Source organism: Hippopotamus amphibius, chromosome 2 (assembly GCF_030028045.1).
Source record: "Hippopotamus amphibius kiboko isolate mHipAmp2 chromosome 2, mHipAmp2.hap2, whole genome shotgun sequence".
Lineage (NCBI taxonomy): Eukaryota > Metazoa > Chordata > Mammalia > Artiodactyla > Hippopotamidae > Hippopotamus > Hippopotamus amphibius.
In genome coordinates this window covers 997,059-1,257,685 of record NC_080187.1, presented here as the reverse complement: position 1 = coordinate 1,257,685, position 260,627 = coordinate 997,059, and the positions used below count along the sequence as shown (strand labels likewise).

The window sequence follows — 260,627 nt, the reverse complement described above, 5'->3', positions numbered from 1 at the left end:
CATGACCTTCTCCCATCCTCCTTTGTAACCTGATTTTATTTGAGGCAGAAAAGCACTAAGACACTGCATCTCCCAGCTTCAATGCAGAGAAGTGTAGGTACTTGACTAGGTTCTGGACAGTGAGAGGGAAGTAGAAGTGAGGTTTAGTGCTTCCAAAGACTTTCCCTGTAAAGGAGGGCATGAATGCTTCTCCTTCCTTTCTCCTCCAGCTGCCTGGAATATGAGGTGATGACTGGAACTCCAGCAGCCATCTCAGGCCACTGGGCAAACTTGGAAAAGAACTCACACAACAGGAGGGTGGGGCGAAGAGGTGGAAGGATCCTGAGTCCTGAATACCATGATGTCACTGCAGCTCTGTGCTGCCTGCCTCACTCAGGGCTCCTTTTACAGGGGAGAGAAATAAACACCCAACAGAATAAGCCTCTGAGTATGGGTCTCTGTTAGAGCAACCAAATGTAATTCTTACTGAGACGTATTTGTTCTTTTTCAGAATTTTCTTGGCTGTTTTTGCTTGTTTAGTTTTCTGCATGAAACTTAGAATTAGTTTACTTAATTTAAAAATAAGTATTGTTAGTTTTTCAAAAAGTGAAATGTCATATTTATGGATTTATTAAGGAGAATTGATGTCTTTATGGTATTAAGTCTTTATATTTTAAAATTCAGGCCTTTCCATTTGTTTAAATATTCCTTTATGTCCCTCAGTTGCATTTAAAATCTTTCTTAATATGGATCTGGAATATTTCTTATCGACTTCCAAATATTTTATAACTTTACAGCAATCATATAGGGGGTCTTTCGTTCATACGTCACCAAATAGGTTAATGTTTGTGCATGTGAAGGGTATTGAGATTCCTGTATTTATTTTACTCCCAGCCACCATAGGGAATTCTTTTATTGTTTGAAACCTTTCAGTTTTTCAGATATTTAATAAAATTGTCTGCAAATAATGATACTTTTATCTCTTATTTTTCCTGCACTTATAACTTTATTTCTTTCTCTTGTCTAATTGCACTGGCCAGTACCTCCAGAATGCTGTGAGAGATTGGTGGACCCCATTGTCCCATTCCTGACTTTAATAAATATGCTTCTAGAATTTTCATATTAAACAAGATGTTGGTTTGGAGTTAAGACAGATATTTTATCAAGTTAAGAAAATATTTATCTAGTCTTTTTTTCTATGATTTTTTAAAATCCAGAATATTGTTGAATTTTGTCAGAGACCTTTTTGGACATCAATGGAGATGAACTTTTTTGTTCTTTTGAGCTATTCAAAGGTAAAGTATAATCATATAATTCAGAGTGCAAAAAATAAACAGATGGTGTGCTCAGAGGAGGTAATTTGAGGAGATTTAGTAAAGAGACTATTTACAGAATTGCACACGAGGATTAGGGAAACAGTGAGGGGTCCTGCAGCCCGGGGCAGGGCATATGAGCTCCAGTCTTCAGGGCCTGGGCCAGGTGAGTACAGGAACCTAGAGAGAGGTTGCCTGGTAGGTACCATGACCCTCAGTTGAAGGATGAACCACCGCAGAGGGGGAGACAGCAAAGCCGAGACCCCCCACCCGCACTCATGCCTCCCCCAGCCCTGCCTGTGGCCTCAATGGGCAAGTCCAAGAGGAGTGAAGATGAGGGTGCAGGGGTGCGGGCCAGAGTCCTGCCTCTCAGGGCCCAGCCAAGGGTGGAGAAGCGGGGGCTTCATCTTTTTAGGACTGCTGGGTTCTGCTGGCTAATGCTTGCCTAGGAGATCTGCAACGATTTTCAAAAGTGAAATTTGTCTACAGTTTTCCATATATTTTAGTGCAATTTTAGTTGGGTTTGATATTAAAATTATGCTGTTTCCATAAAATAAAATTGGAAGCTTTTCTTTTCCCTCTTTTTTTTTTCCCCTTCTCTATGGGCTGAAGCAGTTTAAACAGCATTAGAGCAACCTCCTTCCTGACAGGCAGAATCCCGCTTGCGACCAGCGATGCGATGGGAAGCGGGCAGGTCACACTGATTGCTTTCTTCTCTGGTCACTGGTATGTTTACAATCTCTATATTTTCTAGTGTAAGTTTTGTTTAAAATTGCCCATTTTATCCAAGTTTTTATTTTTATTTTATTGTTATTATTTTTTAATAATTTTTTTTTTTTAAATGTTTGACTGTTTTGGGTCTTTGCTGCTCTGCACAGGCTTTCTCTAGTTGTGGTGAGCAGGGGCTACCCTTCATTGTGGTGCACAGGCTTCTCTTGTTGTGGAGCACAGGCTCGAGGCGTGTGGGCTCAGTAGTTGTGGCACATGGGCTCAGTAGTTGTGGCTCACAGACTCTAGAGCACAGGCTCAGTAGTTGTGGCACAAGGGCTTAGCTGCTCCGCAGCATGTGGGATCTCCCTGCACCAGGGCTCGAACCCGTGTACCCTGCATTGGCAGGCAGATTCTTAACCACTGCGCCACCAGGGAAGTCCCTATTTTATTTTTAAAAAATATTTGTGTATTTATCTGGCTGCATCTGGTCTTAGTTGCGGCACGCGGGTTCAGTACTTGCAGTGCACAGGCTTAGTTTCCCCGAGGCAGGTGGGATTTTAGTTCCCTGACCAGGGATCAAATCTGCGTTCCCTGCATTGGAAGGCAGATTCCTTTTTTTTTTTAAGAACTTTTATTGAGATATAATTGACATACTATAAACTGCATACATTTAAAGCATACAATTTGATTTTTTTCTTTTTTTTCCTTTAAGAACTTTTGAGATACAATTGGCGTACAATAAACTGCATATATTTAAAGTGTAACATTTGATTTTTTTTCTTATTAGTAATGTATAGATAGCAATCCCAATCTCCCAATTCATCCCCCCCACCCCCCCACCCCTGCCCCGCCTTCGCCCCTTGGTATCCATATGTTTGTTCTCTACATCTGTGGGAAGGCGAATTCTTAACCACTGGACCACCAGGGAAGTCCCTCACCCAACTTTTTAAAACCTATTTGCATAAAATTGAGCAAAGTGGATACTAAGGGTCCCTCAGCATTCAAGCTTGGTCCCTACATCTCACTGTTTATTTGGGGTGTTTCCACCATCACTCTTTAAAAATAAACCCGGTTAACCAGTGTGCCGTGCTTTGCAGGAGGATGTCAACATCTGGCTGCTACACCGCAGCATCTAGTACAAAATCTCGTACATCTTTGCTGCTCCAGAAAGATCTTAGAGCTATTCGGTCCAGCCTCCCTTGGTGCAGATGGGGAACCAAGGCACCGAGAGACTGGTCGGCCACAGAGAGAGAGGGGAGTCAGGGCACAGCCACGTCGGCACCGGCGGTTACTGGGTGCTTACTGGGTGCCAGGTGCAGGCGGGGGGCTTTCCACCCTGCGTGTCATTTCACCTCCTGCTGTGAGGCTGGGTGTGGGGCCCCCCAGGCCTGGTGAGGCTCAGAGAGGTGCTCCTGCAGTAAAGGGGTGGCGACCAGGTGTGGAACCAGGGCGCGGTGCCTCCCAGGCCTGCGGATGCCCAGGCCGTGCCCGGCCAGTCGACGGTGTTTCCCGTGCAGGGCTGGCCCGGCAGAGGCAGGGGAGCCCTGAGGGGAGGGGGGAGACGCAGAGGCCCAGGTGTCACCCTACTGGAGAGCTCTGCCCTCAGTCTTCAGAGGGTCGGTGATGGGCGTAGAGCCCGGGGAGGAGGCCAGGGCAGGAGCCCAGGCCCACCCGAGCAGCTGCGCAGGCCCCTGGCAGGGGGTCCTTTGTCTGCACAGCCCTGTGGAGCCCATCTGGGCCTGGCCCATGTGGCCGGGGTCACCCCCACGTGGCTGGGGGCATCCCAACACGACGTGAGCCTGGAGGCTGCCTCCACCCCTCCCCACCCTGGAGGACTTTCTGTTTTTTCATCCACCAAACATTTGCTTCTTTGGTTGTTTGGTTGGTTGGTTGTTTTTTTTTTCTCTCTCGGCTTTAATCCCCTGCACTTTTACCTGCAGATCTTCCAAACCAGGAGCCGTGCCAGGCAGGGGCTCACAGAGGGAGGGTTGTCCCATTTGGGGAAGACGTGGGGTGGAATCAAAGAGGAGGGGGCCAGGCAGGGCGCTGCCTGGAGGAAGCTCTGTTTCACCCGGCCCGGGGCTTCCAGCCAGTCCACGCTGCCCCCACGCCTCTGGGTGGACGCTTGCCCGTCCTGGGGCTCAGCTCGGGAGGCGCAGCCGCCGCCCCACGGTCTATGGATGAGTGAGTGAAGCACCAGGCAGCCCCCACGCCCTGACTCCCCCCAGCCCCCACCCTCTGCTCTCTGACCTCTCAGCCCTGCTTCTCCATCTCCGGACCACGGGGGGAGATTCTCACCTGGGGCCTTTGCGCTCGCGGTTCCCTGCGTCTGGGATGCGGTTCCCCTACCCGCACTTCCCAGCATCCGCGTTTCCAGGACATGGTTTGTTGACTCAGGTTCCATCTGTCTCTCTGTCCACATCTCACGACCGTCCAGTGAACCCACCCCCTCTGTGTCCGGGGACCCTGGCAGGCCCGGCCCACGGGGTGGCTCGGCGATGGGGCGGGGACACAGGACGGCGCCGGACCGGTCTGTCCGTGCTGGCCCCGGGGGCCCGGTTCTGCCCATGAGGAGCTCAGGCCAGGGTGCGGGGCTGTCCAGGGGGCCTGGGCTCTCAGAGAAGGGCCAGCTGATCTCGGAGGTGCGACCAAGGCCCTGGGCAGGTAAGCGGGGAGGGGAAGGCAGGAGGCATGGGAGTTTGAGGGGACGTGAAGGTCTCAGGGCTGGAGCCAGAGGCCACTCACTCCAGGCAAAGGGGTGGGGGGCGGGGGCAAGGGCAGGGGCGGGAGAAGGTTTCAGGCAGGAGGGCGCTGGCCTGCCCCGTGGGACCCGGGCTGGGGGCGCGGGCCGGAGCCCAGGCTCGCGTCCCTGTCTCCCCCCGGGGGCCACGGCCCCGTCCTTTCCTCGGTGCCCCCGCCCCCCGCCCACTCGGGGACGCAGGGATGCTCGCCTCCGGCCTCCCTGCCCTCGGCGGCCAGGCTCCCCTGGGGCTCGCCTCCGCTCCCGAGGAGTCGGGGAACCTCGTTCACCGGTGCGGGGAGCTGGACCGTGGCCAACACAGGTGCACCTCCCGACGCCTGGAACCTGAGGATGGGACTTTACTTGGGGAAAGGGTCTGTGCAGAGGTAACTAGTTAAGGATCTTGAGATGAGGTCCTCCTGGATGAGGGTGGCCCTAAATGCAGTGACCCGTGTCCTTTTAGGAGAGACACAGATACAGGGGAGAAGCCGCCTGAAGACGGAGGAGAGACTTGGGTGACGCGGCCACAGGCCAGGGACGCCTGGAGCCGCCAGGAGCTGGAGGGGGCGGGAGGGCCCTCCCCGGAGCCTCTGGAGGGAGCGCGGCCCCGCCCACGCCTGGGTTCTGGACTCCGGCCTCGGCCGGGAGAGCAGTGCTGGCATCCCTGTCTGCGGGGCTTTGATCCAGCCGCCCCGGGACGTTCCTGCTCCCCCAGCCTCCGGGACACCGTCCTGTCTGCCGCCACCTCTGCGCTGGCCTCTGCCTCCCTGGCGGGGCCTCCCCCCGCCCCTGGTGCTCAGGGCCGCCCCTCCCGCTCCCTGCCTCCCTGCCTCCTTGGTCGAGGCCGCCAACCTTGGGCGGCTCACCTGCGCACGCGCGCGTCGTGGCCGGACCTCTGCGGCAGATCTGCGTCCGTGTGGGAGCGAGTGCCGAGCCGGCGGGGCCCCCGCCCGGGAGCACCTTGGCCCGGCTTCGCGGAGCCTGAGCCCCGCCCCCAGCCCGGGACCCTGGCAGTTTTCTGTCGCCTCGGCCTGTGGCAGCTCTGGCCTCTCAGCTCCTGGAAACGTTGACCACCTCCTTCCCCACACCCCACGGGGAGTTTGTTGGCAGATCCCATCACCTGGGGCTTCAGAATGAAGCCGGGACGCCCCCACTCCCCACCCCTCCCCCTCGACCCTCCTGGGCCTCTCACTGGACTTCTCCCCCCCCCCCCGCCCCGCCCTGCCAGCTGTTTTCAATGCGGCCAACTAGAGCAGCCTTTCAGAATGCACGTGGGAACAAGTCACCCCTCTGTCTCAAATCCGTGGGCGGCCCCGTTGTACCCTGAGAAGCCACCAAGTCACCTCCATGGCCAGCAACCCCCCCACCGGCCCCCACCCTCACCCCGCTGCCAAGCTGTCTCCACACCTGGGCTGGCTGTTCCCTCTGGCTGGAACACCCTTCCCTGCACGCCCGCCAGCGGGCCCCTAGCGCCTTCACCTGCCAGGACATCGCTGCCTCAGCCAGCCTCCCCTGCCGCCCTGCCCGCCCCCTCGAGGCAGCCTCCACGCCGGTGGAGGTCTGTCCCTTCTCTCTCACCCGCCAGCCCCAGCGCCCAGACGGGGCCTGCCCAGCCGAGCCGTGGGCTCTTTCTTCACAGGTGTTTGCAGGACGATGACACACAGAGGGGTGATACTAAAACAGAGAAAGCGAGGGAGCAGACCTGGGTGGAGGGCCGCGGACCCCGGGCCGCGAGGCTGCGGGAAGCCGGGGACCCGCTGGCGGCATCGGCGACGGGCCCGGTAAGTTACAAGACCCATAAAACTGTCCGCGGTCTTCCGGAGACAGCTGGCCCTGGTCAGCGCGCACCTAGAGGAATAATCCCAGACCCTGAGGGGGCCGCGTGGGAACAAGGGGCCTCCGTGAGGGGCGGAGGAGCGCGTGAGAGCCGGCCACCTCCAAGGCTGCGACACGACACGGAGCGGGGCCTGGGGGCCCTGGTGACCGAGCGGGTGTCGGCGCAGGAAGGAGTCCTTTCTCTCTCCACGTGCTGGTACTGGCTATGCCGCGTGTTAGCCCAGCGGCCCCGGTACCTAGCGCCTTCTGCTGGGACCCCTGCTGACCTGGGGACGCTGAACCTCAGAGGGTGGCCCGAGGGCCACAGGACACGGCATCAGGCTCCCAGCCCTCGGCCAGCCCCACCCCTGGAGCCTGCCGCCTCTGTCCTCGCGTGGTGCGGCGAGGATGTTCTCTGAAACGCCACCTCCACAGAGGCCGCAGCCCGGGGCCCCCACAGGCTGCCGGGGCTCTGCTCGTGGGAACCGCTGTTTCCTGGGGGTGGGGGGCAGGGGGTTGTCTGAAGGCTGTTTTCCCAACAACCAAATAAAGATTCTAAGTGACTTGGCGAATGGTGTAGACGACAGAAGTCATTTTCCCTGGTAAAAATCAGCAGCATCAAAGCATAAAAGGTAGCCAGGCTGCCCCCCACCCCACCCCAGAGACTTCTGGCACCAACCCCACTTTTACACCCCCAGACCCGGGCTACTTATAAATAAACCCAGCCTGGGTGTTTTTGTTGGAGAATGATTCTCCAGATACAGCTGCCAAGGGCCCGATGTTCAGAGGCTCCTGGGTCGGAGCTGGTGGGCGAGGCCCCCCCCGGCGCGGGGCTCAGAAGGGGGCGTCCAGGGCCCGTCCCTCCCAATGAAGTTATTTTTACACTCAGACACGTTTGTGGGAAAGTCAGGGGGAGGTGGGAGGGAAGGAGACAGAAAGACCCCGATCAGGGGCGGGAAGGGGACCGCTCGGCCTGGCCAAGCTCCAGGGGCTGGGCCGGGGCAGGGGCCGGGGGGGGGTCTGTAGGGCACAGACTCTGGTCCTTCCCGGGCCCAGCTCCGACCGGGGGCTCATTACAGCTGCTGCGGGGGCGGGCCCCTGCCCCCCACGGGGCACCGACACACGCCGGTCCAGACAGGGCCTGCGGGTGGTCTAGCCCCTTTCCCGCCCTGCCGATCCACCCGCAAGGGGTCTGGGGATGGGGCGGGGGGGGATGTCTGCCCAGGGTCACCCTCCCGGGGCAAGAAAACGTCCCCCATCCCGCGGTCTCAAACCCGCCGTCAGAAGGGATGCGCTTCTGCTGGGAGCGCCCTCTCCCCTCCCCCATCCTGCAGCCGCGGGGGAGGCAGGGAGGGCAGCGAGTCCCCCGCGGTCTTCCAGAGAGGCCGGGCCGCTTCTGGGCCTGATGAGAGAACGTCCTGCTGGAAACACCCAGGGTTCCTGGGCTGCGGGGCCTGCCTGTTTCCTCTGCCACTCACTCAGTCACAGGGGTGGGGGAGGGAGCCGGCAGGGAGGGGCCGAACGCCTGCGTCCAGCGCCCCACAGGCAGGCCCTGCGTGCACGAGGCCATCGAGATGCCGCGCCTCCTGTTGGGGGGCGCGGGGGCGCCTGAGGTGGCCTGCGGCGGGTCCTGAGACAGCAGGGCAGGGCGGCTGAGGCTCCCTGGAGCCCTTCGGGTCAGCACACAGATAAGGACGTGGAGGCCAGGGCCGTGGCCACAGACACAAGGTAGAATGCGGTGTCCTTACCTCCCGACTTCTCCAGGCCACTCTCTGGCTGGCCGGCCTCTGGGCTCCCTGGGACACCGGGGCGCTGGCTCTGGGCTGGGTGCAGGGATACCCCGGAGGACACACTTCCTGGCCCCGCCCTGGAGGTGCCCAGGGTCAGGGTTTTGTCTGCGGAGGCACCCAGGCGTGGGCCAGGGAGGAACAGCCCCCGACCCACGGGGGTCCTGTCACAGAGGGAGGCCCCCCGCCCTCATCCCCGCCCAGCCTGTGCCCACGCGTGTCTACCCGTGCCTACCCGTGTGCATCTGTGCCCACGTGTGTCACCTGAATGTCTGCCTGCTGTGACGGCCTGTCCACCTGGGCTCATCTGCTGGCCCGCTGGGCCCCCTCGCGCGCCCACGCGGCCCTGATAGCAGGAGGCAGCACCAGCGCGCCCCTACCCCAGCCCCTTCTGGCAGCCCTGCCCCCGCCCCCCTGCTCGGGGGCCCCGTCCGGGCTGGCCAGCTGGGTGTCCCATCTCACCGCACCTGAGATAAGGGCCCGACTCAAAGCTGCTTTGTTCGGCCAACAAAAGGACATTTCTGCAGCGCCCTGGGAGCTGGGCCACGGGCTGGCCCGTGCTGGGGAGGCCCCGGCCCAGCCTCGGCACCAGCCCGGGAAACCTTAGCCCGGCCCTGGCTGCCTTGCGGGGGCTGGGGACGCACCTGCCGCAGGCTTCCCAGGCCCTCGGGCCCACAGGAGGTGTCTCGTTTCTCTCCCCGGCCTGGCCCTGCCCACGGGCCACGGCTGTCACAGCCTCCACCTCCACAGCCAGGAGAGCAGCCACCTGCGGGCAGAGGGGCGGACGTGCTGCCGGGGAGCCCAGCTGACCGTCACCAGAGGCCAGGGAGCGCCCCTTGCTCCCCGGCCTGGGCCCCGGCCTGGGCTTGCTTGGGCTGCTCCTCCGCCAGGAGCACCGCCCCGCCCCTCCCCCAGCTACTCTGGGACTAAAGACAGCGTCTGCGGGGGGACCCCTTGGTTGTCTGGTGCTGGACTGAGGGCCCACGGTGCTTGGGGTGGGTCGGATGGCAGCCCCGAACGATATGTCCATCCGGGACCTCGGGAGGCGACCTTATTTGGACTCAGGGTCGGTGCAGATGTAATTCAGTAATGAGCTCTAGCTGAGACCCTCCCCGGTTAGGGCGGCCCCCCATCCAAAGACAGGCATTCTTGTGAGAGAAGCGGAGAGACACGGACATGCGGAGGGACAGGCCGCGTGAAGAGAGAGGCGGGGGTCAGAGGGATGGGGCCACGGCCCGGGAGCTCCAAGCGTCCCCAGGAAACCGCCAGCCACTGGGGAAGGCAGGGAGCAGACCCTCCCCGAGAGCCCCCGAGGGAGCACGGCCGGCCGTGCCTCCAGCGCTGTGAGAAAATACGTGTCTGCTGTTTTCGGCTGCCCAGCTTGGGGCCCTTTGTTGCAGCCGCCCCGGGACACTGACGGTGTCACCAGATGCCCCCACCCCCGGGCACGGCCAGCAAGAGTCTCTCGGGCCCCCATGCTCCCAGGGCCCAGGTTGTAGGGTTCCCAGCTGGGTGTCTCCTGCAGCGGGAGGATGTGTCCCCTCCCGCCGGGCAGACAGCAGGAGCTCAGCAACGGCCACGGTCCCCAAGCTGCAGCCGGGAGGTGCGCGTCTCCAGGGGGCGGCCTGGGTGGCCAGGGAGCCTGGCCTCGGCCCCACCAGCTCCTGCCCCTCCCTCCCCACGCTTGGGGTCTGCAGGCCCCCCCGAACTTCCTCCCTCCTTCACCGCAGCCCTGGTCACAATGAGCAGCTCCCCGGGCGGCCCTGCATTCACTCTCCCCCAGGCTGGCTGGAGCCGGCCTTCCTTCCACCTCACCCGCTGCTTCCCACGGGTGGGCCAGCGGGCGGGCTTCTCACCGAGCCCAGCCTGCCCGCCTCGGGTAACAGGTCACAGGGTCACAGAGTCACGGGCCAGGGCGGCCGGAGCAGCCTGGAGGCCAGGGCCCCCCGACCCGCTCACCGTGCGATGGGGCTGACGCTTAGCCGGTTATTAGACGGAAAAGTGAGGCAGGCCCGGAGAAGGCCTGAGGTCACACAGCCCGTGAGTGACAGGCTGGGCCTAGACACCTGGCGCCTGACTCACTTCCCTGTCACTCTGTCCCTGTCCCTGCCCCCGCAGTCCCCCCTGGGACCAGCGAACGGGGATGCTGGATGGGGTGACAACCCACTGCCCCCCTCAGTAGTTACAGGTTTGGGCGTGAGTGATTCTGGGTGAACACCTCCAGTTCTCTGAGCTGTGGTCTTCAGGATGCGGCCACAGGCTGACCATGGGACAGGTGGCCCTTGGACATGGTGCAGAGGAAGGCCTTCCTGGGAGGGGCGGGAGAGGGTCCCTCCTGGGCCCCTAACTGTCTTCCCTGCTTCCTTACGCTCTTCCCAGCCACGTAGAGATCCATCCACCCACCCATCCCTCCCTCTCGTATCTGCGGAGCGCTCGCCGTGAGTCTGGCCTGTGGGGCCTCTGGGAACTCAGCCTCGGGGGGGCAGCCTTGTGGGGCACCAGGGGTCCACAGAGACCCCTGAGACGGGGGCTGAGGCCTGGAGGATGAGCAGGGGTCACATACACCAACGGGGGGACGGGGGTGGCCCTCCAGGGGACACACACGGGCACAGATCCAGAGGCGAGGCCCAGGGCACATTGGGAAGGGACAGAGCCCAGACACCAGGAGGACGAGGGGACGCGGCCCGAGCCCCACAGCCGAGGGGGCGGCCAGAGCCTGCCTCCACCCCCCCCCAGCCTACTGCCCAGGACGGGGGCCGGAGGAGGCCGTGGAGGGAGCACCCGGGCCGGCTCCCCAGCGCAGGTGCACACCACCACACACTGTTCCACACGCCCGGCCTGCACACACTCACCACCCCTCACACCGATGGTGGAGACATGCACTCAGGGCTGGGGCCGGGCAGGAAATATCCAAGAAATGTGTATCCGGTGACACATGGGCCTGGGGTGGGCTGAGTGCCGGGACGTGAGGGTCCTGTTCTCGCGACTCCAGATGGTGGGAGGTCCCCAGAGCGGCGGGTCTAGCCGCCCCGTGCAGGCGCCCCCCGGGCAGGCGCCGCATTCTCCTGGAAAGCGTCCCTCTGTCTCCCGAGCCTGCGCCACACAGCAGCGTGGTCTCCCTCTGCCCCGACCCCGCGTGCTCCTTGCCCAGGGCCCAGACCTGGCAGACACGGGCTTGGGTGGGGCCTGGCAGTGCACAGGCACCGGGACGGGGAGCTGGCCGTAGCCAGTGCACGGGTGCGTGTGCACGCAGGTGTGCCCCATCTGTGTGTACGTGTGTCACCACGTGCGCCAGAACGTGACATCACAAGCATGTGCTACATGTTTGCCCCGTGGGTGCAGGTTTGGGTGCATGTGTGTGTGCAAGGGTGAGCGTGAGCTCGTTGGCCTGTACGACCTGCACGCACGGGTGCGCGTGTGTGCCTGTGCGGGTCCTCATGTGTGCGTGCCGGGCAGGTGCCCGTGAGTGTACAGGTGCATGTGTGTGTGTGTGTGTGTGGGGACGCGCATGTGCACGTGAATGTTTGGACGTGTGTACTCACACGTGTGTGCACAGGTGTGTGAAGACCAGAGCGGGGCTGTCCCTGGGCTCTGTGGCCCGGGCAGCGCTCCGCGGGCGGGGCCGCTGGAGGCACGGGGGAGGGCGACGGCAGCAGGGCTGGCGCTAGGCTGGTGGCAGCCTGGGGCAGAGGTGGCACCCACGTGGGTCAGGCGGGCCTGCGGACATGGAGCCTGTACCTGCCGCGCCCGCCCGCGGCGAGCCTCAGGGCGGCCGAGGCCTGTGTCCCCTGGTGCCGGCGGGTCAGCCGTGGGGCCTCCTGGCCTCCGTCTTCCCATCTGACGGATGGGGCGTGTGGGCTCTTGCCCCTGCCTCTCTCACGGCCTCGGCCCACAGGCCCAAGCCCAGCACACGTCCAGTCCCGCCAGGCCTGCTTGCACTCCAGGCCGACGCCCCCAGCCACTTCCTCCCACCCCCCCACGGGCCACTGTCCCAACATCTGGTTGGCGTTTCCAGTGAGCCGGCGGCGGGCGGGGGGCTGGGAGCCAGGAGGGGCCTCTGCGGAACAGTGTGGGAGTCGCTGCAGGGACTGTGAGAACCAGGGTGTGGGGGGCGGGGCCTAGCCGGGCTGGGGGGCGGGGAGGCGGATGGGAGGGGAGGCCCTGTAGCTGAAGCCTGGCAGGGGCCGGAGGCAGGTGGGCGGGAGACCCCCTCTCCGGGCTCTGCCGAGGAGGGCTCCCTCGAGACAGCGCGAGGGGGGCCGAGGTCCATCCCGGGCCCTCCCCAGGGGCGGCCCCCACTCCCCGTGGGGCTTCCCACAGCCTCAGTTTCCTCTCCTGTAGGGTGAGGAGGACCCTGCTGTTGCGGCCTCCAGGCTGTAGGCAGCGTGGGAGGTCAGGTGGCCCCCGCCCGGCCCAGGGTGACCTTCCGTGCGGTGGGGCCACCTGCCTCCCGTGCACGGATCCCACCCCTGCCTGTGGGTTTATCCGTCAGCCTCTGTCAATGTTGCATCCGAGGCGACAGGGCGAACCGTGCAGGGCTGGAGCTGGCTGAGCCAGCGTGAGGTCCGGGCCCCCTGCAGGGTCTGCCCGGGCGGGCTTGCAGCCCAGCAGGTGGGCGCGAGGGAGCGGGGGCAAGGACCCCAGGCACCCTGGGTCTGCGTCGAGCCCAGGCTCTACGCAGCCCCGGCCGAAGTGGATGCTGGGACGTCCGTCTGGAGGGCCGGCCTGACAGCGGCTCCAGGGGGGCGGCTCAGCCCTTCCGGGTGAGGTAATGGGAAAAGCTGGCCGCGGACAAGCCCCCCGACCCAGGATACCCAGAGCCTCCTGCCTGCAGGTTTAGCGTGGCTCCTCCCAGCTGCGGGGCCAGCCCAGGCCCTGGCTCCCGGTCAGTTGCCCCAGGTCCCCAGGCCCCACATCCCTGGTTACGGGGCGACCCGGGGGCGTTTCCTGGTTCTCAGACGCCACAGGCCAGGGCTCTATTTACCGCTGAGGCTTTGATTTGTGTGTGTTTTCATGGCGCCTCCCCTCCCCCTTGAAGTCGGCTTCAGGAAAGCAGCTCCCCAGGCGCTGGGAGCCTCCGAGGAGCCCAGGCCGGAAGTGGGGGACAATTACCTCCAGAGGAGAAAGAGTTAACCCCAGCCCCGCCCCCACGCTGGCTTGCGCACAATTCACCAGGAAATAAACAAGAAGTGGTTTGTTTCCATTTGTCCTCAAAAAATACAAGGATTTCCTCTCTGGCTGGTCTGGTCTGTCCCTTAAGGCCCCTCTGAACCCCAGGGGGGCAGGGCAAGAAAGGGGTCCTGGGATGGGCAGCCCCTCATCGAGGCCCGAGCCACCCTGTCCCCCTCAGAACCTGCAGGGGCAGGGCTGTCCCAGGACCCGGACCCCTGGGTGGATGGAGGACCCACCGTGGGCCTTGGGGGAAGGCAGGTCCTGTGCTGCCTCCCTGCCTCGCTCACTCGTGTCGGGAGGACCTACTGTGTGCGGACACAGCTCTGCTCTCGGGAGCTCACCACAGGCTAGAGAGCAGCCTCGTGTGTCCACCCAGACAGTCAGGCCCCTCTTGAGAAGAGCGAGGGCTGAGCAGCCTGGCCGGGTAGCAGCTTGTGCAAAGTCCCTGGGGTAGACAGGCGCTTGGAGCCTCCAAGAAACAGGAAGGAACAGAGCAAGGCTGCAGGAGCAGGGGCCGGAAGGGCAGCAGGGCAGCAGCGGGGCCCCTCCTGCAGGCCGCAGGGAAGCATTCAGAGCTTGATCCCGCCGCAGCGGGGAGCCCCGCGGGGTCAGAGCCGGAGTTGCCGTGGTTCGTGGCTACTTTTTAGTGGATGGTGGTGGAGGGCAGGAGAGGGCCGGCAGGACCTGCAGTTGCTGGGGCACCACTGCCAGGAAGGGGCAGGCGTGGGGGCCGAGTGTGAGACGCCTGCTTCCTCCCCGGTGGGAAGGCAGAGGGAAGCAGGCAGAAGCGCAGTTCCGGGCCTCGGCGAACAGGTGTCCTTCAAAGCCGGGGACCTGACACGGCCTCCCGGGAGCCCGTAGCTGGAGGAGGGTTCCGTCCGGGCACTGGGCCCTGTGACCAGCCCTCCAGGAGTGGGACCCCTAGGGCCCCGGGAATTTGCTGCCCGGGAGGCTGAAGGAGGGGAAGGAGGAGGCTGCGGGCGGCCCCTGTGGTCGGGCGGCCCCTGTGGTGCCCCCGCCACCCTGGGCTAGGTTTCCTCACCCGTAAGGTGGGGGTGGTGATGGCACCTCCCCCTGGGGCTGTGCCCTTGAATGAGGTAACAGTGGGCTGGTTCAGTGGGAGCTGGGCCCCAAAGGCCCCGTGCCCTCTTTACTAGAGGAGCCCCCCCACCCCCGGCGAGGCCTGTGTTGGCCACCCCCAGGAAGCCGTCCTAGATTGCGCCACCTGGCTGACTCGCCGTGGTTCCCCACGCTGGCTGTTCACTCTGCCTGACAGCCGCTCCCCTCCCGCCCCAGTCCACAGGTGCTCCGCCCGTGTCCCCTCACCTGCCGGTAAGGATGCTGGCGCCTGTCTGCATCCTTACCCACTTTGCCCCGGGGTGGCAGCGTCTGGGGGCTGGGAGTCCTGGGGTGTGTTCGGTGTGGTCCCCCAGGTCCCCCGCAGGTTGAGCTGGCCTGGTCTTCTGGTCTGCTCCTGGGAGAGCCACACGCGGTCCGTTGGGACCAGAATGGCCCCAGGAGGGGTTACTCAGGATGGGATTCTGGAACCCAAGGGCTGGCCAGCGGGTGGATGAAGAGCCCCTGTCTGGAGGCGAGGGGGGCAGACCCAGAGCCCTGCAGGTGTGCAGGCCCTCCCCGTCACGGCGACCTGGGGGCAGGGGCGGGCCACTCGGTCTCCCCAGCCCCCAGGGCCCGGGGGGTGATCATGTCACAGCTGGGTCTGGTCCGGTTCTCAGCCCGAGCTGCCCTCTGCCCGTGGCAGGGGAGGGTCACACAGGCCTCTGGTGTGTGCTGCGGCCCGAGAGGGGGTGGGCGCCTCTGGGTGCCAGGACGTCGGTGACTCAGCCTCGCAGGGAAGGCAGGGCAAGTCTGCGGGGAGGGGTCAGGCTCTGACCCAGGAGGAGGGCACCTGAGACCTGGGCGGGGGTGTCCAAGGAGAGGGGTCCCCAGTCCCGGTGCCGTGCAGGTGCCCCATGGGACCTGCCCCCTCCCTTCCGGGCCAGTCCCAAAGCCAGGCTGCAGTGACCAGCTGGGCAGTGTGGGTGGGGAGACTGGTCAGGGAGGGGCCAAGGGACCCACTGTATCTCCCCGCATCCGGGGGGTCTTGAGGACGCTGGGTCAGGGCGGGGGCCGTAGACGCAGCAGGATGGGAGAGTCTGCTGATATGTGGTTCTGTCTCCTGAGTCAGGACTTGCCCCTGGAGCTGGTTCTGGGACACAGTCCGTGTTAGCCGAGGGGCAGGCAGGGCAAGGTGAGCCTGGGAAGGGACCAGAGAGCCCTCTGTCCACCTCTGCCTCCCCAGAGGGCCCAGAGGACACCCCGGCTAACGTGGGCGGGAAGTGCAGCGGGTGCTACGCGGCCGAGGCTCCGTGGTGGCCGAGGTGGACGGGAGAGGACGCTGCCAGGAACTGGCCTCTCAGCGCCCCAAGCCCCTGTGATGGGGAATGTCAGAGGTCAGAGGGCAGAGGCCAGGTGTGCAGAATCACCCTCGGGGGCAGCAGAGCCAGGACGGCAGCTGGGGCGTCCTGCCCCAGGGACCGCTGTGGGCCGCGTGGGTCTCCCGTCAGTTAGCCACGGGGCGAGGCCGATGGGGCCCACAGGCGGGCAGCTGGCCAGGGCTTGTCCTGCCCGTACAGCCAGACTCGGCAAGGGAGGTGAGCCAGAGCCAGCTCCAGCTGCTGCCGTGGGAGCACTTCTCCCCCGGGTCCTGGGCCCGAGCCCGCTCTCAGAGCCAGAGCCCAGTGCTCGTAGTGGAGGCCGGGTCCCCTAGGGAAGGACCCCGTGATGCCAAAGCAAGGTATGTAGTGGAGGTCCTGCCAGTGCCTCCTGGAGGGGCCTGTGGCTGTGTCCCAGAGCACCTGGGCTCCCGAGGGAGGACATCGGGAGACCAGGGACTCGTGGCCTGGCCTGTCCAGCGGGACGTGGCAGAGCGGTCATAAACAGAGCCTCTCCACTGAGTGTCCGACGAGCTGGCCGTGTGGATGACATCGAGGGAATCTGACTGGGGGACCAGGATAAGCCCTGCAGAGATTCGGGGGCTTCTCCGCCAGAGACATTTCCGAGGCTCAGTGGGCTGGACCCGAGGGCAGAGACTGACACCGCCCTCCAAGCCTGGAAGGGGCCGCTGGTCTCCGAGGGCCGGGCCAACGGTGCCTCTGCACCTGCCCGGGGGCTTCCCCGCCCCACGCCTTGGGTGACTCAGAGCGGTCAGCGTGGAGTCAGGGCCCAGAGCCAGAGGGCGTCTGCGGCAAGCTGGGGCTGTGAGGACGCCGCCCTGCCCTGCGGGCCAGGACCAGGAGACCCCAGGGAGCCAGAGGCACCGTGAATGAGAGGACTATGCCAGGTGTTGGCGAGCAGCGGGCCGCACGGCCGCAGAAGCAGCTCGGGCCGCCCCGGGCCCGGCAGAGACAGAGCCTGCAGTGGGCTGAGAAGCCCCCCATTCGTGTCCACCAGGAACCTCCGAAAGTGACCTTATTTGGAACCAGGGTCTTTGCATATGTAATTAGTGGAGGAGCTTGAGGTGAACTCACCCCGGATTGGGGAGGGCCCTAAAAGAGAGGAGACGGACAGAGACCCAGAGGAGGCCGTGGGAAGCTGAGGCAGAGATTGGAGCAACACAGCCACAGCCAAGGAACCCCGGAGCCCCCAGAGGGAGCCGGGCCCTGTGACCCCCGGATTTCAGGCCTGGGAGAGTCAGTTTCTGTGTGTTGCCGTACCCCAGTTTGCGGTCCTGCTGTGGCGGCCCCAGGAGGCCCACACAGCGCTGACCACGGGACAAGAAGTGACTGTGACCAGGGCTGCCCATCCTGGCCACCACGTCCCAAGTCTGGGCACGAATGTGCCCGGGTATCCATGGCCCTGGGGCAGTCCTCGGCCAATGGCTGCCCAGAAGCCAGCCTCCCGCCCGCTTCAGTTTCCTCACCTGTCATGAGAGGTCTCTGGGAGGACGCGCGTGTCCGGGCCCCTGAGCGTGGGCACCCAGCCAGGGGCCTGTGCTGCCCTGGTGCCTCACCTCCCATCCTCCGTGAGTCTCTCTGAGGGTGACACCCCCGTCCTGGGGAGAGGGGTGGGTTTACAGTGCGCCCTCAGCGGCCACCTGCCTCTCCATCCATCTCCCCGCTGCCCAGCACGGTCTCCTGGGCCCCCTGCAGAGCTGCTTCCCCCGCTCCCTGGTCTCGAGTGTGCCCTGGGGAGAACCTCAGGGAAGGACTACCCAGCCCGGGATCTCCCCTGGAATGCAGCTTCCAGGTGTCAGTGAGTAAGGAAGCTGCACGGAGGGATCGATGCACCAGAATGAAACGTCTGGGCCTTCCCTGGTGGCGCAGGGGTTAAGAATCCGCCTTCCAACGCAGGGGACACGGGTTTGAGCCCTGGGCCGGGAAGATCCCACATGCCCTGGAGCAACGAAGCCCGTGCACCACAACTACTGAACCCATGTGCCACAACTACTGATGCCAACGCACCTAGAGCCTGTGCTCCTCAACAAGAGAAGGCACCATAATGAGAAGCCCGCGCACCACAATGAAGAATAGCCCCTCCGGGGCTTCCTAGGTGGCGCAGTGGTTAAGAATCTGCCTGCCAATGCAGGGGGACATAGGTTCGATCCCTGCTCCAGGAAGATCCCACATGCCACAGAGCAACTAAGCCCGTGCACCACAAAAGAAAAAAAAAAAAAAGAATAGCCCCCGCTTGCCACAACTAGAGGAAGCCTGTGTGCAGCAACGAAGACCCAATGCCTCCAATAAATAAATAATAATAAAATAAAAACCTTAAAAAAATTTTAAAAATAAAATTAAAAGAAAAGAAAAAAAGGAATGAAACGTCTGCGCTTCCAGCGGCACTCTGAAGGCAGCTCACAGAATCACATACGTGACAAGGAGTTAATATCCAGAATTCGAGAAGAACTCCTACAACTCAACAACCAGTAGCAACCTGATTCCAAAATGGGCAAGGAACGCAAAGAGACATTTCTGCAGAGAAAACGTACAGTCTGCCAAGAAGCACATGAAAAGATGCAAACCATCACTGATCGCTAGGGAAATGCAAATCAACTCCACCATGCGCTACCACCTCACATCCATTATACGGTATCATAAAAACAAAACCACCAGAAATAAGTGCTGGTGAGGATGTGGGGCCACTGGAAGCTGTGTGCACTGCTGGTGAGATGTAAATAGTGCAGCGGCCTTGAGAACAGTGCGACTGCTCCTCAAACCCTCACGCATAGAAGCGGCATGGGTGGAATCCCCAGGCTGTCCAGGGGCCAGCCCTCGGCGACTTCTCGCCGGGACCCAGGCTCGATCCCTGTTTGGGAAACTAAGATCCTGCATGTCGCACAGCCATAGATATATCAATCAATCAATTAAATTCTTAAAATTATCATGCAATCCAGCAACCCCACTTCTGGGTGTTTACTCAAAAGAACTGAAAACGGGGACTTGAACGGGTGTTTCTTTGCTCACCCACGCTCACCGCTGCGTCATTCACAATGGCTGACGTGCGGCAGCGCCCCGAACGCGCCCGGGTGGCTGCGGGCGTGAACCAGATGTGGGCAGTACGAGCCCCCTGAAAAGGCGGGGATCCCTACACAGGCGGCAGCAAGGATGCGCCACGAGAACTTTACGCTGAGTGAGAAAGCCAGTCACGGGAGGACAAATACTGCGTGGTTCCAGTTGGACGTGGTCCCCAGAGTGGTCACATCCACGGAAGCAGTCCAAAGACGACGTTAACCTATCTGCTGGGAGATCCCTGCTGTGGGAACGAGGAGGGGACCGTGCAGCCCCGTGCTTCCTTTAGGGGAGTCAGGACCCCCGTGTGAGGGCAAGGGTGCTGCCAAGACCCCGCCAGGCCCCCCCAGGCTGGGGCTTCCTCCTGTGTCTGCTGGTCGGTGGTCCCTGGCGAGCCCTCCTGGGTGCGGGGGGCTCCTGAGATGATGTACTGGTGGTGGAGAAAGCGCCCTGCCTGCTCCCACAGCCCCTGGAGGGAGAGAGACGTCCCAGAGAAGGCGGATTCTGTCCAGGGACAGAGCGGTCCCCCCACGCGACATGGGGAGGGAACATCAGCCACCAAGTCAGACAGACGCTGTGTTCTCATCGGCGGGCACAGCAGGGTGTCTCTCTGGCCTTTGGTCTCTCCATCTGCACCCCAGGGTTCCTAACAGCACCGCATCCACGGACTCTCTGAAACCATGCTCACCAAGCGCCTGGCGCACAAACAGCAGCTTTAAAATGAAGCTGCCCTGAAAGCATGTGTGACAAACCATGAAACAATGCCTCCCGTGAGACCCAGGGCCGCTATTAAAAAGGGCGTTGCAGAAACATGTCTAAGGGCCCGGGCGAGCGCTCACCGTCTATTGTCAGATGAGAGAGGGTGATTAGCTGACGATCCCCTGTGTTTACCCATCACTGCCTCACCTTCTGGAGGGTAAGGCTGGCCCCGTGCTGCGTAGGGAAGACCTGGAAGGCGGCGCCGCAGGTGCTGGTGAGCCGTCCCTGCCAGGAGGCATTACTGCTGACTTGTTTTTTCTTTTGTGTGATCCCCACCACCCCTTTTTTTGGGGCATTCCTCAAGAGTTGCCGTGAACATGTGGGAGGAAAGGTCGGAGCTGATGGACCGTTATTCAGGGTGGCAGGGGGTTGCATTTGGGAGTCACAGCTCTGTGCCCTCTGGCCCTTCTGCCAGGCAGGATGGATGGATGGACGGATGGACGGACGTAAGGAGGGACGGTCCTAACCCCATGGACCGTGTGGTCGGTTCTGGAGGCCCATGGGCTTCAGGCACTGAGGAATGTGTTTATTTCAACCCCTCCCCGCCCAGGAGAGGACCAAGGGGAAGGGGCATGCTACCACTCTCGCCTCCCCTCGCCTCCCAACCCTCCCGTCCCCTCCCCTCCCTCTTCTAGGCCCCTCATTCGGCAAGGAGGGCATTTTGCAAGGGATGAGAAGGAAAAACCGGGGCCCTGCCCGCTGCCATGCTCTGGCCCTCTGCAACAAAAGTGATTCTGTACTTGAGAAAAGGAGAGGGTTATGAGAAAAACTTCCCATTACAGGGTTTTACATTTGGAGGGAAAATGCCGGGCCTTGCTGGGTCGTACCAGGGGGCCTTCACAAAAGCCCCTTTGTCCCCCCCACCCCGCCCCCCCGGCCAGTGAACGACAATGGCACAGAAAGAAATTATCTTTTCAGCGGAAGATGAAGCGGGCGTCTGAGCCCAGGCTGGCCTGTTTCCATGCGGCTGGGGGCGGGGTGGGGGGTGGGGCGGACTCCCCTCCAGCCCCAGGTCCTGGTGGGCCTCTTGGAGGAGGCAGCGGCTTTCCCAGGAGCTGACAGTGCAGCCGGGGGGCAGAGGAGGGGAGACCATCAACAGCCCCCTCCAGGAGACACTGCTGCCCTGAGCGACAGATAAGGCAGCGGAGGCGGACGCCGCTGCCCCACCCCCGCCGGAGCTCGCTCTCTCAGGGTCCCTGGGAAAGGATGACATCAGAGGAAGAGGGCTTGGGCCACCCAGGCCGGCACCGGGGAGGAGCCCTCGAGGGGGACTGGGAAACCAGTCTGCAGTGCTCACCTGCCTGCCTGGCCCTGGCCCAGCCTCGCACCTGAAACTCCCAGTTTCAGTCTTCACTTTGTCCGAGACTGTGGCCCCGCCCAGCCTCCCTCCCCCATCGCGCCTGAGGAAGCCCCCTCCTGACAAGCTCCCAGGGAAGGGGCTGCCGGGGGCCGGGCTCCTGGGTCTGCAGGGCCCCTGGGGGCCGGGCTGCTGGGTCTGCAGGGCCCCTGGGGACACGCGCGTTTCCAGGAATGGATCCGAGTCTGGACGGGCCTGGACCACCCTCAGCCCAATGCCCTCCGTCCAGACTGGCCCGGGGGCCGGGGCGTCTGCGGGAGGGGCCGCCTCCGGCCTGTCTCAGGCAGTGCCAGTGAAAGGAAGAAGAAGGTCTGTGTGTGGGGAACCCACCCCGGCCCCTCTCTGCCGGAAGGATCTCTGCCCAGGCTGGGAACCCGGGGCCCTCTGAGGGTCTTTGTGGGCACAGGGTGGCCCCAAGCTGAGAGGGTGGAGCTCAGAGGGCACCGCTCTTGCCCTGCCCGCCTCCCCTGGCCCTAGGAAGGGAAGGGGTGGAGGCCCAGGTGGCAGGAGATTGGGGTCATAAAGGCTCCGGGTGGTGGGGGCGGGCCCAGAGGGGCGGCTGGGGCTGGAGGGAGTGTGTGAGCCCTCCCCTGGGCCTCACGCTGCCCACCTGGACTCTCCGGGGTCTTCTGCCCTCCCCTGCCCCGCGGGCCTCGCTTCTAGGCCCAGAGCAGAATCTCAGGCCATTTGAGCTGGAGGCAGCCTGCGTGCTGGGACCCGCAGCCGCCTGGTTACAGATGGGAAGCTGAGGCCGAGGGAGGCGCTGGCCGGCAAGGCGGGCCGTGAGCTCGGGTCCCCACCGCCGGCCCCCGGGGTGGCCACGGCGGCTGGCGGGGTGAGGAGCGGCCCCAAGCTGCCCATCTTCTTCCTGCTCGTGGATCAGACCAGGCCCGTCTCTTGGGCATCTTCACAGCTCTGCTGAGCTGTCGGTCAGAGCGGGTCCCGGCTGCGCAGGGCCCACCTGTCTGCGGCCCTGAGAGCCCAGGACAGGCCTGTGGGTGCCCACACCTGGCGCTCACACCCCAACATGTTTTGGGCTCGTGGATGGACCCCGCCACTGTCCCCAGTGCTCAGCGCAGGGACAGCGTGTGTGTGCGTGGGTGCACGTGTGTGGGTGCAGAGGCGTGGGGGGGGCTGGGCTGGGCAGGTGCCACCCGGACAAGCACGGCCCCCTGGGCAGGAGGAGACGTCCCTGGGGTGTGGACAGGCTTCCCGGGCCTGGTCGGTTGTCAGGACCCCCTGTCCTGCCCTCCCCTCTCCTCCCTCCCCTCCCCTCTCCTCCCCTCCAGGACCCAGGCCCCTGGCAGGGTGCTGGGTACCTAGGGGTGGGGCCTGAGGGGAGGTGGCCCCCCGACCCTCAGGATTCTGGGTCAGGCCTCCTGGAAGGATGAGCTGATAAAGGAGTGAGGCTGAAGCTGTCACCCCCTCGCCCACCCTGGTCCCTCGGACCCCCGGCCGTGCTGTGAGTCACATCCTGGGGAAGCCAGGCCCCCAGCTTGGCCCTGACCCTGTGTTATAACCGGGCTCACAGGGCTTGAGGGCCCTGCTGTGGCCCCAAAACTGGTGGCTTGGGGCCCAGCCAGGCTGCAGGGGTCCCCGCTGAGACCAGCCTCCGGGGCCTGCTAAGGGGCCCCCCCACCCTGCTGGGGCCTGGGAACTGGGGCCGGCGCGTCTCCTCCCTCACCGTGGAGGGCTGTGCCCCGTCTCCATGGCCTGGGGCTCCTGTGAGGGGCAGCCCCAACCCCTGCTCTCTGCCCTCCGGGGCCGGGACCCTCCCCTCCCCCGCCCCTCCCCTCCCCTCCCCCGCCCCTCCCCTGCCCCTCCCCCTCCCCCTGCCCCTCCCCACTCCGTTCCCGGAGGACCTCCAGGCTGAGTTGAAGCTGGGCAGCGGCTCCTCCACCTCCCTGCAGGATGCTCCCGGCTTCACCCCCGCCCCGCCCCCCCCCCCCCATGCCCCCTTCCGTGTGTGCAGGCAGAAGCCCGCCGGCCAGGCAGCCCTTGCTGGTCCCCTGAGGGGCTTCCGTGCAGTGTCCCTGATGAGTCCTGACTGTGCCTTGGGGCGGGGACATCGCTCCCCCGCTGAGCAGAGGGGGCCCCCGGGCCCCAACACGTGCGATTCCACCGAGTAAGAGGCGGGGCCGGGGGTCCAGCCCCCTCCACCCCTCCCCGAAGGCGCCCAGGCCAAAGGGGCCCAAGGTGCTGCCGACCAGGGCACGAGCCCTGATGGACAGGCCGGGCCTGGGTGCCCACCCCAGCGTGGCTGCTCCCCAGAGCTGCCCTCTCCCCTCCAGGCAGCCACCGCTCCCGTTGACCCCCCAGACGCAGCCTGCCCATCCTGGTCCTCAGGGGTCAGTCGTAGGGGTCAGGGGTCGGCCGGCTGCAGGAGGCTGGCCCTGCCACGTCCAAGCAAGATGCCAAGAAGTGGGGAGGGGCCGGGGGAGGGGGAGTGATGGAGGACAGACCGCAGGGGTGGGTCTCCCTCCCGCTCTCCACTCTCCCCGCCGTCCCCCAGCCTAGGTCACTCAGTGGGGCTGGGGTGAGCCTGGGAGACAGCGCCTCCCCAACCCCCCACCCAGCTTCCCTCCTGCCTGACCCCTCCCCCTCCCCTGCCTTCCCCTGTGCAAGCCCACCCCTGTAAGGAGCCTGCCCGTCTCAGCAGGGGCACAGGAAGACCCCTCGGGGGAGGGGGCCCGGCCCCTGGGCAGTCCTCCAGCTGCTGGTCCCGGAACCGAATTCCGTGAGACTGCCGGCTTCCCAGGGTCCCTGGTCCAGCCTCTGGCCCCAGAGACTTGACCTCCTGGGCCTCGGGCTGGCATTGGTTCTACTGGTGGAGGGGAGGGGCGTGGCCCTGGGCAGGGGAGGCGGGACAGGTGAGAGCCCGGCGTGGTCTGGGGGCCTTGGCTGCGAGGCCCAGGGTGGGGGTGGGGAGGTGTGGCAGGGCAGAGGCTCCAGGGCCTGTCCTCCACCCCCCCCCCCATTGCCAGCCTCCTGTCGGGCTCTGGGATGGAGGGCACGGTAACAGCCACTGCACTCTCGCTCTGTGCCTTGGCACGCAGAGGGCGGGGGGCCGCCTCCAGGGGGCTGGCTCAGCTACCCCCACTGCAGGGGGCAGGGAGTGGAGGCACACAGCGCCCTTCGTCCGCCGCCGACCCCCTGCCTGTCCAGGGCCCACACTCGCTGCCCTGCCAGAGTCGTGCCCTCCACACCCCGTGTCCCGCCAGCTCAGGGGCCGGTTGGAGGCCACGCCGCGTGTGCCTCAGTTTCCTCCTCCAGGACACAGCCCCACGAAGCCCTCGCAGGGCAGTGCCCTGACCCCGGGGTCAGAGCCACAGCCCAGGGAGCCCCAGGCCTCTGGCTCAGGGGGTGGGGGGCAGGCCAGAGCCTGGGGGGGGTAAGGGACTCTGTGTGCATGTGTGTGCATGTGTGTGTGTGCATCCACAGGGGCGTGCCTGCTGCCAGGAACCTGCCCAGGCGCCCCTCCCCCCCTGCCCCCCATCCTCCCCAGAGGCTCCTCCTGTCCTGGTGTCCAGTGTCGGTTCGAGCGCCTCCCAGGGCAGAGTCCCTGCGTCCCCTCACTCAGCGCCCCGGTGGTGGCGGTGGCGGCGGAGCACGGTGTCGGGCCTGCAGCATCTTCTGTCTGCGGGCAGTGGTTCTGGGGGCGGGGGTGGGATGAGGGAGGGGCGCGGTCCCCAGGGCCCTGGCACACGGGGGCAGGCGGGCAGGGGGGCGGTGCAGGTGGAACGGAACACCTGCCACGGAGGCCTGGGAACGTGGGAACCCAGCTCGCCGGATCCCGCAGGAGGAGGCAGGGCGGGGCAGCCAGGTGGGCCGGGGTCCCTCAGGCCTCCAGGTGGGCTGCGGCCTCCTGAGCGGAGGCGGGCCCTCCCCTGGAGCACAGCTGGCGTCAGACTCCAGCCTGTGGCCGGCCCAGCTGAACCCCGGGCCCCGCCCCCGAATCTGTCCTGGGGAAAGGGCAGTGGCCACAGACTCAGCCTCTTCGCAGACCCTGGAGGACCAGGGGGAGGGGGCCAGCCCTGCACCTGGTTTCCCACCTCCCCTCCCCAGGCTCTGCCTGCACGCTCACTGCACTCCCATGTCAGCAGAAATGCTGTTTGCTTCCACCCTTGCCAGGGCCCTGATACACCCCCGCTGTACACCCAGATAAGGTGCCCAGAACCACTCATCTGTGGCCTGCTCCCCATGGGTGACCCCCTCCCCCAACAAGCCCTTGGGCCTTCTGGCTGAGGGTCACAGGCCACGGAGAGCGTGGGACAGGGGATTCGGGGCCGGCCGGCTGCCCCGTTCACAGAGCGCTGAGCACCTTGTACCCAGTGGTCCCTGCAGCCCTCACGAGCTTGAAAGGCCTGCATTTTTTTTTAAGAACTTTTATTGAGATACCGTTAACAGACAATAAACAGCATATATTTCGAGTGTACAATTTGGAATCCCAATCTCCAAATTCATTCCCCCCCAACCCTCCCCGGTTTCCCCACTTGGTGTCCGTGTGTTTGTTCTCTACACCTGTGGCTCTATTTCTGCCTTGCATTTCCTCTTTCATAGGTGTTAGCATTTGCCTTATGTATTGAGGTGCTCCTATACTGGGTGCATATATATTTATAATTGTTATCTCCTCTTCTTGGATGGATCCCTTGATCTTTACGTAATGTCCTTTCTTGTCTCTTGTAACATTTTTTATTTTAAAGTCTATTTTATCTGATATGACTATGGCTACTCCAGCTTTCTTTTGATTTTCATTTGCATGGAATATCTTTTTCCATCCTCTCACTTTCAGTCTGTATGTGTCCCTAGGTCTGAAGTGGGTCTCCTGCAGACAGCATATATATGGGTCTTGTTTTTGTATCCATTCAGCCAGTCTGTGTCTTCTGGTTGGTGCATGTAGTCCATTTACATTCAAGGTAATTATTGACATGTATGTTCCTATTACCATTTTCTAAATTGTTTTGTTTGTGTTTTTCTAGGCCCTTTTCTTCTCTTATGTTTCCCGCTTAGAGACGTTCCTTTAGCATTTGTTGTAGGGCTGGTTTGGTGGTGCTGAATTCTGTTAGCTGTTGCTTGTCTGTAAAGCTTTTGATGAAAGGCCTGCATTTTATCCCCACTTGATGTCCGGGGACACTGAGGCTTGGGCAGTTCAGCCACTCCTGTGGGCAGTTACCCGGTGAGAGGCAGAGGTGGGGTTTGCCCCTGTGGGCCCCGCTCCAGCCTGTGTGCTTGGGGCCGTAACCCATTTTCCCACTAAAAGCACCTGGACCCAGGGCTCCGGCAGGTACCTGGGGTTGGGTCTTGTGAGTTGGAGAACCTGAGGTCAAGGGACCCCACGCGTGACCCCGGCCTCTCCTGACAGCAGAGGGTTGCAGCTGGGATTGGAGTCCCAGAGCTGGGCTCTTGCCGACGCTGGGCACCCCGGCGAGGGCTGGGCAGAACTGGGGGGCCCTGAGCTCTGGCTCACGGGGCTCTGGAAAGCCCGCCAGCTGGAGGCCACCCTCTGGCCAGGCATCTCTGCGCCCAGGGGTGTGGTCGTGCGAGTCCAGCCTCTGAGCAGTCTGCGGCCCCCCATGGCTGGCCGGGGGCAGCTGCGGGGGGCACCTGTGCTTCCAGCCCCTTCTGAAGGCTCTCCCGCTGCCAGCAGGCCTGCTGCCAACCAGCCCAGCTCTGCACAGCTCTGGGACACCCTTCGTGTCTCCATCCCTCCCCGCTCCCCGGCCTCAGTTTTCCCACCTGTCCGGTGGGAGGGACACCTCCTCCCGTGATGAGGGCTTAGCCTGAGGCCCACGGACGCCTCGGGTCTGAGCTTGAGCTTCCCGGGTCTGCAACCCTGTGGCTCTGAAAACAGGGTGTGAGATTCTGCACGGTTGTGCATTTCCCCAGGGAGGGGCTCCGCGACACGTGTCAGGTCCTGAGGTGTCTCAGGCCCCTAAGATAAGGCGGCAGCGGGGGAGTTGGGGTTTCAGTTGCCCCAGACGCAGCTCAGAGGTGTGGCGGGGGTGTGGCTCTGGGGGCCTTGGGGGGACCTCCGGGCGGGGGTCGCTCCGCGGTGGGGGGCGTGGCGCAGATGAGAGGAGCCTGCAGCGGGATGGAGGATCTGGGGGTGGTGGGCAGGTGGGGGCTGTGCCGTGTGAAAGGAGGGGAGCTGGGGAGCTCCGGACGGGGGGCTGCTGGACATTTCCCGCAGGGTCACCTCTCGGGGCTCCAACCTCCCTGCACTGGGGGCCGCCCTGGAGCCAGAATTTCCTGAGGGAGTGTGTGTTCGAGCCAGTGGCCGGCTGGGCCCCCGACGGGGTGGCTCCTGGACAGGAAATCTGCATCCCTGTGGCCTGAGCCCATCACTTAGGCCTCTTCTGAGCCCCCAGATGGGCGGCTGGGCAGGTCCTGGGAAGGGAGAGAGCAAGCTATGCCCACAGGGCCTGATGGGCTCACGCACCAGGCCCTCCCCTGCTTGGCCGTTGGTGGATCCCTGGGCTCACAAGATCCAGGCACCCTGCCTGGACGTCAGGGTCCCCCCTACCCCGAGCCTGGTCTCCCCCAGCTCCACACCTAGAACCACCTCCTGCATCATCTGAAAGTGCCAGGGAGAATGCCTCCTCCTGCAGGAAGGCAGCAGTGATAGACCATCTCCCAGTGGGCGTGGCCAGGCCCTGCTTCCCGTCTTCCCATTTTAGGGCCCTGAGGGTCTCCCCGAGAGTCAGACCCAAGGCTGAGCTCCTGGACGGAGCCTGGCTCCCTCTGCTGCCCCAGACAGGCTGAGAGGCCCCCGAGGCCGGAGGCACCTGGCCATCCAGCACGCGGGAAGCTTGGCCTGCCCTGACCCCTGGGTCCCCCCAGGCTCCATCTCTGGGGTTCTGGTTGCCCTGACCCCGGGCCACACTTACCAGTTCCTTCCCCTGCCTGCCACCTGCCTGGGGGCCTCCCCAGGCCCAGGGACCTGCCCCTCCAGGCACAGCCCCATCCCACAGGTTACGCGCCTCCGGCTGGAGGCCTGGGCAGGGCCCATGAGTCCCAGGGACACCCAGTGCCCTGCTGCTCCTGCTGGCCGAGGGTGCGGGGTGGGGGCTGGGGGCGGTGGCGCCCGCAGGCGAGGCGCCTGTTCCCCAGGATTAGGTGGGCTCAGGACCCCCTGCCTCCAGGCTGCTCCGAGACCCCCGCCCCCCTCAGCTAACGGTGACTGCGGCCCTGGCTTCCAGCGCCTCTGGGACTGGCCTGCTGCTCTGGGGCCCTGAGGGGAGCAGTGCGGGGGTGGGGTGGGCGTTGCAGCAAGGTGGTCAGACCAGGGGCATCGGGGCTCCAGCTGTCAGTTCCTAAGGGCCTCGAGGCGCCCAGCAAGCTCCCGGCCCCCAGCGTCCCCTGCCCGGGGATCCGCCCACAGAGGGGTCACAGTGGGACGGACCCCAGGCCGTCTCAGCCGTCACTGCTCACATACGTGTTCTTCCTGTCTGTCTCCACCGCTCGGTTCTGCATTCAGTCACGTAACAAACGTTTATTTATTAAGCTCCACTGTATGCAGGTGCTGGCCGCTGCCGGCCTCGGCCCCCCGTGGGGACTCCCAGCAGGGGGTTCTCAGGGATGTGAGTCCAGGGGTGGGAGTATCTGCCCGGAGACCAGCGTGGCCGGAGTCGTGGGGTCGGCGCTCGTGCTCCACGCCCCCCGCCCGCACACCTGCTCTCGGATGTCGGGGCTGGGCCCCAGGCAGGAGCCCTGGCTGTCGAGGGCTGCCCAGGGGCACAGGGGGCCTTGGTGGCCGGCTCGTGGGCGGCTGGTGCAGGCACTTCAGGGGCCAGGCCCGGGGCCAGCGCGCTGCTTCAGCCCCTGGGGACGCAGCTCCCCCAGCCGCCTGCAGCGGGCCTCAGCGCCCCCCCATCCTGGCCCGGGCAAGGTCCTCACGCTGACCTGCGCTGTCCCCTTCCTCCCCTACCCCGGCTCACCTGACAAATTTCTGCCCCTCTTTAGACCTCAGCCTGGACAGGCCCCACCACAGCCTTTCAGACACCTCCTCCATCCCCTTCCCGGGAGGCTGCGAGGTGTGGGCCCCATGCTGTACAGCCCTCTGACCGGCCCCACTCTGTCTGTGCTCTTCTGGTCCTCGCTGGACCCTGAACCTGGAGGCCAGCCCCCAGCCCCTGTCTTGCGAGAAGGAACTGATGGACACCAGGCCGCCCTTGGAAGTGAGGATGGGGTGGGGGCAGGCGTGACCCCGGGGGGATGTGCTAGTGCAAGGCTGTAGAAGCTGCACAGGTCCTGGCTGAGGCCCCTTCCCCTTTCCTGCCCTGAGGGGCCTGAGGCTGGAGGGCTGCTGCTGGGGCTGTGGGTGAGGGGTTTCTAGACGCCCGACATGCCCTTGCTCTGGCTGGGGCAGTGCCTGCTGTTCCTGGCAGCACCGCTGGGACAGGCCTGAAGGGCCAGGAAGGAAGGTGCTGTCAGAGGGAGGGGGACTGCCTGGTGACTTGCCTCTCGCAGCCATGGGGTGAGTCAGGGCTGCCCCAGAGGACAGGAGCCCAAGCCCTGGCCCTCACCCTGTCCCACACTGATCCGAAGGGCCCTGCCACCAACTGCATGGTTAGACCCTCCCCAAAGCTCTGGAGGCTCAGTTCTGGGTGCTGGGCTTGGGTCTGGGAGGGAGAAGGTGCAAAAAATTAGGAGTGTGTGTGCCCGCACGCATACTTCCCCTCCCACACCCATAACTAGGTCATTCCCTGAAATGATGTACTGCAGGTGACCTCACACTCTGTGCTGGCAGGCACCGTTGTCCCTGGAACAATGGCCCAGGCCCGGCATTCCAGAGTGTGGCCGTGGGACAGGCGGGAACCTCACCCCAGCCCTTTCTCCTACCCCAGGCTCAGCATCCCCTGCAGAGGCCCAGCTCAGATGGCCCCTCTGGGAAGGCTGCTGCTGGAAGCCCCCTGAGAGCCTCTCTCCCACAGTGCTGTCTCCGTTCTCTCCCCTGCATCTCCTCCCTGGAGTGGCACCCGGCTAAGCGTAGATGCCCCATGAACCTGCATTGAGTGAGTGGAAGAGTGGTTGAGTGGATAGATGATGCACGGATGGATGGAAGGTGGGTGTGAACGGATGGATGGATGGATGGATGGATGGATGGATGGATGGATGGGTGGATGGGTGGGTGGATGTGTGGATGGGTGGGTGGATGGATGGATAGATGAATATATGAGTGGATGGATGGATGAGTGGATGGATGGGTGGATGGATGGATGAGTGGATGGATGAGTGGATGGATAGGTGGGTGGTGGATGGATGGATGGATGGATGGATGGTGGATGGATGGATAGGTGGATGGATGGAGGATGGATGGATAGGTGGATGGATGGATGGATGGGTGGCTGGACAGAAGAAATGAAGGACAAATGAATGAATACCAGGCCCTGATGTGTCCTCTGGAGCACACAAACCAGTAGGAGAGGGAAATGGTCACGAGGATGTATGCTCAGTGTGGTCAGTGCTGAGATGGGGATGCGTAGGGAACGCGGGAATGCAGATAAGGGACCATCGCTCCAGGGGCTTCAGGGAGGCCTCATAGAAGCCCCCGTCCAGGCTGAGACCTGAAAGACAGATGAGAGACAGAAGAGCAAAGGAGAGCTCCAGGCAGGGGCACAGCACGGGCAAAAGCCCAGAGTTCAGGTGGAGGAGGTGAGGCGGGAGTGGCCAGAGCAGTGGGCCTGCAGCTCAGCCCTCCTCCCCGTCCTCCCTGTTGACCCAGGACCCCCGAGGGCAGGGTCTGGGTCCTCCCAGCACAGGCCCGGCCATAGCAGGCTCTGAGAATATGGAGGGGCGGGGGATGGGTGCCATAGGAGGGTCCTGGCTCCACAGCAGCCTTGGACAGGAGTCTGGCGGCCAGGCCCCCGTGCTCACCTGAGCCTAGACCCCTCCGGGTGCCAGGGTGGAGGTGACTGGCACAGCCCCGGTGCCCAGGTCTCCCCCAGGCCTCCTGCGCCCTGGGGATGACACTCAGCAGGGTCTGACCGTGATTCCTGCCTGACGTCCCAGGGGCTCCCCCCCACCCCCAGCCTTTGTTCTAGAAACAGGATCTGGGCACTCAGGCGACAGGATACTGAGAGAAGAAGGGAACCCCCCCCCACCTGCTGAGCTGACCCCAGGAGCAGGGAGGGAAGCGCTGGCAGGAGCCACCCCTCCCGCTTCTGTCCGGTCCCTTCCTGCTCAGTCATGGGACAGATCGGCGGTCCTCAGGGAAGCAGGTCCAACCACCCGCCCTCTTGGGCATGGAAGCCAGGGTGGCTCTGGAGCCGGGAGACCCTGCCCGGGGTCCTGTCTAGGGAGCAAGGCTCCGTCCTGGGAGTCAGCAGCCCGTTTCCCTCTGAGTGTGGGAGAGTGAAACCTCCGTCTCTAATTATACCCTGGCCCTTCTCCTCCTCCCTGCCCAAACCTCCCCACTTCCAAGGCTGCTGGCCCCGAGGCAGGGAGGGAAAGTTTCTGGGTGTCCTCACAGCCTCCCCTCCTCCTGGCGGTGGGGTCCCACGGAGCATCAGTCCTGGGGGGGGGGTGCAGCCCAGGGACCCTCCTCTTTCCGTGAGCCCTGGCGGCTCGGGCCCAGAACCTAGCTCACTGGGCTGCCGGGCCGTGCAGGCGGGGTGGGTACTCACCCCAGGATGCCCGCCCAGCCTGTCCCCCCAGCTCGTCAGGCCCCAGCTGAGTGGGGCCCTCCAGCCCAGGGAGGTGGGGGTGGGAGCCGGGCTGCTCCCCACACCCCCCTGCTGTTTCCCCAGCTCCGTCCTCTCTCGTTCCCCCGCGCTCGCCTCCAAGCAGCCGCATCCGATTCACAGCCCCTGGAAGCTCTGCTCCCTGGAGCCTGCCCCCCAGCCCCCTGCAGTGGGCCATCCCGACTGTGCTTATAGGGCTGCCCCTCCCCCAGGCCCCACCCTCAGGACCCTCTTGCCAGACACACAGAGCCGGCATCCCTGAGACCACGCAGCCACCTTGAGCTGGCGGCGTGGGGGGGTGTGCTGCCCTAGGCCAGAGCTGTGCCAAGAGAGGGAGGCAGGGGCCAGGGGCAGGGGCAGGCCCGGCGCAGACTCAGGGCAGAGTGCCCAGAGATGCCCAGGGATGGGGGGGAGGCAGAACCTGGGTTCCCAGGCCAGGGATCAAAGCAGGTGGAACCAGTGGCTGATGAAAGAGGAAGACAGCGTGCGCCCAGGGAGGCTCTGGGGGTGTGCCCGGGACCTTGCCACCCCACCGGGTTACCTGGCCAATCCCCCATGGACCACGCAGCTGGATGGTTCCCAGGGGGCTGGAAGGGAGTAGATGCCAGTGCTGGGCCCGAGATGGAGCACGTTGGGGCTGGGACACTAAGCAGAGGCGGTCGTGGGCCGGGAATCTGAGGAGTGAAGGCCTGCCCGGTGGCGTTAATAGAGGCTGAGTGTTCAGAATGTAGGAGGTGATTTCCTCTCTGCACCGATCGTGTCTCCCACGCTAAACCCCACCTGTGCTCCCGGCTCCATCCTGACCCGGAAGCCCTCCCCCAGGCCCTGCGCCATCACCCCACCGGCAGTTTCCGAGTTGCAGCTCCCAACGCCTTTCTGCCGTCCTAGAGCTGCCTGCGGGCCTCGCCCTGTGCGTGGAGGCGCCAGCTGCCTGCAGCCCGGTGGCCCCTGGGGCCAGGGACGGGGCTGCCGAAGAGGTGCAGACAAGAAAAGACAAGAAAACCCTCCCTTGAGGCCTCCTCCCCAGAAAGGAAGGAAGGAAGGGAGGGAAGGAGGAAGGAAGGGAGGGAGGGAGGAAGGCAGGCCTCCCAGGAAGCCTCAGGCCTCTGCACTGGGCCTCCTGAGGCAGCTCTAGTCTCACCTGTCCCCCCACCCCCCCCAGCAACCTCCATTATACAGGGAGGCCCGAAACCCACTGCCTCTTCCTGGAGCTCAAATAAAACTCTGAGCATTTGATCTCAGTTTCAAAGGGGTCTTTGTCTGGTGCCCGCTGGCATGGGAGCCTGGCCGCTTCTGACTCACCTGTCCCTCCCCTGAGGCTGGGCAGGGGAGGCAGGGGAGCAGGGGTGGCCTGACCCCGGCCCCTCCCCTCCACGGGGCAGCCTGGTCCTGGGTTGGGGGGGGCTGGCCAGCCCCTCTCCTGTCCCATCTCAATCTCTCCCCCATCCTCTCTCATTCTCCCAGCGCGGGCCCCGCCTCCTGGGAAAACAGAAGCCGCGGGGTGGTCTCTCTGGGTCGGGGCACACATGCCAAACGGGCTGAGGCTGCCCTCGCGGTGGGGGGCGGGGGGCCTGCCGGCTGGGCAGCAGCCTCAGCAAACGGTGTGAGGTCAGGCCTCCCGCCCCCCCGCAGCTCCCAGCTCCCCGGGAGCTCCCCCGGGGGGGCCGTAAGGACGCACTGGCCGGCCTCCCCTGGGGCTGCAGCGGGCCTCGGGCACGGAGGTGGAGTCAGGCCTTGGTGCCCAGCAGGCCCGACGGTGCCCGCGCCCTGAGGAGGGGTCCTGAGGATGGGCGGGGTCCCCTCGCCTGGACGGAGCGCATTCCCAGCCCCACGGGGGGAATCCCAAGGCCTCCCGGGCAGGGCCAGGCTCCTCCGTGCAGCCGCCCCCGCCCCCCGCAGGCTGGCCTCGCCCAAGCCCCCTCTGCCCAGCTCCCCTTCCTCTCCGGGCAGGGGCGCCCCAAACACCCATGCCCACGGCTAAGGGGGCTTTCTTTGCGAGGCCTCTTTCCGCCAACCACCCAGGGGCCCCCGAACCACGTGCTGGCCCCGGGCTTGGGGTGACGGCACGGGCACCAGCTCCAACCCCGGAGCCGCCCTCGGGGACACAGCAGGGCACTGGGGTCTGGGCCTGGGCACTGGGCATCTTGGCTCTTCACTCCGCAACTCTCTTCTGACCATCTGCTCTGTCAGACCTTTCGTGAGGGGCAGGGGAGCCAAGGGGACCGGGCACTCGGTCCCCACAGGGCTCTGAGTTGGGGGTGGCGGCCACCCCGACGGGCCTGGAAGCCCAACGGGCTGCAGCGGGTGACAAGCCGCGGTCTGCACCACCAGGGGTCCGCTGTCCCCGCGCACGGGGTCCCGGGGGCTCTGGCCTCTGCCTTGGGAGGAGATGACGGCATTTGGGGTCCTCACCTCTCCCCGCCCCACCGCCGAGGCTTAGTCACAGCTGCAGAGGCCTGCTCACAAGGCCTCACCCGGGGAACTGTCGAAACCCGACCCGATGGGCAGCTGAGGGGCAGGGTGGCATCCCGCCCAAGCCCGCCAGGAGGCTCAGCTGGTACTGGCGACTCCACCAGCCCTCAGGGGCTTCTGGGGACCCAGAGGCCAGGGTGCCCGGAATGCGCATCTGGCCGTTCACCACCTCCCTGGGGACCCCCCGGGGCAGGGACGGCGGTTTCTAGGAAGCAAGTGGGCAGGCGGTGCCGCCCAAATGGTCCCCGGCGCTTCCTGCGGGGGCGGGGCCACAGCTCAGCCCAGCCCGGGCGGTGGGGGGGGGGCCCTCCCTGTGAGCACAGCGTCCCCACGCCAGTGCCCCCAGCACCCGCCAGTGGCACCTGGGGGCAGCAAGCGGACCGAGCGTGGGCCCCCAGGGCCCAGGGCGGGCAGGGGGCTGCTGCAGGACTGGAGCGGTCAGGGCGCAGGGCAGCAGCGGTGGGAGTGGGGGCCACACCCTGTGCGCGTGCACAGGAGCCTGGGAGGGAGGGGCCCGGGGGGCCGTGGGCCACAGCTGGGTGGCCACTCACGTTCTGGCCACGGTGGCCCCGGGCGCTCTGGGGGCCACCAGGGCCCTCCGGGACCTCATGCCTGAATGTTCTTTGGTCCCGGGCTCTCTGGCTTCAGGCCCAACAGCCCGCTCAAGCCCTGGGCAGGCAAAGCGTGGGGCTCGGGTGCAGGGTGGGGGGGGCACCAGTGCTCCCTGAACTCCAGTTTCGCCCTGAAGCCTGGAGAACACTGGCCGGCGAGGGGGCCCCCACGCGAGGCAGGCCGTCTCTCCCAGTCCGCGTGCTCCTGGGAAGCGGGGACCCTGCCCTCCTGCCTCCGAGGGCTGACCCTCCTGGGACCAGCCTCACGTGCACTGAGTGACCACCAGTGCGCACGCGTGTCGGGACCTCCTGGTGCTCACACCTGCCACCAGCTCGGCCACCCACACACGGAGAGGAGCCCAGATTGTCCAGGGAGGGCAGGCACGCGGTGGAGAAATCAGAGCCACCGACACTAGAGCTGGGAACATGACATGGGGCAGCTGCTCGGGGATGAAACACACAGCTGCCGGGTGGCCTGGCAGGTCCACTGCTGGGTGGACCCTGGAGAAACAACGGCATGTCCACACAACACCTGGACCCACACGTTCACAGCAGCCAGAAGCCAGGTGTCCACCAACGGGTGAACCCGCGGTCCATGCAGACGGCGGGGCATCCCTCAGCCACGAAAAGGAGGGAGTGCAGAGGCGGGCTTCGCCGGGATGCGCCTGGAGACGTCGTGCTGCGTGAGGGGCCAGCCTCGAAGGCCACCTCCCGTACGGTTCCTCTCACGGGACCCAGAGCTGAGTCCACCGAGGCAGAAAGAGGCTTCCTTAGGGTGGAGGCTGACGTGGGGGGTGGGGGGCCACCTAAATGATGAGGGGCTTCTCCCGAGGTGCTGGAAACGCTCTAAAATGGGTGGTGGAGAGGGCTGCGTGTACCTGTGAACACACTGAACACCGTTGAACTGTGCACTTTAAGTGGGTAGGCTGGATGGCACGGGACTTCTGTCCCAACCACGCCGCTAAAACAAAGATTTGCCCAGGGTCCCCAGCTAGGCCAGGTGCCAGCCGGGGCTCCACGCAAAGGAGCAGCGGCCGTGCCTTCCGTCACCGCCGTGTCCCCTGCAGCGGACGAGGGTGGGTGGCCACGCCGGCCAAATGGGCTTGGGGGAGCGGCCCTGGCCCGGCTCCCTGCTGCTGCGGGCCGACAGCTGTTTGTTCAGGAGGCCTGGGCCCTGCTCGCAGCGTGCCCACAGCCCTCCTCCCAACCCGCCCCCGATGGACATTCCCAGAAGGATGTTTTTCCCGGGAACGACTGAGCAAATGGCATTTAGACTCTGGCCGGGAAGCCTCTTGGGGATGGATCTCACATGCCACCTCTGTTCAGCAGCTGCCTGCTTCCTCTGGCCACCCCAGGCCTGGCCACAGCCTGCTCTGCTGCGTCTAGGCCTCTCGGAGCCGGGGAGCCCCAGGGTGCGGGCCTCACGGGCTGTGCGGGGCCTGATGCTCCCCGCACCAAGGGTGAGTGGGTTGGTTTTTTCTTTTAATCATTGGTTAAAAATGGCTGGGGAGGCCCGGGCAGCGCAGCCTCAGCCTGGCAGCTCCGGGAGCCCAGCCCAGCGGCCTAGGAGGGTGAGAAGCCTCCTAGCAAGCGTCCTGTCCCTGTCCCAGGCTCCCACTGCCCCTCCCCCAGACCCCGGCCCCTAATCTCAGCCACATTTCCCACAGCGGGACCCCGCGCGGCCGTGCCCTGCGCCATCGGATCTTGGCGGTGGGGCGTTTTCCCAGAAATGGGCCTGTGAGTCACAGGCAGCCCAGGAAGTGGCCGCCTCCTTCCAGGCTCGCCAGCTGACCGCTGCGCCTCAGTCTGGACCACAGAGCAAGTCGTTCACGTGTGACCTCAGCGTTGACCGAGTGCCTTCTGCACTCTGACCCGAGAGGCTCGGGGCTCGGGGGGCGGGACCTCTGTCAGCAGCCAACACAGGACCCTCATTGAACTGGAGGGGTGACGGGCGGTCTGGAGAAGGGGGGTCGGTGGGCCTGGGGCGAGAGGAGGGAGGCCCCTCAGGGACGTGTATGGGAGGGAGCGCCTTCCCAGAGGGAACAGCTTGAGGGGAGCCCTGAGGTCAGGGCAGACAGAGGAGCCTGGAGAGGAGGCCGGGCGGCCGAGCCAGCGGGAGGGGCCAGGCTGGGCCTCGGAGGTCGAGGTGGCCATGGGACCGCGAGCAGGGGCTCCCTGGTGCCAAGGGTTTACCCCAGGAAGCCAACAGCAGGCAGGTGAGGAGCAGCTTGTAATCCCACAGCTGACCCAGCTGGCCCCCATCTGCAACCTCGGATGTGAGTGCCGAAGGGACCAGAGAGGGGAGGCAGGAGGCTCAAGGCCACACAGCAATCTAGAGGCAGGCGCCGTGAATCTAAATCGCATTCCATCAGCGGCCAGGCCTCTCTCCTGCCAGTGTGCTGGAATCTTCCAGGGAGCAGAAGATGGTAATTGAGGGGGTCCTTTCAGGAGAGGGAAGCTGGGAACCCCGGGTCCTCAGAAAATGAGGCTGCTCGGCCTTCTGGGGGCTGGCCAGGCCGTGAGCAGGCCGGGTGACACTATGAGGGCCTGGGGCTCAGGTCAGCCCTGCGGACGAGGCTGGGCCTGGTGGGCTTCGTCCTGAGTGGGGTGTTGGGTGCCTGGGACTGGCACCTTCACCCGCTGCCACCAGCTTCCCAGCCTGGGCACCCTGGCCGAGCAGCAGCACACGGGCTCCGCTCCCGGCCCTCCCTCCACTGCTGCCCCGCAGCTGAGCTTCCCCTGCCTTCCTTCATCCAGCACCACCTCCGAGCCTGGGTCCCTCAGGCCCCCCCCGGGGAACACGTCTGTCCTGCAGGCCAGCGCCCGCAGCTCTGCCTCGGCCTGGCTTTGTTCTGCCTCTCTGTGTCCGCCTCCACTCTGGGATCCCAGACTGTCTGGGAAGTCGGCCCCTGCGGGCTGCGAGACCTTGGAGAAGTCACCCAACCTCTCTGAGCCTCGAAATGCCACTTAGAGGACAAACAGAGCACAGCAGTGCCCGCCGTGGTGGGAGCATAACTGTCACCCGCCAGCTTGTCACCGCCCGCCTGGCCCCGGGAGGTGCTCGGGACACGCCGCCGCTAGACTCAGAGCTGCAGGGGCCTCAGAGGCTCTGGGAACAAAGCTCTCGTTGGGCAGGAGAGGCCGGGGGCCAGCAGGGGACCAGGCTCGCCCAGGGCTCCCGGCACCGGGGCCCCAGCTTGGCCAGCTGCCCCACCTGCGCCTGTGGACCCCCTCTCTGGCAGACCCCCCCCCGCCTGCTCAGCTCCCACCCCACCCCCACCTCTTCCGAGGACCTGTCCTGCCCCTGCTCCGCCCCAGGGTCCCCAGCCACCACCAGGGCCCCGCCTGCTCTTGGGAAGGGGCATCACGTCGCCAGCCAGCTCCAGCCCCCTGGGGGGAAGGGGCCTAGCCCCAGCCGCTCCTCGGTCGGGGGCTTTCTCAGCTCCCATTGTGCGCTGGCGTCAGGACGGTCCCTGCCCTGAGAAGAGAGCGGCCGCTTGGGGCCCCTGCCCTGGGCGGCGTCTCGTCCCGGGCCGCAGGGGACGCGCCTGGAGCGCCGTTTGGGGTCCTGCCCCCATCAGGGCAAGTGACAGAAGTCCTGTGTGGCCCTGCACCGCACTCCGTGAGGGCCATGTGGGCCCCGCAGCCTTGTCACCAGATTAGGGGACAGACGGAGGTCACAGGGCTCAGATCTCCCCCCAGGGGCCCGGCCCCGGGGGGCAAGGTGAGCCTCCGAGCCCCCGCAGAGGTCTCAAGCCCACAGGGAACGTGTGCGCTGGGGGAGGCCCAGGCACAGGAGGTCACGTGGTGGCCGCACTGCGAGCAGCCTCCAGCCCCATCTGGCGGACCCCCGCTGGCCTCACCGGCCCGGGGACCAGACCAGAGGGCTCGGGGGGCCTGGCTGGGGGGAGGGAGCGGGGGGTCGTGCACGTCTCCCCCGAGCACCCGCCCCCGCTGCTTTCCGGAGCCCCGGCCTCGGGAAGTGGGGGCCCCAGGAGCCTCTGTATCTGCCCAGCCCTCCCCTCCCACCCCGGGGCCAAGAGCCGGAATTTCTGGTCACACAGCTGTTCCCATGCGTACACCCCAGCTCTCCCGCCAGAGGGGATGGTGGTGGGGAAGACGGGGGGGGGGGGGGGGGGGCTTTCCTTCTTGGGTCACAGAAACGTTGCCTCCCCCCCAGCATCCTCCTGAGGAGGGAGTTCGCCGCATCCCAGCGGACAGCCAATTCCAGAGCCTTCTCTGGAGCCTGCTCCCACCCCGCTGTGGCCCCGGGGGGCTCCCCACCTCCAGCTGAGTTTTCCTTCCCTCATGGAGGTGATTTCCTTTGCTCGGCCTCTCCCATGTTCGCCTCCAGAAAGACTAATTAAAAATGAAACCCAGCCAGGTCACGGGCCGGCTCTGGCTCTCCCAGCTGTCTAAACACGCCATGCCTGCAGGGTGACCTGGGCGGGGAGGCTGCTTGACCCACCTCCCGGGCGGGGGGCTCCAGGACCCCCCTCTGCTGCACTAGTTTAGCCTCCATCCTGCCAGGGACGCCCCCGCCAGCCCTGCTGTGTCAGGGATTTATCGCCGTTGTTGGACTTTAAGAGGCGGCCAGAGAGGGCGGTCTGGGGAGACCTTCGGGGCTGCCAGGGGTGGGGGGCACTGAGAGACATCAGGGAGCCGTGGGCAGCCAGGGGGGTGCAGGGGAGGGAGAAGGATGTGAGGGTTTGGAAGTGGATCTCAGCCTTGGGATCCAACGGGCTCTGAGGGTGAGGTCCTGGCCGACCCCTGGTTCTGAGCCTAGACAGGTCCAGAAGACACGAATGCCCGTGTGGGGAGGCCAGAAGTGGGGGGGGGTGTGTGGCTCTGAGCTCAGGATGGTCCCCGAGGCGGAGAGTGGACAGGTCGGCCAGTGGCTGTGGGTCTGGGCGGGGGTCTTCAGAATGGAGTCCTCACCAAGGGGAGCTGGTACACCGGGGCCAGAGGGCTTCTCTTGTCTGGGAGAGGTAGGCTTGGGGCAAGGAAGGGGGGAGCCCGAAGTACCAGGACAGGGGATTCCTGAGCCAAAGGCCGGGGAGGGGACAGGGCAGCTGGGACAACCCAGGATGGGATGGCTGGGAGAGGCAGCCCCAGAGCAGCCCGGCTGGCCGGGTCCCCAGCCCCTGGGACCGGGCCCCACCTGCTGCATGAGGGCCCTGGGCTGACAGCCCAGCTGCAGGGGCGAGGCCGAGGGCCCAAGGCTGGCTGTCAGGTGCTTTTCAGGGACACAGGGACCCAGCTGGACCACAGGACTTTGGTGTGCGTCTCAGTGCAGAGGTGATGGGTGGGGAGGGGGCCCGGGAGGAGGCAGCCCGGCCCAGCCAGGTCCCTCAGGTGAGTCTCTGCCTCTCTGGCCCCGAGAGCCTCGCTGTGAACCGGGAACAGAACCTCGAGCTGCTGAAAGTACAGGGGGTTGTGGGTGAGAAGAGGTGCCCTCGGGAGCAGCTGCGAGGGAGTTGCCAGGTTTGGGAGCCTGGGCCCCAGCAGTCCGCTGCTCCAGGGGTGCCCTGGACGGGGAGGCTCTGGCCAGGTGCGGAGAGAGGCAGGCCAGGGCTGGAACCTGTGTTTCAGGGCAATCAACTCCCCCCCAGCTGAAACCAGGAGAAAGGGATGAGAGAAAGGAGATGTGAGGCCCAGGCCTGCTCGGCCTGGAGCGATGCTCTGACGGGGCAGCCCTGCCCGCCCCTGGAGCCCACAGGCAGCCTGGGGAGACGCCGCGGGGGGCGGGGAGGGGCCATCAGGGCTGCCAGGTAGGGCGGGGCGGGCAGGAGGGCAGAGAGCATGGGGGCACCGGCGCCGCCTGGCTAATGACTCCAGGGAGGAACCTGGGCTAGGGCCTGGTCCGAACAAGGATTCAGTCTTTTAAAGGACAAGATGATGTGAACCCGGTTCTATTGTCAGGCAAAATGTGTAAGACCTGCTGCAAGATGGGAAAAAGGCAGCAGGCTGTGACGCGTCCCTTCCAGGGCGGCTCTGGTTCTGTGAGAACCGTCTTGGGTCGGGGGCCCCTGGGCAGCTGCCAGCGCCCGCAGCGCAGAGCTCCAGGCCCACCCACCCCCCCCACCATGTTTTCTCCTTTCTTCCTTCCCGCGCATCTGTCAGTGTGTCTGCATCGAGCAGTACAGCCTGGCTGTTTTGTAAATGAGGCGCCCTTCGGTTGAGGGCAGGCCGAGCCTCCCACGGTGCCACCTGTCCTGCTTCAGCTGCAGGCCAGTACCAGCGCCCCGCCCCCCCACTCCAGGGCTCGGAGCCCAGTGTTTGGGGATCCCAAGGCCTGGTTCCTGGGCCAGAGCATTCCCCTGCACCCCAGGCCGGCTGGGGCCTGGCCTCAGTGGGTGCCCATGGTTCACAGACAGGACCGCGCCATCTCCTACATCCTCAGCCCTCGAGGGAAGCCATCACTCCTTCCACAGGTAAAGAAACTGAGGCGATTAGCAAACATCTAGTGAGCACCGTGTGCTACTCCCAGTGGAGGAAAAAGAGACAGAGCTAGGTGAACACATTGTTCTCGAGCAGCCCAAGAGGGGCCACCGCTGTGCAGGGAGGACACCGGGGTGGCTGGGGATGGGGGGTAGCAGCAGGTAGGGCAGGACTCCCCGTTGCCTAAGGAGGCTGAGACCCCTTCTAGGTGGAGTAGTTCGGGAGGACTTCCTGGAGGAGGAAGAGGAATGTCAGGGGCCCTTAGAGGCTAGGCAATTCTCTTGACCTCAGTTCCCCACTCTTCCGTGAAATGGAGAGAAGATGCTCGTCCTGTTGGCTGAACAGATTTTTGTTTGTTTTTAGAGAAGACAAGATGAGCTCGTGAACAAGAAAGTACTAGGACTTCTGCTCTCTCTCTGTGCCTCTGTTTCCCGTTTGCACAATGGGCCCAAGAGTTATCACGTCCCGGGGTTCATCAGTGAGCCCTGGTGACCTGGAGGCTGAGCCCTGAGCAGACCGAGGCCAGTCTGTGCTCTGCAAGCTCCCCACCCATCTCAGGAGCCCAGGAGGGAGCTTCTGGGACTTGCCAAGGGCTCGGAGGTCCCCACCCTCCTGGCCGGGAGAGCCTCTCGCCCTCTGTGAGGCCATCCACAGAGCAAAGAGGAAGCTGGGCTGGGAACTTGGTGGTGCAACCCGGTCCTCGGTGCTGACGACCTCATGAACTTGTGCAATGGACCTGGGGTCCGGAAAGCTGGCTGCCTGTGGCCGCACGCAACAGGCAGGCCAAGGGGTCACCCAGGAGGCAGCTCACTAGCCCAGGTGGCCCAGGCAAGCCGTGACCACAGGTCACCCCCACCTGAGCCGGCCAACGGGGTCCCAGCCGCCACCGCCCTTCCAGCCACCGGAACCCATACTCACCATCCCCACCCAGCTCCAGGGCCTCCTCCCTGGGGACTCCCAGGGGCTAGGCCACCCTCCCCACCCACACAGACGTGGCCACTGCCCTCCCTCCAAGGGGGCTTGTCCAAGCCCCATCCCTATCATCTGGCCCTTTGGGCCCTCAATCCCCCAGGACAGAGCAGGAGGCCTGGCCCTTGGTTAGAGCCCGGCTCTAGCCCTAGAGCCCCCCTGGGTTCAAGTCCTGGCCGGCACCTCCTCCAAGGGCACCCTGCGGCAAACCCCCTCCCCGCTGTACATGGGGGTCACAAAGGGGTCCACCCGCCGGCCCAGGAGCGCCCTGACGGGGGGCCAGTGCCCTCAGCCTGGGACGGCCCTCGGGGCTCCGTGCAGAGAAGAGAGACCGAGGAGGGCTGGGAGGGGTCAGGCAAGGCTCTGGGGGGACCGTGCATGGTGGCGGGGAGGGGCAGGGGGCAGGAGACATCGCTGCAGGCCACGGGGCCACAGGCAAAGGCCAGGGTGACCGGAGACGGGCCCAGGTGAGGACCTGGCCTGGCTCGGCCCCGCGTGTGCCAGGGGAGGCCCGGCTGCGGGGGCGCAGGGGTGACGACGTGGGGATGGGTAACGGGACGGCTCCTCCCAAGCTCTGCCTGGCCCTTAGCGCTGGGAGGAGGAATCAGGCGTCACGACGTCCCCCGCGCCCCCCAGCGCCGACAGCGCCCTGGAGGATGGCCCTGGAGTAGGGAAGGGGCCTGCAGGCCTCCCCCCGCCCCCGCACGACACCCAGGCCCAGGTCAGGCCGGATCCGGGGTTGGGAGGGGCTGGTCGGACGCTGGTTATCTCGGCTCCCCTGACAGGGCGCTGGATACAGAGCCCAGAGCCCCCAGCCAGGCCGGTTATCAGGGGCCACTGAACGCTCGACCTCCCCAGGCCCAGGCTGGGCACAGGGCGGGGGGTGCCCGAGGCGGTCCCAGCCCGCTTCATACCCACTATCCGGGGTGGCCTCGCCCCACCTGAGGTAACTGCCCGGAGCGGGAGCGCAGACAGACGCCGGGAGCGAGGCCACAGGGCCGGCTCCCGCCGCGGACGGAAGCTGGGCCGGGCCGGGCCACGGGGAAGGGAGAGGGCGCCTCGCAGGCGGCCCCGGCCCTGGTGGATGGTCCAGCCTGACGGGCGCTGTCGGTGGGTCTGAGGGTCCCGCCGGAGAGGAAACAGAGTGGGTGGACTGCCTGGGGCCCATGTGTGTTTGAGCAGCGCCCAGGCTGGACCTGGGGCTCTTGCCTCCTGCCCGTGGTGCCTTCCTCCCGGGACCTTCAAATGGCCTCTGCCAGGCGGGCCACACCATCTGCAGGCCTGGCCGCGTGCTCCCCACTTGGGAGGGATTGCAGGATGGAGGGGGATGTGCCCGCCCCCACGGGCAGGCCCCCACACAGGGCTCCCAGGGCTGCACAGCCCTGCCAGGGACCTGCCGGCTCGCGCCCCTGCCCCAGCCAAGGGCTCCCCTGTGCCAGGCCCAGCATGTGACTTGTGGACTTGGGGTGGGGGTGCAGGAGGAGACACCTGTTCACGCCCACCGGGGGCCTTGGGGCCTGGCCTGGCTTCATGAGAGCAGAGGGGTTCCTGGGAGAATAGGATCCCAGAAAACCCCTCTTCCCACGCAAAGGGCCTTCCAGGGCCCTCACCCTGGACCCCCCCAGCGCCCGCGGCCAGCCTTCCTGCCTGCTCTCGCGACACCCCGTGAGGGCTGCGCAGAAACCCGATCTCGGGCTCAGGCCCCAACGTGCCCCCACCGCCCGTCTCGTGCGGCTCTTCTCCACAGCGGGGCAGCCAGCGCAAGACCCCACAGAGACCCACGGCCCGTGCCCACAGGTTCTCGGGAGGGCAGTGGTGGGCACTGCCGCGGCCCCGCCTCCCAGGTAAAGGGGCTCCAGGATGGGACCCTCTGCGCGGAGCTGTCCTGCAAAGGACTCCATCCCGCCAGCCGGCCAGGGCTGTGGAAGAAGCCAGCTCCCGACCCTCTGGCAGCAGTCCCCGCACCTCACGTCCACCCCTCCGCTCCGGGGAATAGGACATCTGTTCGAGACCTCATCAGACGCCTGAGGCTGGCACCCCCAGTCCGGCCTCCTGCAGGGGAATCAGCGCCACGCCGCTCCCCGGGCGAGAGGGGAGAGAGCTGACCTAATTCGGCCAGAGCCGGGGGCTGCCCCAGGGCCAGGTGGGTGTCCGGGTCCTGCCTTCTCCGGTGCTGGCGCCTCTCTGTCTCTGGGAGAAGGGGTTCCGTGAGGCCTGTGGGAAAGGGATCCTGGGTGCCGTGGGGAGATGGTGGGTCCTGCCCAGGCATGTCCAGGCCTTAGGAAGCTTTTCCAGGACCGGCGTGATCAGAGCTGGGAGAAGCAGCAGGTCTGGGTGGGTGAGTGTGCACTGGGAGCCCCTAGATTCCAGCTGGACACCCGCGGGACCTGTCCCGGCTCAGGCCTAGGCTCCATCCCCGCCGCTTCTCTTGGGCAGGGGTGGGGCAGGCCGAGGGCAGGTGGGCAGGTGGCCTGATACCCCCGGCTTTCTGCTTCCAGCACTGGCCACCGCAGGTGGCGCCTTCCTTCCTCTGAGCAGTGGTGACAGGGGATACACAAGCCATGGGCCTCCTCCCTGCGGGGGAGCTGCCGGAGTGGGGTCCTCACAGGTGGCTGCGGTGGAGGAGGGGGTCGGCCCTGCGGCCAGAAGCCTCCTGGAGGCGGGCAGTCTCCTCTCTGCACCAAGACCAGGCCCCTCTGGGTGCTCTCCACTCTGAAGCTGGCAGGGCTGCCCTGCACGGGTGTGCAGGTGGGACACTGCTCAAGGGACTGTGGGTCATCAGGGCAGTGGTCCTGCTACACGAGGCATCTTCCTAAAGCTCGAATCAGAGCCCCTCCTCAAGTGCTGGCTTAAACCTGGAGCAACGCACCCCCTCCCTGCCCCGCCAAGGATGAGGCTTGACTCCTCTGCCCCCGGCCCCCACCATGGCTCCCAGCCTGGGTCTCACGTTCCCTGCGAGCTCTGTGCTCCTGCTGCCTCCGCTGTCCCCATCAGCACCCTGGTCACACTGTGCTGCCACCTCCTGGTCCCTGGGACATCTTTCTCTCCACCCATCCCAGCCCCTTGGTCTGTGGGCTCTGCCAGGGCCAGAATCAAACCCCTCTGGAATCCCACAGAGGTTTGTAGAAGGCAGGGGGTGGGGGCGGGAGGGCCCTGGGGCCCTGGGAGGCAAGTTTGGCCGGCGAGGGGACACAGGACAGGGGTGGAGAGTGAGCTGGCGGTAGGGAGCAGGTGGGCCTGGGGGAGCCTTTGGTCAGGGGCACAGGTCCAGGGCCAGCGCACTGACGGAAGTTTCCCTTTGTCAGCCCTCAGGGCCTCGCAGCCCTCCAGTCGCCCCGCACCCCCACACTCCTGCCTTCCTGCCTCGCACAGAGCCCACGCTTTCTGGGCCTCACCCCTCCTTCTGTACAGGATCACACCCCTCACCTGGGTAACACCCCCCCAAAACACAGGTGCAGCTGTGCCCCAGCCCCCAGGATCATCTCAGCCCCCGCGGCCGCTCAGCCCCCACTGCGGGTCGCTCTGACATTCATGGCCCCCCCAGGGTTCCTGGGAAGAGCCCGCATCTCCCCCAGCCTTGAGGTGGTCCTGAGGGGCCTTTGCGGGGCCTGGCTGAGCCCTCGGGACATGGGAAACCCAGGAGGCTCAGGAGGCCCGTTGGGGGGCCCTCACTCAGACCCCGCTGGGAAGTCGGGTCTCCTCCAACCCGTTCCCACCAGGCAGCTCAGGGTGCTGAGGGCGGGCACATGCCCGGGCAGGGCTCACTGCAGCTGTGGCTCAGAGGATGGCACCCCTGCCCCCCGCTGGCTCGTGCCCCCTTGGGAGTCAGGGTTCAGGGAGGTGCCCAGTCACAGGTCACCCCCTCCTGGCTCCAGGCCCCGCTTCCTTCCTCCCTCCTCTCCAGCAAACTAGGGACCCAGAAACCAGACCTCCGTGAGCTGCGGCCCCACGGGACCGCTGGGAGCCTGGTGGCTCTCTGTCCTCCCCCCAGGTTGGGGAGCAGGCCTCCACACCTGTCCCCGAGGGCCAGCACAGCTCGGGCTTCAGCGACCCTGAAGGAAACGTTCTGCAGCCCTGCTCCCCGCAGACCCCCACTGGCCACATGGCCGAGCTGCCCGGCCCAGCCTCCTGCTGGAGACACCGTGGCCACCAGCTGTGCGCAGCTGCGCACTCCTCAGGGGGCAGTCGAGGGGGGTGGGGAGGGAGCGGCAGCCCAGGGTCAGCCCCCGAGCAGCCAGCGGTGGGCGTGGTCTCCAGCCCCTCTGTCCGGGAAGGGCCAGGGAAGGGGCCGGGGCTGGCCTGGCCTCCTCCCGGGCACCAGCAGGGTGGACACCAGCTGGCACTCACAGCCCGCTGCCTGCCACACCTTCCTCCTCGGCTCAGGATTTTCTCACGCTCGGAGCTGGCACTGCGGACCCTGCCGTGCTGGGACTTGTCACCCGGATCCCGGGAAGGTGGGCGAGGCTTTCCTCTGGGGCTGGGGGCAGGGGCCACTGCAAGTCAAGACACGGCCCGGCCCGGAGTGGGGCAGCCGCGTTGCGACACCCGCTGAGCAGCTGCGTGAGGCCCGGCCCACGCCTGGCCCGTGTCCTGGCCCGCCCGCCCACCTTGGCACCCCCCCCCCCATGCTGGGGAGGGCACAGAGCATGGGTGGGTGCAGGGAGGCAGGTTCCCATCCTTCCTAGAGGTGGACCCAGGGGCCTGGGCCATGGCCCTGCCCCCTCTGGTCCTCAGTTCCCCCCAGCCACCCCCCGCTTTGGAATTGCAGATCATAAAGTTTAGTCGGGACACCTCTGTGCACCGGCAGCCCTTTCCGGAGCCTAGGGGCGTGGTCGGCAGGGCTGACCTCAGTTTTCCCCTCTGCAGGGTGGACTGCTGGGAGGCTCCAACAGAAAATCTACACTCTGGGGGTCTTGGGCCTTGCAGCATCGTGGCTGTGCCTTTGGGACAGAAGGCCAGGAATTCCTAAGGGTCCCCTAAGGCTGATGCACTTGGGAGACAGAGGCCTGTGGCCCCCGATTCCCAGGCCTCGCTCAGTCCCGGGACAAGACCTGGGATCTCTCTGGCCAGAACTGGTGGGGCTCCCTCTCCAGCTGAGAACTGGACAGAGGCCCCCCACCTCCCTCCAGCCTCCAGTCAGTCCCTTCAGGGGCTAACCCTCTGGTGACAGAGTCCGACCCCTGAGCAAATCCATTTCATTTGAGGTCAGGCCGGCCTGTGAGTCTCCTCAACCCACCAGGTCCCGGAGTGGGCCTGTGGTTTTAGACACAAAACCGGCTCCTCTCTGGGCATCACCCCTGTAGGGCTGGCGAAGACCCAGGCCAAAGGTGGTCTGGAGCGCCTGGACCACATGAGTCCCTGGCCCGTCCAATTTGCTGCAGTGGAATGGGGAACGGGTGGTAAAGCGGGACACGGGACAGGCTGGAGGGGCGCCTTGGCCAGACCCTCCTCTGTTCTGTTGTCACATGGGGAAACTGAGGCCCAGGGAGGTGCGAGCCCACGGCTGGGTTCGTGAGCCAAGCTGGACCCCCGGGAAGCACTGGGCCTTCCTGGCCATCCTGTGCAAGGCTTTCACTGAGCAGGAAGGAGGGTATGGGACGTGGGGCTCTGCGGAAAGCGCCCCATAGCTTACGAGCTCCTTCTGAAAGAGTCACCGGGAGGGTGAGAGGCAGGTCCCCTGGGAGGCAGCCCCTCGACACCCCGCCGCTCTCTGGCAACCCCCCAGGCAGGCGTGGGAATGTGACTGGCGGGAACAGAGCCTCTCCCCCGGGAGTCAGTGGCGGGGTGCCAGCCAAGGCCGGTCTGATCCAAAGAGGATGCAAAGTTCAGCAGCAGGGGAGCAGATGAGCCACTGGGGGAGACGCAGGCTGTGCAGACTGAGCTCCAGCCCCGCCAGAGCTGAGCCCCGATCCCGGTGACAGACGACGCCTGACGATAGCCACGGGCTGACTTCTGATCCCAGTTACAGGTCGACGTCTCACCCCAGCCACGGACTGAACCCCGCCCCCAGTCCAAGCTGATACCTGAGCCCTGACGGACACACACCCCAGCTGTGGACCCACCCTTGACCCCAACCAGAGTGGCCCTGATTCAGGCACAGGCCGCCCCAGGCAGACCAGCCTCATCTCTGCTGACCTCCAACTCCAGCTCTCTCCGCCTCTGGCCCTTTGCATCCTCAGCGCCCAGACTGAGACCACCCTGGACGGCGTTAGCAGAGAGCAGCCCCCGGGACTGGGAAGGCGAGGGTGCAGTCTGCTGGAGGCTGTGTCCCCTCCTGGTCCTGCACGTTCAGAGGGACTCAGACCCGCCAGAGCAGACGCCGGACGGAGACCAGAGCACAGGCCTGGGGCTGCCGAGGGGGCCAAGGCTGCTGGTGTGGAGGCGGGAGGCCTGCTCAGCCTGGTGGGACCCATTTCACCTCCAGCGAGTGTGCCCACACGTCACCCCCACCACTCTGTCTTCCAGCCAGCCCCCAAAATGTGCCGCACGCCAGCCCTGCTTCGTGGACAAGGAACCAGGCCGGACAGGGTCAGGGATTCCCGAACGCGCACAGCCTGACCTGAAGCCCGGTCAGCTTCTTGCTGGACACAGACCTCGGCCTGATCCCGACACCGCCCGCCCACGGGGCAGGGGCTGCCTTGAGTGGATGGGGCAGCTCTGGGGGGGGTGAGGGGGGCGTGAGAGGAGGTGCGGGGGACCACTGAGCTGGGGAGTCAGAGCTGGCTCTGGGCCCCCAGGCGGGAGGGGTCCAGCCTGGGCTCTTGGGCCCCTGCAGCCACCAGCTCGGGCTCCCTGAGCCTCCCAGGGTCTGAGGCTGGCCATCCGGAGTTGGGGGGGAAGACGCTGTGTTTATCCCGAGCTCTTATCTGTGGGCCTTATCGCCCTGCCTGTTTGCCCATCAAGAGTTCAAACACGGCTGGAGGGCACGGGGGTGGGGGGGGGGCATGGGTGGCTGACCATATCCCCGCGGTGCTATAAATAGCACCAGCACCTCAGCTCGCGGGGGTCTCCTGTGGGACCAGATGCCAGGAGGTGTGCCTGCAGTGCTGGCATTCCCCACCTCGGAGCTCGGCTTCCCATAGCAACACAGGAGCGCGCGGCCCGAGGGGCCCTTTCTCATAGGAAAGCCCGAGAAACAGCTGCGCAGCACCCCGCCCGCAGGGTCGGCTGCCCCCACGCTGTCCCAGCCCACACCTGGGCCGTGGGAAAGTCCGCTTGGAGTGCCAGGGGCCGTGCCAGGCCTGGGGACAGCAAAGCCCTGGAGGGGGCTGGACCCAGCGCCAAGTCAGTGTCCGCGCAGGGTGTCGGGGCTCTGCCCGCAGGAGGCAGTGCTGCCTGCTGGTTAAGGCACACGAAGGGTCCACGTGCTTGGGCGCCGCGTGACACGGGGAGCCCCAGTTTCCAGCGATGAAATGGGGAGCTGGTGGGTCCCACGCCATAGAGTTGTGGAGACAGATGAGAGGCTCAGCCCCGCCCCCGTACTGGGCCCAGTAGGGCCATCGTCCCACCTCACCCCACAGGCTGACCAGGCCCCGGGGGAGGCGGCGGTGGGCCTGCCCTCCCACCCAGGCAGGAGCCCATGAGCCTGGGGGGCTGCTGGCCGGCAGGAGCCTCCCCGAGCACCCCCAGCCACTCCCCACTGCTTCCAGCCAGGGCCCTTTTCCTTTCTGGGTTTACTGGGGTTTAATCAGCCTCACCACCGAGTTTACAGGGCTGCTTCAGAGCCTGCCTGGTCCCAGCAGCCTGGGGAATCCTCCAGCCCGCCCCCAGGGACGGGACCCCACCTGCTGCTCCTGGGGTCCCTCACAGGCTTTAGGGGGACGGGCCAGAAGGGAGAGGCAAGGAGGGAGCTGGTAGGCTTGGCCTCCTCAAGGGCCTCAGCGGGGCAACTGGACCCGCGTGGTGCTGTCACCGGGCCCAGCCCGGGGGAGCCCCACCAGCACGGCCAGCCTGGGGTCAGGTGGCTCGGGGACCGGGCTGTGGTGTGACCTGGGTGGGCCCAGGCCCTCTGCCTTCCTGAGCCCCTTCCTCCACAAAAAACAAAAAGAGTGAAAATTAGATCTTATGGCTGTGTTGGTCTAAAAACAAATATATTAACGTTACATATGAAAGCATTTTCTTGTTCTTAAAAATTCAGTTTTTTTTCCCCTGATTTTAAAAAGACATTAAAATACTTCCCTGAGCCCCAGGAAGTCTCCTGGGTCATGGTCTCTGGGCCTGAAGCGGGAACCGGCCTCTAGGGATTCAGGAGTCCTGAGGAGGGGCCAGACTTGGGCTGGGGTCAGGGATGAGGCTCAGAAGATGTGACACCAGAGTCCACAACAGGGCACCGGAGGAGCCAGCCCGAGAGGAGGGGCAGGGGAAGAGGCAGGAGGATCCCAGGGCTCCAGGAGGTGACGGAGCCAGGGTTCCAGCAGCCTGCAAGCGTGGAGGTCAGAAGGCCAGGCCGTGGGGGAGGCGGGGCCGTGGGGAGGCACCCACCTCCCGGGGCTGGGGCTCGACCCCATCACCAAGAGGAACAAGAGGTTTACTCAGGAGTGGACAAGATCCAATTTGCATTTCAGAGGCTGCTGGACTGGCGGGGGAGGGGTGGGGGTGAGGTGGGAGTGGAGGGACTGGAACTGCAGCCTGGAATGTGGGGAGATGCTGCTGCAGATGTGGGGGTGAGGCAGGGCCCCAGCAGGGAGAGATCAGGAGCCTGGTTGGCCCTGGGCCCCGTTTCCCCATGTGTACAATGAAGGATTGGGCTAGATGGTCTCCAGGGCGGTTCCTGAAAGCCAACGGAAGCCGTGGGGGGAAGGGGGTGTCGTACAGCTTGAGGGGTCCTCAGCCAGCATTCCAGGAGGGGAATACCCCCTGCACTGTGGCTTCCCAGCTACAGAGCTCTGCCCACTCTCTGCCCCACTGCCCTCCTGGGACCACCTCCCCGGGGACCAGCAGCCCTTATGGTCCCCCACCTGCATGCAAGCGCCTCCCCTGCCCTCTCTCCATCCCTCCACTGGTGGCCAAACTGCCATCAATCTCTCTCCGCTGGCCCTCACAGTGCCTGCCACCCTCCTCTGGGCTCAGGGGGGCCAGGCCCCCAGCAGCCCCTCAAGGACACTGAGGCAGGACTGCCCAGACCTGGAGCCTGCAGCCCTCCGTCCTGGGACCCCCAAGAGAGCCCCCGACCAGAATATCTGCCAGGGGGAGGCAGGCCCTGCCCAGCCTTCTCACCATCCCACAAGTGAGAAACCCTGAGCTGCGCACCTGAGAGGGGCGAGGGACACAGGTGGGAGGGGGAGCGGGAGCCAGGAACAGAGCCCCTCAGCTGCCTCCCCCGTCACCCAGAGGACGTGTGTCTAGGACCCGCTGTTGTCTGTGCCAGGGATAGAGACCAGGGTCCTCCCGGCACTGCCTGGACCAGACCGCTTCCTGCCCTGACCTCAGGTTCCCCCCCAGGACTCTGGGCCTGTGGCTCTGCACCACGGAGGGCCAAGGCGGGGCCAGGCCCTGGGGTGGGACCTCAGCGCCCAGCCCTTTCTTGGCAAACAAAGGCCCTGCTGACCATATGCTGCAGCTCTGATTTGTTTGGGCTGGGGGGCCTGGCACACCCCACCCCACCCACCTACCTTGGCACAACAGAAACGCCTCTTAGCCTGCTGGCACCCTCCCTAAGCAGGGGTGCCCTAGCCCCCAAACCCCCCTTCCTCAAGTTCCCACAGCTTCAGCACCGATGTCTCCGTGGGAAGGCTGCCCACGTGTGGGGGTCTGCACGGTGGGGGCGGGGCGTCACAGCTCAGTCCCCTGAGGGAGGGAGAGCACTGGGGGCAGAGGTTGCTGGGACAGATCAGAGGCCTGAGGGGATACTGCCCAGCTCCAGCCCAGGAGGGAGGAGGGGAAGGGTCAACTCCCTCAGGCGTCGCCCCCGCCCCATCTCCCCAGTGCCAAAGCCCCAGGCCCTTACCCCGCCCATCCCCCGCCCACACCTGCCCGCCGGCCCCATCCCACACACGCATCTGCCCGCCGGCCCCATCCCCCCCCACACGCACCTGCCCGCCGGCCCCATCCCCCCCACACGCACCTGCCCCCCGGCCCCATTCCCCCCACACACCTGCCCGCCGGCCCCATCCCCTCCCACGCACCTGCCCGCCGGCCCCATCCCCCACACGCACCTGCCCGCCGGCCCCATCCCCCCCACACACGCACCTGCCCGCCGGCCCCATCCCCCACACGCACCTGCCCGCCGGCCCCATCCCCCACACGCACCTGCCCGCCGACCCCATCCCCCCCCACGCACCTGCCCGCCGGCCCCATCCCCCCCACACACCTGCCCGCCGGCCCCATCCCCCCCACACACCTGCCCGCCGGCCCCATCCCCCCCCACGCACCTGCCCGCCGGCCCCATCCCCCCCACACGCACCTGCCCGCCGGCCCCATCCCCCCCCACGCACCTGCCCGCCGGCCCCATCCCCCCCACACACCTGCCCGCCGGCCCCATCCCCCCCACACACGCACCTGCCCGCCGGCCCCATCCCCCCCACACGCACCTGCCCGCCGGCCCCATCCCCCCACACGCACCTGCCCGCCGGCCCCATCCCCCCACACGCACCTGCCCGCCGGCCCCATCCCCCCCACACACGCACCTGCCCGCCGGCCTCTGTTCGCCGAGCTCCTGGCGCCACCTGCTGGACCCAGTGGACGCTTGCTGCGCTCCACCTGCCGCACGGCGGACGCCGAGGTGGGAACGCAGATGCGGAGGGGCTCACGCGCGAAGGGCTGGGGAAGCCCTGTGAGCCGCCGGGGGGCTCGCGGAGGGTTGGCGCGGGCGCGCGCGCTCTCCTCCCCCGCCCCCGCGCACGCGCCATTCCCGGGGCCGCACTGCCCCCCTGTGGCGACAGGAGGCGCCGCCCGAGTCGCGTCCGCCGGCCGGTCTCCGAGTCCCGGGCGGGAAGGCGGTCGCTCGGCCGCGGCGGGTACAGGGCAGGGGCTGGCGGGCCACGCACGCCTTGCTCCGCGCCCCTGCGTCCCCAGGGACAGCCCGGGCCGGGTGCCTGGAGCCCCGGGTTCCAGAGCTGACAGCCACCCACGCCCTCCCTGGAGCCGGAGCCAGGGGCTCTGAGGCCCCTCTGCTTCCAGAGCCGCGTCCAAACGCAGGACGCGTGTCCGGCTCAGACCTGCCCTCCTGCGGCCCAGGCTGCCTGGCATCTGGGCAGAGCTGCCAGGTCCTGCCAAGGACGGCCGAAGAGGAAGTTAAACCCCAAAGAAGTAGAAGAAATAACAAAGAGAAGATACAGGTGAAACAGAAAATGTACAGACAGTGGAGAAAATCAGGGAAATCCAAAGCTGGATATTTGAAAAGATGGATAAAGAAATGGATACATTTCCAGTGGGTCTGATCAAGGAAAATAAAAGACAAATGGCCAATATCGAGAGTGAAAGAGGGGGTTTCACACGTCATACCCTGAAGACATCACAAGAATATTTCAATATTATTAATTGATGACCAAAAACTGGGCAATTTTGATGACATGGAAAAATTCCTTGAAGGACACAAATGACCAAAATGGGCACGAGAAGTACGTAATCAGAATAGCCCTATATCTATCAAAGAAATTCAATGTATAAGGTAAGTTTTGCCGCAAAGAAAGTTCCTGGGCCACGTGGTTTCACTGGTAAATGCAACCAAACATTCGGGGAAGAAATGTCAGTTCTACACAGACTGTTTCAGAAAATAAGATTTTATGAGGCCACCATTATCTTGAGAGCAAAATCAGACAAGCTATCACGAGAAAAGAAAATTATAGACCAATATCCCTCATAAACAAGGACACAAAAATCTTTTAACAAAATATTAGTGAATCCAATTGAGTGACATGTAAAGAGAAGAATGCACCTTGACCATGGGGAGTTTATCCCAGGAATGCAAGGCTGGTTCGACACTCTAAAATCAGTCACTAAAACAAAATAAAATAAAATAAAATAAAATAAAATAAAATAAAATAAATAAAATCAATCACCATAAGGCACCATATTAGCAGAGTAAACAAAATCCATGTGATGACCTCAATATACGAGGCAAAAGCATTTGAAAAAATTCAACCCCATTCATGAAAGGACGCTCAGTGAAGTGGGAATGGAAGAGAACTTAACCTGCTGTGAGCATCTATGTACAAAACCTACATCTAAAGGCATGCAAACAGAATGCTGCCTCCAAGGGCAGGAACAAAGCTGGGATGGCCACTCTTACTGCTTCCATTTAACCTCGTCCTGGAGGTCCTGGCCAGGGCAGGAAGGCAAGAAAAAGAAATAGAAAACACACAGGTTTAAAAGGGCAACCTGATCCTATAGGTAGAAAATCCTTTTAAAATTTCAAAACTAGCTTCTAGAACTAATAAGTGAATTTAGCAAAGTTGAGGGAATCTAGAAAAATCAACTATATTTCTATATGCCAGTATTGGAGCACTGGGGAAAAAATTTTGGGGGGAGCAGCACCGCATGGGTTGCAGGATCTTAGTTCTCTGACCAGGGATTGAACCTGGGCCATGCCAGAGTCCTAACCACTGGACAGCCAGGGAATTCCCGGAAAATAAAAATTTTAAACATTTACAATAGCATTAAAAACATCAAATAATCAAAACAATGACAAATAGTAAGGAATCAAAATGAAAAAATACAGAAGACTTCAAAAAGAAGACTGGAAAACTTTGCTCAGAGTAACTCGGGGAGATGTATTTGTAGACTAGAAAACTCAGTATTTCTAAGGTACTCATTTTCTCAAAAATAATGTAGAGATTCATTGCAAATTCTATCAAAATTCCATGAGGACTTTTTAAATATTTTGACAAGATGATTCTAACTGGAGGAAATTCTCTGGCGGTTCAGTGATTAGGACTCCGCGCTTCCACTGCAGGGGGCATGAGTTCGATCCCTGGTCCAGGAACTAAGACCCCACATGCCACGCAGCAAGGCCAGAAAAAACAAGATGATTCTAATTTGCAATGGGATTGCAAAGGATCTAGAATAGCCAAGAGAATTTTGGAAAGGTCGACAAAGTTGGAGGGCCTACACTCTGAAGACTTACTATGAAGCTGTAGTAATGAAGACAGCATGGTACTGGCAGAAGGATAGACAAATGGGTTAATGGAAAACAGAACAGGGGATCCAGGAATAGACTCTCAAACATATGGTCATTTGATTTTTAACTAAGATGCCACGTCAATTCAATAAATGCTGCTGGAACAACTGGATGTGCACAGAGAAAAAAAACTGAACCTCAACTTTTGCTTCACTCTCTGCACAAAAATGAAATCTGGATGGATCAGAGACCTACACATAAAACCCAGAACCTTCTGAAAAAAAACATAAGAGGAAATCTTCGTGGCCTCAGGGTAGGCAAAGAATTCTTTCAGGTCACAAAAGCACCAGCCATACAAGAAAAAAATTGACAAATGGGCTTTCATCAAAATCAAAATTTTCTTCTCATGAAAAGACACCATTAAGACAACTGAATCACTTTGCTGTACACCTGAAACTAACACAACACTGTAAATCAACTATACTTCAATTTTTTTTAAAGACACCATTAAGAAAATGAATAGGCAATCCACAAGCTGGAGAAAAAAATTCACAATACAATCTCTGATGAAGGATTTGTGTTCAGAATACATAAAGAGCACCAACAAACAACATAAAAATACAGACAACCTAATTTTAAAAATGGTCAAAATATTTGGATAGGCATTTCACAAAAGGAGAGGGACAAATGACCAACAATCCTGGAAAGGTACCAACATCTGCAGACATCAGGGAAGTGCACGTTAAAATCCCAGTGAAATAATAGTACACAATCCAGAGACAGATGACACCAAGCGTTATTAAGAATGTTTAGCAACTGAAACTCTCCTATTTCGCCAGTGCCATTCAGAGAACTGTTGGGGAGCTTCTTATGAAGTTAAATATGCATCTGCCCTAAACCCCAGCAGAGAAACCCGTAGAGAAATGAAAACATCACTGTCAGTCACCTGTGGCTGCGTAACAAATCCCCACAAACTTGGTGGCTTAAGAGAACACGCACTGATTAAATCACGGGTCTATAGGTCAGACGTCTCTTGTGGCATGGGTCTCATGATGCTGAGAGCAAAGGTCAGTCAGGCTGGGCTTATATGGAGGCTCAAGGCCAAACCCAATTCTTCACATTGTAGGATCCAGTCCCCATTTCCTGCTGCTGTCCCTCTGCTCCTATAGGCCACCCTCATGCCTTGGCACATGCCCCCTCCGTCTTGAAAGCAACAGCACAGAGTTCTTCTCCGACTCCCTCTGCGTGTCCACTGGGGAAAACCCTCTGCTTTTAAAGGGATCATGTGATTAGGTCCTTCTTACCGCATGGCCTGCTGTTGCCACATAATGTCACTTCATCTCAGGAGTGATAGCTGGCCATATTCACATGTCCCACCTGCTCCAAATGGAAAAGTGAGGTCATTAGGGGCCAGTCTTAGAATCTGCCTACCTCAGTCACCAAAAAACCTGTACAGGAATGTTCCAGGAAGCCTCATTTGTAAGAGTCAAAATGCAGAAGCCAATCAGATGTCCATCAGCTGGCGAGTGGATCAGCTTCTTGTGCTGTAGCTGTACAGTGGACACACTCAGCACTGAAAAGGAACTGCAGATGCACATAACACACATGATATCATGATATCAAAACATCATGCCAGACTTCCCTGGTTGCGCAGTGGTTAAGAACCCACCTGCCAATGCAGGGGACACGGGTTCCATCCCTGCCCCAGGAAGATACCACATGCCACGGAGCAACGAAGCCTGTGTGCCACAACTACTGAGCCTGTGCTCTAGACCCCATGAGCCACAACTATTGAGCCCATGTGCCGCAACTACTGAAGCCCACACACCTAGAGCCCATGCTCTGCAACAAGAGAAGCCACCACAATGAGGAGCCCATGCACCACAACTAGAGAAAGCCCATGTGCAACAACAAAGACCCAACATAGCCAATGAATAAATAAATTAATTTAAAAAAAAAACATTATGCCGATAAGACTGTTTCCCACAGGAGTGCAGGGTAGTACTGAACCCACTATGTGCGCATCTTGGAATGGCAGCTAATGTGGCAGCCAGCGTGTCACTGTTGGGTGGGGGTTGCAGGTAAGCAGGGGAGGTGCTGGAGTGGTCCTTGTGGTGATGGGTTAGTGTTGGAGACATCAGTACGAAATTGTGATTAGCTTCATATAAACACAGATGTTACACAGAGAAATATTTGTAGATACGTGGACATACATGGGTTCCAATATGCACATGTTTCCTTGCTCTGACCGTGAGAGGGCTTAGAAGCTAGGACACCCCAAGAGCAACAAGCACCCCAGCCCCCAGATCTTGGTTTCTAACACCATCCTCCAATGAAAGGAACCAGGGCTCCTTGGAGAAACGGCTGATTCTAGGGCTGGGGTAGGAAATGCACATGATGAGCCTGGAGCGTCTTGTGCTGCCAGGAGGTAAGGACCTGTTCAACCCCCTCCCCAGAAAAGAACAAACCCACAGTGATGGGGTGTATATCAAAGGCACACAGACGCCAACCTGAAAAAGCCCCCAGTGGCCAAAGCTGGAAAAATTTGAGCAACAAAATAATTTCTTATTGGATTCTACCCAAAGTATAAAATAAATGTCCAGGACTCCGTAGTGATACAAATAAAAGATTGGCTCAGTAAGTGGAGATAGCAGACAAACCTCATGCAGAAGAATTCCAAATAGCTTACGGAGATACCCCCCAGGAGGGGAAGCGTTGCCCCCTCTCCCCAGGTGTGCATGGGGACAACCTTCCAGAGCACAGCAGGGAAGGTGGGGGGAGCAGCTTTACCGAGGACACGTGGAAGCACACCTCAGCCAGGTGGTCACGTCCACATAAGTGTGTTGCCAGCACACGCTCCTGATACGACGTGATGAGAAGGGCACCTCACCTCTGTGGTCTTTCCCTAAAACCCATCACTCTAGTCTGAGGAAAACATCAGATAAATCCCAATAGAAGGACATTCTATGAAATCCCTGGCCAGTCCTCCACAAAACCAACAAGGTGATCAAAGACCAGGAGAGTCTAAGAAACTGTCACAGCCCAGAGGAGCCCGAGGAGACGTGGCGACCAGCTGTCTTGTGCGTCCTGGGACAGGAAAGGGACTTAGGGAAAAACTGAGGAAATCTGAATAAGGTTCAGACCTTTAGTTGATGATAAACATTGTATCAGTGTTGGGTCATTAGTTGTGACCATCCTGACGTGAGATGTTAGTGACAGGGAAATGGGTGTGCAGTGTGTGGCCAACGCTCTGTCCTACCTTTGATGCTTTTGTGTGAGTCTGAATCTATCCTAAAATTTAAAGTTTACTTAAAAACCCTTAAAATGTGGGATGCAGACACATGGCAGGCAGAGAAGGGGGCAGACTGGTAAAATCCAGACTCCATTCCTGCTAACTCAGAGCATATGCTACGGATAGAAACATCGAAATGAAACACTGTGGGTGCCAAGGCCTGGTCTCGCTTTCTAAAAATGCCCAGGACAGGATTCCAATCTGTTTTTAAAAACTGTCTTCATCCATCTGATCCCTGCTGGGGCCCAAGGAGCTGCTGGGTGAGGGGACATGGTCATCGAGTCTGGGGGGAGCCCACCTCCCCCGCAAACCCACCCTGCTGTCAGCTCACCATCCCGATTCTTTCTTTACTTCCACTAATTTATCTAAGTTTAATCAGCTTATCTTTTATCAAGTATAACTACCTCTTAATTATACAAAACCCCTTGTTCAAAGTTTGAAATGGAACATCTGAGAGAATTCCAGACTTCCTTGTATTTTAAACAAGTTGTGATAGTAAAATTCAATATGTGATTTACAATTAAAAAAAAATTATGCTGAGCTAAAGAAGCCAGATATGGACAAGAACAGGCCATCTGAGTCCACTTACACAACGTCCAAGGTCCAAGCACTGTCACAGCTGGTCTGTGGTGACAGGAATCAGAAAGTGGCCCTGGGGCAGGGGTGGGGGAGGGAGGAGGTGGGGGAGGGAGGAGGTGGGGGAGGGGCCTGAGGAACTTTCTAGAGTAATGCCTTCCTTGTCTCTACTTTTTAAAAAATTATTACTTGTAATTGTGGTAAAATAGACATAAAATAAATTTACCATCTTAACCATTCTTTTTTGGCCACCCCTTGCAGCTTGCAGGACCTTAGTTCCCCGACTGACCCGAGAATTGAACCCGTGCCCCCTGCAGTGGAAGTGCAGAGTCTTAACCACTGGGCCACCAGGGAATTTCCTTAACCATTTTTTTAAGTGTACATTTCAGTGGCATTAAGTACATTCATATTGCTGTGCAACCATCACCACCATCATCTCCAGAACTTTCTCATCTTCCCAAACTGACACTCTGTCCCCACGAGACACTCGCTCGCCAGCCCCTCTCCAGCCCCTGGGCCCCACCATCCCACTTTCTGTCTCTACGGATTGTTTTTTCTTCCTCTTTACCTCTCTTTCTTTTGTGTGTGTGTGTGTGTGTGTGTGTGTGTGTGTGTGAAAAAAACACATAACACCAAGTTTACCATCATAACCGTTTTTAAGTGTAAATTTCAGGGGTATTAGGTACATTCACGTTGTTGTGCAACTATCACCACATCCGTCCCCAGAAGTTTTCATCTGGCAAGTAGAAAACTCTACAGCCATTAAACACTGTTTCCGCGCCCGTGACTACTCCAGGTCCCCATGGAAATGGACTCGTATCTGTCCCTTTGTGTCTGGCTTATTTCACTCAATGTGCCCTCAAGGTTCTCCCATGTTGCAGCCTGTGTCAGGATTTCCTTCCTTTTTGAGGCTCAATAATATTCCATGGTACGGATAGATGACATTTTCTTTATCCATTCATCCTTCGATGGACATCCATCTGGGTTGTTTCTACCTCTTTGCCACTGTGAAGGATGTTGGAATAAACGTGGGTGTGCAAATAGCTCTTCTAGACCCTGCTTTCAATTCTTTTGGGTATACACCTAGGAGTGGAATTGCTCGATCATATGGTAATTCTATTTTTAATCTTTTGAGTAAATTCCATACTATTTTCCACAGCAACTGCATCATTTTACATTCCCACCAAGAATGCACAAGAGTTGTTTTCCCCACATCCTCGCCAACACTTATTTTCTGTCTTTCTGACGGTGGTATCTCGTCATGGTTCTACTTAACCATGTGTTCTACTTTTGAACATACAGGATGCCGCTATAACTGTTTCAGTGTCTTCCTCTGCTGCTGGGGATAACATCTCTATCAACCCTGGGGATGTCTGCGGGGACTGGTTATGTTCATCGTGGGCCAGCTCCCGTGCTTTCCTGCATGTCTGCTAATTTCCGCTTGCATGCCAGTCATTGTGAGTTTCACCTCGCCGAGTGCTGGATGTTTTATATTCCCGCAGATCTTCCTGAGCTTTGTTCTAGGAGGCGCTTCCATCACCTGGGAACAGTGTGATCCTTTTGAACCTCGATTTTATGATCTGTTAAGTGGGCCCAGAGTAGGGCTCAGCTGGGACTGACTACTCTGCATCACAGAGGCAAGTGTGTCCGGAGGTCTGGCTGGTGGGAGCAGCAGAGTCATGGTGCACTGTGGCCTCTCATCGTTCCAGATGGCTCTTCACATGCCTGTTCCCAGGCCGGCACGGGCCGGTCCTCCACTGGAAACTCCAGGGGACTCTCTCAGCTTGCTGGCTTCTCTGGGCAGCCCTCCCCTATCTGACACTCTGCGTCATGGGAGCTAGCTGCCTGACCTCCCCAGACTCTCCCCCAGGGGATCCACCAGGACCACCTTGTCCCCCTTCGCATCTTACAGCCTGGAAACTCCCTCAAAGCAGTGAGTTGGGGCAGGTGCAGTGCTCGCCTCACTTGCCCCCATTCTCTCCCCTCCCCACAGGAAGGGATCATTGTCCCATATTGCCTGGTATCTGGTGCCTTCAGAGCCATTGTTTCCTGCATTTTGTCTGGTTTTGTGTTGTTTTTTGGTTGTTTCAAGTGGGAGGGTAAATTCTCCATCAGAGCTGGAAAGGAAAGTTTTTTCCTAATGGAAATGTCCTAAGTCTGGTTTTGGCCACACAGGGGTATCCAATGGACAAAACTCACTGAATTCACCTGACCTGGCAGGTCCCCCTCTGAATATACACCCAAGAAAACTGAAAGTAGGAAACAGAGATTTGCTCACGCATGTTCACAGCTGCATTATTGACAGCAGCCAAAGGTGGAAGCAACCCGTGTCCACCGACAAACAAAGGGTGAACAAGATGTGCTGTGTCCGTGCAACAGAATATCATCCAGCCTCAAGAAGGAAGGAAATGATGGCAGAGGCTACTACGGGGTGAAGCTTGAGGACATGATGCTGAGTGAAGTAGGCCAGGTACAGAAGGACCAATCCTGTAGGGTTCCATGTGTATGAGTGAGATGGTTAAGTTTATGTGTCCACTTGACTGGGACATGGAGTGCCCAGTATTTGTTCAAACATTATTCTGGGTGTTTCTGTGAGGGTATATATATATATATATATATTTTTTTTTTTTTGGTCTGAGATTAACATTAACAGTAGACTGAGGAATGCAGATTTCCCTTCCTAATGTGGGTGGGCCTCATCCCATCAGCTGGATAGAACATCATTGGACAGGGTCTTATTGGACCCTCCCCAATAAAAGAGAATTCTGCCTGCCTGAGGGCCTTCAAGCTGGAACACTGATCTTTTCCTACCTTCAGACTCCAAATGAAACCTTGGCTCCCCTGCATCTCGTGCCTGTGGACTCGTCCTGCTGACCTTGGGACTTGTCAGCCTCTGTAACCGCATGAGCCAATTTCTTATAATAAATCTGTAAAATACACACACACACACACACCCGCTACTGGTCCTGTTTGTCTGGAGAACCTGACTAATACAGTGAGGCCCTGGAGGAGTCAAACCCATAGATACAGAAAGTAAGTGGCGAGGTCAGGGCTGGGGGAGGGGAGGGGAGTGCGTGTCTAGTGGGAACGGAGTTTCAGTTGGGAGGCGGGGGGGGGGTTCTGCGCGTGGGTGATCGTGGCACAGTGTGAATGTGCTTCGCGCCACTGAGCTGTGCACTTAAACGTGGTCAGGATGGCAACTTTCCTGTCATGTATATTTTACGACAAACACTGAACTGTACACGCCAGCTCTGTGCAGACAGGGGTGTCACCCAGAGCCACAGCCGCACCCCAGGGACCCGGAAGTCACCGTCACCACAGCCACAGCGCCAGTTGATCCATCTGAAGCCGGCGGCTGAGATAAGAGAGCCTCTGTGACCTTGCCTGCCAGCAGCAGCTGCGAGATGTCCCAGCCTTCTGAAGCTCGAACAAGACTTGCGACCTGCCTCCAACAGAGTCTGTCAACGTGGTTATACACGTGGCGTTTGCCCGAGTCCGCTTTTTTCTCGAAAGCCTGCCTCCTGGAGCCCTCTGTGCCCCCGTCCCCTCTGCACCAGCCACTCCTTAAGCCTGTGGCTCAGCTGTGGTCCTAGTACTTCTCTCTCCCATCATCACAGGGATGCCCCTGTGGGTCCCAGAGATTCGGGAGCCAATTCCGCACACGAGGGTGTGTGCATCTGCCGGCCGTGTCGGATAGCCTCTCCAGCAGCAGAGCCAGGAGGCCAGGAAACCAGCTGCCTCAGCAGGCGCGCAGCACACGGGGCGTCCAGGTGCCCCGAGCATCCAGGTGCCCCGTCCGGCTTCCTGCGTCTCCTGTTCCTCCCGTGCCCCTGGCCAGGCCAGGCACAGACCCAGCGGGATTCACTGCCCTGAGCGCTGTCCAAGTGAGCGGACGAGGGACAGATGCGAGAAGCTCCAAGGAAGGGGCCCCGGGCGCGAGCCGGAGGCCCTGGGACCCCCACTCCCCGCTGGGGCCCTGCCTCGAGCTCCCAGCACCGCCGGCCCCTCGCAGGCGGTGGGGCCCTGGACAGAGACCCCGAGAGCCGGCGCACCGGCTGGGGGTGAAGCCCCGGGGGGCGGGAGGCCTGAGGGCCTGAAGGTTCTCACGGACGGAAGAAACGGCTTCATTTCAGGTTGGTCTACTGACCCCTGTGCACCTTCGGGAGGAAACAACGCGCGGGCTCTCCCTGGACAGCTGCCCACGTGGATCCCGCTCTCTGCCGGGTTGCCCAAAGCCCCGCCCAGGGTTTCCAAGGCGACCGGGGCCCGGCCCACGCGGTGAACACCGCCGCCCGGTGGCCAGTGGGCGAAGTGCACGGGGCGGCCCGCTCATCCCCAAGCCAGGCCGCTGCCGGGAGAGGGGGGCGGTGGGCTGGTGGGGCTGAGGACCCTCGGCCTCGGGGCCCAAGAAGGGGTCCTCACACTCCATCTGGCACGTCCTGAGAGGCTTCCCGAGGCCCCCGCGCCCCACTCCTTCCTCCGGGCCTGGAGGGGACAGGCGTGGGCGACAGACGTGCTCACCTCTGGCCAAGAAGGCCTGGGTGCCCCCCACCCCCCAGTGCTAGGCCCTGTGTCTGGGGTGTGGGGCACAGAGATGACCCCGCCCCCAGAAAGCCCCCCAGCCCGGAGGTGGGAGCCAGGTTTCGCAGAGAGCAAAGCGCTGGGGTGGCAGGGGGCAGGGGGCAGGCGGCAGGGCCCCAGGGCCACCCCGGTGTGCCTGAAGCAGCCCAGGTGGGTGGGCCAGCGAGGAAGGCGACAGGCCACGAGGGACCCCTTCATCCTCTCTGGTTTGCATGGGCAGGGCCTCCGGCCAGGCTGGGCCAGGGCCGAGTGCGGACGTGTTCTGGACGAGCGTGCCGGCTGCCCTGTGACCCCAAGCACGTCCTGTCCTGCAGCTCAGCCCACGGGGCTGGACCCCACACCGCGCAAGCTCCGAGCCTGGCCCCCTGTGATGGGGGAAACGGAGGCCCAGCCAGGCCTAGCGTGATGATGCATCTGGTGGCAGGAGCCTGGCTGGGGCCTCACCCCCTCGTCCTGCAGGTCACAGGCCCCAGCCAGGACCCACGGGAAGGACTCATGGCCAGACATGGCCCCCCGAGGGGCACGGCCGCAAATGATCTCAGGAGAGGACACAGAGACCACATCCCACTGCAGACTCAGGGCCGTTCACCCAACACTGGGCTCTCCAGGCGAGCCCCTCCCCATCCTCCTGCCCAGCCACCCAGAGGAGAAGCCATGGGTTACAGGGGCGAAGCATCTGGGGACCTCCTCCAGGGCCTTTCCTGCTCTCTCCAGAACCGGGGGCCCTGCTGAGGGCGCTGGGTGCCTTCCTGCAGCCGGCATCATCGAGATAGCCTTCGTGACCACGGGTGCCGCCAGGAGGTGGGGTGGCCGCCAGGACCCCGCTGTCCCTGCCTGTGTGCTAGAGCGTGTCAGCGTCCCCCCAGCCCCAGTGCCCCGTTCCGCCCGAGACAGGGGCCCCTACCCTGGCCTCACACTGGCATCCCCGGGGGACGTTCTCTAAGTCCCCACTGCCCAGGCCCTGACCCCAGGTAGGGAGGGGCCCACAGAGGGGATTTGTAAGGATTCCCCAGGCACCAGGACTGAGAACCGCTCCCCTTCTCTGGGCTTCGTTCCCTTCATTTGGGGGATGGGAATTACAAGCAGATAGCAGTTACAGAGGTGCAGGCGGTAAGAACTGGCGGGTGCTTTCAGGTCAGGCCTCAGCCCGGGCAGCAGGGGGCATCCAGGAGAGACCCCTGCCCATTTTACAGAGGGGAAGCCTGAGGCTCGAGAGACTTGTCCAAAAAAAAAAAGAGAGAGAGAGAGATTTGCCCAAAGTCTGCAGGGCAGAGCCTGGGACCTGGGACCACCGGGGCCAAGCTGGCGCGCTGGGGAGAGGGGCAGAGCGGTCATCACCCCCAACCCTGGGCTTAGTGCTGGGTTAAACAGTCACCCCCAACTGCGGGTTTAATATGCTGGGGAGACGACTGTACCCCCACTGCACAACCCCCAGAGGGCTGGCTGTGCTCCCCGATGTCCCCACCTACTCCCGTGTCCTCCCAGGGCTGGGAGGGGGAGTCTTGTGAGTTTTGCCTGGGATGGAACAAATGTAGAAGCCCTGCTGGGAAAGCCACCCGGCCAGGTCGCCAGCACGGGGCCCACCCTGCCACCAACCGGCTCATACAGCCTTGGGGCTGGAGGTGAGCAGAGGGCCTGGGTTCCCCACCCCTACCTGCCCAGTGTCCTCCGAGTCTGCGCTTGGACAGAAGGAGTGGGGCGGGGTGACTCCCTTCAGCCCCGCCCACCAGAGGGCGGGGCATGGGCGGGGTGGTGGGACTCCGCCCCCACGACGGACAGTTTCCTTGCAGGAAACCCACGGAGCCCCCCACACCCACTGCCTGCGGCCACCTCCTCCCGTTTGTCCATCGAGACGCACTTTTTTTTTTTTTGGCACACGGGCTTAGTTGCTCCGTGGCATGTGGGATCTTCCTGGAGCTGGGATCGAACCCGTGACCTCTGCATTGTCAGGCGGATTCTTAACCACTGCGCCACCTAGGAAGCCCGAGACACACTTTTTATACATGGAATACAATGGCAGCTCCTAAGTGTACAGTGTGGTCGTGACAGGTGTGACAGGTCACCCCCTCCTCCCCACCAGTGTGGTCCCCACCCCCTCCCGCCTGTCCCCAGCAGGCCCTGCACCGGGCCCTGCATCGCTCTGGGCCTCAGTTTCCTCCTCTGATGGGTGGGGAGGATTTTAGCTGCCACTTCCCAGCTGCAGAGTGAACAGTGCTACTCAGATTACAGTCCCGAACCCAGGCCAGGTGGCCCCCTGCTGCCCCACCCTCCCTTGCCCTGCACAGGGCCTGGCGTGGCCCGGCCACTGGCAGGAAGGCGGGCGGAGAGGAGCGTTTCCGCCGAGGCCCCGGGCCTGGCGAGTGCGGACCCTGATAAGGGCACACGTGGCCAGCTGCACGTCCGCCTTTTGTCCCCAGCTCCGGTCATTCCTTCCTGATGGGGCGGGAGGACTGAGCCGCTGGCGGTGGCCTTCCTCCCCTCCGCCTCCTCTCTGCCCCCCGGCTCTGCAGTCCAGGGTCTGGGGGAGTTTGAGGCCCTGGGTGGCAAGGGCCCCGGGACCAGCCAGGAATCTGGATCAAGCTGACCAGGCTTCCTTCCTGCTGGGTCCCCTCTGGGGCCAGCACTCTGCTGGCTCAGCTCAGGGCAGGGGGGAAGCAGGGAGGGGTCGGCGGGGAGGCTCCAGGGACTCAGGCCCGGCTCGGGCTCCCTGGGGCGCAGACACTGCCCCCTTCCCTGCCCAAGGCCCCAGCCGGGCTCAGAACACGGCTCCCAGGCTGCTCATCTGTCCTAAAATGACCCAGTCCACGTGAGCCTGATATCAGGCAGAGAGAGGGCCGTCACCCCAACCCCACTGCCCACTTGCCCACTGGGCTGGGCCACGCACCGGCCCCGAAGGGGTCTCTCCCACCCCCCAACTCCAGGACCTGCGCTGGGCTGAGGAAAGCGTGCCCAGGTCTGAGGGTGGGCAGTGGGCTGCCAGCAGAGCCCAGGAGGGCTGGGCCGGGTGTCTGTTTCCGGAACTCCCAAGAGAGTGGGAGAAAGGGCCTGGGACCCCTCGTCGCTGCCTCCACGCTGGCTCCCGGGCTCCCCCCAAACCTGCCCCCATACCTGGCCGGCAACACTCAGGCTACCTGCTCGGGAAGCACCCCAATCTGGGGTGTTTCTTCTTGTTTTACAACAGCTTTCTTGAGGTGTGATTCACATACCATCGTTTCACCCACTCAAAGTGTAAATTTCACGGAGTTTGGGTGTGTTACATTATTAATTCTTTTACATTGTGGTAACATATAGATAGCATAAAATTTGCCATTTTCACCATTTTCAGGTGTACAACTCAGTGGAATTAATCACATTCACATTTTGTACAACCACCACCACTATCTATTCCCAGGACTTTTTCATCTTCCCAAACTGAAATTCTGCATCCCTTAAACAACTCCACATTCCCTGCCCCTACCAATCTCATTTCTGTCTGTCTGGATTCTCCCACGCAGGACATTTCATACAAATGGAACCATATGACATTTGTCCTCTGGAGCCCGGCCTCTTTCACTCAGCATCAAGTTTCCAAGGTTCATCCGTGTTGTAGCGTGTCAGTGCTTCGTTCCTTTTTATGGCCGAATAGTGTTCCGTTGCGTGGCTGGACCACGTGTCCTTCACCTACCACTCACCAGTGGATGGACATTTGGGTCGTTCCCTGCTTTCGGTCACTGTGGGTGATAATAATCATGGCTGTGGGTGTCCCTGCTTTAGTTCCTTGTGTGCACACCTAGCAGCAGAACGGCTGGAGGTAACTCTGTGTTTACTTTTTGAGAAACAATGGGCCTCTTCATTTAAAATGTACTTGCTGGGACTTCTCTGGTGACGCAGTGGTTAAGAATCCGCCTGCCAAAGCAGGGGACACAGGTTCGATCCCTGGTCTGGGAAGATCCCACATGCTGCAGAGCAACTAAGCCCGTGCCCCATAACTACTGAGCCTGTGCGCCTAGAGCCCGCGCTGTGCAACAAGAGAAGCCACCGCAGTGAGGAGCCCGCAACGAAGAGTAGCCCCGACTCGCTGCAACTAGAGAAAGCCTGCACGCAGCAACGAAGACCCGATGCAGCCAATAAATACATACATAATTTTTTAAAGATGTATTTGCCATGAGCTGTGGTCCTCCCACATCAAGGGGTCCCGCTCAGCCACGGGCAGAAACGTCACGGACCCACCCGCAGCGCGGACCGTCTCTGAGGCCCTGAGCTGAGCGCAGGGCGCTGCTGTGTGGTGGCAGGGTGGCAGGGGCCAGCGGAGGGCCTGGTGCCCGCAGGGAGTGGGGGTGCGTCGGGGCGTGAGCGGCCGCTCAGTCGACTGTGGTGGGAATTACAAGGAGATCCCATTCGCCAACACAGTGAGACCGTCCACGTGACGTGCGCCTCTGAGAGGCTGCTTAAGGCAGTGAGGCTGCCCACATGCGCCCCCACGGTGGACACGCACCTTCACACCCCTGTGCAGACCAGGGAGCGCACCACACCGAGTGACCCCGGGCCGCAAGGCAGACTCTGTGCGGCGGTCCGTGCGGGCTCCACCCACGACAGGCGCACTGCTGGGAGGGATGTGCACGGTGGGGCGGCCGCACACGGGGCGGGGGTCTGCGGGGACTCTCCCTGCCTTCCTCTCGATATTGCCGTGAACCCAAGGCTGTGCTCAAAAGGGCCTGTCCTCACACGTGTGCGCCTCACTGGAAGCAATGACGTCACGTGGACTCAGCCTAGCTGACCTCGAGGATGTGCGGATCGCAGCGCCCCCCGCCTGTAAGTGGCCGGCGGGGTGCTGCAGGCACACAGGGGCCCCCGGGATCCCAGAGGATGTGACGGAGGCGCGGTGGTTCCTCGTTTATGCTTTGGGGCATCACATCCAACTGGCTCTTTCAAAACGAGCACTTATTACTTCATGGGCTGGACAACACGTGAAAAAATAGATTTTCCTTTTGGAATCGTAAAATACAATATAAATAAGCAAACCTGGGCCCAGAGGGCTCGTCCCGTCCTGCTGCAGCCACAGGCCCCTGGCGTCCCTGCCCCTGGAGGAGTCACGTCCTCTCGGGCTCCGGGGTTGGGTGGGGGAGTGGGGGGATGCCCCCCTTGCCTGTGTCCCTCTGTCTGTCCACAGCACAGCCCACAAGCTCCGGGGAATCGGCCCAGGGAGGGAGGTGGCTCTTTTCCTCCTGGATGTTGTTCCTTTAAATGGTGGGGGAGCCAAATGGGGTCAGGATTGGGGTGCCCCTGTGCCTCCTGAGTCAGACCCAGAAAACAATCCTCATCGCCCTGGACGGCATTCCTGAGCCCCAGTGCTTTGCCCCGTTAACCCAGCGGAGCCTGAAGCTGGGACTCGGTGCAGGCGGGCCTCACTCCCCGAACCCCGGGTGGGGTGGGCCCCGGGCGGGACGGCCACCCGCGCCCACCTCCTGAGCCATCCACCAGCCCAGGGCTCCGGGGGCAGCCGTGCAAGGTCGGCCCCAAGACGATGGGCCCCTGGGTCTCCCAGCTCCCCCCGGGGGGCCCGGTGCGCCTGCAGAGCAGACGTCCAGCCTCTCCCAGGGCCGCGGTGGCCTGGCTGGCCCACAGCCCGCACGCTGTGTTTCCGGCCATTGTCCGCAGCGGGGGCTGGCTCAGGAAGCTGTGATCCCCAGGCGGGCCTGGCCGTGCTGGGGGGGCGGGGGGGTGGGGACATCCTGGCTGAGGGTCTGGCTGGCGTCACCAGGGCCAGCACGGCGGCTCGCAGCAGAAGCCCCGACACCCTAGGTGTCGGGGGGGGTGGGATTCCCACACCTGGGTGCCTGCTGGGCTCGGGGAGGGGCCTGCCCACATCCCCTCCCTCCCCGGGAAAGGACGCAGGGCCCCCTTCACAGGTCACACTCCAGTGCAAGTGGGGAATGCAGAGCCGTTCCCCAGAGCAGGGTGTTGATGGAAAATGTGAGAGCGTCAGGACAGTCAAAGCACCACTCACCTGGGGCCTCTGGGATCCTAGAGCTGGGGTGGGGGAGGGGCAGGGGCAGGAGGGGGCAGCGGGAGAGTGCTGGGGGCCCTGACTTCTCATCCTGGCTCTGGCACATGCCAGGTGGCCTGGAGGGGCCGTCAGCCTCTCGGAGCCTCAGTTCACTCCTGGTGCACTGGGGGCCGAGGTGAAACCCAGGGTTCAGCCAGGCGGTCCTGGGTAATCATTGCCATGGAGGACACTGGGGCCCGGAGCAGATGGGGCCTGCCCAGGGGCACCCAGGACCACCCTGGACCCCGGGGGGCCGGAACACAGCTGCTTGGGGCCCTGCCTTCCTGCTTTCGGTCCCACATCCCCAGACTGCGGCCAGGGCAGCAAGAGCGGGGCCGGGCTGGGCCTGTGCTTCCCAGGTGTCCAGGTGAGTGCCAGGGACGCCCTGCGACTTCCAGGGGCTCCAGTGCCGAGGCCAGCGCGTCCGGGGAAGGAAGGGCTCCAATGTGAGCCCTGGCTCACAGGCTGCGGAGGGGACGGCCCACAGGCCGCGCGATGTCCCGTGAGCCTCAGGGGCTTCGTTCAGCTCTGGGCCCGGCCCAGAAAAGGCCACAAATGCTGGGTCCCACGCGTGCATTTCCTATTCCCTCCAGGGGTCCTGGCAGGATCAGGGAGCAGCCCCTCCAGCTCTCCTGGTGTCACCGGGGGAGTGTGACCCGACAGCACCAGCTTGGGCAGCGCCTCAAGTGAGTAAACACAGAGTGACCGCCCGGCCCCGAAATCCCACTTCCAGATCTGCCCCGAGAGAAGGGACCACAGATGTCCACGCTAGAACTTGCACACGCAGGTTCACAGCAGCCCAAATGCCCATCAGCCAAGAAGCGGGTGACACGTGTCCCTCCACACACGTGTCCCTCCACACACGTGTCCCTCCACACACGTGTCCGAGGAACATTACTTGGCCATAGACGGGAACGCAGCGCTGATTCACGCCACGATGTGTGTAACCCCAGAAATGCGATGCTGAACCAAGCCACACACACAAGCCCCCACATGGCAGGAAACGTCCAGAACAGGCACCTCCAGCGCGACGGACGGCAAATGGGTGGTTGCCTGGGGCTGGGCGGTGGGGGACGCGGGCTACGGGGAGAGACAGCATAAGGTTGCAGGTTTCTCTCGGGCGACGCAGTGGTTCTAAAGCTGACCGTGATGATGGCCACTCAGCTCTGTGACTGCACTAAAAGCCGTCGCATTGCACACTTTGAAAGGGTGGCTTGTGGGGTGTGTGAATCACACCTCAGTAAAGCTGTTCTATTAAAAAAAGAAACCACAGCCTGGCCCTTGGTTGTCCCTGAGCCCCGGCCCGGCCCGGAGCTCTGGCTGAGGTCGCACGGCGCTGGGGGCAGAGCCTGCTCGTCCGCAGAACAGTCGCCGGCCGTGGGGGGGGGCTGAGCAGGTGGGGGCCGGGGGAGCCCCTCTCCTCCTCCCCTGGGCCCAGCGGGGGGTCTCTGTCCCGGCACACCTGGGCCTCTCCGGAGACCTGCAGCCCCAACGGGACGGCCACGGGGCTCCATCCCCACACCCTGCAGCCCCTGGGCCAGGCTCTGCAGCTCTCTGGGCCTCAGTTTACCCAGGTGGTCCCTGAGACCCCGGGACCTCTTCACCCAGGGACTGAGACAGGCCTTGCACCCCTCCCCCACCGATGGGGCACGGGCGCTTTTCACCAGGAAAAGACCCAAAACTAAATTTACGCCTGGGCCGTGCACAGCGGGGAGAGGTCAGGGGCCCCCACCCTGGCCCCTTGACGCAGTTCCTCTTCCCCTCTGGAGGGGTTTCTATTGTTCTCGAAGTCTAGCTCTCAATCTCCCCCGCACACGCACTTCCTGTTTCCTGGCTGAGAGGAAACAGAGATTTCTGGCCGGGCAGCAGAGCCTGGCCTTTCTCCCCCGCCGCCCCCTTCTCGCTACGTTTCTAAGGATATTAAACTATAAAGATCACAGGCAGCCTGGGGGCCGAGCAGGGGGGACTGGGAGGGCTGAAGGGACCTCGGGGCCACCGTGCAGGGCTCTGCACCTGGGGGGGCACAGGCACCTTTGAGAAGCTGGTGGAAGCTGTGGGCCCCTCCCCCCCTTCCCCCAGAAAGGGCCTGGGCACAGACTGTCCACCGTGACAGTGTTTAGAGACCCCAGATCCCTCCCGGGCTCCCCCGGTCCTGATACGGCACATGGGGAAACTAAGGCAGGGCAGCTCCTGGCCTCCAACCTCCCTGAGCTTCCCGGAGCCCACGGCCGCCCCGTGGAGAGGCAGACTCTCCTGGCCACACGTTCTCCCCGGGGAGGGGACACCCCGCTGCTCCCGGCAGCACGCCCTGGCCCCTCCCCACCCAATGGGATGATGGGTGGTCCGGACACCGTGAGCAAGGCGCCGCGCCCACTGCCCGCGCAGAGGCCGAGAGGCTTGCAGTGCTCGGTCTGAGGTCAGACTCCCTGCAACGGTCATCGTGACCCTGAGTGGGCATCCCTCCTCCGCCAGTGGGGCCAGATGGCAGCGTGGACCCCGCAGGGTGGGCGTGACAGCCCGCGGGAGCCACGTGCACCCAGCACGGCACCGACAGGCCTCAGCCTTCCCTCTTGTTATCTTCTCCCCGAAGGCCTCGGGAGCCTGGCTCCAGCTCTCCCTGAACGGGCAGGGCGGGAGAGGACAGGATGGCCCAAGGGGGGTACTGAGCCGTAACCCACCTCCCTGAACCTGCCCCCCCCACACACATCGGTTCTCTGGAACTTCCCTTTCCGTCCTGGGAGATAGTGTTTTTTCCCTCCACATTAACGGCCGCCCCATCCGTCAGGCTTGGCAAATTGCAGCCCGACCGTGAGTGGGGCTTCCGTCCAGGGTGCCAGGCAGGGAGCGCAAGCTCCTCTTCCTCAGCCCCCACGATGTGGGGAGCTCTGTGGGGGTGGGGCAGCCTGGGTTCCAGGCAAAGCCAGTCGCCGGGACCAGCCTGGGCTGTGGGGTTGAGGACCCGAGGCCTGGGCCTGGCCGCAGGGCCAGGAGGGGGCTGGCTCTGTCCTCACCACCGCTGCCCACCTGCCAGCTTCCAGGCGGGACCCAGTGCCCACCTCCTGGCCACCTCAGCACCTTGACCCCCACCTGGCCGACAGTTCTAGAGACAAATGTTTCATGGAGGCTCCTGGGAGCCGGGGACGCACTGCTCACCCACGGCAGAAATTACGCCAGGGGACTCCCGAGAGGTGGTCTCTCCTCTCTCCACTGCCCAGACCACTGGCACCCTAGGACATTCACCGTGCCTGCACCTTACAGGCCGCTCAGAGAAGCAGAGGCTCAGAGCTCAGCCCTTCAGAGCTGCCCTGCTCCCCAAGTGCCCCCTGCCTGGCCTTCACCCCAACCCTGATGTCTCCCCTATAAAATGAATCTTTCCCCAGCGACAAAATCTGGTGTTCGAAAAATTAGATTTTCTTCATCTCCCTATGTTAAAGAAATAACAACAGAGCAAGACCCCTGCAAAATCATCAGAGTGGCTAAAATGAAAGAGCAGACAGTAGCAAGTGCTGACAAGGCTGTGGGGCATCCAGAGCGCCCCCACACTGCGGCTGGGGGCGACCTGGAGAGATGCTGGGCAGCAGTTGGTTTCATGCCTCTCCTGGAACCAGCAACTCTCCCAGGAAGCGGGGTGCCCAGGATGGGGCTGTGACAGAGCCCATGGGGACCCACTGGGAACTGGGGGTGGGGGTGAAGGACACATTCCAGGCCCCTGCCTGAGCAGCGGAGATTGTGATGGCTGTGTGGGTGGTCCCCAGGGAGGGAGGCCATGGAGGAGTGAGGAGAAGGGGCCAAGGGTCCCCTGAGGGTCTCCTGCTGCCCAGGCACCCCTGGGCTCCACAGCTAGAGCTTCCATTTCCCACTAGCCGACCCTAGATGACCGTCTTCCCTTGTGAGCCTCAGTTACATCAGCTCAAGGGTAAAACGTGAGCACTGTGCACGGTGCACAGCCATGGGCACTTCTAAAAGATGGGGGAGGCGGGGGGAGAGATGAAGACCCCCAGCTGCTGGACAGACCCCATTCTCCATGTGGGACCTCTGGTTCCCTTTGGGACCTGGCCCAACTCTGCAGACAGCTCACTGGAGCCAGGGGTACGTGAGCTCCCTCCAGCCCTCTGGGGATGGGTCACTGGACCAGGCGCACGCGTCCCCGATGAAGGGTCAGCCACATCTGGCGTGAATCTGGCTGACAGAGCCATCCTGTCCCCGAGGCCGGCGGGCCACTCCGAGGGATAAACAGGAAGCCCCATCTCTCCCCTGCTCTGTGCACTGGTCTTCCCCTCCTGCAGCCCGGCTCACACGCCACGCCCGGCGCCCCTCGAGCCGCCTCAGATGCCCATGCTGGCCTCTGCCGGGGGCTTGGTCCATCCACTCCTGGGCCTGCAGGGGCCAAAAGTCCAGCAGTGAGGGCTCCCAGGAGGGCCCAGGAGGGCCGCCACGCCCTCGGCCTGAGCAGCACACGCTGGAAGGTAAGGCAGCACGACCCACCTCCAGGTGACCTCAGGACGCCCTCAGGCAGCTCCACCATCTCGCCTACAGACCATAGGGCAGATGCGGAAACCGAGGCCCGGTGTGGGCAGGGGCTCCAGCCACGGGAGCCAAAGCCGGGACCAGAACACCAGCTTCCAGACCCCACTGGGGCTCTGCCTTGGACCCCGCACGCGAGGCCGGCGAGGCTCTGGGCCTGGGTCTCTGAGTCTCCCCGCTGTGGACGCCCGGATGGCCTGGAGGTCCCTGACCAATCCCACCAGGTGGCCACCTCAGCGCTGGGCCTGTGGGGTAGGGGAGCGGGCCAGAGGGGGCCCTGCCCTGCCCTTGGGGGAGGCACTGACTCCTTCCCAAACTGACTCTTGCTGTGGTGGTGTGTTCGATGGTGCCAAACAGACGCGAGGGCAGTGGGAGGGCTCCCCAGGTGGAGCCCCCTCTGGTCTGGGACACAGAGGGGGCTCCACCCACCCCAGCACCTGGGAAGGGGGGCCCCTGGGGCAGGAAACAGCCCCCGACCCCCTGCAGGCCCCCAGGACCCTCCTGGAGTCTGAGAGGGTGTCAGCCGGCACCAGCCCACCCTCCTGTGCAGCCTCTCCCTGTCCCTGACCTGCCCCAGGTGAGGGCAGGACCCCAGCCCATCTCCCGTGTCTGCCTCTGAGGCTCCGGGACCTGAGGGTGGAGGGCGCCATGGGGTTTTAGGCGACAGGCCAGGCCCTAGGCCAAAGCCTCCTGTCCTTGCCCTCTCGGCCTGGGAGGGGCTGCAGTAGGGCAGAGCTTGTAGGGAGGGGGCCACAGAGCAGGGTCCCAGGACCAGCGGGCAGCAGGGGGGACCCAGGGCCGGGAAGACTGGGGTGCGGAGGACCCAGGACTCTGCTCTCCCTGTAATTCCACCATTCAATCCACCATTCGACCTCTGTGCTCTGGGCATCCTTCCAGAACGCTCCCTGACATGCCCATGCCTTAGAGAGAGGCATGGTCCACTAACCCTTTCCCAAAGTTGGCTAATTAGCTACTCCCAACCTCAGCCCATCCCCTGGCAGGGACCGGTCTGCCCCCTGGGGTGGGAGCACAGGAGAAATTGGGGGTTCACTGAAAAAAAACAGAGAGGGGGGGCCACTTCTGTCCTGACCTGTCCCCCTCACCTGGGGTGAGTCCCTTTCCGCCCTGGGCCTCAGTATCCCCACCCGTAACAGGAGGCGCGGGGCCCAGCCAGCCCTGACGGCGGCTGTTTCTTCCACCCAGGGGCACGGAGCAGATGCCCAGGCCTAGGCTTAGGCTTAGGGTCTGGGTCATGTGGGCAGAGGGTCACCTCCTGGGTGGGCGCAAAGCCCAACTTGGCCCCCACGCTCTTGCAGGTACACTCAGCAGGACACGCAGCCCTCCTGGGCAGATGGGCCCTCGGGTGGGAGAGCGAGGGGGCAAGAGGGGGCGGCGTGGGCTGGCGGGGGGGAGATGGGGGATGAGCCCCCAGACCTCCTCCTGCAATGCTTGAGGACCAGGAGCCTACTCAGCCGTCACAACCCCCTCCCCGGCCCCACCCCGCTGGCCCCATGGAACAGATGGGGAAACTGAGGCCTGGAGACGAGAAGGCCCTGAGCAGACCACAGCCCTGGGGTGCAGCAGACCCTACCGTGGGGGCAGGGAGGGGAGCAGTCCCTGCTGACCGCTGAAACCCGCCAGCGAGGGCGGGCAGACTTCCCTCCTGCTCTCGGCATTCGGGGGGACTTTCCCAAGCTGCTCCGGCCTCACTCTTGGTCAGGACATCCAGCTGGGTGGGGCCGGAGGGAGGTGAGGCTGAGTGGAGATGCTCAAGGCCAGAGAAATGAGGGGGTCCCAGGCTGTGGGTGGGTGGGGACTGACGCCAGAACAGGGCTCAGACCCAGGGATGATGGGGTTTGGGGGCCCTGCTCTCTCAGACCTCTCAGCCAGGTGTGTCCAGGTATGTCCTTGGCAGCTGCCCTGTTCCCCTTGGGCACCCACCCAACCAGTAGCTCAGCAACTGGTCCTCGGCCTGCAGGTCCCCAGCGCCAACTAAATGAGGAAATTGAGGGTCCGACGTGGGGGCTGGACCACCTGGACGCTCTGCGCCACCTAGAGACTCCTGCACTCCTTCCCCCAACGCCCCTCAGCCTCTCGAAGCCAAGGGAGGGGAGAGGGCCAGGGAACACGCTTTGCCTTCCCTGGAAGAGGACCCCTGGAAGTGGGGCTGGAGGCGCCCTGCTGGCGCACCCCCAAGAGCAGGGGGCTCAGCGCCCCATTCCTAGAGAGGGCCTGAGTCTACGAGTCTGCCCCTCGCATCACCCCCGAATACGGCCACTCTGGGCCCAGGGACCCAAAGAGCAGCCGTTCTCTGAGCAGCCAGCCTCCTTCCCCAGCCCCAGCTCTCTTCTGGCTGCTCCCCACCACACCCCCGGGCCCTGGCGCACACACCCGAGGGCACAGGTGTACGCCCTGCGGGTCCCAGGATGAACGGGCCCTTCTGCGGAGCTGCAGTAATGTGGCCCCACAGCCTGGTGGCCCCACCGCCCTGGGAGGGCCCCGGGGGCCAGCCCCACCCTCCGTCACAGCCTGGGACCAGCCGGGTCCCGGGTCACCAGCCAGGCCGCGGCCGGGCCGAGCTCTGCCTCTGGCCGCTTCGGGACGCAGCGCTGAGGTCCCCAGGGACGGCTCCCCCACCCCTGCCCCCGCCGCTCGGCCGGGCCCCTCCCGCGGCGCCCCCCCTCGCCCCTCGGCCTCCTGTTTGCTCGCTGACAGACCCCGTTATCAGCGGACAGCACACACAGGAAGTCCGGCCGGGAAGGGCCCATCCCAATCCCGATTTACCGGGCCGGAGCATAAAAAGCCGCCCTTCCTCGCCGGGAGGAGCCTCCCTGCCGCAGCCGGCTGTCCCCATGGCCGAGACGGAGGCGCCTGCAGGCAGGACGGGCGGGCGGCCTCGGGAGATGCCTCGAGGCGGCCGGCCAGGGGTAGGGCCCACCCCCGGCCCGAGGAGGCGGCGGTGGTGGTGGCCACGGCCGGGCCCGGGCCCGGGCAGCACCAGGTACGGCAGGGGCGGCCGCGGAGGGGCAGGGAGCGGGCAGAGCGGGGCAAGCGGCCCTCCGCGGACGCCGCGGACGGCGGGCTCCTGCGGGCACCTGCGGGCACCTGCGGGCTCCGCGCCGACGGCTCTGGCCTCCGCTCGCCAGTGCCACCCCCGCGCCCCCTCCTGCCGTCACCCTCACCTTGGCCAAGGGCACCCGCTGGGGCTGGCCCCGTCTGGCTGCCAGTGTGGGCTGCCCAGCTCTGACTCTTACGCTGGGCGGCCCAGCAGCTGCTGTGACCCCGGGACGGAGAAGCCGTGCGGCGGCTGCCCTGCCCCCGCACCCCTCCTGGGCCCGCTCTGCTTTCCCGGTGAAGCCCCTAGGGTTGGCGGCAAGGCCACCTCAGCTGGCCCCTCTTCTCGGGGACCTGTGCGTCCCACGAGCATCCCCCAAGGGTGGGCGAACACCCCGAGGGTGCCAGCGAGGGGCGCCGGGGTGCAGTGGGAACCGCAAATCCAAACCTACGGCGGGAGGAGGTTTGGCGCAGCTCCCGGCACCAGGAGGAGCCCCCGCCTTCTGCTGGGCTGGCTGGGGGTCGGGCAGACAGACCGCTTGGTGGGGCATGGTGTAGGCATTCTGTTGGTCCCCCTCGCACCCTCGGGGAGCAGCCCAGGTCCCCCAGCGGGGGCCGCGGCCCTCCCGGCCCCTGCCTCTCCTGTGGTCACGTCCACCCCAGCAGTCTGCGTGGTGAACACACACTTCAGATGAGAAAGTAGGCGCTAACCCTCCGCCCGGCTTAGCAGCAGAGCCAGGACCACCCACCCAGCTCCACAGGCTGCCGCTTTCTGCTCAGGCCAGAGGTCAAAGGGTCAAGTGACCAGCTTCAGGGACTGGATGGGGACGGGCCCAGGACCCAGGGCCGGGCAGCGCTTCCTCCAGTCCCGCTAGGCCTGGCCCTTAACTCTTTACTGCTTGGGGCTACCTGCTTGGGTGCGGGGAACAAGGCACCTCCCTGTGGCAGAGAGCCCCTCCTTTCACAAGCATAGGCACCCCAGCCGCAGCTGCCCCAGCCGCCCTCAGATCATCTTCCAGGGGCTTCCATGGCCCCCTGATCCAGGAAGGGGCTCCCGTCCAGCCGCCCGGGTCCCCTCCCTTCCTTCACCTTCTGTGCACCAAAGTAGGCCAGAGCCAGATGCCCAGAGCTGCTGGCTCTGCCCAAGTCCCCTCTTCCCACGAGCCTGCAGGACGCCCACCCAGCACCCCGGGCTTCGCAGAAGACCTCCCCATCCGGGTCTCAGGACCCCCTGGCAACAGGCACACCCAGGCTGAGGGCAGACCTAAGAGGCCCGTTCAGCTCTGGCTTTCAAAGGGCTGAGCGTGTGTAGGTCAAGGGCAGGCTGAGCTCCCACAATGGCGTGGAGGCTGGCCCCGTCCCCCTCCCCAGCCCCTGGATGACAAGGTGAGCAAGGCTGTGCGCTAGCACACTGTCTCTGACCCGCAGACCCCGGCACAGGGGAGGCTCGGGCGGCCCCCAGCGTGCGGAGGAGCAGCTGCCACCCGTGTGCGGGGCATGAGGGAGCCCCGTTCTCCAGGTGAGTGCCACAGCAAGTCCCCGACGCTCCAGGCAGCAGCAGGGGGGCCTGGCCGGGCCTGGGCACATTTTACACCACACACACGCACTAGGTGAACAGGGCCTGGGCTCGGATGCGAGGGGAGCAACGGCCAAGGAGTGAAGGCCCCAGGTGTCACGCACCGGGATGGCTGTAATAGCGCAGGTGCAGAAGCGACTGAGTTCCCGGTGGGTGGGGGGCACTTGGCACCTGGTTCCGGCTGTGCCAGTCGCCGTCTCTCCATGGGCACTGCCCTGCCCGCCACGCTGCCACGCGGGGCTGCTTTAGCCCATGTTGCACACATGGAAAGGGTGCCTGGAGAGGAGAGGAGAGGTGACTGGCCCGGGAGGCCCCAGCGGTAATCATGCAGTCGGGGGACTCCTTGGGGGCCTGAGGAGCACTCGGGGTGGTCCCAAGTGTCCTGAACAAAGGGGGCGCCAGGAGGGAGCCCCGCAGAGCCCCGAACCTGGCACACTGGCTGGAAGGGAGGCACGGTGTCACACACAGGACCCAGCCGGGCTCTGCCAAGAGCCCCCCTCCCCCACCACGCGATCTCTGGAAGCCTCGGCTATGAGCCTGGGGGTCCCCGCCACGTGTGGCTGCCGGGCAGCGGTCGGCTTTAGCTGGCCCCTGGTGCCTACTGAGCTGGCCACCCGGTTGCAGGGGCCGTCCCCGGGAGTCGGTGCTCAGCCTGGGGTGTCCAGCGCGGGCTCCCCGTGCGGCCTCCGGGCACCTGGCTGCCGGCTCAGCCCCGCGTCCCCGGGAGCGGGCTGGGAGGGGCGGCAGCGCTGGGAGGCGGGCTGTGCGTCAGGAGCCCCGGTTCCAGCTGACTCACTGCCCGGCCCCGGGGCGCCGTCCGCCGCGGGGCCTCAGTTTCCCAACCTGCGCAATGGGGGCGGGCGGGGGTCCGGAGCCCAGCGGGGCGGGGCCGGGGGCGGGGCGGGGCGGGGCGGGGCGGGGCCCCTCGGCGCGGTGGCCGCAGCGGCGCGTGCGCGCCCCGGATCGGGCGGTGAGTGCGGAGGGAGCGGGGCGCCTGGCCGGGAGCGCGGGCGGGGGTCTGCGCGCCGTTCGGGCCGGGGCCGGGGTGCGGACAGCGGGGGCCGCGCCGCGCGCGGAGCCGGAGCGGCCGCGGGGCGCCCGGAGGTGCGCGGGCCCGGGGCGCCGGGCTGTGCCGCGCGGGCGCCCGGGTCCGGCGGCGGGTCCGGAGAAGGGGCCCCGTCATCCCCGCTCCGGGCCCCGCGGCCCCCCCAGGGCCTGACTCAGCGCCCCGCAGCCCGGGCCGGCCGTACCCTGCGGGGGCGGGGGAGGGGTCACGTCACCCCCGCTCCCGCTCCCCGGGGTGCAGGCGGAAGGGGAGGCGTGGGGTGGCCAGTGGAGGGGGCGCACCCCAGGGAGTCCGTCTGGTAACCTCCCCGCGCCTCTCCGCGTCCACCCCCCGCTCGTCCTGCCGTGCGGAGCACCCCTCACGGTGAAGGGGGGAGCCCACGGCTGTCGCCCTGCGATGGGGTCAGGCGGCTGCCTCTGCCGTCTCAGTCTCCCGGGTGGGGGCCGCGGGGTGCCCCTCGGGCAGGTGGGAGGGAAGGTGGCCGGCAGGGCTCGTGCAGACACCCACAGGGGATGGGACGTTGTCGCTTATCTTCCTGGAGGCCCCGCCGCCGCCCTGCCCGGGCTCCCCGGCCCCAGCAGGGCCGTGCCACCAAAGGGAAATGAGTTCTGCCAGCCCAACCCAGGCTGGCCTGGGGAAAAGCATGACTTTCAAAAACCGAGTCTCTCCTTTTAAAAAACACGATCCCCTTTCTAACCGGCTCTCCAAAGGTAGGAGAGGTGCTGGGGTGGGTGTCTGTGGAGGCCGGCTACATTGGCAGGTGCCCAGTGCGGGAGAGCTCAGGGTCTGCGGAGCTCTGGGGGCCCCTGCCCGGCCCTGCCAGCCCCCCGGCCCGCCTCTGCCTTGCCAGGGCCCAGTCCCCAGTCCCCAGGGCCACGCGTCCCCACCATTTCGACTCTTGCCTGGGCCTAGCAGTGTGCTCCCCGCGGAGTTCACCTTCCGAGCCAGCGCTGACTGGCAGGACTGCCCCTGCCCAGAGACTGCTAAGAACACCCCCCTCTGCCCCAAACGAAGTCCAGCACCTCGGCTGCCCACTGCAGCCTCTGCCCGCTCGGCCACTCGGCCCTCCCCTCTCGGCCCCGGACTGAGAACAGGGGGCGCCTTCCCGCCCCGCCCAGGCTTTGTGGTACCGATGGAAGGGCGTGGACCGAACGCCCAGCTGAATCCCCACATGGACCGGGCGTGGACTGGGTGTGGCATGGCCCCCCTCCCCAGGGCCGGCCTGGGTGGGCCTCTGCGGCTCAGTCATGTTCACGGTGGTCCCGTCCTCAGAGCCAGAGGAGGGGCCTCCAAGACCCTAGTGGTGTCTTTGAGGAAACTGAGTCCCGGAGAGGGAGGCGACCGTAGTTCAGCTCCTTCCTGTGCTCTTTCTTGGGGGTGCGGGTGGCCTGCAGGGCCGGGGGCAGCCCCCCAGGGGAAAACCTTGGACGGGGCGGCCGGAGCTTGAGAGCAGAGAACACCCCAGCTCCGCAGACGCTTGGCTGCACACAGGGACAGCAGCCTCGCCCCGGGCCCCTCGGCTTGTCGCAGGCCACTGACTCTGGGCTGGGGTCTCTCACGTTCCGGGAAGCCCTCTCTCAGCCTCCCCGGCCGCACTGGCACGTGGGGTGCGGCTCCAGTCCCCCCACCATCTGGGAGCCCAGTGGGGCCCCTGTCTCAGGAGCCCTGGAGGCAGTTTGCACTCCCCGCGTAGGAGTGACCCCTCCTGAGTGCAGGCCCCGGCCCCAGCCTGGGGAGGAGCGCAGTGGCTCCTGCCCGCCGGGCACCTGCGCCCCAGTGGACTCCCAAGCCACCACGGCTGGCTCCCTGTCTGGCACACGAGGTCACGGAAGGCCACAAGGGCCAAGCCAGCTGGGATGGGTTCCAGCTCTGCTGCAGACACCCCACCTGCAGACGGAGGTGGGCGTACAACCCTGCCCCGTGGGAAGGGCACAGGACCCAGGCAGGGGAGGGAGAAGTAGTCCAGGTGCCACCCTCGGCCCCCGCCTTCCCCCGTGAACTTAAGCCCGCCCAGCAGGGTCCGGGTGCCTCTCTCCGCAAGCGAGGCCACCAGCTTCTGTTCCTGGACCCCGGATGCCGTGGCCCTTCTGTGGGCCCTGGGCAGGCTCTGTGTGGCCGGTGGGGGTGGGGAGAGCCGGCCCCCGCCCGGGGGCGCTCTCCCGCCGCGGTAAGAGGCCTCCACAAAGCGGCCGAGCTGGGCGGGGGTCACGAGGCCACGGGGCCGGTCTCCGCCAGGGGCGCAGGCTCGAGGGGGGATCTGCAGAAGGACTTACGGGGCTGTGCGGTGTGCTGCAGGCGCCCCCGAGGAGAAGGCCCCTCCACCCGGAAGCGCAGGCCATGTGGGGCTCCCAGGGGCTGTTTCTGCTCTGCTTCCTGGTGCTGGCGGCTGGCGGCATCGAGCGTGTCTACCGGCCTGGGTGAGCCAGGGCTTGGGCCCCTGGGTGCTCGGGCAGCGGGCGCGGGAGGGCGTGGCCAGGAGCCCTCGGCCCCTCCCCCGGCAGCCCCCAGTCCCTGGGGAGCCGTGGCCTCCCTGTGGCTGCTGCTAAGTGTCTTACCCATGCTGACCTGGGGAAACCCCTTCCCAAGGGGTCCCAGGGGACCGTCCCAGCCCTGGGGGCCCCCTGACTCTCTGGCCCCTCCACCCCCGTAGCCGCAGGGTGTGCGTCCTCGGGGCGCCCAGGGCCGCCGTGTCCGAGTCCTTCGTGCAGCGTGTGTACCAGCCCTTCCTCACCACCTGCGACGGGTACCGGGCCTGCAGCACCTACCGGTGAGCACCGCCCGCCGCCGTGAGGCCCCATCTGCCCCACGTGAGCCCCGGGGGCTGGGAGGGCGGTGCACCCCAGCAGGGAAACCGGGGCCCGGGGCAGTGAAAGGACTTGGCGAGGCCTCATCCGCGTGGGTGGTGGAGACGCACCTAATATAACCTGAGCGGTCCTGGGTTTGGGAAATTTCCGCCACGACCTCGAGTATCAGCTCCTCCAGGGACTCCTCACCCTCATGTTAGAGGGCCACCCACCCTGTCGGCCCCCCCGGCCGCCGCCGCATCACTGGCTGCAAGCTCTTCTCCGCGTGGCTCCCTGAAGCCTGCCTCGTCCTGGCCCTGCCCCTGGGGCTCCGGTGGGCACCCCTCTCCGCACGGCAGCCCCCACAGCTACCGATGAAGATCCCACCCTCCCCACACCCAGGATGTCCCAGTCTGCGCCGGTGTGAGGGCCACGCGTCTCTGCTTCTCCACTGTGGGAATGTGGCTTTAAAAGATTTTAATTTCTGTGAGGGTCTTAAAGACCCCTCTAGTGGGAGATGGGGGACAGTGGGGCAAGCCCCTTCCCCTTGGGACCTAGGTCCCCTGCCCCTAGAATAGGAGGCTGTTCCCGGGGCCACCTCTGCTCCGCGCCAGGCTCAGCGGGCTTCCTGCCAAGCCTCGGGGCCCTGCTCCACACTGCAGCGTGGCCGGGAGGCGGCTTGTGCAGCGACCCTGAGCTGCCACCCCCGGGGGAGAGGGCCTCTGGGGCACGCCTGGGCGGCCCCGTCCACACTGGGGCGACGGCCCACCTGGCTGCCGGAGGGCATGGGGACGGAGCCGGCCCGGAAGGTGGGCGGATGGGGAGGCAGAGGCTGGGGAGACTCTGGCCGGGGCCCAGGAGACCTGGTGGCACTGCTGAGGGCCCCCGTGGGGACCGGGCCCCGCTGAGCTGTCCCCACGTGTCCCACAGGACCCTTTACAGGACTGCCTACCGCCGCAGCCCTGGGCCGGCCGCCGCCCGGCCTCGCTACGCCTGCTGCCCCGGCTGGAAGAGGACCAGCGGGCTGCCCGGGGCCTGCGCAGCAGGTGAGGGCCGCTCGCGCCCGGTGCCAGTGAAAGTAGAGGCGGCAGCTCGTCCGTGGTCCAGACCGCGGCCGAGCACAGGCGGCTCGTCTCACAACCTGAGTGCGCACCTCCTGCCGGGCACCCTGGCCCGCCGCGGGGCCCTGGGGACCCTCCTGAGTTGGTGACAGGCCTCTCCCCCCACAGCAATATGCCAGCCACCGTGCCAGAACGGAGGGAGCTGCGTCCAGCCCGGCCGCTGCCACTGCCCTGCAGGGTGGCGGGGCGACACCTGCCAGACAGGTGAGGCTGGTCCCGCCCTCCCCGAGGGGCAGGGGCCTCCGGGCACCTCTGCGTGCCCTGGGCGGCTCGCCGACGGGTGGGTCCCGAGGGGCCCGGGGTGGGGGGGGGCGCCCCGCCTGACAGCCCTGTCCCACAGACGTGGATGACTGCGGCGCGGCAGGCGGCGGCCGGCCCCAGCGCTGCATCAGCGCCGCGGGCGGTCACTGGTGTCCGTGTCGGGAGGGACACGGCCCGTCTGCCCGCCTGCCCGAGAGAGGCGCCCCCAGGGTGGCCCCGCACCCCGCGACAGGTGAGCTCCCCACGCGCCCCCCTCGCTGCTCTGCCTGGTGGGGGGAGGGAGGATGGGTGGTGGGCTCCCGCCGGGACCGTGGGCAGGGCCGCGGCTCAGCCCAGAGTGGAGGAAGGCCCCCCGGGGTCCCGTTCCCGTCCCGCCGGCAGCGTGGAGACGCAGCACCTCCCTCCGCTGGCGACGGGACATTATTACTTTTGGTACGCGCTGTGACACTTCAAACTCGTACCGTGAGTAATAATGCGCCGTCGGCAGCCCGGCACCGAGAGCGCGTGCGGCACAGACCTCCGCCGGACCAGCCTCAGCACGCGGGGACCCCGGCACCGAGGGGCGGGCGGGGTGAGGCCGCGGCCGCCCAGAGCCACCTCCCGGCCCCGGAGCTGGCCCCGGTGGACGGCCGGGGCCCAGGGTGGGGGGGACTTGCGGCGACAGCGGGGGCTGGAGGCTGGGAGCCCCCTCGGGGCGCGCGGCCCACGTGCAGCTGGGCCGGCCTGACCGGGCGCCTGGCTCTCCCCAGGCGTGGACGGTGAGGTGAAGGAGGAAGTGCAGAGGCTTCGGTCCAGGGTGGATGTGCTGGAGCAGGTACTCTGGCGCCTCGGCCCGGAGCGCCCATCGTCGCCCGTGCTGTGGAGCCGACCCTCGGGGGGGGGGGGCACCCGTGGCCTGGCGCCCTGCTGGGCAGGGGCAGCGGGCGACGTCTGGGACCCCAGGACAGGAGGGGCCGGGGACACACAGGGAACCAGAACTAGGCCCAGCCCACCCACCTCCGTCCCTGCGGGGACAGAGTGCCCCGCGGCCTTGCCACAGGGTCCTTGGCCTACGACCCCTCAGCAGCCCCCGTCCGCGCCTGCTAGTTCCCCCGACCCGGGGTCCGCTTGGGCAGTCCGGCCCGTGTGACCGCGTCCGTGCCCACCCGCCCCGGAGCGCTCCTGGCCCGGACGCTCCCTCTGGTGGACGCCCAGGGCCCTGCAGCTAGGACCGGGTCTGGGGGCGGGCGGGGCCTTTGCTGGCCACGCTCCTGTCCTTACGTCCTTGTGGAACAGAGGGCGAGGGGCCGGCCCAGGGTCACACGGGCCCTTCCCCACTGCCCTCTGCCTGCCCCGCAGAAGCTGGAGCTCGTGCTGGCCCCGCTGCACAGCCTGGCCTCGCGGGCCCTGGAGCACGGGCTCCCCGACCCGGGCAGCCTCCTGGCCCACTCCCTGCAACAGCTGGACCGCATCGACTCTCTGAGCGAGCAGATCTCCTTCCTGGAGGAGCAGCTGGGCTCCTGTGAGTGCCGTGGGCCCTGTGTCCTCCCCACCCACGGAGGCCCCCGCAGCAGCCCGGGACCCCCGAGGCGGGCGCCAGCTCCTGCCCAGGGAGGCTGGTGGGTGAGGGGGACGGGGTGGGGGGCGTGGGGCAGCCACCGGCTGAGTAGACGGATCTGGCTGGGCCGGAAGGTGGTGGGGAACAGCAACCTCTGACTCCACCCCCCCCCCCACCACCCATAGGTTCTTGCAAGAAGGAGGTGTGACCGTCTGACCCAGGCCCCCCTGCTCTGGCTACCAAGAGCCCGTGGACACTCTCCTCGCCCCGGCCCACCACCGCTCCTGACCAGGGAGGCCCCCGGGGGCAGGGCGGGGTGAGGGGTCCTCCTGTGCGAGTCCAGCCCCAGCCCGGCCAGCACTCTGGCCTGGTGAGCACAGCCCGGCCGGACCCCTGCGCCCCCGGCTGGCTCTGGGGGCCTGGTGGGCCCACGGCTGAGGAAGGTACGAGGGCTCCCTGCCCAGGGCCCAGGGGCTGCTCACCGGGCAGTCCGGATCTGTGTCACAATAAAGTGAGACTTGAGCCGCTGTGTCCATGGGTGGATCGTGGGGGCATTCTGAACCCGACGGGCCAGGTGCGACGTGCTGGGAGAGGAGAGGGCAGCCTCGGGGCGGGGAGGAGGCCGCCAGGCCCCCCAGGCCCTCCTAGGCAGGGCCTTGGTACCCTCTCCCCAAAAGGGGCCGGCGCAGGTGTTTTCAGCGAAGGTGACACTGGCCGCAGAGACAGCCTCCCCCGGTGACGAGCTGGCAGGGAACACCACCAGGAGTGGAGCATGGGGGCTTCCACACTCCTCCCGGGGAGGACCAGGCGAGGGCAGCTTGAGGATGGGTGCCGAGGCAGCCCTGCCCGCCTCTGAGTGACCACAACTCACCAGGCACTTCCAAGAGTTTGTTTATAAAAAACAACGGCAAGTGTAGTACCCATTCAGCAGACTTGCCCCCCAAGGCCGGCAGGAGACACGGACCCTGCTTTCCAGCTCCCGGAAGCCCGGGTGGCATGAGACCAGGCGTCCTGGCCCCCCTGAGCCCCACCTCTCCCTGAGAGCCTGATGCAGGCTGTGGCTGGGAGCCCAGAGCCGGCCCCTGCGCCCCACAGGCCCAGGCAGGAGGCTGGGGGCCGGGCAGCTCGGCCCTGCTCCGTCAGCCCGTCGGGGCCCAGGCCCGCTCCCACGCTGGACCCCAGAGGCACAAGGGTGGGCGAGGCCCTGCGTCAGAGCGTGGGGCGCTCCAGCTGACTGTCCTTTGCAAGGACGTCAGGGGCCTGGACCTGAGGCCAGTGACAGGAAGGGGTCCTCTGCTTCCAGGGCCCAGGGAAAGCCGGAAGAGCCATGGGAGGGGACACAGTGATGTCTGGTGGGCGGGGGCCCCTCTGTCCACTGTCTAGCCAGGTCCTGCCCTGCCCCGGGCCTCGGCTACTGGGCTGGCTGGGCGTCGGGCCCTGCGGGGGCCCCATTCTCCTGGGGGAGCTTGGATATGTGGAAGAAGCTGGTCCGCATGGCCTGGTGGCAGGTGTCCGAGAGCTTCGGGATGTCGGCGACAGTGAGGCCCGTGGTGGGGATGGCGTCCAGCACCTCCACCTTGATGGTTCCTGGGGGGGGGGGGCGGGGCACCAGCAGCCTGAGGAGCTCTTGTCGGGGCCTCTCCTCGGCCACCCGCCAGCCTCCCCCGCACAGCCTCCCGAGGGGCTGGGCTGGGCTCTTCCCTGGACACCCTGGTCTCGGGCGGTTGGCTGTTGACTGAGAAGAGCTAATACGGTCCCACGCGCGGCTCCCGAGCTTGCCCAGCGGGCATGCACACGTGTGTGCCCCCCTGCAAGGACCACCCGAGGTCCTGGACGCTTCCTCCCCCCGGAAGGCACCCGGCAGCCCCCTCCCGCCCCGCCACTCCCACCCTCCACAGCGGTTCAGGTGACCTCAGGGGCTCACGTGTGGGGGGAGGCGGCTTCTACCGAGGACCCCGCTTCCCACCTGGGCACCAGGTGCCCCCGTGCGGGGTCTGGAGGGAAGGGCGGGGGGAGGTCCCGAGCTCTGTGGCCGAGGGGCGTGGGGGCAGCTAGGAGGCCACTGCCCCTGAGAGTAACGCCCGGATACGCCGGCTCAGGAGCCCACCCTGGGCACAGGGAGCGCCCACCTCAAGGCCCCCGAGCCGTGTGCACAGCCTGGGTCTGTGAACCTGAGCATGTAGCCCGCCCTCTGGGAGCCTCGGTCCCCTCACAGCCCAGGGCTGGGACGCTAGATTCCCTCCCCATCCCTCCTTCCTTCCCCAAAAAGTCACTGAGCGGCAGGGGTCCGCAGGGACCACCCAGAAACGGAAACTGTTCTCTCAGGGGGCCGGGTGTTGCCATGACTGAGGACAGGTGGGCCCGTGCGTGCACAGGTGGGGGTGGTACCTGAGGTGAAGCGCTTCGTCTTGTAGTCGTAGAAGGAGGAGAAGCTGGAGTAAACCACGGGGATGATAGGCACCTGGGGACGCCAGACGCAGCGCCTGAGGATGGACTGGAGCCCGCTCCAGCCCAGCCTGATCCTCAGGGACGAGCTCGCGGGGAGAGCCCTGCCTGGCTGCCGGCCTGCCCCTACCTTGGGGCTGCCCACAGCACCTGGGGAGGTCCCGGGAGGCCCTGTGGCCACAGGGCAGACGTACCATCCTGCCTCAGGGCGCTTCCACACACTGCCCCCTGAGCCTGGGACACCCTTCCTGCCCTGGGTGGCCCAGTCTAGAAACTCATCCCGAACGTCTTCATTCAAGTATCCCCTCCTCCAGGAAGGCTTCCTGGGTTGGCACATATCCATCTGACTCGCATCTGCATCCCCGACGGGGTCCTAAGGTCACCCAGGGCCCTGCCCAGCTTAGCCCGAGGAGGTGACTGAGCTTTCTGCCCACCCCTCCCTTCCCAACCTCTCCCCCATCCCAGGGAGGCTGGAGGCAGCTCCAGCCAGGGGAGGGGGTGGGGCCTGCTGGTATTCCTGGAAGACACCAGGGTCAAGTCCAGTGGTGACTCCAATGGTGACTCCAATGTCGGAAATGGCACCTGGGGGTAATCATTAACCCGGGGGGGGGCGTGACAGGAAATGATGTCCAGTCTCCTGGCTGAGACTGCACTGCACACCCCCACAAAGCTCCCTCGGTATCTCCTCTCTCCTCTCCCATGACCCCCTCTCCACCAGCAAAGGGACGTGACCTCAGTCCCAGGCATGTGGCGGGGGTGTCCTCCTCCTCTTGCTTGGGCAGGGCTGGGATCAGAGCCCAGGCTCCTGCCCCCACGGCTCGGGGCCCCTCCACCCTGCGCTCCAGCTCCCACACCCCCCTGGCGCGGGCTGGGAGCTTCTGGAAGCCGGGCTCTCCCGGCCTTGCTCGGGGCCACCAGGGGGCACTAGAGGCCACCTGTCCCAGGGAAGGCCACGAGCAAAGCAGACCCCTGCCCAGCTGCCTCCCTGACTCCATCCGGCAGGACGAACGCCCCCTCCCCGGCGCCAGCTGACGGCCCCAGGCCCCTACACGAATCCCCTAGCACAGGGCTAGGGGTGAGACCCCATCCCCTGGATGGCTGTGCCCCAGCCTCTCCTGCCATCACCCCAGACCCCAGGACACCGCCAGGGCAAACCGCGTCCCTAGCGGTCAAGGAGCAGAAAAACACAAAGCCCCGTGGAGGGCTCCCAGTCCACGCCATCCTGCTCCACACCGCAGGCCCTGCTCCCCCGAGCCATGGCCTACCCCCCAGCCCCCCCAGCTAGCGGTGCCGGGGGACTGAACGCGACCTCGGCACAGCCCTCCCAAGAGAGCTCAGCCAACAGCCCTTCTGCCTCCGCCTCTCATGCCAACCCCAGCCTCCCTCGGCAGGCCCCTCACCCAGCCAGCTGGAGAGTGGGGTGCTGGAGCCCCAGGTGCAGGTACGGCGGTGACGGGCACCGTTCCAGCTGGTGCTGCACCTCGTCAGGCACCGGCCTTAACACGCACAGTGGGCGGAGGGGCCCTGCCCCCCGTAGCAGGTCAAGGACAGGTGGTGCCGGGGGTTGGGGAGGCGGGGGTGGGCGCCCTGCCACCTGCCCAGCGGGAGGTGGTCCCTGGGCGGCAGCGGCCCCGGCCTGGCCGGGAGGGAGGTCACCTTCAGCCGTAAGCCAAGCCGCACACGCTTCCCGCCCCTGCCGCCCCAGGGGGCTGCGGCCCTGACGCACCTGGGCCTGGACGGCCAGGTAGAAGGCACCTTTCTTGAAAGGCAGCAGATCCCCGCTGTCGTTCCGCGTGCCCTCGGGGTAGATCCACACTTTGAGCTGTCGGGGAGACAGGAGGCAGGTGTGGCAGGGCTGCGCCCACCCCGAAGGAGCCCCACGTCTCAGCCCAGACCACCACCGCTACCACTGCTAGAGCCGAGGCACCGCGCCCGGCTTTTCTGCGTGCGGTTTACACACACGCACCGACGATGCGTTTTCTCCTGCCACAAGGGAGTCACGTTCCGGGGCTGTCCTGACACCACCCCGAGCATTCACACCACCCAGCAGGGCCCGAGCCCCGGGCGCTCACCTTCTCCCTGACCATGCGCTCGCCCGTGTCAGAGATCACGGTCATGGCCGTGCTAGCGCGCTGCCGGTTGATGAAGAGGACACCCCCCAGGTACATGATCAGGCCCACGGGCCCCAGGAAGAGCAGCTCCCGCTTGGCAATCTGCACGCAGCGATCAGGGAGGATCTCCATGAGGCCTGCGGGCACCGGACACCAGGCAGAGCCCGGAGGTGGGGGACGGGGGGTGGGGGGAGACAGAGAGAGAGGGCACAGCCTCAGAGCCAGGCGGCCACCTCCCCAAGGAGGAGGGAGCTGGCCCTGGGCCTTGGCCACCAAGGGGCCTAGGCAGAGTTGTGCCTTCCCATTGGCTACCTGGGCATCATCGGGCCTCTGAGCCTGTTTCCCCTACAGGGGGAAGGTGCTGAAGCAGGGCTCCGGTGCCTGGCGCCAGGCACAGGCAGCCTTGCCGCCCGTTACCAGCTGAAGGCCCATGTCTGGAGAGGGGCACGGGGTCCCGGCCCGCGCCTGCCCCTCACCTGCCGGCTCTTCTGGGCCCATCCTCCACCAACCGAAGCGGCATCCCCCTCCTGCTCCCCAGGCAACTGGGAAGGGCCGGCCCTCCCACCAGACCCTCTGAGGCCGGCCTACCCATCATGTCCAGGATGCTCTGGTGGTTGGAAATGATGACACAGGGGCGGTCCTCCTCCAGCTTCTGACGGCCCTTCACCTCAAAGCGAATGCCGTACGCGTACTTGAAGGTCCGGACAAACCAGCTGATGATGCTGAGGGGGGAGAGAGCCCGTGAGCAGAGGGCCACCGCCCGCGGCGCGACGCGGGCTCCTCCCGCAGGCCCGGGCAGGGGCCTCTCGGTGCAGGAGCGGAGGCAGACACAGCACGGGCACCCCGCCCGCCCCGGCAGGCTGGCCGCTGAGCCTGCCTCCCCTCGGAGAGTCTCCAGGTCCCGTCCCTCAACCCCTCAACGGGCCGGCGAGGGCCTCCCTGCCTCCCGCCACCCCCGCCGGCGACGGGAAGGTCACACAGGAGCAGGGCCTTGGGCGCCGTGACGCCCGGCAGTGGGGAGGGCGCCTCCTGCCACCTCCGCGTCGCCGGGCTGCCCTGCCACGCAGCCCTCACCCAACACCCCTGCCGGACGGGGCCGGAGCCCGAGGGCCCCAGGGCCGGGCTGGCTCCGTTCTCAGCCGTGTCAGCGACCGGAGGACCCGACACGGAGAGGCCCCCGCAGAGGAGGCCGGGCCCCCACCCACGGGCAGCGACTGTCCCTCAAGGCAGAGCCCCGTCGGGAAGGACGCGTGGGCACCCAGCGGCGGCCCCGTCGAGGCGCTGAAGGCTGCTTCAGGTTCAGAAGAGCCGCTGCTGGGGAGGCCGGCCCGGCCGGGCGCCACGAGGTGACGCGGCTTTCACTCCTCCCCCGTCCTGCAGAGCCGCACCCCGGCCCCTTTCACAGACACACCCAAGGTCACACGAGGATGGCGTGGAGGCAGGACGTGTGTGGGCCCCGCTCCCAGCAGCAGGCTGGCCTGGGCACGCGTGACCTTGAGGGGCCTGTCGCAGAAGCACGTGACGGGCAGGCATGACCGGGTATGTCCCGGGCCCAGTGTCTGCAGGAGGCTGGCTGGCAGGGAGGAGGGTGGCCCGGGCCCCCTGCTCAGCGGGGACACCGCGCACACGTGGCACGGGACAGGTGCTCGTGAGGGGTCAGCCCACAGGGTGACGGAGCCCGAGGCTTGAGGCCGCTCCTCTGCAGCTCCTGCAGGGCCCCTGGGTCCTTCCCATCTGGGGGCGGCGGGGGGCGGGGGGCGGGCCGCCAGTGGCCAAGGGTTCCTGACCCAGAACTGTTCCACTTCTCCCAGAAGATTCTCTCTCTCTCTCTCACACCCACACCCCACATACCCCCCACACACCACATATACACACCACACACCCCACACACACGCACCACACACCCACACCCCGCCCCCACACACACACCAGGGTCATGTGATCTCCCCACAGTCCTGACCGGAAGGGAGTGATTTCCTACTTCATCCAGAAGGGCCTGGGCTCAGAGCTGGGTCCTTGACCCAAAGCCGCACTCAGGTCTTCAAAGCTGTGGTAAAATACACACAACACACAACGTACCATCCTAACTAGTTTTAAGTGTGCAGCTCGGTGGCATTAAGTACACTCACTCTCTTGTGCAACACCCCCACCATCCGGGACCCTTTCATCTTTCCAAACTGACACTCTGTCCCCATTAAACACTCCCTTCCTCCACCTCCTTCCCCCCCACCCCGGGCGCCATCGGCCACTTTGTCTCTATGAATCTGACTACTCTAGGCCCTCATATCAGTGGACTCTGTCGGATCTGCCTCTTCATGTCTGAAAGGCAGACTCGTATCCAGCTCACAGAGCCTAACTTCACGTCACCGCATGGTGCAGATGGGGAAACTGAGGCTCTGGGAGGCAGCTGACCCCAGGCTGCTCTCACAATCAGACCAGCCAGCCTTCCCCGGATCTGTAACCTCAGCCGGCTCGAGCCAGCCCTGCCCGTTTGTCCCCATCTGGACACTCTTGCGAGAACTGACTGGCCGTCTCAGCTGGCGCGCCTCCGGCATCTCGTCTGCAGAGCGTAGCTTCTCGAGTCCTTGTGGGTTGAAGGACTCAGGGAGAGGGCGCGAGCAGGCAGTGCACAGAAAGGAAAAACGTGTGTGGCCAATAAACACGGGAAAACACAATCTCACTGGCAAAGACATGCAGATGGAAACAAGAAACCCTCTCTTCATCCTTCAGATTGGCAGAGGGAAGCTGATAATGGGTGTTGGCCTGCTGTTGGGACACAGCCCCAGGGCTGCTGGCACAGGTCAGAGCCACACAGGTTTCTGGAGAGCAGGTTGGCAGCACCTGGCGAAAGCCCCTGAGAAACCTACTCCCCTGGATCTGCGATCCTTTTCCAGCAATACATCCTAAAGCCGCTGTGAGGCAGGCATAGGCACGGTCTGAATTAGGAAAATCTGAAAACACCTCTGTGTCCCCGGTGGGGAGAGGCAAAATAAACGGGGCTGCGGCAGAGGAAAAGAGCCACGATCTGTATCCACTTCCCGCCGGGGCCGTTCTCGTGACTTCTCATGACCACATATGGTGTGCATGTCCCTCCCAGGCCACACCTGGGAAGGACAGTGGTTCTCTCTGGTAGTGGCATCTGCTAGTCCATTCTTCTTTAAAAATTGGGATGAAATATACATAAAATTTTATCATTTTAAACCATTTCTAAGTGTCCAGTTAGTGGCAGAGGTACATTCACCTTGTTAGGCAGCATCCCCAACCACCTGTCCCCAGAGCTTCTCTATAGTTTCTTTTTGTATCTAATGTAAGGGATCAATTGTATACTGGTAGGTTTTTTATTGTTTTGTTTTGTCTGAACTGTGAAAGATACTGTGTATAAGACTCAATTGAGGACTTCCCTGGTGGCGCAGTGGTTAAGAATCCGCCTGCCCATGCAGAGGACACGGGTTCGACCCCTGGTCCTGGAAGATCCCACATGCCGCGGAGCAACTAAGCCTGTGTGTCACAACTACTGAGAAGCCACTGCAGTGAGGAGCCCGCACACCACAATGAAGAGTAGCCCCCTGCTCTCCACAACTAGCGAAAGCCTGAGTGCAGCAACAAAGACCCAATGCAGCTATTAATTAATTAAATAAAAATTAAAAACAAAAAAAGACTCAACTGAGCAGGGGTGCTCTGCATGCTCCAGCCAGGAGTCCAGACAGGAGCCCAGACCCAGGACGGACAGACAGGCCCAGGGCCGCCCCCCGTGCTGCAGAAGACGGAGGCTCCCAGGGCGACTCTCCACACTTTCACAAAGAACTGCACTCAGACAAATGAAAAGATACAAGATACAGCCGCCGGGGTGCGAGGGTGCGAGGAAGCTGCGAGAGAAAGGCGCATCCAGGAGCAGAAAGACGCAACGGCTGTTCCTCAAGGGGACTGGTCAGCCCTGCAGGCGGCGTGCACGCAGGGCCCTTTTCCTTCTCCTAAATCCGTCCCGTATTTCCAAGGTTTTCTGTACAAGTGGTGGGAAAGTATCTATTACCATTGCAACAGCACTTCCTCAAAAAGGAAGGAAGCAGACCAAGCTTTGCAGATGCTCCCCACCGCCGGCAGACACCTCCAGTGCCCAGGCAGGGAGAGCCGGTCCGTCCTGGCCAGGCGCACAGCATGCTCCCAACCACAGGGCCGGACACCGCACACCCACACCATGCCCGGTGTCTGCTGAGCCACGCCCGCGCTGAGAACAGACCTAAACTACCCCATGTCGTTCAGACAGTAACCCCACAAGGTCGTTCGCTCATTACACGAGGTGAGGAAGTCGAGGCTCAGCAGAGCTAAGTGACTTGCCCAAAGTCACACAGCAGGGAGGCCAGGATGGGCCAGAGCCCACCTTGAAAGCTGACTTTTGAAACACGTGTGAAAAATGCCAGGCAGAGGGCCTGCCGGAGGTGGGGAGACGGCTCCAGGGTTGGAAGGTGGAGTCTCGAGCTCCTTTTGAGCCTCCCCCTCCTCCCCTGGGGGGCTCTGTGACCCCCACCCCAGCCCCAGCAGGGCTGCAAGTGGCTCTGTCCTCCTCTCCCAGCAGGAAGCTCAAAGCAGCCACCACCCCCAGGCTGCCCTGCCTGCCCGGCCCAGACCTCATCCTGAGCGGCAGACCCCCTGTGCCCTGACACCCACCTGACCCCAGGGCCCTCCCCTTGGCCTCAGGAGGCCCAGGGACGTGCGTGTCCCACACCCGCCACCCCTGAGCTCCATGTCCTGCCTCCTCTGGGGTGGAGCCAAGGTTGCCTGAAGCCCAGGTGGCCCAGGACTGGGTTGAGTGCATGGCCCAGCATTCCAGAAGCCCTGCTGCCAGCTGCCAGGTGGGTGACCGGTGTCAGCTTTCCACGGCAAGGGAGGTGGCCCCCAGGACAGGCCCTTTCCAAGGGCCCCCTGGGGCAGCCAAACCCTTAAGCAGAGGGGAGATCGGTCCTTCCCGGGTCTTTCTCAGGGGCCCTCCACTGAACCCTGACCGGGGCGGCCAGCCTAGAAGTGGGCGCCATCAACGTCGCAGATTTTGGGGGGCCCGGGGTCCGGCTCCCGGCAGGCAGCCTCCCTGCACCACCTGTGCTCGCCGAGGGCCCCTGAGCCCGGCCCAAGCCCTGGGTCAGACAGACGCAGGTTTGGGTCCTGACTCCCTTCTCACCAGCTGTGACCTTGGGCCATGGACGTGACCTCCCTAAACGTCCGTTTCCACGCGCGAAATGGACCCTGGGAACCCTCCACAAACAGCCGCAGGGTCGGGGATGACACAGGCAGAAGGGAAGACTCCAAAGTAAACGAAGGCGAGAGGCCCCTCCCCTGGCCAGCACCGGCTCCAGGCTGCTGGGAGGCAGTTCAAGATCAGGTCTGGGCTCCCCGCCGACCTTTCCCCTCAGCCCCTGGCCTCGGGCTAGGCGGCTCTGGGGAGACCCGGCAGCTGTTTTGGCCGAGGGGCACCAGTCTTCAGCCAGACCCCACGGGCTTTGCCCCAGCAAGGGAGGGGCTCCCTCGGGGCGGCCCTGCCAGGAGGGCAGCACGCAGCCATGGATCTGCTCAGGGGACAGGAGGCCCCGGCAAGGCCACCTGGCAGCGCTGGGGCGTTTTCCAAGCGTCCTCTGAGCTGGAGCACGGAGGGGCCAGGAGCGGGGGGCTCCAGGCTGTGCAGGTGCCCAGAGGCGTTAAGGGGCGGGGCGCGGGAGTGAGGTGAACACCAGGGGCCTGGAAGGTGGGGCCGCGAGTAGGGTGTCTGGGGCTCTCGGGAGCTCTGCTTTCTGGGCCTGCAGAAGTCGCACACCCAGAGCAGAGGCTCTGCCCCTCACCCCCCCCAACCCCAAGCAAAGCCAGGGTGGACTTTCCTGCGAGGCCAGAGCCCCAGGCCAGCCCCCAGGTGCCGCAGCCCCCCAGCTGCGCTGTACCTGCACCCATGCAACCCCCCAGGGCCACACAGTGACGGGCAGTGCTGGGGTCACCCTGACCAGCACCGCCGAGCCCGCGGACCCTGGCCGCAACAACGCCCAGCCTCGAGGTTTCAAGCAAATGCAGGCTCCACAGAGAGAGGACCTCACTGCCTTTCCCCGCCCCGCCCCCCCGCAAGCCTAGCTGTGCCACCCAGGTCCCGGGTGCCGGGTCGGATGCAGAAACAGGCTGTTCAGTCCCCAGAGGTCCTGCCATAACGGGGGCAAGCTGGACCCCGATAACGTGGGGCCGCAGGACAGAGGAGCTGGCGGCTTTCTGTGGCTCCAGGCTGCCTGCCCTGGTCACCTGTGACACGTGAAAAAGTAACCTCTCTGGGTTAAGCCGCTGTTATTGGGTTTCCTGATCCTGCAGCCGAACCCAGTTCTGACCCACACCGCTTCTCTGGGCCTCACTCTCTTCTCTACCGAGTGGGTGTAACGAGGGTATGTGTCCCCAGGACGAGGACACAGGGCCTGCCGCTCCAGCCACATTTGCACGCAGGACCCTGCCAGCCTGGGAAGGTCCCTGGCCTCAGCCCCAGCCTGGTGGGAACAGACCCTGCCTCCGCTTCTCAGTCCCGAGCACTGCCCTGCACACTCAGAACTCGCAACTAAATGGCAAAGGCCTCCTTGGGTGCCCCCCACCCCCAGATCCCCACCATGGGGAGGGGCTGCTGCTCAAGGGGAAGGTGGGAAAGTGAAGGGGTGGGCGGAACGGGGCTGCCCCTCCTGGAGCTCAGGACCTCCCCCGAGCCTGCTCTCCAGCCCCAAAGCGGCCATGGCGTGGCCCCCAGCCCCTAACGCCGGGTGAGATGGAGGAAAAATGAAAAGCATGCACTTTGGAGTCACTGTCAGTGGGTCTGCAGCCCCGGTCCACCGTGTCCTAGCTCTGGGACCCTGGAAATCACCCCCCACCCCCGCCTTGGGAGCCTGAGTTTCAAGCTGCTTCTCTGCAGACTCATCTGTAAAATGGAACACATACCAATCCCACCCCGAAGGCTGAGGCCCCCGTGGCGCACAGTGGGTGCTCCAGCGGTGGATGCGCAGGCCGGCGTGGGGGACGGAGGGCAGAGCGCTTCCCTTCCGGAAGTTGGGGTGGGACCAGAGCAGGGAGCAGCCAGGCACCCCCGACGCTCAGCAGTCCCAGCCCGGGAAGGGCCTGAAGTGAAGGGCAAGGAGCCCCCCAGCCTCCCCTTCCCTCCTCCTGGGCCCTGTCCCTGGACGGGCCACCTAGAGGGACATGGCACCTCCCCGTCCTCTGCATTTCCCAGTACCCCACGGACACACCCCTTGGGGACCCCGTGTTCACAAGACCCCTGTCCCTACCCCCCTCTTTGCCATCCCTGGGGAGCACTGGGGGTATCACTGTGACCCACCCCTGCCAGACCGGGGGCGCAGGGGCAGGAGGCTGCGGGCTCCCGGATCCCCAGGCCCGCCCCTCTCTGGGGAGGACACAGCACCCCTGTTAAGTCCTGGGCGGGTCCCTTCGCAGAGCCTGCGTCAGGGGCTGCCCTGGGGAGGGACTGGCAACAGGAAGCTCCCTCCTGAGCACCATCGGCGGGGCTGGGGGAGGGGGGTCCAGGGTCCTAAGGAGGACACCCCGGATGGCCAGAATCTTGGCAGAGGCTGGGGGCCAAGCCCAGCTCTGAGCTGAGGGGAACAAGCCCAGGCCAGCAGAGGCCGGAGGGCTGGGCAGGGCAGGGTGGGGCTGGAGTGCCAAGTGCTGCTACAGCCGGCCTGCCAGTCCAGCCACCGCTTCAGAAAGTGCGGCTGCTGACTTCTGATCTGACTCAGGGAAGCTGCTTTGAAGCCCAGGCCTGGAAGAGTGAGTTGGGCCATTTAAAGACAAGGAAGCCGAGACAAACTTGATGACGGGTGATGACTTAGAGGGCCAGGATAGGGAGGGTGGGAGGGAGTCGCGGGAGGGCGGGGACACGTGTATAAACACAGCTGATTCACTTCGGTGTACCTCAAAAATTGGCACAGCCGTGTAAAGCAATTATATTCCAATAAAGAGCTTAAATTTAAGAAAATAAAATAAAAAATAAAGACAAGGAAGCCTTTGTGAAGAGGCCACCTGATAGTATGGAGCCAGGGAGGGAGGGGGTCGCCTCCAGGAACGCCTGTCACATGCTGAAAACCTGCTCCGGGCCGCGCTTCCACCCGAACCCAGGACAGCAGGTCCAGGGCTCCCTCCTGCCTCAGAACCAGCCGGCCTGGCTCTGGGAAGGCAGCACCCCCTCCAAGGAGCCCACAGGCCGGTCCCCAGCAGGTGCTGAATAGAGACTCTGGCTATGAGCCCCCTGCCTGGGGGGGACCCAGGGCCTCCATCCCAGGCCAGGCCCTCAGAGCTGCACGCAGCCCCGGCACGCTGTGGGCAGGGGCCCGGTCCTGAGGAGCCCCTATTTCTGGAAACAGGCCCTCCCCACCCAAGAGGGCTGGCTGCTTGGGAAGACAGCTGGAAGGGCCACAAGTGGGCTACCCCCGGGATCTGCGCTCCCTGGGACGCTGGCCTGGGCCATTTGGGGGGCACGAGACACCCATGGCCCACCCCCCCAGGCTCCCCCACTCTTAGTCCTCATGCCCACTCCTGGTGCCACGGGAGCCACACAGCCCTGAAAACAGGGCCTGGAGGACCCGCCGAGTGCGGGCCAGCCCGCCCAGATGGACAAGGACAGAGAGGGCAGAAAGCCAGGAACCCTCACTCACTGCCCTGTAAGCACGTGGGTGGTGGGGGCCACAGAACGCCCACACCAGGCCACAGCCAAAGGCCATCACTGCCAAAGCCGCGGGGGGGAGCGTGAGCAACAGCCTCTCCCAGTCAGAAACCGGCAGTGAGGACACGGAACCCCCTCGCGGGCCACCGTGCCCCCCCCCTCCCCCGACCCAGGGAGGCCCCCAACGCTTCCTATCAGCGCCGCCGGACCGGGCACCGCAGCAGCTCCAAGCCGCGCGCCCCTCTGGAGGGCTTCCAGCCACCGCCCGGCTCTTTGCCCCGCCTGAAGCTGGACCCCAGGGCCCACGCTCTCCGCCCACCCCGCCCCAGCACGGCGCCTCCACACCTTCCCAGGCGGAAGGAAAGGGACGGGAAGCCGGCCAGGCGCGGGCGCACAGGTGCGCGCCTCGGCGGCAGGTGGGCGGCGCGCGGCGGCGGAGAGGAGACGGGGGACGCCCCCCGGGCCCCGAGCGGAGCCGGGTCCAGGCGGGGCGGGGCGGGGCGGCGGGCGGCCCACCCTCCCCGCGGGGAAGCAGGACGCAGCCTCGGCCGGGCTGGCCGGGCCGGCCGGGCCGCGTGCCTCTCGGGCCGCCCGCACCCACACGCGTCTGCGCGGCGCCGAGAGCCAGGCCCGGGGCCACTGTGACGCCGGCTCCGGGACCCCTGCCCGGCGCCCGCCGCCTCCGCGGTCCCCTCGGCCGGCCCGGGAGCCCGGGAGCCCGGGAGCCCGGGGCAGGCGCGGGCGGCGCGGCGGCAGGGAGAGGACACGGGAAAGTTAGGCAAGCGGAAGCGGCGGCGCTCCCCGCCCGCCGGGCCCTCCCCGCGGCCGCCTTGCCTCATGTTCTCCACCGTCCGGCCGCCGTGGCGCAGCAGGCAGACGGCCGCGGCCACCGTGGCGGCCACGAAGCAGAGCGCGCAGTACAGGCCGATCTTGGCGTAGAACCTGGCCGAGCGGCTCAGCTGCACCAGCAGCAGCAGCAGCAGCAGCGCGGCGGTCAGCCAGGGCCACAGCGCCATGGCCGCGCCCCGAGCCCCGACGGCGCGGGCCTCAGGCTCCCCGCCCGGGCTCCGACCGCGGGCTGCCGGCGCCGGGCGCTCCTGCTGGCCGCCACCCGCCCGCGCCCCTTATTGCGAGGGCGGAGGGGCGGGACGGGGCGGGGCGGAGGGGCGGGGCGGGGCGGGGGCGGTGAGCTGGGCGCCAGAGGAAGCGGCTAGGTGCGCCCCGCCCCGCCCCGCCCACCGCCCCGCCCACCGCGACGTCCACACCCGCCGCGTGGTCCCCGCCCCGCCCCGCCCCGCCCCGCCGCCCTGCCCCTGCCCGGCCGCCCGGCCGCCGGCCTCTGGCACCGCGCCCCCTCCCAGCCCCCGCATCCCCGCAGCGGGTCCCCACCTCACCCCCGGGCTGCCCCGCCCCCCACCCGCGGGCGCCGCCCCTGAGCCCAGATCGCGGCTCCAAAGGCGGCCCGAGGACGCGACTGCCCGTGCCAGCCCCGATGCCACACAAAGCGGTCCTTGAACCTCGCCCAGTGACCAGCGGGTAGCCTGCCGCTTCAGGTCCCCAGCAGTCCTTGCAGGGAGACCAGCCTTGTGCGGCCGAGTGGGCGCGGGGACGGGGGGAAGGGGTGAGTGGGCATGAGGCATGCTCCTGGACAGAGCTGGGGTGCCAGCCCAGCGTGTTATCTCCAGTGCTGCTGGTGCCAGGCGATTGTGCTCACCACATCTGTGGACCGGCCAGCCTGGCAGGGCAGTGGTGCAGCCAGCCCCGGCGTGGGGGAGGAGCAGGGGCCCTGCCCGGCGCTCCAGGCCACCCCTGTGGGGACGGCCAACAGGTCTCAGAGCAGATCGAGGTTGTAAAAGCGAGTTTCCTTTCTGCACAAGTGTCCTCCCCCTGTGGGCTGGGGTCCTGTGTTTGCTGCAGTTTACAGATGGCCATGTCCGTGCAGCCCCGGGGGTCTTAAGAATGATATTATTGGCCTCTTCCCTTTTTCAGATGCTGAGGGGATCTGCTAGTGAAATACTGCTATTTTGGCTGACAAGTACCAAAGCTTCCATCATGGAGTGAAAGGGGGCCCAGGCCCAAAAGGAGGAGGCGTTTCCCTGCTGTGGGTGGAGTAGCCCATTCACAGGTGTTCTTAGGTTTTCACAGAAGGGAAGCATCGTTTCCTCTGTGTTACACCTCTGGGCGATTTACAATAAAACCTATGAGAGCGTTCTCTGGTTCAGTCTTGCTCCAAATCCGTCCTGCCATCGTTTTATATCAAATAGACCAGCTTGTCTCTTTTCCCTCTCTTGGAACAGGATACTGCCGCCCCCTCCAGAGGAGGCCTGACCGCCCCGGGGAGGGGCGCTGGCCCCGCTGTGCCCGAGCTGCCTGGACAGACCACAGCAAGACTCCAGGAGAAAGTTTCGTGGGTCAGGTGGGCACACAACGGCCAGGGGTGCCGCAGGGAGCCGGGCATCGGGGGTGGGAGGCCGGGTCCCGGGCGGGCTTCTCGGAGAGGGTTTAGCGATACCTTCAGCTGGAGGCCCCAGGGGGTCCTTCCGGAGGAATAGAACCCATCCTCACAACCCCGCAGGCAGGCGGACAGAGCTGCTTTACCGAGAGCGCGTCCTCCGGTGCCTTAGCTCCCAGCCCACCACGCGCGCCAAGACGGCCCCACGCAACCCTCACATCCCTCCTCCGGCCTCACGCTCCCTAGCACCTCCTGTGACTCAGTTACATGTTTGTGGGTTTGCCTGTCCGGCCCTTCTTCCCCACCTCCCAGTAGGTGCTCCACAAACACTCCCAAAGCCAATGCCTCCCCATTTCACAGAGGTGACAGGGAGAGGCCGGCCTCTGTCCCAGTATGCCACACCCACTGCCTGGGAAGGCTGCTGGCGCCTGGCGCGCCCTGTCCGCCTGCTCCCGGGGCGCCGCTGTTTCGTCCTCAGGCGGATGGAGAGGCTGTTACTCAATTTTACCTTCTTCCCCAGTTCCTTCCTCCTCTGGGGACGTGTTGAAAGAAAATGCCCACTTTTCCTCTGGCAGGGAGGGGGAGGAGGAGGGGGCCTCAAACTCCGCTGGGTCTGAAACAGATGTTCAGTATTCTCCTGTGATCCCCCATTCGGAAGGCTAACAAGAACTGTTTTGTTTCTAGAAAGTGAATCGGCAGAGAATCTTCTGGGTTGGTGGAGATACCTTGACAAGAGATTTTCTCTAAAATTAGTGATTCACCCCGAAGCAGGGGCTGGTGTGGGCTCTCTCCCATGCAGGGAGCGCTCATGTGAAGGGCAGGGACGCACCAGCATCCTGCCTGACCCTCGCGGGTGCCGCACCCAAGTCCCCACAAGCACCCAGGGAAGGTGCTGGGTAGGTTCGTTGCTAAGTCAGTCCCATCCCCTGCTGCACAACAGCTGAGCGCATTTGCTGGGACCCGGACAGACAGCACATGATGCCAGGTGACACAATCAGTGCTGAACCCACACCACCTCCTGAAGCCACAGGAGCCCACAGCGAGGGGAGGGGGACGGCGCTGGGCCTGACCTGCCACCTGTTCGTCCGCCCCCCCCCCCCCCCCCCTTCTGCAGGGCCACGTAGGGCCCTGAGGCCCTTGTGTTTATCTCGGGTTGGGTTGGGCATCTGGAAGGACAGGCCTCTGCATTTCTGGAGGCCCAGATAAAGCAAGCACCGTTTGACCACTCCTCACCACATGCCTTTAGGGGCAGGGCTGGGATGCCCAGCCTTGGGACTCCAGAGAAATGGCTAATCCAAGTTCCCCGAGCTACAGTCGCCTCGCCTCACCTCGTGGCCTGCTCCCGGGAGGCCAGCAGGAAGGAAGGCCACTCCCAACGTTGCCTCTGGCATCAGGAGCTGGATTCCCCTCCCTTCAGGCCTGCCTGGTGAAAGGAAGCCAGGAAGGGAACAAGGTCTCAGCAGTCACCCGCCCGCCCGAGATCAGGGACCGTGTAGACAGGGAGCAGCTGGTGGCATAGCTGGTCGGGGGCACCGGGAGGGGCCCCGCTGCCTCTGGGGGGCAGCTCCAGGAGGCTCACCTCCTGGGGAGGAGCTCCTGGGTGGGGAGGACGTTGGGGACAGCAGAGCCTGGCTCTGTGGCCTGTGTTTGGGATCTCTTGGTGGGTGTGCCACAGGCACCAGTGCCATCCCGTCACCGGTGAATAAAGCGGCCAGTGAATCTTTCACGGGCTTGTGCTTAAAAATAGATCAGGTGAGGCCTCTGGGCCAGTTTCCCGGGTCTCTGCAGGGGAAGGTGCGGGGCCACAGGCTCCCCGGGAGGGGGGTGGGGGCCGTGCCGTGAGGACAGGGCCCCGAGGGTGCCGGCCAGGCCACAGGGAGCCGGGGACGTGGAGCCGGGCTCCGGGGCCAACAGGAAGTCGCCATCTGGCTGCACCGTCAGGAGCTCCTGGGTCACAAGACTGGGGCAAGGGGCCGGGAGGGCAGAGCAGCACCTTCCCCCCTCCGAGCGGGTGTCTGGCTGGCGTCTGGGCTGCGGCACACAGGCTCTCCTCGGGGGAGCACAGAGAGAGAGACGGGGGAGTCGAGAGACGCCGTTGAACACAGGAGGGGAGACAGAAGCCCCAGGAGGAGCCGGAGCTGAAGGCCCCGGGGTGAGGCCCTTTCCGCAGCGGCCCCTCCCGTCGCCGGAGAGCTGCCCCCCCACCCGCTGGCGGCCACCCATGCACAGCCTCTCGTGGCCACGACACACACGTGTCTGAGTGCCAGGCTTGGGGGGGAGCGGGGAACTGGGGACCAGAGGGGCTGAAGGCAGAAGGCATCGGAGCAGAGGCCGAGTTGAGGCCCCGGAGCCGCTGCCCTAGAGGCCCCAACCGGCCTCCCTGCCTCTGACATCAGCTGGTACCCTGGGTCTCTGATGGGTCCTCAGAGATGGCCTCACCCCACCCCTCACTGGGCAGACAGGGGCCCAGAAGGCAAGAGGGCACCCCGGGGTCCCTGGCCAGCAAGATGGAGCAGGTTTGGTGTCCAGGGTTGGACCCAGGCAGCCCTGTCCAGCCCCCGGGAAAACCTCGGACTGGCCTGTCCTCTCTGGGCCTCGGTTCCTCAGCTGTGTGTGGGGCCCAAGAGCTGCAGTGGGACAGGCTGCCTGAGGTGCCAGGCCTGTCCCTGGGCAGCAGCCACCTCACCCCTGGCCCAGCTGGCGTCCAGAGCCATCAGCTGCCTCGGTGCTCGCCAGGCCAGCCTGTGGCGCTGGACAGGGCTGGACGCCAAGCTGGCCACCTGCTGCCTCATGCCACCCAGTCCCGGCCTCGGCTGCTGGCCAAGGGGCTGCCTCTCGGGCCACAGGGCCTCGGAGGTCCTTTCTGTCCTGTCCACCGGGGAGAGAGGAGGTCAGAGGCGCCAGAGAAGCCCCCCACCCCCAGGGTGGGGGAGGGGAGGGAGGGGCCCCCTTCACCCCCCCCGCCTGTGTTGAATCAAAATCCCAGCTCGGCCTGCTCCCCCCACCCCCTCCCCTGCCGCCCTGACCTGACCTAGGCTGGGGGACACCTCCCACCCATGACGTGGTTGGGAAGGGCCTTCAGCAAACCCAACCCAGAGACTCAGACTCCCCGATTCAGGGAGCGGGTCTTCGCTTTTCCTTGGGTGGCCCCTTGGCCAGAGGAGGCAGAAGGGGGGAGGCCGGGCGCTCCGCTGGGCAGAGACCTGGGCCTGCCTTCCGCCTGCCGGCCACCCTCCCCTCTGTGGGCTGTCATTCCCCCGGTCCAGCTGGAATAACGGACTGGGAAAGCGAGGCCCTCCCCGCGGGTCCCTCCTGTTCCCTCTCTGTCCCAGAGCCGCACTGGGTGACCCGGAGCTTCCCACCCGGGGCTTCCAGGGAGCCCCCCTCCTCCCCCAGCCGGGCCGGGCCTGGGCCGTGGGTGCTGTGCTGCCTGTGTGCCTGGGGGCAGCCGGTGTCCCAGGGTCCCGCCAGGGCCTGGGGCTCCGTGGGCAGAGGCGGGCAGCTTCCTGTCCCCCCTCACTGCCTCCCGTTGGCCCAGTCCCGCTGTCTGTCCCCTGAGACCTCTCTGTGCCCCTCCCTGCTCCGTGCCCGGGGCCCGGACACGTCACTGGTGAACGCGTGAATGAGTGTGAGAGTGAGTGAACCAGGACTCCTTCCTTACACGTCCAGAGAGGGGCCTCGCCCGCCTGCTGCCTGGAGCTGGCAAGCTCACGGGCTGTCGGGGGCACTCGGGCACCTGCACTGCTGAGCCGGGCCACAGCCCACAGAGAGAGCCCCTGGCGGAAACGGCTGGCCGGCTTCTGCGCCAGGGATGGCCCTCCGGGTAGGCAGAGGCGAGCAGGCGCTGATCATTGACGTGACCTGCACACAGGCCTCAGGTACCGCTGCCGTTTCTGTCTGTCCTGCCCTCTCTGCCTTTCCCCGCGGAGACCCCATCCCAGGGAGCGGGGCATCTGAGCTTCTGCCCCCCTCAGGCACGCACACACACCCACTCAAGCGAGCCGTGCAGCGTTGGCCGCATGGCGCTGGGGCAGAGCAGCCCCAGGGGGTGGGAGAGTGAGTCAGAGCCCTATCTCCATTCATAAACCCAGTGAAACTCCAGGTGAATTCATGACCTAAATATAACCAAGGAGACTCCTGTGGGAGTACAGGGGCCATGCTGGGAGTGGAAGCCTGGCAGGTAGAGTTGAGGGAGAGCCCCTAGGTGAAGAGGGAAGCAGAGACACAGTCCAGGACCACTCGGCACAGTTACACAGGTTGTGCACTGCACAAGTCTAGAGAGTTCCAGTACTATCGCTGGAGCCGTCCCTTCCAGAGTGAGCAGACCCAGTCCTCTGGCCTTTGACCCTCACCACATCCTTCACCATACAGAGGCCCAGATAAGTGAGTCCCAAGTCAAAGTCAGTGTGTCCTGCTACCTCTGAGTGAAAGGTCAGAGGCAAGGTTCCGGAGCTCAGTCTAAGCCACGCCACCCTGCCCTGCCCCGCCCTGCCTGGACATCAGCCAGCACCACTGCCAGCATTCACCTGAGTCACCGTGCGGGGGCAGGTGAGGCCTCCTGGTGACCCATCCCGACATCAGCCGCTGAGCTGATGCACTTGGCGCGGGGGCTGCAGCCCTACCCTGGACTCTTTCCCTGCACGTGCCTGTGCTGTCCCAGGTACGGGCAGCAGACCTAGAAAAATAAAACAGAGTACAGGGCACCAGATGAGATCCGAATTGCAGATAAACAAGAAATACTTTTTTAGGACAAGTGTGTCCCGTACTAAAGAGTGCCATTCGTCGTTTATCTGAGATGGAAATCTCACCAGGTGCCCTGTATTTTATCCGGTGACCCCTTCCCCAGAGTAGGGCCCCAGTCTGTACCCCAGCCCCGATTCTCATTCTCGGCCGCGCCTGCCAAACTGCCCGGGCTCTGCCGACGGCTGAGCAGCTCTGCCCTCTAGCGGAAGCGGCCCTGCCTGCAGGGCAGGGGGACAGAGAGGGAGGAGCTCCGGGTTCCCGGCCCCTCTGCTCGCCAGCGGGACACAACCCCGAGAGTCGACCCCAGCCTGCGACCCGCGCAGGGCCGGCTGCCCCGGTGACGGGCACGGGGTCGGCCCTGGACGGCCAGCAGCCGTGGGCTCTTGCTGGCGTCCACCCTACGCCCGAGATGGTGTCGGGGGTTGTGCAGCATTTCGGGGCCTCTCTCCTCCCGCCCCCGCCCCCTGCCCCCTCCGAACTCTGTTCCCTTCCTCTGAACCCCGCCCCTCCGTGCACTTGGCCCGGGGTCAGAGCCGTCCCGCAGTGCGCGCAGGGCGACGGCGGCAGCCCCAGGCCACTCTCCCCGGGAGGCTGGGGGCAGCACAGCCTGTCACCTGCCACCTGCCACCTGCCACCTGCCACCTGGGCTGTGGGCTCCGGGCGCTGGCTCCGTGACGGTCCTCCCCATCTCTCCTCCCGCCTCCCTCTCTCCCTTCTCTCTCCTAACCCTTCCCGCCCTCACCTCCCTCCTTCCCCCCCAGCTCTGCACAGTCCACACTCCTGGTCCTCCTAGCCCGGGCCGCGGCGGGTCCTCGGCACTTGGCCTCCGTGGGCTCCTTCCACCATAGAAACACTGAAAATTATATTCTCTGACTGTGTTGGTATAAAGATGGTAAGAGGAACCCTAAAAATTCATATTTTTCCTTCCAATTTTTTTTCTGATTTGAAAAAAAATGAAAACACGTGTGGGCCCCCTAAAAGCCCGTGGGGCTGGGGTCCTGAGCCACAGGCCTGGAGAACGATGGGCGCTGCTCGGGCTCCGGGGCAGGGGGCATCCTGTGGGGTCACAGCCGCCATGAGCAGACATGTGTGGCCCCAGAGGTCCTGCAGCCTCTCCATGTCCTGGGCCGTCCTGGCCGGCAGGGGGCTTTTCCCAGTTACCCTTAGGGATACTGACCCATGGGACACCCGGAGCCTGGTCACCGGGTTTTATAGACCAGCCCTGCCGGGACTTCCCTGGTGGGCAGTGGTTAAGACTCCGCGCTCCCAATGCAGGGGGCCCGGGTTCGATCCCTGGTCAGGGAACTAGATCCCACGTGCCACAACTAAGGAGCCCACGTGCCGCAACTAAGGAGCCTACCTGCTGCAACCAAGACCTGGTGCAACTAAATAAGTAAATAACTAATTTTTTTAAAAAAGACCAGCTCTGCCTCCAGATAGATCCAGCAGTGCAGCAGCTGTGACACCCATTCAGAGGGACATCCCTGGACTCTGGGCACAGTGAGGGGGCGGGGGCTGTGGGCCAGGGACGGTGAGGACGCCTGAGCACGTCTGCTCACCTCTGCCTGGCCCTGGACCCCGAGGGAGGGGAAGCCCCCCCACCTGCCTCAGCCCCGGAAATCCCTCTAACGCCAGCATCCTGGGGACGACCCCGCCCGCCGTGTGAGGCTGACGGCCCTGCCCTCTGAACAGAACCCCCACTGAGGGCCGTGGCCACGGTGGAGTGCTGGCTGGCTCGCTCCCGGCCTGGGTGAGTGGGGACCACCGCAGCCCCAACAGGAGGGCTGCGTGTGGCGTCCACCCTGGTCAGGGCCACCCGAGGGCACGTGCGGAGTCTTCCCACCCCTCTGGGCTGCCACGTGCGGCCAAGCCCAGCAGGCGCAGGGCCAGATCCCGGGCCCAGTCTGACCCCGAGTGTCCGCGAGGGCTCGGTCCCTGCCCTGTGGCAGCCGGGGCGGCACCAGAGGTGGGACTGTTTTCACACCACCTTCCTGATGCCTGGCCAGAAGCCCAGGCTGGCCCAGGGAAAGCGGCCTAGATGGTGAGACGAAGCGGAGAGAGGCCTGGCAGGCACCCAGCCTCCGGCCCAGTGAGACCTCAGCATTGCAGGAACTCGTCTTGCAGGCCACAGGGGTCCCCCAGGGGACCCACAGGCCGCACCCCTCTGGGGAGAACCTGCCTTCAGAAGACGGAGCCCCGCAGAGCAGCCTCAAGGGAGAGGCCTCCCCCCCGGGGGGGTGGTCGTGGGTTCTGATCTTCTGTGGTCGCCCCTCGGAGCTGCCTCTAGGCACACGCTTCCCTTCCTGTGCCCACCAGCCCCATCCCACGGAGGCTGCGAACGTTGGGCAAGCTTCCCCTCCGGCTTTATCTTGGAGGAACACTGCCCACAGTGAGGCCAAGACGCCCCCACAGGGAGTCCGTCCTGGCCCTCCTGGCCCTTTGGAGACCGAGCGAGCTGGCATCCCTCGGCGGGGCTGGCTGACACCTTCTCCAGACACTCCACGTGGGTGAACTGGCCCTGTATGTCTGCACACATACCTACACACACGCACAGCTTCCCTTTCTTAGAGCCAAGACATCTGTCCTTCCGCGATGGGAGTGGCACTGCAGGTGTCTCCAACTGTTGACACACCTGAAAGTGCCTGGAGGGGAACATTTTCATGATCCGTGTTGATAAGAGTCATGCCTTTACCTCTCGCAGATCCTGTCATGCGGGTTGAAGCCCACTAAGCAGGTGGGGGTGGGGGGGAGAAAGGAAGCGAGCTGGGGGAGGGGAGGGAATGGGGAGAGAAAGGGGGAAGTGGCCCCTGCGCCTGACTCATTCCTGCTCACGGAAGGCCTTAGACGTTCATCCTACAGGATACAGGCTCGTGTCCGCCCACTGACGAGTGGACGTTCCTATTCATGAGGGGAATGCTAGTCCCCGCGCGTGGCCCCGCTGCACAACGGGAGACTGCTCAGCCGCGAGGGGGAATGGAGTTCTAACACAGGCCACCGCGCTCGTGAACTTCAGAAACTAATTTTTTAAAATATTTATTTCTTTGGTTGTGCCATGTCTTAGCTGCGACAGATGGGCTTCTTAGGTGAGGCATGCGAATGCGTCGTTGCCGAATGCACGCAGGAGAACCCGGGCCCCCTGCTTTGGGAGCACGGAGTCTTAACCACTGCGCCACCAAGGAAACCCCCTGAAGACTAATTGTAAGTGAAAGAAGCCAGACACGACAAGGCACATATAGAGCGAGTCCACTTACATGAAATACCCAGAATAGAAAAACCTTTAGAGGCGGAACTCAGGCTGCTGGGCACTGGGGCTGGGGGCGGGGGGCGGGGCGTGACTGCTTGCGGGTACCGGGGTTTCCTTTGCTGGGGGTGCAAGGGTTCTGGAATTAGGTGGAGGCGCTGACTCCACAGCACTGCGGACGTGCCAAATGCCGCGGAAGTGCGCGACTTAAGACGATTAATTTTAGGTTGTGTGAATTTCACCTCGACACAGCTGGGCAGGAGTAAATAAAAGTCACCTGTAACCTCAACATCTAACCAGTGTGATCACTGTAGCATCTAAGCATGTGGCTTTCCAGATTTGGGGATGTTTTTGTTGAATACATCCATCAATATGCACCTGCGTACCAGTGTGTGGGTCACACAGGTGGGGGTCACACTCCCCCTCCTTTTCGTTGCTCTGTCTTTCTCAGCAGAACTGAAGGCCTCAGCCGTATTCTTGGGGACCCACACATTCCAAGTGAGGTTTTAAATGTTGTGTTTTCATTCGCATGATATGTAAAAGAACATGTCTAAACATCATAATAAAAATAAGCTTCCTTATGGCATCAGAAAGACTCGTTTCTCCCCCAAATCTTGGACGTCTTGAAGCGGCGGACGCAGGCTGTGGCCTCCCCGTGGGGTCGGGCAGACCCCGGGGCCCTGGAGCACATGCATCTCTTGCGAAGTGTCCAGAGTGTGAGGACCCAGGGCTCTCGCTCTCTTTTAAGGTTCACACAACACTCTGCTGCCTGAACGGACCTTCGTGTATATACCCAGTTGCCTCTCGATGAGCATTTAGGGTGTTCTGAACTCTCTCTGAACAAGGCTGGGTGAGTGACCGGCTAAATCTACGCCCCTTCCTTAATGATTAACTCTGAACAGTGTCCAACAGGTGACATTTCTGGGTCAAAGACTTTTAACCGCCTGCTTTCCACGGTAACACTGCACGGAGCCCCCAGCCCAGGGTCGCTGAGGAAGAGACGCCCCCTCCCCTGTCCCCAGGCTGCTGACGGGGAGAGGGCAGGCCCTGGGCAGTGCTAACCACCTGGGGTTTCAGCCTCCTGCCTGCCTCCCTCCCGCTTCTGGGCAGCAGACTGTCCTTCCCGGTGACCCCAGCCTCAGCACCTCCCTTCTTCTTTCAGCACCCAGAATGCATCTGCTCCTTCCTGCCTCAGAGCCTTTTCCACTGCTGTTCCCTCTGCCAGGAATTCCAGCCACCCCACCTCCCCTCCACAGCAGCCCCCTTTGGGTGGCTCCCAGCCCAAAAGACCCCCTCACAGTGGGATCCGCTGGTCACTCCGGTCCCCTTGGTGCTGGGCTCCCCCCCCGGACCCCCACCCCCCTCGACGTTGGGCTCTCCACTGGAGCCTGCAGCCGGGGCCAAGTCTGCCTCGGTCGGTCCCGATCACAGCTGGATTCCTCACCCCCGCCCAGGGCACCTGGGAGGCTGCACACACACAGACACACAGACACACAGACACACACACACACACACACAGCAGGGCCAGGCCCGGTGCTGGCTGACAGAGCACATGGTCCTGGGAACACTCGTCAGGAGGTGCAGGCTCAGGCCACTGCCCCTGCAGCCCTTGGCACTGCTGAGTCCAGGGTGCCCTCTGCCTCCCCGAGGCTGGCTGCACCTCAGCCTGGACCAAGACCTTGCAGGACCTCTGTCTCCCTCGAGAAGCTCCTGGAAGACCAGCAAGAGGGTGAAGGTGGGGATGGAGACAGGTGGGGGGAGGGGAGATTGAGGGAGGGAGAGACAGAGACAGCAGCGAGGACACAGGAGGGAGGGGGAGGGGACCATACAATCTGAGTGAGACGGAGGGGTGGGGGCCTCACCCGGGCAGCAGGCCCGTGGTGCTAGGCCAAGAGGGTGGGCGGCGTTAGGGGAGCGGAAGGCTGAGCTGCAGTCAGCAGGTGGGTTCCTGTCCTGGCCCCACCACGGCAGCGTGCGGCTCTGAGGGGCTGCTCACCTTCGCGACCGGGCTGGCCATCTGCAGAGTGTGGAGGAACGGTCTGCTGTCTCAGGGCTCCTGTGAGGACCCGCTGGGAAACGTATGGCATTGTTTGGGGTCACTCTAAGAAAGCTCTGCGCTGGTCTAACCGCAGTGTCTCCTGCTGTGGTTTAATCCCCTTGTAGCCTCTCTGTGTAGACCTGACATGTCCTTGGGGATGTGTGGCGCAGGCCCCCAGGTGGCCCCAGGGACCCTCACTGCCGGCACGGGGGGAGTGGGCGCGCGGGACCACTGCTCCTGCCTGGCGCCCAGATCACAGGCCGCCACGCTGTAAGGATGCTTGAGCCGCCCTGCGGAGAGGTCAGCCTGGCCGGGAGCGGACCTCCAGCCAGCACCCCACCTGCCGGCAAGTGGTCCGCCACCCCACTTAAGCCTTCAAAGGACTGAGAGCCTGGCTGACGTTCTGACATCAATGTCATCGAGATCCTGGGCCAGTACCGCATGGCTGAGCTGCTCCAGGACGCCTGGTCCACAGAACCGCTCGCTGCTCTGAGCTGCTGGGTTTGGGCTTCTTCATTACACGGCAGTGGGTCAGTGATACGGGATGCTTCTGCCACTGGGTGCGTGGGAAAGAATAAAAAAAAGTTAAAAAAAAAAAAAAGGAATCCATAGGGAGAATATTCTGGGAAGAAGAGTAAGGAGGAATCCAAAAGGCATTTTGAAAAGAATTCCTCAGCGTCTGGAAAATAAGATCCGTCCAAACTCTCAGGCAGGAGCTGGAAGCCTCCAAGGACCAGCCCCACCAGCCCCACCAGTACCACTGGCCGCACCAGCACCACCTCTCCAGGGCCCCTGCTGCAAGCCACATTCCAGACACAGAACTTTCTGGTTCTTGAAAGCCCCCTCACCCTCACCCCAGTAACAAATTACCACAAAGGGTGACTTAAAATGACAGAAATTTAGTCTCCCAGTTCTGGAGGCCAGAAGTCCAAAATCCCAGTGTGGAGGGCCGCACTCCCTCCGGAGGCTCTGGGAGGGTCCTTCCCTCTCGCAGCTCCTGCGGGCCAGTAATCCAGGGTGGTCTCCTCTTCTCAAGATCTTAGCTTAATTACATCTGCAAAGATCCTTTTTCCAAATAAGGGCCCATTCACAGGGTCCAGGGGTGAGGATGCAAACACATCACTTTCCGGGGCCACTCTTCAGCTCACTGCAGGCACTGCACCAGACACCCAAGGGGCCCTCCCACTACAAAAAATAAACTTGGATTATGGAATCCGAGAAGCAGAAATCTCCCAAGACCTCCGACCTCTGTGGAGCAGGTGAGCAGCGAGCAGGCGGGAAGGCCCGACCCGAGGGCAGATGCCTGCAGCTGTGCCCTGAGCCCTGCACCTCCAGCTCTGTGGGGGTCCCCACCACACAGGCGCCACCCCTCCCAGCACCCGGGATTTAGAGTTACGGGATTCCCTTCAGTTCAGGTCAAGCAAATGTGAATTCAAGATCAGACAGACAGGGCCTGTGGCGGAGATGCGGCATGAGTGAGAGAAGAGATTGAGTGACACATGGTGGACTGAGACCCCCAGGACCCTCAGACACCCGACTCATCGGAACAGCCAAGTGTAAGTGCAGAGAGAGGAATGGGGGGCTCACAGCCCTGCTGCTGCTTCCCCTGCCAACATCCACCGTGCAAAGTGCAGCTTCCATGTCTGCCTACATCCATTGCCCCTGGGCCTCTGCAGGTTCTGTCCCTCTGCCTGGATTCCATCCTCCCGCTCCGCCCTTCCCCTCCCCCTCCCCATCCCCATCCTTTGGGTTTTAAGGCAGACATCACTTTCCCGAGGCCTGGTACAGGCCTGAAGGCATCCACACCTCCCAGAACACCTGTCTGAAGGGAACTCTGTGTGATCCCTGACCTCAGTCCTAGGTCATCAAGGCCTGGGGCAGTGGGATGAGCTACGTCTAGAAGGACAATGTGCCCAGGGTCCACGTCTCCATTTCTCCATCTTCCCCTTGACACACTTGTGCCAGAGACTGAGGGGTACCAGAAAAACCTGTAGTTTAGTTGAACATGTGGCTGCCCAGAAAAGACTACATTTCCCAGCATTCTTTGCAACAAGAAAGGTCATGTGACTTATCTCTGGCCAATGGGGTGTGAGCAGAAAAAAAGGTAGCTTTTCTAGGTCCTGTCTTTAAAGGGAAAGTCATGCTCTTCCTGTCCGTTTTGTTCTTCCTCCTTTTTGGAGTGTGGAGGTGATGTTTGGAGCTGGAGCAGCCATTCTGGACTGCCAGCCAGAAACCACGTGTTGAGGAAGTCCCTGAGATGCTTACACTCCGAGTGACACGTGAAGGAGAAATACACGCCTCTCCTGATGGAGCCATTTCTATTGTGGGTCCCTTGATGAAACGTGATGTACTTGCACTGACTCTTGGGCTGTTTCCAATGACTTAGCTGTTTGATCTGTGTACTGGGTTGGATAGTGTCCCGCCCAGGTTCATGGTCACCCAGGACTTCAGAATGTGACCTATTTGCAAATAGGGTCTCTGAAGGTCACGTGAGGACACAAAGACAGAGGAGAACCACCGTGGCTCCTGGCTCTTCCCCACAGGGGGCTGGCGGTCAGGGTGCCAGCGGCCCTTCCCAGCTTCCCAGCGCCCACAGCCGCTGGAGTCACAGAGTGCTGGAGTGGCCTCCTCCAAAGTTTGCTTAGATTTCTGACTCTACCTGCATCCCCTCCTCCTGGCCCCCACGCACCTTAGGCAGGCAGCTCGGTCACTGAATGTGGCTGTCCCCAGAGAGGAGCACCTCTGGTCACCTTGGCAACCACCAGGAGGAAAGAGTGGGGGTGGGGCTATGCAGATCTTTGGCGATGATCAGGATTCTACCCGGACCCTCCTGAGCAGATGCCTCTCCCTCTCCTAAGGGGACCCTCTGGCCAGGCTGGATGGTCCACAAGGGGATGGAGGGGATGCAAACTGAGTTCTGGTCCAGCCACTTGGACTCCCCTAGGGGACCATCCTGGACATCAGTCCAAGTACAAAGACCATTTGGTTGAGGACATTGGGTGCTCGATGGTGGGCCACGTGGTCCAAAGTGTGGGGCGTAGTGGGTCTCCATAAGTTTTATAAAAATGCCCATGGCAGGAATTCCCTGATGGTCCAGCGGTTAGGACTTGTGCTTTCACTGCCAAAGGCCCGCGTTCAATCCCTGGTTGGGGAACTAAGATTCCGCAAGCCAGCGGTGAGGCCAAAAAAATAAATAAAAATAAAAATAAAAAATGCCCACGTCCCTTTTGCACCAGACCTGTATCAGTTGGGGTCCCATCAGGAGACAGAAGCCATATGGCAATTTGAACTGGGAAAGTTTGCTACAACAACTACTAACTATAACAGAGGATTGCAGTGAAGAACAGACACAAGAAGTAACCTGTAGGGAATTCCCTGGTGGTCCAGTGGTTAGGACTCCACACTTTCACTGCTGAGGGCCCGGGTTCAATCCCTGGTTGGGTAACTAAGATCCCGCAACCCGCAAGCCGTGCAGCACAGCCAAAAAACCCAAAAATCCCCCTCCCAAAAAAGAAAAAAGAAGTAACCTGTAGGGCTGAGCTGGAGCCCCTGCTCCCAGGCTGAGATCTTGTTGAGAGAGCACAGCTGTCACGAGACAGCAGAGAAGTCACTGTGGTGTTGGCAGAATTGCAGGAAGTCTGCCCTCCGGAACTTGCTGAAAAACCACTATTCGGGAGGTGGGGAAGTTGCTTGCAGGGCAGTGTCTCGTCGGAGGCACAAAACCATCCCAGGGCTCATCTTTTCAACAAATGTGCTGGAACAATTGGATATCCATGTGCAAAACCCGCACAAACAAAAACTTCCAAACCCCAAACCAAAACCCTGCCTTGGCCCATACCTTGCACCATGTAGGAAAACTAGCTCAGATTGAATCACTGACCCAAACATAAAACCTAATATTATAAACCTTCTAGAAAAAAAATACAGAAAAAAATCTTTGTGCCCCTGGATTGGGTTAGGCAAAGATTTCTTAGACTTGACAGGCACAAACGAATAAAAGGAAAAAAAACGGACAAACTGGACCTCATCAAAATTAAGAACTTGTGCTCTTTGAAAAGCACTGTTAAGAAAATGAAAAGACAAGCCACTGACTGGGAGAAAATCTTTGCAAATCATATATTTGATAATATATTGGTTTCCAGAAGATATAAAAGAATTCTCAAAACTCAACAACAAGGAAATGAACAATACAAAAAAAAAGACGGGCAAAAATTTTGAATAGACACCTTGCCAAAGAATATATACAGGTCGCATTTTCATGTACATAAAACATATTCAACATCATTAGCCGTTAGGAAAATGCAAATAACCGCAAAGAAACACCACTGCGCACTCGGTAGAATGGCTAGAATTTAAAAACGGACAAAAAACCAAGTGCGGCTGAGGATGTGGAGCAAGCAGCCCGCCCACACCCACGGTGGGACAAAGGGTGCAGCGTCTCTGGAGGAAGTTAAACGTCCCCTGACACCCGGCTCCGCATCCCTGCTCTGCATCACCCCAGGGAAAAGGAATTTCCTTCACACAGAAACGCGGATGCAGACTTGGCCGCTCTGAAGCCCCAGTCAACTCCGAGGGCCTTCGGGGGTGACTGGCCGGTCGAGCTGGTGCCTGGCGCCCGGAGCCCCCGCTGCAAAGAGGGGGTGCTGAATTCCCAGGGCCCTCTGCCCAACGACAGGGGCCAGACCCGAAGGCCGTGGCTGCTTTATCCCATGCACGTGACGTGCAGGGGACGAGCCAGAGCTCCCCAGGGCTGGGCCTCGGGAGGGCTGGAAGAAAGAGGGGCCCCTGCGTCTTTTGGGGGGTGGAACTGTTCTGCCGCCTGCACAGGGCTGCCTCTGGAAACACGGCAGAGCTGCACCGTGAAAGGGTGCATTTTCCTGTATTTCTCTGAAAAGTGGGAGAGAGAGGCAAATGCTGCCGCAGCGTCCACGGCCCCTCCAGGCCGGGGGGCTGGCGTGGGAGCCCCGCCGCCACACGCCCGCGTCCCCGCGCGCCCGGCCCTGCCCCGCGGGACCTCCGCGGGCTGCCGGGCTCCATCCCCCGCCTCTGCTCCGCAGGGGCGCGCGCGCCAGCCCCGCCCGTGACCGTCACCTCCCGGGACGACCCCGCCTGGATGCGGCCGGGGGGCGCGCGGGGGGCGGGGCCTCGGCGCCCTCCCCTCTCTCTCCGGGGCGGGGCGCGGCGCGGGCCCCTCCCCCCAGCCCCGCGGCCCTCGGCGCCCCCGGCCCTCCTCCCTCTCCCCTCCCCTCTCCCTCCCTCCCCCTCCCCGCCCCCCGCGCGGCCGCGCGCCCTCGCCCGCCTTCTGCTCCCCGCGCGCGTCCCCGCCGCGCCCCCTGCGCGCGCCTCCCCTGCCCGCGCGCCCGCCAGGCCTTCAGAGGCGAGCGCTCCGGCGTGGACGCGGGGCGGGGAGCAGGCGCGGCGGCCGCTGCGGGCCGGCCCGCGGGGCTGAGGCCGAGCCGAGCCGGGCCCGCGCCCGGCCCGCGCCCACCATGCGGCGGCTGCGGCGCCTGGCGCACCTGGTGCTCTTCTGCCCCTTCTCCAAGGGCCTGCAGGTAGGCGCGCCCCCGCCCCGCCCGCCCTGGGGCCCGGGCCGCGGGGGCCGGGGGCGCGCGGCGTCCAGCCGGGGGCGCGGAGCGGATTCGGGACTCAAGGTCGGAGAGCGCTGCGGTGCTCGGCCCCCGCGGAGGCTGGGGGCAGGGCGGGCCCTGGGGACCGGGGTGGGGGCTGTCCACGGGGTGCGCGGAGGGGCCGGGCGCCTCGGATGCTGCAGGGTGGCACCCCTGCCTCTGGGGCGGAAGGAGGCCCCCAGCCCGCCGCGGGCTGGACCGGCTCCCGCAGGCCCAGACGCCACGCCGAGCCCGCCCCGCTTTCCTCTACTTAGACCAGGTTTGTTTTTCTGTGATGGAAAACTTGGGATGCACAGAACCACCCTGAGAAGGACATCCCCTCCCCCTGGGCCATCCCCCAGCCAGCCCGAGATTGGGAGTGTGCCCTGACCCCACAGTGACCTTGGACAAATCACTGTCCCTCTCAGGACCCTGCCCTGTGCAGGGAGGCCCAGGCTGCCTTGGGAGCCAGCTGTCGGGAACCCGTCACCTCTGCTTTGGGTGGTCTGAGCCAGGCCTGCCTCAGAGTCTCAGATCCTCCAGGCCAAACCTACAGCCTGGATGCTCTCCAGGACCCCAGCCCCTGGGCGGAAGGAGACAGCCCTGATCAGAGCCCAGGGCCGTCCTGGGGCCAGGCCAGGGGGTTCCCCTCTGGGGAGACAGGTGGGAGGAAGCAGGCGCCCGTCTGTGCCAGAAGCGCTCCTTGCCCCCCCCCCCCCCACCAGGGCCGCGAGTGCATGGTGGTCTCCATGCAGCACGGGGTGAGGTGCGAGCTGAGGGTCTGTGTCTGCCGGGCCGCCCAGACCCCTGAAACAGCCAGAGCCGGGGGGAGTCAGGGGCAGGTTCCACTGAAGACTTCCTCAGGGGCTTTCTTAAAGGGCGGGGACAGGAGGCGGGCCGGCCGGGCCTCTTGGGGAGGGGGCTCCCGCCCGCCTGGACACGCGTGGGGCGCCTGCCCACCCCCCGCCCCCGCCGCCCGCAGCCCACGCACAAAGGGCCATATGGACGAGACGGACGGCCAGATGTAGGGGCGGAGGGTGTGTGGGCCACCGGGGTGGGTGAGGGGTTGCAGCACGGGGTGAGGTGGGAGCTGAGGGTCTGTGTCTGCCCCCATGCTGGGAGGTGGGGGGTGCAGCGGCCCCCATCCCGAGGGAAAGGCCTCGACTGAGCTGCTGCAGGGGAGGCCAGCATTGCGGGTCCTGGACCCCAGCTCTCAGGCCTCTGAGCTCAGCCCCTGGGTCCGGTGCTGGCTTTAGCCTGACCCCTCCTGGCGGGACCCCCAGGACCCCCCGGCACTGGCCCCCAGAGGCGCTGCCCACCTCCACCTCGGGGCATGATTCACAGTGGCTGGGAGTCCTCTGACCTTGTCCCGCCAGACGACACCCCCAGCTCCGCGGCCCCCCACCCACCATGCGTCTGCTTTCCTGTTTTTCCTTTTGAACAAAACTGGCGGAAGCAGGTGTGGTGGCAGGACTAGTGGGCCTGAGGCCGGGCCCTCCCACTGCCCCAGGGCACCCGCCCGGAGCTCCTGCTGCAGCGCCTGCAGGGCGGGCGGCCAGCGGTGTGAGGCCGCGCCAGGGACGCTGCAGGGAAGGACCCTGCCGCTCCGGGGGAACCGTAAAGATGCGCGCAGCTGCCCGGCTGGGCCTGGAGGCCCCTGCCCTGTCCTCAGTGGGGAGCTGTTGGCCGCATTTCTAGGCCCCAGCTGACTAGGACCCAGGACTAACCAGGACTGGAGCCGCTCCCAGGCCCACGGGTGGCAGGGTGTGTGACCAGTGCTGGCAGGGGTCCTCCCCGGGGCAGGCTGGCCTGAAGCCCTGGGCCCTCCTGCCCTCCTGGCCCCTGGGCTCGGGCACTGTTCTCTGGGGCTCAGCTGCGCGGTCAGGGCCTGGTAACCCCATCCCATCAGCTGGCCCCCACCCCACCCCTGAGACAGCAGCCAGTGAGGCCTGTGATCTACTAGGGTGGGGGTGGGGAAGGAAGCTGATGCCCCTACGATCCCTGCTTGGGGGCTGGGTGGGAGCCAGTGCCCCCAACCCTGGCAGGGCTCTGGGACCCTCACACCCTGTGATTCCACCCGTCAGCTGGGGAAAGCTGGCAGAGACGCTGAGCCCAGAGACGCAGTTTCGGGCCCACCCCGGACTCCTGGACAGAGCCTCTGCCAGCAGGACCGGGGGCTGCGTGTCTTAGTTACCTGTTCTTTATCCTGGTAAATCATACATCACATAAACTTAGCGTCGTAACCATCTTTAAGTGCACAGCTCAGGGGCGTGAAGCACATTCACGCTGCCGTGCAGCCATCAGCACCCGCCTCTAGAACGCGTGTCATCTTCCCAAACTCAAACTCCGTCCCCTTTAAACACTCACACCCCATCCTCCCTAGCCCTTGCCCCCCCCCAACCCTTCCTGTCTCTGTGGACCTGACTTCTCTAGGCCCTCGCATGGGTGGGCTCACTGCACTGGACACGGTGTCCTCCAGGGTCACCCATGCTGTAGCCTGGGTCGTGATTCGCTGCCTTTTCACAGCTGAATACTGTTCCATCGCGTGGATGGACCACGTGGTTTATCCACTTATCTGTCAGTGGACACGTGGGTTGTGTCCACCCTTTGGCTGCTGTGATCGTGGGTGTCTGGGCTGTGTCTCATAGCCCCGTGGGGTGACCGTGCCCCCAAGCCCTGTGCTCCGCTGGCCCAGGTCCCGCCCGAAATCTCCACCAGCGGGAGGACAGTGTGCAGGAGGGGTGCTTCCCCAGCCCGACCTTATGCAGAGGTTACACATCATTATGAAATGAGGGCAGGACAAGAGGGAACGTTGTTCAGAATCTCTTTATTCAGCAAAATAAAGAGTTGTCTACCCTTTATCCTCTCATTTTGGAATTTATTTTTACCTGCCCATGAGATTTAAAGGCCTGGAGGACACCAGGCCCCCGGCCCCGCCCGGAGTGGGTGCACAGAGGTGAAGGGAGACGTTGGCGGGGTGGTGCCGGCCCCGGGTTGGGGGCACCCTTGGGGAAAGCTGGGGTCCAGGAGGCTGGGCGGCGCCCTGAATGCGGCGCTTCCTCTCGGCCCCCTCCCCCACAGGGCCGGCTCCCGGGCCTCAGGGTCAAGTACGTCTTCCTGGTCTGGCTGGGCGTCTTCGCGGGCAGCTGGCTGGCCTACGTGCACTACTCGTCCTACGCGGAGCTCTGCCGCGGGCACGTCTGCCAGGCAGTCATCGTAAGTGTCGTCTTGCCGGGCCTGCGGGCGCTGCCGCGGGCGGGCGGCGTAGAGACGTGGCGCAGAGGCCCCAGTGCAGTGGGGTTAAGACGCGTCCGACCGTGTCGGCGGCACAGCTGCCCCTGGGGGCCGTCGGGGAGGCCCGGGAGGAGGGGGGGCCGGGCGGAGGTCGCGCAGCTGCCGGCGGCTGCGGACAGACGGACGGAGCCAGCTGTAGACAGGACCAGGAGGCAGGACGTTTCAGCCAAGACGGGGACAGGCAGGCGCTGGAGGCCTTGAGGGCCCCTCCTGGGGCCAAGGGTCCCGCAAAGGCGGCTGCGGGCGTGGCCTTCAGGGCCTCAGGCGGGCGACAGCACTAAGGTGCCACCGTGGCCTCTAGAGTAAGGCCGTGCACGTGCGTGTGAGGCACATGTGAGCCTGCGTGTGCTCATCCACAGGGGTGCGCGTGTGCCCATGAGCTCGCACACGGGGTGGCTCACGGCTGCTGCTTGACACCCTGTGACTGGCGGGAGGGGCCCTGCCCGGCCGCCCCCGGCGGGTGGGAGCCCTCGGCTGAGCAGGCCTCTGAGGCCACGTGGGGACACACCTGGGGGACCTGCCCTGCCCCAGCAGAGCTCCTGGGGTCTTGAAGGGGGAGCCGTGGGAGACCCCTGGCCTCGAACCTGTGTCCACTTGCCTCTCACCAGCCGGGGGGCCTGGCGTTTCTCCTCCCCTGCAGGGTGAGGGGCACTCCTCCCAGGGGGCTGTGAGGTGCCCCAGAAGGCCTCAGCAGGCCTGCTCTGGCCAAGGAAAAAGCCTCTGGCCTCCCGGCCGTTCTCAGACAAGCTCATTTATTCCAGAAATGCTCACCGGGGGCCTCCGGGGCCCGGCCCGAGGTGGGGCACCAGACACATGGCCCTCAGAGTCCCAGGGGCTGGGTAGACCCAGGGGCAGGCGTGTGTGGGGATGACGCCCGGCCTCTGGGTGGGGGTGGGGAGAGGCACTGCTCTGGGGACCCCTTGGGTCAGGGAGTGGATGAGCCCGGGCCACCTGGTGCGGGCGGTGGGTGGAGGGGCCTTTGGGGGCAGCAAGACGTGGCAGGAGGCATGAGACGGGGTCTGGCCAGTGGGATGCAGTGAGCAGACGCTCAGAGCCGGCGGGTGTTTTCTGAGAACCTCCTGTGTGCCCGCCGCAGCCCCCCAACATGCAGAGGCCCGAGGGTCCCTGGGGGAGCAGACGCAGAACCTGCCCCTCCCAACCTGAGTGCCCTGGCCTTCCTGAGAGCGGGGCTCTCCTCAGGCTGCTGGGCCCAGCTCTCCTGAGGGCTCTCCCTGGGGCCATGGGGACACCCCTTCCTTTCCAGGGGAGACATGCGCGCCTCATGGGGGCATCAGCCGTCTCTAAGAGATTCCACAGCTTGTCCAAGGCCACCCAGTGTGTGCGTGGGGGAGGCAAGACCAGCCGCCTTGGACCTCTGGGTGCTGGGCTGGGTCCCCACCGCGGCCCGGGTTGCAGACAGCAGACAGCAGACAGGCGGGGAGGGCCGGTGTCCTGCCCCGGGCCGGAGGGGCCGCAGGAGCCCTGAGGCGGACGGACACACTGCCCACTTCAGCTTCCACGGAGGGGGGGACCACGGGCGGGCGGTGTGGCTGTCAGGCCCCTTCCCAGCCCCGGCCCAGCCCTGCTGCCCGCACTCCCTGGCAGACCACCTGTGGCCCTGGGGGGTTCGGGGGCTCAGAGCAGACCCCTGCGGCAGGGGGCCTCCCTACAGGGTGGCAGAGTGACAGCGTGTGGTCTTCCTTGGTCTTCCTTCGCCGTCTTGACAAACGGCTGTCATGTCTGCGACGCCGCAGCGCACAAGCCCCCTCCCCGGTTCTCGGAGGTGAGTCCGCAGCCTCTGGCTGGCGTGCGAAGCGCTGGCTCCCGCCCCCTCAGCAGTCGGGCGGCGCCCCGTTCTGCACCTCCCTTCCCTCTCCCTCCTCCAAGCCAGCTCCACCAAGGGCCTGGGCGCCGTGGCAACGGCGATGCACATCCAGGAACTCACCCCACACCCGCTCCAGACGCCACAACACCCCCACCCCGCCCCCACAGGGACAGGCCTGACTCCACCCGCTCCTCACCTTCCTGCTCGGCTCAGCCCGGGACTCAGGGGCCTGCCGAGGCCTTGTCCAGAGCCGAAGAGGGCATTGGGGGCGGCAGCTGCTCCAGAGCCTGACCTGATTGCTGCAGAAAGCTTCTCCCCGAGCCTCTGGCTAAAGAGGCGGCAGGCAGGCAGGCAGGACGAGCCCCGCCTCCCCAGGCCACTTCCTGCGTCTTCCTCCTCTCCGCAGTGTGACCAGTACCACAAGGGCATTATCTCAGGCTCCATCTGCCAGGACCTGTGCCACCTGCACCAGGTGGAGTGGCGGACCTGCCTCTCCTCCGTCCCCGGCCAGCAGGTAAGCCCAGCAGGGTCAGGCCAGGGTCAGCCCGGGGCCCAGACGCCCTCGGTGCAGCCGGAGGGGGACGTCCGCACGGAGCATCCCTGTGGTCCTGTGCAGGTGTACAGCGGGCTCTGGCAGGGCAAGGAGGTGACCATCAAATGTGGCATCGAGGAACGCCTGAGCTCGAAGGCCGGGGTGGACGGGGCCTCCCGGCGGGAGCTGGTGCTGTTCGACAAGCCCACTCGGGGCACCTCGATTAAAGAGTTCCGGGAGATGACCCTCAGCTTTCTCAAGGTCAGTTGGCTCTCCTGGGGGCTCCATCAAGTTCATGCCCAGGGACGCGTGCACAAGGGCAGGAGGCAGGCTGGGTGGGGGCCACACGGGCTGGCCCGGTATCTGGCGAGCCCTCAGTTCCAAGCGGACCCTCCCTCAGGGAGCACCCGCAGGCTCAAGGACCCGCCCCTGGGGCATCTGTGGGGAGAGCGGGAGGTGGGGGGGCGCCGTGCCCCCACCTCCGCGCGAAGGTCCCTGGGCTCCGCGGGTGCTGGGGGAGAGAGGCAGGTGGGCTTCCACGAGTGGCGGGGGGCCTCCCACGTCCCTGGCCGTCCCCTCCATGCTGTGGGCTGGAGGCTGGGCGCCCCTCGCCTGGCGGGTGCGCGGGCTCCAGGGCGCTGCCCACGCGGAGGCTCTCCGACGCCCCGGCCTCCTCTCTCCCGGTCCCAAACCTCAGGCGAACCTGGGAGACCTGCCCTCCCTGCCCGCGCTGGTCGCACAGGTCCTGCTCGTGGCCGACTTCAACAAGGACAACAGGGTGTCCCTGGCAGAGGCCAAGTCGGTGTGGGCCCTGCTGCAGCGCAACGAGTTCCTGCTGCTGCTGTCCCTGCAGGAGAAGGAGCACGCCTCCCGGCTGCTGGGCTACTGCGGGGACCTGTACGTCACGGAGCGCGTGCCCCACCGCCCCTGGCCTGGGGCCGCGCTCCCGCCCCTGCTGGGCCCGCTGCTGCCGCCCGCCCTGCACGGGGCCCTGCACCAGTGGCTGGGGCCCGCGTGGCCCTGGCGCGCCAAGATCGCCATCGGCTTGCTGGAGTTCGTGGAGGAGCTCTTCCACGGCGCCTACGGGACCTTCTACATGTGCGAGACCACGCTGGCCAACGTGGGCTACACGGCCGAGTACGACTTCAGGATGGCCGACCTGCAGCAGGTGGCGCCCGAGGCCGCCGTGCGCCGCTTCCTGCGGGGCCGCCGCTGCGCGCACGGCGCGGACTGCACCTACGGGCACGACTGCAGGGCGCCCTGCGACACGCTCCTGCGGCAGTGCAAGGGCGACCTGGTGCAGCCCAACCTGGCCAAGGTGTGCGAGCTGCTGCGGGACTACCTGCTGCCCGGCGCCCCCGCCGGCCTGCGCGCCGAGCTGGGCCGCCAGCTGCGCACGTGCACCACGCTGAGCGGGCTGGCCAGCCAGGTGGAGGCGCACCACGCGCTGGTGCTGAGCCACCTCAAGACCCTGCTCTGGAAGGAGATCTCCAACACCAAGTACACCTGACGCTCAGCCCTGCCCTCCTCCCTCCTCCCCCTCCCCACCACCAGAGGACCGGCCACTCCGGCCGCTCCAGCGTCCAGACCCCAGTGGGTTCCTGCCCCTGCGCCCCCACCCCCTGGGGTTTTCTGGGCTCCCAGACAGGACCGTTCAGCTGCAGGAGAGGCTGGAAGGAAGGACCTGGGGCCCGAGCACCAAGGGCTGGCCTGGCCGAGGGCCCTGCCCAGGCCAAGGTTTTGTTACTCTGGAGAACATACGTGTAAATAAATAGCTTTTCTGTGAGTAGCCAGTCTCCTCAGCCCACTCTGGACCACAGTCTGGACAGTCTGCTGGAGGCCAAGGGCGGGTGGGGGGCGGCCACCAGGGAGGCCCCTCCCATCCCTGGAGCCCCGTCCTGGTGGCTGGTGGGGGTTAAGACTGGAGCCAAGGGCGAGGGTGCCTGGAGCTGAGCTGAACCCCCAAATTGTGGTTCACAGATGGGACTTAAGTGTGAGCTCACAGGATTGTTTTCTCACTCAAGTATCTGAAGTGAGTCCACACTAACTCCTCCCTACATCGCCTGCCACAGGGAACAGTGCGGCCCAATCCAGGACTTTCCACTGACCTCGGTGAGCCACTGGCTGCAACACCCATTGTCTGGGAAAGAGCCAAAGGTCCCACCTTCCCGTGCCCGTCCCCCCCCCCCCCCAGCTGATCACACAGGGGTACGTAAGTCAAGACAGTTTATTCAAGACCCATTCGTTCTCCAGTTTCACCAACGTGGAGACGCCCTCCTTGAAAAAAGGCGTTAAATCCTTCCATTCGCTTTAACACCTTGTGCTGAAAACACGTGTTCCAAGGTTTCCACTGAGACCCCCATTCTCGCGGGCGAGGGGGGATTATCCAAATACAGCTCAGCCCCCACCCCCAACCCCCAGGCCAGAGTCAGGATGAAGGGTGCCTGCCAGGCTCTCGCCACCACGGATGGGAAACCGCCGCCTTTGGGCCGCCTTCCTGCCGCCACCACGGGCCCCCCCAACTCCTGTCCTCTTCACTGCACTTTGTCACCTTTCGTGTCCCTGGAGTTTGGGATTCCCAGAGGCCTCTGCTCACACACGGAGTGGGAAAAGCACACAATTGCTTTTCAAGACCCACCCACGTTCACACAAAGTCGTTCTATACGCCTGCAGACGCGTTCCCATCGGAGGACATCCCAAGGCCGGGACTCTCCCCGGCTCTCTGCTGCCCTTGCGAGCAGGATGGACGCGCACGGCTGCTGTGCTGGGGGCTGAGCCCAGCCCCCTGGGCCCACCTGGTGTGCTCTCCTGGAGAAACGAGGATGGTTAGGACGTCCGGGTGCGTCATCAGGGTCTGCAGAGAGAAAACCAAGACGACCCGCTAGCCCTGCCTCCTGGTGCTGGATGGACAGGACCACCCTTCACCTGGTCCAGGCGCCCCAGCAGAGAGCAGCGTGGCTTCTGGAATGCACCACACCGCTGCTGAAGCCTCCTCTGCCTCTCCCACCAGACTCACCAAGCCCAGCCCCCTCCTCCTGAACATTCCGCCTGGTTTCGAGGGGAATTCAGCCAGTGAGGTTCTCATGAGGAGGACGGGGCAGGAACGCCGCCGCCTGCTGCCTGCCCTGCTCATCAGGTCGGCCCGCTTCCAGCAATCACACCGCCACCACGGCCCCACCCCAGCCGACAAGCCACAGAAAACTCAGGTGCACGACACGAGAAAAGCAGGCAGAAACCCCAGCAGCTGCTCACCAGCAGCCCAGAGGAGCCAAAAGTTCAAGATGGTCTTTCCCCCCTCACCCCAGAAGTGGATTAAGAAACCACCAGACCCACGCTGTGCAGGCACCTCCCACCCGCTGCGTGCCACCCACAGGACATCAGGGCTGGCTGGAAGGCTGGGTCACACTAGCTCCAGGGCAAGCCAAGCTTCATGTCCTGAGGACCTGGGCCCCTGCCAGCAGCCAAAGCGTGCCACCGTGGCCCGGTCAAGCCTTCAGATGCTGCAGCCAGAGCCACCTGGCCGGGCTGCCCTGACCCACAGGGTGTTTGCTACAAACACACCACATAACTAACGGGAGGTGGCGGAGGTGGCTTTCACTGTCAGCTCCTAGGACACCCTCACCTCTCCTCAGAGCGCCTGCAGGTGACACCATGTGCTTGTATTAAAGGGCCATGCGCATTGCCCCACCCCATCCCCAGCTTGAGAACCTCTTGGTTTATTCCTAATTTTCACACTCATTTTGCTGGGCTAGGATCTTGGAAAATGCTCCTTGCAGGATGCTGACAAGAGAAAAGCTGAAGACAGGCACCTGCCCTGAAAGCAGCATCTGGGGGCAGCACGCGATGCCGCCCCTGCCCCCACTGTGGCTGAGCCCCAGAGCAGACCCTCAGCAGCCCAGCAGTGCCTGTGCCCTCACCCACTCAGGTGCTAATCAGCTAAGAACCCCCGTCTCCCCTCAGAGGTCTTATACACTGCCCTCAACCAGATTCCAGCAAACCCGTGTCCGCTGTGAGGGTCCAGGAGTTGTCAGCCCCTCCCAACGTACCTGTCCTGAAGGGACAAGAGCCACGCTTGCAGGTCTAGTCCACAGAGCACCGAGCAGCCGCACAGCACCGAGCCGGGCCCACGGACCTGAGAAATGGAATCCAACACGTGAATCCCCCCCAAACCACACTTTCTATCGCAGGGTTTGTCCACCTTGGCCCTACGAGCATTTGGGATCCTGTAGTGTTGCTGTGGTGCCGTCCTGGGTGCCGCAGGACATGTAGCCACAGCCCTGGCCCCACCCACTAGATGCTAGCAGCACCCCTTTCCTGCCCCACGTGTTGTCACGTGCCCTGAGGGGACAGGGGGAGTAAACTGCTCCTGGTCAAGAGCCACTGACCTACAGCTTTGGTCCAATCCTCCAACTTAGACTTTTCAGGAAACAGCAAAATGCACCCCCCCCCCCCCCCCCCCCCCCGCTGCAGGAGGGCCTGGACAGCCCTGGTCTGCATGACCGTGTCGCAAGGTTCCAGTTGGCCCACTGAGGGACACCACACAGGGGCCCAGCTTCTGCCTCATCAGCAGGACCAACTGCCAGGAGCAAGCCTGGCCTTCCTTCCCGAGTGACTCCCTGTCCCAAAGGCCCTCAGAGTGCGAGCACTCGTGGACCAGGTGGCTCTGGGCCCCCTCACCCCCACCCAGGGCCTGGCTCTGAACACGGCACGGGGGCCCCACGGGGCGTTGATTCCAGCTCAGCGGCCCTCAGTCAGGGATGCACGTCACACGTGCCCAAGGATTCCTAAAAAGTCCTCACCAGACAGACCCACAGAATGATCTTTCCAGTAAGGAGCCCCTCTCCTGGTCAATCCCACTGTCCCCAAAGCTTGCCACACGCTTGTACACACACCTCAGTTAATTCTCACAACAAGCCCACACGCAGGTCCCACCGCAAGTGCGTGTGGAAACAGGGTGCTCCACAGGCAGCTCTTGGTGATGTCCGGCTACAAACCATTCTTAGCGCCCACTGTTCTGAGCACTGAGCGTAGAAATAGCCGCTTCCTCTCTGCCCCAATGTCACAGGTGCAGCAGGGCAGCCGCACCCGTGGTGCCGGCAAGTCCGGCATCTGCAGGGCAGTGTCCCCTCCCTCCCGCCCAGCAGGTACCGGGAAAAGCACACCCTCTTACCTGGGCCTGGACTGTGTTGGCTGGTCGTTCTCGCCTATGCTCACAGGCTGGCAGCCACTGTCCTTCCTGTATTAAATAACAAGGGCGGTTGGCCCGAAATCAGTGTAAGAGAAGTTGGCTGCCATTCACTACTGTTGCTAGGATTTAAAACTAGTGAAAGGGACTTCCCTGGCGGTCCAGTGGTTAAGACACCGCACTCCCAATACAGGGGACCCGGGTTCGACCCCTGGTCAGGGAACTGGATCCCACAAGCCACAGCTAAGAGCCCACAGGCTGCAACAAAAGATGCCCCAATGAAGATCCCATGTGCTGCAACCGGCACAGCCAAATAAATATTTAAAATAAATAAAGAAAACTAGTGAAGGCTACTACTGACAAGCCTTTACCCTTCCCACTGCCACCTTTCAGACCCCCAACAGACCGCCTGTGCTGGCACCGGGCAGTAGACTGCTGTCTGGTGAACTTGGGGGATCACAGAGCAGCCAGGAGGGCCCTCCTTAGAGATCTCGGCACCCTCTCCTGGGCAGCTACTAGCGAGATCCCGAATGGACCAACGGAGCACAGAAGTACACTGAATAAGGCAATGCAGGAACTGGCGCTCCGGAATTTAAGAAAACCCTCACATACGCCAGTACCCGCGTTGGGAACTGTCTCTGTCATAGTTTCTGACGGCACAACCCATCATAAAGTTCCTTCTAAGCGGCCGAGCAGCTACCCAGAGTCCCCCTGCAGTCAGTGCAGTTATTTCAGATCGTTAGGTGGTATCATCGAGCTCCCCCTGGAAAGGGCAACTTTAGAGCCACCCTTTGATAGTCAGATCTTCAGCAAGGCAGCCTCACCAAGACCCGCTCACCTCTGTGCCTGCGGCCCGCTCCTCCCCTGCCTCCATCGCACAACGGCCACCTCGTGTTCCAGGGCCAGCCAGGAGCTAGGAGAGAAGTAACGCGCTTTTACGACAGGCTTCCGATGGCCTCCGATGGCCGGTAACCACACACCCACAGTCTGGCACACTGTCCAGTGTCAGACTATCCACTATCCAGTCGCCCACGGGCCAGAGCACTGGGCGTGGACAAGCCTCTCTTCTCTCCGCCCCTAATGACACAAACGTGACACGGCAGCCACATCTGCAACGCCTCTAAGGGGGGCGTTGAATGAAACTCAGGTTTTCATTCCCTGACCACTGGACGTGGCTCGACGGGCCCTGAGCTCAGGCCCTCACAAAGGAGGCGCTCCACTTGCGAAAGCCTGTCCCAGCGCCCTTGTGTCAACTCACCCGAGACCCCAGCAGGCCCTCAGTTCCCCGCAGGCCAGCTCCCTAGAGAAAACAAACCCAGGCTTTGTGAGAGCCTTACGGGTCCACGCAAAGACCCTTCACCCAGGCTTTGCTTTTTTGCATTTGCGCCCCAGGCCTACACGTGTCTACACACCAAACCCAGCCGGCCTCCGTCTCCCGCTCTCTTGTTCTTCGACTTGGCGGCGCGTGGCACACGAGGTTAGGAGGCGGCGGTGCGGCCCCAGGCGAGCAAGGCACCAGCGGCGCACGCAGCCGCCCCTCCACGGGGAGGCCGCCGCAGGCTCACGCGGGCACCCCCCGCCCCGCACACAGGAACTCCGGGCCCGGGGGCAGCGACGGGCCGTCCGCTGAAAGACAGCACGACGCGCGCCCCCCAGGCCGCAGACCCCCACCGCCCGCAGCCGCGAGGACGAAGGCGCAGCCTCTGACATGCGCCCGCTCACCCTTTAAACTACGGCCGCCGCGCCGCGTCCCTCACCCCCCGCCCCGGGCGCGCCTCCGGCCACCGGCACCCAGGACGGAGGCGCGGGGCTCAGCCGGCGGCGGCGGCGGCGGGCGGGCACCCGGGCTCCGGCCCCGAGGCCCCTCGGACGCACCGCGGCCACCCCAGTCTCCATCGCCCGCAGAGGACGAGCGAGCGCGCGCCGCGCCTTTTATAGCGCGGACGGCGGCCCGCGAGGCCCAACCCGCGCCCGCCCCGGGCTCGCCGCCGCCGCCGCGCCCTCTAGCGGACCCTCCCGGCCCGCCTCCCGCGTCCGTGGCCCCGCCCGGGCCCGCCCCGCCCCCGGCAGGAAGCCCCGCCCCGGCAGGAAGCCCCGCCCCCGCCGCGCGCGCGGCCCTGGAGCCGGGCAGCCTCCTGGTTCCCTGCAGAAGGGCCTGCCGCTTTCTGGGGGGCCTCGGCGGAGCTGCTCCCCCGGCCTCAGCCCCCTGGAGCCCTGGCCCCCAGGCGGGGTCCGAGGCCCTGCCCGGCCTTCAGCTCTCCCGCGGGAGGGAGGTCTGCCTGCCCCCGCTCAGGAGGCGGCTCCCAGGTGCCCCCTGGGACCCAGGCGGGGGCTGCCAGGGGCCGCTGGGGAAGCCTCTGGGGCGCGGTCCCGAAGGCCCCACCGTGGACTCGTTCCTCCGCGGAGAGTTCCCACGGGCTAACGGGTCACTGCTGATGTGGGCTGCACCCCAGTGTCAGCAACCAGGCACCCCTGTGAGGATGCTGCAGGGTTCGCTGTGATTCGCAGCGTCTGCCCTCGGGGCGGAGTGCGGAGCCCCAGGCCTGCCTTCCAGGGCAGCCCCTTCGGCCACTTAGCCGAGCGCATTCCCAGCAGCAGCCCCGTCCCTGGGCGGGGGGGGGGGGGGGGGGGGGGGGGGGGGGGGGGTGCCCTCCCCTTGAAGCAGTGTGCAGGCAGAAGCAGCCGTGGGGCCTGGTGTCCTGGGGACAGGCTGAGCTGGTTGGGGAAGAAAGGACCCCTCCCCACCCACCCGCCCACCCACCCAACAGCCTGGAGGAAGCGAAGTCCCAGTCAGAGGGACCAGCTGGCAAGCCAAAGACCTAATTCTCCAAGAACAAGAAGTTTCCAAAACTAGAGAGGGATTCCCCGGGTCCTCTCACAGCATCCCTCGGCCACTGGGACCCAGTGCCCTGCCACCCCCGGTACCCGAGTCAGGTGGTGATGACACACTTGGCCACGCTGTTGAACTGGGTGACGGTGGCTCGGATGGATGGTGGGGGCCGGGTGCTCCTTGCCCTTCTTGTCCCGCCGGGACCAGATGGAGCCCAGGCAGTGGTGGGGCACCACCTTCTTGGACAGCTCCTGGGGGGCAGGGGAGGGTCACCTGGCACTGCCACAGCCCAGTTCAGCACGCACAGCTCCCCCCAGGCCCAGGCAGGGTCGCTGGCCTGAGCTGGAGCTCTGGCAGCTGGGGACGTACGGGGACCATCTCTGCTCCTGGCCCAACGTCAGCCTCTGAGGGCTGCTCCCTGTGTGTCCAGCACAAACCTTGCCCCATAAACTCACCCCCACCCCCCGCTCCCCCCATCTTTGCCCCCCTCCCTGGGGTCTCAACTCCAGAGGGTGGACCCTGCTTTCCCAAACAAGACTCAGAGTGGTCAAGGAGACCTCGGATGTTGGAAGCTGTGACCAACGTTTAAGTCATGTTTACGTTAGACCAAGACTCTCTGTTTCCAGGGATTTCTTCTAAACAGATTTATGGACGCAGGTGTTCCCTTCAGCACAGCGATGGGAGAGGAAAATCAGAAGTGGACCCAATATCCACAGTAGGGGCTCTTCAGAAAATCTGACTCGGGGCCCCAGAAAATGCAAAAGAGGAAGAGGCGAGTGTCCACCAGGGGAAGCCGGGTTCTGGAAGAGCACACGCCCTGGAATGCTCCCTGCCCACTGGGGCACAGGCACACGCGGAGGGGGAGGGCAGGAGCGGGCACCACCTCCTTTAGAATTCATTATTTTATGTTTATTGTCCTTGTAGTAAAAACCTTTAAAAAATAAAAATGAAATACTGTACTTTAGTCCATAGATGAGTGTTTCATGGATAACATACGACCCTCCAGGTCCTCCCGTCCTGTCTCACCTCGGCCTGTGCGCGGGCAGCCCCACAAGGGCTCCCAGGGTCCCTGCCTCCAGGCCTCACGTCCCTGTGTCACCCCTCCCCTGAGGGTGGATGGGCTTTGGGACTGGGTTCAAACAATAGAATCAGGCAAAAGGGACGGGGGCCCATTTCCAAGGCGGGTTTATGAAGAGTCTGTGCCTCCTGCCTGCCTCCCTCCCTCCTGTGTTCCTTCTCTCTCCCTGTCTCTGTCTCTCTGTCTCTGATCCAGTGTTCTAGAGAAGCAAGACCAGATATGATGAGCTGCCCCGAGGCTCCAGCGCAAAGAACCGACATTGGGTCCCGGCCCACAGACAGGAAAGACCTGAACCCTCGGTCAAGCTGGATCCCACCAGTAACCCGAGAATGACCTCAGGGACAGACCCCACCCGGCTGAGCCTCGGCTGAGACCACAGCCCAGCCTCCTGGGCGACCTCGGGGCAGAGGCTCCCAGCTGAGCCGAGCCTGCATCCTGGTCACAGACACCAAGACGGTCAATGTCTGACCTTGAAAGCGCCACATCCGGGAATGCTGTCACAGGGCACAGACACCAGGACGTCCTTCCAGACCCGGGTCTGGCCCTGCACCCCGCCCCTCTCCTCCCCAGCTCTCTCCATCCACACTGGCTCCTGTCCCATCTGCTCTCTGGACAAATTCTCTCCTGCCTCCGAGTCTCTGCACCTGTGGGCTCCCCCCCCGCACCCCCGGCTCACAGCTCACAGAGTGTGCAGGGCCGGCTGCTCTTGTCCACCTGGTCACAACAGCAATGTCACCACGGAGCCCTGTAGACCCCAGGGGCTCCCGGCCCTCCCTCCAGGAGGGAGTCATTTCCCCAGAGCACCTGCTCTTCTCTCTCACGTAGATTTGCTTTCCTGCCCTTGTGCATCTGCCCCTCCAGGCTGTGAGCTCCTGGAGGGCAGGGACCCCCTGTCACGTCAGCACCGCCCCCAGGCCTAGCACAGCCCCTGCTCAGGGTGAGTGTGGGGGGCACAGTAGCTAGGCGATCAATGGAGGGTCTCAGAGCCCCCTCCCTCCTCTGAGCAGGTCACACCGTGGGCCTGGAAGCTAACGATAAAAGGTGCCTGCTGGGTCGGAGGCAGGGGGACGCCCAGAATGACCCCGGGTGTCCCTTCCCTGCTCCAGCTGCTCCATTGATCAGGGTGGGCACAGCCCGCCGCCCGGTGGTCAGCCCCGGCACTGCAGCCCCAGGCAGGAGACCTGAAAGCGAATCACAGACCTTTGTTTGGGGTCCTCAAGGCGCTGCTTCCGCCAGGGCCCGGGGGGCAAAGGAGCGGGACCTGCCGGCTCCTGGGTGATGAGGGGGACCTCAGAGCCGCTCTTGCTCCCCTCCTTCCCTCCACTGTCCTGGTGTCCAGTTCACTCCAGAGGCCTCCTCACCCCAACCAGGGCAGTGGCTCCACCCACGTCCAAATGAGGAACCACCCCCCGCCCCCCGGCGCCAACAAGGAGGGTCTTGTCCCTGGTGCCTGGTGAGTAGTCCAGTCTCTGCCACCTCCTACACCCCCAAGTCCCCAGTCCCCCAAGTCCTCAGGATGCCCCCTGCTCAGAGGGACCCCAGGTTGTAGGAAGCATTTTCCAGGGACTCAGAGCCCCGTGGGTCACAGATGGAGAACCAAGGCCAAAAGACTCCTCTATGAGCCTCTGGGACCTTAGGGCTCTCCCCTCCTGTGCACCCACTTTACAGAGAGTAAGCTGAGGCCTCCTCTCCTGTAGTCTCTCCATAGCAGGGGTGGGTCTTATTCCAGTTCCTGGTGCCCAGAGTGGTGGACACAGGACCCGAGACCCTGTCTTCTCCAGGCAGCTCTAGGGGTGGCCCAGGCCAGGCAGCCCCCTGGGCACCCTGGAGACCTCCTGCCATCAGCCTGGCATCTCTCCCCTCCCCATGCTATGGGCCAGGGCATGTTGCCATGTTGCCAGGGGGTCAATATCCCTGCCCCGTGGCAGAGCTGCCCCCAACCTCCTTCTTCTCACCCCTCCCACCCCCACCTCCGTGTACACTCCCCTCTGACCCCCGGCAGGGCAGCCAGTGTGTGTTGTGCTCTGTGTGTGTGTGTGTGTGGGGGGGGGGGGGGGGGCTGTGTACCTGTGCCCCCGTGGGGATGCCCAGAGCAATAAGCCCCACATGGGAGGGGTGGGCAGGGGTCCTCCAGGATCTGAGGGGCCCCTCCTCCCAGAGTGAACCCCATGGGAGGGTTGAGGCTGGTCGGGGGATCAAATCTAGGGCATGGCTGTTAAAATACAGACAGGAAAAAAAGTCCAGTTCCAGCGCCGCAGGGAGACGCGCCTTGGTACAGACCGAATCCAGATCCGGGTGCAGTGTTTCTGTCGCCCTCCAGAAGAAGTAAGGTGCCACACAAGGGCCCAGGCTGCTGGAGGCTGAGTGCCCCCAGATTACAGTCATCAAACCTGGAGAAAGAGGCACGTGTCCTAAGGAGACGTGTGTGTGGCTCTGGGCACGTGGAGCACACTGGAGTCAAACACACAGAAAACCCTCCGAGGGTCGGAAGCGCCGTGTGGCTGAGATGGAATGCAGCTGCTGTGGGGCGACTTCTCCAGGCGGGAGATGGGCTGAGGGCCTTGCACACCCGGCATGTGTCCTGACGCCTCCTTCAGACGTGGCCGGAGCGACTAAACACGTGACACGGAATGGTCTCAGAGGACAGAGACAAGAGGACAATGCACCAAAGCCTTGGAGCCGGCGCTTCGGGGACACCCACTCGAAGAGGGGCCCCCTTTCCTCCTTCCTGGACGGGAGCACCCAGGCCATCACCCGCCCTCGATCCACCAGGGATGCTGACGTTTCGCTGGAAGGGGTGTGCTATAGAGGAGCCCCTGCGGGACGCAGACCATGCAGACTGTGTTCCAGCACCCCAGTTACAGGAGACTCAGGGGACCTGAGATGCAAGGTGGGGTGAAGACCCCTGACGTGAGCTGTTGTGGCCGAGAGTGAGGACCAGGCGGTGACTCAGAGGACGGCGCGAAGTGACACTGGGCTGGCTCTGAGCCTACAAAGGACCCCTGCTCCTTCTGGGCCTGCATGCCCTCATCACGGCCACGAGACAAGCCCACCAGCTGAAGGATGAGGGAAGCAGAGCTGGCCTCTGTCCACCCACCTCCCGTCGACCCCGCACTGCCACGACAAAACCTGCTGAGCCCCACGGCTGAGCCCAGCCTGCGTCAGCCGCTCTCAAGCTGAGCCCCAGGCGAGGAAGCTGAATGCATTTTTGTGCGGGAATTCCCTGCGGTCCAGTGGTTAGAACTCAGCGATTTCACTGCCTTGGTCCCGAGTTCCATCCCTGGTCGGGGAACTAAGATCCCACAAGCCACATGGTGTGGCCAAAAAAATAAATAAAATAAAAATAAAGGTACGCTTGTGTGGTTGTTTGTTCCACAGCAGGAGCTGACTGAGTCAATCCTCTTGTTCTCTCCGTAGGTGAGCACACCCACGCCTGCAGCCTCCGTCAGCAAATAAATATTTGTCACTCCAACATGTCTGTCTCTCACTTTGACCTCTGCTCTGGACTCCATCTCCCTCAGGACGCCTGCATCTGGGCGTCCCCGAGCTGCTCCAAGCTCAGCCTCGGCCCTGCCTTCCCCCGTCCACCACCTCACCTGCCAAGCATCCCTGCACCCACTCCCTCCCCTCCGTCTCCACCACTCTGGGGTTTTTCAGACTGACTCCTCTTCCAGGGAGGGCCTGCGCCCACCCAGCGCCACCATAGCTTTTAATTCCCACCTCCCTTCATGTCTCAGCTCAAACGTCACTTCCTCCAAGAAGTTCTCCCTGACTCCTCTTCCCCAACCTGGAATGAGTCAGGTCTGCCATGGTTTGCACTTGGCACCTCTGGACACACTCCTCAGGGTCTATGACAGTGTGCTTGGGTGACCAAGTCAGCGTCTGCCCCTCCTAATGGGAGAACCGCCGCTGCCTTTCTGCCCGCAGCTCTCTCCCCGGCAGCCGGCACACACATGTGGTGTGTAAGCGCTCAGCTTCCTGGGAACGTGTAGGATGTCAAGGAACGCGGAGCACGGTGGCAGAGACTCACTGCAGAGAAGGCACGTGGCACACGACACGGGACGGGCCGTGGTCTATCTCGCAGCAGAGGAGTCCCGGCAGCATCTTTCTGCCGCGTAATCCAGAGGACACAGGCCGAAGGGGCCTGGCTAGGCATCCCCACCCCGCATCAGCGTGCACCCCCACCCTCATCCCTCAGTGACTGTAAAGGACCCCGCGGGGCTGGAGCCACGGCCCCGGGTTCCACACTATCAATGGCCTGGGGTCACCAGACGCCTCTCAACGAGCAGTTGCGTGTGAAGGCCTGCAATTTGGAACAACGCTCCCGGGGTCTAGAGGGACCACAAGTCGAGCCTCAAAGGGAAGAGCAGGTGGACAGCGGCTCACGCTCACGGCAGGATGGTGTGCGCACAGGAGACTGCGGGAGAGGAAAGAGGTAATGAGAGGGTGGGGGCGGCTCCGAGGGAGCCCCCGTCGCCGTGCACACGCTGCTGGCTCTCCCCGGGGCCTCGGGCACCACAGAGGGCAAAGCCGTGCCGCCCTGGCCCCCGGCCACACCACAGAGACCTGGCCAAGGCAGCATTTGTGCTCTGTGTGCCTCGGGGAGGTGGGACGGGCTCCCACGCACGGCCGTGCCTTCATGATGGCTTCAGATGTTTGAAAAGTGCCCTCGTCACAGCCTTGCCCGTCCGTCCCCCACGGGAGACAGCTCCCCAGCGGGACAGGCGTGGGGCCCGAGCCCGGCGCCTGCGGCCACACGTTACCATCTTTCGGGAGAACGGTCACACGGCTCGTGAGCTCCCAGGCCTCACACACGTCTATGAACTTCCTCATGCTCGGGAAGCCGCACGTGCTGCGTCTGCCTGCGGCGGGGAAGCAGGGCCGCCGCGTCAGAGCCCCCAGGAACGGCCGCGTGAGGCTGCGCCCTGCCCCCCACACCGCCCCCAGCACCGAAATCCCCCCAGCCTCCGGGACAGAGGAGCAAGGTGCGCTCGGGGGCAGTGGCTACCGGTGGGTGACAGGAGGCGTGGGCCAGGCGGGCCCGGGGAGAGGCTTGGGGGGTGGGGTCGCCAGGCAGGGCCCTCTCGTCCCCTCTGGCCAGTCTCGGCTCTGTCCCCGCCGCTGCATCCCTGGACGTGCCCACCCGGTGGAGACGCCCCAGCAGCCCCTCCCACCCTCTCCGCACCCGTGCGGACAGCCCGCCCCCCCCGCCGCTGCCTTTCTGACCCCCCCGCAGGGGCCTCCCCACTTGGCCCTGGGGGCACCTCCCAAGCCTGCCTGCGTGGTCTCCACCGCCAGGGTCCCACGCTCCACCCAGCCTCTGCTCACACCGTCGCCAGCCCCACCTCCCGCTGCACCCTCCTGCCAGGCCGCACCCCTCGGGCCGTGACCGACCGCCGTGGGCTGCGTGCTCCTGCCCCCCGAAGGCGTGTGGAGGCCCCAGTGGGGTGGTCCCGGGAGACCTTGGGGGGTGATGGGGGCAGCTGAGGCCGAGAGCGTGGGGTCCTCCTGGTGGGGTCGGCGCCCTTATGGGAAGGGATGGGACCAGAGCGCCCCCCCAACCCCCGTGTGGGGACACGGCAAGAGGGCGGCCACCTGCAAACCACCAGACCCCGCAAGCTGGCACCCTGGACGGAGGGGTGAGTGTCCATCGTGTGGCCATCGGTCTGGGGTGTCCGTCTCAGCACCCCCTCACCGCTGCCCTGGCCCCCCACGCCCGGCCAGCGGGGCTCCGGCCGCGGGACTCACTGAAGAGCAGCAGCACCTTGGTGGTCCGGCCGGCCCGGCCCAGGCGCAGGGAGACCACGCTGTGGCTGTAGTCAGTGGTCAGCACGCGGAAGCCCTCCACCCCCTTCACTGGACGGGAGGGGAAGCACAGAGTCGCCGGCTTGCGCCTGGACGGCGGCCCCCGACCCCCGGCCCCTCCCTCCGGCACGGTGGGGGCGTCTGGAAGGGCCGCAGAGTCCCCCCCACCCCCGGTCCAGGCCCCTGGCACACATGAGCTGCGTCGGCTCTGGGCCACGGTGGCCTGACCGTGCGTCCTGGGCGTTCGGCCCCACCGCCCATGTTCTCGGGAGAGGACGGCTGGGGGCAGCGCGGTCCGGGGGCCCGACCCAGGGTCCCGGCGGCCAGGAAGCCCTGGACACCCCACCCCCGCCCTCCCGCGGGCCCAGCGGGTACGCACAGGTGTTCCTGAACACGGCCTTCTTCCTGTCTTTCCGCAGGATCAGCACGTGTGCCCGGCACCCCTGCGACCTGGGGGGAGGCGGGCTGTGAGCTGCCCAGGGAGCCCCTCCCGGGCTCTGCCATCCTGGGACTTCCCAGCGTGGACGCGGGCCGGTCCCTCAGCTCAGGGGAAGCGCTCCAAACACCCCCTGCCGGCTGAGCCCCCCCACCGGGGAATGTAGGGGCCTCCCCCAAATGCAGCTCTTTGAGCACGTGGTGGGTGTTGGGGTTTCGGGGACAGTCCTCGTGGGGTTTCCAGACGGACCCGTAGGTCTGGCCCCCCCGACCTGGCCCCCCTTCCCCTCCCTGGGCTCAGGGGTCCGCGCAGGGTGTGCTGGGCCCCCCGGCCTGGCCCGCTCACTGGTTAAAGGCAAGCACCACCTCCAGCTGGCCCCTCCGCTGAACCTTCACCACGGACGCCCCCAGCTTCCTCTTGTCTCTGCCCGGCAGGAACCCCTGGGCGTCGGAGGCGATGGCCAGGATGTACCAGAACCCTGAAAACTGCGGAGAGGGTGCTGGGGGCCTGGGGTCTGGGCTGCCGCACTGGTTCGGCCCCCGCCCCCGGTCCCGGAGAACCCACAGGACAAGCGACCCTCGCCTGCGGCCCACCCTGCGTCCAGTACCCCCAGGCTGGCACGGCCCCTGCCTCGGGGTCCCCGCTGCCGGCCTGGCCTTGGAGGTGGGTGCCCAGGTGGTCTGGGGCCCGAGGTGGCACAGGGCAGGGCCCTGGGCACCGGGTGTCAGAGCTGCCGGCCCACGTGGGCCTCGTGGGGCCCCCTTCCCTTCCCGCTGGCCCCTGCACCCCCTCCCACTGGCTCTCCCTGCGGCAAAGCCCCCTCCTGGGCACCCCCCAGTCTACCCAACCTGCGCGCATGGCCGCCCCCTCCGGAGCCTCCCACCTGCCAGCTATCTCGTTATTCCAGAACATGCCCTGCTCTCTCTGCCTCCCCTCTCCCCACCCGGCACCTCTAGGCGACCGCGGCCATGCCGGTCTGGGGGACCCCGCTCCGGCCCCTCCTTGGGGTTCTCGGCATGTGGCCCGAGGTGGTCAGTTGAGTTTGGAAACCCCAGCCTGTCCCCAAAAGAGGCCATCAGCTGCCCCGCGGGGCCGGCAGAGCCTGTGCCTAAGCCTCCTGCCAGCCCGTCCAGTGGATTCCAGCGGCTCTGCAAGGATTCCCAGGGACCCCTATGCCCGCCACCCCCCCACCATGGCCCCCGCGCCTGGCGAGGCGGCCAAGGCACGAGGCGCACCTTGTCCCAGTTGAGGTGGTGGGACTCCCTGGGGAGCGGCTCCTGCGCCCGGGGCCCCCCGGGCAGCGTCGGCACCAGGACCAGCAGGGGCAGCAGCCGGCCCGGCCCCATCCTCGCCCTCCCCCAGCCGCCACCAGGCGCGCTTAAATGTCCCAGCCCTCCAGCCCTGCCGTGGGCGTCCAGCCAACCCGCAGCCACAAGCCGGCCCAGTGGGCCAACCGGGGTGGGGGTGGCTTGGGGCCCTCCCCTCCCTCCCTGGCACGGAGGGCCAGCCCACCCTTGGCCCCCAGAGCGGCACAGCTGCCGGCCCAGGACGCCCCGGAGACGGAGGCCCTGATGTTCCCTAGGTCACCCCCCGGGCCTCCAGTCACCACATGTCCCCTGGAGCCACTGCACCTCGGAGGGAGGCTCCTGGGCCTCCCAGCCCGGCCCCGCCCCAGGAAGGAGGCAAAGGGAACGTGTCACTGAGTCCCTTCACGGGGACGTGCGCACAGAAACACGGCCTCCGTGAAGATGGGGCTCAGACGGTGCCGGCGCTGACGCTGGGGCTGCCTTCTCGATGCCCTTAGCAGGTGCTGACATGTGCGTGTGCGTGTGCGCGCACGTGTGCAGAGAGCGCGGCAGCCCACGTGCACCTGACCTCACCATGAGCAAGAGGCAGCCCCCACCCTGCTCGCAGCCCACCTCCCTCGGCGGCCTGTGCTTCTGCCATCCTCAGGACCTCCGGCCGTCCGGGGTCCCTGGCTGCCCCTGCCCCCGAGCCCCAGCCCGGAGAGGCCAAGCTCTCACACCTGGGTGCCCCAGCCCCGCACCCTGCCCACACTTCATCCAGATCGCGGGGTCTTGTCCACGTAGGGGGACCAGCCTCCCGCCTGCCCCGGGCCCGTGGTGACCCTGAGGGAGGAGCAGCTGCCTCCTCCTCGGCCCCCACCCCCGGGCCGGGGGGACTCTGGGCAGGGACGGGGCTGCAGGCCAGCGCGCGCGTCCGGGGCTGCTCTGCGCTCAAGGCTCAGCCCGCGGCGGCCCCGCCCCCGCCTCCCCGCCTCCTCTCCCTGCAGCCCCCCGGCCCCGGCCCTCAGGGGGCAGCTCCACGTCAGCTCTTCCGTCTGCCCTGGGCCCGGGGCCCTGCTTGGACACAGGCACGAGGCACTGGGCGGGTTTGCGGAACCGCTTTATTTGAATCCACAGCAAGAGCCCCCGGGAGCAGGTGGCCCAGCACCCAGCCGCCGGGCGGCTCGGCCAGGAGGGCAGCGTCCGGCCGGCCTCCTCCAGTGCCCTGGGGGCCGCGGCATTCACTGAAAACCAAGAGGAGCACCGGGGACCTTGGGCTCACCCAGAGAGACATCAGCTCCCCAGGGCCCCCAGCTCTGCACGGCGGTGAAGCCGCTAGGATGGACGGGCCCCTGGGGCCCCAGGTTCCTCCCGCCGCACGGGAGCCCGGGGGACGCTCAGGAAGGCGCTTACCTGGAAGACCTTGTGCGCGCAGGTGACTGGAGGGGAAAGCGCGATGGCGGTGAGGACGGGACAGGTCTCCCTGCCCAGCCGGTCGCCCCCGCGGCCCCGGCCCACAGCCCCCACCCCACCCCCGAGACGGGGCCCGTCCCCACAGGCCTGACTGTGGGCAGGGAGTAGGTGACTCCTTGAAGACCCCCGAGCCCTGCCTGACTCCCTGAGGGCTGGAGGGTCCCCACGCCCGGCAGAAGCCAGCAAAGGGCCCCGCGGCCCACGCCCTCCCCATCCCCCCACCCCCGCACGCGGCGGCCTCGGGTGGGCACGGTGACACTCACGGTCCCTGCGCAGCTTGGCCTGCTGCTGGGACAGGAAGCCCAGGCTCGTGCTCCACCGGGTGAAGAGGCCCATGGCCTCGCGGCTAGCCAGCTCCGAGCGGCCTGAGGGAGGGGGCTGGACGGGTGACTGGGACTCCGCGCCCTCCTGACCCGAGGCCTGTCTCCGCGCACAGCCCCCTCCCCCCACCATCCCCCCCTCCAGGCGGGGTCACGCCTCCCACAGAGGACCAGGGCAGGGAGGGGGCGCCGGGAAGGGAGGTGCGGCCGAGGTGGGTGAGGTCGTGCAGGGACCGGGCAACGGGCGTAGGAGCGGAGGGCGCTGCGGCCCCCCAGCGCCCGGGGCGGCCCTCACCGTACAGCTCCACGGTGCTGAAGGCCTCGTCCTCGAGCTCCAGCTGCGTGAACACCACGGCGTAGTCCCTGAAGTTGGTGCCCAGCACCCGGTACTCCAGCACGCCCCGGGCTAGGAGACAGGTGCCCCCGGGGTGCGGCGTCACACCGCGTGGGGGCCCCCGGCTCTGTCCCCCTGGTCCCTGGCCCCCGCCTGGCGCCGGCACCCAGAGGCCCGCGGTCGTTGGTGGATGGTGGGTGAGTCCCCGCTCATCCCGGGGGCTCCCTCCCCGACCCTGTCCCCACAGGGGCAGAGGGCCATCCCCCTGCCCCTGCCCCACTCAGTACAGAGGGAGGCCTGGGGTCCCAGCTGAGCGTGTCCGACGCAGTCCTCTGACAAAACGGGGACCCTTCGCCCCGGGGGAGAGCACCACTGAGGCCTCGGGGAGGAGTCGCCCCCTCCCCTTCCCGCGGGGCTGACCCCGCCCTCAGGGGCCTGGCGATGCTGCAGGGGCAGGGGGCCCAGGGCTGCTGGGGGCAGAACTTGGCCCTGACAATGGTCAGAGGAACGGAGCCGCCCCATGCGGCCTGGAGGGACCACGGTGGCCGCCATCCTTACAGGGATTCCCGAACACCCATCCGGAATTTTGTTTCACCAGTTCCACAGCGTGCAGGTGGCATCTCTCCAGCCTGGAAAAGAAAAGAATCCGTGATCACCCAGGGTCCAGATTCAGCACAAGAGGAGACAGGCTCGGCCGCCCAGACCTGGCCAGCAGCCAGCGTGGCCACGGAGGGGATTCTGCCTCCCCCTCGGTGGCCCAGCGACCCGCAAACCCGCTCTCAACCACGGCGAACCTGTCGGGGCCTGCAGAGCACAAAGCTGCTGTCACCTCCCTAGAGCCCTGCTCTGCGGAGGGCGCGAAAGCAGCCTGAGACCAACAGGGGGTCTGCGGTTTTGGAAAAAGAGACTTAGCATCGAAAGGGGCTGCTGTCCCTAAGCCGTCAGCCCGCAAAACAAGCAGACCCACTTCTGCAAGTGCGGTGAGACCAGCTCGCAGCCCAGGTCCGTGCAAGACACGCGAATAACCAGGAAAAGCCTAGAAGGAAGATACGCGAGGGGGCGTTTTGTGGGGCCATGAGAGGGAGCACAACGGGCTTGGCACAGGAATCGAGGGATCAAAGGAACAGCAGAAAGTCCGAAAATAAAGCAAAATGTGCGACAAAGGGAGCCCCTCCCATCCGTGGAGGAAGAGGGACCCTTGGGCGAGTGGGGCTGGGCCGCTGGACGTCCCCAGGGCACAGCCCCGAGCGGGTCAGAGGTCAGAGGCCTCTCGGCTCCAGAGAGGCGGAAAGGATTCTGAACGACTATGTCCCAAAACCCAGAAGCCCTGAGAAGAAGCTGGGTGTTTACACCTACACACAAGAAAAAGACCCCTTCCTGTCACAAACTCCTCAATGGCATAAGGAAAATGACAGACTGGGACGCATATTTGCAACGAACTATGTTGCAGACAGAGGCTACAATCCCTCATACTCAAGCGTTCTTACAAGTCCATAAAAACCCACCCGAGGGAAAAATATGCGAAAGCTCTGAGGAGACAGTGGGCTGGGAGGGAAACACAGAAGGAACAGGTACCAGGAAGCCCCCCGCCCTCGTGAGCAGAGAGAGCAGTAAAAACTAACGTGGGGCCCTTTGTCGCCTATCAGATGGCCAAGAGCAGAGACAGAGCAAGCGCCCGGCGCCGGCACAGCTCGCGGGACCCGCCTCGGTGACGTACAGCAACGTCTCCAGAAGCACAGACGCACTTCGGCCTCTCCCAGGCCAGTTCACCAGGGTCCACACCCCAAAGTATGTTTCCAGCTGCAAAAGACCAGAGACCACTGTGTCCCCACCAGCGGAGCCCTGGCAGACAGCCCGGTCGAGTATTACCCAGCTATAAAAAAAAGAACGCGCTTCCTCAAAAAAGTCACACAGAGTCACCATATGACCCCACAGTCCCACACCTGGGTGTGTCCCCAAAAGAGTTGAAAGCAGAATCTCAAAAAGATGTTTGCACACCCGTGTTCACAGCGGTGTTGTTCACCACAGCCAAAAGCCAGGGGCAGCCCAAGTGTCCACCCACAGTTGAACGCAAAAGAGACATGGCCCACGGACGTCCCCGGCAGTCCAGCGGTTAAGACTATGCCTTCCAATGCAGGGCGTGCGGGTTTGATCCCTGGTCAGGGAGCTAAGATCCTACGTGATTTGCAGCCAAGAAACCAACGCATAAAGCAGAAGCGATATTGTAACATACTCAATAAACACTTAAAAAAAATAGTCCACAACAAGAAAAATCTTAAAAAAAAATAAAAGAGATGTGGTCCATCCATGTGATGGAATATTACTCAGCCTTAAAAAAGGAGGAAATCCCAACACAGGCTGCAACATGGGTGGACCTGGAGGACATTACGTCTCACGAAGTCAGCCAGACGCAAGACAAACGTAGGATGCACCCCGGTGAGGCCCTGCAGGAGTCAAATCCACGGAGCCAGGAAGAAGGTGGTGGGGGCGGGGAGGGGAGTCCGTGTCTATGGGGACAGGGCGTCGGTCTGGGGAGCTGAGCGAGTCCTGGAGACGGACGTGGTGATGGTTGCACAACAGTGTGAATGTGCTCGATGCCCCTGAGCTGTGCACTTAAAATGGTACATTTTATGTTTATGTTTATTTTACCACAAATGTTTAAAACTTTAATAAAGACAAAAGAGAATAAGATTTTCAATGTCTCAAAAGAGGCCAGAGACCCCCAGGACTGACACAGAACAGCGGCCGGCCTGCATGTTTAAATGACACACGTGTGCGTCATGTGCCTGGACGTCTCTGAGGAGCCACGGAAGATCGAAACCGTGGCCACCCGTGAGGAGGGGGCCGCTGGCTGAAGAGGGGGAGGAAGGGCCCCTGCTGTCCACCCTTGGGGACTCTGATTTTTTTTTTTTTTTGCCTTGCTGCGCGGCTTGAAAGATCTTAGTTCCCCAACCAGGGATGGAACCCACGGCCTCGGTAGTGAAAGGGCAGAGCCCTAACCAATAGACCCCCAGGGATTCCCAGGGGCTCTGATTTTTGAAATATGCACATGTGTTTCCTGCTCGAAGGCCAGCAAATGAAATTCACATAAGTAACAAAACGGAAGCGGCTGCTTGCCTGTCCTGTGAGCCCTGGTCTGTGTGTGAGTCCTGCCGATGGTCTGGCCAGGTCCTCAGACAGAGGCACCTTGACACGGTGTGGAGCAAGGCCGCTGACCAACCACTCCCACGAGCAGACGCGGGAAAGGATGATGGAGACCCCCACCCCGCGATCGCCGTGGTCCTCTCGCGACCACAGCTGTGCCACAGGCCCGGGCGCTCCAGACGCCAAGTTTCCGTATTTGGGCGCTTTCGGCACCAGCCTCGTTAGGGCTCACCAAGCCACGCAGCTTCAGGGCTACCACCCACTGCACGTGTGATCCGTGTCCACCCAGCACAGCAGAGACCCCCCAAGGCGACCTCCTCCGCCCTCACTCGTTCAGGCCCGCTGCTGTCTCCTGAAGGCAGGGAGGGAGGGAGAGCACCCCAGGGAGCGGGGGAGAAAGTTCTCCTCTCAGGCCGGGGTCTGCTCGGCTGTTCAGGCCACGAGGACTCCAGATTCAGGATGCAAATGCCCGCGGCGCCCTCCCGCCTGTGACAGCCCAGCATCCCCCACGTGAAAGGCGGGGACGCTACAACCACACCTCCCCCAGCGCACCGTGCCCCCCGCCCCTGCCTGGCTCCCCCCAGGTGCCCCGGCATCAGGCCGCCCCAGCAGCACGGGCCCCTCCTTCCAGCACCCTCCCCAAGGCGCGCGCGGAGTCTGCGCCGTCGGCCAACGTCAGCCGAGGCTCAGCCTGGCACCTCGAGTCCAGTTTGATAAACAAGCTCCGCGACCGCATCGTCTGGGCGCTTCGTTTTCCGAGAGAACCGCGGGCTCCGAGGCGCACAGGCAGGGACTCACCTTGAGCAGCCGCTCAGGAGGGCCTTGGGCTACGTGAGGCCCCGCCGGCTGACCAGAGACCCCGCCCCGCGGACCGAGGGCCCGGAGCGGCAGGCGGGGCGGTCAGAGGCTGTGCCCAGCCCCAGGGGAGAAGGCATGCGTCCCACCCACGGGCCGCCCAGCCGGGAGTCCAGGGATGCAGACCCCAGAGAGGATGCAGACCCCGGAGAGGATGCAGACCCCGGAGAGCGGGCGGAGGGTGGAGCTCAGAGCGAGCCCGGTGCGGAGGGAGGGGAGGGCGGCGCCGGCTGCCCAGCCCTGCACCCGTGTCCCCAGCCCCGCCCACCTGTGCCGGGAGGACAGCACCTTCAGGGTATTCTCTGGCGTGAGGCTCACCACAACCCCCTCGATGTTCTTCGTGGCCTTCTCCACCACAAAGTCCTTCTCCCCCGAGGCCACGGCGAGAATGTACCAGGAGCCCAGGAGCTGACGGAGAAGCAGCGGGTGAGGGGCCCGTGCCTGCAGCCCCGGCCCAGCCTCCTGATCTGGGAGCCCTGACGCAGGCCGGCCCGGGCCCCTGCAGCCGTGTGGGCTGGGCCGGCCCTGGGGAGCCCAGAGGCCACGTGGCCCCACGGAGGGGCCTGACCCCGAGGACCCACACGGCCCAAGGCACGTGCTGGCACAGGAGGGCTGTTACCTGCTGAGGGTCCAGCCTGCCCAGCCACACTGCCCCGGCCCCGGGCACCGAGGCCAAAGCCAGAAGGGCAGCCAGCAGGACGCCACTCATCCTCCCAGAGGTCCCCGCGCCAGCACGCCTGCCCGGGGCCCAGGGGCGCGCGAGCCCTCCAGCCCCTGGAAGCCCAATAATATGGCTGGGAAGGCACGTCTGTGGGCGGCCGCTAACCGCCGGGCAGCAGCCTGGCCTCTCTTCTCGCCGGGGGTGGGGGGACGTGGGAGAATGAGTCCTCCCGACGCCGAGAGCAGGGAGTGGGCCCTGGGGAGCGCGTGCAGAGCCCCTTCTTCAAAGACACCTTCGTGCCATCCCCGCTTCTCTAGCGTCCCTCCACGTGGACGTTTCCGGAGGGAGCATCCTGCCCTCAGCCGCACCACCCCTCCCCTCCCCTCCCAGGAGCCAACACGCTCTGGCTCAGCTGGGAGGGCCCCGTATCCTCTCCGGAGCCCACGCCAAGGTCAGGTCTGAGGAGGGGGTGAGACCAAGCAGTTCCTCCAGAAGCTGTGGTTTTGCATATCTTTGTTTTAATCACTAAAAATACAAAAATCCACCCCCCCCCCCAGGTTTTCTGAGAGCTCCCACCCCCTCCCGGCCCACCCACCTTCCTGCTCTGCTGGCCACGGCCTCCTGTCCCCACAGCCAGCGGCCCGCAGAATGCCCTGTTCCTTCCGCCCCCGCCCACTCGTCTGGACCTGCCCACTCTCCAGGCAGCCTCACCCTGCTGCCTCCCAGCTCTGCTCGCCGTGCCCCCGGCCAGGCCCTCAAGGCCGCATGGGAGCTCTCCCTTGGCCTGGACTGCCCACCCTGGGTCATTGGAGACCTTGCCTGGGAGAGGAGGGCCGGGAGCTCAGCAGGATCTGTCTGGGACCCCGGAACCCAGGCGGGAGTACCCGGGAGGGAAACCCTGCAGAACACAGCTCCCACACCCCTCTGCTGCTTGGCTTCCAGGGGTGCCGTGGACACAAGGGCAGGCAGGGTTTGGAGGTGAGGAACGATGAACCCATCTGCCCTGCTGGGCCTTCTCAGGAGGGTCCCCGGCCATCACCCTGGCCCTGCTTGAGGGATGAGCCCTGCAGGAAAGGGGATGGAAGTGAGCCCACTGCACACAGACTTGCAGCTCAGCCTTGCCCTGCCTCGGGGCCCAGGGAGCACCGGGCCTGAGCTCAGATGGGAGTGGTCCCCAACCACCAGCCTCCCAGTTGCCCACCGGAAGAAAATGACAATGAGAGACAAAAACGTCATCCCAAGCTTCACATTAACCCTGTTTGTTATTTTTTCAAGGTCCGTTTCCTGAAAAAAACACAGTGTGAGTGAGAAGCGGCAGAAAAAGCAGACGCCAGAAGCAGACCCAAGGGCGGTGCCTCCTACGTTGGAATTAAAGGCAGACTGTTTAGTCCGTGGGGGCTGAAATAACCCGACCACAGGCCGGGGGCTTGTAAACAACAGCTGTCTAGTTCTCACGGTTCTGGAGGCTGGAGCCCGGGATGGGGGCGCCAGCCTGGTCGTGTGCAGATCGGCTGGGTGGAAACTAGTCCCTGTGTCCTCACGTGGGGAGGGGCGAGGGGGCTCGCGGGGGTGCTCTTATAGACGGGCATTGACCCCATCGTGAGGCTCTGCCCTCACCACCCAATCACCTCCCAAAGGCCCCACCTCCCCATCCCATCACATCAGGGGCTAGGATGTCAGCTATGACTTTTTTTAATTTTTTTAAATTTTAACTTTAATTTTTTAAATTGAAGTATAGTTGATTTACAGTGCTGTGTTAATTACTGCTGTATAGCAGAGTGATTCAGTTATACATGTATATATATACACATTCTTTTTTAACATTCTTTTCCATTAAGGCTCATTCCAGGATATTGAATACCGCTCTCCGTGCTCCACACCAGCACCTTGCTGTGTATCCTCAGCACGTGGCTTTAGCTGGGAGGGACCCCAGACATTCAGACCACAGCATCGGCTGTAAAACAGCTATGGTTTCTGCTGGACGAGGTGAGGACCACGTGTGCAGTTGTATTGCTTTCCCACAAGACGTTATAAACGGCAAACGTGGACGCGTGAGCAGTGGTGCAGGTACAGGCATCTGCGTGCCCAAGACAGTGGCTGTGACTAAAACTGCGTTTGAGCAAATGCTCCGAAAAAAAAAATGCAACCACACAAATCACGGAAAAGAGAAACCTCACATTTTCCGTGCGTAAAACACACCAAAGTCCACCAGAGACCTCTCCCGAGCCTCTGTCTCGAGACTTCCTGGAGACCTGGGAAGGGCCGCAGAGAAGACAGGAGATGGACAAGCACCCTGTGATGGAGATGGAATAGGCCCCAGGAGGAGAAAGCCACTCTGACCGCAGAGCTCAGGCGGATGCGGGGCAGCCACCCACACGGGCAGCGCGAGCTCAGGCCGCAGCTTCGCGAGAGCCTGGCTTCTGGGAGGGCGCAGCGTGAGGAAGGGCGCGCTGGGCAGGCAGCTAACAAACGCCGTAAACACAGCCGCCTTCCAGACAAACAGCAATCAGACTTCACGCACACACACATGCCGGTACCCAAAACGCTGTCCAGCCAGGAGAATTTTCTGCACTCACATTAGCGGATGCGTACGAATTAGGCCTCTTGTGAGTCCCCCAGACTGCCACCCCTGTGCAAGAAATGAGTAGACTTCAGTAGTCTTTATGTTTTGCTCCTAGAGGAAGAAATCAAAATCAGAATGAAAACATTCCATCTAATGGAAATCCCACCACGGGGAGAGGGGTGCATGGAAAACTGTGACGTAAAGACTCCAAAGTAAATTACACATGCTGACGCTTTGAAGGGCACTAAAAGAACATTTTGAATGAAGAATTTTTTAGATTAACTAAGAGCAGAGATGAGCAAAAGCAGGAAAGAATTAAATAGGAGCTGATTGTGCTCAAGAAACAAACTGACTGCTGGACTTTACTGATAAAGAAAATTCTCCAGGGTCTCCAGGCAAGATGATCAAATTACTCTTGAGGGTGAGAGACGTAAGCTGGCATCGATTTCCAAAGCAGAATACAAGGCAAGGCACCAGAAATACAGTTATAGGGCCTTCCCTGGTGGCACGGTGGTTAAGAATCCGCCTGCCAGTGCAGGGGATGCAGGTTCAAGCCCTGGTCGGGGAAGATCCCACGTGCCGAGGAGCAGCTACGCCCGTGAGCCACAACTACTGAGTCCACGTGCCGCGACTACTGAGGCCCACGGGGGCTAGAGCCCAGCTCCACAACAAGTGAAGACACCACAGTGAGAAGCCCGTGCACCGCAACGAAGAGTAGCCCCTGCTCGCTGCACCTAGAGAGAAGCCCACCTGCAGCAATGAAGACCCAACTCCGCCAATAAATTAACAAATTAATTAATTAATTTTTAAAAAAGAAATACATTTTTAGCAGACGTGCACACACCCTCTCGATAAAGGTAGGGCTAATGGACCCCCTGTAGGTGAGGATAAAGAAGCCCTAAAAAATCTAAGGCAGACTATGGAGAACAGCGTGGAGGTGCCTTCAAAAACTAAAAACAGAGCTACCACATGACCCAGCAATCCCACCCCTGGGCATATACCCAGAGAAAACCATAATCCAAAAAGATACATGCACCACAATGTTCATTGCAGCACTATTGACAGTAACCAAGACATGGAAGTAACCTAAGTGCCCACTGACAGATAAATGGATAAAGAAGATGTGGTATATTTATACACTGGGATATTACTCAGCCATAAAAAGGAATGAAATGGAGCTACATGTAATAAGGTGGATGGACCTAGAGTCTGTCATACAGAGTGAAGTAAGCCAGAAAGAGAAAAATAAATACTGTATGCTAACGCATATACATGGAATCTAAAAAATGGTACTGATGAACCCAGTGATAGGGCAAGAATGCAGATGCAGATGTAGAGAACGGACTTGAGGACACGGGATGGGGGGCGGAGGGGAAGCTGGGACGAAGTGAAAGAGAAGCATTGACATATATACACACTACCAAATGTGAGGCAGAGACCCAGTAGGAAGCCGCTGCATAACCCAGGGAGATCAACTCGATGATGGGTGATGCCTTAGAGGGCTGGGATGCGGGGGGGAGGGAGTCGCAGGAGGGAGGGGATATGGGGATATATGTAGAAATACAGTTAATTCACTTTGCTGTATGACAGAAACTGGCACAACAGTGTAAAACTATCATACTCCAGTGTAAAGCAATTATACTCCAATAAGGAGCTGAAAAGAAAAACCTAAGGCAGGTCTGCAGGGTTTATATATGGTTGTATATCTTGATAATAGAATAAAACATGCACAAAATTGTTGAGCCACACAGAAAGCATTGATGAGCTCCACAAAGTAGAAATATTACAAACAAACTTCTGTGACCAAAATACAATAAAACTGGGACTTCCCTGGTGGGCTGGTACTTAAGACTCAGAGTTTCCAATGCAGGGGATGCAGGTTTGATCCCTAGCTGGGGAACTGAGATCCCACATGCCGTGCAGCATGGCCAAAAACACCTCCAAAAAACAAAAACAAAATACAATAAAACTAGATTTGTTTTAAACTTTCTATTTTAAAAAATACTCTTGGATGAAATGAAAAATACAAACTGAAATTACAGAATTTATTTAAAATAAATATAATAAAAACACCATGTAATTCAGGGTCAGAGGAAATGTCATCACCTTAAACACAATTAAAAATAAAAGAATGAAAGTAAGTGCATTAAATTCCCAACTACAAGAGCTACACAAAGAGTAACACAGTAAACCACAGGAAATTACAAGGAAAGAAATAATACTATGAAAGCAAGAAATAATAAGTAGAGACCAGAGAGCAGCAGACGTCATTAAGGAATCGACAACCTCATTCTTGGAAAAATGAACAGAATTTTCTGATTCATTTACAGAATCATCAACAGAATCATTAGTATTCTTTTTAAAAATAATAGAATTAACTAACATAAATGAGAAAAAATGGACAGACTATAAATACATGAAGTAAGGAATGACAAAAGGGTGGGAAGTGATCTTTGAGGAAAAAAAATATTTCATCAACAGAGAGTACTTTGCTGATCTCCTAGCAAGTAACTTCAAAGCCCTCGTTAAGACGGATAATTTTGTTTTTGTGGGTTTTAAAAAATATTTATTTATTTTTATTATTTTTGGCTGCGTCAGGTCTTAGTTGCGGGACATTCCTTGCGGCACGCCGGCTTCTCTCTAGTTGAGGCGCGAGGGCTTAGTTGCCCCGCGGCATGTGGGATCTTACTTCCCCGACCAGGGATCAAACCCGTGTCCCCTGCATTGGAAGGCGGATTCTTTACCACTGGACCACCAGGAACGTCCCGAGATGGATAATTTTACAGGAAAATTCAGTTTGCCAAAATTTACCGTATTAGACAGAGAGAGAGAAATAGACAAACAGAGAAATGGATGGATTGATAAATAGTTCAGTTGATTGGCTGATTGATAAAAGAGAAGCTATAGGGAAAGACTAGACTGACAGATGGCAGAATGGTACCCACACGTGAACAGACGGAACAGTGGAGCAGAGTGAAAGTTCAGGACGTAAAGCCTGTCTTAGACGTGCATCTTCCAAATCCAGCTCTGGCTCTTCTCAGCATCACTTTCTATTAACTCCTGTTTGTAACCATAGGTCCTATTTCCCCGATTCTTTGCATGTGTAGCGACTTCTGTGCTAGATGTTACTGATGCTGCATGGTAGAAGCCCTGATCTCCTTTATTACCCTCTGAGCTGTGTCCCCCCCAAGTTCCTGTGCTGACATCCTCATGCCTGATGTGGCTTTATTTGGCTCTGGGGCCTTTTAGGGGGTGATGAGCTCAAGTGAGGTCATAAGGGTAGGACCCTGACCCAGTAGAGCTGGTGCCCTTAGAAGAGGGAACGATAGCAGAGGTCTATCACCCCGTGTGTGCAGAGAAGAGGCCAGGGAAAGGCCACCGTCCACAAGCCAACGAGAGGCCCTCACCAGACATCCACCCTCTCAGCACCCTGATCTCGGGCTTCCGGCCTCCAGACACCTGAGAAAACAAACTCCTGTTGTTTCTGCACCATGCCCAGTAGGCTTCTGTGTCACAGAACCAGCAGCCCAGGCCCAAGCAGACGTCCTAGAACCTTCTATCGGGAAACTGAGCTGAGGCAGACAACCTTGCTCCCGAGAGCTCTGGCCAGACAGACCTGGGGAAAAGTCCAAGAGTTCCCCAAGCGCCTCGAATGTGTCGGAATTCAGTCCCCAAACATCTCCCCTGGAAGTCTTTTGGGACTCGGTTCAGGATGTGCCAAGGCAAGTCCCAGGCAGGCCCTCCCTCGGGGCTGGTGCTTTGCTTACTCCTGCAGGGGCTGCTGGTGGCCGGCTGGTCCCCTAAGGGTCAACAGGGTCGCTCCTCTCTGGCTGGACCGGCCCCCCAGCCCCGCCGCTGTGCTCGGAAGCCTGGTCACACGGCTCTGCACGTGGGTAGGGGGCTGACACCCACCCTCGTTCTCGGCCCTCCCCCAGCCGATGGGAGGAGAGGGGTTCGCACGTCCCAGTGCAGGTCCTGGGGTGGGAGCGTGCGGGGTGCCCCCAGGCGCCCAGGGAGGGAGCGGGAGGGAGCCAGCAGGGGGCCGAGGGCGGCCATGGCCGGAGGGCCTCAGACCCACTGCCCACGGATTTGGGTTTGGGGCCGCAGGGAGCCATGGGCAGAGGGAGACGGGCACCGCCCGTGGCCGCCTTGTCGTTTGAGAGGAGCTCTGCTCAGGGGACCCAGCCTGGGGCTGCGTCCAGCTCTCGAGACCAGAGAAGAGACTAGGAGTGCGGCTGACAGGTGACGGGGCCCCCGTGCCCGGGCAGCCTGGCCTGCCGCGACTCAGCCCCCTGCCGGGGGAGGTCCAGCCGGGGGTGGGACCGACAGGGTCACAGTAAACGCAGACCACTCAAGAGCCGGATTTGCTGTCATTTTTAGGGCAGTCACAGAAACACACTCCGGCCACCCCCACCTGTCGCCCCTTGGCCCCCAGGAAGGACTCAGGGCAGCGGGTCTGGCAGGAGCGTTTATTCGGAGCAGGTGCAGGCGGCCCTCCAGGCAGGGAGGCCAGCGGAGGCCAGGGCAGGCCAGCGGAGGCCAGGGCGGCGAGGTCCCGAGCATCCTGGCTGGGGCGGGGGCTCCTCAGAGCAGCTCCTGCGGCACAGAGGGCAGGGCTCAGGCGTCCCGGCCTCCAAGGGCCCCGGAGGCAGCGGCTGGGGCCTCGGCCATGCGTGGTGTCCTCGCTGCATGGCCTGGGCCTCAGTTTCTCTACCTGCAAAGCTGGGGAACAGTCCCAACCCCTCAGGGCTGTTGAGACAGAGGGGATCGTGTAGCTGACGGGTTAGCACAGTGCGGGACCCGGGAGCCTGAGATGGGGCCCACGGGGCCTGTGCCCGCCCCCCAGGCAGGACCCTGCTGGATGGAAACGGGGATGAGGGCCAGCCTCCTCCCCTCCCCCGCCCAGCCCTTTCGCCGCCCCAGCCTCCAGGGTCCCCTCCTGGCAGCCTGGTGTCACCACCCTTGAGGCCCAGGAACTAGAGCGAGCCAGGCTCCCCTCAGGCCGGGACGCAGGCCAGGGGCTCAGCGCAGACCCGGGTGACAACTCACCTCCTTCAGGAGCTTGGCACACCTCCCTGCGGGACAGGACAGAGTGAGGGGCTGTGGGACGGGCGCCTGGACCCACCCCCGGGCCCCCCGGCCCACCGCCCACCCCAAGGCCTGGGGCTCACCGTGCCGGGCCACCAGGTACAGCCCCGTGTCTGCGGTCAGCTCCCGGAACTTCCAGAAGCCTGGCTCATACTCGCCCTCCAGGCTCCGAGCTGTGGGGGGCACAGGGGCCTGGGCTGGGTGGTCCCTGGGTGACCGCGCCCCCTCCCCCCGCCCCCCCACCCCGGGACAGCTTACTGAAGTACTTGAGCACGTGGAAGTCCGCGTCCCGCCAGCGCAGGGACAGCCTCAGGATGGCGTACTGCTCGTAGTCTGTGTCTATTACCTGGATCTCCCTGCGGCCTGTGCCAGTGAGCGGGAGGGACAGGCCTGGGCCCACCGGCGCCCCTCGGGGCGGGGGCCCCTGGGAGGCCAGAGTGGGCGGGGCCTGGCTCCATCCTCCCCCCACCCAGCCGGGACCCTCCCCGGATGCCGGGGTGGGGGCGGGGAGGACCAGAGAGGCCTGGCAGGGTGACAGGTCTGTCGGTAGGAGAGCGGGCGGGCGTCTGGGGCATGGGGAGAAGCGCAGGGAACAGCACAGGGAACAGCAAAGCCAAAGGCGGCTGGTGCGTAGGGCCAGGGGGCCGTGACTGCAGCAACAAGGAAACAGCTCTTACCAGGAAAAACAAATTTCCCCGAAACATTTACTGCTGAGCTCACGATTTGTTCAGTCTCACAACTTCCTGAGCTGAAAGGCAGCACAGCGCTCATTAGGAAAGCGCCAGCCTGCATTCCTTCTGCGGGGCACACTTCTGGGCCGGGGCGGGGCGGGGGCGCGCGTCTTCAGGAAGGAGAGCCTGGAGCAGGACAAGGAGGGCGGAGGCACAGGGTGGGACCCTGCCAGCCTCTCGCCCAAGGGTTCTGTGGCCTCCGGAGAGCCACCGGCCCCTGAGTCCATTTTCCTTCCCTGTGAACCAACGGGGCTTCATCAAGACTGTGAGCTTTTATTTGGGAGAAGATGCAGCTCTGGAAGCCTGGGGTCTGCTCCCAGGGGTGGGCATGGGGGTCAAGGTCGACACAGGGAGGGCTGGTCCACCCAAGTGACAGGAACGTGCACATCCACGGCTGCAGCTGGTGCCGCCGGGCTGCTCCCGGGTGCCCGGCACACGTGCCCCCCACCCCCCTGAAGTCCCAGGAGCCCGGGCCCCTTACCTGTCATACGCAGCCTTTACGGTCAGCATCTCCCCACTCAAGGTCAGGAACAAGGCCTCCAGCCTCTTTGGGGTCTTCAGGGCCAGGTTTTGGCTGGAGGCCACACCAACCTCCCGCCAGAATCCCACAATCTGGAGAAAAGAGCCGGAGCCAAAGCCATCTCGGGCAGCCGGACGGAGACCCCATCCCTGGGCCCCAGGAGGCAGACCCCCGCCCCGGACCTCCCGAGCAGGGAGCCGGCAGGCTCTGAGAGGTCAGCGGAGCAGCAAGCTGTTGGCCTTCCAAGGGGTCCCTTCAGGGCCGACGGGGCGAGCCCCTCCCCGCGCAGGCCGGTGTGCACTGCCGCAGGGCTGGCTCCCAGTCGGCAGGGAGAACCAGGCTCGCTGCTGCCTGTCCTCGGGGACGGGATGCCAGGGGCAGTGGTGGTTAGAGCCTGAGAGAGGGGGGCCGGAGAGGGCCCCAAATGTGAAAGCCCCGGGGGAGCAGTGGCCAGCAGCCAGCCCTGCCCCCTGGAGGAGGCCTGGCTGTGCCCAACCACGCGGGGGCACCGAGCGCCTGCCGCAGAAACTGCCACCCAGAGCCCACATCGTCCGCATGAAACTTTTGAAAACTGATCAGTTTTGCAAGAGAAACGAATCCGTGTCCCACATCTGTCATTTCTGAGCTTGCTGATGTGCTCCTGGCCCAGCAGCCGACAGACCCGGCAAAGCAGGAACTCATCTGGATGGAAACCAAAGCCCCCAGACGAGGTCTCTGCGCTGGGAGAGCCTCCGCCGACCCCCGCAGTGTGTGGGGTCAGAGGGCATAGGAGGCACCCCACCGACCCAGGAGCAGGAGGTGGCCACGCTGAGCCCCACACCCTGGAGGCCCCAGAGGACCAGCCGGGAGGCTGAGGACACAGGCCGGCCCACAGGAGGCCCTGAGCGGGGGGCGCCGCCTCTGCCCGGCCCTGGGCACTCACCTCACACCCGCTCACCAGGAGAGGGGAGACCAGGCAGGGCTGAGCTCAGACCCTCCTCTACCTGCCCTCACGGGGCGACCTCAGCGAGTCCTGGGACTGGAGTACCTGGACACACGGGCCCCTCCCTGCCCGGCCTCCCCGTCAAGAAAGCAAAGCCACCTTCTGCAGGTCCAGGTCCTGCGTGCTCATCTCCACCTGCACCAGGATGATGCCCAGAACAGCACTCAGCAGGCCGGCCTCCATCGAGGGTCTGTGCTCCCCGCGCCCGTGCCCCCGGCGCCCAGGGTTATATGGGGAGGGAGAGCCAGCGGGCGGTGCAATCTCCGGAGAGTGTCCTCGGCGAACTTGGCCTCCTACGGCTCAGGGGGCGTGCATCCGGCCCGTGACACCCACAGCCACGGGGAGGGCAGGGGGGTGGGGTGGCCTGGACGAGAGCAGGCAGCGCCACCCCCTTCCTGGCCTGGGGACGACGGTGGCCACTGCGGCAGGGCCCGCCTGGGGGCCTGAGAGCAGAGCGAGGCCCCCCCACCCCCACGGGGACGGCCCAGGACCACCTCTCCCACCCCGGGAGGGGCTGACGGGATGGACACACCAAGCCCAGGCCCCCAGGGGCTCAGAGCCCCACACGCACCCCCAGACCCTCCTCCCAGGACGCGTGGTCTTCAGGCTCTTTCTGATGGGTCTTGGGGCAAGTGGACGAACGCTCCAGGTGCCTGGACCACACAGCCAAGGGGGGGCCCCGCCTCTGGGCGGGGGAATTGACCGAGGGGCCGCAAAGCTTGGGTGGGAAAGGTGGTTCCCTGCAGAGGGAACTTCGAGGGAAAGGCAGAGAGGCCGGCTGCGGGGAGGGCCCATGGAGGCGACGGTGGGGTCCCACCAGGCCCATGTGCCTCTGCAGACGCCAGGGGCCGCCAGCCGCTCTGCCCCCTCCCTGAGCCTGCGGCCTCCCCGCACCCGGATGGCGACGCCCCACCCCTGCACCCACCCTGCACAGCGAGGCGGGGCGCGCAGCCCAGCAGGCCGGCCTCGGGGACACCCTGTCCTGCGAGTGCTCCACGGGCTGTGGGCCGCCAGCACCTACCTCTTCCCACCTGTGCCCCGGCCCCCCCACCATTCCCGAAGCGTTTTATCCCAGGCTCGGGACCGATGACGAGTATGTCAAGGTGAAGGTGGAGCCACGCTTCCCGGGCACAGGCCCCAGGCCTCCAGCCATGTGGCCCAGGCGAGCTGCGCGGCCCCCGTTTCCCCATCCGTCTTGAGGATGGAGCAAGGCAGCAGGGGCCTGGTGGCCAGGAGGGGCCCCAGAGTCCCCACGGCAACCGCTACCCAGTTCAGCACCCCAGTCCCTGGCCAGTGCGGGGCAGCCTTCCCACCTTCAAGGCCAGAAAAGCCCACCAAGAATGACTCCAGGCTTGGTCAGCTACAGGGAAGGCCTGCTCACCAGGGGCCACCTTGACCCTGGACGCAGCACCGCTCTGCAACAAAGCTGTGGGGATGGGGCCAGGCAGGTGTGGGGGTCGAGCTAGGACAGGACAGCCCAGAGCCCAAGGTGGGCCACACATCGAGCAGGTGCAGGCGGCCCCAAGGAGACTGAGCCCGGCCCCGGGCTGGCCCAGAACCGGGCTGATGAGCCAGGGCCCCCAGGGGGCTGGCCAGGCAGGAGAGGGAGGACAGGAAGCACGGGGAGCACCCACTGTCGCAGGGTGACCAGGGCCAGGATGAGGACAGATGCACTCAGAGCTAATGGCTCCCAGCTCTGGCCCCACGAGGGCTACAGGACACCCATGAGCAGCGAAGCAGGACATCCCACGCCTTCCTGCCCCACCCCAGGCCCTGCCCTTTGAAGTGTGTGCCCAGACAGAACTGGACGCTCTGAGCTCCCCTGGGCACGGCGTCAGGGGCAGGAGCCGTGATGGGCCCCGGGGTTGGGGGGAGGGCTCTCCTGGCCCCACATCTCGATGAGGGTCAACATACAGCCCGGGCCCTGGAGCCTGGCCCTTGCTGGGCAAGTAGCCAACCTCTCTGTGCCTCAGTTTCCTCATCTGTGAAACTAGGCAACCAGCAGGCTCCCGCGGGGGCCCAGGGGTCCACAGAGACGCACTCAGGCCGGGCCGGAGGGTGGGGCTCGGAGTGCACTGGCCACGACTGTGACCCATCCCCAAGCCTCACGGAGGTTCACATGACGTGCCCAAGGTCACGGTCACACCAATACCAGCAGGGAAACCCCAACACCCCCACCCTGCAGCCGCCCGCTGCTCTCTCTCCAGGCCTGTGAGGATGTGGTCTGTGCACCTCAAGGAGGCCCAGCCGCAGGGCCAGGCTGCAAAGGCAGCTCAGTCTCCCCACAGGTGCCGTGAACCCACGGGGGCTGGGCCGGGGGGGCCAGACTGCCTGTGCGTGCAGCCCCCACAGGTGCCACCCTCGGCTGGCGCTCCGTCCTCTCAGCCAGGGTCCCAGCAGCCAGAGTCCCTGTCCCCAGCTCCCGAGCCTCCCGGCCTCAGGGGCCCCCGGAGCCAAGGTCAAGGCGGGGCCCAGCCTGAATGTTCCTCTCCAAAGAAGCGAGGGGCCTCGAAACTGCAGAATCTGTTTATTGAGCGGAAGGGGGAGGCCCAAGGAGATGCCCTCGGAGGACCGGGGGTGCGGAGGTGCGGGGGCCGGGAGGGCTGTGGGTCCGGACACCTCGGGATGACGCGACCTGATGCTCCGGCTGGTCCTGCACAGACGGCAGAGCTCTGGTCACTCCAGGGACACCCTGGGCTGCCCCTCTCACACAGGAGGGCGCCCTCCCCCCATATACTTATCTCCAGAAAGGCCAGAGCGAGTGGATTCTGCCACCAAAACTTCTGCAAGTGTGGAAACGCACCCCCAGCGCTGCCCCTTCCCTGGGCTCCTGGGGACCCAGCCACAGTCCCCAGGGCCTCGCTCACTCCCTGGCTGGCAGTGAGGGACTGGCGTGGCAAGAGAGCCCCAGGACGGCCACTAAACCACAGAATGGCCACGACGAACCCCACAGACTCAGCACCTGAGAGGGGGTCCGCGGGGGGCACTTAACTCTGAAAGCTGCTTTTTCTAAGATATTCCGGGGCGGGGGACAGAGAGCAGGAAGACAGGCTCACCCTCTCAGCAGCTAGAACCTTCCTGAGGGTGATGTGACATGATCCCTGACCCCCTCCTCCCACCCTCGTGTACGGGAGACAGAGCCGGGGTCCTGGGCAGCGTCCCTTAGACACGTGGAAGAACGCGGCAGCCCCGGTGGCCCCAGCACAGCACCGGGGAAGCCCAGCGCGGCCAGGAGGGCGGAACGCCACGAAGGCCCCTGAAGGCCGGAGGGACACCGCCCGCAGAGCACCCAGGGAGCCCCCACCGAACCCCGCCAAGAGAAGCCGCAGGGGTGCCTCCCGAGCCTGCGCCTGGCGTGTCGTGCCCATTATTTCCTGTTTCTCGCAGGTACCCAAGTGCTTCCCGATGAACACGGACGAGGGGCCTGATGGTTTCCTGCTGTCCCTTTGGGAGGTGTCCCCAAGAGCCCACCTGCATCTGTGTCTTAAGGGCTCCTGGGGACCCAGCCCTGCGAAGGCAGCAAACGCAGAAGGTGGAGGCCCCCTCATCGTGGGACCCTCGGGGAGAGGACGAGGACCAGGTATTCCAAGGCAGGCCCCAGTGCTCTGGGGGAGAGCCGGGGGCTACGGGCACACAGAGTGTACGGGCTGGATTGCGTACCTCCAAATTCAAGTCCACTTGGAACTCGGAAAGTGACCTTATTTGGAAATAAGATCTTCTCAGATGTACACTGTTAAGGATTCTGAGCTGAAATAACCCTAGATTTCGGGTGGACCCTACATCCGATGACGGGTCTCCCCACAAGAAGAGGGAAACCTGGCCACGCAAGGACGGAGGCAGAGATGGGAGTGACGCGTCTACGGGCCAAGGAAGGCCGAGGATCGCCAGCCCCGCCGGACCCTGGACGAGGCGAGGGTGCTCCCCCGGCGCCTCCGGACAGAACCAGCCCTGCCCACACCTGCCCTCTGGACCTCCGGCCTCCAGGCTGAGAGAGAATAAGTTTCTGTGGTGTAAGCGCCCAGTGTGAGGCAGTTTGTTATGGCGGCCCCAGGTAATCAGGAGAGGCTCCCTGGAAGAGGGGACGTGTAAGCTGAGGCCTGAGCACACAGGCGAGTGTCCAGGCAGAACGACGGGTGTTGGGGGATCTGCACCTGCAGACCCAGGAGGCGAGGGGGCAGGAGGCACGGGGAGGAGGGGCAGACCCCCCCCCCCCACACACACACACACAGGCCCCGGAGAACGGGAGGGAGGAGCTACCCTGGCCCCTACCTGGGAAGGGCCAAGGTGGGTCTCCCGCTGTCAGGGTGCTGCCTTGCCCCCTGAGGAGCACGCATCTGTAGGAAGATGGAGGGTCTGTGAGAGGCTGGCCCGGCTGGGACTGCCTCCCACCTCCTGCAGCCCCTCCCCACTGCCAGCACCATCCCCAGAGGGTGGGGCCAAAAAACGCCCCCCCTCCACTGCCCAAAACCTGTCCCTTCCGCGCGGCTGGAGGGGCTGCCGACCCACCCACCTGGCGCCGGCCCCTCCCGGACGCGGGGAAGGGGGCGGGGCGGGGCCTGGCAGGGTACCTGACGCGGGCAGGTGGACCACCATGTTCTCCGCCAGCCCCACCGTCGGGTAGAAGTCCTCGAAGGCCTTCTGGGCCTGGGGGCTCGCTTCCTGGGTCCGGCCTGGGGCAGAGAAGGGGCCCCCGTGAACCCCCGCGGCTCACAGAGGTAAGAGAGCCGGGCAGGAGGGGTCTCCCGGCCCCGCCGCGCCTTCCCGGGGACTGACAGCAGGTCTGCCACGCGAGGCTGGGCAGGCTGCGCGCTGCGTGAAAGGCGCGCCCTCTCCTGACTCACACGGGGCACCTGGGAGGCTGCGGGGGCCTGGCTGTTCTCCGGGACAGTGTGCCCCGGGGCCGCCCCTGCCGGCGGCTTCACCTGCAGCTCCCAGGGCCAGCCTCCAGCCCCACCCCGCCCCAGCCTCGCCCCTTGCGGAATCCCCTGGTTCACTCTGCCAAGCCCCCTGGAAATGAAAGCAAAACAGTACCTCAGCCCCGCCTCAGCGTGTCAGGCAGCGGGCCAAGCAGGGGAGGGTGGGTCCCCGGCCGGAGAGGGACACGAGCTTTGGCCTGAGTGCCCAGCCCTGGGAGGCCCCTCCCGTCAACCCCTACCCATCCAAAGTGCGGTGGGATTCCGCCACCCCCACCGCGACCTGGTCCGTGGGGGCCCAGACTTGGGCGTCTGGGATGAGGTGGGCAGGAGAGGAGGTGGCGGCAGGGCCTGAAAAGGCGGCAGGCTGGGGAGGGCGGAGGGGGGAGGGGTCCGGTGGGGATGGGCGGAGGGGGGAGGGGTCCGGTGGGGATGGGGGGCGGGGGAGGGGGAGGGGTCCGGTGGGGATGGGGGGCGGGGCCTCACTGTAGAGCTGCACCATGGTGCTAAGCGCCCCCTCCAGCTCCTTGTAGATGTAGACCACAGCGAAGGAGCTGTAGTCCGTCTCCACGATGCGCACGTCGAGGTAGCCCAAGGCTGCAGAGGAGGTGGCGGCCGTGGGCAAGAGCACAGGGCCCGGGGCCCACCCCCACCCACCCCCACCCACCCCCACACCAGCCTCCACCGCGGCAGAGGGGGCGGGGCCGGGGCCGAGCGAGGGAGGGGCAGGAGACGGAGCGGGACCATGGGGGAGGGTCCCAGGCAGAAGAACAGTCTGCATCACCCCACGGAGAAGGGGGTGGGGGCACCTACCCGGGACGCGGAAGTGCCCCGGGGAGCCGTCTCGCAGGTACTCGGCCTCCATCTGGTTACAGCCTTCAGCCCTGGGGGTGCACAGCCTGGTCTCTCCCGGCCCTGCCCACCCCACCCCGCCCGGGCACGAGGGCACCCCGAGCCTGACCCGCTCACCCAGGGAACTCCACGTGGACGCTGAGGTTGCCCTCCGCCGTGGCCTTGACGTTCCTGGTGGACATCAGCAGGTGGTCCTTCTTGCCCAGGAAGACCTTGCAGTCAGAGACCATGGAGACCACGTACCAGAGGCCTGAGAACTGCAAGACAGCGCAGTGACCTCAGGCCTGACCCTCTGGGCACCAGGACCCTTGGCCACAAGGACCTCAGATTTCTCTCTAGCCACACGGCTGGGGGTCTCTGGAGTGTCCAGCTCTTGGGCCTGAGTCCCTGCTCTGGGCACTCACCTGGGGCAGGTCTCATGGCCACTGTGAGCCTCGGTTCTCCCAACTGTGAAGTGGGTCAGTGATTACCCACAGTCAGGGTTGGTTTGGGATTAAATGGAGAGGGACACTAACGGGTGTGCAGGCCCAAGGCGTGGAGCTCCACTGAAGGCAGCGGCTACTATTATCACACGGTCGCTACTGCTCCCCGGGGGGCTCAGCCCGGACCCCCAACCGTGTGGCACAGCACAGAGGCCTCCGATACCTTTGTGGCATCAAAATCTGGCTGCACCAGGACCTCAGCCCACGCCGAGGACGCCCAGAGCAGCGCCAGGACGCAGCTCAGCACAGTGGCCTCCATCCCCACGCCGGTCCTCTGGCCGCTGGCACCCAGTCCACCCGCACCCCGTGGCCCGGCTTTATAGCCCAGCCCAGCCCAGCAGCGGGCGTGGCCGCGGAGCAGCTCGGGAAGCAGAAGGCGCCTCGGCCGCGGAGACGCCAGCCCCTTTGTGCATTGTTCAGCACAGTCGCCCAGGTGTCCCCACTGGCTCCAGGAGTGATTTCCTGGAGGCTCCAGAGAGCCCGGCTCTCACCTGACTCTGCCCCGCCCACCTCCGTGCACCCCGAGCCTGGAGTCTGGGGCCCTTGGGGGCACTGCTGGGAGGCAGCTGGGGGGGGGGCGGGAGGGACAGGTTGCTCTGGCCATCAGGCTCCCCATCGGGACCTCCCACCACAGGAGTGGAGCCACGTCTTGGGGTGACAGAGGTGACGTCAGAGGCCCGGGCACCCCTCACTCCAGACCCCCAGCCGGGCCGCCAGCCAGCCCACGTGGAGGGGGGCTGGGCCGCCACTCGGGGTGGATTGTGCAGTCACGGCCACGTTATCGCTGGTTGCATAAGCGTGTGGCCGGAGTGTCGCCTGGGAGGCGCCACGGGCTGCTGGGGGCTCAGGTTGCCAAGGCCTCTCCAGGTGACCTCTCGTGTCCACGCAGACAGAGGGCCCCGCGGGCACTATTTGAGGAACACGCGTGGCCTTGGGACGCACCACCCAGAGGCCTCTAGTCAGAGGCAGGGGCCCTGAGGGAAGGCCAGCACTGTGCTCCAGAATGCAAGTGGGTTCAGGCTCAGAGAAAGACCCCCATCAGCCAGCGGGGAGGGAGGGGCAGAGCCAGGAGCGCCTGCTCGCCGCCTCCGTGGGGTTTCAGGAGGCGCCAGCGCTCCGTCAGGTCCCAGAGCCACTGGACAGGATGCAGTGAAAGCCTTCCTGTGAAAATATTTACAAAACCACATCTGATAAAGGACTTAAATCCGGAATCTATAGAGAACTCTCAAGACGTAATAAAAAAAATTATTTTTTTTAGAACTGGCAAAAGATTTGAAAAGATTCCCAGACAGAAAGTAAACCCACACAGGGACTTCCCTGGTGGCACAGTGGTTAAGAATCCGCCTGCCCATGCAGGGGACATGGGTTTGATCCCTGGTTCAGGAAGATCCCACATGCCACAGAGCAACTAAGCCTGGGAGCCACAACTCCTGAGCCCGCGAGCCTAGAGCCTGCGCTCTGCAACAAGAGAAGCCACCACACTGAGAAGCCCGTGCACCACAACAAAGAAGAGCCACCACTTGCTATAACTAGAGAAAGCCCACACAGCAACGAAAACCACCAATGCAGCCAAAAAATAAATAAATTTATTTATAAAAAAAAGAACCATTTGCATTGCTGTAAGTTTTTAAAAAAGAAAGTAAACCCACGCAGAGAGGCTCATGGGTGTTCGTCGTGGGGAGATGCAGCTACACACCAGCAGGAAGGCTATTCTGCTTCTAAGTCAAGACTGTCACCGCTGGGGGTGGGGGGGACGAGAGGGTGTGACACCCTGGGAGATGGGTTAGCAGATTCTTATGAAGGTAAACGTTCATCTACCATACGATTCGACACTCACGCCAAGGTATTTACCCAAGAGGAATGAGACACACAAAACCTGCCCGTGGCTGGCCATGCGATCTTACTGACATCCCTAAACAGCTGGACTTTCAGCCCAGCCCTGCGCCCAGCCCTGCGCCCCGGAGGCCAGCCCAGCGGGCCCCTCTCCCCCCCAGCCTTTGGCTTGCACCCTTTCGCCCAGCAGCCCTCTGGTCCCTTCCTGCCCCTCACGGGAGCCCCCTGCTCCCTGGGCTGCTTCTCGCCCTCTGCCTCCTCCCAAACCCCAGCCCTCACTGGCCTGTATCCTGGCGGCTTTAGCATCCTCCACGTTCTGTCCCGTGTTGATCTGCTGTCTGCTCTCCCGCACACACCATACACGTGGCAGCAGAAGCTGTGCCACCTGCTGGCAGCCTGTGGGCGTCTGTTTCCCGAGCCGGAGCACGGGGCCTGGCGGCGGGTGGAAGGGGTTCGTTAACCCTTGTGAATGAATGAGAGACGGGGGCCGAGCCGCTTTGACCTGCGGGTCTGCTAAACCGGGATCTTCACAGCAGGCACTTGCCGCCGCGGTAGGGTTTGTGCGGCCACATCTGCCCTGCGTGGCCCCTGGGTGCAGCTGGCACCGCAGGCCCAGACAGCAGCAGGTCAGCGGGTGCCCCGCACCCCTCCCTGAAGTGCATGAGGCACCGCTGCCAGGACCTCCATCACATCCTGCCGGCCTCGGCTCCCTGGAGGAGGCTAGCGCGCGCCCTGCCGTGTGCACAGGAGGTTTGGGGGGGCCAGGACACGGACAGGGGCACTGGCAGGAGAGGTGCCTGCAGTGGGCAGACCAGAGCTAGCGAGCCCCCGCACCCAAGAGTGGCCAGTACAGTCCCAGCCATGGCCACAGGGCGACAGCAAAGGGAACCCGCTCGCCTGCCTGGCAGAAGGGCTTACACGGGGCTTCCCGCCCGCTGGGGCTGGGGAGGGGTCCCCAAGCAGGAAAGTCACCTTAAGTTGAGGTGGGGCCTGCTGCAGGGTTGGCAAGCTTCAAAACTGCTACCAACGAACGGATAAACGTGGTCTATCCACACATCGGAAGGTTGCCCGCATGAAAGGGCACAGGATGAACCTTGAAGACAGGGTGCTGGGCGAAAGGCCAGACCCCAAAGGCCACGTGGTGTAGGAGCCCCCCGTATGCCACGTGCAGAACAGCAAGGCCACAGAGACGGAAAGGGGACTAGGGGTCACCAGGTGCTGTGCGGTGGGGCGCGGCTGTTTAGTGGGTGTGGGGCCTCCCTCCCGGGCCAGGGAAACGTTCTGGATGTTGGTGGTGGGGATGGCTGCACAGTTCTGGGAACGCCCTGAAAACGCGCCCCGAGTTGCATCTCTGCAAGGCTGTGGGCAATGAGGCGGCCGCAGCTACCATTCCACCCTTCGGACTGGACAAAAGCTGCGGCGCTGCCAGTGCCAAAGACAATTTCGGGGGCGGGGGGGGGATGGACACGTGAATCCCTCCACCCCCCCCGCCCCGCCCCGTTCCAGCTCAGATCACAAGGGCCCGCAGGGCGGACAATCCCGGGGGCCGGGGCCAGGGCCTGGGGCACGGACAGCCCACCGGACGGGGGGATGCCCGCGGGCGGGGGCTGAAGCACGACGGCCCGGGAGGCGGGACGCGCAGCTCCTCCCAGCCCCTCCGCCCGGGGGCTGCGCGGACGGGGTGGACGCCAGGCCAGCGAGCGGCCCTGAGCGCAGGAGCCGCGCGCGGGGCACCGGGCACGGTCCGCGGCGCGGCGGGGGCGACGAGCTGGCACCGGCCGGGCGGCCCCGCCCCCTCTCCCCCGGCGGCCCCGCCCCGGCGGCGGCAGCCTGCTGTGACGGCCGGCGGGCACCAGGGGGCGCGCCTGCGGCCGAGCCCCGAGCGGAGCGGGCGCGGCCGGCGCGGGTCCGAGCTCAGCGCCCCCCGCGTGGCCGCGCGCCCGAGGCCCCGCGGGCCGGTCCTGTGCGTTCCTGCTCGGCACGCGAGCGGCCCCGCTTCCCGCCGCTCGGTTCTCCGGCCTCCCGCTAGTCCGGGAGCCGTGGCATCGTCCCCGTGCCTCCCCACCCCCACCCCGGCTCCCGCTGTCCGGCGCTGCCGTGGTGCCCCCAGGCCGGCCCTGGCCCCCGCCGCCTGCCCCGCTGCGCCCAGCCGGGGAGCCCCCCACCCTCGGGCCGCGGGGGAGCCTCATCGACACGGTTCTCCTCCGCCCTTCCACCTGGGGGCGGCCAGCTCTGCCGCTCTGGGCTCCCCCGTGCCCCACCCACGTCTGCATAAATCCTTTCTTGGTAAACACACTCCCCACTTCCTCCTACTTAGAGTGCGCCTCCCGGTCCTCCCAGGAAATGGGTCAGGGCTGAGCGGATACTGGAAAAGCCGCTTATCAACGTTCCACTCCAGGGATGATCCTAAAACGTAAGCCACACTATCAAAAAGACACCAATTCTCCCTGAATCGTCATCTGTACATTTTATGGAATTCCAATTTTTTTAAACAATTTAACCAGACAAAAAATTGTTCCAATTGCATATGGAAAAGTAAACTTGGGGTAAAAACGAAAAAAAAAATTCTACAAAGGAAAAGTAAAAACAGACAACTGGTTCTACAAGACATGAAAACCTGTTATAAAATCATGAGCAGTAAGAGTATGATTATAAATAGAATGGAAGAATCTAGAAAACATGGGGATGGACACAAATGACAGGGAAACTCAGCGCATGATGAAGGCCGTATCTCCAGTGTGTGGAGAAAAGCTTGAACGCCAGCCAGCAAAACTGTGCCATTGGGGACCATTCAGAAAATGCACACAGAGCTAGGTCACCACTTCGCTCCTTACATCAGAGTCAATTCCAGGTGGATCAGCGTTCCACATAAAAATGAAATTTAACAGTACTGGAAGGAAAAAGTTTTTTTAATTTGGTATGGACCAAGTTCAAGAAAAATCAGAAAAGGTAAGCCTGATAGAGATTCATCAATTTTCTATAGGAATATTTAGAATTTGTTTTTTAATAACAAAAAAGTTGGAAAACATAAAAGAGCAATTACCACTGGTGATCCAGTGGTAAAGAACCTGCCTTCCAATGCAGGGGGCGCAGGTTTGATGGGGTGGGGGGTGGCAATTAAGTCCACGCCACGACTAGAGAGAGAAAACCCCCACGCCAAAACTACAGAGAAGCCCGGGTGAAAAGATCCTGCATACCTCAACAAAAATCCTGTGTGTATGCCACCATTAAGACCAGACGCAGCGAAAGGAAGGAAGGGAGGAAGGAAGAAAATTAATTCAAGAACTTTTTTTAAATGAAGACCACCCAAATGAGAACAGGCAGGCATCCCTGCTGGTTGGTTAGGGGGCATATCTGGCTTTCTCCAGTGGGTCCTGAGTTGAAGGTGGGGACAGAAAGGAACATTCATTATTGTTCAAGTCCTGGCCATCTGGGCCAATTGTCACAGGGCACATGTCCATCTGCCTGTGATTCTCAGAAGCACCTTGGGTGGGGTCGGGTGAGGTGTCTGCCCTCCTGCTGGAGAAGGGTCTTGGGGCACAGATGCTTGCAGCTGGCCAAGGTGGGGAAAGTGCTGTGTCTGCACAACTTGGGTTCCAATTCTGTGGAGAAGAGCTGGGGGTGGGGGTGGGGGTCCAGGTCTGGAACCAGGGAGCTGCAGCATTCTTGGAAGAATGGGGTGCTTTCCCTCTGGACCCTCAGGCCTCTCCACTGGGTGCAAATTACTAAAGGGAATCCTCACTAAGGCTCGGTCAGGAGGCCATAAGTGCAGCTCCCCCACCCTACCTCTCAGCCTCCACTGCAGACCCAGCAGGAGGAAGGAAGGTTTTCTCTCTGACCGGCAACAGCCCAGCCAATGAGAGACCACCACAGTGCAGCCAATGAACAGCCACCGCACTTCCAACTCCCAGTTTCCTCCAATGGACTCTTTGTTTACAACAGCCCCTGCCAAGGCCACTTCTGCTCTATAAATGGGTTTCCTGTGTTCTCTGCACTTGCTTGTGGTTTGCCCTAGGCTCCTCGTCCTGAATTCCAGTATTCCAGTTCTTCGCTGTTCCTGAATAAACCCATGTTGCTTTTTTATTATTTAAGGCCAAGAGAGATCATTTCGAAATGTTGAGCCAGCATCACTTTCTTGGATACATCTTTTTTCCAAAAGCTTGGCAGGCAACAAAATGCAGAACTTAAAATATTCATACAAAACAGAATTAAGAGTAACACAACAACTGCAAATTGTGTGATGGTTCCAAACACGAACTTTACGCCTGAAGGTGGCCAACTGAACAAATCAAAGGACCACGCAGACGCAGGCGAGACATGCTGCAGCTTTGCCTCATTCTATGCAGTTGAGTTTCCACCAGGGATTGACCCTGGGCTCTCGGCAGGGAAAGCTTGGAGTCTTAACCGCTGGACCACCAGGGAATTCCCAAGTATCCTCTTTTCCAATCATTTTTCATTGGTATTTGCTCTGACTCGAGGGAACAACGCTCTCCCCACGTAGGGAAATCTGGAGTCAAATATGCCTCCTGGAACTTCCCACTGAGACAGCCAGGATGGTTTAGTAAAGTGGATGGATGGGAGGCTTGCCTTTTGTTGTGAAGAGAAAAGGGAACAGTAAATACAGAAGCAACACACGAACTGAAAGAATTCACGCGCACGCTGGGCAGAAACAGCACAGAGGCAAGCGTGAAGCCGTAGCTCGTGAAGCCTGCAAAGAGAGCACAACTTCAAAGATGCATTACAAATAGTGCTGCCATCTCAAAAGAAGTATTCGGAACCCATGATATTCAAAATACAGGGACTTCCCTGGGGGCGCAGTGGTTAAGAATCTGCCGGCCAGAAGATCTAAATAGGCATTTCTCCAAAGAAGACATACGGATGGCCAAGAGGCACATGAAAAGCTGCTCCACATCACTAATTATTAGAGAAATGCAAATCAAAACTACAGTGAGGTATCACCTCACACTGGTTAGAATGGGCATCATCAGAAAATCCACACACAGTCACTGCTGGAGAGGGTGTGGAGAAAAGGGAATGCTCTTGCACTGTTGGTGGGAATGTAAATTGATACAGCCACTATGGAGAACAGTATGGAGGTTCCTTGCAAAACTAAACATAGAACTACCATATGACCCAGCAATCCCACTGCTGGGCATATACCCAGAGAACATCATAATTCAAAAAGACACATGCACCCCAATGGTCACTGCAGCACTGTTTACAATAGCCAGGACATGGAAGCAACCTAAATGCCCATCAACAGATGAATGGATAAAGAAGATGTGGTACATATATACAATGGAATATTACTCAGCTGTAAAAAGCAATGAAACTGGGATATTTGTAGAGACATGGATGGACCTAGAGACTGTCATACACAGTGAAATGAGTCACAAAGTGAAAAACAAATATCGTATATTAACACATATATGCAGAATATAGAAAAATGGTACAAATCAACCAGTTTGCAAGGCAGAAATAGAGACACAGGTGTAGAGAACAAACATATGGACACCAAGTGGGGAAAGTGGGGAGGGTTGGGGGAGAATGAATTGGGAGATTGGGATACCAAACAGTACACTCTAAATATATGCAGTTTATTGTATGTTAACTGTATCTCAATAAAAGTTCTTAAAAAAAAAACAGAAAAAGGATCTGCCTGCCAATGCAGGGGACATGGGTTCAATCCCTAGTCCTGGAAGATCCTACACGCTGCAGAACAACTAAGCCCATGCGCCACAACTACTGAGCTTGTGCTCTAGAGCCCTCGAGCCACAACTACTGAACCCACGCTCCACAACTAGCGAAGCCCAGGCGCCTACAGCCCGTGCTCAGCAACAAGAAAAGCCACCGCAACGAGAAGCTCATGCACCACAATGAAGAGTAGCCCCCGCTTGCTGCAACTAGAGAAAGCCTGTGCACAGCAACAAAGACCCAACGCAGCCAAAATAAATAAAGCAAATAAATAATAAATCTAAAATAAACTAAAATAAAATAGAAATACAGCCTGTATGTTTGCAAATTCAGAGACCCTGAGTGTAGATAAGAACCCAGAGTCAGTTAATAGTTCAGATGAAAGAAAAACTCTGAATGCTGAGCCGTGGAACACTTCCCCGGAAAGCAAGTAAAAGAATAATCACTTGTCATGGGATCATGCTAAGGCCATGATCAAAAGAAGAGACTTCCTCCTTTCACAAGGGTGTTGTCTTCTCACGAAAGAGAAAGAGAAGCAGCAGCAGGGAGAAAAGAACGTCCAGGCTGCGTCCAGGCACCTCGGGAAAGCTGTCTGGTCAGGTGTCATCTGCTTTAATTCCCAGAAATCTTTACTTTCAGGTCACCTGAATCCAAGTGTCTGTTCCTTGGAGCTTGGTGGCACATAGGTAGATCAGCAATTCCTGGATGGGGACACTTCCTGAAGATAAAGCAGTGGGCAGGAACAATGCTGCAAGGTTCAGCCTGAAATACATGGGTTACCTATTTGTAAGTCAAAAGAGCTGTTTGAAGAAAATGGAAAACTTCAACAATTCAGTCCACTTTCAGATTATGGAGGCCAAGAAGAAATGAATGGTACAAAAAGGGAATTGGGGAAAGGCAATAGATTTGGAAGCAAAAGAATACTTCCTATGGCAGTAGAATTTCCACACTTGTCTCTTCAACACAAGAGAAGATGAAACAGCTTTCTGAGTTCATGTGCTCTAAGACTCCCAAAGCTGAGGAACAGGAGTCTGTAGACAGCCTGCAAGAGAAACTAAATACTAAGATGATCTAAGCCAAGGGTGGGAAATCTGTGCCAGTCAATCCAAATGATTCTGGGGGACTTCCCTGGTCCGGGAAGATCCCACATGCCGAGGAGCAGCTAAGCCCATGTGCTGCAACTACCGAAGCCCGTGTGCCTAGCCCGTGCTCCACAACAAGAAAAGCCACGCAATGAGAAGCCTGCACCACAAGGAAGAGTAGCCCCCACTTGCCCCAACCAGGGAAACGCCGTGCAGCAAAAAAGACCCAACGCAGCCAAAAAATAAATAAATATTTTTTTAAAAAAAGAATGACTCTGTACTAAGCACTGGATCCTCTGCTTAGGCTTGAAAGCCAATTTCCTCAAGTGACGTCAACAGTAAGTTGCTGAGCCACTGAGCCACTTCATGGTGACACTTCCAAAGATACCCGTGAACAAACAACACCCCAAAATAAAAAAAGACCAAAAAAAGACAAAGAAGAAGCAGCACCCCTCTTTAACTCTGGGTTTAACTGGAGTGGAAGTGACCCAGCCACACCTCGTCACAGAGCCAGTAGTGACTCTGGATCACTCTGCACCTGGTGAAACTGCCCGCACCTCCAATCCCCCCAGAGGGCCCCCAGGGCAGTTCTCTCCAGAGCCCTGGGAAGGAGCAGGTGCTCGGAACGGCTGCACCCTGTGTCTCTTCCTCACCCAACGTCTCCCCTCCATCACCCCCCACACCCATCATCCGCTTGCACAGGGAATGTCCCAGCCGGTGCCCACCTTGATGGAGGGTGTGCATGTTACTTTAGGAGCATCTGCACAGTTTTCATTTTTGTATGGAATATACATTATTTTCATTAACAAGTAATAATCAATTTTTCTTTAAAGAAGCCAAATTCACACACCCCACTCTCCTGTCTCCAGACATCTCAGACCCCACGGAGCCCAAACCACCTCCTGGTGCCACCCCACATCCCCAGCTCCCCTCAGCCCCCCACTGCTGTGCCCACCTGTGCTCAGGGCAAGCACCTGGAGGTCAGCCTGGGTCTCCTTCCTTCCTCACTGGCACCTCGAACCCAGTGCCAAGGCCTGTTAGTGCAGCCTCCAAATGCACCCCAACAGCACCCATGCACCCTGACAGCACCTTGCACCCCAGTATCCCCCTATATCCTGACAGCATGCTACACCATGACAGCACCCCAGCACCCCTGCACCCCAACGCACCCCTGCCTGCTCAACTGCTGAAACACTCTCTAAACCTTAGCAGATGCACTCCTGGAAGGCTAGTCCCCCACCGTGCAGGAACAGCAAGATGTCCACCAGGCTGCCTGTGCCTTCCCACCGCAATCAGAGGAACTGAAGGTCCCACCAGGCTTCAAGGCACAGCCCAACCCTTGCCCCGCGCCCTCAGATCCAGCCACAGGGGCCTCCTGAAGCTTAAGGAAATAGGCCATGCTTAGTCCCACAAGGCAGTTCAAGGTTGAGGGTCCTCTGCCTGACCCTCCGCACGCGGTCTCTCCTTGAGAGCAGGCGGGCGCGCTCGCACATACACACAGACAGACAGACACACACACACACACACACACAGACCCTGGCCTCTCTCCATCCCCAACCCCATTTTGTTTTCCTGACCTCCTCCCAGGTCTGTTTACCTGTCTGCCCTAGGAAGGCTAGGGGCTCTGACACCTGCTGGGACCCCCCAACTCCTAGCACAGAACTGGCACCAAGTATGGGCTCACGTATTTTGGGAACTAACTCTCGAAGTCATCTTTGGATTCATCACTATTCCGTGGTCGTTTTCAATAAATGTCATCCCTTAAGCAAAGCTCCACCCCAACAAATAATACTGACAGTAATCATTACATCTCCGAGAGCGTGGAAATGAGGCCGGGGACCCGGGCCCGGCCCACGGGGAGGAGCGCGCGCCCCCGCCGGCGCCCGCCGCGCCCGGCGCCCGCGTTCGCGCCGCCGCCTCCCCGCCCGAGGTCGCAGAGCCCGCCCTGCGGAGCGCGCGGCCGGCCCCGCCCCCTCCTCGCCTCTCCGCTCCTCCCCCTCCGCCCCGCCCTGCGCAGGCCCGCCCGCCCCGCCCCGCCCCGCCCCGCCCCGCCCCTCTCCCCGGCCCTGCGCAGGCTCCGTCCCTCTCCGCCCGGCCCCGCCCTCCGCCCGGTCCTGCGCAGGCGCCGTCCCTCTCCGCCCGGCCCCTTCCCTCTCCCCGGCCCTGCGCAGGCGCCGTCCCTCTCCGCCCGGCCCCGCCCTCCGCCCGGTCCCACGCAGGTCCGCTCGCCGGCTGCCTGCGCCCCGCCAGCCATGGTGAACCTAGGCCTGTCCCGAGTGGACGACGCCGTGGCCAACAAGCACCCGGTGAGAAGGCCGGCCTGGGACGCGGGCCCCTGACCTCAGAGGCTGACCTGATCGGGGCAGGGGCCTTGGTGGGAGCGCCCTCATCAGGGAAGAGAAGAGGGACAGAGGTGGGGGGCCGTCTTGCTGTGGAGACCGAGGCGTCCTGGGTGGGCATGGGGACAGATGGGCTGTGTCCAGGCCCCCAGGGCCTCACGATGAGTGGTCCCCTCCCCCAGGGCCCGAGTGTGCCCAAAGGAGGGACAGGATGGACGGGGAACTGAGCCTTCAACCCCCTCCCCATCCCAGGGACTGGGGGAGTATGCCGCGTGCCAGTCGAACGCCTTCATGAAGGGCATTTTCACCTTTGTCACAGGTAGGCTGGGTCCAGGTGTGTCTGCCTGGTGTGTGACGAGACCTCACCCTCCTGTCTCACCCTGACTCCCCAGCAGGTGGCGCCGGGTCGCCTGCCCGCGGTGCTGGGAGCCCGGCAGGTGTGGCGGGCACTCAGGCTGTGCCCCGGCGGTCCCCTGGCCAGCCCCGTGGACGAGCTGGCTGATGGGGACCATGGCTCTTGGCAGGCACAGGTGCGACCGTCGGCCTGCAGATGCTCGTTCGGAAGAAGTTTCCGTACCCCTTTCAGTGGAACGTGCTGGTGGCCGTGGGTGGGTACTCCAGGGCTGGTGCCTGGGGCCCCTTAAATGCACCCCAGTTGTCGCTGGCTCTTCAGCAGAAGTGGGTTCCCACTAGGGGTGGGGGGGCTGTGGTTCCGGGCATCCCTGCCTCCTGGGGTGGCGCTCTGTTCTCAGTGGGAGCCCTGCCGGGCCCCACCACTGCCATCTGCCCAGAAGAAGCCTGTGCCCTGACCTCCCTTCCCTAAGAAGTGCAGATGCGCAGGTCCCCCAGCCCACTGGCCCCTGCCCTCCACTCCCCAGTCGCAGGCTCAGTGGCCAGCTACTGGGTGACCCGAGTGGAGTCGCAGAAATGCAGCAACCTTTGGCTCTTCCTGGAGACGGGGCAGCTCCCCAAAGACATGGAGACAGGTGAGAGTCCCGGGGGCAGCGGGACGCAGAATCGAGGCTCCAGTGCCCGGAGTTGTACCGGCCCCCAGGTGTAGGCTGGCAGGGACTGTTCCCTTGACATGTGCGTGGGGGTGGGGGCGGGGGGGGGGGGGAGAGAGCCGCAGCCGATAGAGCTTCCAGGCCCAGTGTGCACGAGGAAGGCCCAGGAGGGGTTGGGTGGCCCTGGGAGGGGCAAGTGCAGAGTGAGGAGGGTGGGCATCCCCAGAAGAGCGGCCGGATCGAGAGGCCCTGCACTGGATACCAAGACAGCTGATCTCAGGCCTGGCCTCCGCTGCCTGCATCCCTCCTGTTTCAGGCCTCAGTTTGGGCCCCAGTAAAATGAGCACAGGGACCAGGAGCAGCTTTGGGGTGTGGTTCTAGCTATCTCCCTTTGCCTCTTACAGGTCGGCGCCACTAGGAGGGATCCCGCAGGGCACAGAAGACCTGGGGTCAGAGAGTTCTAGAACACAGCCCTCGGCACCTCCACACCCCAGGCTGGCCTCCCCACACCCATGTCCCCTGCACGCGTGTGTGGCCAGCTCTGTCAAACCTGTGGAAACTGCTCCCGCCCAGCCTGGCTGCCCAGGAGGTCAGGCCAGGAGGTGCTGTCCCTGCGGTGGCTGGCCTCCTGCAGGGCAGCGAGAGACGTGGTGGACCCAGAGCTAGAGGAGACCAGGCCTGTCTCGTGCGTATTTGGGGGCAGCAGCTCTGCGGTGTGTGTGGGGTACTTCTGCACTCTCTGCTGCTGACACTCCCTTTCTGGCCCCTGCATTCCCCCCACCCACCTGAGTGGACTAATAAACACCTCAGCCTTTTCCTACCTGAGTTCTAAAGCAGTTGAGAAACAAGTCAGAGTGGTAAGAAGATGAGAGAAATGCCAGCTCGGTACCGTACAGCCGACTGGAGGGGGTGCTGGGGCAGTTCCTAACACCGAACCCCAGAACTAGATGATCCGGCCGGCCCCCTGGGGTCTCCATGCGAGGGTCCGCTTCTCTGCAACCTGGCACCGGGGAGCAGAGCAGACGGTGTACAGCCAGGCAGTACCTGGCTCCTAGGAGACAAGGGACAGGAGGTGGCCATGCCCACCTGCCTATCATTGCAAACCCACCTATCAGATTCAGTCACTTCTCTCTGGGGCGGGAGGAAGTGAGGGGTGCAGGGGACCACAGCCAGCTTACTGGAGCTCTGTCCACATGGAGGAAGGCTCCTGAGTGGGCAAGGCTACCCACCCCCCCACCCCCAACAGAGGGAGAGGCAGAGATTATATAAGACGTGGGCAAATCCATCGCCCTTTTACAGCGGGCTCCCCCGTAACACTGAGTGGGAGGGTTCACAGCATGGCCACGCTGCTGCAGCTCCACCCCTGCGCCTGGCGGCCTAGCCAGTTATTCCAAAGAACATCTGTTGCGCCTGGGAACGTGTTGGTGGGAAGGCAAGATGCCAGGAAGCCCATGGTAACCGCCGCATAGGAAAGCTGAGTTGTCTTTTCCTTTCGTGTAAATGTCCAAGGGGGTGGTCTGGGGCTGACGGCGTCAGGGGGCCAGGCTCCTTTTAGGGTGCTCCATGCCATAACGGCCCCCATTCCAAATCCACCTCGTGGTCCCAGGCAGCTGTGCGGGCTCCGGCCGTCACGTCTCCATCCCTGTCGACAGGAAGGAGCGAGGGGGAGGAAGAGAGCAGGCCACTCACCACTCCTGCGTACACTCCATAGGCTAGAACTACGTCACGTGGGACACCTAGGGCAAAGGCAGACGTGCTCTGGGCAGCCAGGTGCCCGGCTAAAATTCAGGGGTTCTCCATGTGAGGAAAGGAGAGCCAGTACTGGGGACAGGCCCTGCCTCACCCTCTGGGGGAACAGGGGCATCAAGGGAGTAGAGGCCATGCCCACGGCAGGTCCTTCCAACCCCGAGGCAAACACCTGGGCTTGGAGGGCAGAGGGTGAACCTGGAGTCCAGACGGGACTGGACTCACTTTTTAAAAACTGAGAGTGACCAGAAAAGTAAAGGATCTGTGTGAGACGTCCCAGAGAAAGATGGTACTGTAACAGCACGTGGGTGAATTGTGTCTGCCCCAAACTCACAGTTTGCAGCCCTGGCCCCCGGGACCTCGGAAGATGACTGCATTTGGAGACAGGGCCTTTAAAGGGGTGATGAAGTTCAACTGGGGATGGGTCATCACCCAGTGTGACTGTGTGCTTATAAGAGGAGGGGATTAGGACACAGTGAGTACAGGGAGAGACCCCATGAGGACACAGCGGGAAGGCAGCTGTCTGCAAGCCTGGGAGAGAGGCCTCAGGAGAAACGGGCCCCGGGGACACCTTGACCTCAGACTTGCAGCCTCCAGGATGCAAGACAATAAATTTCTGTTGTTTAAGCTGCCGGGTCTGTTGTGCTTCGTTATGGCAGCCCTAGCAAACTCACGCAGGTTGGAAAAAGTGGCCCATCTGGTGTGCACCCCTGGAATCCCAGGCTTGGGCCACGTGGCTGTCAGGGAAGCTTGGGCTGGGGGTGCAGAGGGGGGACTGACCCCTCCTGGAGTAAATGACAGCTAAAGCTAGACCCAGGACTTCCCCAGGCAGCGGGGGTGGAGCAGGGAAGGTCAGGGAGAGATGGGGTAACGAGGCCAAGGCTAGAGGTCTCATGAGCCAGGTCACTAGGGTGTGGAGTTTGGACGGGGGTGTGCGGTGAGGGAACGGAGACCCCAGAGGCAGTGAGAGATTGCAAGTTTTAGGAGGCTCAGTGGAGGCCCCTGGGGGCGTGGGGGGGATGGGGAGGGTGCAGTGCCAAACCGCCACAAAGCACCTCCCTGGGGAAGAAAGCTGCCTTGACCAGGGCAGCGCTCCTGAGTGGAGAGGCGCCTCCAAGACTTGTGTCCAGGGCAACAAACCCAAGGCTGGCTAGGGGCAGAGGGTGGGGTCGACGGGGTGGCCCAGGAATGCCTGGGTTCCCTGGGCACTGAGAACCTCAGCCCCGTCACAATGGGACGAGATTCCAGGGACAATCAGAACTCTGGTTCTGCAGGGCAGGCTCAGCACAGAGGGGGCAGGAGGTGTGGAGGGGCCCTGGAGGACCCCGAGGGCGGCCATGAAGATTTGCAGTGAGGCAGAGATGGAGGAGCAGATCCAGGAGCTGAAGACCATCACCCGGCTCCAGGGTGCGGCTGCCGCGGGGGCGACCCAGGGGCTCCAGGGCTCCCGGCTGCAGGACTTATGATCTTAACACAGGGACAGTCCAGGGCGTGTGGGCTGGGGGCCGCTCTACGGCTCACCGCAAGGAGAGCTGGGAGAAGGAATTCGGGGTGTTTGCCATCCGCGGGGGGGGGAGAAGCTGGGGGCTTCAAGGAGATTGGTGAGCATAGTGGCCCCAAAACCAGAGGGGACAGGAGGGAACCCACCCACTTCTGTGGCTAGAGAGTCTGGAAGCTATCACAGGCCTGCCCGTCCCTGGCTTCCACCCCACCCTCCCCACCACCCAGCACGGCTGTCCGCGGAGAGCCGTCCAGATGAGTACCGCTGGGAGCCAAGCGTGCCCCCACGCGGGCCGGGAGGAAGGAGCATGGCCCTGGCGGCAGCCAACTCATGCCCCCACGCTGGCCGCCTCAGCTGGAATCCCAGCCAGGCCCTTGACCCTCGGCCCACGTCCCGGCTGTCCTGTCGCTCCACCTGCCCACAGAGCAATGTCGGGCGCTGCAGATCCAGGCGGTGAAGGAGAAGACGGTCAAGAACAAGGCCACGCTGGCTCTCCTGCGCAGCAACATCCGCCGTGGGTCCCAAGAGTGGGCTTTGGCCAAGAAGGTGGACACCGGGCCCCTCCCTGCTGCCTACTGGAGGGGGGCACTGCTGAAACAGCCCCCCCATCACAGAGGGACAGTGGGCACCTCCTCTCCTTTCCCCGTCCTGACCCCAACCTGTCTGAAGCGGGGGTGGGGGGGGCTGGGGGGCAGTTTCCCCACCACCCACCTCAAAGGGCAGAGCCAGCGGCCGTTCCCTTTCCCGGGCTCCCCTCTGCAGTGGTCATGTAGAGGAGACCGTCACATCCAAGCAGGGATGGCCTGTATGGGGTCCTGCAGCACTCTGCCCCTGGTGGCCCAGGGAGCTGGGGTGCTGCTGCTGGGCTAGGGTAGGGCAGAAGAGGCCTGGGGAGGGGAGAATGCCTGCAGGGGCCGGTGGCCGGGGGGACGCAGAGGCGCAGGGCCCCAGCTCAGCCGCCGCCGTTCCGCAGTATGACCAGTGGGCCATCTCCAGAGCCTGCGGGAAGGACGTGCCCACGAGGCTGGCACACAGTCGCTGCACCATGGAGGTAAGGTGGCAGAAGGGACCCCTGAGCCCCACCCAGGCAGTGCACCCCCAACTAAACTAGGCTGTGGAGCCGGGGGGAGCGGAGCGAGTTCCCAGCCCCGGGGTCCCTGCGGGGTCGCCACGGGTCCCTCCCCGCCCTCCCGGCTCCAGGCGGGCTCCGTGGCCTCTGCGCACCCATGCGCGGGGCGTGCCCTCCCCGACCCAGGTGGCGCGGGAGAAGCTGCGCAAGTACGTCTTCGACCGCGTGAACGTACACAACGTGCTGATCCACTCGGTGCGGCGGCGCGGCCAGAAGCTGGAGAGCATGCAGCTGGAGCTGGCCAGCCTGAAGAGCCAGCCCGAGGCCACCAAGGACGAGCTGCGCATGCTGCAGGTGGCGTGGGGGGGGGGAGGGGGGAAACAAGGCGGGGCCTGGAGGGGGCGGGGCCTCAGGAAGAGGGGGGCAGGGCCCTGGAGAGGCAGGGCTCCCGGTGGGGCCCCGAGGGGCGGGGCTAGATGCACGCGGCCCCCTTGGAAGAACCCCCGGCCCCGCGCCCCCCGGCCTCTGCGCTCCCAGGTGGCCTGTCCCCAAGCACTCTCAATGTGCCCTGCCTCCCCACCCCCCAGGTCATCCGTCGGTTGGAGAATAACATAGAAAAGACGATGGTCAAGATCACCACAAGCCAGAACATCCACCTGCTGTATGTGGACCTGCTAGACCACCTGAAACAAGTGAGCGCCCGCACCCCGCACCCCGCGACCGCATCCCGGCCCCAGAGGGCCCAGCTGGCCAGGAGGGGCGGGACTCTCAGGCCCCAGTCTGTTCGCGGGCTGGGATCTCTATGCGGGCGGGGTCCTCCAGGGCAGGCTGCCTCCAGGGCAGGCTGCCTCCCGGGCGTGCACCTCTCCTCCAGGCCAGGAGACCCCGAGAAAGACTGAACCCTGCTTTGGGCGCCAAGCCGAGCAGCGGCACCTTGTAGGTGCGAACTGTTCTTTCCAGAATCTGTTACTTGCTCCTCCAGAAAGGCACATCACGTGCTGTATCAGACTTGTTCTGGGTTTTATTAGATGGTTCAGTGTTGTTTTGACTTTGCCCCCCTGCCTGGCTTCTGAGGGCAAGAGGTGGGTCCTGCACCCTCAGGAAGCCCCCCAACATCATCCAGGGAAAGCCGCCCCTGAGCGGGCCAGTAACCTGCTTGCTGTGCACCTCTTCCAAGCCAGCCACCTGCTCCCTCCCAAGGAGGCCACGGGGAGGCCCCCAGGGGCCGTCAGCCCTGCTGTGCAGCAACACCCCTTCACTGGAGGCCCTCCCTAGCCCCCACACCGCAGAGCCCAGGCATCTGCCACAGGCCAGGTGGTGGAAGATGGGGAGGAGGACAGGTGGACAGGAGGGCTGGAGAGTGGGTGCCAGGGTGCAGAGAGGAGTAGCTTGGCAGGTAGGGCAGGGAGAGTGAGGGAAGCCCCGACTGCCTTCATCTTGGGGCCGAGGGAGGGGGAGCCCTGGAGGGCAGTGTGGCCAGGAGGGTGACAGGTGGAAATGCATTTGGAGGAGGGTGTGGGTCGGATGCCTGGGCACGACAGCCTGAGATGCTCCTGCGCAGGGCGAGGCCTGGCAGGTGCGGGGGCGGAAGGGTCACGCCCTAGTTCCACGTGTCTGCTTTCCTCTCCCTCCTTCTTCTTTCCCTGCGATGCTCAGATGGCAAGCAGGCCACCCTTTGATGATCATCCCATGAGACCGTTAGGCTCTGTGCCCACCTGCCCTTGCCCTTCTACTGCAGAAGCTGTCAGGATACTCCACAGAGCTGGACAAGCTGCAGAATCTCGTGGTTGACTACTGCTCGGAACTGTCGGATATGACAGTCATGTCTCAAGATGCCATGATGATTACGGATGAGGTCAAGGTGAGCTCAGGTCCCAGGCTGGGGGCCCTGCAGGGCTTTCTCTCATATCTGTCTGGCCCAGGGTCCATCGGGACACCCCCATGCCCACACCCCCTCTCATCCCTGAAGGAGTCCTGTGGCTGCCCTGCCAGCCTGCTCTCCTTACCCCCGTGCGCCTGGGCAGAGGGGCTCCCACCAGCCACAGGAGCCACGAGGTAGACAGAGGAGGCAGAGAATTGGCCTGGCCGGGGCAGGTGCCACCCCTTCACCCTATCTGTGCCAAGGCCCCTGCAAGGCTGGCCTGCCCCTTCCTGTAGAAGCGGGGCCGCCCTGGGGCGCGGACCTGCTCAGGGAGGCAGTGCCCAGCGGGTTCTGGTGGTTGGAGGTTGGGCACCAGAGTTTTGGGATGTCACGGGGCCAAAAGGAGGCATGGAGGCTGGAGCTTGGGTAGGCAGCAGGTGGCGGGACTGTAGTACCAGCCCCCTAACCTGAAGCCCTGGGAGGAGATGGAGAGGAGACGGGATCAGATTCGTGTTTCCAAACGGGTGTGCTCTGGCTGCAGAGACTGGAGGGGACCAGGGCCAAGACGCGGGTCACGTGGGCCAGACCAGTGGTGGAGATGGGTGACCGAACTCGGACAGAGCCGAGAAACCTTTAAGAGGTCGCCTCTGAGGGGTGGGGCACGTGAGATGTGCAGCGAGGGGAGAGTGTGGCGTCCAGGATGCGTGGGCAGGCACAGACGGACGGTGGATTTAGCCACCAGAGCAGGACCTGGTGGGAGAGAGGAGGTGTTGGGGAAGCTGATGAGTTTGTGTTTAGACACATGGAATCCACTTTAGTGAGTTCTAAGGGGTGTTGGCAGAGGCAGCGGAGGACCAGGGCTGGAGAGAGAAATCTGTGAGGCACCTCCCAGTCGGCCCTGGGCTGTGGTTGCAGCCCGAGTGACTGCAGGAGGGAAGGCTCAGAGGCCAGGCAGGAGGGGGTGTCCGGAGGAGGGCAGAACGCGAGGGGGATGGTGAGGGCGGCAGGCGGAGGAGTCCCAGATCAGGAAGCCAGGGACCGACACTGACACTGGCTTAGCGCCCCGGGTGGCCTGGCTGGTGGGACAGACCCCACCCTGTGTCCCCAGACGAACATGAGGCAAGGGGAGGCCAGCTTCATCGAGGAGCGCCGGGCGCGGGAGAAACGTCTGAACCAACAGAAGAAGCTGATTGACAGGATCCACACCAAGGAGACCAGCGAGAAGTACCGCTGGGTGAGTTCCAGCCACAGGCACAGCCTCACCCTCCCCAACCCCAGCACAGTCCCTGCCCCCCCCCCACAGAGGACGTCCCTCACCTCCTCCGCCCCCTCCTCAGGGCCGGCGGGACTTGGACTTTGCCAACCTGATGGGCCCAGAAACCCTGAAAGGTAAGGGCTCAGGTCCTGCCACCCCAGCCAAAGTCGGTCACCACGAGGTAGGGGAGGGGGGAACCTGCAGTGACTGGGGTGAGGGAGACCGATGAGCGCTGGCCCCTCCCTGGCTAGACCTGCACAGGTGCACACCGACAGCCGCAGCGCACTCTTCAAGGTGCTGCGGCCGGCTCTGGGCTCTCAGCCAGGTGTGGCTGAGCCCCCCGCTTCTCAGCTGTGAAATGCACTCGGCCATGCCCCTGGCACCCCTGAGCCGCCTCTGAGAAGCACCACGAAGCCCCGCGGTGCCGGGCTGCTCCTGGTCCTCCTCGGGTTGGAGCTGCCTTGCGGCATCCCGCAAGGGCTGGCCGAGGAGGGGGCCGGTGAAGGTGAGGGCAACTCTGGGGGGCCCCCAGCTCTCGCGTGGCCTCCCCGACGACACACGGGGGCACCCAACGGCCCCGCGCAGAGCTCCCACGCCCTTCCTGCATGCCGGCCATCCTTCCTTTCTGCTGTGCCCAGCGAGGAGAAGAGAGACCTCCAAGGCTGACGTCGAATACCAGACGGACCTGACTGCTTTGGTGGAGAAAGTCAAGACTGCTGTGCGGTGCTCTCACCTCTGGGTGCTGCTCCCTGGCACTCCTGCGGGGTGGGCGGGAGGATGCGGGGGGGCCCCTGCCCCAGCCCAAGGCCCAACTGATCCAGGCCAGGCTCTGCAGATACCTTCTGCGTGAGTGGACACACAAAGCAGCGGCCGCACGGCTCAGAGTAGAGGGCACTCCCGGGACATGGCTGGCAATTCCAGGGGCCGCACACAGCCTGCTGCAATTTGGAGATCAAACCCCGACGAGGTGGCCTCCACCTCCAACTCCTTCCCCTTCTCAAACCAGCGGCATCTTGCCAAGCAGCTGCCCCTCCCGGCCCTCCCCCCCCCCTTTTATTTTAATCCGCTCTGGGTTTATTATTAGCAAGCCTTGAGCCTCTGTCCATGGTCCTGACACAAGCTTGTCCACCCTCGGACGAGTGACTCAAAGCCACACAGTTTCTGGGTGGTGGTCTCTCTGGCTTCCTTGGGGTCCTCTGCCCCCTCTGCCTGTCATGAGGGTGACATGCAATGACACACACACACACAAAGCCTCGGAGGCCCTCAATGCCTGGCCATGGTCAGTGTTACTGACCGCTGGGAGGACCCAGAAGAACCAGTTCCCTCCTGGCTCACACCAGCTCTTCGCCCCAACTGGCCCTGCCAGGACATCGCCGGCCGGTTCCTGGCTCAGAGGAACACAGAGGAGAACCTGGAGCTGCAGATGGAGGACTGTGAGGAGAGGCGGGCACAGCTGGAGGCCCTGATGAAGAAGCTGGAGATTGAGCAGGCGATGCTCAAGTTCCACCAGACACCCACCTCCTTCAGGTACCTGGGCGGCCCCTGCCTTTCTCCTCATGAACAGCCTGGGGCTGGCGCTGGCTCGGAGCTGCACGGACCCACTGCCGAGGGGCCCAGCACCTGAGCTCTGGAGCCCAAATGAGCACAGCGCCCGCTCGGGGCCCCACCGCCTTTCCCTCGACCTGCCACCCCCCTCCCTCACCCTCAACAGCTTCCAGTCTGTTGAGAAGAAGATAAAGGACATGCTGAAGGAGGAGGAAGGCCGGCTGCAGCTGGCCCACGCCAACGTGACCAAGAGCCAGGCGTTGCTGCTGATCATCCAGACAGGGATCGACAACCTCTACGTCCGCCTGATCGGCGTGCCCCCGCCCCCGGGCCAGGTAACAGCGCAGCGTGGAGGAGCCCCTGGCACAGGGGGTCCCCGGGAGGGGCCAGAGGGAGACGACTCGCTCCTCCCGGCTACAGAAAGAAGCGCTGCCCTCCGCCACCCTGGATATGTACAGCAAGCTGGCGTACTGTGAGGGGAAGCTGCTGTACCTGGCTGACCGAGTGCAGATGCTGTCCAGGACGGAGGAGGTAGCCCCAGGCTGGGGGGCGCCCACATGTCCTGTGTGCCCTCACTGCTGACACTCCCCGTGCCCTGCAGGTCAACACAAAGGTGAAGGATGCCCTGGAGTCCTCGACTTTGAAGGAGAAGCAGAACACCAGGATCAGCTTTGAGGACACGGAGGAGGATGTCATAGGTATAGGCCGCCCAGCAGCTGGGAGGAGATGCGGTGCCGGGCCTGAGCTGTGCAGACGCAGAGGCTGGGGCTGGCGCTTCCTGCATCTGACCAGGGCGGCCTGGAGGGACAATGGGGGCTAAAGGGATGGAGAGAGTATGTCAGTTGTACCCACAGGATTTTTAACTTATGGAGGTGACTTGGTGAAGTTAATGCCGTTGAAAGAATTTACCACCTTTTCTGACACAGGGAGGCCCCCCAGTGCCAGGAGGCAGGTGGGGGGAAGGCCTAGGCCAGGGCCCTTATTGGGGTTTTTTGGGGAAGGGCCAGGCAGGGCAGGGCACACCGATTAAGAGCCGCCCATTCGAATAATTCCGGCGGGTTTGGGGCCACAGGGGCTGTCCCCAGTTGTCTGGCCCCTGGCCCTGGGTGATTCAGCCTTGGGGTGCAGGTTAGAGGTGGTCGGGTGTGTGCTCTGGGAGGGCTGGGTGAGTCCTGGGCTGTCTCTCTCCCCGGGTGTGCGAGGCCCCACATGCCAGAGCATCAGGGATACAGAAAGGAAGAAACATACGACTTTTTGGTACAATTGGCCCCGCGATGAACGGACGCCAGGGGACAGCCCAGGATCTGGGGACGCACGCGGGGCAGAGGGGCTGCGGGCGCGGCTGCCCTCTCCTCTTCCTTTGCAGAGACCTTCCAGTTCGCCGACGTGGACCACAGCTACGTGCCCTCGCGGGCTGAGATCAAGAAGCAGGGCCAGCGACTGATCGAGGGGAAGCTCAAGGTGGCCAAGAAGAAGAAGTGACCGGAAGAGGAGGAACCCGCCCCGCCCCCACACCCCGCCCCCTGCTGTCGTTGGTTACACAAATAAACATTTTTCCAGGACTGCGGGGCACCTGGGGGGACGCAGGTGTGGGGGACCGTGTTGGGAAGTCTGCGGGGAAGTGGGGTGTTCGGTGTGGATCTGGGCCCGGGGGTTCAGGGGTGAGAGTGAGTAGGGGGTCCAGGCAGAGATGCGGTTGGGGCTCTGGGCCGAGCTGAAACTCCGAGGGCAGCTGGTAGACCTGGACCCGCGAGGCCGCAGCCCTGCGCCTGCACCGCTCCGCGCATGCGCGTACCTCCGCGCGCTGGCCTCTCCTGGCCCTCGCGGCGCCCCGTCGCCGCTCGTCCTGCGCCCGCGGCGCTCTGCGCCCGCGCACCTCTCCGCGCGCCGCACTCCCGTGGCCCTCGCGGCGCCCCGTAGCCGCGCGCCCCGCCGAGCCGGCGCCAAGATGGCGGCGCTGACGAGTGCAAAGCTGCCGCGCCGGGGACCGCGGGGGCCGGAGCGGGTCGTCCGCGGCTGAGCGCCCGAGCCGCCCGCGAGGCAGGCGCCTGGTCGCCGGGGCCCGGGACATGGTGCGGTCCGCGCCGCGCCGCCGCCGCTGAACTCGCGGGCCGCGCCGGGCTCGGACGTGGGAGCGGGAAGATGTTTTCCGCGCTCAAGAAGCTGGTGGGGTCGGAGCAGGCTCCGGGCCGCGACAAGAACATCCCGGCCGGGCTGCAGTCCATGAACCAGGCGCTGCAGAGGCGCTTCGCCAAGGGGGTGCAGTACAACAGTGAGTGCGGCCCGCGCGGGGTGCTTGCGGGGGCGTGTGGAAAGTGGGGTGCGGGCAGGGGCGCAGGGGCACCGTCCCGCGGGGTCCGCAGGCCCCGGCTGCGCCGCCCAGGACTTGGGTGGCCTGTCGGGCCTCGCCCGGGAGGCTCTGGAGGGCCCGTCGCTCCCCTAGGGCCCCGCCGTCTGTGTTCAGGTGAGCTGAGCCCTTACCTGTGCCGAGCACTTTGCGGGTGCCCCGGGGGCGTTCTCTTGGGGTCGAGAGGTGATGCGGGCCGGAGACGAGATCCTGGAGGACCCCAGGGCCGGAGGGAGGGCTCCTCGGCCCGCGGCGCTCCCCTCTGACCTGTGGGTCATTGCCGAGGAATGCTGGCACGAGGGGAGACTCGTGCGTTTCCTGTGCCCAGTGAAATTCGTCCAGGCGGTTCCTGGTGCATCTGCGCTACCCTGATTGGCCCCGGTGACCTCGTCTAAGAGGGCTTCTTAGATAGCGTGAGGAGAGTTTGTGGTCTGTGACACTTCTTGAAGGGGTGGGGGGGTCTGCATCCATGAACCGTGCGGTCACCCGCAAGAGGAGCCGGCGGACGACTCCGCTGGCTCTGGTAGTTTGAGCTATGGGGTTTTTCTTTGTAGACTTTCTATTCACTTTGAAGACGGAATGTCAGCTACGCCACACGTTCTTGCCCCCTTTTTTTAAAAAAAAAAAAAAAAAAAAAGCATTTGTAAGGGATATATTTAGATAAAGCTCCAGAAGGCACAGACTCTTGTTATTGTAGAGATTTCTCTTTTCCTACCGGAGGGAGGAGTTATTTACCAGACGCCCTGAAAGCCCAGGTCGTTTCCAGTTGTCAGTTATAAATTATGTAAATTGTATAGCTGACCATCTTCTTGACCTCTTTAAAGGTTTTCCATCTTGCTGCCGTTTCGCCAGCAGTATTTAAAGATTTCTTTTTTATGTTGTTCTCTGCTTTTAAATTGTTTCCCTCTTAACCATTTCCATAAGTTGCTACAAGATATTGGACATTCCTCTCTTTGCTACTTTCAGGGGAGCCTTCCAGTCTCTGTGACCACCTGTATTTTAATAACAATGTACAGTATTAAGAAACTGATTGGAAAGACTTTAGGTTTAGAAGAGGGGTCGTTTTGCATGTATTCTACCCAATTTTGTGTGTATTTCTCTCACATTGCAAGAAGAGAATAGTAAGTCAAAATTCTCATTTGCACGTGTCTTTACAGTCTACATTTGGTTCTCTTAATTTTATTACTTATGGTATTGTTTTTAAAAACTTAATCTTAGTCCTTTGGAAATTGGACCTGGAAAATGTTCATCTTCTGAAAAGCACTCCCTGGTGGGCACACCCCCTGGTCCTGCATGGGTGGGAGTAAAAAGTAGAAAGGGCCTTGGAGTCCTTCCAGAGAAGAGACTCAGTTCAGGTAGGTGGGGGGGGGGTGGGGGGGGCGAGGGACAGATTCTGATTTGGAACAAAATGAATGAAAGGTGGTGCAGTTGAGAGAAACTGAGCGCTGTAGTTGGCTAATGTGCAATTTTGAAACTTTAAACTTTTTTTATTAGTCGGCAGGGTAGAACATTTCTAATATTTATTTCCCAAAACATCTTACTTAGGGGAGCAAACCAGCAATATGATAATTACACACTCGAGATTTTTATGGGTAAGAGTTGATGATTGTCTCTTACAGAACCTTGTCCTCCTGGGGAAGCACCAGTCTTGTGGATTTCTTGTGGATTTCGCAGGGACCGCCCTTTATGGGGACTGCATTCCTTACTGAGAAAGCCTCCAGGCGCTGGGATTGCCAGAGTCCTGGCCAGTTGGATTTCAGTGCTAGAACTTAAAACAGAGTTAAACACTTCCTTACCAAGAAACCTTTGAAAAGGTGGTTTCTGGGTAAGAGAGCTTTTTCTTTCGGAAATAAACAGCTGTGTTAGGCAAACTATTTGATTTGCCCCAGCAGGTCCGATTTGCAAATTCCTGAGCCTTTGCTGCCCTTGATCTGCCACGTTTTCCTTTATAATAGGTTTTCCTTCCATAGCGTTCATTTACTTGGCAAATATTTACTGAGCGTTCGTCAGTGAAAACCCAGACAGCAGTCTCTGCCTTGTGGAGCTTCCATTCTAAGGGGGATAGAAAGGCAGACTGTGGGCACTAAACATGGCGAGAAAGTAACCCTATAACCCGTCTGAAGGGTGGAGAAGCAGAGCAGGGTGAGGGCTGGGGTTGGGACTTTAAGTAGAAGGTCAAAGCGGGCCTCACGGAGAAGGGCCACGGGGGTCACAGTGGAGCAAGGTCAGGAGAGAAGCATGGGGTCAAGTCACAGAAATGAGGCCCTCACGCCCTTCTGGGGACTCTGAACGTGGAACCTTAGAGGGCTCTGAGCAGAGGAGCTACCGTTGTGTTGGGAGGGGCTGCGCGGGAGGAGGGGGCCAGCTGGGCGTCACTCTAGCGGTCCCTGCTGGTGGCACCTCGGACGCGCGTCATTGGATTTCAGTCGTGCCCCCTGCAGAGTGAATGGTTGCATCATCTGCATCCAAGATAAACCATATGCTTTTTTTTTTTCGTTATGAAAATGCAAAAAAAAATGACTTCCTATTTTGCTGGAAGTGTGTGGCAGTGTGAGTGAATTACTATTGGATCAGGGAGTGAAAGAGGTTCTTGGGTCCTGTAGTAGATCCCAGTGTCTTCTGCGTTGTATCTTTACTTAGAATAAAAGAAAAGACATGGAAGAGAAACAGAGTTCTCGTGTTTAGTAAAACCTCTGCTTTGCCACATGCTTCTTATGTAAAGGGCTTCTCATTACTTCTTGGGTGAACTCTTAAAGGCTTTTCAGTGAGTCACTTATTTCGCTTATTTGAGCCAATGTCTAAGGTTCTGAGATTGATTTGACTTTTTCATTTAAAAGTAGAGGCCAATTACTTTTTTTAACGAATGAAACCAGATCATTTTATTTATTTCTGACATTATATGGTTTCTTCTAATTAACTTTTTTGAAGAGTAAATTTCAAACTTTAAAAGGATTTCAGTTGAAGAGAGACAAAATTAAGACTACATTCTCAAAATAGGATAGAAAACAAATATCAATATATGTTAAAATTGATAAATATATAAAAGAAGGAAACAGTTCTAAGATGATACGAAGACTCTGAACAGACAAGCCATGTTTGAAAAAGAACCAAGGCGACCCTCCAGAAATGAAAAAGTGTGGTCACTAAAACAGAAAGCCAGCAGGCAGGCGAAGCAGCATGATAGCTGAGCTGAAGCTGGAGCTAGCACCTGGCAGGGGGAATGCGGGCACAGAGCTGGGCGATGCCCACACACATGAGATCTGAGTCTCAGAAGGAAAGAATAGCAGGGATGCAGAAGAGGCAGTTACTGGAGAAACGCAGGCTAGGACTTGCTGGAGCTCACGGACTGCATAAAATTCCGAGAAGCCCAAGGCTGGGGATTTCAAACTCCCAGAGCCGCACACATCATGGGAATTTCAGGACAGCAGAATCGAAGGCGAAAATCGTAAAGCGAGCAGTGCATGCAGAGGGACAGCCGAGAGCCTGACAGCACGCTGACCGCGACGGTGGTGGAGATGCTTCTCAGGGGAAATCCCGGTCGGCCTAGAAATCTACGCCAAGTAAACGAGTGCGCTGAAGCCCCTCTCCGGTCCAAGACGGACAGTTACTGCAGACAGATGAAGGGGGAGCTCAGGCGATAGAGGAGGTCTGCAAGGCACAGGGCGGCACAGAATGGGTGAACGAGCATCGGGACTCCCGTGGGGAACGCAGAGGGGAAACCAGAACGCGAGCGAGCAGCCCGCAGCCCGCAGCCCAGGACGGCGCTGCCCGGAGCGGCGTTTACGTGGGGGTCAAGGACGCTGATGCGCTTCAGACTGTCCTGCAGCAAAGGTGTATGTGAAAAATTTAAGAATAGAAATAGATGGCACATCTTCCAGAGAAATACCAGGCAAAAAGAAGAGTAAGAAAAACCTTGTCCAACATGAAAGGAGGCAGAAAAGAGGGGAGGGAGCCACGGCAACACTTGGAAAGTATCACACGAGGCGGTGGGGGTTTCCCGCCTCCGTCAGCAACCAGGGAAAGTGAACAGGTAGCCTCACCAGTGACAGAAAGACTGCAGCTTGATTTCTTCCTGGCTGTGTGGTGTGTAAGAGACATGTCCAACACACGATGGCATAGAGAGGTGGAAAGCAGGGATGTGGAAGCAAGCAGTGGGTAAACAGCCACAAGGAAGCTGTGCCCGTGGGGTCCGGTGTCCTAGAGCTGTGGGGCCTCAGGCTGGGTGCAGGTCAGACAACCGGCCAGGCGGTAGAGCAGCAGGTGTCTGTACCCAGCCCTGGTCAAACCAAGGAGCGTTCCTAAAACCAACAGTGCCAACAGACACCCGAGAATATGTACCATAAAGACCATGTTCTGTGGCCACAGTGAGTAAAACTGGATAGGGATAACAAAAAAGTGCAACTTTTGGGGGGAAACTTAAAAGCATTTCTGAGTAACTTATGGGTCAAAGAAGTGCTTATAATCTGGTGCTGATGACTGCCCGCACGTGCTGGTGGCCACTGACCCGAGAATACGGTTTCAAAACCCAGGAACAGAGCAGGATAAACCACAAGGAAGTAAAAGGAAGTAAAGGACACAGAAAAAAGCAGAAGCAAGTGATTTTTAAGAAGAATCAATGGAGGCATCCAGCAGAACCCACAGGTGTGTGTACAGGACTGATCAAATAGACGACCCTCTGGGAAGATTAATTACGCAAACAGATGTCGTGAAGGATGCAGAGCGCACAGCAGCAAGCAGGAGGTCTCAGGACGTACAATGTTATGGATGACTTTGTGCCAATACACTGAAAACTTAGGAGACAGCATCCTAGAGAATGACCGGGTGAGACACACAGAGTCTACACCGGCCCCGCCAGGCGCTTGTTGCTGGCGGGGGAGACACCGCCCCCAGCCCTCCATGTCCACGAAGCCTGTGGCCTCTCGAGCCCCTCCCAAAGGCCGCCTGGCTGGCTGATCGTGCCTGTCCTTGTGACCCCAGCTCCCCTCCCCTGAGGTCCAGCTCACCACCCAAGGCTTTCAGCTCCCCCTTCACCGGAGCCCCCTGGCTCTGCCTGGTTCCTAACCACTCACCGTCTTTCCAGAACACTCTTCCGCTGAGCCTCGTGCCTCCTCTGAGGCGGCGGGAAAGCCGCTCCTCTATGGCACCTCAGGATCTGGCCCCTGTGGACCTGTTCCCAGCTTGTCCCTGGCGCCACGTGGGCTCTCCCTGCCCCACCCTGTCCTCCCCGGCATGTGCGCGGGCGGGCCGCTCCTAAGCACTGGTTGAGCGAGCAAAGTAGAATCCAGGCTTCCTGCTGTCACCCCGCACGTGGTCTTGAAGAGCCCCGAGTCCTGCACCGAAGATGCCAGGGCTGCGGGAAAGTAGGGTAAGAGCAGACGTGGGAGACGCGGGGCCTGCGGAGGCGTGCACAGCCTGCCCCGACCTGCCCCATGGGCACCCGGCTCTGGGAGCACGGCATCCCTGAGTGCAGTCCCCGGGCCGGTCCACCTGCCCCTGGAGAAGTGTGTCGGGGGCCTAGGGGGAGAGCAGGGCCGCCGGTGCCCCAAGCGAGTGAGAGTGTGCCCATGGCCTCGTCCCCCGGGGGCTCCCAGCTGGCCCACCTCACCCAGCTCTCCCGGCTCGCGGGCCACGCCAGCCACGTCTGTGCAGGAGCAGCTGTGCGTGGGCTCCGGGTGGGGTGGAAGTTGGCCTTTGCTTTGATCGTTCGCCTGACGTGTGCTTTCTACCCCCAGTGAAGATCGTGATCCGCGGGGACAGGAACACAGGCAAGACGGCGCTGTGGCACCGGCTACAGGGCAAGAAGTTCGTGGAGGAGTACATCCCCACGCAGGAGATCCAGGTCACCAGCATCCACTGGAACTACAAAAGTGAGGGCAGCGCCGGCCCTGCTGGGTGGGGGCTTTCCGCCGGGCGCCCACCCCCAGCCTGCGGTCCTCACGGGAACGTGAGCTCAAAGCACTTTGGGGTCACCCTGATGTCCCGTCTTCCTCGGGAAACTCAGTCCACTTGGGGAGCAGGGCCAGAGGCCCGGACCTTTGGACGTCCTGGGGGCAGGCGCTTTGGGTGGGGTCCGTCCCGGCTGCAGCCCGCGCTGGGCCCCAGCAGACAGAGGCCCCAGCCCTCCATGGCCGTTGTGAAGTGCCCATCCCTGCAGGGTCCTGAGAGGGGGGTTATTGGTGAGATCACCTGATGGGCAGGCTGGCGGCACTGCCCCTCTGCTCCTGGGGGACAGCAAGCCGGGGGCGCCTGCTGGGAGGTAGAGAAGCTGCTCTGTGTGCTCAGCAGCCATGGAAGCAAAAGGCTTTCGAGCCGTTTTGAGCATTCCTTTTCATCGAAAAAAATCCAGTGGGCCACCAGCAGGACACACAGGACTTTGTAGAAGTTTTGACGTCCTCCTACGGACGGCCAGGGCACGTCCTAGGGCAGCTGCGTGGACTCAGTGCCGCCCTGCCCGCCAGCTGCACAGGGAAGCCTCACTGCCTGGGGCGCCCCTTTCCGGTTCGGGGTGAAGCCTGCGTGCGCAGCGCACTCCTCGTGCCTCTCAGCTTGGCGGCAGGTGCCCAGTGGTTCCCCGCCTCTCCCCTTTCCCCATGGAATCCTCAGGGTGGCAGGTGCACTCGCTGACAGCCTGAGACGCAGGTGCCAGCCTGGCTGCTCCCCTGGCCCCAGCACACAGCAGAGCACAGACCTCTGCCAAGGAAGGGGCCTTCCCGCAGAAGCCGAGCCGGGGGAGGCCTGATAGGGGCCTAGGTTCCGGTGTGCGGGCGGGCTGGGGATGAGCCCATCCCAGGGATGCCTTCGGGACACAGGGGGTCATGTCAGCTGATGACCTGTCCAGATTGTTCCCTGCCCTCTAGGGAGGGGCTGTCTGGGCGTAGCACCTGCGGGTCTGGGTGGAGAGGGTGCCCTTGGAGGTGCTGAAGGGGGACAGTGACACCTGCACGGCCCCTGAAGGCCTGTCTTTGAAGCTGGAAGTTCACACTGGGTTCTGATCTTACTGTTTTCCTCCATTTTTAGCCACTGATGATATCGTGAAAGTTGAAGTCTGGGATGTAGTTGACAAAGGTGAGTCGACTCCTTTTACGAGCGTGCTTTTCTCTTTTGAGTTTTACTTGTTCCGTGGGAGAGAACAGCCGTCCTCCCTCCCTCGCTGGCGGCCCCTCCCCTCCGCTGCCTCCTGGCACCTCGGGCCCTCGACTCTGGCTCCAGGATCAGGCAGGGCCTCGGAGGCCTGGCTCTGCTAGCTGTGCCATCGGGTTCTGGGTCCGGGGCCAGCTCCCTCCTGCGTCTGTGGTCCAGGATGGAGTGCCCGGTGCTGACCAGCCAGGGCACCGTGGTCTTTGCTGTTGAAAACACCTATTCCACCCGCTCTAACGGCGCACATGGCCGTGGCAGGCAGACACGGGCCACACGGAGGGCTCTGTGGGCTGTTCTGGGAGCCCCTCCTGCAGAACCTTGGGGGGTGGCACCCCAGTTGTCAGGCACCTCCGTGGTCGGTGTCCCTGTGCCCAGAGCCAAGGACCCACTCTTGGCTTCTGAAGCAGCTTGAGCTGTCGGGGCCCCTGGCACACACAGACCAGACCCCCAAGCGGCCGTGCCCCACGTGCACCAGGCGGGCAGGGTGGCGGGTGCGGGCACATTCGCCCCGGTGCCTCATCTCATTCCTTTCCTCCTCGCACCCCGGCCGCAGGCCCCTCCTCTGCGACGCTCCGGGGGAGCCAGTGCTCATCCCTGGGGCCCTGTGGGCACCACGGCCTGACCTCGCAGGTTTGACCTCTGACACCCCCAGGCCCGGCCTCTGACCCCGCGGTCCCGCCGTAGCTGCTTGTGTCCTTCAGAGACGAAGGGACACTGTCTCCTGTAAGCGTGTGGCTTCTGGTGCAGGACGCGCTGTTCCCTCCGCCTCATTCTGTGGAGGCGGGTGGGGCCCCGAGGGCCCGCTGACCTGGGGGAGCGGCTGCGGCCCTGAGCCCGAGCGCCGGGGGCGCCGTGCGGGCTGCTGTCCCCGGGGCGTGTCAAACCCCTGGGCCCTGGCGGGGCCTGTCGCTCCAGACCGCTCTCGTCCCGCGTGCTGTGCACGCGCGGCCGGGGAGCTCTTGGAAGCAGCCTGACTGCCACCCTGGATGTGAGGGGAAGCGGTCACTCCGGCCGGGCTGCCCGCAGGCCCGGGGCCCGTCCCCGCCAGCAGAGCCCCCCTCCCCGCCCCCATGTGCTGGGCTCCAGCTCCCTGGATCCACACTCATTCAGGACGGGCTGCATGTGTCCACAGTGGACTCTGTATTTGGTGACGGGCAGCATGTCGTGTCCTCGTGGGGGGGGGACGGCCTCGTGGTACAGAGGCAGACGCTGCCCTGTCCCAGGAGCCTCTGAGCACCCAGCTCCCCACCTGTGTAAGGGCAGTGCTGGGCTGGCTGGGGCTCCCTGGGCGGCTGCCCACCGCTGAGCTCCCTGTGGCCTGGAGAGGAGGTGGGCTGGGTGGCAGGGGAGAGGTCCAGGCTCACGTGCGGGTGGCCGGGGGCAGGGGCCTCACTCCGTGTGAGCACTCAGTGTCCCCGAAGGTCCGTCGCCTGGTCCCCCGCGGGTGAGAATCTTTGGAGTGGGCAGGAAGAGCACCTTCTCTCTGCCACCCTGACGGGTCCCCTTTGGACGGGGTCTGAGCGCCATCCGCAGCAGCAGAGGGCATCGAGTTGGAGGGGGTGTCGGCGACTGAGAGATGGTGCCCCTCACGGTGGCAGCAGGGGGGAGGCACGTGCGGGGCTTCTCTCCTGCGACTCTGGCCACCCGGCCCTCCTCCCGGGAGCGCTGGCCCAGCGTCGGCTCTGCCCGCAGCCGGGTGGCAGCCGCTGTGCTGGAGGCGCGTCCTGGGCTCCGGCCACACCTGTTGGCAGTGGAGGTGCTCGGGCCTTGACCCTGTGGCCTCGGGCGTCCACCGGGAGGGCACGTCGTGGTCCGCGCCTGTTGAGTTGGGGGTGTCTCCAGAGATAGGGTCAGAGGGTGGTGACAGGTTCCAGGAGAGGCTGTGGAAGAGGCAGAGGCTGGTCTCTGCCAATGAACGAACCCCGGTTGGTTCATTTCCCCCAGCCAGTCGCACCAAAACTGGGGCCCCGGGATCCCAGGGTGGCGAGCCGTCCTCCCTCCCCAGTTAGAAATGTCTGGGATGGAGGGCAGGGAGGCTGGGGTGTGGGAGCTCTAAGTGCTCAGATGCTTCCACGGCTTCCTGGCCCCGAGCCCAGCTCGTCCACCCTTAGCACCAGCTCAGAGAGCCTCTCTGGCCTCCCTGGGGTCCCGGCCACGTCCTGCTGACAGCTGGGCTGCTCTGGGGGCTCCCGTCCTGTCCAGTAAGGCACCAGCTGGGCTGTGAGGGGCTGTGGGACGGGAGGGGCTGCTCCCCCGTCAGGCCATCTTTGGGCCCAGCATTTCAACCCCGTGACGTTGTCTGTGTTTTCTTAAGGAAAGTGCAAGAAGCGAGGGGATGGCTTGAAGATGGAGAACGACCCCCAGGAGGTGAGCTGCGTCTGTCCCGCGTGGCCCACAGTTTCGGGCGGGGGTTTGTGAGCGGGCATCCGCTCTTCAGACCCCTCTGCCTGCCTGGCCCGGCCCTCCTGGGGACTCTTATTTGTGCTGGTGGGCTCGGGTGGACGCAGAGACACTCCCGTGCTGCCCGTGGTCGCGTTGGGGTGGCTGGGCCTGCCCTTGCTGGTGTCGCGTGTCAGTGACGCCTGCCAGCCCTTCCTCAGACGCGGAGTGACCTGAGGGGTACGCAGGCAGCGTGGGCAAACTTGATATCCATGTTGCAGAGACCCCGGCCCTTACAAGCACAGGCGCACCTTTAGGGTCAGGGTCGGGGTTAGGGTTACGGTGGGGGCAGGGGCAGGGCTCGCTCAGCCACGTGGACATGAGCGTGGCTCTGAGAGAGCGCTCGCCACGGCCGCCACCTCCACACAAAGACGTCACGGCCCAACCAGCACCGTCTCTGAGGCCCGCTTGCCCCGTGCGCAGGCGGAGTCGGAGATGGCCCTGGATGCCGAGTTCCTGGACGTGTACAAGAACTGCAGCGGGGTGGTCATGATGTTCGACATCACCAAGCAGTGGTAAGGGCGCTGGCCCGAGGGCGCGCTGCACGCAGCCGGCCGTGGCCGGGCGGGGGCCCGCTGCCTCCTGAGGGCCGGCCCTGGGCACCGTGCGCTGGGGCGGAAGCTAAGGTGGGTCTCTGCCCACATGTCCCTCCCGAGGACCTTCAACTACATCCTCCGGGAGCTCCCCAAGGTGCCAACGCATGTGCCCGTGTGCGTGCTGGGGAACTACCGCGACATGGGCGAGCACCGCGTCATCCTGCCCGACGACGTGCGCCACTTCATCGACACCCTGGACAGGTGGGTACCGGCTCGTGGCCGTGGCTGCGGGGCTCAGCCCGTCCACCTGGGTCACTCCTTCCGTGCCCTCCTCTGCCTCGAGCCCTGGCCGCCCACCCGGCTGCCCGGCCCTGGGTCTCCAGGTGCGCCGGCTCCCCGGCTTCCCTGCTCCACCCGGTCCGCATCTGGCCCCGCTGGGATGGGGACATGGACCTGGAGGGAGGGCAGGGTGGGGGTTGGGCGGCACTGAGGGTGGGCAGCTGGCTTCCTGGCACCGAGCAGCCCCAGGTGCCAGGTGGGGGTGGCCTCCCTCCGTCTCTGGGGCCAGGGCAGGGCGCTGGGGCGGTGCACCGAGGTCTTGCCGGGGTAGGCGGGCAGCACCTGCCGGGCCCACGCAGCCCCTGGTGGGTACCTGGCTAAGCAGAGCCCTCTGAACCTTGGGTCTCCGCACCAGGAATATAGGCCCATCACCCGCGGAGGTGACTCAGCCCCGAGAGCTGGCAGCCTGGCCTGGGTGCATCCTTGGTACACTGCCCGCTGCCACCACCGTCTCTCCTGTCTTTGTTCTTTTCACAAACAGGCCCCCAGGGTCCTCTTACTTCCGCTACGCCGAGTCCTCCATGAAGAACAGCTTCGGCCTCAAGTACCTACACAGGTTCTTCAACATCCCATTTCTGCAGCTTCAGGTGAGCCCTGCGGGCAGGGGGCGGGGCTTGGATCTGCCGGGGCCTCTGCATCGTGGGGATGGGGCCCGAGCCCCAAGCGGGCAGCTTGGCAGTTTGCTTGGAGCGAGGCCATCAGGATGCCACACACAGGCAGTGGTGGCCCCGGCATGGCCCACCCCGTCCCCTCCCCCAGCCGGGCTGGCCTGGGACCTGGACCTTTCTGGAACCGTGGACCCAGCTGCAGGAGAACACAGGCGTCCTTCTTGGGCGCTGCGACCTCTGCACGGACCCCCGCTGTGGGCCTCGTGCGCCCGGCCTCCCCGTGAACGGATGTGCACACGGCCCTGGCACCCGCCTCAGGACCCTCAGCTCCCCCGTGTGACTGTGCTGCTGTGCCCCACTGTGGACCCGGCCCCTCTCTGGCGACAGCCGCAGGGATGGGCCCAGGAAGCCCCTGGCCCCCGGCCCCCAGCTGCTTATTTGAGAAGGGTTGTAGGTCTGCAGGGTGCAGAGCGTCTCCGTGCCCCGGCTCCGTTCCCTGACTGCAGGCCCTCGGGCCTCCAGGTGCTTCTGTGGAGGTCACGTCGTGGAGCCAGGCTTTGCAGCGCCTCCCACCAGGCCTCTGTCCTGGGCCCCACCCAGCCTGCCCCTCCCATAGGGTCACTTTTCCACGGCTGCGCTGGGCCGCGACCGTCCCTCAGACGTCTCTGGCTCAGGGTCTGTCTGACTTAGATGGGTGGTGGGCTTTCGGGCATGAGACCCCAGAGGTGACAGCCCTGGTCCTCACGTAGCGTGGACCGTGTCACCCGTATGATGTGTCACCGGGGTGCTGACCCACGGCCGCTGCAGCCACAGTGGCTTCTGTTCTTTCTCCGAAAGGAAGTTGAACTTGGGAGAGTGTTTGCCTTTCCTTCCCTTTCCGCTGGCCTTCTGAAGAGACGCGGGCCTCGCAGGCTGCGGCGGTGGGCGTTTTCAGGGTGTCCAGACCTTGCAGACGTGCCAGCCGCCCTTCACCCGTCATTTCCCTTGGGACCCAGGGTGTCAATCCATGTTGCCTGTCGGGGTCTCTTCTGCTTTCTAAGTACCAGCCCACACACCGCAGGAAAACCCCCGCGTGGGTTGGGGGTAGCGTCGGGCAGGACGGAGGCTGGGGGCCGAGCTGCCGCCGAGCTGGGGCTGGCAGGGGCGCGTTTTCCAGCAAGTGTCGGGGCTACTTATGCCTCGCGGCCCCGCGTGTGGACAGGATGTCGTCTCTCCGCGCCGTTCGCCCCCATCACGACCTCTGCCCCCGGAGCCCTGCCGAGCGGCCAAGGCATCACGCCGGCTCCTGGGTGAGGCCGTGTGGGCTCCAGGCGCGCTGCTGCAGGCGGTTCTGTCCACGGGGCTGGCCAAGAGGGGCCGCTGGGCTGAAGGGGCGGCGCACTGCAGTGACGGGCCCGGCTCAGGCGTCCGCCTCGTGTCTGCAGAGGGAGACGCTGCTGCGGCAGCTGGAGACAAACCAGCTGGACGTGGACGCCACGCTGGAGGAGCTGTCTGTGCAACAGGAGACCGAGGACCAGAACTACGACATGTACGTCGGCCGGGGCGGCCGTTGGCTCTCAGACCCTGCAGGCCGGGCTCTGTGGGCAGGTGACACGTGCGCCTGGGGGCCAGGCTTAGCGGGGCAGCAGCGCAGGCGCCACCCACCGGGGGTAGATCTTTCAGCTTTGAATGTGGTCCAGGCCCCACGGGAAGGGGGCGAGGGTGGCCCCCGCCACGCTGTCAGGCCTCAGCCCTTTCTGGGGAAGCAAGCATGGGCTCTTGACCCTGCATGAGGAGGGGGACGTCGGATGCCCCAGGGCCCTGCCGCCCCTGCCCACCGAACACTGTAGGCCTGGCCTGCCTTCACCGGCTGTGACAGGTACACAGTGCGGCCATCAGTTCACCAGAGGCACTTCTGCAGCTGCTGCCCCTGGACAGCTGCTTGCCCGGGGGCGGGGGAAACGCAGTCACACAGGCCCCGGGAGGCTGTTGGTGCTCCAGCTGCCTGGCCCCCGCCCGCTTCTGTCCAGACCGGCTGCCTGCCACCCACCTGACATGCAGCACGTGCACGGCGCCGTGTCCACCCCAGGCCCCACCAAGACCAGCCACGCTGATGTTTCTCGTCTGAGGCCCTGTCCTTGTTTTGGCATCCGTTTCCCAGATGGACACCCGTGGAGAGAGCCCTTTGACCTTGGGAGGGCGTGATGGGTGGGAAGCAAACCTGGTCCCAGACAGTGGGTGGAGGGGTGTCGTCCTGGCGCTTCCAGCAGGATGGCTGAGCCGGGGCGGGGCAGCCCCCGGGCAGGCCCTCCTCTGCCCTCGCAGGGTTTTGGGCGCGCAGAGCAGGTAGCAGCTCCATCCACCTTCCACAGCTTCTGGGAGAGGCACTTGCTCTTTGGGCAAAGGCCTCACCCTGAACCACCCCTAAAAACAGGGGCTTCTTTTGTTTTGTTGAATTATCTAAATGTCAGAGCTGGGGGAGTGGGGTGTGGGCTGCTTCCCCACCTGTGCTCACTGTGCAGCCCAGGCAGGGCCCTCACACCTCCTAGCTCCGCCAGCAGGTGTCTGACCCTAGAGGCCCTTGAGGAAGGGCCTTTGGGTCTTCCTGGAGACAGATCCAGCTGTTGGTTCTAGAACAGCGAGAGAGGGAGTGGTAGGGCTCGTTTTGGTGGGGGGGCATGGAGTGTTTTCAGCCACTCCAACTGCCAAGCCGGCCTCGCTGTGGACTCCAGCCTGGGGCTGGGCGGCTCCTCCTGACCAAGAGCTTGGGTGCCTGGCGTCACCAAGCCTAGGGCCCCTGGGGAGGTGGCAGCGGGAGCCTCCCCACAGTGCCCACCCCCAGCCAGCGCCCTGGGACTGGGTCACTGGAAGGAGGCAGTGCCATGGGGGGCTCAGCAGTGGTGTCCCCGCGACCTGCCCTGAGCAGCCGGGGACACACGAGGTCTGGGGCGGACCCCACTCCGGCCTGCGCCAGGACCCAGTGCTGTGCCTGTCCTCCCCGCCCCCCAAATACCAGCCCAGACACCGCCCGGCCCTGGGGACCTCGGCCTACGAGCAGGGGCCAGCTCTCCGTTCCTTCTGTTGGAAAGCCTGCCCCACGAGAGGAAGAACCTGCTGAGGCCTAGGTGACACCGGGGTCCTCAGCCAGTGGGACCGTGGGGCCCAGGCCGCCCGGATCTAGGCTCCTCCACGCCTGGGAAGGTCGCAGCCCCTCCCTGTAGGCAGAACCTAGAAACAGTGAGGGGAGGGCGGGGGCCCGGCAAAGCCTGCCTGCAGTGCACACACACACCCCGTCCCCTCGCAGGAGGAGAGGCCCAGCCAGTGCTCGTGTGCACGCGTCTGCCATCCACCCTGCCCTGCGGGTGCACTCTGTTTGCCACGATGACCGATTCCCACCAGCCACCAGCTGTGCTGGGAAACCTGGAAAGGCCGGGGCTCTGAGCCTGAGGGCGGGGACCCCCGGTCACCACCCGCCCAGCAGCAGGCTGCGGGGACCCTCAGAGGAAGAGGCGCGGGAGGGGCGGGCCTCACTGCTGCCGTGTTCGCCCACAGCTTCCTCGAGATGATGGAGGCACGCAGCCGGGGCCACGCGTCCCCGCAGGCCACCGACGGGCAGAGCCCGTCCTCCGGCTCCCAGTCTCCCGTGGTGCCTCCCAGCGTAGCGTGCACGGGGAGCTCCAGTCCTGGCACGCCCCAGCCGGCCCCACAGCCGCCCCTCCAGGCCCCCTCGGAGGCCCCGCCAGCCCCTGCTCCCCCCGCGATCCCCGCTGCACCCCCACGGCGCAGCCTCATCTCGCGGCTGTTTGGGACCTCACCGGCGGCCGAGGTGGCCCCTCCACCCCCAGGTAGGCCCCAGGAGCAGCCCTCGGGAGGTGGCACAGGCGTCCGGCGTGAGGGAGCAGCACTGTCTCCCTGGCCCCAAGAGTCCTTGCTGACCGGCACGGGGTCGCCCTTCTTCCTCCTGGGCAGGCCACCCCACAGCCTCCCCACAGACCAGCCCACGCGTGGCCTGGGCCCGTGGGCTCCGCCTGGGGTGGGCCCGGCTGGGCTGGGCGCTGGGCAAGAGCCGGTGTCTGCTATCCGCAGAGCCGGCCTCAGCTGCAGAGGCCCCTGCAGAAGTCCAGAACGTGGAGGACTTTGTTCCTGAAGACGGCCTCGACCGCAGCTTCCTGGAGGACACGGCGCCCCCGAAGGACGAAAGGAACGTTGGAGCCAAGGTCCCGCAGGACAGTGAGAGGTGAGGGCAGGGCCCGGAAGGCAGGCGGCACCGCTGCCGTCCCCCGCGCGGGTCCTCGGCCCCGTCAGGCGTGGACGCTGCTGCCTTCCTGGCGCTGGGCCGGCAGAGGGGGCAGGCGCCCCACCCGCGTTTGGGCGCTGGGGAGAAGCAGAGCTGCGTGGCGCCCAGGGAAGGGCATTCTCACGGCTGCGGGGTGCGGGCGGGGCCGCCAGCCACAGCCTGACTCTGGAGTTCAGAGGACAGCAGGCTGGACGCAGACGGTCAGACCGCACGGCTCGCGTCTCCTCTGTGTGGTGACTCAGCAGGTGTCCCCGGCTGCCTGCGACCTGCCCGTCAGCGGCATCGTCCTGTCAGTGACCTCCTTGGGGTGATGCCACTTAAGAGTGTTGGCCGGGTGGGAGGAAGAGCCTCCCCCCGGGGGTGGCGGGTCAGGGCACACTCCCCCTTCCCGGGGCCGAGCCCGCGTCACACCCGCTGCCACTGTCACCACGTCTCTGCGACAGTGCGGAGCAACAGTGAAGCCCGCGGCCGTGCGCCCCCCAGGGAGGGCCCCAGGCGTCGCTGAGTCCCTCGCCACCCTGCACCCCCACCCTCCCCCTGCCCTGTGGGAGGTCCACCCATGGCCTCTGTCATGGCTTCCCCTTCTCCTCTCTTCTCAGCCCCCTCACGCCAGCTCCCCACTCAGTCTCTGCCGCGGCTCTGCGGCGGCGCTCTGGGTGCCCTCCACACGACAGCGCCCGAGGCCACCCTCCGAGCGGCTCCCCACGTTGCCGCGTCCACACAGATGGGAGGGCCGAGGGCGGAGCCGCCCCGCAGTCGGGACCCTTGCCTGGCAGAGGTGCTGGGGGTCAGGGTGGGTCCCCCGGACCTCCCTCATGACCTCTGACTGCCTTGCCCTCCTCTGCAGTGACGGGGAGGCCCCAGGAGGGAACCCAATGGTGGCAGGTTTCCAGGACGACGTGGACCTTGAAGATAAGCCACCTGGCAGGCCCCTGCCACCCACAGGCCCCGTCCCCAGGGAACACGTCACTCTGTCCAGCGAGGAGGAAGCAGAGGAGGTGGCAGGGTGCCCCGAGGCCCCCGTCCTGGCCCCCCACAAGCGCTCTGAGCCGGGGACCAAACGGTATGTCGGGGTGAGGAGGAAGGGACGGGGCGGCGCAGCCTTGGGCTCCGTGACCCTCCTGCGTGCCCTGCAGGTCTTCCATGGAGGCCCCGAGGCCACAGCGGCCAGGCGGCGCCAAGCCCCCCTCCGAGGGCCCCTCTCGGGGGCTGGAGGGGGGGAGGGACGAGCAGGGGTCATCGGGGAGCGACCCCGAGGGGCCCGTTGCCGCCCAGATGCTGTCCTTCGTCATGGACGACCCCGACTTCGAGAGCGACTCCGACGCCCCGCGGAGAGCGGTGAGGACCGACGACGGGGCTGCCCCGCAGGGGGCTGTGTGCCAGGCCCGGGCGGACCCCGTCCCGGGGAAGGTGGGGTGTCACGGCTGCGACGTGCGGGCCATCGTCATTCTGTGTGAGCCCACGGTGGGCGGGGGGTGCAGGCGCCTCCCTGTGGGGTCACACGACAGCCGGGGAGGGGCTCGGGGCCAACCTGCCCGCTCCTCCTCCAGGGTGCGTTCCCTGTGCGCGAGGACCTCTCAGACGTGACGGATGAGGACGCTGGCCCTGCCCAGCCGCCCCCGCCCGTGAAGCCCCCCGCCCCCTCCTTCAAACTAAAGAATGACTTGGATCTCTTTGGGCTGGGGCTGGAGGACACAGGCCACAAGGAGAGCAGCGAGGAAGGTAGCTGGGCGCCGGCAGCCCTGCCTGCCCTCCCTCCCGTCTTGCTGCGTCACAGTGCAAGGCAGGGGGCATGTTTCTGATCCCTCACCTGTGTCTTTGAACCTGGGGGCCCCAGAGCACGGACACGAGGGGAGGAGCAGCACGGCCACCTGCAGGACCGGAAACCCCATCCCCGGCCCTCCCATCCAGCCCAGGGTCCGGCTGTGTTCCCACGACATCCCAGACGTTCAGGGCAGGACCAGGCTGGAAGGACGGGCCGCTGGGGCACCTGACCGAGTGGCCACACGGGAGGGTCTGGTGGCATGGGCGGCGCTGCCCAGAGCGCTCCTGTCCCCTTGGCGCGGCCCTGCTGCTGGCCCTCCACGGCGTGGTCTCTGGGCTGCTGAGCCCTCATGCCTTCCCGGCCCCACCCCCCACCTCCACCCTGGGCTGCTGGAGCCCAGCAGCGTCATCCGGGCCTGTCCCGGTGCCGAGGTGTCGGCCTGTCCGCAGGGGTGGATCCTCGTTGCCTGTCTGGCAAGGCCCTGCCCAGACCCAGGGCAGACGCTGAGGTGCCGGATGCGTGCTCTGGGCTGCGCTCACCCTGGCGCCCCCGGCGCAAGCAGGGCCTCTGCAGGACCCGCCCGCTCCCGGGCTCACAGCAGTCCTGGACGCCCGGGGAGGGCCTGGCTGCTAGTCCGCGGGAGCTGACACTGCATCTTCTCCATGCAGATAAGGAGGGCAAGCCTCCCTCGAAGGAGAAGGAGAAGAAGAAGAAGAAGAAGAAGAAGAAGGGCAGAGAGGTACGCACACTCCCTGAGCCCTCCCGGGCGCTCTGGGCAGCGCGGGCCAGCGCAGGCCCTGCTCCCCGGCCCCCGGTGACGCCCCGCTGTGCCCCTGCCTCTCCAGGAGGAGGACAAGGCCGCGAGGAAGAACAAGCATAAGAAGAGCAAGGACAAGGCAGAGGACAAGGGCAGGGAGGAGCGGCCGCGGCGGCGGCCACGGGCCCCAGAGAGGTCGGCGGTGGACGAGCTGGAGGCCTTCCTGGGGGGCGGGGCCCCGGGCGGCCACCTCCGTGGGGGCGGCGACTATGAGGAGCTCTAGGCCTGGCCCCGCCCCCCGCAGGGCACTCCGTGTGTGCTGGGGGCGCTGGGCCTGCCCTGCAGGGAGGGGCAGCAGGCTCCGTGGGCAGCCAGCCCCCAGCGCTTCTCAGGGATGGGACTGAGGCCGAGGAGGCCTGCGAGGCTGTTTACAGGGGTGGGGCACTGTCCCCGTCACCCGCTCGGCCCCTGCTTGCCCCCGGCCCACCGCACGTGTTCACCCAGGCCCGCTGCATGCGTCGGCCTCCGCTTCCTGCTGCGGCTTGGCCGGCGCTGTGGACCTCCAGTGCCCGGGCCCTCGGGGCACCTCTGTGCAGAGGCCAGGCGGCGCTGGCGCCTCTCCGGGGCGGCTCTTTCCAGGCATGGCGTCCAGCTTTGTAGCTGCACCTGAGCTCGGGTGTGCGCAGGCCATGCAGGGAGGCCCTGACACTTGTGTCCTTTCACTGTCCTTCCACCACTCGGACCATAAAGCTCTCCTGTTTTACTGCACGTCTGTGTGTGCTGCTCCTGCTGCAGGGCCCCAGCCCAGCTGGGACGGGTCCACCGCCCCCTTCACCCCAGGTTGGCATGGGTGGCAGGAAGGTCCTGAGCTTCCTACCTTCAGGCCACAGAGCCCTTTTTGGTGAGGGGTGACTACTCTTGGGGGCGGGAAGCCTCAAGCAGGCGCAGCCCTACTTGTGCCATGCTTTCTCCAGGTAGGGCCAGCACGGCCACCATCCGGCCCACCATCCTGTGTGCCTGGTCCTGCCCTGAGGGCAGCTGTGTGTCCCTGCCCCCTATAGACCCCTCTCCCCTCCAGCTGTCAGCAGGGCCCTGCCCCACCCACCACCCCACAGCTGCCATGAGAACTGCTCTCTCCAAGGGCAGGCAGACCATGCCTGCATAGGTAGAAGAGGGGGCTGGTGGCCAGGCCTCCCGCTCCTGAATTCCTGCGCCTAGAGAGCTTCGCACCCAGGGGGCAGCAGGTCCGCGGTCACTGGATAGGTGCCGGGGGCGGGGCACCACACGGATGCCTTAGGGACTCCCTTGAGCCCCCAGTTCATGAGGTTGACTGTCCTTGTGGTGCCCACTGATGTGGGGACCAGACCAACCTGGAACTTGCCCAGGGACCCATGGCATGGCAGGTCCCACCCTCAGAGCCAAGGCCGTTGGTGACCAGCCCCTCTGCCAACAGAATGTTTCTAGGCGCAGCATCTTGTGTGGGAGGAGCTGGAGGGAGGGTGTCACCTGCCCAGGGCAGTGGTGGCCTCCCCCTGCCTGGACATCGGGCCATGGGACGCGGGGAGGACAGGAGCGTGCCTTTGCCCGGGGAGGCTGGGCATCCTGCGGACAGGAGGCTGCCGGCACTCAGGTGGTGCCCATCTGGCCCCAGGCTTGGGGCCACCAACACTGCAGCACCGAGGCCAGCAAGGTGGGGAGCCACCCATCTGCTCCTGCCTGGGCGGAACCGAGGCGTGAATTCCGGGAGCTGTCCGCAGCGCAGGCCAGGGCTTGGGCCTCCTCCAAGCTCCTGCTCCGAGGCCTGCCAGGCCACCAGCTGCCCTCGGGCCGGCCTCCTGGAGGTGGGGCTGGCAGGACCGGCCGGGTGCTCTCTGGCCCCGGTCGCCTCGTCAGACCCCAGGCCTGCCCTCGAGGGTGCAGAGAGCACATCACCCTGTGCCTGACACAGCCCTGACCCCGAGCCAGCGGGCCACACGGGTGCCAGGCCCACGGCGCGGCCCCTTTAAGTGCAGTCCTGCCGGCCCCCACCGGGGGCAGCACTGAGCAGCCGGCAGCCTCGCGCTGCTGCCTCGAAGCTTCTGCCGGTGCCGGGGACGCGGCGGAGCGGGGGACAGTGGAGCTCACGCGGGCCTGCGCAGCCCACCGGGCGCGGTGGGGGAGCACCGCCCAGGTAAGGGGTCGAGGCCGCTGCCCCGCGGGTCTTCCGTGAGTGCGGTGCCTGCAAGGATGGGGATGCTGCCCCCGGAGGACACCAGTCCCCACCCAGGCGCTCGGGGCTGGGGCTGGGGCCGGGCTGCGCGGTAGGGAGGCCCACCTGCCAGGCTCATTAGGCCTAGGACCCCGGCGAGGGCGGACTATCCCATCCCCACGGGAAGGGGTGACGCCAAGTCTAGCTCCTCACTGCGGCAGCACCAAGGCCGGGCTGTCACCTCCCTGGGGCGGAGCCTCACACCGTCATCCAGCCCCCAATTCCTGCCTGGCTTCAGGATGGAAGGGAGTGGGAGGGGGATGGTCCTGTGAACCAGGGACAGTTGGGGTGGGCCTGAGGCTGAGATGAGGCAGGCACTGGGCCTGGCTGGCCTTGACCCAGGAGGGCAGCCCTGCTGGCAGGAAGTCCCTGGCTCACCTGGGACATAGAGGGTCAGCCAGACCTAGAGGTCCTGCCGGGTGAAGACCCAGCTCCCCACTTTCCCCAGTACAGCCTGGAGCACGCTCCCCCAGACTGTGTGATGAGCTGGGGACCCAGTACCACTGTCTGGGCTCCTCCCAGCCTGTCCAGGTCCTGAGTACCCAGTGAAGCCAGTGGCTCAAGTCTGAACATGAGCCTGGTACAGAGGGTGGACCCCAGCTCAGCCTGCATGCGGGGGCATGGAACCTCAGGTTTCCATGGAGCCTTCCCGAACTGCTGTGGGCAGGACCTGCCTGAGAACTGGGGGTGGCGGGGGCTTTACCACCCACTACCCTGCTTCCCCTGCTGGCAGCCTCCTGGCCTGATGCTCTGCTCAGGGACCCAGGGGCAGCCTTGAGCTCCTGGCTCACATGCCCCCACGTGGTCCTGGTTTCCGGCTGCAGTGCACTCACTGCAAAGATGAGCGGTCGCTTTCCCTGCCTTTTCATGACAGTCCCAGAGATGTTGGTGGGTTTCGACCACCTCAAGATAAGGGAGAGTCAGAGGATGTTTCTGCAAAGGAAAAGAGCTTTAGGGCCCAGGACTGGTCTTTGGAAGCATTATTCTGGCCTGGGCTGCACGGAGAGTTGAGGGTGGGGCAGGGAAGTCCATGAGCGGAGGTCCCACGCCTGGACCTGATGGGGCCACTTCAGGGCCCACTGGGCTCTGGCCTGGGGCCTGACACAGCACTGGGGGAGGACTGCATGTCCAGCCTGGCCAGCAGGTGGGGTGGGAGGCTCTGGTGACCGGGAGCAGAGCTGCTTAAGGCTGGGGCCCAGGACCTCAGAACACAGCACTGGAGGGCTCACTCTGCACTGGGTGTTGAGGGTGCTGCAGTCACCTGCTTTGTGGAGCCCACACCTATGAAAAAGTCTGTGAAAGCCCCAAATGAGCACACAGTTGTTGCAGCTGTGGGCACCACGGTGCTAGTCCTGGGATCACACGCCCACTCTTCCTACCCCACTCCTGGCCTGTCCCAGGAAAGGGGGTCTACGCAAGTCTGCCCAGTGGTCACTAGTGGGCGCAGGAGTTCAGGAGCCACCGTACTGACATTCCCTTTCTGGCTGACCTCCTCATCCCAACAGAAAGTGGCCCGGGAAGGATGGTCTACATGAGGGGGCAGGACCTGAGTGGCTGGACAGCCAGGTTCCTCCTGCAGGTGCTTCTGACGCCGGCATGGAGCAAGTGCCTGCGGCCTCCACCAAGGCCCACGGCCAGGGCTGCCCTGCCCACTGTGCCCCAGGTAAGCCGGGCCATCGCTGGGGGTTAGCAGGGCCTGGGCTGCAGAGGGGCTGCCCTGACCCGCGTCTCCCCTCAGGGCGAAAGCCCCGAAAGGCCGAGTGAGCTGCAGCCTGGAGACCTCTTTTAAGATGACCCGCACGGACCCGCCGGACCTGCTGGTGTCGACCGTGTACCAGGACATCAAGGTGGCGGCCCCTGGGCCCGTGTCGAGGCCCCGGCCATGTGAGCGCCCCATGGCCCGGCCTGCTGCGCCCGCGCCTTTCAACAAGCGCCACTGCCGCAGCTTCGATTTCCTGGAGGCGCTGGACGGGGCGGCCATGGAGGCCCGTCCGGAGCCGCCGCCCCCGGAGCCCGCCGCTCCGCGCGCCCGATCCCGCGACGGCGAGCCCCGGCGCCGCGCCCGCTCCAAGAGCGCACCCCGCGCCGCCCCGGGCCTTGCGCCCGCGCCGGCCTCGCCGCCTGTGCTACCGCGCCGCGGCCGGGAGGCCCAGCGGGCTGCGCGGGCCGACGCGTCGCCCCGCCGGGAGCCCGCGTATCCCGCGCTACGCGCGCTCGCCAACGAGCTGCACCCGATCAAGCTGCAGCCGCAGCGGGGCGGCCCCGGCCGCATTGCGCCCCTGTGCGCCGCCGCCAACCGCTGCGCGCCGGCCGAGCCACCCGCGGGGCCCGCCCCTCACGTCCGCTGCCGCCTGGACATCAAGCCCGACGACGCGGTCCTGCAGCACGCTGCCCGGGGCTCGAGGCCCTGCGGGCCCGCGGAGACCACGCCCTGGCCGCGCGCCGCCCCGCAGCTCCACGGCCTTACGGTGCCCGGGCCTCGCCACGTGGCGCTGTCGCGCACCCCCACCCCCAGTGACTCGTACTGCGCCGACCCCCGGGCGCTGTACTGCGATGGGCCCCTTCCTGGGCCCCGGGACTACTCGGAGCGCCGGAGTCTGCCCTTCACCACCCCGCCGGGCCCCACCCAATTCTTCTACACCGAGGAACCAGAGGGCCACCCCGGTGGCTTCATGGCAGGCCCAGGGCCGCCCTTCGACAGCTACTACCCCAGGCCCTTTCTGTCCGAAGAGCCCCCTGGGCCCAGTCCAAGACGCGGGGGCAGCTACTATGCGGCGGAAGTTCGCACCTTCCCGGTCCAGGAACCGCCCTCCCGTTCCTACTACGGGGAGGCCCCCCGAGCCTACGGCCCGCCCTGCGGTCCACGCTATGCCCCTGAGGAGCCCCGGGTCCACCCCGCCGCCCGCCCTTTTCACACTGAGGACTTTGGGCGGTACCGCAATCGAGATGCCCTGACGCGGACTTACCCACACCCGCGCGGCAGCCCGGCCTGGGGCGACTGGGGCCCGCGGCCTTACCGTACCCTTCAGGGGGCCCCTCCCCCGGACCCCGGCCCGCTGCTCGCCTCGTGGCACGGCGGCACCGGCACCAGCCCACCCCGGCTGGCGACCGACAGCCGCCACTACTCGCGGTCCTGGGACAACATCCTGGCGTCCGCGCCGCGCAGAGAAGACCCCCTGGGCCGCGGCCGTAGCTACGAGAACCTGCTGGGGCGCGAGGCACGGGAGCCGCGGGGCACCTCCCCCGAAGGCCGGCGCCCGCCCGTCATAGTAAACCTATCCACCTCGCCCAGGCGCTACGCAGCGCTGTCGCTGTCCGAGACGTCGCTGTCGGAGAAGGGCCGTACGGGCGAGGGCCTGGGCCGAAACTGGTACGTCACGCCAGAGATCACCATCACCGACAACGACCTGCGCGCCGCCGAGCGCCCGGGCGCCAGGAGCTGGGAACTGTCGGGGAGCCGCCCGCGGCCGCCTCCCCACGCCGCCTCCGATGGCCCCGCTTCTGGCCGCCAGCGCAGCCTCGAACAGCTGGACGAGCTCATCACTGACCTGGTCATTGACTCGCGGCCCCCGGCCGGCCAAGCGCCCGAGGCCGCGTCGGACGGCCTGACCCGCCAGCTGCGGCGCCTGCTAGACTCGCGGCCCTCGGGCCCCGGGGTCCCGGCGCTGGCGCCGCGCTCACCACCTGCGTCTGCCGGCAGCGCCGAGGACCCCGCAGGCCCGGGGCAGGCGGCCGACGCGTCCCCCGAGCCCAGCGCCGACGAGGACGACCTGATGACGTGCTCCAACGCGCGCTGCGGGCGCACAGAGACCATGTTCAACGCCTGCCTCTACTTCAAGTCCTGCCACAGCTGCTACACCTACTACTGCTCGCGCCTGTGCCGCCGCGAGGACTGGGACGCACACAAGGCGCGCTGCGTGTACGGTCGCGTGGGCAGCGTGTGCCGCCACGTGCTGCAGTTCTGCCGCGACAGCGGCCCGGTGCACCGCGCCTTCTCGCGCATCGCGCGTGTCGGCTTCTTGTCCCGTGGCCGCGGCGTACTCTTCCTGGGCTTCCCGAGCCCCGGCTCCGCAGACAACTTCCTGCGCTTCGGCCTCGAGGGGCTGCTGCTGTCGCCCACCTACCTGTCGCTGCGCGAGCTGGCCACGCACGCGGCGCCACTGGGCAGCTATGCCCGGGAGCTGGCGGCCGCAGGGCGCCTCTACGAGCCGGCCGAGTGCTTCCTGCTCAGCGTATCGGTGGCCGTGGGCCCCGGCGCTGCGCCGCCCGGCGCCCCTGCCCGGCCAGCGCCCGCGCCGCGCAGCCCCGGACCCACGGTGCGCAAGTTCGCCAAAGTGGCGCTGGCGGCCGGCAGCCCCGCACGGCCGCCCCCGGCGCGGGGCCGCGAACCCGACCTGGAGACGTTGATCCTGACGCCGCCGCCCGGCACTGCGGGCCTGGACCAGGAGGGCGAGGCGGGCCGGCGAGCGCGGGAGGTGGCCTTCATCCACATCCAGCGCGAGCTGCGGCTGCGCGGCGTCTTCCTGCGCCACGAGTTCCCGCGCGTCTACGAGCAGCTCTGCGAGTTCGTGGAAGCCAACCGGCGCTTCACGCCCACCACCATCTACCCCACGGACCGGCGCACCGGCCGCCCCTTCATGTGCATGATCATGGCCGCCTCCGAGCCGCGGGCTCTCGACTGGGTGGCCAGTGCCAACCTGTTGGACGACATTATGTGAGCCGCGGGGGCGCGCCCGGGCCCCACGCAGTCCAGCCTGGGCCCACCCTGAACCCCATCCCGCCCACCCAGGCCCCGCCCAGCTCGCCACGGGCTCTGCCCCTCCCCCCGCCCCATTCCGTCCTCCGCAGGCTCCGTCTTTCCCTCCCCCGGCTCCGTCTTTCCCTCCCCCTCCGTGCGACCTGCCCCCCTCCCACCAGTCCCGCCCGGCTCCCTCTCCCCCAGCTCGCCGTGGGGCCTCCCCAGAGGCCGGTCCTCGGCCGCTTGGTGCTCCCCGCTGGGAGGCGGGGTGGGTCTGAGGACCACCCTGCCCTGCCTTTACGCGGAGGGGTCACTACTGCAGACCCCCCCGTGCATATCCGGCTCGTCCGACCCCTGTCCGTCTGCAGGGCCTCCCTGGAACCTCTCTATCCCCGGCTCGCCCTGGTCCAGGAGCCCGAGTTGACGAAAGCCTAGTCCGGCCCCTTTACACACCCTCCCCACCCGCCTCCTGTGGTCTGGGATGCGTCCTGCTCAGAGGACTTTTCTCTTCGGCTGACACCGTGATTGGCCTCGGTGTGTCCGCGTCCAGAGCACGGCCTGGCCTGGTGGGCAGGGCCGGCGGGGACCTGCACGAGCCGTTTCCGCGGGCCCCGCCCCTGCTGCGCCCGACCTTGGCACGTTGACGGCGCTGCCCGCCCTGCTGCGCGGCTGGGGCAAGCAGCAGTGAGGGGGTCCTCAGGGGTAGTCAGCCAAGGTGCAAGACACGCAGCCGGAGGGGAGGAGGTCCTGGGCGGGGAAGCAGAGGGCACGTATGGGTAGGGGTGCTAGCCAGAGCTGAGACCTGGCTGGGCGCGAGTCGTGCTGCCTGCCCTCGCCCTCACCCGACAGGATGGCCCCAGGCGTGTGCCAGAGCAGACCCGCGGTGCAAAGGGCAGCACAGGCCCTAACCGCACAGGGAGGCAGGAAGCAGGTGCAGAGGATGGAGGAGTGGGAGGGCCGAGGAGCCGTCCAGCAGGGACCCTAATCCCTTGGCATAGGGAGGACCGAAGGCGGGGGCGTTCTCAGTTTGGAGCAGGGCGGGGACAGCTTAGATGGAAGCTCGTGCGGGAGCGAGCTAGTTCGCCAGGGCTGTGGTCCACCGGAGGGGAGGGGTAGGGGCACGATTGCACAAACGCCCCCGCGCACTCGCTCTGACCGTGCCTTGCGGCGCGGGCTGGACAAGTGAGGTTGGCGGCCTCGCGAGCGCACGCTCGAGTCCCCGTCGTCCCCCGCTCTCCCCGGGGGTACCCGCTGGCCCTGGCCCGGGCTCTGAGGATGGCGAGTGACCTGGGGAGGGGGCGGGGCGGGCACCTGGAAGGGCCCTCCTGTAGCCCCCAGCCCCCCAACGGGGCCGGCGGGGGGGGCATTGATTGAATTAAGTTGCGGAGGTCCGTCCCCCCCCCCCCCCGTCAACCCCTGCCCCCGCCCCTGCACCGGAGCCGATCCCCCCCCCCATTACTTCCTCCCCCACATGCCTGCGCGCCTGCCTCGGCTCCGCGCATTTGCACCGGCCACGCGCCCCGCTTGCCCCACCCGCCTTCGCGGCCTCCCAAACTGGCCGCCGCGCCCCTCGCCCAGGGGCCTCTGCCTTTGGCCCTACGCCTGAGGTCCAGCCGTCCAGGAAGGACCCCAGACCGGGATTATTTCCAGAGGGCGAGCGCTTTCGAACCAAGGAAAATAGAACACGAATGTAGCCGTTGCTGCCTCATTCTTTGTGCGGGGTAGTGGGTGGGATGCGGGATGGAGACTTTCGGAGGCGTGGGGGGAGGGCCTCCGGAAACCGGGGAGGGAGACCATGGGACAACGCGGGGTGGGAGGCAGGAAAGGGAGGTGCTCGGACTCGGTGGGGGACGGGGAAGGGAGACCATGGGACACGGTGGGGGTTGCGGTGGGCGGGAGACCAAGGAACAGCATGGGGAGTGCTGGGGCGGGGGGCCCTCGGACACGGTGGGGGACCCGGAGGGAAACCAAGGGACAGCGTGAGTGGTGTGGGGGAGGGGGTCAAGGCCGGCGCGCGCCCCTTGGGCCGCCTGGCCCCCTCCAGCGGGGCCTGCCCCCCGACCTCGACCCCGACCCCCCCGGGAAGGAACTCCTCCGCGGGCAGGGCTGCGTCACCCCCTACTCCGGGACCCCCCTTTCCCTTTAAGTGAGCCGGCGCGGCGTCCGGGCTGCATGGAGCTGGGTCGCGATTGGCCTGTGTGTGCCGCGGGCCGGCCGCGCGGTTGGCTGAGGAGCGGGGGGCGGGGCAGAAGGCCCCCGCAGGATTGGCCGTCGGCTCTCAGCCCCGCCCCCCGCGCTGCCGGCGCAGCCTCGGGTCGCGCGGGGCAGGGCCGCGGGCCGCAGGGGCGAGCGCGCTCCGGGAACATGGCGGCGGCGGGCCTCGCCCAGGTGCCCGACGTGGACATCGACTCCGACGGCGTCTTCAAGTACGTGCTGATCCGAGTCCACACGGTGCCGTCCTCCGGGGCTCCGGCCGGGGACAGCAAGGAGATCGTGCGCGGCTACAAGTGGGCCGAGTACCACGGTGAGGGCGGGGCGGAGGCCGGGGGGCGGGGTCTTGGCCTCCCGGGGGCGGACCCGACCGCGGCTGTGGGCGGGGCCGAGGGCGTAGCGGGAGGGGATCCTGTCGCGGGTCTCATCGCTGGCAGGCCCAGAGGGTCCTGGAGACCAGCGGCTGCCGTGGCGATCCCTCCCTCCTAGTCCCGGCGCCGCTGCCCGGGAGCACCGCTTCCTCCCTTTCATCCCGCCCCGGAGGGTCTCCTTTCCTGGGGAGGCAGCTGCTCAGAGCCGGGCTTCAGATCCCCTCGGCCTGCAGAGGCAGCCAGGGCTCGTGCTGAGCCGCCCTCCCCATCCCAGCCGACATCTACGACAAGGTATCAGGCGAGATGCAGAAGAAGGGCTATGACTGCGAGTGCCTGGGGGGCGGGCGCATCTCCCACCAGAGCCAGGACAAGAAGATCCACGTGTACGGCTACTCCATGGTGAGCCCACAGCCTCGGGCCTGGGTGGGCCGAGGGCCCCAGTTCTGGCTCGGGGAGACCTGGCCTTCCGAGCTCCCTGACCTGGGGTGCTCAGGGTTCTCCGGCCCTTCTCGGTCGTCTTCCCATTCCTCACGTGGCATGACACAGGAAACATGGGTGGGAGGGAGCCACTGCTTGCCCCTCTGCCCCTGCGGGCTGCGTGCTGTTCCTGCTTCACAAGGCCTGGCGGGGCTGTCGTCCTTGCGTGCTCTGAGGCCTCTGGTGCTGGGGTGAAACTCAGCGGCCCCTGCCCATCCCTTCACCGAGCTACCAGCAGATACGCGGGGGCACCAGAGTGGTCTGGGCATCTGGCTAGGCGGTCCTCCCTCAAGGTCTGCTTACCCTGGCGGCCACGCTTCCCCAGGAGGGTGCCCTGGGGTCCTGGGGGGCGTGGTGACAGCCCCATCCCGAGCTGGCCCCTGCTGTCCCTGCTGACTGGGTGCCCAGAGCCAGGACAGCGCTGTGAGAGCCAGCCTCTCCCTTCAGGGTTACGGTCGCGCCCAGCACTCTGTCTCCACGGAGAAGATCAAAGCCAGGTATCCCGACTACGAGGTCACCTGGGCTGACGACGGCTACTGAGGCCCACCCGAGGCTGGCCGCCTCCAGCAGCCCACTCAGAACTCTGCCCTCAAGGCCGCCTCCCAAGGGACTGGGCTGCACCCCCGGCACTTTGTCACACTGGCCAGGCCTCGGTGCCCGGGGCCACCTCTCTGGGGAGAATTAAAAGCATCATGAGCTCTGCTGGTCCCTGAATGCTGTGTGTCTCGACTTCTCTGTTTCTAGGTCACCTCTCTGTGCCTCCAACTAGAGCAGTGGGTGGCTGCGAGCTGGAGGCCGCCCTGGGGGCAGCAGGTCACCCTGGCTGCCCCTCACCCGGCTCCACCTCTGGGGCCCCAGGGAGTGGCAGTGCACACTCAGCCCTTTGGGGTCTGATAAGGGCCCCTGGGCTGCTGCCCCCATTTATGGCCTGATTGCTTCTCCAAGCACCTGTTGTCCCCAAGGACATCTGGGAGGAGGCCTGACGAGCCCTTACGCAAGGAGCTCAGGCTGCGTCCCTCGGGCCTGCCGAGGCAAGGGCCCATCTAGTGTGTGGGGAGGGCGGGCGCCAGCAAGTGAGGTCACGAGTGAGGTGGTCTGCGGCCCCTCGATTCCAAGATCGGGTCCCATGGTCCCTGCTCCTCAGCCGTAGGCTCCTGCTGCAGGTAAACCGGCAGGGCTTCGGGCTTGGAGCTGGGAGCCCCTCTCCCGGGACCCTCCTCTCGGCGCAGGGCTGTGGGGAGCGGAGGTGCCCCTGGCAAGGCTGCGGTCCTGCTGTGCCCGCCTCCTGTGAGCTCCCAGGGCCCTCGCGGGAGCCTCTCCGGGCAGGCGCCATGGTGACCACATTTAAAGATGGGGAAACCAAGGCTCAGGTGAGACAAGCGCTCGAGGCCACACCGTGGCGAACTGCGGGCAGAGCCTGGCTCCAACCCTCTGCTGGGGTTAGTGCCACGAGGCCCAGAGCCCCTGGGCTCCTCTGGACCCCGTGCCTGGCTGTGCGCAGCCCACACAGCTCAGGACACTTGCTGATGAATAAACAGTCACCGTCTGCAAGTGAGCAAGCGAAGGGGGACCCACAGGCTAAGTTACAGAGAAGGACGACGTCCCGTGTTGCTCGGGCCCTCCCCTCCCCGTGCAGGGAACTCAGGCCGGATGCGGGGTTTGCACAAGCTGGGTTCCTACTGGCAGCCTGGGCCGGGCTGAGTTGAACTCCCAGCCAGTGTGGGGACAGAGACCCCAGGAGAAGCGGCCGAGGCCTAGTGCCAGTCAGTGCCATCTCCAGTGGGGCCTCCACCAGGCAGGGCTGGGCAGCAGTGGGCAGGGTGGTTGGGGCCTGACCTTCGGCCTAAAGGAGCCAGGCAGGTGGGAGCCCACCTGGGCCAGGGGGCCCCTCTCCTGGGTGCTTTTACAGCCGATGCGCGTGCTTGTCAGCACAGGGAGGGGCCGGGCGAGGGGCGGCACGTACAGGAGGTGCTGAGCCCGCTCTCCAATTGGAGCAGAGTCAGCCTGTGGGGCCTCGGGCTGATATAACCCGGCAAAGTCCCCACCAGGCTGGCCAGCACACGCACTGCCCCTCAGCCTCCCTCTCTCCGGCCTGACCATGGCTTTGCCCAGCCACGTCCTGGCCGCCCTGGTCCTGCTCCTGGGTGAGTCGTTGGGCCTGGATCCTGAAGCAGGAATGTCCAGGTGCTCAGGTGCTGGGCATACAGGGAAGGAGGGGGGCAGGCCCTGGATGGCCTGCAGGGGGGACGCAGGGCCGGCCCTCAGGGTCCTGGGGATGGCCCAGCCAGGCAAGGGGCAAGAGTCGTGCTCTCCCTGGCCCCAATCTCCACCTGGGCTCCAAGGCGAGAGGGCCCTGAAGGCAGATCCTAGACGGCCACTCTTGACCTGCATGGAGCCGTAGGGCGCCTGGGCCCATCGATGCATCGCCTGGGGGGCACCTGCTGGCAGTCCTTGCGGTTTCCTGCTGGGCGCCTGTTCTCATCCCCAGGGAGGGTCCCGCGTCGGGGGTCCTGGCCCCTCGCTCGCCAGTGCACCCCCCATCCTGACACGCAGGCAGCCCCTCCAGGACCAGACTTCTCTGGTCTGACGGGAACCCCCTCGGTGGCAGTTCTCTGGGTTCCAGGCCCCCAGACACAGAACCAGCCCCCTCCCTGCACGACTTCCTGGCCTGGACCCCAAAGTAGGGCAACCCACGTGCTGGGATGCCTGAGTCTGAGCAGGTTCTGGGCCGTGGGACAGTCCCAGGCAGACTGGAACGTGGGTCTCCCTACCCCAGGCCACCGGGCTGTCTCTCTGCTGGCAGCAGGGTCCCCGAGCTGGGCCTGGGGCCCCAGCCACTGCAGGGCCCCCCGCGAGGCCGTGTGCAACTTCGTGTGTGACTGCAGAGGCTGCCCCGACGAGGCCCAGTGCGGTGAGCTGGGGCCGGGCGGGGAGTGGGCGGGGCCGGCGCTGGCGGGCAGCCCGCCTGACCACCTGCCCTCCCAGGTTACCACGGGGCCTCATCCGCCCTGGGCGCCCCCTTCGCCTGTGACTTCGAGCAGGACTTCTGTGGCTGGCGGGACATCAGCACCTCAGGCTACAGCTGGCTCCGAGACCGGGCGGGGGCCGCACCCGGGGCTCCGGGGCCACGCTCGGACCACACTCTGGGAACTGACCTCGGTGAGGCCGGGGTGGATCTCCACGCCGCCCCTTCCCCTCTGTGCCTCCCGCCCCGCCTCCTGACCTCTCGCCCGGCCAGGCTGGTACGCGGCTGTCGGCACACACCGTGGGAAAGAGGCGGCCGCCGCGGCCCTGCGCTCCCCCATTCTGCGCGAGGCAGCCCCCTCCTGTGAGCTGAGGCTCTGGTACCACACAGCCTCGGGAGGTGCGCGCCCAGGACCCTGCGACCCGCATGGGGTGTCCTGAGGGGAGGGGCAGGGAGAGGAAGGGGAGTGGCCGCAGAGGCGGGAGGGCACCCCCAGGATGAGCAGGGGTCCTGGGGCAGGGCACAGCCACCAGGCGGGGGGAGGCCCCGGGGCCTGAGCTGCCCCAGGACCCCTTGCTGCAGATGCGGCCGAGCTGCGGCTGGAGCTGACCCACGGTGCAGAGACGCTGAGCCTGTGGCGGAGCTCCGGGCCTTGGGGCCCAGGCTGGCAGGAGCTGGTGGTGCCCACCGGCCGCATCCAGGGTGCCTTCAGGGTGAGATGGGGATGGTCTGGATGGTGGGGGCAGGGAGCAGGGTCTGAGGGCTGACTTAGATCCTGGGACCTCGCTTTTTTCAGGTGACCTTCTCTGCCACCCGCAACGCCACCCACAGGGGCGCTGTGGCCTTGGATGACGTAGCCTTCTGGCGCTGTGGGCTGCCCAGTAAGGTCCCCAGGCCGTGAACCCACACCTGCGGGGGGTGGGGTTAGCAGGGGTCCCTGGTTCCTCCCTCCCAGCCTTGAGCCTCTCCCCCAGCTGCCCCGCCCCAGCACCACAGGCTGGGGCCGTGGGTTAACCCTCCCCCACCCTAGCCCCCCAGGCACGCTGCCCCTTGGGGCATCACCATTGCCAGAACAAGGCCTGCGTGGAGCCCCACCAGCTGTGTGACGGGGAGGACAACTGTGGGGACCGGTCCGATGAGGACACAGCCGCCTGCAGTGAGCCAGGGGTGCCGGGGCCACTGGGGCCGGCGGAGGGGGTGGGCACTTGGCCTGGCGCTTCTGGGGTGAGTCAGCGCGTGTCCGCCTGCAGCTGTGGCCATCAGCTCAGGCCTGGGGAGGCAGGGGGCCCGGGGGGAGGCCCTGCTTGGCAGCCGGAGCCCTGCTTCCTGCCCTAGGCCACCACACGGCCACCGATTTTGAGACGGGCCTGGGCCCGTGGAACCACTCGGAGGGCTGGGCCCGGAACCACAGTGCGGGCGGCCCCCGGCACCCGGCCTGGCCGCGCAGTGACCACAGCCGGAACAGTGCACGTGGTGAGGCCCCCGGGGACCCCAGCCGCCACCTGGGCCACACTCGGCCACAGCACGCCCAGCCACCCCGGCCCACGCCTGCTGTCTCCCCAGGCTTCTTCCTCGCGTCCGTGGCTGAGCCCAGCACCCCGGCCGTCCTCTCCAGCCCCGAGTTCCAGGCCTCGGCCCCCCACAACTGCTCGGTGAGGCAGGCGGGGGAGGCAGGGTGGCCGTCCCGACCGCCTGGGCCCTGGAGAGCTTCCCCTGACCTACTCGGTCCCCTCCCAGCTCACCTTCTATCACTACCTGCACGGGTCCGCATCCGGCTGCCTCCAGGTGTTCCTGCACACGGGGCGCCCTGGCACCCCCCAAGCCCCCGTCCTGCTGCGCAGGCGCCACGGGGAGCTGGGGGCTGCCTGGGTCCGAGATCGCGTGGACCTCCAGAGCGAGCACCCCTTTCGGGTGAGGCCGGCGAGGGCAGCGTCACGTGGGGCGCGGGGAGGTCCAGGGGCCCCTCAGGGAGTCCGGGCTGGGCCCCTCCGCCGTCTCAGCAGGCAGGCAGGCCGGAGGGGAGGAGGAGCTGCCCGCAGAGGCCCCTCCCGGAGGGCTGGGGTGGTGATGGGAGGGGCCGTCCAGCAACAGACAAGTACGAGGCGTGGGTCGCAGGGAGGGGACGCGAGGGAGCAGACCTGGGATGACGGAGGGGTGCTGGGGCACCTCCCTGAGCCCCCTCTGCCCTCAGATCCTCCTGGCCGGGCAGACAGGCCCGGGGGGCGTCGTGGGCCTGGATGACCTCATCCTGTCCGACGGCTGCAGACCGGTCGGAGGTGAGCCTTCTGGGCGTCCCTCTCCTCGGGAGCCGCACAGCCCCGCCCTCCTGACCCCTGCTCCGCCCCAGCAGAGGCGGCCGGCCCACGTCCTGGGCTCTGGGCTGCGGGTCCCCGGCCCCAGCTGTCCAGCCGGGAGCCCTGGAACTTCTGCGAGCCCGGACACCTCTCCTGTGAGGAGCTGTGCGTCCCCCCGGAGCAGCTGTGTGACTTCCAGCGGCAGTGCCCGGGCGGCGAGGACGAGCAGGAGTGTGGTCAGAGGCGGAACTGGGGGGCCCCCTCCCTCCCTCCGGACCCTCCCCGCTGCGCGCGGGGCCGGGGGGGGGAGGAGGCCAGGGCCGTTCACCGCTGCTGCCCTCGCAGGCACCACGGACTTCGAGTCCCCCTCGGCCGGGGGCTGGGAGGACGCCAGCGTGGGGCGGCTGCAGTGGGTGCGTCGCCCGGCCCGGGACCGCAGGAGCCCTGGCGCGGACGCCCGCTGGGCTGCTGGTGAGGCCCGAGTGCCCCGCCCAGGGCAGCCTGGCGCCTGCCTTCCCGCCGCACCCGCACAGAGGCCCCCCGCCGTCTGCCTCTTCTCACTAGGGCGTGTTTCTGCGTCCCGGGGGCTGGGGGGAGGCTGGTCCCCAGCAGGAGTCAGCTCTGAGAGGTCCGCTTCCCCCCAGGGCACTTCCTGTCCGTGCAGAGGGCCTGGGGGCAGCTGGCAGAGGAGGCCCGGGTCCTCACGCCCCCCCTGGGCCCCTCGGGCCCCCACTGCCAACTCCACGTGGCTTACCATTTTCAGAGTCGCCCCCAAGGTACCGCTGTCCCTCCAGGCCCTCTGCCCAGCCCTGGGGGGGCCAGAGCCCCTGTGGAGGGCACAGGGGAGCAGGATGGGGGCGGGGCGGGGCGGGGCGGGGCGGCCCACGGTGACCCGTCGCCAGGCTTCCTTGCGCTGGTCGTGGTGGAGGGCAGCCGCCGCGAGCGGGTGTGGCAGGCCCCGGGCAGCAGCTCCGGGTGCTGGAAGGTGGACGCGGTCCTGCTCGGCGCTCGCCGCCGGCCCTTCCGGGTGAGGAGGGCGGCCTGGGAGCGCGGTGGGTGCGCGGGGCGGGCCCGGACTTAACCCCACCCCTCACCCACCCCCCCCCCCCCCGTGAAGCTGGAGCTCGTCGGGCTGGTGGACTTGGACGGCCCCGGCCAGCAGGGTGCCGGCGTGGACGACGTGACCCTGAAGGACTGCGGCCCCGCGGCGGCCACCGCGAGCGATGCAGGTCCTTCCCACCGCCGCCCGGGCCCCCCCCCCCGCCCAGGGGCTTCCCCCCCAGACCTCCTCGAGGGGCCCCCGGGAGCCCCCACTCCGGCAGCAAGTCGCTCCCACGCCCTCGGGCCTCGGGAGGGGTGCGGGGCGGTGCTGACCCCACTGCCCTGCCCCCAGAGGTCTCCTGTAACTTTGAGCGGGGCACCTGCGGCTGGCACACCGGCCACCTCACAGACGCCCACTGGCGCTGGGTCTCGAGCCGCGGCCCTGGGTACGACCACACCACGGGCCAAGGTAAGGTGGGTGCCCTCACCGGGGGCGGCCCTCAGGCTCGGAGGGGCCTCCTGTACCCAGGGGGCCCCCCAGACCGGACTCCCGGGGGACCGAGGGGAGCGCCAGGCCGAGCTGCTCCGGCCTGGCACCACGGCAGCTCGGCCCCGCCCCCCTGCAGGCTCCTTCATGCTCCTAGACCCCACGGACCCCCCGGCCCAGGGCCCCGGGGCGCACCTGCTCACCTGGCCCCAGGTGCCCACAGCCGCTCAGGAGTGCCTCTCGTTCTGGTACCACCTCTACGGGCCCCAGACGGGTGAGACCCCGAGCCGGGCAGGGCCTCAGGGGAGGCCCGGGGCGGGGGGGGCCCCGACTTCTGTCTCTTGGCCCCTCAGAGGCTCCGGAGGGGGGAAGCAGGAGTCAGGGTCTTGTCCCCTCCAAACGCCCCCTCCCTCCAGGGACCCTGCGCCTGGCGATGAGGCGGGAAGGGGAGGCAGAAACGCACCTGTGGTCGCGGTCCGGCACCCACGGCAACCGCTGGCATGAGGCCTGGGCCACCCTCCACCACCAGCAGGACTCCGGCGCCAAGTATCAAGTGAGGCCCGGTGCCCGGGCAGTGGAGGGCAGGGCAAGGCCTCAGCCGGCTGACCCCGCTCTGCCCCCCAGCTGCTGTTCGAGGGCCTCCGGGACGGGTACCACGGCACCATGGCGCTGGACGACGTGGCCGTGCGGCCCGGGCCGTGCTGGGCCCCCAAGCGCTGCTCCTTCGAGGACTCGGCCTGTGGCTTCTCCACGGGGGGCCGGGGCCTCTGGACACGCCAGGCCAACGCCTCGGGCCACGCCGCCTGGGGCCCTCGGGCTGACCACACCACTGAGACGGCTCAGGGTGCCGGCAGGGGGTGGGGCGGTGGGGAGGCGGAGGGGGTGGGGGTGGGGGTGGGGAGCTGAAGGGCAGAGGCGGGGGGAGGGCAGGGGCTGACGCTGGCACCCCCCAGGGCACTACATGGTGGTGGACACAAGCCCGCAGGCCCTGCCCCGTGGCCGCGTGGCTTCCCTGACTTCAGAGGCGCACAGGCCGCTGGCCCAGCCTGCCTGCCTGACCTTCTGGTACCACCTGAGCCTCCGCAACCCAGGTGAGGGGCTGCTGGGGGCAGGGGCCGTGGGTCCCCTCAGGCCCCTGTGTGGAGGCCCCCCGGGAGCCGGCCCCGCAAGGCCCCGGGCGGGCAGCCCCACGCCGCTCTGACCGGGGCTGGCTGCTCGGGCGGCAGGCGCCCTGCGGGTCCACGTGGAGGAGGCCGGGAGGCGGCCGGCGCTCAGCATCAGCTCCCGGGGAGGGTCCGCCTGGCGCCTGGGCAGCGTGGACGTGCAGGCCGAGCGGCCCTGGCGGGTGAGAGGGCTGGGGGGCCGTCCTCGCCCCCGAGGGCCGTCCAGTCCCAACCAGGCGCGAGCGTCCCGCCCTGCGCCTGCCCAGGTGGTGTTCGAGGCCGTGGCCGCCGGCGTGGAGCACTCCTACATCGCGCTGGATGACCTGCTGCTCCAGGACGGGCCCTGCCCTCGGCCAGGTGGGAGCCCAGGGTACCCGCCCTGTGCCGCCCCCGAGACGCCTGGCCTGCCCTCCGGCCCCCGCAGCGGCGGTGCCCCGGGGATGGGGGCCGGGCAGCACCGCTCACCGCCCGAGTCCCTTGCAGCGTCCTGTGACTTTGAGGCTGGTCTGTGCGGTTGGAACCACCTGCCCTGGCCTGGCCTGGGCGGGTACAGCTGGGACTGGAGCAGTGGAGCCACGCCCTCCCGCTACCCCCAGCCCCGCGTGGACCACACCCTGGGCACAGAGGCAGGTGGGTCTGAGGAAGGGACCCCAGCGCCACACACACCCAGGGGCACACACCTCACCCCAGCCCGAGCCGCCCAGCCCGAACCGCCCAGCCCAGCCCAGCCCAGCCCAGCCAGGCTCCCGCCAGGGTCAGAGGTCGAAGGTCAGGGGGCCCGTCCATCTGGTCCACTGGGCACCCCGCCCTCCCTCGTTCCCAGGCCACTTTGCTCTCTTCGAGACGGGCGTGCTGGGCCCGGGGGGCCGGGCGGCCTGGCTGCGCAGCCAGCCACTGCCCGCCACCCAGGCCTCCTGCCTCCGCTTCTGGTACCACATGGGCTTTCCCGAGCACTTCTGTGAGTCGGGCCCGCGGGGGAGCGGGGCGCAGGGGCAGCCCCACCTCAGGCCGGGTCGGGGGCCTGACACCCGGCCCTCTGCTCTCAGACAAGGGCGAGCTGAGGGTGCTCCTGAGCAGCGCCCGGGGGCAGCTGGCCGTGTGGGGCGCGGGCGGGCGCCTGCGGCACCAGTGGCTGGAAGGCCAGGTGGAGGTGGCCAGCGCCGAGGAGTTCCAGGTGAGGCCGGGAGACCCCAGGGGCTCAGGCGGGGCCCTCCTCCTCCTCCTCGGGTCCACACAGCCTCTTCTCCCTCCCGGTCAGATCGTGTTTGAAGCCACCCTGGGCGGCCAGCCGGCCCTGGGGCCCATCGCCCTGGATGATGTGGAGTATCTGGCCGGGCAACGCTGCCAGCCGCCCACACCCAGCCAGGGTAAGCCCCGCCCAGGTCGGCCGGCCCTGCTCCATGTCTGGGCCCCCACCGGCTTTGGTGGTTCACGGCCCACATGGCTGCCAGCAGCCCTGCTCCTGGCCCAAGAGACTGGGAGGGCTGCCAGGCCAGGCCCGCCCCGCCCCGCCCCCTCCTGACCTGCTCTGCCCCTCCCGGGCCCGGGCTGTCCCGGTCCCGTCCCCGCAGGCCGGGGTGCCCTCCCCGGGGCCTGCCCTATGCTCCCACTCCTGGTCAGGCCGCAGGCCACGGCCTTGCTGCTCGCTGCTGCTTCATGACAAAGGGGGCGGGGTCTAGCCTGGGGCCATGACCCCCCCCCCCCCCAGGTCTGCAGACAGCACCCGCCTGCCTGGCCGGGCCCTGGCCTCAGCTGAGAGCCTTGTGTTGGCACGACCGGCACCCCCTCCTTAAGAGGGGAGCCCAGAAGCCCTCAGGGCCGTGGGGACGGCTGCGCTCAGGCGTGGGGCTGACAGGGCAGGCTCGAGTTCTGGTCACGTGTCCTGCGGCCCACAGGGGACACGGCAGTGGCCACATCGGTGCCAGCCGTGGTCAGCGGCACCCTCCTCCTCCTCGTGCTGCTGGGGCTGCTGGGGCTCGTGGGGCGGCGCTGGCTGCAGAAGAAGGGGGGCTGTCCTTCCCAGGGCGAGACGGACACCGTGGCCCCCGGCTTTGACAACATTCTCTTCAATGCGGTAGGAGCCCTGGGCGGTGGCAGCGGGCAGGAGAACAGGACCCCTTCCAGGCTGTCCCCCGCCAACCAGGGCCCTCCCACATCCAGGGGCACCGCCGCCACCAGCAGTCACAAAGCTCTTCCTTCCTCCCAGGACCACGTCACCCTGCCAGCATCCGTCACCAACGACCAGTAGACAACCCAGAGAAGACCCTGGCTCCTCACCTGAGCCCCCCCCCCCCCGCCCCCGCAGGACGTGTTGACCCCCGGCGTCCATCGCACTCACAGGAGCTGCACCCACACCTCTGGCACCCGTGCCCTGGCCCATGAGGGACACGCCCCTGGCCAGCGGAGCTGAGGTCTGCAGGTCCTTCTCCGCCCGTCAGCAGGAGGGGCTCCTCAGGCTCCCCAGACCCAACCCCACCTGCCTGGCCTGTCACGTGCCTCCGTGACTCAGGAGACAGGAAACAGGCAGGCCACGGAGACAGGGCCCGGTGCTAGAGGCACCAGGAGGCAGAGGCGCAGGACCTGAGAAGCCCCGGGCCAGGCAAGCCCCAGCCCGACCTAGTGGGACTCTGACCCTGGGCCCATCCAGGACCCTGCCTCACCGGGCAATTCTGCATCTAATTTTAGACAGAATCCCCATAGGCGCAGGTGACAGACTTAACAGCAGACACTTGACTGGGTCCAAGGTGGCACGGAGCTGGATTTGTGGGGGGAATGCCCTGATGTGTCCAGTGTTCCGAATAAAGGTCCCCGTGTCCACCCTCCCGTGGTCAAGGTCCCCACCCACATGCCACCCTCCCATGGTCAAGGTCCCCGTGTCCACCCTCCTGTAGTCAAGGTCCCCACCCACATGCCACCCTCCCATGGTCAAGGTCCCCGTGTCCACCCTCCTGTGATCAAGGTCCCCACCTCCATGCCACCCTCATCTAATGAAATGGATATGAGTCTTTCTAATCCAGGGACAGTCCCACGCTCTGATCTTCCCCGCGGGAGATTCAGACATCACCCGGCCAGGTCTGGAAGGCCCCCCGGGCACGGCTGTGCTGGGGAAGGGGGTGACAGCCACACCTGCACAGCCAGGTGCCTTCACCTTGCTACCCAGCCCACTGGGTCCTGCAGGAAAGGATGTGACTAGGGACTCAGTGCCAGGGAAGGACCAGAGTCTGGTGCCAAGAGGCTGATGGACACCCGCTAACTGTGCCAGCAGAGGTGACGAGGAACAGCCTGCAGAGTGACCTCCCTGGCCCCTCAGGCTCCCCCCGTGGTGCCTCACAGAAACACCCCTTCGCCACACCGTGGGCCAGGGAGAGGGGCTAGAGCCGAGACCGGACAGCAAGGACGCACCACCAGCAGGAAGGGCGACAAACGTTTATTAGCTTCTCCACGAGCCGGGCTGGAGACGCCGCGCCTCTCCCGGTCGGTGGCCGCCCACCCTGTGCGAGGTGGTCCCCTCCGAGCTTCCCGGAGCCACTCCGCGACAGGGCAGACCTCGGGGGAGAGGAAGGCAGCGTTCCACACCCCACGTGAGAGACGGGGACAGGGAGGGAAAACATCAGGAGAAGCAAACACCTGGCAAGGTTTTGTTAGTCTGACAGCAGGGGCGGGTAGAGGGGGTTCCCCGGCAGGGCTGCCCTGTGTTCCTCGGCCACGCGCAGAGACCACGCCGGCGCTGTGCTCACGGGGAAGCAGCCGGACGAGATCAGCTGGACGCACTGATTTCGAGGCTTTGTGTTCATTTCGCCCTCGGCCCCTTCTCGATCGGCTTCCCAATGTCCTTCCCCCGGAGCTTGAGGCCTGGAAGAGCCGTCAGCCCACTGACCACTGCGGCTCCCCCTCTGGAACCTCAAGGCACAGGGCAGCTCCGCAGCCTCCCACCCACTGCCCCCCACAGGGGGCAGCAACAGCCTCCCTGGGAGGACCTTGGGCCCCGGCTTCCTCCTCCACGGGGGGCTGGGCGTGGGGGTGGACAGGCGGGAAGCGGAAGAGCGCCGTGCCCACCCCACCCCTACTAGTGCTCCCGGCTGGTTCTGCGGGGCACGTGCCTGCCCATCGTCGAGGGGAGAGAGGATGTCCCTTCCCAGAACCAGGCCTCCTCGCTCTGGGCGAGCACGGCCCCTGGCACAGGGGGCGCGACGAGATGCCAAAGGGGGAGGCGCCCAGGTGCAACTCCCTTGTGGGAGTTTTCCTCGGGCTCTGGAGAATTCTGGGGCCCCAGGGGCCTTCCTGCACCTTCTGCCTAACCCCACCTGGCAGGGGCGGCCGCCCTCCACCTGGTCAGGTGGCAGCAGCTGAGACCCAGTGAAGGACGGCAGGACACTCACCGATGGCTCTCTCGATTTTGCCCAGAACCTGGTTGTTAGGAATAGCCCGGCCGCTCTCGTAGTCCGCGATGACCTGCGGCTTCTCGTTGATTTTCTAAAGAGAACGTGTGTTTGCACCCATCAGCTCCAGGAGGGGACGCTGGGAGACTAGGACACGGCCAGGTGAGGGGCCTCGGGCTCCGCCTCCTGGCAGTGTGGGGGCGAGGCCGGAGTGCACAGTGGCTCAGGAAGGTACAGCGGGCTCGAGTGACCCCCTCGGGGTTCCCGCGCTGAGAGCAAACTGAAGCCCCCAAGTGCCCAGGGGAGCGGAGCCCGCGCTGCCTGCCCGCCTGCCGGCTCACCGTAGCCAGGTCCTTCTGCGTCAGCCCCTTGCTCTGCCGGCCCTGCTGGATCACCTTGCCCACCTCCAGGGGCACCCGGTCGTGGTGCAGCTCCTCGGTCTCCCGGTCCAGCTTGGCTGTGTTCTTGGTGATGGAATGCTGCTTGTTCTGGCCGGCGGCCCCTGGGCCAGTGCGAGGCAAGGGCGGAGGAGAGGGTGAGTGACAAACCCAAAGGAGAGCCGCCTCAGAACCAGGCCTGACAGGCGCCGTGCGTCCAGGGCGACACGCTAAGCCAGGGCACCCAAAGCGGGGACAGGAGCCCGAAGAGCACAAAGTCCCGAATTTGTGGCCTCAGTGGGTGGAACAATCCCCCGACCCACGCGACCGCAGCTGCTCTGACGAGACCCCTGGCAGCTCCCAGCGCTGCGGCAGCTTCAGCTGCCAGCAGCCACCCTGACACCCCGGGGGCATCACGCCTGCACCTGCAGATACGAACCCCAACAGCACACCCTGGTTCTGCGGGTGGACACACGAGTACCTACATTTCTTGGAAGTCTCCACATCTTCTCCTCGTCTCTGAGCTGCTAAGATGGCCTAGGAAATTAGGAAGAGTTTTTCAGTCAAAAGTAGCTTTGTGGTAACTGGCAAACACCAGTTTAGGCTGCTGTCAGCCAGTCAGCGCACTGCTAACGCCTCGTGCTTTTTGAGCCTGTAAGCTCCGAGCTCACGCCCCTAGGCACCCCGCTACTTGCCTAGTACCTAATGCTTTTTCAAAGACTGACAAGCAAATGCTGGGTTTAAACCAAAGCCTGTCATACAAATCCCTCTATAACCAAACAGCCAAGCAACTCTCAGTAAACTCCTGCTAAGGAAAACAGAAAGCTCACGACTTCGCTGTTGAAAAAAAAGATGTGCTAACAGATTCCTTTTAGAAACCCACACTTGAAATAGATTTACTTCTCTACTAGACTCTCCTGCAAGAGCAGGAAGGAACGTCAGCCGAGGACCTGGTCTGGCCTTCCTCAGCCAATCTGGCTCCCAACAAAAGACAGTAGGTCACACAAAGCCTGCAGCCCCTACCCCAAACACCAGCAAAGACAAAGACACCCCTTGATCTACAGTCACCTAATGTTAATATATTTCTTGAAGCTTCTGACACCAGAGACATGACTGCGTGACATTCTAAGTGTGACATGTTCACAGATGCTTTTTAGAGCTGTTCACGTGATTTCTAGTTTGTGGCTATCAAGCTTCCTTTGGGGGGAAGAAAAAAGAGAGAGAGGGAATTTGGTTTTGACCATCTGAAAAGTCCTGGGCAGGTCAGTGAACGCCGGTCAGCAGGGCCGAAGCGAGTCCTGGCCCAGACCCAGTGCGTGTCTGAGGCTGGCCCCAGGGGGCCTGAGAGCAGAAACGAGCAGGGCTGGGGCCTGAACTGCCCTTCCCTACTCCCCTCACATCCACTCACAGAGGAACTCTCTGCCCCAAGTACCCCTCAGGGCATGCGGGCTACCCTTGCCAGGTGGGGACGCAGGGTCCACCTGCAGGCTGGGTCCCAGGCCACTCAGCCTGGGGCAGGGCCCCCGATGACCGGCAACGTGCTTCAGCGAGCTCCACGGGCGGCATCGGACTGACCAGGCGCCCGGGAGCCCGCGGAGGGGGAAAGGAGACCCGGGGGCGGGGGTGCCGGCCCACCCCCCCGGTCCCACGCCTTCCCTGGACCGGCCACCTACCTGCGCCCCACCCCCGCCCCCCGCCCGGAGATCCTCGCCGCTCCCCTCGCCCCGCTCCCCTCCCCCGCAGTCCCGGCGGACCCGTCCCTGCCAGCCAGCCCAGGGCCTCGCCGCAGGCCTGTGTCATCGCCCTTCCACCCCGCACGCCGGCCCCGGCCCCTCCGCGCTCCCACCCGGCCCCCGCTGCAGCCCCCATTCCCGCCCGCGGCCCCGCGGCCGCCCCGCCCGCCCGGCCGCTCCCGGGCCCCGAGGCCCGCGCGGCGCCCGCACCTGCTTGGACTTGGCCTGGGCGGCCGTGGGGCCCTTCTTGCGCAGCACGGTCACCGTGTCCCAGTCACTCTCAGCCATGGCGGGGCAGGCGGGGGAGGCGGTCCGTCCGGCGGCTCCGCGGCAGCTGCTCGAGACCCGGCGACGCGACGTCTCTCGTCGCTCGGCCGCTTCCGGCGCCCGCCGCGGGCACGCCCCCTCCTCCCATTGGCGGGCGGCTCGGGGGGCGGGCACTTCCCGCGGCTCGGGGCCAATCCGCTCCCGGCTCGTCTGAGGCGACGCGAGCGGAGAGCGACGTGGGGCGGGGGACGTCGCGGCCGCGGCGCCTGGCCGCTGGGGGGCGCTGGGGGGCGAAGAGAGCGGCGGGGCCCGCGGGGGGACGGGGTGCTGAGGGGGCGCGGGGTGGGGGGCGGGGCGCGGCGGGGCGGCCCGGGAACGGGGTGCGGGCGCAGGACGCGAGGGCCGGGGCCGGGGGCGGCGGGGCGTGCGAGCGGGGCCTTGGGGCCTCCGGGGGGCGAGGGGCGCGGGGAGGGGGAGGGGGACGGCCCGCGCCCGGCGTCCCGGTCGCGCCTCTGGGGCGGGGGTCGTGCCGCCCTGGGTTGGCTCCTGGCGGGCGAGGCGGGCGCGCACGCCTGCGCGGGGCAGCGGTGGCCGCGTCGAGGCGCCTGCAGTCCAGGCGGTGTGTGCGTCGTGCCTTCCTTGGCCGCCTTGCCCACGACTGGAAAGTCTCTTTCTCTGGAGTTATGCTCACGTGATGCAAGGATGGCGGGGGCCAGGGTGCGGGTTCCAGGGGGCCTGAAGCGAATATATTTTGTAGGAGGACTCCAAGAAATACGTAAAATTTAAAGACAAAGTTAGTGACAAAAAAGAATATTTTTTGAATATTGTTGAATATTTCGAATCCCATAATGTATACGTAACGTTACAGTATGTAACATAACGTATACATAGCGACTTCCCTGGTTCTCCAGTGGTAAAGAGGCCGCCTTCCAATGCAGGGGATGCGGTTGGGGAACTAAGATCCCACTTGTAGCAGGGCACCTGAGCCCTCGCGCCACAACCACTGAGCTTGTGCACCTCAACTAGAGAGCCCATGCATGTGCCCTGGAGCCCACGAGCCACAACTAGAGAGAAGCCCACGCGACACGGCGAAGAGCCTGCCTGCCGCAACGAAGACCTGATGCAGCCAAAAAATAAATACACAAGTAATAAAATAAGTAATAATGTATACATAGTGAACACATTACTTTATAACTTTGTAATATTTTATACTTATGATAATCTTGTATGAGAAAATAAGTCAGTTATAAATTTAAAAAACATACAAATGCCACAAGCATCACGAAATTCAGAAAAATGATGTTTGTATGAATTAATGAATGCATCGCTAATGCTTTTGCTCACATTTTTGGCTGTGTTTTCATCGAATGCCACATCATGACTATTTTTGTTGTATGCAAAGAACAGGAAGACAATTCAGACATTCCTCTAACCTGTTTGATCAAATTTGTATCTGATTGTTCGTGTTGACCTTGGTTTGGGTAACACGTGTGGCTTCGCATAGATCTGCTCACTCTTTGTAGCGTTCTTGTAGGTTTATGCTCCACAACACAGGGATTCTGATAAATGTGTACACTTGAATAATGTGATAGCCAGTTATTTTACCAGCAAAAGCAAGTGTATTTGGGAATGCAGAGGAATTACAATTCAGGATATTAAAAGGCAGACCACAGGCAAATCGAGAGAATAGGAAGAAAAGCTTGCTTTTATAGGGAGAAGGGGGAGTTGGGAGGGGCTCTGAGAACCAAAAAGTTGGGGGAGCTGGGGGTCCAACGGAGGCTTCCTATTGGCTGGACCACTGCAGTCTCTGATTGGCTGGGCCATTGGGGGCAGAGGGAAGTTTCCTTCCTCCTGCCTGATGGTAAGTAGAGGCACCTTCCCCATGGGAGGTGTAGACAGAGATGTCTTCCTGTTTGGAGTAATTGACACACATGGTGGGCATGAGAGCTCCCCCTGTTCTGACTCCAACTTTAGCTGAGGTTTCTGAAATTAATTCCACTTTTCCCCCTTTTGATCAAGATCTTTTATCCAAGCATCATTGATCCAGAGTCAAGATCTGCACATAGTGGTGTTTTCTCCCTCAGTGCCAAGAAGGACTTTCCCTGGTTGAGATGTCCCACATCAGAGGGAACGTACACAAATGAGAGACCTAATGAGGCTGCATTTGAGTAACAATGAATGCTAGTAGGGAGAACTCTCAGGCGTTCCTTGTTAGACGTCCATGCTTAGTCAAGGTTGTAAGTTATCTCGAAGTGCTGAGCTAGCATCATCTTCTCAGGCGTGTCATTTGTATAAAGGTTCAACCAACTGCAGGTGCACAACGTAACAGCTACACTGAACAGAATTGAAAACAACATAATAAACCCAGTTTGCAAGATGGTTCTAAACCAGGAGCCCAGAACTGAAGGTATCCAGCTGAATAAACCAAAAAGACAGCAGGCTGTGAGGTGATACTGCTGTAACCAATGTGCTTGCTCTTTACTTACTAGTTTGTTTGTTTGTTTGTTTGTTTAGGGCCACTCCGCGCCGCATGTGGGAGCTTAGTGCCCTGACCAGGGATAAAACCCATGCCCCCTGCAGTTTTTGCTCTTTAATTTTCTGTCGTTGGGTCTCTACTTCCCCAGAGGCATTTAACCACTTGTAGCAAGAGGAGTTTGCTATTGCAGACACCTCCGTGCATAGCAAGCAGGGGATCATGATCACAGGCTGGTGGTTATCCGAAACCACCCTGGCGGTGAGGTACGTGCGTCCTCAGCTCCGGAGTCGGCCAGCCCTCCTAGTGTCAGGGAGAGACTCCTGATCAGATGTTCACTGGCGCTCACTCCCATCCCTGGGAGGAAAGCTCTCCCTACAGAGGCAAAGCCAGAATCTCTTACGCCTCCTGGAAGTTCTTGCTGAAGGCGGTTATAGAGGTTTAATGGGACAGAGCCACGTGAGGCGTCTCTTCAGTTATGCAGGGAGAACAGGACGGTGAATTCAGCAGGGCACACCGTCCTGCGCTCGCCGGCCGTCAAGACGATGAGCTGCCCAAGCGTAAAGGCCATTCCCCAAACGTCCACGTATGAGGCTGTAACTCCATATGGTATCTGTGGATTCCCTCCCTGGCGCAGAGGCACTGACGTTACGGAGCCAAGGCTCAAACAGGTAGTTACTATAAACTTTAGTAATAAAATAGCCACGTTACCAGCAAAAGAGGGTTTCTTTGGGAATAGCAGAGGAAACGCAACTCAGGACCTTTAAACTGTGACGGACCATAGGCACATCCAGAGAACAAGGAAGAGCAACTTGCTTTTATAGGGAAAAGGACGAGTTGGGCGGGGCTGTGATAACCAAAGATTCCATTGGAGGATGTGGGGGAGGGGTACAGTGGAGGCTTCCCATTGGCTGGGCCCCGGCAGTCTCTGATTGCCTGCGCTCTGGGGGGATTGAGCCGTTTCCTTCCTGCTGCCTGATGGTAAGTAGAGGCACCTTCCCCTCCAGGATGTAGGTAGAGGCCTCTTCCTGTTTGGGGTGATTGACATGCATGGCAGGCGTGAGGGCGCCCCCTACCGGCCAGCCCCGAGTTGACTCCAACCTTGGCTGAGGTTTCTGTAATCAAGTCTACACATTCTATCCAGGTGTCAGGACAGACAGGTCCTCTGCTTACAGTTTTGCACAGACTCCCCTCGGGTTCATACGCCAAACCTTGTTTCTCCTTCACTCCCCACACTTCCAGTTCCAGGCGCTGCGCGGGTAGGCAGCTGGCAGCTGTAGAAGATGTAAGTGCCACAGGACAGGCCATCAAGACTGTGAACAGCATAAAAATACCCCACGTACCCCAACTAAATGCATCCCAGTCCCAACTCAAGTTCCTCTTAGTGGGGTCCCAAAAATGCCTGTGGTCACTGCAGTGGGCCCAGGAAGAGTGTGGAGAAGGAGGAGGCCACTTGGAAAGAGGCAGCGGTCATAACCTAGCGCAGTTGAAATAACCTACTCATCTAACGTAACCAACTCCTGGCAGTGCGAAGCCACGGTGAGGCCCTCTCTCGGAGCCGTGACTGTGATTCCCAAAGGAGAAGTTGCATCAGCGCTGTGGTGTTGTACCTGCCCCGCTGGCGTGGCCCAGAGAGGGGGCCTCTAGACCTTGGTGTCCTCTGTCCGTGCAGGTGTCTGCCAGGACAGCCATCATCACATCTGGCCCTTTGGTCAGGAGTGAAGGACTGTTGCCACAAAGACCTCTGCAGGCCCTGTCTTGTGACACGAGCTACCACCAGGGCACAGGTGATACAGGTGTCTGTGCCCCTCCCCCCACCCAGTCCCTGTCCGGTCACCCGTGCTCACCCCTCCTGGCTCTGGGTGCTCTCAATTTATTCAGGGTCCAGCGGGGGTGGGGTAGATTTGGGGGTGAAGCTGCAGCAGGTGGCATGGAGAATCAGCTTCAGGAGGCCTGGTGAGCAGCTCACATCCCCTCTGAGGCGCCACACCGCTGCTGTTTAATGAATCCCTGTCTGTCTCGTTTAAAGTCACCAGTGTTACTCATTTATCTTCATTCACGGAGAAGAGAAAAGACAATTCCACAACCTTCTGGAAAACAAAGATAAAACCTGGCTATTTCTATATTTCCAAAATAAAGATATTAACTTCAATACGTATCCCTGATGAAAATTAGATTTTTTTCTCTTATGTGGACCATTTTTAAAGTCTTTATTGAATTAGTTATAATATTGCTTCTGTTTTATGTTTTGGTTTTTTGGACATGAGGCACACGGGATCTTAGCTCCCTGATCAGGGATCAAGCCCATATCCCCTGCATTGGAAGGCAAAGTCTTAACTACTCAACTGCCAGGGGAGTCCCTCCCTCATGAAAATTTGCATTAAAAGTTATCAACTAAAAACTATCCAGTAAACTCTAGTATATGTGAGGGTCTGTACACCTCATGAAGGAGGAGTTACTCACACATTTAAAGGCAGTTCTTGATTACCACGGCCAACAGACCTTAAGGTGGCCCCATGATCCTGCTTTCTGGCAGCCCAGCTTTTGTATAATCCCTTTCTCCTCTGTAAAAAAACATTTTTTTATTGTGGTAAAATACACTTAACATAGAAATTACCATCTTAACCATTTTAAAGTGTAGTGTTCAGTGGCATTAAATACATTTATGATATTGTGAAACCATCACCCATAATGCATTTCCAGAACTCTTTTTTTTAAAATTTTATTTATTTATTTATTTTTTGGGGGTACACCAAGTTCAATCATCTGTTTTTATACACATATCCCCGTATTCCCTCCCCCCTTCGAGACCCCCCCACCCTCCCCGGCCCAGTCCTCTAAGGCATCTTCCATCCTCGAGTTGAACTCCCTTTGTTATACAACAACTTCAGAACTCTTTTTATTTTGTAAAACTGAAACTCTGTTCCCATTAAACACTAATTCCCTATTTCTCCTCTCCCCCAGCCCTTGGCACACACCACTCTACTTTCTGATTCTATGACTTTATTCCAGGAACCTCATATAAGTAGAATCCTACAATATTTGTCCTTTTGTGACTGGCTTATTTCACTCAGCATAATGTCCTCAAGGTTCATCCCTGTTGCAGCCTGTGTCAGAACTTCTTTCCTTTTCAAGGCTGAATAATAGTCCATTGCATATGCATATCACATTTTGCTTGTCCATTCAGCCATTGATGAGCACTTGGGTTGCTTCCATATTTAGCTAATGTGAGTAGTGCTGCTGTGAACATAGATGTACACATATCTTTTCAAGACCCTGCTTTCAGTTATTTGGATATGTACCCAGAATTGGAATTGCTGGGTCATATGGAAACTCTGTTTTTAATTTTTTGAGGAACTGTCATGCTTATTTTTGAAGGATATATTTTATAAATATTGTCCCATTGTCTTCTGACTTCCGTTGTTTCCAATGATAAATCAGCTGTCATTCGTATCTATTTGGATCTTTGTCCCTTGCATGTAATGTGACATGGTCTCTGGCTGCTTCAAGGTTTTCTCTTTTTTGAGGGGGAGGGGAGGGGATTCTTATTACATGCCCATTTATACCTCTTTTCGTATTTACCCTGCTTGGGTTTGCTGAGCTTCTTGGATCTATATATTAATGTTTTTCATCAAATTGGGAAAAATTTTACTAGTAGTCAAGTATTTTTATTTTTCATGTCCCATTATTTTTCTTTTCTTCTGAAACTCCAATTAATATATGTAATTTCACCTGTTATGTCTCACAGTCCTGTTCTTCAACCTTTATTCTCTCTGTTCTTCAGATTTGATAATCTCTAGGGCTCTATCCTCAGGATTATTCATCCTATTTTTTGCCATCTCCCACATGATATTAAACCCAAACGGAGTTTTCATTTCAGACACTGTACCCAGGCTCCGTCTCCACTGTAGAAGTTATCACAGGTCTGACACTTCCAGACGGACACTTCCTGAAAAGAAGGAGCCTTTGGGAATTAGCAGTAACCCACTGAGGTTTGTCTTTGGGGAAGGGCCCTCTGGCCACAGTGTGGAGGATGGGGGTGTGAACATGGGGTCAAGGCAGTGCTTGGGGGTACACGGGTGGTGAATTGGACTGACCAGGGCAAAAGGAGTGGACGGGGCTGAGAGGGGCTGAACACCCTACGGAAGCTAATGATGTCAGGTTGGATCGACAGACCAGCATGCTACGCATTACTCACTGTTAACTTAAAAGTCATTGGTGGCACCCTTTGTCAGTATTTTGATAAACATGGCTATACAAGTATTGCTCTCAGCAGATCTACACAGGGCATTATGATTCTACTTCCTTTCCCCTATCACTTTTTCCTTGTGTTGACCAGTGTCTCCAATTTTTTTGGTTAGCTGCATGTTAATTCGCTTCATGGTATGCTTCCCCACCATGTTCTCCACACCCTGACCCCCTAAATTTGGATAGTAAGGCTCTTCAGTTTGGGGGTGTTTTCTTGTGCTGTTTCCTCAATGACTTCCTCCCTTCATTGCTAGTTTCCACTTTCTGGAATTCCTATCACGAAGGTCTTAGATTCCCTCCTGGGGCTGTGAATGTCCTTATCTTTTCTACTTCTAACTCCTTTTCTTTCTGCTCCACTTTTGGGAGATTTCCTCAACTTACAACCCTTTCACTGACTTATTCTTTAATATGATATCACATTTTTGGCTTTTAAGTGCCCCCTGCTACAGTCTATCTGTTCCTTCTACAGCACTGAAATTGACAGCACCCTGTTCCACATTTTCTTCTCTCTGTCCCTCTGAGGTTACCAAGTTTAGTTCTTGTCATGTTTTTTTTCAGGCACCTACACCTTCCCTTCCCCTCCTTTCAACAGTTTTGATCTCTGTCTTTTGTGCAACTGTCCCAACCCTTGGCTGTCTGTCTCCTCCAAGAGGGTGGCCCTTGGGAGCAGCTGGGAGCCTTGTGTGCATGGCAGGACTTTCCAGGGTGGGCTCCTCTTCCAGGGAGATCAGAGTGGGACAGAGCCATTTTGTCTGAGGATCCCAAAAAGCAACATCTGGCCAACCCACTGTTTCCTGCTTTGCCTGACTGCCAGCCTGGTGGTCACCATGGGGAAGAACCGAGCCCAGCGTCCCTAGGCCAGAGGGCCCTTGGACTTACCACCTCCTGCAATCCATAGCAGTGAGGAAGGGAAAGCTGCCTGGCTGTGCAGGCTGGGGAGGGGATCTGGGGTCCAGCTGTCCCTACACAGTGCTCATCCCCTCCCTGCAGTCCAGCCTGCTCAGGGTGGGGCCTCTGGGTTTGCTCAGAGCCTGTGCAACTAGGCACTGATGAACCTCCTCATTCTGGGACCCAAAGGGTAGATCTTATGTGATGCAATCAGCTAAAAGTTCACTTAGTAATCTCAAACAATGTTAGTGATAAAATACAAATACTCCTCAAAACCTCTCCTGCCAGCTGCTGGCATCAGCAAACTCTAGTACACCTTGTATCCTACGTGGAAATCAGCTACACCCTGTGTTTTGGGGAGACACTCCTAAAATTTGGGTGCCTGTGTACTTCCAGCCCTGGTGTAACTCTGCACTCCTGCATTTAAACAGCAAAGCAGGGACCTCCCTGGTAGTCCAGTGGTTAAGAATCCATCTTGCAAGGCAGGGGATGCCAGTTCGATCCCTGGTTGGGGAACTAAGATCCCACATGCCACAGGGCGACTAAGCCTGAACGTCACAACTACTGAGACTGTGCACCACAACTAGAGAGCCTGTACACTGCAACTATTGAGCCTGTGTGCTCTGGAGCCCGTGCACCACTAGAAAGCCCACACACCACAACTAAGACCTGATGCAGCCAAAAATAAATGAATAAAAAAAGTTAAAAACAAACAGCAAAACAGGTGACATTAGCACTGCCACTACACTCGACTTAATTCAGCCCTGTATTCTAACAGCCACTTGGAGTTTTCATTGGAATTTACAATTTTTCAACTGTAGAGATGTCTGAAAAGCACCAGGATGGGCTTTGAACAAAGACAGAATCACAGTTTCCAGGACGTTCGTATGATTCCTCCTAACTTGGTGCACCTGTGGTTTCGAGTGAAAGAAAATTACAAGTTTATTAAGATCAGTAAAAGTATTCTTTGATCAACCAAGAGTGAAAAAGATGTACAGGGGACTTCCCTGCTGGTGCAGCAGATAAGATTCCACGCTCCCAAGGCAGGGGGCCCACATCCTATCCCTGGTCGGGGAACTAGAACCTACATGCATGCAACAACTAAGAGTTTGCATGCCGCAACTAAGGAGTCCGTATGCTGCAACTATAACAGTGCAACCAAATAAATAAATAAATAATTTAAAAAAATAGATGGACAAATATGACTGGACTGTCTATTGAACATGACAAGAAGAAAAAGATCGTGACAAAAGCATTGTCAAATTTGCAGATATTAAGACTCGAAAACAGAAACTAGTCTATAATGTTATTCATTAATGTGAAAAATGGATATGTTGGTGTAAGTATTCCCCTTGTTTTTGAGAAAATACATTAAATGTAAAGAAAGTTGACAAGAACAAGGATGCAGATGCAGAGAATGGACTGGAGAACTCGAGGTTTGGGGGGGCGGGGGGTGAAGGGGAAGCTGAGACGAAGCGAGAGAGTAGCACAGACATGTATATAGTACCAACTGTAAAATAGATAGCCAGTGGGAAGTTGTATAACAAAGGGAGTCCAACTCGAGGATGGAAGATGCCTTAGAAGACTGGGACGGGGAGGGTGGGGGGGACTCAAGGGAGGGTGGGGTGGAAGTTGAGGGAGGGAGGGAATATGGGGATATGTGTATAAAAACAGATGATTGAACTTGGTGTACCCACCAAAAAATAATAAAAATAAAATAAATAAAATAAAATAAAAAAAGTTCTGATCCATCACTTTTCCCTTTTTTGTACTGTTTATTGAATGTGTTTACTTTTTAGTCACATGACTGTGTACATGAAGTTCAGCAAGAGAACATTTTCACAACTTGCTTTTCTTTTCAGCCATTGTCCTTGTCACCGAATACACTTGGTCCCATGGAGAAGGGGAATTAAAAGTCCCATCGGGCGTCCCCAGTGAGGACTGGGGAGGCCAGGAGTGCGGGAGGAGAGGGCAGGCTGTGGTCCAGGAGAGCGAGTGGCTGGTGGGCAGTGGAGGAGGCCGCCAGCTTCTCCAGCGCACTGGCGGCCACTGCCTTCAGCTGCAGAAGGCAGGGCCACCTAGACGGAGCCAGTGCAGGGCCTCTGCAGATGGCCAGGGGATGAAAGGGGGCCAGCTGGAGAGGGTGGGGCTGCCAGGGATGGGCCTGGGGTGTGGGGAAGCAAGGAGGGACGGCTGACAGATGGCAGAACCAGGGTCAGACGTCCCAGTTGGGCTGAAGAATGCAGGGTCCTGGACAGGTGAAAGCCCCATGGCAGAGGGTACAGTGGTGGGGCGGGAAATGCCTGCTGTGGTGGGGTGCTGGGAGACCCCCGAGGGCCACCCGGAGCCTCGCCGACACGGAGCTACGGACCTCGGCTAGGCGATCACTTTCTGGGTCCGAGCGTGAGCAGAGGCATCTTACGGTTCGCGGGTCGAAGTGAGGCGGTGGAGCAAGGCCCCCCCCCCCCGGGGGGCTGGTGCTCGGGGCCTGCCTGGGCGGGAGTCCCGGATGCTGCCGACAGAGGGCGCGCGCGGACCCGCCGCTGCTCCCGGAGGCCGAAGGGGCCGCGGCCCGCCAGGGACCCACACCTGCGGGAGGACACGGGCACACAAACCGAGTCTGGTCCCACGGGGGTGGGTGAAGGGACCCACTTAACACAGGGTCACCAGGAGAGAGACCTTCTCTCTCGGAGACACCAGGACCTGCAGAGGGCCCAGGCCGTGCCCCGCGCCTGGGGAGGGAGGGGGCTGGTCGGGGCACCGGCCGGGCAGGTGCCGTGGCTCTGGGGCCAGGTCCGCCCGGCGATCGGAGGCCGGGGATGGGCAGGGCCGCCCGGACCCCTGTGATTCTGCATGCGAGGTCGTCCCCCAGGCCTTTGGCTCTGGGTGTGGGGTGGCCTCTGTTTTCTGAGATTGGCTGAAGGGAGGTGGGTATTGAGTGGGGCATCTGGGCAGAGCTTGTCTCCGGGTGGGGAAACTTGAGGTGATCTTTGCCTTCTTCTTGGTACTTTCCTGTGTTTTCCAGAGCTTCCAAAATGACCATCTCTTGCTTAAAACCACACGTTTTTGAATCGGTGGTACCATCAGTTGGTTTAAATACCGTGGGATGGTGTACAGTGAACACGGCCCCTCCCCACCCCCCAGCACGTTGATTACTTTCTCCTGCGTTCTTCCCAAGTCTACAGAGAGTACAAACGGACAGGAAAACCTTTCTTTCCCACCTTTGCTTACAGAGGACACAGCGCTGTGCACGCGCAGCACACACCAGTGCTCTCTGCAGCTTCTTAGGGCCTGGGCGTGAGCAGCCCTGCTCCCAGAGCGCTGGCTGCCCTGAAGTCAGCTGTGGGGCCTCACCAGCCTCGTCTTTCTCCTTTTCTTGGGGAGGGACAGCGCTGGCTGCGCACTTCTAGGAGTGGGGAGCGGGGGAGCCCCTTGTGGCTGGCGCCAGGGGCAGGGGAATTCTGGGCAGACCTGGAGGCCGGCCTTTCTGGAAACGTGTCCATCAGGTGACTACACAGTGAGAGTGAAACTGGCTCCTTTCAGAAGCTGCAGCCCCAGGTTGACCTTCAAATGTCTGAGAAACGAGAAAAGAAGCAGGGCCGAGCTCTCAGGACAGGAAGTGGGCTGTGTTGGCAGGCTGGCTCTGCCCCAGGATGGCACCAGGCACAGGAGGGGCAGCCCACGTCCAGGGTCCTAAGAGGGGGCTCACGGCGGCCTTCCTGCCTCCTGGCCCTGAGTGCTGTTCTCCCAGAGGCCTGGGTAAGTAAAGGATGGGAGGCGAGACGTCCAAGGGGACCGGCCATGCCAGTGGGGACTGGAGGTGCCACCAGCATTGAGAAATGTCCTGGGGTGCCGCCGAGGACCCGAGGGATGAAAGCCAAGGGCACGGGGCAGGTGCCAGGGGCCTGGGAGAGGAGGTCTTGGGGCAGAGTGGGTGGTGGTGGCAGCACCCTCCCCCGGGGTCTGCAGGCCCAGTGGGCAGCTGATGGGGCCCGTCCTGCCTGGCCAGGCGAGCTGTGAAAAGCCAGCGTCTACTGCAGCATCTACCCAGATCTGTAGCCAGGGCCATGCCTCTCTCTGGGGGGCACTGAGGCGCAGGAGAGAGGCCCCAGACCCCAGCCCTCAGGGAGCAGGCGGATGACGCAGGCCCCCTCCAAGGTCTGCGCGGGGCTGTCCCAGCCACCTCCCTGCAAGGCTGCCTCCGAGACTGAGTTTTGCTTTCTTTTTGGCAGGAAGGAACCTGCGTGGGAATCCCCTGAGTTGCCCGACAACCAGAGTGAGTCATCCCTCTGCAGCCTGCCAGGACTGAGGTGTCCCCCTTCTGAGCTGGCGGGCGGAGGTGGGCTGGCCGCTTCTCAGTCAGCAGTCCCTCCCTGCCAAGGCTCCCTCTCCCCAGTCTCAACTTGCAGGCCTGTTGTCAGAATCTCACACTCACACACACGCACGCACGCAAGAGAACCCTCTGAAGCTAGCAGTCTGAGAGATATGAAAACATTTTCTTGCTGGAAGCATCACCAGGTCCTCTGAGATGGACTCAGCCCTGTCAGTGCCGAGGGCTGCAGGCAGCCTCCTTCCCAGGAAGCAAGACCTTCGTCCGGGAACTCTCTCCGCGATGCAGGGGGGGCTGAGGGGGCCCTGAGCCCAGCGCTTCTGTGCTGCCCCCCGTGCTGGGTGAGTGAGTGAGGTCTGACCCTCCCCAGGGAGTCACTGCAGAAGGCAGGTGAACGAAAGGCTCCACCTGAAAGCCGAAGAGAGAGGGGTGCTGCTGCAGGGGTTCACAGGATGGCCCGGGCCTCCCAGAGCCCAGGAGGGAAAACCTCCTTACACCCGAGAGCTTGCCTAGTCACGGAACCGTGGGTGGCTGCTCCGCCTCGCAGTTCACGGAGCCGGTAGCGGAGGCCGCGTGGCCTGGCCGCAGCATCCCGGGGCGGTGGGGTTTGCGAGCGGGCAATTCCGAGTCCGAACCACGTACTGACGCGGGCGGTGTGACCCGGGCGGCTCTGGGCGCCGCGCTGCCGTCGTGCGGCCTCACGGCCCGCCGGGTCTCGTTCACGCCGACCCTGAACCGTGCGCGTGACCTCCGAGGCCCCCGGGCGGCGGTGCCCGGGCGCCGTGGGGCCGGAGCACGGACTCGCGCCTCTCAGAGCCTCCCTTTTCCTGCAAACTGAGGAGCGCCGTCCCACGGCGCCGCCCCCGGGGGTCTGGGAGCCGTGGCGCCCGGGCTCCCGCTGCCGTCGGGGGGGACGGGGCGGCGGGCGCGGCCCTCGCTCCGGTGGAGAGCGCCGCCTCCTCTCTAGGAGTCTCCGCCCGTGTGCTTCCGGGCGCGTAGGCCGCGCCTACGTAGCGCTGTTCGGTGGTAAAATTCACACGGTATCAGATGCACCACGGACCCCACTCTAAGGCTTACAAGTCAGCGTCGTGGGTGCTTCCGTGCAGTCGGGCAGCTGCCGCCACTGCCCGCGCCCGGAACGCCTCGCTACCCTTCAGACAAGCGGGGCCCGTCTGTGCGTCTTCTCACGAACGGCACCCACCCCGGGGCGCAGCTCTGCGCCGGGCGCCGCCGCGGGACCCACGGCCTGGAGCCGGCCCTCCGCGCGCGGCCTCCAGAAGCCGACCCACGCCAGGGCCGGCCGACTGTCGAGAGCGCGCCCGGCGCGACTTAAGTACCCTAGCGCGGCAGCTCCGCCCAATCGGCGCCCGCAGCGGCGCCCTGCGCGCTTCCGGTAGGCTCTTGTAGCCGTCCGTCCGAGAGCCGGGCGGGGGGCGGGGAAGAAAGCTGGCCAATCGGCGCCCTCTGTGGCTCTCTGCCGGCACTTGGTAGGCTTTTGTGTCGGTCCGTCAGGGGGGCGGGCCCGAAGCAGGGGGCGGGGAGACGGCTGGCCAGTCGGCGCCCGCCGTGGCTTCCTGTGCTCTCCGGGTAGGTCCCCGCGCCAGTCCATCCGGCGGGCTCGGGGGCGGGGCGGCGGCGGCGGCGGCGGCGGCGGCCGGCGGGCAGGCAGTTCCGGGCGCGCGCAGACCGTGGGTGAGTCGGGACGGTGGGGTCGGGGTCGGGGTCGGGGTCGGGGTCGAGGGCCGGGGGTCGGGGTCGGGGTCGAGGGGCGGGGGCGCAGGGGCGCGCGGCGCCGGGAGGCCGGGCGGGAGGCAGGGACGGCCCCGCGCGCGGGCGTGAGGGGATTTCTCGGAGCCGGAAACTGAAAGTCGGCGCGGGCCCCGCACGGGAAAGTTCGCGAACGGCGGGGCGGCCGCGGCGGGGCTTCCTGACCCGCGTGGGGTTCGGACGGGCGCCCGCGGCGGCCCGGACCCCGGGCGTGGCTGCTCGTCCCTCGCTGCCCCCGGCCCGCCGCCCCCGTCCTCGCCCGCGGCGGCACCGAGTCCCGGGCCGGAGGGGAGGATGCGCGGGGCCGGCGAGGAGGCGGCCGGCGGGCCGGGGGCAGCCGGGCGCAGCCGGGCGCGGGGCCTCGGACGGCTGCCGTGCGCGGGGCGGGAGCGCCCGGGGGCAGCGCGGGCTGCTCGCGGCCCGGCCTGGGAGGCGGCGGCCCGGGGGCGTGGCGGGCCACACGTCCCCCGCGAGGGCAGCAGCGTTCGGCAGCCCGGTTACCGGCTTCGGGTGGAGGCCGCAGCCAGCCCAGCGTTGCTGCTTGAGCTTGGTCGCAGGCTAGTTTGCATACCACAGAACTCACTATTGCTTGCATTTCAAACAAACGAAATACTAAAAAAGTGGTTTTTAAAAGCCTTTTCGGAGGAGCAGAAGCTTTCAGCGCTTTTGGTGACAGCCTCTTCACGCACTTGAGCAGCGGCCCTGTGATTCCAGCGCCGAGCCTGGCCCGCCCCCGCCTCAGCCCCCATGCCTGGGGTCGGAGCCCAGCCCCCCGAGGCTGCCCGCTCCCAGGGGCAGGAGCTGTGCTGGTACACTGGCCTCTGTGTTCTCTGCTCCCTTTGTCTGGGACAGCCCTGCGGGCACCTCCCGACACACCCAGGCTGCACCATGGGCCCCGGCGGTGTCCCCGTGTCCCAGACCTCCGCCACCTGCGGCTGCGTCGTGCCCTGTGGCCCTGGCCTGTTGACTACGTCGGGGGCGGCGATGCTGCAGTCTCCCCAGCACCGTGTGTGACACACAGCAGGAGCCTGGACATCCACGCCGCATGGCGGGCAGAGCGAAGGCCACGTCCATGTGTCCCTGGCTCGCTCGCTCTGGGGAGACAGACCTGAAGGAGCGGGTTGTTTCAACAGTGGCTGTAACCTGCGGACTGGAGCATGGAATTTACAGCCTCACTTGGTGCTGGAGAAAGTGTTTTCTCTGGCTCCGTTTTGAGTTAGGCGTGGGCCCTTCCCTGGCAGTGGGGAATGCCAGGCTGCCCGCTCGCCTGGGTCCGCGCACCGGCAGGGACTGGGCACAGCCTGGCCGGTGGCGGGTTTCCACCGCAGGACAGTGCACACGAGGCAAGGGGGGGAAGGTCCGGAGGAGAAAACCCAGGAAAAGTGACCCACGGCTTCCACAGATCACGCCACGAGTGGGGCGCACGCCTTCCGTCCTTGAGTCCAGACCTGGGCTTGGCACCGCGCCCTCCCCATGTCCTGGGCCTGCTCCTTCACGGAGACAGGTGAGGACTGCGCCTTAAAGGCCTGGGCTGTGTGTCCAAAGGGAGGACGTGTCCCTGTGCCGTGGAGTGGCTGAGCCTTTCAGGGACCGGGTGGAGGTCGGCTCCGCGGAAGCTGTCCCCTCGTTCTGAGCGGGAGCAGGGTGGAGACCTCGTGCCCCGCAGGGTCAGCAGGCGGTAGAGCTGGCGTCTGGGGCAGGTGTTCTTGTGGACAGGCTGTGACTTAGGGAAGCGAATACACAGCAGCGGTGGCGGCAGGAGGCGAATAGCAAGGTGACTGTGGTACGGGTTCCAGGACTGGGGTGCCCTGCTTTGGAGTGGGGTGGGGCACGGCAGGGCCGGTGGTGCAGCACGGACTCAGTGGCCAGCGGGAGCCTTGAGGGCAGGGAGGGCACCCACGTACCCCCCCCACAGGCTGCGTCCCTCCTCCCCGCCTCCAGACCTGCGATGCCCCCCCACCCGGGATGCCGGCCGAGGAGAACTGGTGAGGGCTGGCACGTGGGGGAGGCGAGCCGCAGAGACCCCGCTGGGGCGGCCTGGGGTCTGAGGGAGGAGCCCGAGTCCCCGTCACGTCCCGTATGTACGGGCCTGGGGAGGCTCCTGCGGTGAGTCGGGCTGCAGCGGGCGGTGGCCGGGCCCGGCGGCGGCCGTGTGCTCAGGTTCTGGACGCCTGTAGCAGGGGAGCCCGTGGACTTCCTGACCCGTTCAGGGTGGGCGTGAGGCGGGGCTGGGGCCTCGGAGGGGCAGCGTCGCTGCGTCGTCACTAATGAACGTCTCCCTGTTGAGGTCCCAGTTCTTAGTGAGAATCTGGGTGTGTTGACGGCGCGAGTGGCTGCGGGCGGGCGCTGGCGGGAAGGGGCGGCACCGTAGAGACGGCTGTCGGGCGCGCCGGTGGCCCCGGCCGGCCTGGCGTCACGTTGAGCTCGCAAGCAGCGACCGCGTGGCTCTGGAGTCCCGGGGCCGCCCTCGCACGCTGCGTGTGGACGCGGGCCCGTAGCTGCAGGAGGCTTGGACCTGGGGGCCCGGCGTGGCACGCAGCAGGCGCGGCTGTGAGAGGGCGCGTGGGTCTGGGGGAGCTCAGCGCCTGCACTGGGGCATCCCGGGGCGAGGCTCCCGGGCGGGGCCGGTGTGTCTGCTGCGGACCCGTGTCCCGCAGCGGCCGAGGGCCCTGGCGCCCGATGTGGTGTCGGTTTGGGCCGCGACTTACCCTTCTGAGCGTGAGTCACGGACGTTCACACCAGGCTGAGGGCGGCGGAGCCCAGCTGCCCAGGGGCCTCCGGCTCAGTCGGGGTCTCGGTGATCTCCCCCAGGGACGGCCCTTTCCCCGGCTCCTCCTGCCGTGCACCCAGATGGGACCTGAGCTGCGGGAGGGGGCCTGGAGTGCAGGAAATGGCAGAAGGGCCGTGAGTGCTAGGTGCCCCCCGCTGTCCTGGGGGCGGGAGGCAAGAGGGAGCTGTGGCCCCACCTGGGGGCCTTCTTTTGTGTTAAAACCTGTTTTTGAGGTTCCTCTGCCGTCGTTACTGTTACGAAACGGGTATTCTGGGTAGACGTGCACGGGTGTGCCATGATTAGGGCGTCACCATCTTTTTTTCATTCTCTGGGAGGAGGAACTCCATCCCTTTTTAAAACGAGGTGTACGGACAGCAGCCACACGCACTTGTGTCCACACGTGCAGCCGTTCCTCGCCCTCCAGGAGCCCTCGCGTCCCTCAGGCAACACATCCTCCTGCGTGGAAAGCGTCTCTATCTCTCTTCTCACGGGGTTTCTGACTCCGCACGTGTGGGTGTCTCCACACCAAGCCGTTCTGCCTGTCCCGATGGACGCCGCGCGGTGTCCTGCAGTTCATTCAGCTCTGCCCTGACCGCCTGGGGTCCGCACCGACCCTTGTGTCCAGGGCTGGGTCCCACGAGGCCGCCGCCGCCCCGCCTCACGTGCCGCTGGGAGGGCGGGGCCTCCTGGGCTGATGGGCTGGCTGTGAACGGAGGGTTCCCGTGACCCGCTCCTTCGGGTCAGCAACTTGCTAGAAGGGCTCCGAGAACTCAGAGAAACACGCGTATCAGCCCGCTGGGAGAGACGCACAGGGCCGGGGGTGGGGAGGGGCGCAGAGCCCCCCGCCTTTTCCAGCCACTCCTCCCAGCACCTCCAGGTGTTCAAGCCAGAAGCCCTCAAGACCCCGCCATTCTAGGGTTCTCACGGGGGCTCCATTACGAAGGCACGATTGATTAAATCATTGGTGACTAAGTCAATCTCCAGCATACGCCCCCACCCCCCACAGAGATGGGGAAGGTGGTGAAGGGGCTTCTCAGTAACCAGAGAGGCTCCTCTGGTCCCCAGGGGTCCGGAAGCCCCAGGGGTCTAGGTGCTTTGTGCCAGGAGCCAGGAAGAAGACCCAGCATCTATCGTGTCACAGTGTCACACCCCCAGCGGTCACTGCTGTCCTAACGTCTGTCGTCATAGGTTAGTTTCCCTGTCCTCGAACTTCACGTGACCGGAATTATTCTGTGAATGATGGTCTGTATTTAGTAGAAGTACCATTTTAACAAGATGTAAGTTTGTTGTATAAGGTTCGTGCATTCCCATCTGGAGCGTATTTGGGGAGTGAATTAAGTGTGAGAGCAGGGCCGGGCCTGGGAGTATTGGGTCACACGCTCAGGTGAGTTGTCGAGAGCGGATGTAGTTCCTGTTTTTTACCACCTTGTCTGAGAGTCGGGATTTGGAAAATAAACTGGAAACTTGGAAGGACCGGTAGGGGGTTTTGGCTCCAGATTGGAGCTCGTAACCTCAGACCCCTCACATCTGTTACCCTAAGTACGACGGCCGCCGGCCACCCAGCGCCCAGCCCCGTGTGACTGCGGGCGGCCGGCGTGTGCGGCGCCAGGAGGCTCCGAAGCGCCGGCGACTCAGCCACTTCTCACGGTGGCTGGGGGCTGTCAACGTGGAGTTTGGGCATAACGACACCTTAGAGTCTGTGTGTGACATTTCCATTACGATTTTTAAGGGTTGGAGCATATTTAGAAATGTGACTTGAATAAGACAGTTAAGGCCTTAAGTACCGAGACCTCCCAGCGCGTGTCGGGGCGCCCTCGGACCGCCTGGCCGCCCTCAGACCGCCTGGCCGCGCGCCCACCCAGCACGCCGGGGGCCGGGGCCGCTGAGCAGGGAGCCTTTTCCCTCCTCATTGCTCAAAGAAGAGACCGTTTCCATGGTTCTTTTACGTCCAGCAGGAGGGAAGGTCTGTGGATTAATGAAATGGTCTCAGTCTGCTCCAGAAGGTGTGGGCAGTTGGCCAAAACGTGTTTCCCGCAGGCCGCCACTTTTGGGCGAAGGAAGAACGTCTCTGCTGCTGAGTCCACGGCAGCGAGACCAGCATCCCCCTAACCCTCGCGCCTTGGGTGAGCTGCCGTTTCTTATGCACGTTCGGCCGTGGGATCTCAGGTCCCCAGCCGGGGAAGGAGCCCGCGCCCTGGGCCGCGAGCGTGCGGCGCCCGCACCCCGGGGCCACCAGGGGACCCCCACGGTTCATTTTACTTAACGTCTTACAACACGTAGAGCGTTTCGGCCTAAAGAAGGTGGGCTTTGTTTTGTGTGTGTTTTAACTAGTGGTATTCAAAAATAAAAACTCTGTCTCGTGTCGTCTGGGGCCGTCGTGTTTTAAACCATGAAGGTTTACGAAGCCAGTTTCGTAGCATGACCAGGAAAAGAGGGGAGCGAGGACCGTGACGCCTCTCACGCAGGCGCGCGCGCGCCGTCGCGGGCCGGCGTTCCCGACACGCACACGCGTGTGGCCGCCACAGCCTGACCCCGAGCTGCCCTGGCCCGCGCTGGGACGACACTGTCTGTGCCGTCCCCTCGGGGCCAGGCCAGCTTAGGACAGTGCGCGTGGCCTCCTGTGCGTGGTCGCTGCCTGAGAAGACCCCCGCCCCCCCGGAAAGGGGCAGAGGTTCGTAGCGTCACGGCTCACCACGCCCAGACCCCTGCGCACACGTGGGGGGGTGTTCCGGGGGGTGTGCGGGGGGAGGGCGAGCTCTGTGGCTGTTGGCACGGGGGCTGGGGTGGCTCGCCGGGGCTGCGGGCGAGGCACAGGTCTCTGGGTGCTGTGGAGACCCCCCCCACTCACCCGTCCTGGTTACCTTGCCTCGGTGGCCTTACCAAGGCCTGGCGGACGGCAGAGGGCGGCTCTGCCGTGGGAGGGACACCGGCTGTGGGGACGGCCGTAGAGCCGCAGCCGCGGGCAGGCCAGGGGCTGACGGCTGGTGCGGCCGTCTCCCGGGCCTGCCCGGGGTGTCGCCAGCCAGGCCGTCCGGTGTTCTCGGGACACACTCACGCTTGCGGCCTCGGGGAGACGGCCGGGCGCGAGGATTGGGGTCTGTGATGGTGGTCAGACGCGAGCCCGGCCAGCCGGCCTGGGAGCGGAGGCCCCGGCCGGGTAGCCGCGAGGACAGCCCGCTGGGCCCAGAGCTGTGCGGGCAGGGGGAGCCCTCTGGCTCCGCCTGAGCCCCTGCGTGCGCGGGGCTCCCCACAGCGCTGACGTCCTGCCTCTCAGGCTTGACCGCCTCGGCCTGATGGTCCAGAGCCCTCGCGGCCGTGCACGTCCCCGGATGCGCTGTGATGGGCTGTGCTCTCCCTTAGGGCCTGGCCTTGGCGGGGCCGCAGCGCTCATGGCTGCGGCCAGCGTGACCCCTCCCGGCTCCCTGGACCTGCTGCAGCCTGGCTTCTCCAAGACCCTCCTGGGGACCAAGCTGGAAGACAAGTACCTGTGCTCGGCCTGCAGGAACGTCCTGCGCAGGCCCTTCCAGGCCCAGTGCGGCCACCGCTACTGTTCCTTCTGCCTGAGCAGCATCCTGAGGTGCGGGCGCCGTGGACGCCGATGCCCTGACCGCCCAGGGCGGCCTTGGGGGGGGGGTGAAGGCAGCACCTCCGTGGTCGGTTTTCCCAGCTCCTCCTCTTCAGCGGGAACGGGGTAGTTTACAATTGCCTGTAGCTCCCGCTCCCTTGAGCTGGGACCTGAGTCCCCGCGGGGTTGGGAGGCGGGGGCTGCGGCCCGTCAGCAGGAAGACAGCGGCCCCTGGTCCTGGCGTCCGTTTGCGCGGGGCGTGTTCCGGCGGAGGGGGCGCCGAGGGTCTCACGCGTGCACCACGTCCACTGGCCGTCCCGGTGGCCGATGAACGCTCCGGAGTCAGAGCCGTGGCGGGTGTCACAGTGCGGCCTCCTCCCCACCAGCTCCGGGCCCCAGAACTGTGCCGCCTGTGTGCACGAGGGCATCTACGAGGAGGGCATCTCTATCCTGGAGAGCAGCTCGGTGAGTGAGCCGTCCATGCGGACCGTGTCGCGAGGAGCAGGAGGTGACGGAGCGACAGCGCCGCGGCCGGGAGCCTGGCTGCCGGAGAGGCCACCCTTCCCGAGCCGGCCCCGCGGCCCACGGTGTGGGGTGGGTGGCAGGCGGCGGGGACGGGGCTTACCCGAGGGCGCTGTCTCCCCAGGCCTTCCCGGACAATGCTGCCCGCAGGGAGGTGGAGAGCCTGCCGGCCATCTGCCCCAGCGAGGGCTGCACCTGGACGGGGACCCTGAAGGAGTACGAGGTAGGGGCCGCCCTGCGCTGGCCGAGGTCCCTCACGCCGCCCGGGGCAGCTTCCGGCCCGTCTGCCGCCCGCGGAAGGGGCGCAGCTGCTGCCCGGGCCACGCCCGCTGGGACTGTGGTGCCTGCAGGCCGGGCACGTGGCCCGGGTGGGGCGCCGCCCCGTCTCGGCCGTTCCCCACTGTGTCCCGGGTGCGGGGTCAGCGGCAGCGAGCGCGGGGCTCCGGTCCGCCCGAGAGCGCCGCACGGCCAGGACGTCGCTCTCTCGCTGGCGGGACTTTGCTGTCTTTCGTCACTTGGACAGTGTGGACGCTGGAAGACACGGAAACGGCCTGCATGTCCGTTCTGGGTCACAGGAAGGCGTCTGGCTGGCGGCGAGGGCAGGGGTCGGGCCCGTGTCTCCGGGTGAGGCTGCCACGTCGGGGTCCCTGTGCGCCGGGCCTCCGGCAGCGGGACCTGCGGCGGTGAGCCTGGCCGGCCTCTTCCTGGTGACCGGACGGACACCTGCAGGCCGCTCGTGCGCGCGTGCTCTGCACAGCCAGGTGTCCCCCGGTGGAGGGCGGGCTGGATGTGCTGTGGAATAGCGCTCTGTCGTGAGAAGAAGGGACCTCGGCCCCAGGCAGCGGCCGGGATGGACCTTGGGGACGTCACGCTGAGGCCGCTCTCGGTCAGCTGTGGGGTGCGTAATGGAGGGTCGGAGTGAGATGAGCCCACAGAGAAGGAGTCTGCAGGACCAGCCTCGTGAGATGGGAAGTGGAGTGGAGGCCGCCCGGGCGGGGGTTGTGTACAGTGGTGCAGGGTGACGGGCCGGGTCCTCAGAGTGGGCAGGCCTCGGTGCCGTCCTGCGCAGCCCTCGCTGGCGAGGCTGGAGGGGCTCTTTGCAGGGGAGCCGGCTCTCCTGTGCCCAGGGCTGCCCAGGCCACGGAGAAGCCTCCCTACGGTGGGGTGGGTGCCGGGCTGTGACTGAGTCACAACACGGGGGGCGCCTGTCGGCTCTGGAATTGGGGTCCTGGGTTCCTGGCGGGCTCCTGTCCTCCTGCTTCCCGCTCGGGCGCTGTGCAGTGCTGTTCTCTTGACCGGCCCCGACTGTGTGGTTTTCGGACTGCGTGGTTTTCGGGCTCTCGGTTGCGTTTTGCCAGAGGAACGGTGTGGCCTTGTCCGGTGGATGAAGCTGGGCTTTCCTCTGACAGGCGCCTGGGCCTGGAAGCGGAAGCCTCTCTGTCCCTTCCCGGGAGCAGGACTCCGGTCCGCTGACAGAGGCCCCCGACGCGCAGGGGCACAGGCGGGGGTGCTGCCGCCCAGGCCCTCTCAGCACCCGGGCCTGTGCTGCTGTTGCCGGGCTGTCTGGAGAGAGGCCTCAGGGCAGGTCTCTCCTGGGGGGGGGGCGCCCCAGCAGGGAGTGCAGTGGGTACACCGTGCCGCCTTTTGAGGGGGCCAGAGACCCCTGGGGGCGGGTTCCATAACCCCAGCTCCCACGTCCCCTGGGGTTTCTGCTGCCTCCAGGCTGGCGGTGCGGGTGGCAGCTTCGCGGGCCTCTGGTCGAGGGCCTGGGACCGCAGCCAGCCGTGGGCCCCGCGCCGGGCCTGCAGGCATGCGGGCTGGAAAGTCCCTGGCTGTGCCGGGGCGCTCAGGAAAGTCCCCGAGGGGGTGGGTCATGTGGGAGGCGGGCCTGCTCTGCGTCTCTCAGCGCAGCCTTTGATGTCTGGATAAACCTGTCACTGGCTGGAGAGGTCGGGCGGCCGGGGGGAGACCCGCCTGGGCGCGTGGGGCAGCCACCTGGCTGGGGCTGCGACAGCTCTCAGCCCGGAGCGACACCTTTCCCCTGGGCTTGCTCCCAGCGGGGGGCGGTGCTGAGGCCGCGGCCGAGGGTGGAAAGCTGGGGAAGATCCTGTTTAGCCTTTGAATGAGTTTTTCCTTTGCCATGATGTCTAGTGTTCTCTAAGAACTCAGGGAGTTAAGACTCCAGTTCAGCTAAAAGAAGTTTGTGGCGTGCCTGCCCAGGGCACCTGGCAGCCCTGGGGGCTGCTCTTCTGGAAGCGAGACGCAGGGGCTGCGGTGGAAGGACCGGCAGGGAGAGAGGGCCTCGGGCTTCAGAGGAGGGCTCTGGGCGGGCCTGAGGGAGGACCGGCCCAGGGACATCGCGGCTGGAAGGCGAGCAGGGCTGGGTGTGCTGGGCCCCCGCACGTGCCGGGGAGTCGGGGTTGAGGCGCCGGAGTGTTTAGCCAGCGCTCCGAGCGCACGCCGGCCTCCCCGAGCCGGGGGGTGGCGGGGAGCCGCCGGCGCCCATACCCGCCCTGAGGTGCTGGGAACGGGCCAGGGGCCTGGGGCTCAGGGGCAGGGCCGGAGCGCCAGCCGTGTGGGTCCGGGTGGGCAGTGCCGGCCGCGGGCCTCACGCGCCCGTCTTCGTCCAGCCTCCCTGTGGCTTTCCCTCGAGCGTTTTCTTTTGCTTTCATGAAATCCCATTGCCCCCTGGGGGCTGTCGTTTTTATTTCCTGAGCTGTGGTCGTGTCTGAGGCTCCCTCTGGCTCGGTGTGATGGTGTGTCCTGGACTCCATGTGGCCAGACCAGGGCCCTGGCTGGGGGAGCTGGGGGCTGCCCTGGGGCTCAGGGAGGTTCCGCCTGGGCACACCCGCCGGCGCCCTTTGAGCATCTGTCAGTGGAGAGGGATTCCTCGGGGCCGGTGTCTCCTCCGCTCTGCTCGGCTGCACCTCGTGGCGTGCTGCCCGCCCTGCACGGCCGGGCTGTGTCCTGGGGCCGAGCCTCCGTGGCAGTGTCCTCGGTGCCCACTGGGCTGTGTGGGGTCACCAGGGAGGCTTGCTGGGAAGGCCATGTTCTGTCTGCTGGGTGTCCCTGCGGGAGGCATGGAGCGTGGGGTCCCGTGAGGAGGCGCGGGGGCCATGGCACCCCCCACGTCTGCACCCCGGCTGCCGGGAGGCCCCACGTGCCTCGTCTCTGGGGTTCACTGGCCCTTCCGCTCACTTCCCGAGTGGTGCGCTTTGGCCTCGGATTGTGGGCCACGTGGAGACAGAGCCTGCACGAGGCTTCTGCTTCCTCGAGGTCGCTGCGGCTGGGCTCTACAGGACCCAGCCCTGGAGATCGGCGCCGCGGCCCGCAGCGGCCCCAGCTCGTCAGGGGCCCAGCCTGGATCACTGCGGGGCTGCGGACCCCACAGGGTGGATGTGCTCAGCGCCAGGGCCCGCGTACTCACGAGGGGTACATTTCACGTGATCATAGCGGACCACGGTTTTTGAAAACAACAGCAAACAGAGCGTCATCTCCCCCCTCTGCTCCTCTCCTCTGCCCCCCGCCACGCCCTCTGTGCCCCTCCCCGGCCAGCGTTTCCCGAGCACTGCACACGGTTTCTATCGTCTGTCCCCTCCTGTTTCCAGGTCCCGCCCTTTCTCACCTCTGCCGCTGTCACCGCCTCCCTGCTCAGTCCGCTGCTCGGCCGCGGCTGTCCAGGTCCGGGTCTGGGCCCCGCTCTGCGCAGTGAAGCCGCAGCCCGCCTGCCTCTCTCCCTCCGCGTCCTTCCCCTTGCTGCCGGCTTTCCTGGGACACGCCTGGGGCCCTCCTGACCCTCCGGAACCCCAGGCTGGGACCCTGCCTCCCTGGCCACGTCCCCCTGCACGGCCTCAGCTCCAGGAGGGCGGGGACGGGCTCACAGCCAGGGTGTCAGGACAGAGGGTACCTGCGTCTCTGCTTCTCCCTCTGGTCCCCGCAGTGTCACTGCTCTGCCCTCCGTCCCCTTAGAACCTGCCCCCTCTGTCCCCCCCCCGTGGTCCCTCTCACTGTCCCTCTGTGTCCCGAGGGTGGGGCTCCGCTGGCTGGACCTGGGTCCTGATCTCTGCCCTGGAGCAGGGGTAGCGGTGGTCCCCGTGGCCCGGCACCGAGGGCGAACCCGGACGGGGCTGCGGCCAGCGGGGCAGTGGCCCAGACCCCTCGGAGGCTCCGCCGACGCCACGCTCCCTTTGTCGCCAGAGCTGCCACGAGGGACACTGCCCCTTCATGCTGACCGAGTGTCCGGCGTGTAAAGGCCTGGTGCGCCTGGGCCAGAAGGAGCACCACCTGGAGCACGAGTGCCCGGAGAGGAGCCTCAGCTGCCGGCACTGCAGGGCGCCCTGCTGCCCAGCCGACATGAAGGTGAGGCCGCGCCCGGCGGCGTCGCGGGCTCCTGGTGGCACCAGGTCGGGGGCGAGCTCCCGCGGGGGGATGGGAGCGTGCGGCCGCGTCACCCGCACCCTCGCTCATCCCGCGGCCCCTGTGGGCTCGCGCTGGACAAGCCCCGGCCGCCACAGGGCTTCATCTGAAAGTCTTCGCGTGTTGTGAAGGGTGGGCCACCGTCCCGCGGGTTGCGTCACGCCTGGCGCGCCTCAGGGTTCCTGAGGTCACGAGAGCGCTCGGTGCCCACGTGTCTCGCATCTGTCTGTGGGGCCACGTGCATCTGCTGGGTCTGGACGCAGAGCCCCTTCTCGCCTCTGCGGGTCTCCACCCTCAGCCCTTCCCTTCTCTTTCTCTCTGCCCTTTGTTTAAGAAGCCATTTGTTTGGTCCCCGAGGAGCTTTCACGCCTGGGAAGCTCAGCTCGAGGCAGCCCAGGGCCCGAGACGTCCAGGCGCCCGCCCTGCGCATCTCATCAGGGGTCTCGGAGGTGTTGCGGCCGCTCGGGTCCCCTTGGGTGGCTGGCGGTACTCTCGGGGCGCAGGGGCGCTCCTCCTCCTGGTGTCGCTCTGGCAGCTGCCGGACGAGGGCAGGTCCTGGATCTGCCCACCCCCGTGTGGGGCAGCGCCTCGGCCTCGGGGCTCAGGAGGTTGCTGGCCCAGCCCTGGTCTTGACGGCCGCCGCCGCCGTGTCTCTTCCAGGCGCACCTCCAGGTCTGCCCCAAGTTCCCCTTGACCTGCGATGGCTGCGGCAAGAAGAAGATCCCTCGGGAGAAAGTAAGTGCTCTCCCGGGGCCTCTGAGGCGGACCGTCTGAGGGGCGGGGTCCCGGGGTGGCGTCACGCGCTCCGCCTCCTCTTCCCAACGCGCAGCCTTGTGTCAGAGCCTCTGGGCCCCGCAGGAGCGGAGCGGGGATCCAGGCAGTCGGGCTCTTCGCCTGACCCCATGTCGGTGGCTCTCCTCGCTGCTTCTGTGGCCGGGCGGAGGCTTACCTGTGCTCCTGCTGTGGTGATGGTTCCACCGGCAGGCACGCACCTCCCTCCTGGCTGTGCTGGGAGCTGACTCCGTGGTGACCAGGTGTCTCTCCAGCCCTCCGTGCTCTGGGATGGGAGGCCTGGTCTCCAGGGAGGCAGCTGTCGTTCATTGGATGAAGCCTGTGTTTCTCCTTTTCTTTTGAGTTTGTAAGATTGCTCCCTGGAGATAAGAAGTCTCGTAGATGTGTAGCTGGGAAGAGGGGGGATCTGGAAGCGGGTGGGGCTCTGATCCCTCCTGGGCCGTCCTAGGTCCCTTGGGCCTGGCCGCGTGGTGGGTGAAAACAGCGTCCGGGCTGGTTGAGGTGGCATTTCTCAGGTTGCGGGCCTGACAGAGAGCTTCCTGCTTGGGTTTCACTGCGTCTCTCTTTCTGGGGAGCCAGTGTGACTCCTGCCCGTCTCTTGGTGGGGCGTGTGGCCTCTTTTTCTCTGTGTTTGGAGCTCTTTGTGGGTCAGGGCTGTACGCTGCGTTATTTGTCCTTTTATTTGACTTAATGGTGTTTTTGGTTTGTTGAGGTTTGGGGGGCGCTGTTCAAGGTTTTCCTCGTTGCTCGTGGATTTTGATCCGGGGTTGGGACTGTTTTCCGTGCGTGGGTACGGAGGAAATCCTCTGTGTCCTGCAGGTGCAGGTCCGATGTCTCACACTTTGGGTCCCTGGCACGTGGAGGCCAGTGGCTGCTCCTTCCCCTCCCCCGTTCCCGGCAGCATCAGTCCGGCTCTGTCTCCGTGGGCCGAGGCGCTACCCGGTCAGCTGCCCACCCTCTGGGTCTCGGGTTCCGCTCCGTTCGTGTGAGCGTGGCCGTGGGCCAGCGCCACGCCGGGTCAGCGGGGGTGTCCGGCTGCTGCTCCTCTCTCCTCTGGGTTTGGAGCCCAGCCTGTGAGGGAGGAGGCGGGCAAGGCTGCCTCCAGGATGCGGGGGCCAACGCACGGGACAGGCTCTGCGGGCGGCCTGGGCGCCCCATGCGTGTGAGGCCCTCAGCTTGCGCCTGCCTCGGACACACGTGTGCACGTGTGTGTGTGTGTGCGTGTACGCTGCAGCTTTGGGGGCCGGTTGTTGGGTTTTGTCCAGCCCGAGTGTGCAGAGGTTGGCAGGGTGGGTCCAGGGGTCCTTTGCTCGGACTCTGACCTGGTCCGTGCAGGAGGGGGGAGCGGCCGGAGCAGAGGAGGACCGGTGTTTGACGACAGGCCTGTCAGTTTCAGGACCACGTCAGGACGTGTGGCCGGTGCCGCGTCTTCTGCAGGTTCCACGCTGTCGGCTGCCCCGAGATGGTGAGTCCAGGTCTGTGGTGGGGCCACTGGGAGCTTCTGGTTCCCGTGCAGAGGCTGGTGGACGTGAGCGCACCCTCCTGGACACGGTCTCCACTCCACCCCCAGCCTGGCCCTCAGGGGTCCTTGCTCTGTCTGCTCATCCCTGGGTGATCCCTGGTGCCTGGCCTTGACCGCCCAGCTGCTGGGAACGCCCAGCGTGTCGCATCCCCTGAGGTCCAGCAGTGCACCCTCTGCCCGTCCTCTCCCTTCACCCAAAGAGTGCACCTTGCGTCACTCGGCTTTTTTGGCCAAAAGCCCAGCAGTCGTTCTGGATCCGCCTCCTGTCTCTCACATCACATCCAGTCTCCCGGAAGAGCCTGCGTTCTGCCTGCACACGGGTCCCGGAGCCCCTCTGACTCCCCGCCTCACCTCTGGCCTGTGTGATCTCACCCCGGTCACTGCCTGGCATCCTCTGGCGCGCTGACGTTCCCCAGGCCCTGACCCGCCCCCTATCTGCCCGCCGCGCCTGCGGGCTTCTGTATGGCTCCCTCGGCCCGGGTAGCTCCCTGTCCAGGTGGCCCTCGCCCTCCTTTCCCGCCTGTTCTGTGCCCCGGGGACTGGGCGTGTGCAGGCCTGGCAAGCAGAGGGCCTGGCCCCGTAGAGACAGGCACACCAGCCCTCCGCGCTCAGTGATGCCCCGGCAGCATTGCGGGTGGTGGCTGTCTGGCGGTGTTGTCCCTTGGTGACTTGACGACACCTGATCTCCGTGTCCTGCTTTGTTTTTTCCAACGGAGGTGAACAGGGGCGGCACCCCCTCTGTGCGCTTGGCCTGTGTTTGACGTCCTGCCTCTGGGCCACGTGGTGCTGGCCGTCTCCTGCTCGGGCCTGGGGGTGGCTGGTGTGGCGGCTGCTAGGGGCCAGCGGGAGGGGCCAGCGGGAGGGCCCAGGGCACGTGCTGCCAAGGCCTCTTCATGTCCCACTGAGGGCGCGTGTCCTGTTGGCCCTTCGGGTCCAACACCAGCCTCGGCCCAACGTCTGCGCCAGGTGCCCGGCCGTCCCAGGGCGCTCCCGGGCGCTGGGCCTCACGTGGAGGCTCGTCCCTTTCCTTCTACTCTATAGATTTTTTGAGACCATCTGACCCTTCACACGCGTTGTGGAGCTTTTGGAAGGGAAGTGGCCGCAGTCGGGTCTGCGATAGGGACTCTTGAAGATGGGTTTTATCCGCCCCCAGCCTCCGGCTGCAGGCGACTTCTTAAATGGTGTTTCTTCCGTCACTTTAGGCCCGAGTGGGCCGTGTGGGAAGGCTTGTGTTTGGCAGACACGGTGGTGTTTAGACAGGGACAGGGACAGGCACGGCGCTGGCAGGGGCGGCCGACCTGCGCGCGGGGCGCCGGCGCTGTGCGCAGGGCTGCGCCGCGGGCCCTGGTCGGCTGAGCGCGGTGTCTCGCGGCGGCAGGTGGAGAGCGAGAAGCTGCAGGAGCACGAGGCGGGGCGGCTGCGGGAGCACCTGGCCCTGCTGCTCGGCGCCCTCCTGCAGGCCGGACCCCCCCCACGGCACGGCCACCCCCTCCCCGGCCAGCCCGAGGCGGGCTGGGAGGCCAGCGCGCCAGGCCCGGGGCCGGCCCCCCCCACGGCTGCAGAGCTGCTGCAGAGGTGCGAGGCCCTGGAGCGGAAGACGGCCACCTTCGAGAACATCGTCTGCGTGCTGAACCGGGAGGTGGAGAGGGTGGCCATGACCGCCGAGGCCTGCGGCCGGCAGCACCGGCTGGACCAAGACAGGATCGAAGCCCTGAGCAATAAGGTTTGTGCCCGGCGGGCGGGGATGCTCGCCCGCGGCGCCCGGGCCTCGTCGGGTGGGGGCCGGGGGCCACGGGGTTTCAGAGCCGGGGGTCTGAGGACGGCGCCTGGACTGCCCGCGGGCTCTTTGTACTCTGCCGCCTCTGCACCGAGCAGGGCTCCCCTCTGCGCCCCTGCTCTGCGGGCCCGGCCTGGGGCTCGGAGAGGCTGCGCTGGAGCCTCTCTCCAGCCGGGGGCAGAGGTAGCCATGGGGAGCGTGCCTGGTGGTCTGTGCGGGTCCCACGGGCACGTTTCCTCCTGGGGTCGGGGCTCTCAGAGAGCAGCGGGGCCCAGGAGGGGCCTCCTGGAAACGGGGCAGACAGGCGTGGGCTCGTGCCATAGCGCGTTCCCGCCCGACTGGAGCTGGTCTCCGTGGAGCGGGGAGCCCAGGCCCCTCTGGCCCAGCGCTCCGGGCGTCTCACAGGCCGCATGCCCCCAGGTGCAGCAGCTGGAGAGAAGCATCGGCCTGAAGGACCTGGCCATGGCCGACCTGGAGCAGAAGGTCCACGAGATGGAGGCGTCCACCTTCGACGGGGTCTTCATCTGGAAGATCTCGGACTTCGCCAGGAAGCGCCAGGAAGCCGTGGCCGGCCGCACACCCGCCATCTTCTCCCCAGGTGCTCTTCTGGAACTTGCCCTTCCCCTGAGCTGCTCCCTCCCGGGCTCCCGCGTCCGCGGGCTGGGTTCTGCCCCCTGCTGAGGCCGGGAGCAGCCGCGCCTCCGAGAGGGCGAGGGGTGGCGGGCCCCCTGGCGGGGCCCACCCAGCGCACCGGCTTTGCGCCCCACAGTCACCAGCCTCACGTCAGGGTCGCCTCTCGTTCCCTAAACGGCCGCCCCCACCGTGTCCGCGGTCACCCCTCCCCTCCCTGTTGGACACAAGGCGCCTCCAGGTCGGGCTAGCCGTCTGCCCAGAGCCCCGGCGTGGTGCGCCCGTGTCACTCTGGCCCCTGAGGTCCCCGGCTGGTGGCAGGGCCTGTGCAGCGTTACGTCTTGGGTTTCTTAACAGTGCTGTGTGTAACTGGTACTCACTCCTTTGAGAGAGACCTGTCAGCACTAGCCGCTAACCGTGTGCCTGCAGGAGCACGTCCCCTCCTCGTGCCCCCGAACCTGAGCGGCGTGTGTGTTTCCTGGGGAGGTGGCCGTGGGGGCCGAGCCCTGGGCGCTGACCGGCACCTCCCCGCAGCCTTCTACACCAGCAGGTACGGCTACAAGATGTGCCTGCGCGCCTACCTGAATGGAGACGGCACCGGGCGCGGGACGCACCTGTCCCTCTTCTTCGTGCTCATGAAGGGCCCCCACGACGCCCTCCTGCGCTGGCCCTTCAACCAGAAGGTGCGCGAGGCCCTGCCCTGTGGCGGGGGCGCTGGGAGCCCCAGGGGGCAGGGGTCGCGTCCCCACGCTTCGGTGCTCGGGCGGCCTCCGTCATCCCTTGGGCCCCGCGGCTGGCCAGGTCCGCGGTGTCACGGCCGCTGGGGGCCGGCAGGTGGTGGTGGTGCCGCCGGAGGGTGTGTCTGGGGGGGGGCCACAGCCCCCGAGCCTGGGTGTGAGGGCCTGGCCCAGCGCTGGGGAAGCAGAGCCCGCCAGGAGGGACTGGAGGCCGGGCGATGCCGGGCAGCCCCGGGTTCTCGCGGGGCAGGTGGCGCCACAGAGCGCGCCGTGCGCGCGGCTCCCGGGGGCGGGGGCGGCCGTGAGGGCTCCTGGGTGAGAGCCGTGGCCGTCGGGCGAGTGTTATCAGAAAAACGCACAAGTGGCCACGGCGCGGTGCGCTGGGCTGCAGCCTCAGGTCCTGGTGTCCGCGGGCAGGGAACGCCGGGGCGGGCATGGGCGGCCAGACGGGCTGTGACGTGCGTGCCGTCCCCGCGCGCCCCAGGTGACCCTGATGCTGCTCGACCAGAACAACCGGGAGCACGTGATCGACGCCTTCCGGCCCGACGTGACCTCGTCCTCCTTCCAGAGGCCGGTCAGTGACATGAACATCGCCAGCGGCTGCCCTCTCTTCTGCCCTGTATCCAGGATGGAGGCCAAGAACTCCTACGTGCGCGACGACGCCATCTTCCTCAAGGCCATCGTGGACCTGACGGGGCTCTAGCTCTGCCCACGGCAGGGGCCGCCTCCCAGGAAAGGGCCCGGCCCAAGGCCACAGGCGTGGGCCGTGGGCCCGCGTGTCCGCAGCGGGTGGGCCATGCAGGCGCGGGGCCCTCGGCCTGCAGCGGGGCGGCCGGGGCCACGGCGAGGGGCCCCTGGATGGGGGGGCCGGTCTCGGGCCTGGCTGCCGCGCGGGGAGAGCCCTGCTGGGCCAGCCTGACTGGGCCGCAGGTGGCGAGGGCACCCCGTGTCCCCTGTCCTGTGGTGCGTGCGGGGCGTGTGTCCAGCCCTGCCGCAAAACACGTCAGCTTCCCCGCCAGGTGCGAGAAGTTGCCATTGAACCCTTGCATCTCTGGTGAGTGGCGTCCGTCTGCTGTGGCCTGGCCGGCAGCGGCCCTGGCGGGGCCTCCGCATGCCCTGCGCGTCGCCAGCTGCGCGAGGCTCGGTGGGCCCCTGACACCGCAGCCTCGCGCGGACGGTGCGGGGTGGCCCGCCGTGCTCTCTGGGAGGCCTGCTGGGTGGCTCCTGCTGCCTCAGGCCTCCCCGGGGGCTGCACCGGAGAGCAGGGCCGCACGCCTGCCGCCCCGTGCAGGGCCCCAGCCTGGAAGAGTGGCCAGTGGCTTGGTCTGCGTTTGGGGACTGGACACGTGGCGTCGACCCGGGACCGGGACTTGCCTGGCCTCAGGCGTTTCCCTGGTGGCGGCAGAGCCCGGGCAGCCTGAGCGCAGAACCGGGGCCGCGCCCTGGGGGCCGCAGGGCGCGGCGGGTCCTGGCCGGCGGCTGCCCACACGCGGCTGCACCGCTGACCTGGCCTGGGTGCTCGCGAGCAGGGTCTGTGCCGAGGACCTTCCGTGCCCTGGACGCCCCGCAGCGCCGCCCCCTCATTTCTCTGTCGTGAGGAGGTAGAGTCGAGGACGCAGAGAGTGAGGAGCTCTGTGTGTCCAGAGTTAACAAATGTACACATTTTGGATTATGTATTTTAATTAAAAAGGAACGTTGCAGAAAAGTTGTGCTTTTGCTTCCTTTCTCTCTGACCGACGCCTCCAGCGGTCAAGGCACCGTCTTCGCGGATTTGGATCCTTTCCTGTCTGTGTTAATTTTTTTTTTTTCCGGCTGTATTGGGTCTTCATTGCTGTACACGGGCTTTCTCTAGTTGCAGCGCGCGGGGTCTACTCTTTGTTGTGGTGCACGGGCTTCTCATTGCAGTGGCTTCTCTTGTTGCAGAGCTGGGGCTCTAGGCTCGTGGGCTTCAGTAGTTGTGGCATGTGGGCTCAGTAGCTGTGGCTTGTGGGCTCTGGAGCACAGGCTTAGTAGTTGTGGTGCACAGGCTCAGT

General features: G+C 63.8%; 18 protein-coding genes and 2 non-coding genes across 41 annotated transcripts; 11 read left to right on the top strand and 9 right to left on the bottom strand.

The window, feature by feature from the left end:
• The first annotated feature begins 77,201 nt into the window (after window positions 1-77,201).
• LOC130846652 (collagen alpha-1(I) chain-like) lies at window positions 77,202-78,125 on the top strand. The gene has a single exon (XM_057725022.1). The coding sequence runs from the start codon at window positions 77,223-77,225 to the stop codon at window positions 78,117-78,119; it is 897 nt and encodes a 298-aa protein (XP_057581005.1). The 5' UTR covers window positions 77,202-77,222; the 3' UTR covers window positions 78,120-78,125.
• Window positions 78,126-78,804: 679 nt separating this feature from the next.
• EGFL7 (EGF like domain multiple 7) lies at window positions 78,805-86,283 on the top strand. 4 transcript variants are annotated; one of them, XM_057725020.1, is made up of 9 exons: window positions 78,805-78,943; window positions 82,362-82,483; window positions 82,717-82,833; window positions 83,780-83,895; window positions 84,079-84,174; window positions 84,311-84,463; window positions 84,981-85,045; window positions 85,570-85,732; window positions 85,954-86,283. In XM_057725020.1, exons 2-9 carry the CDS (start codon window positions 82,404-82,406, stop codon window positions 85,974-85,976), a joined length of 813 nt encoding a protein of 270 aa, XP_057581003.1. In that variant the 5' UTR covers window positions 78,805-78,943; window positions 82,362-82,403; the 3' UTR covers window positions 85,977-86,283. The 4 variants fall into 4 exon arrangements, with proteins under 4 accessions (XP_057581003.1, XP_057581004.1, XP_057581002.1 ...); XM_057725021.1 differs by lacking the exon at window positions 84,981-85,045; XM_057725019.1 differs by lacking the exon at window positions 84,981-85,045 and having other exon boundaries at window positions 82,717-82,873.
• A 364-nt stretch (window positions 86,284-86,647) lies between these two features.
• AGPAT2 (1-acylglycerol-3-phosphate O-acyltransferase 2) lies at window positions 86,648-100,127 on the bottom strand. Its single transcript, XM_057724411.1, has 6 exons — window positions 99,839-100,127; window positions 90,913-91,046; window positions 90,286-90,461; window positions 89,940-90,035; window positions 88,157-88,229; window positions 86,648-87,355 (listed from the first exon to the last, which is right to left on the bottom strand). Exons 1-6 carry the CDS (start codon window positions 100,018-100,020, stop codon window positions 87,180-87,182), a joined length of 837 nt encoding a protein of 278 aa, XP_057580394.1. The 5' UTR covers window positions 100,021-100,127; the 3' UTR covers window positions 86,648-87,179.
• Window positions 100,128-116,878: 16,751 nt separating this feature from the next.
• Window positions 116,879-124,910, top strand: DIPK1B (divergent protein kinase domain 1B). Of its 3 annotated transcripts, XM_057723262.1 has the most exons (5): window positions 116,879-117,030; window positions 120,166-120,300; window positions 122,610-122,717; window positions 122,820-122,996; window positions 123,433-124,910. In XM_057723262.1, the coding sequence occupies exons 1-5, from the start codon at window positions 116,968-116,970 to the stop codon at window positions 124,243-124,245; spliced, it is 1,296 nt and encodes a 431-aa protein (XP_057579245.1). In that variant the 5' UTR covers window positions 116,879-116,967; the 3' UTR covers window positions 124,246-124,910. The 3 variants fall into 3 exon arrangements, with proteins under 3 accessions (XP_057579245.1, XP_057579246.1, XP_057579244.1); XM_057723263.1 differs by lacking the exon at window positions 122,820-122,996 and having other exon boundaries at window positions 116,889-117,030; XM_057723261.1 differs by having other exon boundaries at window positions 116,889-117,030; window positions 122,610-122,996.
• Window positions 124,911-126,578: 1,668 nt separating this feature from the next.
• Window positions 126,579-130,421, top strand: LOC130846834 (basic salivary proline-rich protein 1-like). Its single transcript, XM_057725303.1, has 4 exons — window positions 126,579-126,660; window positions 126,722-126,777; window positions 127,801-127,879; window positions 129,313-130,421. Exons 1-4 carry the CDS (start codon window positions 126,579-126,581, stop codon window positions 130,419-130,421), a joined length of 1,326 nt encoding a protein of 441 aa, XP_057581286.1.
• LOC130847241 (small nucleolar RNA SNORA43) lies at window positions 127,712-127,845 on the bottom strand. Its single transcript, XR_009052025.1, has one exon. It is a non-coding gene; the product is annotated as a small nucleolar RNA SNORA43 (small nucleolar RNA).
• LOC130847247 (small nucleolar RNA SNORA17) lies at window positions 128,922-129,051 on the bottom strand. The gene has a single exon (XR_009052031.1). It is a non-coding gene; the product is annotated as a small nucleolar RNA SNORA17 (small nucleolar RNA).
• A 6,731-nt stretch (window positions 130,422-137,152) lies between the features above and the next one.
• LCN10 (lipocalin 10) lies at window positions 137,153-139,415 on the bottom strand. The gene is made up of 5 exons (XM_057725296.1): window positions 139,305-139,415; window positions 138,415-138,554; window positions 137,980-138,083; window positions 137,524-137,684; window positions 137,153-137,353 (listed from the first exon to the last, which is right to left on the bottom strand). Exons 1-5 carry the CDS (start codon window positions 139,413-139,415, stop codon window positions 137,153-137,155), a joined length of 717 nt encoding a protein of 238 aa, XP_057581279.1.
• Window positions 139,416-140,128: 713 nt separating this feature from the next.
• On the bottom strand, window positions 140,129-146,190 carry LCN6 (lipocalin 6). The gene is made up of 7 exons (XM_057719788.1): window positions 146,101-146,190; window positions 145,750-145,889; window positions 142,041-142,111; window positions 141,444-141,554; window positions 141,092-141,193; window positions 140,764-140,794; window positions 140,129-140,192 (listed from the first exon to the last, which is right to left on the bottom strand). The coding sequence occupies exons 1-7, from the start codon at window positions 146,188-146,190 to the stop codon at window positions 140,129-140,131; spliced, it is 609 nt and encodes a 202-aa protein (XP_057575771.1).
• Window positions 146,191-152,928: 6,738 nt separating this feature from the next.
• LCN8 (lipocalin 8) lies at window positions 152,929-156,209 on the bottom strand. The gene is made up of 9 exons (XM_057725294.1): window positions 156,126-156,209; window positions 155,006-155,136; window positions 154,471-154,541; window positions 154,052-154,156; window positions 153,877-153,966; window positions 153,755-153,780; window positions 153,420-153,480; window positions 153,120-153,301; window positions 152,929-152,997 (listed from the first exon to the last, which is right to left on the bottom strand). Exons 1-9 carry the CDS (start codon window positions 156,207-156,209, stop codon window positions 152,929-152,931), a joined length of 819 nt encoding a protein of 272 aa, XP_057581277.1.
• Window positions 156,210-158,542: 2,333 nt separating this feature from the next.
• Window positions 158,543-185,933, bottom strand: LCN15 (lipocalin 15). 5 transcript variants are annotated; one of them, XM_057721260.1, is made up of 8 exons: window positions 185,684-185,799; window positions 183,695-183,797; window positions 161,909-162,048; window positions 161,753-161,823; window positions 161,426-161,536; window positions 160,595-160,696; window positions 160,296-160,360; window positions 158,543-158,679 (listed from the first exon to the last, which is right to left on the bottom strand). In XM_057721260.1, exons 3-7 carry the CDS (start codon window positions 162,019-162,021, stop codon window positions 160,326-160,328), a joined length of 432 nt encoding a protein of 143 aa, XP_057577243.1. In that variant the 5' UTR covers window positions 162,022-162,048; window positions 183,695-183,797; window positions 185,684-185,799; the 3' UTR covers window positions 158,543-158,679; window positions 160,296-160,325. The 5 variants fall into 5 exon arrangements, with proteins under 5 accessions (XP_057577243.1, XP_057577241.1, XP_057577240.1 ...); XM_057721258.1 differs by lacking the exons at window positions 183,695-183,797; window positions 185,684-185,799 and adding exons at window positions 162,196-163,434; window positions 163,923-164,196; XM_057721257.1 differs by lacking the exons at window positions 183,695-183,797; window positions 185,684-185,799 and adding exons at window positions 162,437-163,434; window positions 163,923-164,196.
• Window positions 173,063-175,031, top strand: TMEM141 (transmembrane protein 141). 7 transcript variants are annotated; one of them, XM_057721261.1, is made up of 5 exons: window positions 173,081-173,188; window positions 173,474-173,540; window positions 173,746-173,829; window positions 174,100-174,207; window positions 174,630-175,031. In XM_057721261.1, the coding sequence occupies exons 1-5, from the start codon at window positions 173,135-173,137 to the stop codon at window positions 174,641-174,643; spliced, it is 327 nt and encodes a 108-aa protein (XP_057577244.1). In that variant the 5' UTR covers window positions 173,081-173,134; the 3' UTR covers window positions 174,644-175,031. The 7 variants fall into 7 exon arrangements, 2 of the variants coding, with proteins under 2 accessions (XP_057577244.1, XP_057577245.1); XR_009051264.1 differs by lacking the exon at window positions 173,474-173,540 and adding an exon at window positions 173,541-173,658 and having other exon boundaries at window positions 173,063-173,188; window positions 173,746-174,207; XR_009051260.1 differs by having other exon boundaries at window positions 173,746-174,207.
• On the top strand, window positions 177,266-184,764 carry CCDC183 (coiled-coil domain containing 183). The gene is made up of 14 exons (XM_057721253.1): window positions 177,266-177,378; window positions 177,897-178,018; window positions 178,446-178,523; window positions 178,728-178,895; window positions 179,129-179,233; window positions 180,280-180,402; window positions 181,511-181,636; window positions 181,740-181,791; window positions 182,296-182,396; window positions 183,024-183,184; window positions 183,369-183,537; window positions 183,623-183,733; window positions 183,804-183,900; window positions 184,569-184,764. Exons 1-14 carry the CDS (start codon window positions 177,309-177,311, stop codon window positions 184,682-184,684), a joined length of 1,599 nt encoding a protein of 532 aa, XP_057577236.1. The 5' UTR covers window positions 177,266-177,308; the 3' UTR covers window positions 184,685-184,764.
• On the top strand, window positions 185,103-204,192 carry RABL6 (RAB, member RAS oncogene family like 6). 2 transcript variants are annotated; one of them, XM_057721251.1, is made up of 15 exons: window positions 185,103-185,474; window positions 191,282-191,416; window positions 192,567-192,614; window positions 195,001-195,053; window positions 195,549-195,640; window positions 195,782-195,922; window positions 196,482-196,587; window positions 198,033-198,136; window positions 200,140-200,432; window positions 200,674-200,824; window positions 201,732-201,947; window positions 202,021-202,222; window positions 202,435-202,606; window positions 203,318-203,388; window positions 203,495-204,192. In XM_057721251.1, the coding sequence occupies exons 1-15, from the start codon at window positions 185,345-185,347 to the stop codon at window positions 203,687-203,689; spliced, it is 2,109 nt and encodes a 702-aa protein (XP_057577234.1). In that variant the 5' UTR covers window positions 185,103-185,344; the 3' UTR covers window positions 203,690-204,192. The 2 variants fall into 2 exon arrangements, with proteins under 2 accessions (XP_057577234.1, XP_057577235.1); XM_057721252.1 differs by lacking the exon at window positions 185,103-185,474 and adding an exon at window positions 190,613-190,914.
• Window positions 204,193-205,493: 1,301 nt separating this feature from the next.
• On the top strand, window positions 205,494-210,372 carry AJM1 (apical junction component 1 homolog). Its single transcript, XM_057724813.1, has 3 exons — window positions 205,494-205,576; window positions 207,160-207,317; window positions 207,393-210,372. Exon 3 carries the CDS (start codon window positions 207,445-207,447, stop codon window positions 210,370-210,372), a length of 2,928 nt encoding a protein of 975 aa, XP_057580796.1. The 5' UTR covers window positions 205,494-205,576; window positions 207,160-207,317; window positions 207,393-207,444.
• Window positions 210,373-212,687: 2,315 nt separating this feature from the next.
• Window positions 212,688-214,165, top strand: PHPT1 (phosphohistidine phosphatase 1). Its single transcript, XM_057723432.1, has 3 exons — window positions 212,688-212,916; window positions 213,249-213,373; window positions 213,899-214,165. Exons 1-3 carry the CDS (start codon window positions 212,757-212,759, stop codon window positions 213,989-213,991), a joined length of 378 nt encoding a protein of 125 aa, XP_057579415.1. The 5' UTR covers window positions 212,688-212,756; the 3' UTR covers window positions 213,992-214,165.
• Window positions 214,166-215,549: 1,384 nt separating this feature from the next.
• Window positions 215,550-223,678, top strand: MAMDC4 (MAM domain containing 4). The gene is made up of 27 exons (XM_057724735.1): window positions 215,550-215,595; window positions 216,255-216,362; window positions 216,437-216,610; window positions 216,690-216,815; window positions 216,999-217,129; window positions 217,213-217,297; window positions 217,447-217,572; window positions 217,752-217,889; window positions 217,980-218,068; window positions 218,154-218,327; window positions 218,608-218,781; window positions 218,832-218,946; window positions 219,056-219,181; window positions 219,355-219,486; window positions 220,104-220,220; window positions 220,378-220,512; window positions 220,655-220,791; window positions 220,863-221,082; window positions 221,192-221,329; window positions 221,465-221,583; window positions 221,668-221,758; window positions 221,885-222,031; window positions 222,225-222,359; window positions 222,448-222,575; window positions 222,660-222,768; window positions 223,297-223,475; window positions 223,608-223,678. Exons 1-27 carry the CDS (start codon window positions 215,550-215,552, stop codon window positions 223,647-223,649), a joined length of 3,441 nt encoding a protein of 1,146 aa, XP_057580718.1. The 3' UTR covers window positions 223,650-223,678.
• Window positions 223,679-224,812: 1,134 nt separating this feature from the next.
• EDF1 (endothelial differentiation related factor 1) lies at window positions 224,813-228,285 on the bottom strand. Its single transcript, XM_057719781.1, has 5 exons — window positions 228,101-228,285; window positions 226,643-226,694; window positions 226,122-226,282; window positions 225,781-225,874; window positions 224,813-225,253 (listed from the first exon to the last, which is right to left on the bottom strand). The coding sequence occupies exons 1-5, from the start codon at window positions 228,176-228,178 to the stop codon at window positions 225,192-225,194; spliced, it is 447 nt and encodes a 148-aa protein (XP_057575764.1). The 5' UTR covers window positions 228,179-228,285; the 3' UTR covers window positions 224,813-225,191.
• A 9,248-nt stretch (window positions 228,286-237,533) lies between these two features.
• On the bottom strand, window positions 237,534-248,024 carry LOC130846815 (basic proline-rich protein-like). Its single transcript, XM_057725276.1, has 12 exons — window positions 248,002-248,024; window positions 247,689-247,822; window positions 247,514-247,636; window positions 245,142-245,336; window positions 244,603-244,739; window positions 244,230-244,532; window positions 243,936-244,060; window positions 243,455-243,671; window positions 242,740-242,957; window positions 241,298-242,288; window positions 240,592-241,102; window positions 237,534-238,355 (listed from the first exon to the last, which is right to left on the bottom strand). The coding sequence occupies exons 1-12, from the start codon at window positions 248,022-248,024 to the stop codon at window positions 237,982-237,984; spliced, it is 3,351 nt and encodes a 1,116-aa protein (XP_057581259.1). The 3' UTR covers window positions 237,534-237,981.
• On the top strand, window positions 240,243-260,272 carry TRAF2 (TNF receptor associated factor 2). 6 transcript variants are annotated; one of them, XM_057722965.1, is made up of 12 exons: window positions 240,243-240,437; window positions 247,994-248,210; window positions 248,585-248,663; window positions 248,845-248,943; window positions 251,997-252,152; window positions 252,918-253,079; window positions 253,797-253,871; window positions 255,319-255,393; window positions 256,829-257,173; window positions 257,648-257,825; window positions 258,287-258,540; window positions 259,079-259,301. In XM_057722965.1, the coding sequence occupies exons 2-12, from the start codon at window positions 248,023-248,025 to the stop codon at window positions 259,295-259,297; spliced, it is 1,830 nt and encodes a 609-aa protein (XP_057578948.1). In that variant the 5' UTR covers window positions 240,243-240,437; window positions 247,994-248,022; the 3' UTR covers window positions 259,298-259,301. The 6 variants fall into 6 exon arrangements, with proteins under 6 accessions (XP_057578948.1, XP_057578952.1, XP_057578951.1 ...); XM_057722968.1 differs by having other exon boundaries at window positions 240,419-240,437; window positions 258,392-258,540; XM_057722966.1 differs by lacking the exon at window positions 240,243-240,437 and adding an exon at window positions 241,698-241,788.
• Window positions 260,273-260,627: the final 355 nt, after the last annotated feature.

What these genes read in the sequence shown, in the direction of transcription:
- EDF1 (XM_057719781.1), bottom strand. Translation starts at nt 228,178, where the DNA reads ATGGCTGAGAGTGACTGGGACACGGTGACCGTGCTGCGCAAGAAGGGC. An exon ending in CCCAGGCCAAGTCCAAGCAG is followed by an intron (nt 226,695 to 228,100) that starts GTGCGGGCGCCG and finishes CTAATTTCCTAG; the next exon opens with GCCATCTTAGCAGCTCAGAG. An exon ending in TGTGGAGACTTCCAAGAAAT is followed by an intron (nt 226,283 to 226,642) that starts GTAGGTACTCGT and finishes GCACTGGCCCAG; the next exon opens with GGGCCGCCGGCCAGAACAAG.
- LOC130846834 (XM_057725303.1), top strand. Translation starts at nt 126,579, where the DNA reads ATGCCGCCCCTGCCCCCACTGTGGCTGAGCCCCAGAGCAGACCCTCAG. An exon ending in CTGTGCCCTCACCCACTCAG is followed by an intron (nt 126,661 to 126,721) that starts GTGCTAATCAGC and finishes GCCCTCAACCAG; the next exon opens with ATTCCAGCAAACCCGTGTCC. An exon ending in CCCTCCCTCCCGCCCAGCAG is followed by an intron (nt 127,880 to 129,312) that starts GTACCGGGAAAA and finishes TTTGCGCCCCAG; the next exon opens with GCCTACACGTGTCTACACAC.
- LCN8 (XM_057725294.1), bottom strand. Translation starts at nt 156,209, where the DNA reads ATGGAGGCCGGCCTGCTGAGTGCTGTTCTGGGCATCATCCTGGTGCAG. An exon ending in GGGGAAATTTGTTTTTCCTG is followed by an intron (nt 154,157 to 154,470) that starts GTAAGAGCTGTT and finishes TCACTGGCACAG; the next exon opens with GCCGCAGGGAGATCCAGGTA. An exon ending in TGGGGGCCAAGGGGCGACAG is followed by an intron (nt 152,998 to 153,119) that starts GTGGGGGTGGCC and finishes CTCCCCCGGCAG; the next exon opens with GGGGCTGAGTCGCGGCAGGC.
- AGPAT2 (XM_057724411.1), bottom strand. Translation starts at nt 100,020, where the DNA reads ATGGCGCTGTGGCCCTGGCTGACCGCCGCGCTGCTGCTGCTGCTGCTG. An exon ending in AGCGCATGGTCAGGGAGAAG is followed by an intron (nt 90,036 to 90,285) that starts GTGAGCGCCCGG and finishes TCTCCCCGACAG; the next exon opens with CTCAAAGTGTGGATCTACCC. An exon ending in ACCTGGCCGTCCAGGCCCAG is followed by an intron (nt 88,230 to 89,939) that starts GTGCGTCAGGGC and finishes TGGCGTCCCCAG; the next exon opens with GTGCCTATCATCCCCGTGGT.
- RABL6 (XM_057721251.1), top strand. Translation starts at nt 185,345, where the DNA reads ATGTTTTCCGCGCTCAAGAAGCTGGTGGGGTCGGAGCAGGCTCCGGGC. An exon ending in CTGGGATGTAGTTGACAAAG is followed by an intron (nt 192,615 to 195,000) that starts GTGAGTCGACTC and finishes TGTTTTCTTAAG; the next exon opens with GAAAGTGCAAGAAGCGAGGG. An exon ending in AGAAGAAGAAGGGCAGAGAG is followed by an intron (nt 203,389 to 203,494) that starts GTACGCACACTC and finishes CTGCCTCTCCAG; the next exon opens with GAGGAGGACAAGGCCGCGAG.
- TMEM141 (XM_057721261.1), top strand. Translation starts at nt 173,135, where the DNA reads ATGGTGAACCTAGGCCTGTCCCGAGTGGACGACGCCGTGGCCAACAAG. An exon ending in CCGTGGCCAACAAGCACCCG is followed by an intron (nt 173,189 to 173,473) that starts GTGAGAAGGCCG and finishes TCCCCATCCCAG; the next exon opens with GGACTGGGGGAGTATGCCGC. An exon ending in CATTTTCACCTTTGTCACAG is followed by an intron (nt 173,541 to 173,745) that starts GTAGGCTGGGTC and finishes GGCTCTTGGCAG; the next exon opens with GCACAGGTGCGACCGTCGGC.
- LCN15 (XM_057721254.1), bottom strand. Translation starts at nt 185,827, where the DNA reads ATGACCCACAGGTCAGAGGGGAGCGCCGCGGGCCGAGGAGCCCTCCCT. An exon ending in CACCATGGTGCAGCTCTACA is followed by an intron (nt 160,697 to 161,425) that starts GTGAGGCCCCGC and finishes TCTCTGCCCCAG; the next exon opens with GCCGGACCCAGGAAGCGAGC. An exon ending in GGTCCACCTGCCCGCGTCAG is followed by an intron (nt 160,361 to 160,594) that starts GTACCCTGCCAG and finishes ATCTTCCTACAG; the next exon opens with ATGCGTGCTCCTCAGGGGGC.
- LCN6 (XM_057719788.1), bottom strand. Translation starts at nt 146,190, where the DNA reads ATGAGTGGCGTCCTGCTGGCTGCCCTTCTGGCTTTGGCCTCGGTGCCC. An exon ending in CAGCACCGTGGAGCTGTACG is followed by an intron (nt 141,194 to 141,443) that starts GTGAGGGCCGCC and finishes CCCCTCCCTCAG; the next exon opens with GCCGCTCGGAGCTGGCTAGC. An exon ending in CACAAGGTCTTCCAGGTAAG is followed by an intron (nt 140,193 to 140,763) that starts CGCCTTCCTGAG and finishes CCTCAGGGTCAC; the next exon opens with CACGGGCCCGGGGCAGGCGG.
- EGFL7 (XM_057725017.1), top strand. Translation starts at nt 82,404, where the DNA reads ATGTGGGGCTCCCAGGGGCTGTTTCTGCTCTGCTTCCTGGTGCTGGCG. An exon ending in GAGCGTGTCTACCGGCCTGG is followed by an intron (nt 82,484 to 82,716) that starts GTGAGCCAGGGC and finishes CCACCCCCGTAG; the next exon opens with CCGCAGGGTGTGCGTCCTCG. An exon ending in CGGGCCTGCAGCACCTACCG is followed by an intron (nt 82,834 to 83,779) that starts GTGAGCACCGCC and finishes CGTGTCCCACAG; the next exon opens with GACCCTTTACAGGACTGCCT.
- LOC130846652 (XM_057725022.1), top strand. Translation starts at nt 77,223, where the DNA reads ATGGCCGAGACGGAGGCGCCTGCAGGCAGGACGGGCGGGCGGCCTCGG.
- AJM1 (XM_057724813.1), top strand. Translation starts at nt 207,445, where the DNA reads ATGACCCGCACGGACCCGCCGGACCTGCTGGTGTCGACCGTGTACCAG.
- DIPK1B (XM_057723261.1), top strand. Translation starts at nt 116,968, where the DNA reads ATGCGGCGGCTGCGGCGCCTGGCGCACCTGGTGCTCTTCTGCCCCTTC. An exon ending in CCTTCTCCAAGGGCCTGCAG is followed by an intron (nt 117,031 to 120,165) that starts GTAGGCGCGCCC and finishes CCTCCCCCACAG; the next exon opens with GGCCGGCTCCCGGGCCTCAG. An exon ending in TGACCCTCAGCTTTCTCAAG is followed by an intron (nt 122,997 to 123,432) that starts GTCAGTTGGCTC and finishes CCCAAACCTCAG; the next exon opens with GCGAACCTGGGAGACCTGCC.
- LCN10 (XM_057725296.1), bottom strand. Translation starts at nt 139,415, where the DNA reads ATGGGGCCGGGCCGGCTGCTGCCCCTGCTGGTCCTGGTGCCGACGCTG. An exon ending in ACCACCTCAACTGGGACAAG is followed by an intron (nt 138,555 to 139,304) that starts GTGCGCCTCGTG and finishes CCCTCTCCGCAG; the next exon opens with TTTTCAGGGTTCTGGTACAT. An exon ending in GGGCCCGCGGGAGGGCGGGG is followed by an intron (nt 137,685 to 137,979) that starts GTGGGGTGTCCA and finishes CCTCCCGTCCAG; the next exon opens with TGAAGGGGGTGGAGGGCTTC.
- CCDC183 (XM_057721253.1), top strand. Translation starts at nt 177,309, where the DNA reads ATGAAGATTTGCAGTGAGGCAGAGATGGAGGAGCAGATCCAGGAGCTG. An exon ending in AGTGGGCTTTGGCCAAGAAG is followed by an intron (nt 178,019 to 178,445) that starts GTGGACACCGGG and finishes GCCGTTCCGCAG; the next exon opens with TATGACCAGTGGGCCATCTC. An exon ending in TGCGGTGCTCTCACCTCTGG is followed by an intron (nt 182,397 to 183,023) that starts GTGCTGCTCCCT and finishes TGGCCCTGCCAG; the next exon opens with GACATCGCCGGCCGGTTCCT.
- LOC130846815 (XM_057725276.1), bottom strand. Translation starts at nt 248,024, where the DNA reads ATGAGCGCTGCGGCCCCGCCAAG. An exon ending in GTCTCCCCGAGGCCGCAAGC is followed by an intron (nt 247,637 to 247,688) that starts GTGAGTGTGTCC and finishes CACCCCGGGCAG; the next exon opens with GCCCGGGAGACGGCCGCACC. An exon ending in GCTCCGCCGCCCTCAGCCTG is followed by an intron (nt 244,533 to 244,602) that starts GTGTGAACGTCC and finishes ATCGGGCGCCAG; the next exon opens with GGCCCTCGGCCGCTGCGGGA.
- PHPT1 (XM_057723432.1), top strand. Translation starts at nt 212,757, where the DNA reads ATGGCGGCGGCGGGCCTCGCCCAGGTGCCCGACGTGGACATCGACTCC. An exon ending in CAAGTGGGCCGAGTACCACG is followed by an intron (nt 212,917 to 213,248) that starts GTGAGGGCGGGG and finishes TCCCCATCCCAG; the next exon opens with CCGACATCTACGACAAGGTA. An exon ending in ACGTGTACGGCTACTCCATG is followed by an intron (nt 213,374 to 213,898) that starts GTGAGCCCACAG and finishes CTCTCCCTTCAG; the next exon opens with GGTTACGGTCGCGCCCAGCA.
- MAMDC4 (XM_057724735.1), top strand. Translation starts at nt 215,550, where the DNA reads ATGGCTTTGCCCAGCCACGTCCTGGCCGCCCTGGTCCTGCTCCTGG. An exon ending in CAGCCGGAACAGTGCACGTG is followed by an intron (nt 217,890 to 217,979) that starts GTGAGGCCCCCG and finishes CTGTCTCCCCAG; the next exon opens with GCTTCTTCCTCGCGTCCGTG. An exon ending in AGAGCGAGCACCCCTTTCGG is followed by an intron (nt 218,328 to 218,607) that starts GTGAGGCCGGCG and finishes CTCTGCCCTCAG; the next exon opens with ATCCTCCTGGCCGGGCAGAC.
- TRAF2 (XM_057722965.1), top strand. Translation starts at nt 248,023, where the DNA reads ATGGCTGCGGCCAGCGTGACCCCTCCCGGCTCCCTGGACCTGCTGCAG. An exon ending in AGAAGATCCCTCGGGAGAAA is followed by an intron (nt 253,872 to 255,318) that starts GTAAGTGCTCTC and finishes CAGGCCTGTCAG; the next exon opens with TTTCAGGACCACGTCAGGAC. An exon ending in ACCCGCCATCTTCTCCCCAG is followed by an intron (nt 257,826 to 258,286) that starts GTGCTCTTCTGG and finishes GTGTGCCTGCAG; the next exon opens with GAGCACGTCCCCTCCTCGTG.